Source organism: Antechinus flavipes, chromosome 2, assembly GCF_016432865.1.
Source record: "Antechinus flavipes isolate AdamAnt ecotype Samford, QLD, Australia chromosome 2, AdamAnt_v2, whole genome shotgun sequence".
NCBI classification, from domain to species: Eukaryota; Metazoa; Chordata; class Mammalia; order Dasyuromorphia; family Dasyuridae; genus Antechinus; species Antechinus flavipes.
Window position 1 is genome coordinate 537,010,748 of NC_067399.1, and position 288,358 is coordinate 537,299,105.

Genomic DNA, 288,358 nt, shown 5'->3' on the forward strand with positions numbered 1-288,358 from the left:
TTATAGTCTCTGTCTTACTAGAAAGATGCCTTTTCACATCCCTTATTTAGCTGTGTTTTATATCAGTTTCTTTTAAAAAAATTATAAAAATTTGATCAATTTATTAGATACATTTTAGGGCAAGTTACCACCAATGTACTCATTCTGTTCATTTCCACCTAGAGAAAATACCACCTTCCCCTGTACCACTACCCCTCTAAGCAGCATGTTGACTCAAAATTCCCAGAACCTGAGCTACTCTCAGTGGGAAGCTAGTAAAAATGATCACCTAAGCTTTTTCCACTCACATCAAACCTCCATAAGGAGTCAGTGCCTAATCTGTTGCTGTGACTCAGGAAATTGAGTCCCCAGCAGCTCTGTCTTGGAATGGGATAGGAAGGACAAGTGCAATCTGGTGCTAGTCTCTAGGCCAGATGGCCAACATTTATCTCTACTTCGGAATCCCCAGGGCTTTTCAGGTGCAGGTTATCACAGAGTAGTCCAACTCCATTCTTTGAGGAAGAATAACCAGGTTTCCCTTGCAGACTGTTATATCTCCAATTTCTCCTCTGATGTTTAGCTCAGCCTTTTTTTCAAACCCCTTATACCAGTGTCCTCTGTCATTCACTAAGCTTGTCAGCTACATAGAACCCTAGAATTCTATGAACAGGAACAAGGGAGGGGTATTACAAGGATAAATAGAATAAACCATGGATTTTTATCTTGAGGGGATTCATTGTGATTAGAAATGAATAGAGTAAATTAAGAAAGGCTTCCAGGAAGAGGTCACTATTGGTAGTTATCTCTTAATTACTAAGCTAACTAAGGTAGTTTAGCACAGTGCTTGGCACATAGTAGAAACTTAATAAATGTTAACTGATTGATTGGTTGGTATAATTTCAAGGTAAAGAGTCAGGCAGGATTACTAGAATTAAAAAATGAAAGGGTTGTTCTCCCCAAGAGTTGTTAACATACATTGGTTTGTTGTTATGTTACTCGTTTTTTTCACCAAGAATCTTCTCAAGGTGATAAGAGTCAGTTGATGGAAGGACAACGTATGATTGGTTGAAATGACTAAAGGCCTGATTTAGTCCTTGAATTGTTTTCCTTTTTTTCCCTCTAGTCCTCTCTCCTTTCTTCGACATTCTTTCTCTCTGCTTCTCTATTCTATACTTCTGCTGTACAGTGGATTCAATCCTCTGGAGCAGAGTTGTAGGTCTCTGTGTTACTATACTGCCTGACCCCTCTGATAGCCCCAGGGAAAGTTTATCTCATCCACCTCTTGAATTCCTGACTTATACACTGCAGTGTTTCTGATGCTTGTTCATTTGTGTGCTTTTTTTGTTAAGAGGCAAACAGGGTCTCTGCCAAACTCACCATGTTATTGTTGTCATCATCGTTGTTTTTAGGGAGGATTGGGCACCTTTCTGAGATGCCCTAAGCAAAGATGGGCTGGGTGTAATTGTCCAAATTCTGTCATAGCATCTGCCACCTGCTGGTCAGATTCAAGTTTCAAGTAATCATTTTATGTCCAGGGTCAATCCTTAACTTGAAATCCTTGATTGAAGAATACAAATTGTGAATTCTGGGAAATTGGTCTTCAGTAACCCTTGACTTCCTTTTGCTGCCTTTTCTCTCCTGCTAAGTCTCCTACCTGGGTTTAATAAGAACTTAAAATTTTATAATACAGATGAGGAAAACTGAGGACTGGTGAGGTCAAGTGATTTGCCTGGTGAGGGGCCAACCTGAGATTAGAATACCTGATTTTCATCTTGGTGCTCTTTTCATTGTAACACAGTGAGTCAGCTTAAGCTCATAGTATGTAGAGCTGGAAAGCACCTTTAAGTACTAGAAGGGAAGTCACACAAAAAAGACAGATAAGGCTTGTTCTTCAGAGGGTGAAACTGAGACTTATGGGTACGACTTATAGGGAGGCAAACTTTATCATGAGGGAAGAACTTCTCCGTTGGATGTAAAAATTTTTTTCCCAGTTCTCTGCTTCTCTTCTAATTCCCTTCTGCATTGGTTTTGTTGGTATAAAACCTTTTTAATTAAATATAACCAAAATTTAAGAAGAAACTTCTCAATAATTAGAGCAATTCAAACAGAATGCTTTGAGAGGTAATGAGTTTCTCATCATTGTAGGTCTTCTAAGAAGGTTGCATGACCATGTCTTGGGAATGTGATATGTCTTCCTTATATCACACTCAGATTGGACAAGATAACTTTTGATGTCACCTTTGAACTCTGAGGGTCCGTGGATTTTATAGATGTGATATTAACCCCTATTACCACTGGTGTATGTGGAACTTATGGAGTTCTTCCTTAGAGCCAACTGTGGCTTGATGTCTAGAGCACTGGAATCAAGAGTCAAGAAGAAATGAGTTCAAACAGAGCTCCAGACAGCTACTAGCTATGTGACCCTGAGCAAGTTATTGAATTGTAGCTGTCTGTTTCAGTTCCTAACTAAACAATGAGGGTGATAATAGCACTTACCTCTTAGGGTTGTTACAAGATCAAATAGATATTATTTATAAAGCATTTAGCATAGTGCTCAGTACATAGTAGATATTTAATTAAGTGTTTACTTCTTTCCTCTTCCCAGAATAATTTACATATTAAAATTTTCATTTAATTTTATTTATTAAATCTATTAAATAAATATTAAATTTTAAAATATATAATATTTTTAAAATAAAAAGAGGATAATGCTGAACCCAAAAGAATGAATGAGTATTGGTTTGTCTTTTGGATAAGTGTGGTTGTGGTGGGAAAAGATTCGGAGACAGGGCTTCTTTGGGGCAGTCTGGTTCCATCCGATTATTGCCTAGTCTATCTTTAGGTAAGGCTAATTTCAATTAAACAATCATTTATAAGGCACATATGTTCAGTAGAGATGTCAGGGAGACAAAGAAAAAAAAACAGTGCAGCCCCTAAGCCTCAGGAGCTTATGATCAAGTAAAGATATCAGCTTTACATCTGCAAGCATGAGGTCACAAAAAGGGAACATACTCATTGTGAGCGGTTTCCAAATAGAGTACATAGGTACACAAGCACAACTGCCTTCTGCCAACCCCTGGCTTCACTGCAGTAGGAACTTTGAGATGAGAAACTTCCTTTCTGTTGCCAGCCTGCGATTCCCCAGGGCTGGGCAAGTTTGCCAAAATGAGGTCTGCTTCCTGGGAGCTTTTCTGGGCCTGCAGTCATTGCTGCCTTTGCTTCCCATGCTGCCCTGAGCAGCCCTGAGGGGAGCTGGGGATGCTGGGGGAGGCAGCTGGCAGGGCCTCTGCCAGGTCAGCAGCACAGCTGCAAAGGGAGCTGGTTGTTACCTTTTTTTTTTTTTTTTTTTCCATTAATACAATTCAGTTTCCCGAAGTAAGGGAAATTATAGAGTTTACATAAGGCCCACAAGGATTTTACTGTGTCCAGATAGCAAGCTATAGTAAGTGCTTGAGTAGTTTAGAAAAGAGGAGGCCAATCAGGGAAAACACTGGCGCATTGAGCTGTCTATACATCACCTAGTATGGAGTTGCTGACTCCAAGGGAGGCATGAATGCTGAAATAACAGTTATCCAGAGTTGACAAGGACCTCAGAACTTACCACTTGAACAAAACCTTTCTCTCTGACAAAAAAAAAAAAATACAACAAACATCCAGTCACTGCTTGAAAAGATGCCCAAATCATCTAATGATATAGGGGAAAGAGTGCTGCAATTAATTTGGAATTAGAGGGACTGAGTTCAAATTCACCTTCTTTGTGACTTTGAGCAAGTCATTTTCTGTCTCTGGGTCTCAGTTTCCCCATCTTTAAAATGAAAAAGTTGTACTAGCTTAACTCTGAGATATCTATAGCTATCCATCTATGCTTTAATGCACAGTGGGTGGTCTGAAGCACAATCTCTGGCTTCTTGCAGTTTATAACATAATAAAGGAAAGATGGTAGATGAGCCAATAGTATTGCCTAAACTAAATGATGAATAAGTGGAGCAGTAAGTGACCTGGATGGTCAGGAAGAACAGATATAAATGTGGGATAGGATGGTTAGAGGAGATTTCATGAAGGAAGATATGGGTCTTTAGGAATTGATGGATAAGGAAGAAAGGGCATTTCAGATGGGAGCAGTAAGGCAGAGATATCTTATCTGCAATCCAACCTCCACACAGCTGCCAAGAGGATTTCTTAGAGTGATAACGTGGTGGACTTGACTATTTCAGTCCCCTACTCAGTAAACTCCATAGGTTCCCTTTCACTTCCAAAAGCATTTACCAATTCTATTTGTCATAGATGCCTTCACAATTTGACCTCAGTCTACATTTCTCTAGAGCTTTATTCCATATTATTCCCTGTCTTGTATGCTATAGTCCAACCAATCTGACATTCTTGCTGATCTTCATATGAGATATTCCATTATCCAGTCTAGGGTACTGGACTGGAATGTACTCACTGCCCCTCTCCTCTGCTTCTTTGTTGTTCCATCCTATCTGATTTTTTTCTGACCCATTTGGTGTTTTCTTGGCAAAGATACTTGAGTGATTTGCCACGTTTTTCCTCCAGAGATCCAGTCAGATTTGTCATTTCTTTCTCTAGCTCATTTTACAGATGAGGAAATGAGGCAAACAGGGTTAAATAACTTGCCCAGTCACATAGTAAGGGTCTGAGGTCAGATTTGAACTCAGGAAGATGAGTCCTTTTGACTCTAAGTTATCACTTTATCAACTGTCACCCAGGGGCCCTATACCTCAAATTATTTATTTCCTTAAAAATTCAGTCTTTTCTGGCTCCTCCTAGTAGCTAATACCTTCTTCCCTCCAAATCATCTTGTATCTATTTTATATATATTTCTACAAGCATATGTTTCCTTCCCTGATAGACTGTAACCTCCTTGAGGGCTGGGGCTATGACTTTTGTCTTTGTATCTCTATTGCCTTGGTTGATGGACAATGGATATTTTTGCTTGGCTATAAGCACAGACATTAAGGGCATTGAGAAGGGAAGAACTGGTCATCTCGTTCATCTTATCCACTAAGTCATAGGCAACCATCTGTTAAAATTCCCTAGAGAAGGTGCTTAAAAGCAGGATTATGTGACAATTTCTTATAGCTAGTAGCGTGAATATAATGTTTCAAGAATTGCAAAGCACTTCACATTTGTGATCACATTTGATCCTCATAACAGCCCTCTGAGGTTGGATATTATCATATCCATTTTACAGATGAGGAAACTGAGTTTGAGAAAGGAGGTTGATTTGCTCAAGATCACACTGCTAATAAGGATCTTTGCTAGCATTTGTATTCAAGCTTCTTGACTCCAACTTCAGCACTCTATCCACTCTATCCCAAAGATATCTCTATTTCCAAAAGAAAGTTTTAAGAATTCTCTTTTAACCTCATTTTTGGCTTTTTAATACTTATATCTAAGGAGCTCAGACTTATGATCAGTTTGTTTCCCATTTAGATTATTTCAGAGCCAGTCCACTGACTTCCACTGGGTCCATCCTCCCTCCTCCACCACCAAGTTCTCAGGTCCTAATTCTCTGGCTAACCCTAATGTGCCCAGTGCTTAGCATAATAATTTGAGCTTTAGTTTTCAGTCAAGTCTGGGAGCCTCAACCACCAGACATTTTTCTCCTGGGCTTTGAAGCCCTAGTCACAAGGAATCTGTATATTAAGCATGGCACTTGGGACATCACAGAGAGCTGGGGATTATCCAAAGATGGCTTAACACTCCAATGATATGTTGGGAAAACCCAAGATCATTGTGGACTCTTCCACTCATTATCTTGAGATAATCACTTAACCTTTCTAGGTCTATTAATTCACTTTTAAAATTAAGGATTATATCATCTTTAAGTGTCTGTCCAATTCTAAGTTCTAGGATTCTTTCCCCCATTTGACCACAAGCTTCTTGGAACAAGGACAATCTTTTCTTTTCCTTGTATCCCTAGCACTTAGTATAGTCCTTGGCACATTATAGGTTCTTAATATATGCTTGTTGATGCTGATCCTTGTTATGGAGTGAGAAATTGTAGGTATGATAACATATCTAGGTGTCTGCTAGGCTTAGGGAACTCCATAACTGATCCCAAAGCTTTGATTCCCATAAGAACATCTTTCTTGGCCTCCAAAAGGCATAGATGGTATCACCTCAGTGTTCCAAGCTCTAAAGCTGATTCACCTCTCTGATCCACATCTCAGAAATGAAGTTAGACAAGATTGCTATGGCCTCTTCCCTAACTCCAAGTGAGCTCTGCTTCTTCCTTAGATACTCACCCTCTTCTTCTCCACCAGTTCAAATACATTCTTCAAGGGCAATTGCAAGTCCTGTTTCCTTCATCAAGTTATTCCTGACCACCACAGTTCAAACTTAGCACTTAATTTTATATGGTCTTAGATTTACCTATTCATGTCTTAGCTTTGTCCCCTCAACTAGAGTGTAAGTTCACTGAGTGCAGGGACTATGCCTTATTCTACTCTTTGCTATTCAGTGCCTAAATTCAGGGCTGTGAATATTTTTTTGGATGAGTGAATACAAGAATGAATAAATGAAAGAATGTAAAGCTAAAGAAAAAAAATGAATGAAGTTAGGGTACAGGATGAATAGATGTGTATTGTTCCCTGGGAAAGGCAGTGGATATGGCTATAGGGCCACTAGCCAAAATACCGCCATTACAGAAATAATTAAAACAACCAGAGGCTAAAGGAGACTACCAAGTCCATTTTTGATATCTTGAAAACGTTTTATTTCAATACTATCCTCATGTGGCGGCATAAATAATCACAGGAGACAACACAGTTCAAGTAAGGAGATGGGAAAGAAAGCAAAAGGTGTGAGTGGACAGAGAAATACTTTCATCCAGCTAGTGCTAGATAGTCATGTAAAAGGCCCTACATAGCAGTGGGAGAAAGCAAGGGAATGGGTTAGAAGTCCACAGTAGCCAGTGGCTCATGTGGACTTAGCTCCCATGTGGTGGGTTTGTGTAGCTACTTGGCTGTGGCACATAACACTGGAAAAGTTAACAGTGATAAACCCAGCTGTTGGGCTTTATAGCTTGCCTGGCCTTGCCATCTAGTCATCACAAACATAAATAGATGTGTTTGGCCCAGTTGTTACCACAGGGAAAAAGATGTGTGCAGAAGAACCAGAGTGGAATAGCATTTGGCTAGTATATGTATATGAGAGTGGGGAGAGACAGGGAGGGAAGAAGAGAGAAAGGAGAGAAGAGGAGGGAAAGGAGAGAAGAGGAGGGAAAGAGAGAGGAATAGGGAGGGAGTGGCAGAGAAGGGGAAAGGAAGGGGAGTAAGAAAGGGAGAAAAAGGAGAGAGAAGGAAGGAGAGAGAGAGACAGAGAATGAGGGAAGAGGGAGAGAGGCAGAGAGGAGAGAGGAGAAAGAGGGGCAGAAAATAGGGAAGGAGAAAGAAAGAAGAAAGAGGGAGAGAGAGATATATAGAGAAAAAGGGACAGAGAGGAGGGGAAGAAGGGAGGGAGAGAGAGGGAGAAGAGAGAAAAGAAGAGGAAGAGGAGGAGGAGGAAGAAGAGAAGAAGGAGAAGGAGAAGGAGAAGAAGAAGAAGAAAGAAAGAAGAAAAGAAGGCTTGTTTTGTCTTCCTTAGGGGTCCAAATTCTGGCCATTGTAGTCTCATGCCTCACAGAGAAGAGGGCATCGTATCAGCCTGAGTTCTTGGGAGGAGGAGACCAGAGAAGACCCAAGGAAGAGGAGAAGTGCCTCACTGCTTGAAAAGGCTCAGTCCAGGTCTTTATAAGACAATTGGCACAATTTATGCTGAGAGTGTAAAAGGATTTCCCTAATGTCAAAATTTCCCAGGGTGACTTGGACATGATAAGCCCCACTGATAATGATATCATGACTATGAGAAAAACCCTGCCTGCATTAGGAGACCTGACTTCAAGTTCATGCTGTGCCATTATCTGGGTGATTTGGAATGAGTCACTTTACTTCACGCCTTGGTTTCCTCATTTGTAAAATAGGAATAATATTCCCCGCTCTGCTACACAGAATTATTGTGAAAGTCAAATGAAATCATTTATGTTTAAGTGCTTTGAAAAGTATAAATGCGCTATGCCAATACAAGGGATGGTTATTTCACTAGGTGTTTGATTTGGTTTTAAAGACACAGAGGTTGTTTTTTGGTGGAAAAGGGGAAAAAAGAAAACCTGGCTCTTCCAAGTTAAGAACTGAGGTTTATAGGGGCTGTTTTGAAAGATGAGAGGAGGGAGGTGGAAGAAGAGGAGGAAAAGGGAATTTTTCGAATAACATCAGCGAATTAAGCCCTTACTTTATGGCATCTACAAGCAAGTGGCTTTGAGCTCCAGCTATTGAGAGCTGTGTATTCCCGCTGCCGCCCTCTGCATGGGAAAAGTTAACCGCGGTCAGCCTGGCTTCCCCCAGCTTCTCCAGGTGGTCTTCCGGCCAGCTTTATGTAGCTCTTCTTGGTGAGATCTATAATCTGATGATCCATCAGAAGAGAGGCTACCCACTAGTTCCTCCAAGAAAACCGTAGGGGTAAAAATCCAGAGCCAGCCCTCTCCAAGGACAGTAGTTTTCAGTTACAGCAGCACTGGTCAGTCCGACAGGGTCATCTGTTGCCTCTTTTTAGTGTGAGATAAAGGGACCAAAGCACATAATTCCAGTTATCGGTGAGCGCAGCCCGTTGGCAAGCTGCTCAAGCACTGGCTTATCTTGGGGGTGGGGGTGGGGATGGGGATGGGGAAGAAGGTTGGGGGATGGGTAGAGGAGAGAGTGAATGGGAGGAAAATTAAAGAGCAAATATAAACAGAGAGTTTATTTAGAAAATGAGCCTTTGGGGAGCTAATTGTTCTTGGGGTTGTTCCGTAAGTTTTTGAGTTCCAGCTGCAGCTGCCGAATGCGGATGTCTTTCTGGGAGAGCTCCTCTTTCAATCGCCGAATCTCGTCCTGCTGTCGGAAGAACATTCGGAGGAGCTGAGAGGGAGGGCCAAACAGATGGGGGTGGAAAGAGAATAAAGAGAAAAGTGAGCGCCTGGGATAGTGCCCTCATTTCGAAGGCTTCACCACCCCCAACCCTAAGGCTTTCAAATCTCACCTTCCCCCAGAGTTCTGCGCACATATACACACCCCTCTCACCATCCCGGAGTCTCAGTGAATCAGCTTTTCACCACCCACTGCTCTAAGTGCTGGTGGCCATTTTCTCCTGTAAACTAGAAGATCTTATTAAATTAGAGTACTGCAGGCTTGGTCACTGTGTTTCTGAGCAAGAATGAGCCTTGGCCCTATTCTGGCTTAAAACGGCAGTGTCTCATTTATCTGGCATCATCAGGGAATGCACTGCCCTATGTAAGTGAATTTTCCAGATGACTGACGCATATCCCTTTAAAAGCCAAAGCTCTATTCTTTTCACTTTAACCATTTGGGATGGAAATCTTTCCAAAATGTAAAATGTATTCCTCTGCCTTTTAAGATACAGCACAGTACACGATTCAATCTTTTCTCTATGATTCAGAATCTTCATCATAGACATCAATGCTATATAATACAGGGATGCTCTTGGGACCACTGAAGTGTCTACTCCTGTTTTCCCTTTCACTAAATGGCCCCAGATCACTCTACTTTTGTAGTTCTGGTATTTTATTTTTTATAGCTTTCTGTGCCTACCCAGAGTCCCCGCCTCTAGCATCTTTCCTCCATCCTCTATAATTTGTTATGGGCTGAGAAACCAGGTAAGCAGCCAATAGCACTGAGCCAGTGGGATGGGAAGATTGAAACACTGTCCAATGGGCAAAAGATATTAACTTTACGGAAGTAGTATGTTAGAGTACCGCTAAAACATTGGACTTAGAAACACAGGACCATCACTTAGGTGTCAATTAGGCAAGTCTATTAACCCATTTAAACCTCCCTTTTATCATCAAATTGGGAATGATGGAGGCACCTAGGAGGCATAGTGGACAGAGTTCTGGGCCTGGAGTCAGGAAAACTGAGTTCAAATGTGGTCTCCGACATTCACTAGCTGAGCAAGCCAATTAACTTGTTTGCTTTTATCCATTGGAGAAGGAAATGGCAAATCACTCCAGTATCTTTGCCAAGAAAACCCAGTACGGGGCAATGAAGAATTAGATGTGACTGAATGACAACAACACTAGTCACTCTATCTTTCTCACAGAGTTGTAGACCTAACGTATATAAAGCCCCTTGGAAATCTTAATATGCTACAGAAACACAAGATAGCATTTGATCTGTGTTGCTTTGATGCCAATATTTTAAAAACTTCCAAGTTCCATTCAGGTAAAGCTGACTAGATAAGTGACTCTTGAGTAAGTGAAGTGTTTTCAACAATATCTTTGAGGCATCTTTACAGAACTACAGGTTATAAGGAGAAATCCTTAGGAAGATCTAATAAAATGTGTATGTGGTTATATGAGAGGGGCTTAAGTTCACATGACAATTAAAAGTTCATGAAGTCTTTTAATAATCAATAACAAGAGCTCATATAGCATTGATTTTCATAACAACCCTATAATGGTAGGTGCTATTTTGATCCTCAACTGAGGAAACTGAGGCTGAGAGAGATTAAATGACTTATTCAGTCTCTCAGCTAGTAACAATCTGAAGCAAGATTCAAAATAATTCCTGAATTCAGGCCCAGCCCTCTATCTACTAAGCCATGTTGCCTCTGGCACAAGGGATAAATCCTATGCTGGCCCTTCTCACATTCCATCCCCAAGAAAAATACATAACAATGAATTGTCAGTTGCCATCACCACCTAAACATCACGGCAGGTGAAGACAGTGATTTATAACACCAGTAACAGCTAGCAACAATAATGGCTTGAAACTGAATCCATGACAGGAAACACAATTCTTAGCAAAAGTGAATTTAAGGTTTCTGATGGGGGGGGAACCCTACCCCCCTCCCTTCTCCAGATGGTATTTATGAGGGTCAGAGCAGCAATGGAAGCTAACAGCAGGCTGCTTATGGAATTTGTCACAAAAAGAAAGATGGCTGGGAGGGAAGCTGGTTTGAAGGCCTGAAACACATAATTGAAATTTAAAGGTCTCCCTCTTTGAGGGCTCATGGATGTAATAACTTATGTTCCTTACCTCGTTTTCTGTCCTGGGTGGGACATTTTCTAATAAATCTATTCCATTGACCACAACACTCTTCTTTTCTTTGACTGGGGCCTTAAACACCACTTTGGGAGATTTCTTATAGCCTTCTTTTAAAGACATCAGCACTGGATCTAGGGGAGGCAAGAGGCTGTCAGCTGGGTTTGTAATAGGACCAACTGGATTAGTGAGCTGTCGTGACAATTTCATTATATTTTCTTGGGCAATACCTCCTCCCTGTTCAAACACCTCCCCACCCCCCACCACCTTTTAACTTGTTTTAGTATGGGAATGTGAATTTAGAAATGAGTGTTCTGATCCCAGCTCTGTTACTGTTACTGTGAACCAGTTGCTGCATTTCCTCTGGCCTCAATTTTCTCATCCATAAATAATAATCATATGTGTCTGATGAAATATAATCAAACTGAGCCTCTTACAACTCTCTCTCTTTCTCTCTCTCACACACATACACACATGCACGCATGTTCACACATGCGTGCGCCTGCGCGCGCACACACACACACACACACACACACACACAGACAATATGGCTGATGAATCCTTGAGGATAGCCCTTAACAGCAAATGATTTTAAGAACTTCCTTTTTTAAAGCCATTTAAAAGCATTCTTATTTTTAAATAAATTTGAAGTGTTTTGTGTGCAAGCTTAATTCAAATCTACCTTGTATTCACTTGCAAAAATAAGACACTTAATGAGGTTTAATTTTATTTCTATTTTAGTAAAGGAGCTTACCATATTTATGTCTCAGAGGGATCTCCCTTTCTAACAGCTTTCTCCTAACAAACCTTTGGATACCTGGTTAGTTCCTTCTTTAGTTTACTCATAATTAGTATGTTCTTGGAGTAGTGTATTTGAAAAGGGCTTCTGTTGGCCCACAGAAAATAAGATAGCACTGATCCTAACTGCTGTTACCACTCAAACTTAGTCTGTAGTTCTGAACTCAGCAAGTTTCCTTGAATTATTAACATGTGACACTTTGCTTCTCAGAGACCAGACAGCTGAGAAACAAACAACATGGCCAGTGGAGCTGATTAGCACATATGCCTCTGTATCCTTTTTGTATGTGTATATCATGGTGGTTATTGATAAATCCTGTAGTTAGACTTAAGTAAGAGACTATATTTCTGTCTCTTGGGAAGAGAGAAGAGAAAAGTATAAGCACTAATACAGTGTCTACTATGTACCAGTCACTGTACTCTGAGTTTTCACAAATATTATCTTATTTGATGTTCACAACAATTGTGGAGAGTAGAGGCTGTTATGATCCACATTTTACAGTTGGGAAAATAGAGATGAAGTGACTTGGCTAGGGTCACACAGCTAGAAAATGTCTGAAGCCATATTTGAACTCAAGTCTTTCTCATTCTAAGATCAGTGTTTTGTCCTTCGTATCATCAGCTGACTAAAGACTGGTTTCTTGAGACTTGAAGATTAGAGTAACTCATTGCCTAGTGCTCCCTCTACAAGATTTTGTAAGAGTGAAACAAATATGAAAGTGCATAGCAAAATTAAAAGTGCCAAGAAAATAGAAAGTATTATTACTATTGCTGAGGAAACCTCACCTTCCTCCTTCCATAAACAAGCCTAAATCCTAAAAGTTATATGACAGTTAAGACATTGTGTAAGAGATTTGAAAAGGAAAGTGACTGAATCAGGATCTATAAAAGTTCTTGATAAGTTAGAATGATGGGCAAAATCCAATAAGATAAAATTTAATAAGGATAAATGTAAAGTTTTACATTTGGGTCCAAAATATCAACTTTAAAAGCAGATGGATAGCTACATAGAAGTTTAACCAAAAAAGATCTGAGAGTCTTATTAGGCTGCAAATTCATTATGAATCAGTCAGTAGTGTGATATGGAAGGCAAGAAAGTTAATATAAGCTTGGCCTATACTAAATAAGGTATAACCTTGAGAAATGAGGAAATAATAGTCCTGATGTCTTCTGCTGTGCTGTCAGACCACATCCAAAGTATTTTGTTTAGTTCTGTGTTACAGTACTTATAGAGAGTACATTGATAAGATGTAGAGCATCCAGAGGAAAGCAACCAGAATTATCTGTCCACAGATTCCAATTTTGAGTCTATGCTATATGAAGTTTAGTTGAAAGAACTGGGGATGTTCAACTTGGAGAATAGAAGCATTAATGATCATATTTGATGGACAGTTCTCATTTGTGAGCTTCCTATGGGAAAGAGAAATATGGCCCCAGCAGGAAGATCTACAAGCAATGGGTGGTAGTTGCCAATAGCAGAAGTTAGGCTTGATGTAAGGTGAAATTTCCTAATAATTCAAGTTATCCCAAAGAAGAACTCATTGAGAGGGCATAGATTTGCCTTCTTTGGAGGTCTTCAAGCAGAGCTTTGATGACAAGTTGTTGGGTGTGTTGAAGTAGTAATCCTTAATGGATTTGGGGTGGTCTACATGATTGATGAGGTCTCTTCCAACTTCAAAATTTAGTGATTCCTTTTGTAAATTTGTTCATCCTGGTCTCACTTACATCAAACCAAGAGGCCTCAAAAGTGTGGAGTCAGAAGCAGGATGTAATTCCAGCCCTTCCATCTCCAAATCAGAGACTCCTTCCATTATAATAGCATAGTGCCTCTTGCTTCTGCCATCTTCTTTCCCTCCTTTTCCCAGGATCTCAAAGCTTAAAAAGTATCTCTTCCCCACAGACACATCAGGGATATTAAGTCCCCTTTATAGCAGGGGATCTCTAAAGAAGAGATGCCAGATAATCAGGCTCTTCATATTTGACATAAAGTGACTGAGGGAAGAAGCTTTTTCTCCTTTGGCTGACTAAGTTTATTCCTATCTGAAACTAGGACAAGCTAGACGACTCCAGAGATCTCATTTAGTAGCAGGATTCTAAGATTCTGGCCAACCACATTTTTGTTACTCAGGGTGTTCCAGAGGTCTTAGTTCAGTGTTAAGCTACTAAGTAAAAATGAGTCTGTATGTTGGAATGTTTTGTATACATGTTGCCCAAGGTTCTGCCTGTAGCCCCCTTCTCTTTTTATACTCTCTTCCTTGACAATCTCATGCAGTCATGTGGCTCTAACGACACCTTCCATGCAGAAGACACCCACATTTTCTTCTCCCAACCTTTTCCTAGAGTCCTACTTCTATATTCCCAGCTGCCTGTTGGGTATTTCTATAGGGACATATTGCTAACTCTTCAAATTCAACACGTGCAAAATTGAACTCATCATCTTCTCTCTAAAACCTCCCCCTTTCTACTCATTTCTCTTTTGTTGTTGTACTTGATAGCACCACCAAAGTCCCAATCACTTTAGCTTATAACCTAAGCTACCTAGCTTAAAAATGTATTTATTTAAAACTTAAATACAAAAATAGAAAAAAGATAGAAAAAGAAAAAATTGTCATGTGCACAGCAGAACATAAGACAGGATTCCAAATATGTAACAATAAATTTCCATTTCAAGAAAGCCTATATAATAATAGAAAACATTGTATTTAGAACTGTCCATCTTTGCTTTCTTTTAGGTTTTCTTTTGTTCTCTGCTGCACATATGTCTTTTAAGATTTGAAAAGTACATCTCATTTGATCTTTATAACAATCCCGGGAAAGAGAGGTACTATCCATTTTACAGATAAGGAAACTGAGGCAAATATAGGTTAAGTGATTTGCCAAGAACAGTGTAAATATCTGAGGTTGTATTTGAACTCAGGTTTTTCTGACTGGACCTGGAGTCTTTAGCACTCTCCACTGTACTGCCTAGATATCTCTTTAAGTCTTTCTTCTCCCTCATCCCTCCCCATAGCTAGTCAGTTGTCAGGTTTTGTTGAATCTATCTCTATATCTGTTGTATCTACAACCACTTCTATGCTCCCAAAGCAATTGCTCTAGCTTAGACCCCCACCTCTTTTCACCTAACTGATTCTAAGGGTCTACTAACTGGTTTTCCTTTCTCTGTCCTGTTTTCTCTTTGCCATCCTTCATACCAATGCTCGAGAAACCTTACTAATCTCTTGATCCACTCAGAAACTCCATCATCTCAGACTTCTGCCAAACTCATGATTTGACAAACAAGATCCTCCACAATCTAACTCTATCTACTTTTTCAACCTTATCACATGCCAACCCCACTTTTCCCTCATGTGCTCTAATTTCTGACTGAGCTCATAGACTCTCCATCTATCATTCTCAATTTCTGCCCTCATCCATCTCCCTGCCTTTATTCACACTCGACCTCATACCTGAAAAAAATTCTTTGTCTCCCATCCCAATCTATGGAATCCTTCTGTTTAAGACCCAAGTATTACCAATTCCACCAGGTGACTTAGTGGATAGGGTATGTCAGACATGAAGTCAGAAAGTCTCATTTTCCTGAGTTCAGATATGTTTCAGACATTAACTGTATGACTCTAGGCAAACCATTTAACCCTCTTTACCCCAATTTCCTCATCTGTAAAATGAGCTAGAGGAGGAAATGGGAAACTATTCCAATGTCTTTACCAAGAAAACCCCAAATGGGATTAAGAAGAGTTGGACAAGATTGAAATGACTGAAGAACAGCAGTAAGAAACTACATCTTCTATGAAATCTTCTCTGATCACTTCCCTCTCTCTTCAACCCTTGGATTTCTTCTTTCAAATTTCTCACAGAACTTTACCTGGTCTTCTCTTTTATATTTACCTCACTCTGCCTTATTTAATTGTTATTTGTATAACATATCTTTATTAGACACAAATTCTTTGAAAGTAGAGTCTATATAGCACATATCTTTGTGTCCTAGCACCCAACACATGCCTTGCACACAATAGGTACTTAATAAATATTTGCTAAATTAAATTTTATTGAAGGATGGTATTTTGACATTGTATAAGTCAAGAAGTGATTATAATATACTTTGGAGTCCTATTTTTGTTGACAAGCAATAAGCAAAAAGGTAGATGCTACAATAGGAGGATAAGCAGGACAGGTAGGTAACATGGGCTCTCATCCTAAGAGAATAGCATACATTATTTTTGTACTTTTTAAATACAGATTGCCTTTGAAGAGCTTATGTTTTATAGGAGAGGGACATACTGCTTTTTACAGAGAAGTCAGAATAAGATAAGAAGAGGAGGGGAGAACACAAATATGTGAGAAGTATCAGAGAAGGCTTCATGGAAAAGATGACACTTGAACTGAGTCTTGAAGGAAGATGAGATTTATGAGAGGCCTTGAAGCAAGGGAGAGGGCATTCCATGCATGCAAAATGCAGAAAGATGTTGGACATGAGATGTAAAGTTTGTCTAGTATGTAGAGTATGTGAAAAAAAGAAAGAAAAGGTGGAAAACTGGGTTGGAATCAGATTGTTGAGGGCTTAAAAAAATACTAAGCTAATTAGCTTGTATTTTATTTTTATTTAGTAAATAGTGAGCAATAGGGAATACATTGGATTTAAGAATCAGGAAGAACTTAGGTTTAGTATGATTGCAATCATAACTAAGATAGGTTAACTGGCCTTTGACTCAGAGTGCTACAATTTAAAAGGCACTGACAGAACTTGCAATTCTTCAGCACAACCTCATGATACATCATAGTTTCCTCAATTGACAGCCATATTCCAGGTAAGCTCCTTCCCACTCTTATGTCAGTAGCCCTAGTTGCAAAAATTGCCAATTATGGCTCTGGTGTGAAATAATCACAAGAGCACTGGAATAAGAATTGGAAGGCCTGAATTCCAGTCTGCTTTTTGGGCCTTGGTTTCCTTTTTGTAAAATGAGAGGATAGGGTGGGGTAGACTAGATCAGGAGTTCTTAATTGGGAAGAGGGTTCAAAGACGCCATGGAAAGATTTCAAATGGCCTGAGAACTTGAATGGGAAAAATAAAAATATTATTCTGAGATAGAGCGTTAATAAATGAATGAAGGGGTCCATGAAAAATTAAAAGATTAAGAACTCCTAGACCAGATGATCTTCTAAAATCCCTCAACACTAACCTTTTGTTATTTTATTCTCTAATTTCCAGTTCTTCCCAGGCAGAAAGGAAGAAGTTGTGAACTTCTCAAAACAAAATTTTAATTTATATTAAATTATAACCCATTATATCTGGTTGGAAGTACAATGGACAAAGTTATAGTCAGCAACAAAATGGTTAGAAGAGGTAGAGGGATGCATTGGGCCCCTGAAATTATACCATATGGGTGCTAGCCTCTTCAACCATGGGTAGAATTGGTTCTTGACTTGACTAACACGAGTTTACTCTGAGATGGGAGACCTCCCAGCTGTGACCTAGTTGCCTTGGTCTTGGAAAAGAGGTTGAGGAATGAAAACTCCATTTCTGGTGCCCCTTTTCCTGGGAAGCTATAATCCCCAGGGGAGAGCTGGTCAGAGAAGGGACCATCTTAAAAACCCAGCGTTTCAGAATCTTACCTCGATTGATGCCTCCCAGCCATTCATCAGGGGTCAAAGCTGGCTCCGTTCCTGGGGTCATGGGGTAAATGTCTTCCTGATAAGATTCTGACTACAGATGAGAAAGAACAGAAAGGCCAGCAAATGGGGGGAGGGCAGATGAGTTGCAGAAGGTTGCTTAGGGGGAATGCTGCATTCCAGTCAATCTAGAGTCTCACTGTTAACCATTGTTCAGAGAGGACTCAGTTTACATCCTACCTCTTCTATGGAGCCACCCCAACACAGAGTGATCTTTCTCTCCTCTTTATACTTGAAACACATAATGTCTGTACTTCTCATTTTTTTCCACCAATCAATTAATAAGCATTAATTAAGCACTCGCCTTAATTAATCACTATGCTAGGTAGTGAAAATACAAAGACTGAAAAAAGAAATAGTTTCTGCTTTCGAGTTGTTTATGGCTTATCTGAGGAGAAAACATTCATACTTGACACATCATATACCACCTTGTGTTATTATTTCTGGTTCTGTGTATGAATATATTTTACCTCTTCAAGTAAACTGCTAGTTTCTTGATGTCTGAGACTCTGGCTCCTTTATTTTTGTAATCCCACTATGCCTACCATAGGGTTTTGAACATTTCTAGAGCTCAACAGAATTTGTCTTAAAGGGTCCTATCAGCTCTAATGTCCTACAAGCTTGTAATGAGCCAAAATTTTTTTTTGCCTGATGTCAGAACCAAACTTTCACCCCATCCCAACCAAAGATCTCCCTTAACTAACAGCCATCTTAAAGAACAAGTCTTGAACCACCCTTGAGTATTCCCTGGGTTAAAAAATAGTGGAATGAAGAAATACAACTCTAAAAGGAAGGGATGGAGAAGTTGCTCCTGCTTTCCTGTGTGGTGTGATGTAATGTGTGTTTGTGTGTGTGTGTGTTACAACTTAAAAATCACATTTTAAATCTAAAAGAATGAGAAATTTCCTCAGCCTCCCCCAAAGACATCATAGTCATTTCTGACTCTATTTGTTCTTGTTATAGAGTATCCAGCCACACCCCTCTCACCTATCTGAATTTTAGTAGAGTAGAAGCTCCCTGAGGGCAGGGATTATCTCACTTCTGTTTTTCCATCCCCAGAATTTAGCACAATGCCTATTACATAGTTAATATTTACTAAAAGCTTGTTGAATGAATGAATCCCTGACCAAAGTGATGTTTTCTTTTCTCCAATTTCCTCTGTGACCTATTGTTTATGTCTTTTTTGGGGGAGAGGGGAGAATTGTTATTAAATTATATTTCAAATTTATTGAATAAAACAAGCATTTCCATAACATAGTATGATAAAAAAAGATGATCGTACATGAAACTGCAAATCTGCTATGTACAATTTGCTATTCCTCTCAAATATACAACAAAAAAAGCATGTAAATTTCTTTTGTTTATTGTTTATGCTTTTCACTTTTCCACTCCATTAGATTTGGCTTCCAATTCAATTAAATTTGAGAAATATTCCTTAATTGCCTGCTAGGTACCATTGACACAAAGATGTAGCCAGTAGTCTCTGCCCTCAAAGAGCTTACATTCTATACAAACAGAGGGCAAGAAAAATTGAAAGAGAAAGCACTGTTAACTGAAAGAATAAGGGAAGACCTCATGAAGGAGCTGACACTTGAACTTGAGAAGACAATGATTCTAAAATGGAGGGATAAGGAGAGTGTGCATCCAGGAATTAGGGAGGAAAGGAGCTACCTATCTAAATACACCAGATCTGAAGACAGAGTATCTAACATAACACTGTTTGACTGGAACATAGCCAAAGAGAATAATAAAATATAAAAAAGAATAAAAAATAAAGCTGTTTATTTCTTGAGTTAGAACCATCACGTGGAATCCCTTAAAAAAAAGGCTAAGAAATTGGTATTTTATCTTATAGAAATTGGGGAGGCACTAAAGATTTTGTTGCTATTGTAGGGTTTGTTGTTTTTTAAGTTCTGCCTTCCTAGATAAACTATAAGTTTCTTGAGGGCAGGGAATATGGGTTATACTTCTTTATCTGCCACAGAAATAGCAGATATAAGCACATAGGCACTCAGCAAAGACTTGTTGCTTCACCAATAAATTTCCATAATGTGAAAAGGCTGCTAGATCTTGGGAAAGCCATTTCCTAAGTCTAGGAGAGTTCATATGTGTCAATGGGTGCCCTTACCCATACCACTTGATTATAAGCCCTTTTAACTCAAAAATTATGTATTTCGATTTTTCAGTATCTGCACAGTATCTGAGCTGTTTAACACATCTAACTTAGTAGATATTCAAGTTTTGACATGTTGATTGTCTGATGACCTCTCTTTCCTGCGACAGAAGCTATACTTACCCTCCGAGGCACAATCATGGAGATGGGCTCAATCAAGCCTTTCAGGGTCACTAGCTTGTAGAACCGGAATACTTCACAAGCTGACACATCCAGACCATGCTTGGGCATCACCCCTGTGGAAGGAGAGCATAAACATTTATGTCCAGTGGAATCCCAGGCAGATACATGTCCTGTCCCATCTCCTGAGTGTGGGCAAAGGAAGAAGTGGAAGTGAAGGGGAGAGAACTGTTCTAAGTTCTTGAGATGCTCACCCTCACCAGCAAAAGTGCAGGAAGGAGTGCTTGGATCCTTATCTGGCTAGGCTATCACATGATGAGAACCCATTTCTAAGTCAGAAGCCACCAGAAATTCTTTCAATATCCACTTCTCCAAGCTGGTCTGACTGGAATCATAGAATTTCAGCTCTATGAGGACTCTGGGAGATTATTTAATCTAAAACTCTAGTTTAACAGATGAGGAAACAGTGGCACAGAGAGGCTGATGAACTTATCCTTAGACACACAACTAGTTAGTGACAAAGTTATGATGGCTATCAACTTCTCAAAGTAAGCACTTTACTAGATTGTAAGATAAGAGTCAGGACAATATCTTACTTAATCTGTATTTTCTCCTGTGCCCTGCACATTGAAAGCACTTATTTAATGTTTTGTGAATAAAGAGATGGATTTTTATGAATTTATGAATAAATAAATGGATGGATGGAAGAAAGAATGAATGAAGTTCTCCAAAGATCTGTATATTTGAAGGGCTATGCCCTAGGTTCTGTGGACAAAAAAAAAAAAAAAAAATTAAAAACATATTTTAGATATATTTTAATCTTAAAACAAGTCCACAATTTTTTTTTCCTTATGCTCTCTGAAGGCTCAGCATATATATAGTATTCAATTTGGAGTTAGGAAGACCTAAGTTCAAATTTAGCCTCAGATATTAGCTGTGTGACCTTGGACAAATAATTTAATCTCTATTGGCCTGTTTTCTTAACTGTAAAATGGGAATCATAATAACATCTGTTTCTCAGGAGCATTTGAGGATCAAATGACATATTTGTAAAGTGTTTAATACAGTGCCTTCCTGCACATATTAGAATCTGTATAAATTCTAGTTGGTTGTTGTGTATGTATATTTGTGTGTATAAGACTGAAGGGTATGAAAAAGAGAGAAGAGGAATACTTATAAAAAGAGATGAGGGAGAGAAAAAAGAAAAGAAGTAGAGGGAGTAGGGAGAAAGAGATGGGACACACATCAAGAAAGGCCTCTGGAAACTGTTCATGTGCTCAGGATACCCAGTAAAAGTCTTTTTTTTTTTTTCATTCCTTAGAAAAATTCATATGATTCTAACATTCACCAGTGAAAGGAAAACCAGCTCCCAGGGAAGAGTCTGCTGGTCCTGTAAATTCATTTTTGACACAAAAAGCTCAATAGTAGGAACTTAAGTGAAATAATAAATCGGAGACAGAGCTAAAGCAACTCTTAGGTGACCTGCTTTAATGAGGCTATGGCATTCTGGCAATGAAGTGCAGTGAGAAAAGCTTTTGATTTAGCATTTGAGGCTTTGAGTTCAAATCTTGTCTCTGACTTGTGACTTGTGTGACCTTGGAAGGTCAATTCCCCCTTGGACTTGTCCCCACTCACCCCCTGTAAAATTAGGGAATAGAATGAAAGAGCCCCTTCCAGTTCCAAATCCCATAATCCAAAAATGTTATATGCTGTGTATTGATTTGATAATTTGCTTAAATAAAAACTTTGGAAGGATTTCCCAATTTCTTCCTCGCCCTAGCGCCCTATTCTATAGACAGAGCCAGTCCAGTCTGAGCATGTAGCTGTATGTCCATGGACAAAAATATCATTTCAAGTGTTCTAGTTCTATAAAATGATAAGTTGTAAAGAGGGAATTGCTAGCTGCATTGGTAGAAGTGATTTCCTCATCTGGAAGTTCCCTAACCCAGTGAAATCACAGATTCTATCCCTATCTCTTCTGAATATACAAAACAATATACAGCTGTACTCCCAGTGATTTGCCCCTGGCTTGGTTCAGAACTTTGACTGTTTGTTTTGTGTGACTTTGAGAAGGGGCTGCAATCCACTGTGGAAGCTCTTACCGAGACCTTTCTGTGGGGCTGGGGAGCGGAACTCCATGAGGTAACTTAGATATGGCTTCTCTGATCCAATCTCGTAGTATCTGATATTTCCATCTCCCTGCAAAGCAAAAACAAGAATGAGAAATGGAGAAGGAGAGGAAGAAGGAGAAAGGTTCCATATTCACATCAGCTGGCTTAGAGGAAGATCTGAAATTCCCATTCCCAACTTTAAATAACCTGAAGATACAAGACACAAAATGTTGGCAGAATGGGAGAGGACTTAAGTCATTCTAGACAACTGGCTGCAGAAATTTATAGAACAAATTAAATTTGGGGAACTGAAAGATATCTCCTACTTTGCTAAAAACTAGAACTGGACCCCTACTCCCATCCCTTTAGGCTCAGATTTAGGTGAATATATTTATTTCTGAGGCACTGGGAAGTCCTAATGGGACTTAGCAAAATACAACAGCTCCGAGACTTTAAATCATTTTTTAGGACATTATCCTTTCAGCTTAAGGTTTCATTACCTGATAAAAGTATAACCACCCCTATTCCACCCCCATGCAGCCCCTGGGTTCAAATCTTAATTCCCCTATTTACTATTTGTATGACTTACATGAGTCATAAGATCTATTCTCTGGGCCCCAGTTTATAAGTAAAATGAAATAGTTGGAATAAATGGTCTCTAGGTCTTTTTCTGATCCTATGGAAAGAGTAATCTTCAGACTGTCACTAGTTATTTGTACCTTAGTGAGAGTAAGTTTTAAATCCTTTTCTGAGAACAGGATTTGAGTAAGGAATAAGGGAGAGAATGTGAAGATGGTGATGGGAGTGAAGATTCTAGGAGCACAATGAAAAGAGAAAGAGAAAAGAACAGGGATGCCCGAGACCAATAAAAACATACAATTTTACAAGAGTTAGCTGTGTCCTTCCTTGAGAAAGGGGCATATTCCTTGGGAAGATCAGGATTCTCCCCATTAGCTTTTTGTAGGGAGATACAAGTGATGAGAATATCTGACCCGAGTAGCTTACTTCCCAAAGAACAGGAAAATCCTGCTTATATGAAGGTGCTTCCAAATTGCTAATAATCTGATGACTTCCTTTAGGATAGGAGTGTGTGAAGAGACTGTGGGGCTCAGGACATGTTGACTATCCCCTGCTTCAAGGTAGCCCAGCCAGAGAAATCTTGTCTCTGATCCTCTGCCCTCATTTGTGACAGAGCCTGGGAACCTGGAGATCACCCAGGAGATGATTAGAGGGGCGTACTCTTCTCCTCAGGCTAAATAGTTTGAACAGGTCTGTACCACTCACTTGGTAATTAAATATGCAATACCTCATAATAATTCTCTGACTGTTTTACTTGAATCAAGCATTATTTGCCTTTTTATCTGTCATTTCTCCAACAAGAATGGAAGTCTCTGAGGGCAGGTTTTGTGTATTATATTCTCTCTCAGCATCTAGCATAGGGTCTTGCATTGAAACAACTTAAATGAAGTCATATCCTTCTGACATTTGGAGTCAGAGCACTTGTGTTCCTAAGTCCTTGTCCTTTATCTCTCAAAGAAGGAAGCTATTCCTCTTTGGTTTGTTGAAGGAAAAGCCCAAATATACACAAGAGAGACCACCAATCAGAATGTCTCCCATCATTTAAGTACCAAGGCTAGGAAGTTATTATGTCTTGCCCTGTCTACCAGCCCTAATGATCCAGTTTCCCTTAATCCTTTGCAAATTACAAAAAAAGAAAAATGGCCTCAACTTTCCCTGTCTCATAGTCCTACCACGCAAATAAAGCTGGAATTAAATTTATGTTTATGTTTAGCACCTATCTTCTTCCAGGACTTGTTTCCTCCTGACTTCTAGGAAGTTTTATGCTGGCAAATGTTTAATAACTAGATCTCCAGAAAAAAACCATTTACATGTAACATACTTTCGGTTTAATGTGCATCATCATCATTATTATTTTTCTATCTTTTTCTTCAGTCTAGACTATCAGCAAAAGAATAAATCATGCCCTCTTATTTTTTGTTTGGTTTTTAGAGTTTGTCCATTTCCAAATTATAAATACTCCCACTTATTTAATAGTCAACTTTTTTTCAAGTTTGAGGTGGTTCTAACCCACCCTTTCTATTAGTCCTTTAGGGAAGAGAAGAATCTGGATGAGTTGATGTAGCTAGAATTCTGAGTGAGCTTGGGACACTTCAAGGTGTAGATATACAGCTCTGATGCTGGGGAAAAGCAAATATTCTTCTTTGTTTAGCACCTAGAACTCAGATTGAGGGCCACATATTAGGCAGAAATATTTGGAGATTTTATCCGTAGACAGAATGGAAATTCACATATGAGGTATGACTTGAAGAACCCCAGGAAAGTCCCTTTGCTCCTAAATCTCTCCTGTTTACTATTTTATCACAGTACCTAAAATCTTCCTTGAAATGCTGTTTGCCCAGGGTAACCAATTGCATCTCCAGGTTGCTACTGAGGTGTGATTGAGGAGCCACCTAAACTAAAAATACTTCCTAAGTCTTTCTCTGATGTCTGAATTTTGCTCCTTCAAGAAGATCTCTTTGGGTTAAGCATTGCCCTCTCAGGCAGGTCCTCTTTCGAATTCACTTTTCTCTCACAAGGAATAACTTAGTATGAATGAATTTATCAAAGAACAAAGTTAGGAGAGTTTAGATGTTGATGCTTTAAAAGGAGATGGGTGCCGGCGTGGTGGCTAAAATACTGAAGGCAAAATTTATTGGTGGAGGAGAGCTTGCACTCCTGGGGATGTCCCTGCTTGGTAGCAGGCAATGGGACCTTCAGTCACCTCACAAGATCAAGTACATCTCACTTATTGTGGCTTTCCATGGATATTACCTTTCCTGCCAAATACAGCATGTGTGTATCAGCATCGTAGAAGGGAAACAGGAGTCCAGAAAGACCATCTATCTCTTCTTCGATTAGAGGCATAGCTAGATCTTCCTGTACAGAAGGAGGTAGCATTAGCTGGTGTTCCAGATATCTCTGCACTCATCCATCAATCTATCCATTCATCCATCCATCTATTCAACAATATTTCTGTAGATAATATATCAGTATAGCATATCAAGTTAGACATTAGTGAAAATACAGAGTTTAGATAATCTCTGCCTCTGGAGAGGCAGAAAAGAAATAAACAGAGGTAACTAATACAATATTCTATGGAAAGTCCATTAAAAAGTTGCAAAAAAAATGCTAAAGGAGATCCAAGGAGGAAGGTCATTAACTATAGGTGAAGCAAAGAAGAAAGGCTTTACAGAAGATGTGGCACACTGCAAATGCTATAAAATCCATTGCTGCTGCCCACCTTGCTTGTGCTAGGGGACACAGGGCAAATTTGCTATACAAATCTACCCCTGCATTGATGCTCTTACCTTGCCCCTATCATAGAATGCTGTCATTTAGTCCAATTCCCTCGTTTTCCATGAGGGGCAACCAAAACCCATGGGACTTTGGGTGAATTGTCCAAGTCATATAGCTAATTAGGGAGCAGTGTTTAAAGAAAAAGTGCTGAGTTTACAGCTGAGAGTGATCTGGGCTCAAATGCCACCTTAGATACTTACTAGCTATTTAACTCACACTTACTGACCTCATCTACAAAACAAGCTATTTCACAGAGTTATCATAAGCTCAAATGAGATATTGTATAAAGAGCACTTTGTAGACCTTAAAGTGCTGCAAATATTACAGTTAAAGGAAGCCCTAAAATTCGGATCTCTTGGTGCCTAGGCTGGCCCTCTCTCCACCATACTGGATTCCATTGTGTTCTTTGGGGGCCCCCCAAACTGCCTTGTCTTCAGCCTATGTCATTCTCTCCATGGTTTGGCTCAAAGAAATCTTCATACTCAGCATCCTGCCCCACTTGCCTCCAGGACCCAATGAGAAGAAGGTATTTGTGCTAGTTGTGGATGGGCAGAAATGAGCCGTGTAACTCCAAGAGCACAAAAAATATGGCAGTGTAGTAAAAAATACAACACTGAGAGGAAGAAGACCTGGGTATAGACTATTTGACTCCTACTGACCCTCCAAAAGGTGAGGGACAGGGGATGCCAGTTTCCCTAGATCCTTCAAGCCTTCATGAGGTCAACCAGCAGAACAAGTTAGAGATATAGCTAAATGATGTTAAACCCTAAAGAGGAACTCTTGTTTCTGTGAAGAGAAAAGAGCACTGTGTTTTGGACTAAGCATGGAAACGCTGGATCAAACAGAACTGTATTCATTTCTATTTGCTATTCCCAAGGAAATTTCTGGGCTAGCCCCATCTGTTATCTTGGATTTTTCATTCTCCCATCTCTGTTGTACAGTTAGACCCCAGTTTAGGGTCAGGTAAAGAAGTCATCAGTAAGAAGATCTGAGTGTGGGTCTATAATTACATTATAAAGTCAAACTACTTTTTAAAAAAATTATTTACCATTTCATATTATCCATACCTCTTTCTTCATTGGGTTACTGTATGTCATTTGAGAATTAAATTGGATTCTTGATCATTTTGGATTTGATCATTCTTCTCTATATTATAAATGTTAGCCTTACATCTTATTCTAGCATAGCCATCTTCCTCAACCTTCCTTGGACTTTCCAAAACATGTGGCACCCATTTCATAGAAATGATAACTGAGGCTCAGACCACCCAACACTTTTTCAGAAGCTCAAAGCCCCCAGAACCCAGAAGTTCCAGTTCTGAGCCATGCGCTCCATTTCTCCTTTCTCCTGAGCAGATAAGGTAGGGGCATAGAAGGAAGAATCCAGAAGCCCAAAGGAAACCTACTGACCTGGTCCCAGAGGGCAATTTGCCTGGTGTTCCACCTGGAAACGCCTGTGGTGAGGAGCCGCTTCATGTTGCCAAGGAATACCACCCGATTTACTCTGTGGTTCTTACAACTGGCTTCCTGAAGAGGACGGAGGAGCAGGGAGATAAAGACAAAGCCTAGAGGAGACCGAGTTACCCACTAAGAGTCATGGGACCTCCAGCCCTACGTGCTAGTGGCTCCATAGTGGCTTAGGAAGGTGGGGGTGGAGGGTAGCTGGAGGAGGGAGGGTCATCATGCAATGAGTGCACAGTGCTCCCCTCCAATGAAGCGACCATGCAAAGTGGTCCTCCCCCCTTCCCATCCCATCGCTACTTCTCTCTGGAGCTCCATGTTTCCTAGGATCATCAGATAGGAGTTTTAGAGTTGGCAGGGACCTCAGAAACTGTCTAATCACACCCATTTTACTGATGAGGAAACCAGAGACATTAAGTGAGTTTCCTAGATTCACACAGGAAATTATTGGCAAAGCTGGGTTTCAATCTCAGGTCCTCTTGTTCCAATCTAGGCTCTTTTTATTGTACTCATTTTACAAATGACGAAACTAAGCCTTGGAAAACCTTCACCTGACTACTTTTTCCTTTATCCTATTGATACTTAAATATTTCTAAGATCTGTGATTACCTCAGTGTAGGTGTGTCCTCCACTGAGGAAGATTACAACCTAAGATTGATGTAGTACTTAGTAGGTGATAAATAATTGCTGGTTGATTGGTAGACAAAGTTGTTTTTGTCAAAATATCCATCACTAGCCTAGTGATAGGCAGTTAGCCAGCTGAGGGCCTTTCCAAAAGGCAGGATCAGCCAAGGGTTTGCATTTCTTTGGCAGAGCCTTTGAGAACATAAGGTCTTCTCGATATCATGTTAAGTAATAGATTTAGGACTTAAGGATTAAACATGTGTCTACCCCCCCCCCTTTTTTTAGAGGTAGGAGAGAAGCTTGGTGGGAGGAGGGAGGCTGAGGAGTTCCTGCCCCGACCTACATCCTTAGGGGTGACCCTGGCCACCCCCGATATTGCTTTCAGAGAATGAGAACACTCTTGTATAGAGCCTAATCAGTTAGTAGGTTCTCCACAGATATTTTCTGATTGAGTGGATGAGGTCTGCCAAAAATACTGCAGCCTGCAAGGAAGGAAGCTAGCCTCTGAAGGCAATGTCTATACTAAGCCTCAAGAATTAGGCCAGAGAAATTCTGTTTAGGGTGATGAGGGAGTTGGTGTGTGTGTGTGTGTGTGTGTGTGTGTGTGTGTGTGAAAAATCTATACTATACTGTTCTACAGACTGCACACTTGTGGGCACATCTAACTAGTGCCCTCCCATACCTGGGATTAGTTATATGCCAACCCAGAATGATGTGGAGCATATTCCATCAGTCAGATCTGCCCCAGCTAGCTTAAGTCAGTGCAAGAGTAGAGGGAAGGGAGGGGGAAAGGAGAGTAGGGACAGATCAGTCAGAGTTGATCTTCCCCTCCCCTGTACCCCTCCCATATCATCCAGGGTCATGAAGATAATTTTGAGCAGGGTAGAGCTCAGCACCTGGAGCACTCGGCCAGAACGGGGCTCAATCACCCTCAGCTTCTTGTCCTTGCAGGTGGTGGATAGCAGGCTGCCATCTGTGTTGAAGGACATGCAGAGGATCACATCTGTGTGGCAGTCAATCATTTTCACCGGCTCCCCAATATCCAGGTTCCAGATGAGAACCTGTAGGGAGTGATAGATAAGACAGACAGACAGACAGACAGACAGACATGGAAGTTAGGCCCCTGATCCTGCTGATTTTGAGGAATCAAATAGCAATAATCATTGTGATTATAGAAATAAAAAAATAATAATGATACCTTGTGACACATGTAATAATACATATACATATAATATCATTTGCTTTCTATACTTCCCAGAGCATCTTCACATCCATTATTTAATTTAATTCTCAAACCCTCTTGTGAGATAGACAGAGAAAGTTATTATTATCCCCATGTTGCAGATGGTGAAATTGAGGCTTAGGTAGATTAATAGACTATAATTAAGGTCATAAAACAAGTTGGTGATGAAAATGGGAGTAGAAATCATATCTCCTGATTCTTACACTACTGTTCTATTATATTCTCTACATTACAAGTTCTTAATCAGGATCCACAGTCCTTCCTGAATCCATAGATAGATTTCAGAGGGGTTCATAAAGTTGGATGGGGAAAAAATTTACATCTCTATTTCAATATAACTGGCTTCTTTTGTAGGTAAAAGGGAAGAAGGAAAGAAGAATGGAAGGATGGAAGGAAGGAAGGAAGGAAGGAAGGAAGGAAGGAAGGAAGGAAGGAAGGAAGGAAGGAAGGAAGGAAGGAAGGAAGGAAGGAAAGAAAGAGGGATAAGAAGGAAGGAAGGAAGGAAAGGAGGGAAGGAAGGAAAGAAAGAAAGAGGGAAAGATGGAAGGAAGGAAGGCATCAAGTATTTATTTTGTGGTTGTACACTTGTTTGAATCATATCTGACTCCACATGATCCAATTCGGGGATTTTCTTGGCAAAACTACTGGAATTGCTTTGCCATTTCCTTCTCCAGTTCATTTTCTAGATGAGAAATCTAAGGTAAACAGGATTAAGTGGCTTGACTGGAGTCACACAGCTAGTAAGTATCTGAGGCCAGATTTGAACCCATGAAGACAAGTCTTGATGATTCCAAGTCCAGTGCTCTATCCACCCAACTGTGCCAAAGAAGTGCTTATTAAGTGCCTATTATATGCCAGGTATTATACTTTACAAATATTATCTCATTTGATCCAAACAACAGATTTGGGAGGAAAGTACTATTATTATCCTTATTTTTCAGTTGAGGAAATTGAAGCAAACAGAGGTAAAATGGCTTATTAGCTATGTCACTTAGTTCAGGGTCATACAGGTAGGAAATATCCATGACTAGGGTGGAACTTAGGTGCCCCTTTCTCCAAGTTCAGCATTTCACTCACTGTGCTTGTTGTATTCCTAAGTTTTTTATTTCATTCTTTTAGAAACATTATTCATAGGATTTACTGCCCAAAGGGTCCATGACACAAAATAGGTTAAGAACCCCTACCCTAGGTAAAAGCTCAACTTGGTCAACTAATCAGCCCAAGATTGCAGAACCTGGGACTTGTACTGCTAGGCTGCATACCTTTGGGTACTGAATGGAAGAATTTCAAGGTGCTAAGGGACCCCAGAATCTCCACTATTAAATCTCCTTGTGTTCCTCCAACTTGTGATAGCAGAACTTTTGAGTGGGGCCATCCACTATTGCCACATTCCACCTCTGGAGAGTTCTAATGGTTAGGAAGTATTTCCTTCCATCAAGCCTATATCTACCTTTGCAACTTCCATTTATTGTTCCTAATACTGCCATCTGAAGCTGATAAGTAGCCCTTCTTCCTCCCATCCCAAGTGCCCTTGAATTCAGTTATCATGATCTTTCTTTTCAAGCTTTCTCTTCCTGCTCCAAACATCCCTCATTCCTACAGCTGATACTTATGGGACATGACCATGTAACCTATTTTCATCAAGTTGATCACACTTTCTCTAGACACTGCTGCTCTTGAATGCCCTTCCTAAAATGCTGCATTCAGAACTGTCTGAAATGTTTCAAATGTGGATTGGCTGAGGCTGAGCAGAGTGGGAATATCCCCTCCTTACTCCCCTTTCTTAAAATGGCCCAAGATCCTTTAGCTGTTCTTGGTTTCCATATTAGACATTTGACTCACATTGAGCTCACAGTCTACTAAATAATACTAAATAACAGCTCCCCCACCCCCCGACTCCCTGCCCCAAATCTTTTTCAGAGTAACTTATTTCTGGCTATGCCTTCCTTATCTTGTACTTGTAAAATCTATCTATCTATCTATCTATCTATCTATCTATCTATATATATATATATATATGTATATGTATGTTTAAAACTCATGTATAGCTTTCCATTTATTCATATTACAAATTTTACTCTATTAGATTCAAACCACCAGTCTAGACTGTGATCTAGAACTTTTGGGGTCCTCATCATCATCCAATGTGTTAGCTAAACTATCCTTCTTAATCTCTTTAAAAATGTTTATTTTATTCTGAACTTAAGAGATAAAACAAGTATTTCTATAACATACTAGAATAGAAAAAAGGTGATCACACCTGAAATTGCAAATCCATTAAGTACAACTTGCTATTCCTTCTAAATATATAACAAAATTTTCCTTTTTTTTCTTCTTTCCTTGCCTGCAGCATAGAGATGGCTACCATTAAGCACAAATATGTATATACATAAAATCAACCTGGACATACTTCTATTTATCAATGCTCTTTCTAAATTCAGATAGTGTTTACTTTGGTGGGTCCTTTTGTAGTTAATTTGGGTATTTATAATTGTCAAAATGATTTTGTAGTCTTAAGTTGTTCCTAAAAGAATATTGCTGTTACTGTATACAATACATACAATGTTTTCTTGGTTCTGCTCATTTTGCTCTTTATTATTTCACACAAGTCAATCCATGTTTTTCTAAGATCATCAAACTCATCATTTCTTATAGCACAGCAATACTCCATCATGATCACATACCACAGTTAGTTTAGCTATTCCCCAATTGATGGATATCCTTGCAATTTCTAACTCTTTGCCACTACAAAGAGAGCTAGTTTCTTCTCTTTTCTCCATTCTCAAGAGCTGTAGGTCCTATAATCTATAATAAATACCAGTGCCCTTCTGTTGCCCCCAGAATTAAATATAAAATGCTGTTTGGCACTCAAAGTCCTTCATGACCTAAGTCCCTTCTACTTTTTCAGTCTTTTTATACCTTACTCCCCAATATGTACTCTTTGATCCAATGGGACACTAGTCTCCTGTTCCACAAATCAAATACCTCTGGGGATTTTTTTCTGGTTGAGTTACATGCCTATAATGTTCTCTCTTCTCTTCATCTCCAAAGGCCCAACTAAAATCTCATCTTCTACAAGAAGCCTTTCTCAAGTTTAATTCTAGTGCCTTTCTTCTGCTAATTCCCCTCCCTCATTTATCCTGCATATTGTTTGTTTGTAGTTATTTATTTGTTCTTTTTCCCATTTGACTGTAAGCTTCTTGAGAGCAGGGATTGTCTTTTTGCCTTTTTTTTTTTTTTTTTTTTTTTTTGGATTCCAACATGCTTAGCACAATGCCTGGTACATAGTAGATGGTTAATAAATACTTATTGATTGACTGACATTAGCAGGCTTCTTAATGGAACAGCGGAATGCACAAGTACTGCATTCTTTATTCATGATTGCAAGAGTTAATGCCTGGGCTGGGAATGGGGAGGAGGGGGGAGGGGAAGGAAATAAATAAATAAATATGTTGGGCATGTGCTGGATTTCCATATCCACCAACTATGTTGGTTTGTTAGATTGGGTTCCAATGGGAAAAATTTTAACTCCTTGTGAGAATCTTCAAGGTAACAGACTCAGTTCCTGGTCCTGACACTATAATTAGTTAGTTGTGACAAATACTTTAACATATTTAACATATATTGGTCTACCTGCCATATGGGGGAGGGGATGGGAGGAAGGAGGGGAAAAATTGGAACAAAAGGTTTTGCAATCGTCAATGCTGAAGTATTACCGTGCGTATATTTTATAAATAAAAAAAAATAATATAAATTAGTTAGTTGTGAGTCCTCTTAAAGTGATTATTCCTCTCTCTAGGGCTCAATTTCCCCAACTAGAAAATGGGGAAAAATAACACTTGTCCTGCTTCCTTCACAAAGGGGTTGTGAGAATTATCTGAGAAAATATATATAGTAGGCTTTTTAAGTTTTAATGTGATATTATAGATATAATAAAAGATTTCCCCCACTCCTCATCAATTCTAAGAAGGCCTGCTCCAGGAGGGGACATGCTCACCTTGTAGTCATAGCCAGCACTGAACAGGATGTTGTTAGTGGTCGGATGCCACTCCACAAGCCCCACTCTCCGGCTATGTCCATAAAGTTCTAGGATCGCCTCTGTCATGTTCCGCTTTAAGCCACCCTCAGGGATCTCCCATATTCGTACCTGGAGAGAGATGATGAAGGAAGGAAGCAAACAAGCAATTATTAAGCATCTACAATATTCTAAGCACTTTACAAACAATTGCATTTGATTCTACTATTATTATCCCCATTTCACAGTTGAGGCAATTGAGATAGATAAAGGTAAAATCTCAGAGCAGGTACCATGGCTAGCAAGTGTCTAAAACTGAATTTGAATTCAGGTCTTCCTGACTCTAGCTCTATAACTGTTAGTCACTTATTTTGAAGAAGACAAGGACCTGTTATTGTCAATGGTCAGGGACCAGTGGTCTGATCTGCTATTTGTTCCTAGAAAGAGGAAAGCACTAGAAACAGTGGTAGCTATTGCTGCTGAAGCAATGACTCTGGAATCAGAAAAACTAGGTTGAAATCTTTCCTGTGGCTTATGATTTGCAAATCACTTATGACAAGTCACCCTTGCCCTCACTTTCCTCATCTGTAAAAGTGTGGTAGATAATTTCTATGATCCCTTTCAGATCTAGATCTATGATTCTATCAATATCACCCCCTGCCCCATTTTCCTCTCCCTTTGCACTAAAACCCAATAGAAGCTGCATTTGGTTTTTCAAAAATATTCTCCTCTGTGAAGCCAGTCTAATACCACTGGCTGATAGCCCAGCATGTGCAGAATTCTGCCCAGAATTCTCTATTTGGTGGAAGACAATGTGGGAAAGGATGAGGAATGTATATGTGGAGGGGAAGAGATTGCAGAAAAAAAAAACTGATCCCAGGCTCTAATTAGTCTGGTTTATATGTTTATTAGCTGGGGAGCCTTGTTCCATAATGTTCCCCCAAAAAAGTTAGTTCATTTTATTTGGGCTTTTACCTGCATGTCAACAAGATTTTTGTCAATTGCTAAACATGGGGGGATACAAAAGTTAAAAAAAGTTCCTGCCCTCAAAGATCCTATATTCCAATAAAAGAGACAATATATAAATAATTAACTAGATACAAGATACAAACAGAGCAGACAGAAGGTACCCTTAAAGGAGAAGTGTTGGTCAAAAGGGATCAGAGGATTTGAAGCTGAAATAACCTCAGAGATTATCTTGTTGAATCTCATTTTATAAATGAGGGAACTGGGGTCCAGAGCATTCCACATCACTCTTCCAAGGTCACTCAATTAAATATAAATACAAAATACACTGTGTTCCTCCCCCTGCTCTTACTTTTCTGTTTCCTGTCCCCCATGTGTTCTTGAATTATGCTGGCCAGTGGGCAAATTCTCATTACTAAAAAAATTGCTGTACATAGAAATCTGCTGACTTACTCACTTACATAAAAAGAAAACTGCCTCCAAATATCAAAAAGTCAGGATTCTAACTTACTTCTTCTTATCCCTAATTCCACCATATTATGGCATAGTTGCCCTGCCTCCTTTGTACAGGTATAAAGTTCAAATGAAATTATGTGTATGAGTTTTGTTTTGCAAAGGTAAAAGGTGAGGATGATAGCCTAATTGGGGGTAGAGACTTAAATATATGTGAATAAAATTTAGGACCAATAAAAAATTCACAGGCTTTCCTTGCAAATCTCTTTCAACTATTTTCTTCTTTAGTGAACATTCACTATATACACACTCACACTGTGTGATCCTGGAGAAGCCATTTAGTCTCTATGTACCTCAAATAACTTTCTGTGAATTTATATTTCCACTGGACTCAGATGGTTTTGAGGAGAAGAGTGAGACTGGTGATTTTGCACAGCCTTCCTTCACTTAAATCTCATTCACTTACAAGTCATGACATTACCTTCCTGATGTTATGGTTTTCTTTGAGAATGAAGGATGACGATCTGGGAACCCAATTGTGGCCAATTCCAGTTGAACAGTGCCTGCTCCTTCTTTCCTTCCTTCCTCCCTCCCTCCCTTCCTTTCTCTTTCCCTTCCTTCCTTCCTTCCTTCCTTCCTTCCTTCCTTCCTTCCTTCCTTCCTTCCTTCCTTCCTTCCTTCCTTCCTTCCTTCCTTCCTTCTCTTCCTTCCTTCCTTTCTTCCTTCCTTCCTCCCTTCTTTCCTTTGGATTTGGGAGGGGTGATGTTAAAAGTCTTTAATTACACAACTGCAGAAATGGGTGACTATAGAGTCACCCTTGGAGTGCAAAAGCAGTCTTTTATTCCCTATCTGAAAGCATAAGTACCTCCTCTGTTTTCGCACTGATTGAGTACCGGAGGTACTATCTAGGATTCCTAATCCCTCCATGTGAGTATGAACCTCCACCTTTGATTACACCATTATATCTTCCCTCAGCATTCACCTTATTTGGACATAGTTCAATCCTTACCCTGATTCCTTATTGGCAGAATACTACAAAGGTTACAGACACTCTAGAGAATCTATTCTTCTCCCATATCTCCACCCCAATTACATCATTACTTATTTCCCCCACTTTAGTGTAAACCTTTACTCATATCTTCCTTTATCAGTAAGTCCCCACCTCTGATTATATTTTATATTTTACAACTCTGAGTCTCCACCTGATTATATTCTCCCTCCACTAGTTTTGATTCCTTCATTTCTCAGGTTTTAATTTCATTTTTCTGATTTAAGTCCAGTCCAGTCCTCACTTGGTCATTGTTTATGATGTTTTGGCTCTGAGCAATTAGCAACTGTTTGTATTCTTAGCCAGAAAACCTGAGGGTCTACTCCTTCTAAACTGATTTTTGGTTCTTCTTCTTCTCTCTCTCTCTCTCTCTTTCTTTTTCTTCCTTCCTTTCCTTCCTTCATCCCTTCCTTTATTCTTTCCTTTCTTCCTTCCTTCCTTCCTCCCTCTTTCTTTCTTTCTTTCTTTCTTTTATTAGGTAAAAAAAGGACATTCTTTGCCTCATTTCTTATCTATTCTAATCATTAAAAGAGCATTGCCTCGAAATTAGGCATGGACCCACACTTAACACCATATACCAAGATAAGATCAAAATGGGTCTATGACCTAGGCATAAAAAACAAGATTATAAATAAATTAGAGGAACATAGGATAGTTTATCTCTCAGACTTGTGTAGGAGAAAGAAATTTGTTACCAAAGATGAACCAGAGACCATTACTGATCACAAAATAGAAAATTTTGATTGTATCAAATTAAAAAGCCTTTGTACAAACAAAACTAATGCAAACAAGATTAGAAGGGAAGCAACAAACTGGGAAAACACCTTCACAGTTAAAGGTTCTGATAAAGGCCTCATTTCCAAAATATATAGAGAACTGACTCAAATTTATAAGAAATCAAGCCGTTCTCCAATTGATAAATGGTCAAAGGATATGAACAGAAAATTTTCAGATGATGAAATTGAAACTATTACCACTCATATGAAAGTGTTCCAAATCATTCTTGATCAGAGAAATGCAAATTAAGACAACTCTGAGATACCACTACACACCTGTCAGATTGGCTAGAATGACAGGAAAAAATAATGATGAATGTTGGAGGGGATGCGGGAAAACTGGGACACTGATGTATTGTTGGTGGAGTTGTGAACAAATCCAACCATTCTGGAGAGCAATCTGGAATTATGCCCAAAGAGTTATCAAACTGTGCATACCCTTTGATCCAGCAGTGCTACTACTGGGCTTATACCCCAAAGAGATACTAAAGAAGGGAAAGGGACCTGTATGTGCCAAAATGTTTGTGGCAGCCCTGTTTGTAGTGGCTAGAAACTGGAAATTGAATGGATGCCCACCAATTGGAGAATGGCTGGGTAAATTGTGGTATATGAATGTTATGGAATATTATTGTTCTGTAAGAAATGACCAGCAGGATGAATACAGAGAGGCTTGGAGAGACTTACATGAACTGATGCTAAGTGAAATGAGCAGAACCAGGAGATCATTATACACTTCGACAGCGATACTGTATGAGGATGTATTCTGATGGAAGTGGATTTCTTTGACAAAGAGATCTGAGTTTCAATTGATAAATGATGGACAGATGCAGCTACACCCAAAGAAAGAACATTGGGAAACAAATGTGAACTATTTGCATTTTTGTTTTTCTTCCTGGGTTATTTTTGCCTTCTGAATCCAATTCTCCCTGTGCAACAAGAGAACTGTTTGGTTTTGCAAACATATATTGTACCTAGGATATACTGCAACATATCTAACATATTTAGGACTGCTTGCCATCTAGGGGAGGGGATGGAAGGAGGAAGGGGAAAAATAGGAACAGAAACGAGTGCAAGGGATAATGTCTAAAAAAAAAAAATTACCCTGGCATGGATTCTGTCAATATAAAGTTATTATTAAATAAAATAAAATTATATATATAAAGAGCATTGCCCCAAACAAACTGAGACTGTCAAAAACCTTAGCTTAAAAAAGCCAAGGTCATCTCCAGATGGCCCTGAAGGAGAAAGTGAGTCTGGTGACTTTGCACTGCCCTCCCTCACTTAAATCTATCTCACTTGTGAGTTGTGACATTATCTTCCTGATGTCACGTTCTTCTGGGAATGAAGGACAAACAATGAAGGAACAACAAATTAGCAACTTTGCAAAACCTACTTACTACTAAAGTGATCTATAGGTTGAATCTGGCTTGGTGGAAGGAAATTCCATCCATACCTAGAACTACCTGTGGCTGACAAAAGCACTGATCCTTCAAGCATCACAACTAGAATGCAACCTCAATTAACCAGATTGAAACCTTCAATTTAATAAAAATATTTGCATTCACAGGATTTTTAAAAAATATCTATTAATAGCTTTTACTTTTACATCATGTAAATTTCCCTCTGTATTCCTCCTCTCCACTCCCCCCATCCCAGAAAAGAAACAATCAACATACCAAAAAACAAAAACAAAAACACAAAACTTCACAATATATACAACATATATACCTATGACAAGGGGAGCCCCAAAACTCTCTCTAAAGCTCATTGAAGGAGAACCTCTCCTTGAACCCTGCCTCTGTGAGACCCACCCCAGGGAACCAAGATAAAGTGGTTTATTTTGGTGGGACTAATTGAAGTAATCTATTTAGCTAGAGATCCAGCTTTCAATTGACCCCTATTGTTGGCTTAAAACCACTCCCAGTAAGTGGTCTCATCTAGGCCTGGGGTTAGTGACAGCATTGAGGGAATCTCATTCAATTGAAACTTCTGTCTCAGATTTCTTTATAAAAACAGCAACTTAGTGCTCAGTCCTTGCAGAGGATCTAACATGCCATGCCAAGGAAACTCTCTTCCTGGTATAGCAGCAATCTCTGCCTGCTGAAATGATATTTTCTTTCAGCATTACCCTCTCTTCACTCTCTCACCTAAGACTTTATACCTCTCTGTCAGGATTTCTCTAATAGAAACTTTACTTCTCTGCTGGGACCTTGCCACTAAAGAATTCAGTCTTTCTATTCATGCATAGCAAAGGATGACTTCCCAATGCCAATAATAAACTTCTTTTTATCAGTCTAGCTTTTTGAGTTCATAAATTCCTTTACAAAGGACCTCTGCACCGCCAAAAAGGGGGTTCCCACAACTCCTTACCTTGTGCCAAATCCCAAGGGGGTTTAGGGAAGCCAAACCTCTTTATTTGGTTCCCTGAACCCTGAACCTGCCACTAACCTCATCATCTAACTCCCTGACCACCAGGAACCCTAATCTTATCACCTATGGATTGTCTCCTCCCCACCCACCTCTGCAAAGAAGTTGAAGGAGATCATCTTCTCAAATTGCTTCTTGGGGCTATATATATATATATATAATATTTGTAATTTTGAAACATTAATTTTCAGTATTTTGTGGTTGTTTTTCTTTCTACTGTATTAACCAGTGGTCCTCAAACTATGGTTCACGGGCCAAATGTGGTAGCTGAGGATGTTTATCCCCCTCACCCAGGTCTATGAAGTGTCTTTATTTAAAGGCCCACAAAACAACGTTTTTGTTTTTACTCTAGTCCGGCCCTCCAACAGTCTGAGGGACAGTGAACTGGCCCCCTATTTAAAAAGTTTGAGGATCCCTGGACTATTAACTGTATATAGAGAGGTGAGGAGTTTTTTTGCCTGTTTACTTCATTTTTGCTTTAGTTCATATACATTTTTCCACGTCTCAGAATCTACCATGTTTGTTATTTCTTATAGCACAGCAATACTCCATTATATTTATTAACATCTTTAACTATTCCCTAAATAATGGATATTTTGTTTCCATGTCTTTGCTACCACAAAACACATACCTATCTATAGATGTCTATAGATGAGTCAAAAGCCATTTTATTTGCATAATTCCAGACGTCATTACAAAATGGTTGTAGTGGTTCACAGCTCTAGCAATAAGTATAATGTGCCTGTCTTTCCACAATCCCTCCAACAATGACCCTTGTCTTTTGTCTTTTTTGCCAGTTTTGTGGCATGAGTTAATAAAACCTCAGCATAGTTTTGATTCACATTTTCATTTTTATTAATTTCCTTTATTATGTTATTAATTATCCTTAATACATTGTTTCTTATTAATAAATAATTATTAATATTTCCTTTTGCTATCTTTATCTTATTCTTCTTTTGACCACTTAAAACTATTCAGGAATGGTTTTTGGTTTTATGTATTTCATTTGACCATATATTTTGGATAACATCTCTTTATCCAATAAATTTGATAAAAATAATTCCCTTCTGACTTAAACTGCTTCTTTTTGTATCCTAGAGACATTAATTGTGCTTGTGCAAAAGTGTTTCAATTTCATGTAATCAAAATCTATTTTATTATTTAGCTTTCTTTATACCTTGTTAGCATAAGAATTCATCTCTACTCATAACTGTGAAATGTACTTCTCTTCTAATTTTTTGTGTATAATATTTGATATTTCAAGAACCCAATTTGAGACCCTAAATTAATCAGAAATATTAGCATCCTTCTACTTATAAAAATATCTTTTTATTGTAAGCTTAAACACCAATAAACAAGAATGTTTTGAAATATAAATTTCAAAAACAAACAAAACAAAAAAAAAACAAAAAACAACCAAACCAGAAAAGAAGATTTATATATGAAATTATAACAGAACTCCTCTATATATCCATGGCCCATTCTGAACTTCCTTCTGTTCTCCTTTGCATATGTTTAAATATTTCCTTGATTGTGTTTTATTTCTGGGGCATGACTATATCACTATATTTTAATTCTTCCCTCCAACAAAACACTCCATTTCCCCCCCCCCCCCCTTTTCTTAATCTTTTCCTCACATTATTTCCAACTCACATTCCCCTGCTGTTGAGAGGGGGGAGTGGGGAAGGGAAAAAAAATGCAATCCAATAAAGTGATTTTTGTGATTTCTCTTTCTTTCCAAGCTTGTTTTAAAGGGAGAGGGGGGAAAGAAGGAGATCAAAAAGAGCAGAATCAAATGTGAGCAAGACCAGAATCTAGAAACTTCTTTTTCTCATACTCTTCCAAGTAAAGTTTTCAGTGAGGCTTTTAAATATGTCAGTGCTGATGGGGAATTCTGAAAAGAATAAGCTCTACTTTGAACACAGAAAATAGTGATCTTGAGAGTCTCTGCTTACTAAAGGGAAACGTTATCAAAAGAAAAACAAGGCATGATCAGTCTTCCCTGGACAATTTTTTTTTTAAAGAAATAAGAACTATCTAAATAACCCCCACCAATCTACTCTGAATTCTAAAAAGGCAAACCAAATTATAGTAAATTAAATGTATTTTTAATGGTAGGCCAGTAGTTTCACTGGTATACAAAACTGCCAATGGAGAAACTCCCTCTAGAAATATTGATGGATAATACTTCCACAACTTATAGTCTCAGAGAGTTGCTTGCCATGCTCATGGTAGGTACGTTGGCCAGTATCCCACAACCAGTGTGTGTTAGGTCACTGTAGCCTGTTCTCTATTATACTACTCTGCCTCTCTAATTTAAAACTTACCTAAAGCTTATTACAGTTAACACAAAGCTCTTTAGCCTTCAATAAAAGGCATGATATAATAGAACTGTTTGGCTTTTTTTTTTTTTTTAATTATACTCTAAACTTGAGTATTGTACACTGGAGCTTTTGTTCAAATTAACATGTACCAAATTTTTGAGTTCATTTTATAGAATCCAGAGTATAATTTTACCATTTTAAATGTAATTATTTAAAGTTATTCTGTTATTTCCAAGTAGTTTATGGTAGTTATTTTGGCTTCTCTAACATTGTTGGACATATCTATGATTTATGTTGTGCTCAGTCCTTGGCGAGGAACATAACTCCCACAAGAATAACATTTTCCCTATGGTAAAATAGGCTCTCCTTTACGATGCAGTTTCCAGAAACATGAGAGTGGGTACGTGAAGATGCAAAACTGCTTCTACCCATGGAGGTCACCATTTCGATGACTTAATACATAAATCCTAGAGGAACAAAAAGAGGATGAGTGATTTGTCTCTGGTTACATAGCTTTGGGAATGTCAGAAACAGGATTTGAATCCAGCTCTCACTGATAGGAAATCCAGCAACTCTTCACTGCTCCATTATGCTTCTTTCCTAAAACATACATTTCCTAAAACACCTAGAGGGACTGAATAAATTCCTAGGAGGTGAGAGATGGAGATAAGTGTGGGTTGGAACAGCTTCATGGGGAACTAAAAAGTGGGCAGAGATGGGATTGGCAAGCCAATGGGTGGGGATTTAAAAAAGAAGAACAATAAGGTATGGGGTCAGAAAGCTGCCATTTGTATTCATGGGACAGTGAGGAGCCCAGACTGGCTAGAGTGAAGTGTCTACTGGGGGAAATAATATGAGATAGCACTGGATATGTCAGGTGGGGCCAGAATGAATTGGGCTTTAGGTAACATACAGTGTGATAAAGAGGCTTCAGTGAGCAACTACTGAAAGTTTCTGAGCTGGGGAATGACGAACTGTCAGAAACGATCTTAGCTCATTGTGCTTTTCTCATTATCTTCCATTCTACAGTAATGTTATTGCCAATGCATTGTATTAAATTGCATATTTGGCGGTCACTCTGCCCTTGCTGGATTACAAACTCCTGTCTTGCTTCTCTGTATATTTATTTCCTCAAGTGTTCTTCACTCACTGTGAACATTTAATAAATGCTTGTTGAATGAATAATAAAAATTGGATTTTTGCTCAATGATTCCATATTGTTTTTCAATTCATAGTTGGAATATGTGCAATAAATGCAAAGCTTGTCCCATTCCCACTCTGATTGCTCAAATGGAAGAACTACTTGTTTCTGAAGAATTAGGTAAGGGGGATAGGCCGATGATGATTCTGTCTGTTTAATTAGATTGTAAGAAGATTCTTGAAGACAATCTTACTTTTTTCTATGTCTCCTAGCACAATGCCCTGTAATTATTTCTTTCAGCATTCTTGAAATCATTTGAGTAAAGTAGATAAAGTTGGTCTGAGATAGTGTAAATAAGTGGTTTGAAAGAGAAAGACAGAAACAGGAACAGGTAGATTTAACCAAGGGGCTAAACACAATGGGCAAGATAATTGAACTTGGTCCAGGAGGCCAATTTAATCACCATGGTGCTAGATTAAGGGCAATCTTTAAATCCTTATTCTGAAGAAGTGTTTGGGCAGCCTAAGTAATTGGTATAAAAGAGTTAAAGTTAATAAATGGTTGAACAAAATCTTCACAGGAAGCTTTTCCCAGTCCTCTTAGATACCAGTGTTTTTCTCTCTAAGGTTACCTTTCATCTACTCTATGACTTGCATATTAACTATTTTTGGGACAGCTAGATGGTGCAGTGGCTAGAGTATCAACCCCTAGTCAGGAGGACCTGAGTTCAAATTAGGTCTTAAATACTTGATACTTACTAGCTGTGTTGTCCTAGGCAAGTCACTTAACCCTAATTGCCTCAACAAAAACCAAAACCAAAACCAACGAAACAAAAAATGCTATTTGTATACATTAGAATGTAAGCTCTTTTAGGGCAGAAACTGGTTTTGCTTTTCCTATGAATTATCAGTGCTTAGCAGTGCTTGGATTTTACAAACTTAACATATGCTTGTTGGGTAATTGAAACGTAGCAGAGTTCCCTAGAATCCATCAGAAGAACAAATGCTAAGAGATGCTTTAATCAATTAAAATCAATTTTAAAAATTGGTTAAGTATGTTCTAGATGCTAGGTACTTTATGCTGAAGATGAAAAGGCAAAAACAATCCTTGACCTCAAGGAACGCATAAGACAACATGTAAATTATTACGGAAATATGATACATACAGAGCAGGAGAGAGGTTAACTCAGAAGCTTTCTCTACTATCTAATCAGAAGGGCTCAAACCTTTCTGCTCATCCCCGCCCTATCTGGCCAACCCCTCTGTATGTAAATGACTTTAACTGGTGCCTGGCTAGGATCTGTCACTCTAATTATCAACTGATAGGGGCAATTCCTTGTTCTATTCCTGTGCTAGTACCTAGCACAAGAGTCTCCTGAGGACATGCTCAGGTTACTGTCTCAAGAATTCTAACAAGCTCCCACCAATCACTGTTCTCTTACATCAAGGATAGACGGACATTGTTCAACAATATACTATTTGAATGCAACCTGCTTTTCCACCCCCATCCCCACCTCCCAGCTGGTAATTGACATTTCAGCCTAGTTGGCTTACTCTCTGTCACCTATTTTTCCCCTGATTTCTTTGGATTCTGAATCTTGGCTCCTCGTCTTGACCCTTGCTGGAATCTTTTCCCTCCACCTCCACTGCCAAGTGAGATCCAATCTCTTCTTATAGATCTTACTCACATTTCCCCAGGTTCTTTGACTTCCCACCTCAAATTTCGCTTAACATTTGGTCTGGATCCTCTGCACTTGATACATTTTATTTTGTATTAGAATTACATATTAGCTTGTCTTACAATTCCTTCCTTTCCTTTCCCAAACCTAGGATTTTATCAGTGTTGGGAATTCCAGGTAGGGAAGCTGCCATTACCACAAGAGCTACATGAGTAATAACAGTAAAAATACCAATAACTAAAATTTATATTGTTACAAAGTGTATTTGTGTGTGTATTTGTGTGTGTACATTATACCTCATTGAAATTCGCAACATTATTATTATTCCCACTTTTCAGGTGAGGAACTGCATCTCAGAGGTGAAGGGATTTGCTCTAGTGAATGTCTGAGGAAGTATTTAAACTCCTATTCTTCACTCAAAATCTCCTATTTAGTAAGAAATTTTCCAAAAGCAGCTCAGTCACATTTTGGCAACCAGTAGTCTTAAAGTTGCCTGTTGGAAATTGAAAAATTATGTAAATTGCTCAGGATCACATGACCAGTATGTAGGAGAGGCAGGACTAGAATCCACATCTCCCTGAATGAATCCTTTGACCAAGATGAGCTTTCTATCCACTATACAATAGTGCCTCTCTTGCCCTCATTTTTCCTATTAAATTTTAAACTTCTTGAGAGTAGGTGCTTGCTAACTGAGAAGATGAAAAGTATAATACAAGGTTCTTGTATTTTATGATTTTAAAAATTAACTAGCTTCTTATAAGGTAAAAATCTCTCAATTCTTACTGAATAAAAATGTGAAGGAAGGTGGCCTAGCCTTATCATATTTTAAACATATATTACAAAGAGGTAATCCTTAAAACAATCTGATATTAGCTAAGAAATAGAGTGATTATCACTATAATAGATTAGGTACACAATATACAGTGCTAAATGATCATAGTAATTTAGTGTTTGATAAATGCAAAGATTCAAGCTTTGGGGGAAAGAATTCACTACTTGACAAAAATTGCTAGGAAAACTAGAAAACTAGCAGAAATTAGCCATAGATCAACATCTCACACTGAATACCAAGATAAGAGTCAAATGGGCACATGATATAAAGGGTAATATCATAAGCAAATTAGGGGAGCATGTAAATTTTATCTGTCAGATCTAAGGATAAGGGAAGAGTGACTAAACAAAAGATAGAGAGGTGGTTCACAGGAAGTATAATGGATAATTTTGATTACATTAAATTTAAAAGCTTTTGTATAAATAAAACTAAGACAGCCAAAATTAGAAGGAAAGCAGGAAATTGGAGGGAAACAATTTTACGGTAAGTTTCTCTGATAAAGTCTTAATTTCCCATATATACACATATATATTTGGAACTAAGTCAAATCTATTTTTTTTTTAAATAAGAGAGAGCTATTCCCCAGCTGATAACGGTCAAAGGATATGAATAGGAAGTTTTGAGATGAAATAAATGCTATCGATAGTCATATAAAATGCTTTAAAAGACTAATAATTAGAGAAATGCAAAATTGAAATCACTCTGAGATACAACCTTATACCTATCAAATTAGCTAACAAGACAAAAAAGAAAAATGTCAAGTACTGGAGGGAATGTGGAAAAACAGGAACACTAATTCCCCTTTAGTAAAGTTGTGAACTGGTCCTACCATTCTGGAGAACAATTTGGAACTATGGGCTAAAGGCTATAAAACTGTGAATACTTTTTAACTCAGCAATGCCACTACTAGGTATATAATATCGCAAAGAGATCAAAGAAAAGGGAAAAAGAGCTATATGTACAAAAACATATATAGCAGTTCATCTTTTTTTGTGTGTGTGGTGGCAAAGAATTAGAAGTTGAAGAGATACCTATTAATTGGGGAATGGTTGAACACATTATATATAGTTTATGATTATAATAAAATACTATTGTGCTATAAGTAAAGATGAAAGAGTGGGGAGATTTAGAAGAAAAAAAATTTGAGAAGATACATATGAACTGATACAAAGTAAAGTGAACAGAACCAGGAAAACATTGTATATAGTAACAATATTTGTAATGATGATTAATTCTAAAAGATGTAACTACTTTTATCAAGACAATAATTCAAGATAACTTCAAAGGACTTAAAATGAAAAAAGATATCCACATTCAGAAGGAGAACCGATAAACTCTGAGTGCAAAATGAAGCATACTTTTCCTACTTTCTTTATTTTTCTTGCTTTAAAAAAAACTGGTAACATGGTTAATATTGAAATGTTTTATATGATTTTACATATATAATGGGTAGTATGTTGCTTATCTTTTCAATGGATGGGGAAGGGGCTGGAAGAAAGGCATTTGAAACTCAAAAATATTTTAAAAGAAGGTTAAATGGAAAGGAAGGAAGGAAGGAAGCAAGAAAGGAAAGAAGGAAGGAAGGAAGAAAGGGAGGGAGGGAAGGAAAATGAAGGAAGAGAGGGAGGGAGGGAAGGAGAGAGGAAAGAAAGTTTCTAAAGAACCAACTTCCCATGAGTCAAAGGAAATCACTCTTTCCAGAGTTCTCCAAGAGCAGAATTTGAATCAAACTATACACTGTCAGCCTTTTAGCCCCTCTCCTCTCTATCTTGAACATCTTCCTTCCGCCCCCTAAGAAAATCATTCCTATTGTCTGAAATTTTGAGACTCCAAATGAGCTAGCTACAAAAATCTCAAAGAAGAATAGACTTATGACTGTGAGGAAATCACAAATTTTGATGAGATTACTTCTTAGATTACCTCCAGTTTTCTTGGTATATTTCTTGTATGTTCATAGTTGCCTGTGTGTTAGCTTTCCCATGAGAATGTTAGCTCCTTGAAGGCTCCTTGTCTTTCTTTGTATCGTCATTATTTAGTACAGTTCTTGGTTCTTGGAAAGCCTTTACTAAGTACTGGCTGACTTGACAAGTTGACTTGAATCTAAGTTTTCTCCTTTATATAATAGGGATTGTAGCAATACCTATAAAAGTTGTTCCAAATGACATATTGTATTTAAAGTGTTTTTACAAATTCAAATATGTATTTATATATAAAACTGAAGACAGACCCATTCCCTTTAAAGGTGGGAGGCACCTGATCTAGTTTACCCCTTCATCTTACAAATAAAAATATTAGCTGTTGTTATTATTATTAATTGTCAGATATAAACTGATGGCCCTCTATTCAATCCTCACAGCTATTAGAAATCACCCTTTTTGGAAGGCAAGACAATGGTTTTTCTCAACAGCTTTATCCGTCTGCCTCTTTGCTTCCCTCATTCTCTATATCATGAGAGACAGGAATGGACACACAGGAAGAAGCTGGCCAAACTTTTTTTCCTATAATGAAGCAAGGTTCTCAACTAAACCATCCTTTTATTTCAGTCCCCATCAAAAGACAAAATGGATTTTCAGTTGAAGCATATAGAGATCCCTGTGGCTCCCAGAATCCAATGAACAGAGGCTGCTGGAACTCAGAGAAATATGTGGATTTAAATGTTCCTCGATTTAAGAGTAGAGAACTCATAATTTTCAAAAATCAGGCTGGGGTACCCCTTGAAGGCAATTTTCCCTACTGGTTCTTTCTTGGGTTGTGGGAAGTAGCAGGGATATGATTCTTAGGGTTGGCCTGTTGACTCTGAAGATAGAGGTGGGGCCTAGCTTAAATCCTCTCCCTGAATTTCCTGTGTATTTATGACAATGTATAAATAGCCCTCAATAGCTTAAGCATCTGGACAGAATCAGGGTTAAGCGAAGAAGCAGGGTGAGGGACAGAAGCAATTCCTAAGGTCAGTGGAGATGAAGAAGTTCCCTCTTTTTAACTCTGATTTAGAAGAACCTTAATGGAGGCAATTCTTTCCTATATGCAGATACTTTCAGTATCCTTCATTTGGTTCTAATGATAATAGTAATAATAATAATAATAATAGTGGCTAGTATTTATATAGTAGTTTAAAGCTTGCAAACTGTTTCACATAACCAAAAGAGAACCTCTTTCTCACTACCACCCATCCCAAGACTCAGGATCCAAACCATGCAAGGTACTGTGGGAAAAGAACATAGGATCAAGAGTCAGATTCTAGCTCTGAGTTTGCCACTGACCTCCCCTATTTCCTGGGGTTATTGGCTTAATTCCCTTGGCCCCAAGCTGTCAGATGAGGATAATGATACCAGCTGTAGCCATCATACAAGGTCACAACTTGGGTCTGTGACTTCAGAAAAGTCACTTAATCTCCCTGGACCTCATTAGTAAAATGGAGATAGCCACACCTTTCTTGCCCCCATCCCAAAGTGCTGTAACTTTCTATGTGACCTCGTGTAAATGATTCCTCCTCTTTAGGTCTTACCCTGAAAAATAAAGAGATTCTAGATGATCAGAAGTTCTTAACTTCTTTTTGTTCTCTGTTACAGTCCCATTTTGGCAGCCTGGTGAATGCTATAGGCAGGTCCCTTTCGATAGTGTTTTAGAATGAATGTAATAAAATATGCAGAATTCCAAAGGAAATGAATGAAATTAAAATTAAGAAGCAATATATTTTTTTTTCCTATTCAAGTTCTTGAACCCCACATTAAGGACTCTGGACTAGGGAATGCCTCAGTTCCCTTCCAGCTCAATAATCCTATGATTTAAAGAGCCCATATATGAAGCAAAGGAAGCCTTGGGTTTTCCTTTGCAGACAATGAGAAAGCAGCCTACCCCCTAGTTCTCTAGGCGGCAGCTTTTCTTTGAGGGCTGGGCTCCCTTTCCTGCTGAAAGGGTGGGGAGGGGAAGATGCTAAACAGCCCAGTGAGCAGTGGGTTAGTGAAAAAAGGATGTCAGAGAAAGAAGCAGAGTGATGGGATGGAGAAGGGATAGTCTTCCTTCCCTTCCAGTCCTCTTCCTCCCCCCAGCACTCCAGGGACCTTTCTCTCTCTCTCTCTTTCTCCTTGAAATGTCAAAAAAAAAAAAAAAAAAAAAAAAAAAAAGCCCAAACCCCTCCAATCTCTGCAGCCAGCCTGGGTCCCAGAGAGCAGGGAGTTAGAACAGGCCAGCTTGGAAACAAGATAGTGCTATTCCCAGCTGCATTCTCTATCTGCAGCAGAAGCTATAAAAAGAACTCCACTTCAACAATAGGTGACATCACCCAGTTGCAGAGAGAACTGGATTCTGCCAGATGCCTGGGAGAGATTTACAGCCCCCACCCCTCCCACGGGATAGGAGTGCCTTGGGAATCAGCTTCTGCACATTTTTTCTGGACTCCAGAGGGATGGAGAATAGATTCTAGGAAGAACTTTTAACGCCAGGGATGGAAGTGGCAGTGGGGTGGGGGAAGTGGGAGATCCTTCAGTACTGCAAAGCTGCTGTGACGTGCTTTCCTCCTTCCTTTTAATGCCAAAGGAAAGAAGAACTAGCCCTTGTGATTTACCCTGATACCATCCCTCTCAGATTTCCAAACAAATGGCCAGGATTATACTCATCGAATCACAAGAATACAAGATCCCTTGAAAGGAGCTCAGAGACTCTCTCATTAGAGATGAAGAAACTGAGGCTGAGTGACTCAATCTATTCAATTTAAATCTCCTACGTGCAGGGCACTGGGCCAATCTGAGGATACAAGGATGAAATCAAACACAGCCCCTGCCCTAGTAGAGGAGGAAAGGCAGGCAGGCAAATAAGTAACTACAATGCAGATTATATACTAAGTGCAAAGGAGAGGTCCATATAAAGCATCCTGGGAATTTCAGAGATTACTTCCAGATTTAGGGGTGGAAACGGGTTCAAAAAAGTCTCTAGGGGGAGGTGGCACTTGAATTGAGCTGAAGTACAGAAAGAATGGAACCCAAGGATTACATTAAACTTGAAAGTATGAGCAAGAGTATAAAGGAGGAGAAGGAAGTATGAGAAAGAGGGAGGATTTAGTGGCATCTGATGGGCCCATCAAAACCCATCTGGCTTCACAAGCAATATCTGAAAAATAATTGCATTTATATAAAATATGTGATAGATCCCTGAAATTCTCAGGAAAAAATGGGTGCAAATCATACCTTAGCCACCTACTAGAAGACAATGGGCAATTCACTAGACTTCAGTTCCTCCTCTGTCAAATCAAGAAACTATGTCCGATGGCCTGATAGGGTGATCTCAAGCTATGACTCTGTTCTGTAGGTACCTAAGTTTACAACGGGCTTCACATAAATTACTTTTTAGAGCCTTATAACTATCCTGTGAGAAAGGTACTACTATTATTATATGGGAAGACATTATTGCTCATATTTTTAATGTAAAAATTTATATTTAATATATACATATTTTCAAATTACATCTAAAACAATTTTTAATTTTTGTTTTTTGAAATGTTGAGTTACAAATTTTCTCCCTTCTTCATCTCCCCTCTTAGTGAGAAGGAAGGCAAGAAATTAGATATAGAATATAGAATATAGAATGTGCAGTCATTAAAACATGTTTCCATATTAGCCATGTTGCAAAAACAAACAAACAAACAAACCCAGACACCTCCCCATACACACAAAAAACAAAGATTAAAATAAAGTAAAGTTTAAAAATGTATACTTCAATCTGGATTCAGATTAGTTCTTTCTCTGAAGGTGGATAACATTTTCATCATAAGTTCTTCAAAATTGTCTTGAATCATTATGTTTTTGAGAATAGCTAAATCATTCACAGTTGACAATTGTATGATATCATTGTTTTTTGTTATTTACTGAGGCAATTGAGGTTAAGTGACTTGCCCAGAGTTACACAGCTATGAAGTGTTAAGTGTTTAATGCCAGATTTGAACTAGGGTCCTCCTAACTTCAGGGCTGGTGCTCTATCTACTGTGCCACCCAGCTGACCCTGTACAATATCATTGTTACTGTGTACAAGTTCTGGTTCTTCTCACTTCACTTTGCATCAGATCATATAAGTTTTTCAGGCTTTTCTGAAATCAGCCTGCTCATCATTTCTTATAGCACAATGGTATTTCATAACAATCCTATACCACAGCTTGTTTAGTCATTCCCCTATGGATGGACATCCCCTCAATGTCCAATTCTTTGCCACTACCAAAAGAATTTATTACTAGCATTTTAGAGATGAAGAATCTGAAGCTCAGAGCTTATGGGTGATTGTTTTTTTTTGTTTGTTTGTTTGTTTGTTATTGTTGTTGTTGTTTGTTTGTTTGTTCTGTTTAGTTTTTTTAAGCCAGTGGGAAAAATACTGCATTTGGAGTTGTAGACTTGAATTTGAATTCTGGTTCTGTCACTTCCTCTTGGGTGACTTCAGACAACTTAACCCCTTAAGACATCTATTGTTCATGTATAAAATGAGAGGTTGAAATAGGTGATCTTAAATAGGTAGCTCGCAGCTCTAAAACATGTATGCTGATGATGGATTCATTCTTTTGAAATAAGCTCTAAGAATGCTGGAGCTTAGAAAGGTTAGAAGTTTAGAAGGAAGTTTAGAATTCATTTCTTGAATGAGATGTTTCTTCCTACTGGAACCTAAGCTCTTTGATGGCAGGGTGTGGTATGCATTGAATACTAGATAGGGAAGCAGAAAGCCTTGGGTTTGAATCTTGTCTCAGACACATAGAATAATTGGACTCAGTGACCTCAGAAGTCCATTCTAGCTTTGAATAATGATCTTGTGTGTGTGTGTGTTTGTATCCCAAGCACTTTGGATAGTGCTTGACACATAGGAAGAATGCTTTTCATTCATTCTAGTACATCCCCTCATTTTACAGATAAGGAAACTGAGGCCCAGAAATTTAAAATGCAAACAGCAGGAGGAATAAACAAAATAAAATCATAAAGTCTTAGCAATGGCTTTTCAGAAAGAAGGGAAAGACTGGGAATATTAAAGCTTCCCTGTCTTCAGGGAATTGAATGCTCAAAGCTCCTTCTAGGTCAGCAGGGGCCTAGCAGCTGTGCACAGGAGCTTAATTCCTCCCTAGGTCACAGGATGTAATCGCCTTCTCTATGGATCACTGACTACACTGCCCCTCCACCCAATGCCCTCTTCTCTTGCCTGCCTCTCTTTGTTCCTTTGCTCGAGCTGGATATTTCCTTTGTTATGATGCCTCCTCTTTTCCTCCCAGCTATCTATTTCCTATGCCCATCTTTCAAGGCTCAGCTCATATCCCTTTTTCTTCATGTAGTCTTCCTTCCTTGATTCCCTACTCTTTACTAGTCTCTTTCTTCTCTGGAATCCTATACAATTAAAAAAAAAAAATTGTACCACACAGTCTTACACGAAAGGCAACAGGTATACTAATTATTGGTACAACTAGTTTTTTCTGAGTTTTTTCATCTGTAAAATGGGTATAATAGCATTTGTATTACTTATTTAACAGGGTTTTGGGAAGTTGAGTGCTTTGTAAAGAGCTACATAAATTAAATTATGATCATGCTGTCTCATTCACCAATAGCTTCCTGTGTAAATTTTCCTTCCAACTAGAGCTCATGTTCCTTTGAAGAGAGGTCCATATACTCCTCTGATACATATGAAGAAATTCCTATTTATCTATTTGACAGTGTTTTCTCTTCTGTCTCAAAGAGTTGACTTCAAAAGCCCAAACTTATAAAGTAGTATATCCCAAACTAGGTTCCATGCAAACTTCATGTTCTATGAGAAAATTTCAATGCCAGCAACATTTTTTCCTTGAAAATATCTGGAAAGAAGAAAGAAATAGAGACAGGGAGAAAAAGAGAAAGATACAAAGAGAGACAGAAACAGAAAGAGACAGAATGATACTAGAAATCAATAAGTTATAGAGGAATATGAGCCAAAGTTCATGGTATTTCTTAAAAATTCTTTAATCAGGAGAGTTCTTGCCACTTTGCTTAGAAAAGGGGGGGCTGTTCAGGTAAGATTAAAACAGTTCATTTATCATAGTGACTCTCAATCCCTTTTCAGTATGTGGAAGAAGAGCTCTGGGTAGATTTAACTCAGTCACCTTATATGATAAGACCTAAGGACTAAAACTAATTGTCTGATCAGAAATTAGGGGACAGCTGAACTGAGAGAGTCAGGGGAAGTAAGTTAGCATTCATTTGATACATTTTAGATCAGAGAAGAATTTAAAAGAAGGGAATCAGTTAACAAAAGAATTCTAAGATGAATTCAAAGGTCAATACTGATTTCAGATTCTATACCTCCTCATACATGCAGCATGACTAAGGAAAAGTCTAGAGGAAAAAATCATAGCTATTAACTGAAAAGAATAAAGAAACCTTTACAGACGTTTTTCTCAGTTTAGCTGAGTTTAAGAGGAGCTGAAAAAAGCTTGATATATTGACTGAGAATACCAAGTGCGAATAGCTACAGATTTACTTGCAGGGAAAAGGCTTCTAACCACAGCACCACTAGCAGGGAGATGCAGGGCAGAGTTCTATTTCAGCTAAATCTCACAGAGGAGTCTGAAATGACGGAATGAAAAAGCTATAAACTCTTTTCTTTAAGGGGAGGTCTACTAAAGACAGCATCATTTCCCTTCAGCGAATGGTGGAGGTGGCTAAAAGAGCTGGTAAATGAATTGTAACCAAAGAATTCTTTGTGGATATTGTTTCAGAGTATTAGGAGACTGGAAAGCTGACAAATAACTGAAATGGAGAGAGAGAGGCTCTTTCCAGGGAGTCTGAGAGAGCAATACCTGTTGGCACTAGAGTTGTGAGAGAACATCATAATGACATCAGCAGTTCTGCGTCACTTGCCCCTCCACATGTGTGTCCTGGTCTCATATTTATGTGCATTTCTTCATGTGTGGATGCCTACATGTTATCCCCTACAAAACTTCTCTAAAGATTAACTCTGTGCATGGATTTGTTGGAAAGTAACTTCACTGGAACTGACACATTTCTATCATTTTATTTACACTGCTATTTAATAAATCACTTAAGCTACATTAAGCATACAAATATGGGTAATAAGCAAGATGATATTATGTGCTTAGAAAATTCATTGATCAAACTGAGGTTTTTAAAGTACATATAGAAGAGAGAAGGAAAGGGAAAACAAGTGAAGAAGAATATAAAAGAGTAATATAAGAACATTGTCTGTTAGAATATTGATGAGGCACTAAGGCTCCAAATAAGTTGAATCACATGAAGGATGTTAAAAAACAAAACAAAATCAAAGGTGTTTTTTTTTTTTTTTAAACTATGCTGGGGGATTAAAAAAAGAGAGAAAGAGCTTCTGCTGAAGGTGGATGGTATGATCATAATGAAGAGTGGAAAGAAGACAGAATTATTCATCTTTTATTTTGCTTTTATTTTTTGTGCCAGAAAGAATGAACTCTGGTTTGCACAGACTAAGAATCTGTCCAGTTCTGAATTGAAACTCAAGAGAAATACAGAGGCAAAATTGAATAATATTTTGTCACATATTGGAGAATATCCTTGTTTTGGTGTAGACTAAAGTAAATGGCTTCAGAATTCTGTTCCAGTTCTGAAATTCTATGATACTGTGATAGCTTTAGCCCATATAGGGAGAGAACACTTAGCTGTCCTTGATAAGTTCCCAAGTCATTAGGCCGAGATGAACTATAGCCCAAGTTATTAATCTGGGACATGTGATGGCTAAGCAACTAGGGAGAAGGTTCAAAATACTGGAGATCAGCAAATGTATCAATTAAAGAACCAAAACAAAAACAAAAAAATGAAATTAAAAAGTAGAACCTGAAAACTACAGAGCAGTGAATCTATAGTTAGATTGCTGTGGTAAGATCCTAGAATATACCATTAAAGTATTATAATTAAGTATTACATTGTAAAGGATAGGTTAGATCTGCAGAGCTCCTAACATTTCCAAGGATTAAATAACCTCCACAGTCACAACAATCTTAATCTTATCTTGCTTTAGTCTCTTCTCAGACTTGGAGGGAATTTGAGAGGTTAACTTCATAATAAATTCAGATTAGGTATTTATTTCAAAGTTGCTAAATTATGAAACTTACTCCAATCATATTCCTAACATCATGTCATTTTACAAAAAGCAAAATAGTCTAACCTCTCTATTTTATACTTGAGAAAACTGTGGCCTGTATAAGTTAAGTGATTTACTCAAAAGTTTAATAGGTAATAAATAGTGGAACTGAGAATCAAATTCTGGTCATTTCCCTCTGAATTTTCTTTTTCCATGGTACTCCACTGCCTCCTTTCCAACATATAGGTATCCAAGTTAGCTACTAAATCATTTTGATTCATTACTGTTTTTGTGTTTAGATTTTTTTTTTTTTTTTGGGTATATGCCTTCCTTTGTGCCTTGCAAATCATTCATTCATTCATTCTTGTTCTAAGCCTCTCAAGTGAGGGAAGAAAAACCTTTTAGATAGTTTACAATTACTTATCCAGGGCCAACTGGCCTTGGTCTTAGTATAGGATTAATTCTTGAGATGATGTTAAAAAAATAATGATAATGGTTCACATTTATTTGATGGCTTAAGGTTTATAAAGCACTTTCATCACAATCCATCTCCATTTTAAAAGATGAGGAAACTGAAGCTTGAGGAGATTTAGTCATTTGTTTTTCATTGCACATCTTTCTTTCTTTCCTTCCTTCCTTCCTTCCTTCCTTCCTTCCTTCCTTCCTTCCTTCCTTCCTTCCTTCCTTCCTTCCTTCCTTCCTTCCTTCCTTCTTTCCTTCCTTCCTTCTTCTTTCCTTCCTTCCTTCTGAGTATACATCTTCCATTGAGGAAAGTCACTTTATCTTACTTCCTACTTACTGATGTGTCCTCTGAGCAGGATGCAATGATGTTGTCAATGAAGGGGTTCCATTTGATGTCAAGCACGTTGCCCTGGTGACCACAAACTTTGGGATAGTTGGGCTCAATTCGACCTGTCTGAAGGAAAGAATGGAAGAAGCAGCATTAGTTCTAAAGTCATCAGGGAATATATACTCTTAATGTTAGGACTCCACAAAACTAACTATCATTTTCTCCAACTAAACTGTTGGTTCTTTGAAGGATGTCTTATGTCTTATAACTTTTTTTGTATCCTTCTAAGTGCCTACCATAGGATCATAAACCTATTAGCGTGCTTTTATTTTAATAAAAATTGTTAGTAACAGCATATAATAATTACATGTAATGCTTGGCACGTAACAAATGCTTATTGACTATGGGATACTTTACTGTTACAAACTAACACTAGTATCTAACATCTCATTTGAACCATGTCTTACATTTTTTTGGTAGTCTAAATGCCTAGCATAGAGTCATACACTTAGTAATAGACTATTAATAATAAATCATTTATCTTGGTAATAATTATAATTTTAAATTAATAGTGGCACATTATAATAGCTTAGCACAGTGCTTGGCATGTAATAGGCATTTAATAAATCTTTACTATTTATATTGCAACGTATGGTGAAAAAGTGGCACTATTATCTCACTTTCAACAACCTGTGGTATGGATTATGTTCATATTACCTCCATTTTATGGATGAAAAAACTGAGTCTCAGAAGTCTGAGAAAGCTTACCTAAAGTCATATCACTGAGTGACATGACTCAGGCCTTCTGAATCTAAGTCCAGTTTTCTTTCCACCATGCTATTTGCCTTTCTAGGTCAGTGGGCACTCAAACACTTTTCAATTTCCTACTTCAGTGTTTTTCAAATATGTTTCCCAGCAGCATGATGTCCCCCATGATATAAGGATTTCATGTGACAATTTGATTATAACAGTGTTTCTCGACCTTTAAATATGAACATATATCATCTGTGTAAAGAGTATGACTATGCACCCATATGGGCAGTGTATTTTAGAGGCATGGATATCTAAGATGGCACCCAAACCCTATTTTTCTCTCTCTGAGTTGACATGTACCCTAATTTGCCCTCACACTCCTGGGGGGCTTTGCTTAGAGTTGGGGTATGTGGGGCAAATCATGATCATTAAGCTAATTTTCTCTCAGGTTTCTAGGGGCAACCCTGGTATATGTAAAGATATACTCATAATATTTGCTACTTCCAAGCTCCTGAACTATTAACAGTGTGTTTTCCATTTACACAAAATCAGTCTCCATGACATCAATGACTCTTTAAACATGAAACATTTGCTTAATGATAAGACAAAACCAAGTCTTAATAGAAGACTAAAGTGAAAATAATTATGACATCTGCTCAATAGAATAAAAAAGGCAAAAGAAATCAAAACATATTTTATCACAAATCTGGGTCATATTCTCCAACCAATACATACAATGCCCATGTAAATATGTGGGCACACATAATAGTCAGTAAGGAAGGAAAATAATCAGAGACACCCATATGTATGGAACAACTCACAACTCTCCCAGGTCTCATTAGAATACAGTTAACAATATATTACCAACAGGGCAAAACTACATTTCTGTTACCTTTTCCCTTCTGGTTCTCATAGCTCTATTGCTAAAAAAAAAAAAAAAAAGCTGTTTCTTTGATATTCACGGGACAATGAAACTCTTTTAGTATATAGCCACTGTTTCCAGAGTGCTGAGAAAGTGTTACTCTTTTTCAATAACAAACAATTCTATGAAGTGGGAGAATTGCCAAACTCTGGTCTGGTCTATGAGAAATTTCTCCTTCTCAAGCTGAAACCATTCTCTGTCCATTCCTTGTAACAACAGTCTATCTTTCCCCTATCTTTTTTTTTTCCCTGAGGCAATTGGGGTTAAATGACTTGCCCAGGGTCACACAGCTAGGAAGTGATAAGTGTCTGAGGTCAGATTTGAACTCAGGTTCTCCTGACTTTAGGGCTGGTACTCTACCCCTGCGCCACCTAGCTGCCACCACTTATCTTTTTTCTATTGTTGATTTTTTTTTTCAGTTTTCCTTATACCAATGCTCTTTTTTTTGCCTCTTTCAGAAATCAAATGTTCATATAAGAAAAGGGTAATATCTTGCATGTGCATTAAATGCAAATACTTTGTGGCAATTTTCCATAATTGTATATGTGTGTATGTGTACAGATGCACATATATCTTGATCTCTCCAAATATATACATACACACATGCAAATATATACACTTAGAGAAAAATATATATATATAGGGAAAGAGAGATTGACAGACAGACAGAGAGAAAGAGACAAGACAGAGTGTGGAGCAGGCTTAAATTTTTTTTTTTTTAAATTTTGCTCTGAAATTTCCTCAGGTTCATTCTTTATCCAGAGCTATTCCACATCAGGGTCATCTCTGACTAGCATCCCATCATAATATCCAAAAGTGTTCTGTGGCCCAAATAGTTTGAGAAATTCTTATGTATCAAAACTGTGCCAGAATCCATCTTACTATCCCAAATACAATTTGAAGGACAGAGTGGAAGAGATTCTGGTTCTGATTGGCTGTCCCTCATGGACAATTCTTTGAAGCCTGTTACCATAGTTCACCTCAATCAATCTCTTCCCTGTGGCCTTCTTTAAGGCAAATTGAGAGGTATTTAATTTTATGTTTCATTTTTTTAAAAGACTACTTTCATTAGAGAGATTATGCTTAGCTATCATCAGTCACATCTGAGAGGTATTGGTTCTATCAAGAAGGTGATATGAATTTAAATAAGAATCCATCAAATAAATTTAAAATAAGTATAGGTAAGATAGGAAGGAGAGCAGTTTTCTTAATTTGAGAAAAATTCTGAAACATAAAGCAAATAGGTGGGTCTCACTTTATGCAAAGGATATTTCTGAAAATGTTTTAAAATTATATTTTGGTCAATTGAATCACATTTTAAATATGCTAGGAAATCATTTCACTTAAGGAACCAGAGACAAATCCTATGGACCCTTTTATTACGTGAATATTCCCCCTGCCCTCTCCTCCTCAATTAAGTTCAAATTTTCAACACAACACAACACAACACAACACAAGATATGGGGGAAAAAAACACTACAAGGTTTTTTTTCCTTTTAAAATAGTTAAAACATACTGTTTTTAAAACTATTTTCATTTCCAAACATGTCCCTCTACTATCCCTTCTCCATTGAGCCATCTAGTTAGTCTAAGTCCTTTATTTTATAAAGGAAGAACCTAAGGTCCTCAGGTCACCTCAGAGAGATTAAATAACTCACTCAAAATCACACAGTAGTAAATGTCAAACTTAAGATATAAAGCACTGTTATAATGTGTACTCCTTGAGAATACAGATTGTTTCATTATGACAAAGGAAGAGAAAAATATTAGGTTAGCTGAAACTGAGTAATACATGTACTGAATTTGGCAGTATATGCAATATTATACCTTCATAGTCCCCACCTCTGCAAAGAAGGAAGGTACATGTTCTTCTACTCCAGGACCAAGTTTCTTGCTCATTATAATCATATAGCATACAGTATTACAACTTTCTTTTTTTTCTTTTCATTTAAAAAATATGATTGATTTTAACATATATACCATTTGTGTGTGTATATATATATATACATACATACATATATATACCATATATACTCAAATGATTGTTGCTCGTTGAACACTTTAGTGAAGCTATCCCACTCTCTTAGCCCAATAATGTCTATAGATAAAATAACAACTACAATATAGTAATAATAATCTAGAACTCTTCCTAGGTAATGGCCTATATTACTCAAGAATATTTCTTTTGAGTGGATCCTTTATGGTGATGGATCTTTGCCTTTTAATGGTATTTACAATTTTTTTTAAAATAGCTCCATCATTAGGAACCCAGTCTTGAATAACTGCGGCAATCATGTTAGGAAAAACAGTATCTGGTTCTTGATGGAAAGAATTTTCTACTTGGATTCAAAAAGGCTTAGGCTTAAATTCTGACTCATCATTTTTTACTTTGTGGCCTTGGGAAAGTGTCTTATCTAAGCCTTAGTTTCTTCATCTGTGAAATGAAAAGGGTTGGGCTCAGAAACTCTAAATCTATGATCTAAATCTTATTTACACTGGACTAGTATTAAAGCTCAAGACAATAATAGTGTTGCTGTAATTTAAATATATATATATGTACATTATATATATTACATATAGAACAAATATACATCTATCTATCTATCTATCTATATATAATGTTCTATTTTGGGATGGGAGTATCATTTTGGATGCTGGGGGCCCTGAAGATATAGCCCAAAGATATCAAACAGGAATGTAATCTGCAGTACTCTCAGAATCAGATAACATATAATTGAAAAATATTTTTAAAAAATAATAATATAATATAACCTAGAAAATGTTAATATGAGGTTTTCTAAGTCAATGTGCGGCCCCAGGGATCCTTATGTATAGTTTAATAGCCTCTTTTCTATTTCAGTTTGACACCTCTGATCTAAAAAAATCCTCCCTGTACTATTTGAAGAAAAACACTCACTTATGCATTCAAGAACCAGTATTTTCACTAAACAGTTAATTGTATTCCCTTTTATTTATATCCTAAGGGGCAGTCCCCATGGCATAAATGGTAGTGGTAGTGAAAGGAAGAAAATGATACTTTGGTGAAACATCTAAAACTGGAAAGCCTTTGAACAAATGTGATTTGAATCCATCCTGGGCTCAAAGTATCACAGTCATTGATCCAGAACTGGAAGGGATCTCAGAAGGCATTGATTCCAAATCCCACCCATTTTACAGATGGAGAAATTGAGTCCCAGAGTTATGGGACTTGCCTAATATCAGATAGTGGCAGATCTAAGATTTGAAGCTCTTTGAAAGTAGGGATTATTTCATTCTTTGTGCTTATACATCCCCTCCCCCCTCCCCAGTGCCTTTTTCTTATCAGATGGATTTGTTGGTCCAAATTCAGTATTCTTTTCACTGTACTATGAGAGGGAGAATGCCTTCTGTGCCCAATGACCTAGAAAGGGATTCTGGTTGACAGTAATGTCTTGCAGGACATGCAGTCAGCAAAAGAAGATTTTTAGAGATTTTATAAAGGTCTTCATGGGGGCAGCTAGTGCAAACAACCCTGGGCTTAGAGTCAAGAAGATTCATCTTCCTGAGTTCAAATCTGGCCTCAGACATTTATTAACTGTGTGACCTGGGCAAACCACTTAACCCTGTTTGCCTCAGTTTCCTCACTATAAGATGAGCTGGAGAAAGAAATGGCAAACCATTCCATTATCTTTGCCAAGAAAGCCCCAAATGGTGTCATCAAGAGTCAGAAATGATCAAAACAACTCAACAATAACACAAAGGTTGATAGAAACAAACAATGAAAAACCTTCTTGTAATTCAGCACATTCCCTTATACAGAATTCCTCATCTTGTTACTGTGATTTCATAATAAACAATTTTCCCTAAGGAAAATACTCCTGCCTTCATAATAGACAAAGTCAGTAAAAGACAGAGGAAAAGTCATGGCATTTTATGCTCTGAACTTTTATCATCAATTAAGTTATATCTCCAACATCTCCAGCAAAAATAATCTTTATAAGCAATTAGGAAATAAATTATAATTAATTCCTTTTGCATCATGACTTTGCCTATTGAGGTTTTGATATATTGTGGGTTGGCAAAAGAAATTAAATGGAAATTTGAGGGGAGTTTTGTAGAAGCCACTGACAACATGCAAAGGCCAGCAGACAACATGAAAAAGTTTTTAAAAACTTAGAAATGTATAAAATATATGTATAGTATTATATAACAGTAATATATTTTATCTTTTAAAACCATAATAATTCAACTTTCTTTTCTGGGCACAAAGGGAGAGACAAAAATTTTACACAGATTTTTCAGATTGTGGGAATGTCATGTTTCTAATCCCAAGATGTGGAAGGGATAACTGTACATCCCTTCACTAGGCCAATGGACATGCCATGACCCATTAGTGAGATAAATAAGTGTGAGAAGAACTGAATTAAATGACATCATGGTGCAATGAACAGGGAAATAGGACTGGAGTTAAGAAATTTTGGGTTCAAATCTCTGATACTTATTAGCTGTAGGTTCCTGGACAAGTCATTTACTTTATTAGAGCCTCAGTTACCTCATCTGCAAAATGACAGGGTTGGACTAGATGGTCTCTATCTAGTTCTAAATCTCTGATCATTAAGATCCCTGCTGTAATGACTCAGACAAGTCCCTACTGCTTAGAGATTAAAACATCTCATTGCAAAGATTAAGAAGTATCAAAGTGTTTCCTGGATATAGTAAGGGGAGGAAGGGGAAATAACTAACTTAAAAATTTACTAGGGTTTGAGGAGCCTAAAGTGAAGCATTACTTCCTCCTCTCTCTTTTCAGCCTTCTTTCTCAAATACCCTGTATTTCTATTTTCTATCCAGTAGCATAAAACAACAATCTCCTATTCCTCTGTAACTGCTACCCTAGGCCCTCATGCCTAATGGCTCCAGCACACTGGACAAAGATCTTTGGTGGGATCTCTGACTGCCAGGTAGGCTTGTTCTGAGAAAGTAAGGGGAAGAAAAATGGAGGCCCCTGTAGTACATAGTCTTCTCAAAGAGGTTAGCCACAAAAGTCAACAGAGCTACAGAGTGATAGTGGGGATGGAATGATTAAATGAGGATTTTTTAGGATGGGGAGGTATGGCTATGTTTATAGGCAAGAGAGAAGAAATCAATAGAGAAAGGTTGAAAATAAGTTAAAGAGTGGGGATGACGGAGGAGGTAATCTTTTGGAGATGGAGATGGGATGGAAGGGGATTGCTTGTGCAAATAGAGGGGTTTACGTTGGTAAGGAATAGGACCCTCTCTTCATGTGAGAGAGGAGTAAAGGAGGAGATAGTGGCAGAAGGCAACTTTGTGGTATGAAGTGAGGAAGAGAGGAAAAGAGGGAGTTCATGATGGATGACCTTGGTGTTGACACCAAGGTCATGAACCTGGGTGACTATAAGAACAGTGATCTCTTTGACAAGGAAATTTGTAAGAGGGTGGGTTTAGGAAGAAAGATGAGTAGGTACTCTTTTTAGACATGTAAAATTTGAGATGTCCTAGGATAGCTATTTTGAAATGTCTAATAATTAGTAGGTGGTATGATACTGAGACTGGAGCTCAGGAGAGAAACTAGGACTGAATATATGATCTGAAAGGTTTCCATATAGAGATGATATTTGAACCCGTGGGAACTAAAGACATCATCTGATATATGTAGAAAAGAGAAGAGAGTCCAGGAGATAATCAAGTTATACATTAATTTTAATTTATAAAATTCAGGTCTTTTTGTGAACATATCAATGAATTCCTCATTCATACATAACCTTAAACTTTTCTTCTTCAGTTATTTTCACCAAGTCTCTTATCTTTGTTTTTCCTCAGTTAGCTTTTGTGTATTTTTTTTTTTTCAGTTAGAATCCCAGATTCAGGGGAGTAGTAAGAGGCTGTGTGTCCTTTGGTGTTAGTAGTATGGGAAAATGGATTTCTTTCTCTCTCTTCCCCCATCTCAACCACCATCTATTTCTCAGCTCTGCTTAGAAGAGATGAAATATACTCCAAGACTATGAAGGGAGGGAGCAAAATGGGTCAGACAGGCATTATCGGTGTTTCATAGTGGATTCTGGTACTATCTTTTCCCAGTGCTAAGTTCAGCCTGTCCATATGGTAGCAACCCAGAAGGTAGTAACATTGAAGGATTGGGAGGAACATTTTGGTGCAGCTTCAAGCCCTGCTACAGAATTCTTCTTTCCAAGAGACCTTTGAGAAGAGAACTTTTCACAGACATGGCTGCCTTCTTGCTCTCTTTCAATTGAGTGTGGTGTTGAGGGGGACAGGAAGGAGTCTAATAAACAAGGGGGAGGAAAAGGGGTTGCCTCCTCAATTTCTGGATAAGATTTTGAGAGCTCCAGGAAACACATTGCTGCAAGAAATACCAGAGGAAGGTGGGATTTCCTTCCCAGACCTTTTTCTCTTAGGGGAGGAGATAAGCTAAATATGTTCATCAACCTGCACTGTACCCATGGGTTTGGGATGTTAATTGTTAGGGAAACCTCCTAAGTACTGTATTTTTTCAGGTGGGAAAGTATGTTGTTTCTGTACCAGAATGGTCCATGAATCGGAAGTGACAAGTCATCACCCTTACTGTAATTAGTCTGGCATATTCATAAGCCAGATGGATGAAGACTGACTGGGAGGACGTGTGAGAGATGGCTTGGGTAGAAATCACTCAGAAAAACTTCACCAGGATGAAGGGCCTAGAGATTATCGATGCCATAGGAAGGCGATTTTGAAGGAAATAAAGAAGATTTAGGGGTTATTGGAAGAAAAAGGTGAAAAGAAGATTTAGGGAGAATTTGATTCAGAAGTATTTTGAGAAAAAAGGATTAAACTTGGTCTGCTTGGTCAAATAGGGAAATACTAGAAGAAATGGGTGAAAGAAGGCCAGATTTAGGCTTGCTTTAAGGAAAACTTCTGAAAATTAAAACTGTTCAAAACTGGATGTGCTTGCCTCAGGAAGTAATGATGCCCTGCTCCCCCACCCACTACATGCTTTTAAACAAAGGTTAGCCAACCACTTTGGAATGTTGTCAAAGGATTCCTTTATAGTGATTGGCTGAGCTCCATGGCTGATGAAGTTCTCCTAACTCTGAGATTTTGTGATGGTCAGAGGAGCCTTAGGGTCTTCTGGAGCTAGCTTGAACCAGCTGGCCAACTGTTTATTAAGGACACTTACACGTTGGAAATCTACAGCCTGGCCAAATCAGAACTTGATTTGTTTTGTTGATTTTCTAGATTTCAGGAAGTGATGGAAAAAAATCTTAATAATGGAAAAAAATAAACTTAAAAGTTTATTATGGGTACATATTTTTTCAGGGAGCTGTTTTTTTAAACATTTACAAGTATATCACTAATCTTAGGTCAGATTGGCTATTGTGTATCTATCTTTGACTTTCAGATTATTTGACCAAGAATTATCATATGATCTGAGGATCTGAGATTCTCTTTGCAACATGTTTTTGGGGCTGTGAATTTTTAATTAAAAAAAAATTGCAACTACTATTAGCAGCTTTCATGTATATCATGCATTTTCATATCTCAATAGACTCTCCCAATAATCCTGTGAATTAGATAATCCAAATTTACCTGTTGTTATTCAGTTGTTTCAGTCATGCCCTTCTTTTTGTGACCCCATTTGGGTTTTTTTGGGCAAAAATACTAGAATGGTTGTTATTTCCTTGTCCGGCTCATTTTTACAGATGAGGAAACTGAGCTGAACAGGTTGTGTCTGAGGTCAGATTTGAATTTGGGAAGATGAGTGTTCCTGACTCTAGGCCAGGCCCCTAGTTGCCATATTCGAGACTACTATTCACCTGACACTATCTATGAGAGCAAGCTTTTACCTAATAGTCAAGGTTTGGACCCATCCCCTATGGTTGGGAGATTGGCCTTTAATCACCAAGCCATTCCTAAAACAGCTGCTTTACACATTTGAGATTTTAAAACTAATCATAATTGCTGACAGAATGTAAACTCCTTGAGGGTAGAGATGCTTTCATTTTAGTCTTTGTATCTCCAGAATCTAGCACAATGTCTAGTATGTAGAAAATGCTTAATTAACATTTGTGAATTAGTTGTTTGATCAAAGCAGAACAGAGCTTCTTAACCTGGGATGTGGCAGGTATCATGGATTTCTCTGGCATTCTCTGGTAAAAGCTAAGGATCCTTCTCAGAATAATGTTTTTCAATGCAAAAAATAAATAAATTATACAAGATAAGGAAGCCAAATATTTTGAAATATAGTTATTATTAAAATATATTTTTAAAAATTCCAGATTCACAGATCTCAGGTTAAAAACCCTTATATAAATTCCTTGAGAGTTATATAAGTTTTATAAGAGTTATATAAGTTCCTCATTTGTTTTTCCCTTTCAATTCCCTGTGCCTGGTGCTGGGCTCATTAAGGATTAAATTGAAAGAAAGGGCAGAACCCTCCACAACAATGGTGTCTGGGAGTTGCCCTCATCCTGGACCCAATTTCCCCTCGTTTCACACCTCACCCTCCTCCCAGATGTGGCTTCATCTTTGTCCTGGACCCATTTTTGGACAATGGGAGATGGACAATGAGGCTTTTCCTGGATATTTTTCGTAACTCTTGGTCAGAGGCCATATGAAGCAAGGTGAGAGGCAATAGCTAACAAAGTCCATCATTCAATCCACAAGCATTTATGTAGTGACTACTTTGTGCTAGAAAACCCAGGGAGGAGCTGGAGATTCAAAGCCTTGAGGGAGGAAGTCTAAATTGCCTGTCTTTGAAGGTTCTCCATAATCTGGCTCCAATCTACTGACTCACTTCCATTAACAGACTGGTTTCACTGCCTTCTGAACAAGAGTATTGTGTTCATATTGCTCCCCCTACCCCACTGGGTCTTTTTCAATTCCCTCCATCCTTACTTCTTTCTCTCCAGCCAAGTAAACCTCACTCAATCCAATGTTTAAGGTTTAGATTCGGATCCACATCTTCTACAGACAGCTTAAACCCACACTGATTTTCCTCCTCTCACCCCTTGGCACATGGCCATATGCTGCTCATATAGCGATTTAGCTTTTCCTATGTGTTTGCCCATCTTTCTGATTAGATTGCACTGACCCTAAATGTTCAATCTGTTGTCACATCTTTATCACATCTCTTGTTTTCATCTCCTTCCCTACAGCTTCATTCACAGAGCTCCCACTCCAATTTAGGTGCTCATCCCTTCTCTTCTGAAATATTACAATAGACATATAATTGATCTCCTTGCCTCCACTCTTTCCCATTCAACCTATACTCCAGTCACCTGCTAAAGTGATTCTCCCAAAGCACAGATCTGCTCAGATAAACCTTCTACTCAACAAATTCGAACAATTCCCTATTCCATCCAGGCGTAAATAGAAAACGCTGTTATTCCACTGTAAGCTCCAAAGACCCTGGAATCTTCCTCTCTTTAGAGTATATATCCTATGAGCCAATGCTAAGGGCCCTCTTGCTGTTATTCACACATAACAATCTAACTCCTGTTTTGTGCTTTTTACTGGCCAGTACTTCTCACTGCAATGCTCTTCTTTCTCACCTCGACCTCCTACCTTCCCTGACATCCTTCAAGACTCAATTCAAATTTCATCTTCTTGCAGGAGTCTAGCCCAGACCTCTCTCCAACCCTCCAGACCTACACCCACTCCACATATGCAAAAGTCTTTCTTCTGGGCTTAGTATTTATTTGCACCATATATATCTTTTAGACACATAATTATTTACTTGTCTCCCTCATTAGACTATTCCACTGTCTCCTTGAAAGCAGCAACTGTGTTTTTGCTTTTCTTTGTATCCTCAGAATTTAGCACAGTGCCTAGCACATAGTAAATGCTTCATAAATGTTTTCAAACAACTGACTTAGTGAGTAAGGAAAGGAATGCCATTTTTTTTTTTTTTAGTACCCACTATTGAATTTTACTGGATGTGGTGGATCTTCAGTAAGAGTCTGTCCAATGAATGACTGTTGGCTATATCCCCCTGGCTAAATAGAAAGTAGGACAGAAGGATTTAACAGTCACAAAGCTGGGGCATTAGGATGCAGAGGATCAATTTAATTCCCCGGATGGGGGAAGCATTCAGAGCTCCAGATTTTCTGGAGTACTCTAACTTACTTAATGAAATGAATGCTTATAGTGACACAAGCCAAACCCTCCACTCCCCACCCTGGCAGGACAGAAGCCTCAAATCTCTCTATTTCTCTGTGTGACTAAATTAAGGATAGATGGGGGATGGTTGGATAATGCAGTGAGGGAGGGTAGATTTTCAATGTGAGTCATATTCACAATCAGTTCTCAGTCCAATAGCGTGCCCTCTCCATCCCCAGTCTGACTCTGCTCCCTCCTTTCCATGCTGCCCTTTAGTTCTCCCTCCCAAAGAGGCCTTCTTCTTTGAGGCCCTAAGAGTGACCAGATTATTCCGTATCCAGCATCCCTGTGCAGGGAGCCTCACGCTCGGCTGAGTTTTGACTTTACAGAGACTCATGTTAATTAGGGCACGATACTAGAATCCCCTAACCATATGGCATGAGCATCACTTTCCCTCTGCTGATTGAGAATAGCCAATGGGATTCTCCCTTAAAGATTAACTGACCTTGGGAGTGTGTGTGTGTGTGTGTGTGTGTGTGTGTGTGTGGTGTGGTGTGGAGGAGCAGAGAGGGAACAGATTTAGGGTTTGGGTTAGAGGAAGAAAAATGATGGATAAATGGAACTCAATTGAGGTCAGAGACCTAGTTCATAAGCCAATCTATTTCTGACAGAGGGTCCTTAGTCTCTGAATTGATCTCCTCAGTGGCTATCTAAAGTAATGCTCCCTTCTGAAGGGCCTCTCCCTTCTCATTCCCAAGCCGTACTTGTGTCAGTTCCTGCTGCCTGCCATCTGGCCCTATGGGAGCCACTCTGCCTGAATCCTCTTCTGCCAGCATCCTGTCTGCTCATCTGCCTTCCTTCTCTGAGAATGCTTCGGTCAGGGTTTGCTCCATTAATGGAGCCATCACAATGGAGGGGTGACAAGGGGGCCCTAATGGAGGGAGTGATTTGTTAATGGTTATGCCTTTCCCCAGAAGCTCCACCTATCCTCATCTATCAAGGAAAGAAGTCTGGCACAGATGTCAGAGGATCAGAGGTCAAATCCCACTTCTGATACTACCAATGTGATATTGGTCAAATCACTTAGCATCCCTAAGTCCTGGGGATGGGGTAGGGGAGATGGAGACTAGATGGTCTCTGAGGTCTTTTTAAGCCTTAGTTACACTCTTATAAGTACAGATAAAGCAAGCTTTTAAGATCCAGAGCCTAAGCCATGAAGACCACATTTCTCTCTCATCCCTACAAGTTGTCCATAGAGTATTCCTGTCAGTGATCTTATATAGTTCATTACATTAAAAAAAAATCTCTGTTCAGTTTTCTCCATTCCTATGGTCACCATTTTAGTAAAGACCCTCATAACCTCACGTCTCCAATATTGCAGCGGGTGTACTAGAAAGAGCCTGACTGAGAATCAAGGTCTGGCACTTAGCAGCTGCATAACCATGAGCAAATCACTTCACTTTCCTCATCTGCAGAAAGAAGATAATAATATTAATAGTACCTAATTCACAGCTAATTTTGAAGATCAAATGAGATATATTTGTATAAGATACTTTGAAAACTTTAAAGCACTGAATAAATGCCAGTTATTATTCTTTGTAACTTTTGTCCATTACTGCTGCCTCCACCCTTTCCTGATCCATCTTTCACAATGTTGCCAGAATAATTTTCCATAGATAAAATCTCACTACAATACTCCCTTGCTTATGAATTCTCCTTAGCTTCCCATTTTCTACTCTATCAAATACAAATTTCTCTGTTTAGCCTTCAAGGTCCTTTACAACCTAATCCCACATTTTAGTTTTGACACTAATTACATATGAAACTTCAGACAAGTCATTTCTTTTTTTCTTTTCCTTTTTTTCTTTCTTTCTTTTTTTTTTTTCTGAGACAATTGGGGTTAAGTGATTTGCCTAGGGTCTCACAGCTAGGAAGTGTTAAGTGTCTGAGGCCAGATTTGAACTCAGGTCCTTCTGACTTCAGGGCTTATACTCTCTAACCACTGCACTATCTAGCTTCCTTCAAGTAATTTCTTATAACAGACCTCAAACATGAGGGGGTTGGGGAACTATGGAAGATGGTGGCATGTTTGGGTATAAAAGAGTCCTGATCCCTCACAAACAACTCATAAAACCCTAAAAATGTGACAGAAGGGAGAAAGCTGAAGAAAATCAGCTATAAACTCCTCTTCCATATACTCTAGACTCTCATAAAAAGACTTCAAGAGTCCTGTGGAGGCTCTGAATGGAGATAAGACAGAATAAGTAGAAGGAAAACTAGATAAGGAGTATGGATCTAGAGCAGAAAAGAAGTTCAAAACACCCAGACCATAAGACTGAGCTAGACTAGCACCCTAATTATCTTTAAACAGCATGACTTAGCCAGAGTAAGAGAAAGTTTCAGAGAAGTATTCAGGTCTAGGGAGCAGTTCTGCTAGGCTCTTCTGCAGTCAGGAGGCAGTGCTAGATTAAAACCTGGGCACTTCAAAGCTCAGACTCAGGCAGTGCAGCACTCAAGTAGCCCACTTCCTGAACCCTGCAAAATCACAGCAGGAGGAAGAGTCAGGAAACACCCAAGAAGCAAAGCTCTGGAGACCTTGGAGGAAGTCTACTGGCAATTCAATATTTAGATGGGATCTGAAAAGGAAGATGCAGCTCTGCATTTGGAATGGTACAAGTAGGAGAAGAAGAGTCAAAGCCAAAGTCTAAGTCAAGTCATCAGGAGATCAGAGCCAAAATCCAACAATTCCTGTAAAAGGTGAAGTCTAATCCAAGACTATGTACGGCTTGCCCATTACCATCTAACAGTACAGAAGAGAGCTGAGTAGACCACAAACACAGAACTTCAATCTGGAACCTAAGGCTGGAAATATGAGAAAACAGAAGAAAGCAACTAAATAATGAAGAAGAGAAGTCCAAGAGATAACCTCAAAAGAAATTAGCAATTTCAAAATTTTAAGTAAAATCTTTGACCAAAGAAAGCCAGAGACAGCAAAGAGAATGTTCTGGGCATAAGGCACACAAGGACATCTCTGAGAAATGGAAAGAGAGATAAAAACATAATTTTAAAGGATATGACAATTGAGGATAGAGAATGATAATCCTTTAGCTAAAAACTGAACTCTCAGAAAATTAGAATGGCCTAAACAGTAAGCAATAATTCTATGATAAAGGAAAGAGGAGAGAGGGAGAAACAAGGGAAGAGAGAGGGAGAGGGAGAGGAGAATGAGAAAGAAAGGTGAGGGGGAAGAAGAAAAAGTCCATTTATTCCTATAATCTCTAGTGGTTTTTAATAGGAATGGGTGTTGGATTTTATCAAATTTTTCTGATCTATGAGATAACGCTATGATTTTTGTTAGTTTGTTTATTGATATAGTCAATTATGCTAATAGTTTTCCTAATACTGAATCAGCCCTCCATTCCTGGTATAAATGCTATTTTGTTATAGTGTATTATACTGAGGATGACTTTCTGTAATCTTTTTGCTAATATTTTATTTAAGATTTTTGCATCAATATTCATTAGGGAAATTGATCTATAATTTTCTTTCTCTGTTTTCACCCTACCTGGTTTAGGCATCAGAGCCATATAATGTGTCATAAAAGGAATTTGATAGAAGTTCTTCTTTCCCTATTTTTTCAAATAGTTTATATAGTATTGGAATTGTGTTCTTTAAATGTTTGGTAGAATTCACATGTAAATCCACATCTGATACTGGAGATTTTTTTCTTAGGGAGTTGATTAATAATTTGTTCTATTTCTTTTTTCTAAAATGGGACTGTTTAAACCTCTTCTGTTTATTTCCTCTTCTATTAACCTGGGAAATCTATATTTTTGAAGATATTCCTCCATTTCACTTAGATTATCAAATTCATTGACATATATTTGGGCAAAATAACTCCTAATTATTGCTCTAATTTCCCCTTCATTGGTGGAAAGTTCTCGCTTTTCATGTTTGAGACTAACAATTTGATTTTCTTCTTTCATAAATGAAAATTAGGCTGGTTATTCTTTCCTCAAGCAATCTAATTTTTCTGGCCCACCCACTCTACCTCTACTTTTAGAGGCTTACCATACTTATGCCAAATTTAGTGTAGACAATCAGTAAAATTAGTCCACTGTAGCTTAGAATTCCAACTTAAAAGATACTCCAGACTCCGCCTTTCTGGAAGCAGGGATCTTTGGCATGTACCTTCATGCCTAGCCTACTTTTTTCCTTGTAAAAATAGGGAGGGGTATACAAAGAAATGAAAAAAATAAAGGAAGAAAAGTTGGAGGAAAATATATAAGAAATACTTATAGTCGAAAAAGAATGGGATGAACTCATATAAAATGAAAGAAGATAGCAGAATACATTAGAAATAAGAATTTAACAGTATGTTTCTTGTAATAAACATATTTGAAGCATCAAGATAATAAAAATAGGGAGCTAGAGCAAATATTTATTATGCTACTACTGATACTGAAAAGCAGGGAAGTAGCAATCATGTTTCCAAATAATATAACAGTAAAAAATAAACATAGAGATGAGTGCCTAGAGGTACCACAGATCATGTGTGAATATGAATACTTAATATATATGTGCTAAATGAACAATATTTATATACTTAAAATAATTTAAAATATAATAAATAACAAATAAAATAAATGAAAATAAAATAACTAACAAATTAATGGAATTCAGGAAGAAATAGACAATAAAATGATTATAGTGGGAGAGCTTTCAAATATATACACAAGTAGCAAAAAGATAAGAAAGCAGTCAAGGATTTGAATAAAACTAGAAAAGTCAGAGATGATAACTTCTTGGTGACTCATGAATGAGAACAGAAAGGAATCCATATATTTTTCAACTATGTAGGGCATTTTTGTGAGAACTGATTAAGGCATAAAACCTCATAAACAAATTCAGAAAAATGTGACTGTTAAACACATCCTTTATTGACCACAATGCAACAAAGTTATATTTAATAAAGAAGCTCTGAAGGAAGGAGTAAAATTAGAGACAAAATAATTTAGTCCCAAATAATTAATGGGTCAAAGAATAAATCATGGATATAAAAGGAAAATTAATGAGAGAATTACAACAATGAGACATGATACCAAAAAATTGGTATCACATAGAGCACATGGAGTAAGCTATTCTTAGAAAAAAAATGTTTTCATCAATAAAAAAAGAGAAAATAGATCAATGAATTGGATGTGCATTTTAAAAAGTTAGAAAAGCAATGAATGAAAAATCTTAATTAAATACAAAAGTAGAAATTTTGTAAATCAAAGAAACAAAATTTTTAAAAATTGAAAGCAAAAAAAAAAAAAAACCCTAAAAAATTCAAATCAGAAACCAAACTCAGAAAAAAAACAAAACCAAGAGCTGTTTTTTGGTAAAAATCAATTAAGTACATAAATAATGGTTGCAAGTTAGCCTGTTTTTAAAAAAGAGAGACGGAAACTAAGCTGTATCAAAAATGAATAAAGGAAAAATTTATAGAAATTGAATATAAAATAAAGAAAATTCTGAGTAACTGTTTTATTCATTTATATATAACACAACCAATAACTTAGGTGAAACAGATGAATATTTACAAAAATATAAAGTGCTCAGACTAATAGAATAAGAAATATATGATTTAAACAACCCAATATTAGAATAAAAATTTAATAAACCAACAATGAACTTCCAAAAGAAAAAATATGGATTTACAAGTGAATTCTATAATTCAATGAATAATTTCATTTTATAATTTACTTGAACTATTGGGAGAAAAAGCAATTTTTTCAAACTCTTATGATATAAATATGATCTTGATACTCAAACCATTGAAAAATTAATAAAGAAAAATATCTCCAATAACACTGATGCAAAAAATATCACATAAAATATTAGCAAAGTAGGAACAGCAGCATATTTAAAAGATGATGATCATGTGTCATTTACATCAGGAATTTAGTATTGTTTAATATAAATTAAACTATAAACCTAATAGATCATATTACTAATAAAAATAATAAAACCCACATTATTATATCAATAGATTCTGAAAAAAAACTTTTAATTCTATTAATTAGCCTTTACATAGTACTTTGCAAAGCACTTTACAAATATTATTTCATTTGATCTTTACCCTAGGATATAGATGCTATTATTAGCCACACAGGGCAATGAGGCAAATAAAAGTTAAATAATTTGCTCAGTGTCATATAGCTGGGAAATTTCTGATCTTCTTGATTTGTGGTCCAGAACTCTAGCCAGTATGACACCTTAGAAATAACAGGAATAAATGGACCAATTTGTAATATGCTACATTGTAGCTATCTAAAACAAAGAGTCAAAAGTCATTGTACATGCATGTATATATGTATATATATATATATACATACATATATACACACACACAAGACAAAGAAACAAAGGAAAAGCGGAAATAAAGCTACTATTTTTCTAGGTGGTATGATGAACATGTCTAAAGAACCCAAAGATATTGACTTAACTAAATAAATAGAAACAAATATACAATAACTTCAAAACTCAAGAACATTTCTATATATTATCAACAAAATACAATAGAAAGGGAAAGAGAAAGTTTATTCAAAATATTTAGAGGAAAAAAATATTTGGCAGTTTATTTACCAAGCCACACAGAGAGGAATTATGTGACTTTAACTACAAAACACTTTTTATAAAAATAAAGACATATCTAAATAATTGAAGAAATATTAAGTGCTTATGGGTAAGCATTGCCAATTAAAATAAAAAATACAAAACTACCCAAATTAATTTACTTAGTACTATGCCAATTAAACTACCAAAATTTAACTTTATAGAGCTATAAAAATGATTAATTCATCTGGCGGAACAAAAGGTCAAGAGTTTCAAGGGAAATACTCTTTAAAAATAAAAAGGAAGGAAACTTAGCAATACCAAATCTCACACAATACTACAAAACAAGTAATTATCAAAATGATTTGTTATAAATTTAAAAATAGATCTAGTAGTGAAACAGATCAGATATGTAACACAAAGAAGCAAACAACTATAGTGTCAGTGTTCAATAAATTCAAATTCCTCAGCCACTGGGGTAAGGACTCATTATTTGACAAATACTTATGGGAAAACTGGAAAGCAATCTGGCAGAAATTATCTAGACCAGTACCTTATATCATATATTAAAATAAGCTTCAAATATACCTATATGATATAGTTAGAAAAGGTCACATTATAAACAAATTATAGGAATGAAAAAGAAAACCACTTTTTACAACTGTGGATAAGGAAAGAGTTTGTGACCAAATAAGGGGAAAAGGGGATCATAGATGATCAAGCTGAAAAAATTTTGTTTATATAACATTCAAAAGTTTTTGCACATACAAAATCAACACAGTTAAATTTAGAAGAGAAACATAACTGGGAAAATATCATTACAACAAGTTTCTCTGATACAGGTTTTATATCCAGGACATAAATCAACTATATTCAAATTTATATGAGCAAGAGCCATTCCCCAATAAATATACGGTAAAAGAATATGAAGAAGCCGTTTTCAAAAGAAAAAATCTAAAATATAAGCAAACATATGAAAAACAGTGTTCCAAGTCACTATCAATTGGGAAAAAATGTAAATTAAACTCTGAGGTATTAATCTCACAATCATCAAATTGGCAAAGGTGAGAAAAAAGGAAAATGACAACTATTGAAGAATCTTTGGGAAAAGAGGCACACATGCTCTGTTAGTAGAGCTGTGAATTGGTCCAATCATTCTAGAAAGCAATTTAAAATTGTCTCCTGAAAAATCACTAAACTGTCCATATCCTTTGACCTAGCAGTACTATTATTAGGTATATACCCCAAAGAAGTTAAAGAAAGAAAAAGGGACCCATGTGTGCAAAAATATATTTGGCAATAATATTTGTAATGACAAAGAACTGAGTACTAAAGGAATGCCCATCTAATGGGGAATGGCTAAACAAATTATGACTTATGAATGTAATAGGATATTAACATATTATGAAATGGATAGTTTCAGAGAAACTTGGGAAGATCTGCATAAATTGATGCAGAATGAAGTGTATCGATCTGGGACAACAGTTTACATAATAACAACAATAATGTAAAGAAAATCAACTTTGACAGACTTAAATGATCAATGTAATTTCACAATTCCAGGAAACTGATGAAATCACCTGATAGGTAACGGACTCAAGATACAGAATAAGACATGCATTTTCAAACATGACCAATGGTAGGGATTTGTTTTGCTTAACTTTGCATATTTGTTATGAGGATTTCATTTTTCTGTGCTTATTCCATTGTAGAGTAGACAGAGGTAAGATTACCCCTCCCCATTAAAAAAATTGCAGAAAAAAAGAAAAGAAATTCTTTGAAGTTTTTTTTTTTTTAAATACACAGTAAAGAATAGAAGGGAGGTCAAAGAAAATCACAGATAAGCAGGACAACTTTGAAAATAATTTTTGATTATATTCTGTATATTCTACATGAAAGTAACTTATATATAATAGAGCTACAAAGTTTCAAGTACAATTCTCTTTTTCAGTTTTGATCTATAAATGAAAAAATCTATTTTATTTGGTGTTTTTTTAACTTCAAAATAAAAAAAAAATTAAGTTGTTGGAATACATGATCTCTTGGCACCCTACTATTTCCACATTTTCAATGATTCTTCCATTGATGTTCTTCTGTGACGATCAAGCTTAGGAACACAGGCATGCAGAGTGTGGTCTGGTTGTGCCTGGGTGTGCCAGCACACCCAGTCCACGCTCTATGCATGCCTATGTTCAGATTGCAGTTATCTTGCTGTTCTGGTGCTGTGGTATTAGAATAATATGGCGCTTGGCACTTGGCAGGCTCAATAGATGCTTATTGTTTGCTTGATTGGCTGATGTTTGAAAGAAAGTATGAATAAGCATGCAATAACATTTCACGGTGAGAAATAAAATTAACCAATACTTTTTTTCCCCTGGATTCTCACAATTTCTTAGGCAATCATTCTTTAACCGTACTGTACCCTCCAATTCTTCCCCAGTGGCACTAATGAAAGTAGGCCTATATACTATATAAAGCTCAGTGACTCAAATTGCCCTCCCTTCCCTTTTAGTCAAATCACTTCACATCCAAGGAATGGTTCTCCAGATTTCTAAGAACACATGAAGCATTTTTTTCTCCCTCTGACTATAGGTTCTCATTGAAGTTGTTCCTTGCTGCCAAGCAGGGTGAGGTCATGAAAGAAAAACTAAAGCAGGCATCCAAAGCCCTGGATTCAAGTCCTAGATCTGTGAGATATCAGGTTAGTCATTTAAATTCTATGCACCTCGCTATTTAAAAATCTGTTAAATTAATTAATAATGATTATCTACTTACCCTTCGGATTGTGAATAGAGGAAATAATGGATGTAAAAACTCTTTGGTTAGAATAAAACTCTATGCAAATCCAAGCGATTTTGACTATTCTGGGCCTTGAACTGGGATAGTAAGCAAAGCCAGCTGAACTACAACTTCTATGGACTGTGAGACTGCTTAAGGAAACAATAAATTGCTCCCCTTTCATACAAAAAATGTCTATCTTTTTCTACTTGTGGCAAGTGAACTTTGGGAATCAGAGGACCTGGGCTTAAGCTCTGCCACTTACATGTGATTTTGAGGAAGTCACTACATTTTTGGAATATTGTAATCCAATCCCTTTCATCTATAGAATGAAAAGGTTGGATTAGATTTGAGATTCTTAAGCTGAAATTCATGAAACACACATATGTATAGATATAGATTTAGATAGATATAGATGGATAGATAGATAACTATATTTCAAAAACATTGGTTTCCTTTTTAATCCTATGAATTCTATTAATTGTTTTATGCATTTAAAAACATTATTCTGAGAAGTCCATGGGCTTCATTGGATTGCCAAAAGGGAAACACAACACAAAACTTCTATACTTAGAACCACTGTACTTGATAATCTCCAAGACCTCTTCTATATCTAATATTCTATGATTCTCAAACAGATACAACTTGGTTTGGGCCATCAAGATGGTGTTAAGATATATATGATATATCCTTGATATACTTTTTGAGTTTGGAAGTATCTTGGTTTGTCTTTGATTCAGAGTTCTGAAGTTTAAGTACTGTCACTTCTCCATTTTAGAAATAAGAAAATAGACCCCAACACACCCTGGGACACATAGTTAATGAATAGCAAAGCCAGAACCTGTATTGAAGTCACCTGATTGCAAGTGCACAGCTCTTTTCACTCCAGCTGCCTTCTGGGAAGAAATGTATCTACATTAAACCAAGGATTCCTAAGTCAGTAGGGACGTCAGGGGGCATCTATTCCAATCTGTATTGTAACAAGAATCCCTTTGGTAACAGCCCAATAAGGGGTTATCCAGCCTTTCTTCAATGACAGAGAACTCATGAGCTCCCAAGACATCCCCCTCTACTTTCCCATTGCCCTATTCCCCCCCCCCTTTTTTTTTGTTATTATAGCTTTTTATTTACAAAACATATGCATGGGTAATTTTTCAACATTTCAACATTCAATTTTGCATAACCTTCTGTTCCAAATTTTCTCCTCCTTCCCCCCACCCCTTCTCCTAGATGACAGGTAGTCCCGTACATGTTAAATATATTAAAATATATGTTAAATCCAATATGTGTATACATATTTATACAATTATCTTGCTGCACAAGAAAAATCGGATGTAGAAAGAAAATAAAAAAAAAAAAAACCTGAGAAGGAAAACAAAAAATGCAAGCAAACAATAACAGAAAGAGTGAAAATGCCCATAGCCCTATTTCTTAGAAACTTTTTCTTTATAGCAAGCCAAAATTTGGCCCTTTCAAATTCTGCTTTTGTTTCTTTCCAGAGCTAAGCAGAACTCAATGATAAAGGTGTACCATTAATGTCTGAAACTTGTCTGCGCATTTAAGATACAACTTCCACCTTGACAAATCTCAAGTTAAAGGCGAATACTATTTTGTTTCCTGAAAAAGGGCTAGATGTTCTGTTAATTGGGGATTAAAGAAAATAAAAATGTTCCATTTATTAAAACAAGAATGTGGAAAAGGAAAATAGGAACAGATTATTGGAAGGTAAGACAGCAGGGAATCTAGTAGCATGTTAGTGCTCAAATGCTAAAGTGAATTTGGGTTATTTCTGTTGCTATCCAAATTTAATTTAACAACTCAGTAAACATTTAATAGATGATTGTTATATACAGGACATTGTGCTCAGTGCTGAGGTTAGAAAGACAACTTGAAGAGCACTTGTCCTCAAGGTGCTTCTATTTTTTTAGAGGCACTAGAGAGCAGAATGGGAATATACAACTTCTACAGATACATAAATACAAACTATATAAATTGTAATACAAAATAAATGCAAGAGAAAGATAATAATAATTATCCAGGGGGTTGAGGTTAGAGAAAGTGTCTAATAAGAAGAAGGGTAAGAGCTATGCTTCTAAGGAAGCTAGAGTTACTTAAGAAGTAGAAGTGAGGAGAGAGAGCATTCCAGACCTTAAGAGAAGAGGAAGGGGCAGTGAAGAGCTTCATGTGTGTGTTGCTTTATAATATTTGTAATTAAAATCCTTCATCATTATGTATCTCTATTGATAGGTTGGATGAGTATTTCCTAAATGCCATAACAGGAATGTCAGCAAAGACAATGCAGAAGTGGGTACATCAGTTTCCAAAGCCTGGGGCCATATTTGTATAATGTCCATTGTGCTGTGCCAAGAATAATTAGCAATAGTGCTGTAGTCTTCATCTAACACTGCTAAAACACAGAATTCATTAGAAGGCTATTTAACTTTTGGTCTGACTGAGCACCTACTGTGTACTCATGCTTGTGTTGTGCATGATGGAACTCACCCAGGCATAGAACACCCAGCTTCTTACTGTGACAATGTTTTTGTATTGTTTGACCTCTTAACACAATTCCACAGTGATGGAATTTGAGGTTTCAGTTTTAGTGAGGAGGAAAAAGAAGAAAAATAAAGTACCATTTTTCATATACCCTAAAAGATACTCTTTATAGAGGAAGTGAACTTTTGAGCTCTTTCCCCATTTTTTTGTTGTTGTTGCTGTTGTTCAGTTGTTTCAGTCATTGTCTGACTCTTAATGACCCCTTTGGGGGTTTTCTTGGCAGAAATACTAGAATGCTTTGCCATTTCCTTCTCTAGCTCATTTTTTATAGATGAGGAATCAAGGCAAATAGGGTTAGGTGACTTGCCTGGAGTCACACAGTTAGAACTGTCTGAAGTAAGATTTGAATTCAGGAAGATAAGACTTCCTGATTCTAATGATATTTGGCCTACAAATTCAAGGAAAGTAACTCTATATGGGGGACAGATGTTGGGGGTATGAGGGGTTCTTAACAATAACAATGATGACAGTAAAAATAATTATTCTTATTATCATTATCATTGTATTGTTACAATAATGATGTACAACAACAGGTTGTTGTACAACAATACAATAATGATGATGTTCCTTAGCTTCCTTTGCTTCTTCTTAAGAAATGCTTGAACTTCGTTTATTTTAACTGTATACTTAATGATATTCAATTTCCTCCTGGAAGAAGCTATGGCATTTGATATTAGAGAAATTTTATTTTATTTTTATGAAAGCTTTTTATTTTTCAAAACATATGCATGGATAATTCTTAGATATTAACCCATTAACCTACCCAGATGTCAAGTAGTCCAGTATATGTTAAACAGATATATTTATACAATTATCTTGCTGACAAGAAAAATCAAATCAAGCTGGAAAAAAGCGAGAAAGAAAAAAATGCAAGCAAACAACAACAAAGAGTGAAAATGCTTTGTTGTGAGCCATACTCAGTTCCCATAGTCCCCTTTCTGGGTGTAGATGGTTCTCTTCATCATAAGATCATTGGAATTGGTCTGAATCAAATCATTGTTGAAAAGAGCCACATCCATCAGAATTGATCATCATATAATCTTGTTGTTGCCATGTACAATGCTCTCCTGGTTCTGCCCATTTCACTTAGCATCAGTTCATGTAAGTTCGAGCAATTTTATTACAAGACATTCAAGGAATTGGAAAAAAGAATAGTTATGAGATACCCCTTATGCCTTACTATCTCTCCCTCCCCTGCAATTCAGGTCACAGTCCTAGGAAAAGACTCATAGTTCCAATAGATGAAGTCTAAGTAATTTTAGTGCTTTACTTTTGTGAGTGGCTGGGCCAGTTCAAGCAAACTGCTCATCTCCTGGCTCCCAGCCCTTCCTATCACCTCTTAACCAGTCTCAGCTTGCCTTCTTTCAGTCTGGTTTAGTCTGTACTGTTTGCAGTTTTCTCCTGTTCTTTTCTTGCCTCAGCTGCTCCAGCACTGTTGCTTCTGCTTGCTGCCACTGGCTTGTCTCCTCTTCTACAAATCTGTTTGTTTGTGTACTTATTTTAGATTCCTTGGGGTTCTTTCTCTAAGCAAAATTTCTCCTCCAGTAATTCCAACTCCTCTCCTTCTAATATATGAATTTGGGGGAAATGGATCGTTTCACAGAAGGATTGGCCCCATATAGGATCCCCAGCACCTATGCCCTTCTGCCTTCCTCTTTTGCTCTTCATAGTACTGGTGGTAAAGGGTAGGGATGGGGTGGGAGGAGGGAGATGCTCAGGAAGAGAGAAGGCTCAACTGACTCCTCCATCTCTCATTTATATTCTACTAAGTTGAACTGAACCAAATAATTCCCACTCTATCATCCCATTTCTTCCATACTGCTTCCCCTCCTCCTAAGAAAGAAAGAAAGAAGAAAATCATTTATTAATTATTTTTAAAGGATTGTTAGACTGAGCATAGAAGTGAGTCAGTATTAGTCCTTATAAGCTAACACAGTACATTGGATAGACTAGGCACTTGATGTCTGTGACAGCCTGGCATATAGTAGGTGCTTAATAAATGTTAATTGATTGATTTTATGTGGTTATGAAATAGAAATTTTCTTCTCTGAGTTAAAGCCCATAAAGGAATACATTCTTAGAGCTAAAAATGATTTTAGTGGTCATCTAATCTAACTGCTTCATTTTATAGATGAGAAAATTGTGGCCAAGAGAATAGTAATTTCCCAAGATCATAATGTATATAAGTGGCAGTCAGGATTCAAACTCAGGTCCTGCCATTCCAAGATCATTGTCTCTTAATTACATAACAAACTTACAATTAAATAGCATTTAAAGATTTACAAAATACTTTTCTCACAGCACTGAGGTAGAATGAGTATTCTTGTTGCCATTTTATAAATGGAAAGAGTGAAACACAGAAGGCTATAGGATCATATATTTTAGGCCTGGAAGTACCTTAAAGGTCATACAATCCAACCACTTTATTTTATAGATGAAGAAACTGAGACCCCATGATCACCCAAGATCACACAGATAGCTAGTTGGAGAATCAGGATTTGAACCTGGGTGGATCTTGTTGCATGGGGTGTACTGGTAAATGTTTTTAAAATGAGAAAATGTATATATATATATCACAACTTTTAAGTACAATACACATCATTAACTCTCTCTGTCACTTTCTGATGTCTAGACAATTAACAAAACAATAAATTATATTCTAATTTGTTGCATTTGGCAATTTTCTAAATGTAATTCTCACAATGAAAATTTAAGCATCAGGTCTAAACAGAGCTGGTTCCAGCATATCTCTGCCTATGACTTTGAATCTAAAGTTTTCTCCAACATACAAGGCACTTTACTCATGGCGAGCTTAGGTGGTGCGATGGATAGAATGAGTGTTGGGCTTGATGTGAGGGACATTCACCTTTCCAAGTTTAAATTTGTTCTCTGATAGTTTTTATGTGACCCTGGGTAAATTACTTAACCTTGTTTGCCTCAGTTTCCTCATGTGTAAAATGAGAAGGAAATCACAACCTACTCCAGTATCTTTACCAAAGAGAACGTCAAAAAGGCTTCACTAAGTGTCTGACAGAATTGAACAGCAATGTAATTAATAAGAATTAGAAACAGAATAAGAACTCAGATGTTGTTCTTCTAGATCTTCTGAATTTGGATCTGGAATTTTCTCAACTACCCCATAATACATAAAGAACCTGTATGTCATTAATAACATACAGTGAATGTTTTCCAAGAATGACAACTGTTAGCATTATCATCAAGGAGCACTGATTAAGCACCTATCAAAGCATGGTATCATGCTGTATACACCATATGTTGATTATGGTTTTACATGTATCTTTTAATTTTCCTGAAGGATCTATAAGTTCCTTGTGGGCTGAGACTTCATCTTAGTCATCTGAGTATCTTCCTAGTGCCTAGCATAGGTCTGGACATATAGTAATGATTTTTGATCGACAATTTCCTACACTCTAATTTCACCAATTCCACTAAAGAATTTCAGGCACCACAGAGGGAGAGAAAAAAGTTGATATGCAATTGCTTAACACTCCCTAGAATCTGAGTGCCTCCATCAGTGTCATTGAGGGTGACGTAAACACCTGCAGAGAGCCACCAATGCCAGAGGAGAGGGAGACAACTAGCTTCTGGGAACACAGAAAAATAATGATGAGCTATAAGAAGAGGGAGAGACTGAGAACTGCTTCTGAATGGGCGTTCTATTTAATTGAATTTAGTTTCTGCATAGTCTGACAATCCAGACAGTAATGGGGTTGATTTTTTCTTTCTATCTCCCCCCAATATGAAGCCTCAAAGGACTAGTGATAAAAATGAATCTCCCCTGTCTGATTGCAGTCTGCAACCCCAGGGAGATGCTCTCACCAACTCAGGGCTTATGTCAAAGGACTACTAGAGGTCAGTGTGACTCAGCCCCACTCATTCATGGGCTCTCAGGAAGGAAAGAAAGCAGGTTTCTCGGTTAGTCATTCTACCCCTCCCCTCTCCATGGAAGGATTCAGCAGCCAGGGTCTCTGAGGAGCAGACATGTGCTTATGGACTGAAATACCACAGTTAAATATTAATTTCTTCTGTGGATAAGGGCTCCAAATAGGTGGAAGGAGAAGGTGCTCTAGAAGTACAATCAATAATAATCACTCACATTTATACAAAACTTTAAGCATCATGAAGTGCTCTCTCTGCAACAACCTTGTGAAGTAGGCATTGAAGGTATTATCATCTCTATTTTTGCAGATGAAGAAAGTGGGTTAAATGATTAATTCTTGTTCTAACAGCTAAGTTAAATGTTGGAGCTGATATTTTAATCTGAGTCTCCTGACTCAAAGTTCAGCTTTTTATTTTTTCACTATACAATACTCACTGCCTCCCAATTGGTCAAGAGATGCCTAAAGCAGTACAGTGGAAAGAGGGTGGGACATGGAGTCAAGAGACCTGGCTGAGCCATTTTCTAGTAGTTCTGTGTTCTAAGACAAGTCACTCTGGCTCTTTGCATCTCCTTCCCCAATTCCTCTTTTCCTCCCTTTCTGCTTTCTTCCCTTCTTTCCATTCTTTTTGCAGGCTAGATTTCTTTCTTAAGAACCAGGCTTTAAATTCAGATCACTCTGGTTTTTATTGATTGGCCAACAATAAGTCCCAGGACAAGCTTACTAGTTCTTTGTTTTGGACTTGTTTGCTTCAAAGTGGCCCAAAACCCTGAGGTTCTTCCCTTCCCAAATTGATTCCTTTATTTTTATCTATCTATATATCCATCCATCTATCTATTTATTTATTCATTCATTCATTTATTTATTTGACTAGGTAAAAAAGGTCATTTTTGCCTCATTTCTTTCTTACATATCCTTAATTACAGAATGTCCCAGTAGGCTCTGTCAAACATCAAAGACTTTACATTGAAAAGGCCAAACTCTCCCTCTGCATCCAGGGCCATCTCCAGTAGTCCCCCATCTATCTATATCTTGCTATGGGATCCAGCAGGCTCTGGAGGAGAAAGTGAGGCAGTAACTTTGCATAGTCCTCCTTCTCTTAAATCCATTTTATTTTCATGTCAAGGCAACACCTCCCAGATGTCATGGTCATCTTTAAGAAAGAAGGACAAACAATAATAACAACAACAATTTTGAGTCTGGTTCTTCATCTATAAAAACAAGGGAAGGGAAGGGTAGGGTTTGAACCAGATGACCTCGAAGATTCTTTATCATGCAAGTCTATGATGCTATGATTCTGTTCTTCTTTTACAACTCAAACAACACATAGTAATTAGTTGCTTTCTATGCTCCAAACACTTACAAATGGAACATTAATCTAAAGGATGAAAACAATCACTATCCATAAGGAGCCTACATATTAATTGGGTGACAACACATAGATATGTAATCATATAGCATACAATAAAGTGAATAAAGACAAATATATTTTATATATACCTCAAAATAGATAAATACAAAGTAGCTTAACATAAGATACTATGGGAGGGAGTACATTAGGAGTTTCAGAGATATGGAAAGATTTCACACTCAAGATGATGCTTGAATTGCTTAAAAGAGAAAGGGGATAAAGAAGAAATATATCCCAGACCTGTGGGATAGCTGGAACAAAGCAACAGAGATGGGAACCCGTGTAAGGAAATGAGGTGCTCCAGTCTGGATGTACTGAAGTGTTAGGGACGGAAAGTGATGTGAACCAGGGTTTCTTAAACTTTTCCATTCATGACCACTTTTTGCCCAAGAAATTTTTATGTGATCCTGGAGATATAGGTGTATAAAATAGGTATACAAATCAAACATGTACTGATAATAAATCATAATTCGGTGACTCCTACATTCAGTTTAGAAACTGTACAAAGGGATCTAGACCCAAGAAACTGGGATGTAAACAGTAAGACTAGATAAATAGGTTGGGAGCCAGGCTGTGGCAGGCTTTAAAAGCTAAACAGAAGTATTTATAGTTTATCCTAGAGGCAATAGGAAACCACTGGAGTTGATTGAGTAGAGGAGTCACATGGTCAGATGGATCTATGTTTAAGGAAGATTACTTTGGAAGCAATGAGCGGGCTGGACTTAAGTAGGGAAGGACTTGAGGCAAGGAAACTAATTAGAAGGCTGTTGCAACAGTCTTGGTGAGAGGTGATGAGGATCTGAACTGAAATGGTAGTTGTGTAAGCAAAGAAAAAGGGGTTGAAGGACAGGGGAGAGAGGAAGGGAAGAGAGAAAAGGAAGGACTTGTAATTCGCATATGAGGGGTGAGGGTGGGTTAGGAATCCAGAAGAATGCCACAGTTATGAATCTGGGAGACTGGAAGGATGGTGATTCTTTCAATAGAAATAAAAAGGTTTAGAAGAGGGGAGTGTTTGTGAGAAAAAACAATAAATTCAGTTTTGCACACAGAAAATTGAAAGTCTACAGGACATCCAGTTTGAAATATCTAATAAGCAATTGATGATGTGGAGCTGAAATTCAGGGAAGAGACTGGGACTATTTCTGAATGTGTACGTATGTGTGTTTGTAAATCTCTTTGTCTTTGTCTCAGTGTGTCTCTCACTCTCTCTGTTCCTGTTTCTGTCTCTGTTTTTCCGTCTCTGTCTCTCTTTATCTCTCTGTCTTTCTGTCTGCCTATCTGTTTCTCTGTCTCTATCTGTCTCTGTGTCTATACCTCTCTCTGTCTCATTGTCTATCTGTCTTTCTCTTTCTCCCCAAATACACATTAGTGGACAGCCAGTGAAAATGCCTGAAGTCAGTGATATATTCAAGGAATAGCAAGGAGGCTAGTTTCACTAGTTCACAGGATATGTGGAAAGGAGTAAGTTATAAGAAATCTGAAAAGGGAGGGAGGACCATGTTATGAAAGGCTTTGAAAGTCAAACAGAGGATTTTATATTTGATCCTGGATGTAATAGGAAACCGCTGGAGTTTATTGATTAGGAGGGTGATATGCTCAGACCTACATCTTAGTAAAATCATTTTGAAAGCTGAGTGGAGAAGGGATAGCCACAATGGGAAACATCACCAACTTTAAATGGACCCTGCCCTCACTGGCATATATTGGATCTCAAATCCATAACTAGCTTAAGACCCTTAGCTCCTCATTTTCCACAAGATTTATATGTGAACTTCATCTTGATATCCTTCTTACCCTCTTACCTCATAAGCAGAAAATGATAATGCCTGCAAAGCATTAATTATATTTAAGTACCTTTGTAAATTGTAAATGTGATAAAATGTAAATTTGTGATCAGGTTACATATAAATAAAACAATCTACAAACATGTAAATAGCTCATATGTAAATATATTTACATATGGGAATATATAATATGTTATATGTATATATAAATCTATAGTCCTGTTTGCCTCAGTTTTCTCATCTGCGAAATGAGCTGGAGAAGGAAATGGCAAACCATTCCAGTGCCTTTGCCAAGAATACCTCAGATAGGGTCAGTCAGACACAATTAAAATAAATGAACAATAAAATGTGCATATACGTATATGTGTATATAATCTTATTTGATCTTCACAACCTCGTGATGTATTTGCTGTTATTATTCTCATTTTAAAGATGAAGGAGCTGATGTTCAGAGACATTAAGTGACTTGCCCAGGGATCACACATTTCGAGTCTGAGACAACATTTGAACTCAGGACCTCCTGACTCCAAGTCCAATACCCTAGCCACTGTGCGACTTTGCCGTCCATGAAGACAAAGAAGGCTACCGCCGGACCTGGAAACGCAAGACTTTCAGGCTAAGTAAACAAGAACGGAGAAGGATGAGGAGCTCGCACGCTCCTCTCCGGACAAGGCAGGCTTTCCGCCGCGGGGATTGCTGCATTTTCGCCAGGAGAGGGCGCCTGGGTCTGCTCCGTTTCACCTCCCATACCCGAGGCTGTGCAGCCGGTCCGACAGCCGCGCCGCTCTCCGAGGACCGAGGTGCAGCTCATCCCTGCAGCAGCCCTTGCACTTATTTTGCCAACCACTCAGCAAGCCTTTGGTGAGAGCTCAGGCCCTCTGTAATGGACATAGAAGACGTTTTCAGACTTGATCCTTGCCCTCAACATGTGTGCAGTTTAGCAGGGGAGATGAAGCCTCTGCCACATATAAAGCCAGAAAAACCTTTAGGAAAGAATTGTGCAGCAATTACACCTTAGAAAGACTTTTGCATCACATAAAAATATAGAGGGAAGAAAATACATCCTGCAAGCATCATATAAAGCAAATTACAGGGTTTCCATCCTAACTCTGCTAATTTATCACCGTGGGGATAGTCACTGAATCTCTGTACCCCATTTTCCTAATCTGGAAAATCAAGGCTTTGGAGCGGATCATCTCTGAGACACCCTTCCAGTTCTAAAGTCAGTACACCAATTTTTTTTTTTTAATTTCACCAGAGAGCTGAGTGATCAATCAGCATCCTGTCAGCCACGTGGTAGTTTTAATTGGTTGCTATGCCATTCTTGGCTGGGTAGATACAGATTGAGTGACAGCTTAGTCATCCAGTGACAGGAAACAAAGGAAGAACGAAGGCTGTTATATTCCCTCCTCCCCTTCATACACAAGATCCAGGGAAGTCTTCTGCTGATGACTTTGGCTGCCCTAGAAATGCTGGAGGAATACTGGGTACAATGGAAATTTTTTAAAAAGACAAAAGCCTCACTTAATTGCACCATTCTTGCTAGCCATCATCCTGCATTTCTCCATCTCTTTTTGGCTAAACTCCTTGAAAAAGCCATCTTTTCTTAATTCAGAGAGGTAATGAAGTGAATAGAGTCAGAAAGACCTGAGTTCAAATCTAGCACAATACATTTACCATCTGTGTTAATCTGGGCAAATTACTTAACCTCTCTCTTCCTCAGTTTATTCAACTACAAATTAGGAATAATAATGGCACCTAATTCCTAAGGTTGTTAGCCAGGCAAAATGAGATAATGTTTATAAAGCACCTTGCAACCTTAAATGCTAGTTGTTTTTGTTAGTATTATTATTAATTATCATCTCCCTTACCATGTTTTCAGTAAAGAGAGAGAAAAGGGGGAGTAAGTTTATCTAGAGTCCAAATGGAACAATGCCCCAATGCTCTATTATAATGTTTTGATTATGTTGGGATGAGGGTCTGCACCTGTGATATCTTCTTTGTATGGAAACTTCTTCCACTTAGTGCAACACAGATGAACAACTGGTAATAATTTGTAGTCTTCAATTATTCCTTGGGGCACTGAGCAATTAAGTGGTTTTCTCATCATTAGGGGACATTAACCCAGATCTTTCCCATCCCAAGATGAACTCTTGCCTTTCTTCATTATGTTTATGTCTATGATAATATAAGATGGGAAATACTAAGTGCCATAAAGCTTCCTCACTCTGAATCTCAGTTTTCTTGTGTGTAAAATGGGAGGGCAGGGAAGTGGATTAGATGATATTTAAAGATTCTTTCTCAGGCAGTTAAATGGAGTAATGGATAAAGAGCTAGGCCTGGAGCCAGGAAAATGGGAGTTCAAATTTGTCCTGTCACCAGCTATGTGATGCTGGGTAACTTATTTCATGTCTGTCTGTGTCAGTTTCGTCAACTTGAAAATGGGCATAAAAATAATACTACCTGCACTTGGCAAGTGCCTGGTACATAGTAGGTAATCAATAATTATTTATTTCCTTCCAATCTTATTTCTATCTAAAGGTATTTTTTTAAGAGACAAGCAGAATGATGTGATGGATAGATAACTGACTTTGTATCTCTGATACATCCTAGGTATGTGGCCCTGGGAATTCACCCTAGGAAGGACTCTAGGAAGCTCTAATTATAAATAACAGAGAAAGTGTTGCCTTGCATTAAGAGAGTCCCCTCATGTGGGAGTTCTGAGTACCACTAAAGACTCCAGTCCAGTCCCTAGCCTTCCTTCCTCATTTTAGAGAAGAGAGGAATTTCTTCAAGCTGGATGTTTCAAGGAAGGCTTCAGAGAGTCCTGCCATGAATGAGGGTCAGGATTTTGACAGAAAATGGAAGGTCAAAGCATTCTCAATGGAGAGAACACTATGAACAAAGGCATATAAATTGGTAAGGTAGCCTGCTTTAAGCAGCCTGAGGTCATAGGCACAGAATCTGCCACAGGGCTGAGCCGGTGACAAATCTAGGTCCCAAGGGGTCCGTGAGAGCCATAACCTCAGAAACACTTTAAGGAGTCAGGCTGGCTCACCTTCTCTCCACTCACATGAGCTATAGACATCATGTTCCTAATTCTGTAAGTGCTACACTACTAAGTATTTGAAGCAACATTTGAACCCAGGTTCTCCTGACGCCAGGTCCAGTGCTTTATACATTGAGCCATTCAGAATTATGTGATCATAAATCTAGAGACCCTCTCTTCTTACAGATGAGGAAATTGGGCTTGTTCAAAGTCAGACCAGTGATAAAATGACAGAACCAGAATTTGAATCCGGGCCTACTGATTCCAATGTAAAATTCATCATTCTGCTCACTGCAATCAGTGTTTAACATCATGAAATTCTTTTACACACTCTTTTACAGGTTATTTCTAACAATGTAGTAAGGTAGTCAGGGAGCTAGCCTCATTGTTTTGGTTTGTTTGTTTTGGAGACAATCAGGGATAAGTGACTTGCCCAGCTCACACAGTTAGTATCTGAGGAATCAGTTCCTCCTGATTTCAGGGCCAGGGTTCTATCCACTGTGCCACCTAGCTGCTCTGAAAGGATCTTCATTATACAGATAAGTAAACTGACATAGTGAGGTAAGGTTAGTTGGTAACACACGAGGCTCCTTTTATGTTGCCATTTTCAGTTTCTTCTTAAACTGGAGCATGTTTGTCCTAGTACCTAGCAAGAGAACTTGGACTTGCCCATTTCTTCATGAACTGAGCCCAAGTGGGCAAAAATTCAACTAAATGCAAAATATCATGGCCCTAAGAACGTATTCATTTCCTTGTTGAAAAGTGTCTCCCTTATCTGATAGTCTCTTTGGTTTTAGCCTGTCTGTGCCTCATTTGTGCACATGTGTGTATGTGTGTGTAGTTTTTTTTTCCCCCAAAGCACCAAAACTTCCTTAAGACTATGTTCTATCCATCAGTTTGGAATACTTCAAATAGGTCCTTACTCACATATGCCATCTCCCCTCACCTTCTCACTGGACATACTTCCTAGATTAATTTAATAGGTTTGTGGGGTCCATGCTACAAAATCTGCCCATTTGCAAATAGGCAAATCTGAAAGTCCAAACTTCAAATGGCCCATAGAGTCCTAACTGATATAGAAAGTCATGTGAGACTCCTATTTGGGCCACTGGTTCTGATTTGGTTTCTGATTTTGAAAACCAAGTGTATAAAACAAATATAACACAGTCCCTGCTTTTAGGGAGCTTAAATGATGGGGGGCAGGAAGGGAGAGAGATACAAAACAAAAATAAATAAAAAGCAATTTTAGAAGGATCAGAAAAGGCTTCCTAGAAAAAGTGACACATTGAACTTTGGAAAGAAGCTAGGATGTCTGAGAAGTAGAGATGAGGGAGTAACATATTCTAGGTATAGGGAACAATCATGCAAAATCATGGAATGACAATGGAGATGCTATACACAAAGTTGCAGGGGTAAGAGCAAGTGATTTGGGTTCAGAAGACTTTGATTCAATCCTATCTCTTACTCTTACTCTCTGTATGATCCTTTTTATTTAACTTTGCTATTTCTGTTCCCTCATCCATAAATTGAGGAGATTGGACTAGATGGTCTCTAAGGTTCCATAAAATTCTAAATCTATGATCCTAAGGTTGGGAATAGCTATTAGATCAATGTAGTTAGAATCAACAGATATTTATAAGCACCTACTATGTGCTGGGCAGGCAGCGAGATGGCATAGGGAATAGAATCTCAAGCCTGTAGTAAAGACAATTCATACTCCTAAGTTCAAATCTGATCTTAAACAGTGAGTAGCTGTATGTCCCTGGGCAAGTCACTTAACCCTGCTTGCCTCAGTTTTCTCATCTGTAAGAGCTGGATTAGGAATTGGCAAAGTACTCTAGTATATTTGCCAAGAAAATTTCAAATGAGGTCACAAAGAATCAGACTGAAATGATTGAACAATAAAAATGGCAGATGGTAAAGTTTATTGGGCATAGCTATAGATTCAACCATCATACTAGGGAGTGAAGAGGCTGTATTCTGGATTGGGAGAAGAGGTACCCACATAGACAAAGTCACAAATCATGAATGTATTCACATCACAAATGTCACAAAATCATGAATGTTTGATGTACTGAAGTAATGGGAAAGAGTAAATCCCAGAACCAATATGGTATTAAGTCCCCTCATCCCCTTTCCAATCTCTTTCTATATTTCTTTTGTTGTTCACTTCTTTGTCAGTATGTCCGATCTATGCCAGAGGCTCTGCTAGCTGTTAGGAATATAAAAACCAGAAAACAAAATAACTCCATCCCACAAGGAGTTCACATTCTACTGGGAAAAAACAAAATGTACACAGGTCAGCATATACAAAATGTGTAGAGGAAATAGAAAGTAATTTGGGATAGGAAAAGTACTAAGAAGCAGGGAGATCAGCAATGGCCTCCTGTAGAAAGTGGACCCTGAGCTGTACATTGGAGAAATTTAAAGGATTAGGTGAGAATGAGGAGGCAAAACGTTCTGCGCATTGGAGGAGGGAGCAGGGAGAGGGATGCAATCTGTACAGAGGCAAAGAGGTGGAAATGGAGTCTTTTATGGGAAAAAGGGGATAATCCTTGACCTCCCTTCACTTTAGCTTCCTCACCTATAAAAGAAGGGAGGTGAGGGTAATAGATTAGATGATCTCTATGGGCTCCTCCACCTCTCAGATTTTATATTTCTATGTTTTGTTACAATGCCCAGATCATCTCCCTTCCCTTCCTTTCAAACCTACCTCTAGGCTTCCCAGAAGGAAGAGGCCCCAGACCCAGGTCCGATAAAAGAGGGAATAGCTTTTCCTGGTCATTTCCCCTCCTTTGTCTGTGGAGTTCCAGCCAAGGGAGACCAGAGGAGATGCTGAGTTTAAAAGCCAGATGGATATGAATATAGGAAAAGCCTCTTCCCCCAAGCCAGAAAGAGGATGTTGGCTGAGAAAAGCCCTGGATTCTCCTAGATTCACCAGAGAGGGTAGGGCCAAGCAGTTTCAGCTGGAAGCCTTTGATTTTGGTCACAGAGACCCCCTAGGTGTTATCCAAAGACTTAAATCTCTCCTCTCAACCTGTTATGCAACTATAAGCTACTTAATTTACCTCTTTAGATCCAATTCCTCCCATTTGATTGAATGGGAATAAAAATCCCTGCCTTGCCAATCTCATAGGACAAATGAGAAGATCTACTGACATCATCATTGTAATGTTTCAACCAGTCTGTAATACATTGGAATCAACAGCTGAGGTCCCCTTTGGGCTGAACCCAGGACACTATGCTGAAATCTCATGGAGGATTCTGCTCAGTCTCCTTTCTGCCTCACCCAGAGCTATCTATAGGATTTATAAGATATAAGCATATATATGATATAGATATCTATAAGATGGAGCAACAAGATTATACGATGATCAATTCTGATGGACGTGGCTTCTTTTCAACAGTGAGGTGACTCAGGCCAGTGACAATGGTCTTGTGATGGAGAGAGCCATCTGCATCCAGACAAAGAGCTCTGTGGGGAATGAGTGTGGATCACAACATAGTATTTTCATTTTTTTGTTGTTGTTTGCCTGCTTTTTTGTTTTCTCTCTCATTTTTTTTTCCTTTTTGATCTGATTTTTCTTGTGCAGCATGATCATTGTGTTTGTATAATAGAATTGCACCTGTTTAACATATATTATAGTACTTGCCATCTAAGGGAGGGGCTAAAGGGAAAGGAGGGAGAAAAAATTTGGAACCCGAGATTTTGTAAGGGGAAATGTTAAAACTATCTAGGTTATAACCCTAAATGCATATGTAAAAAGCTTAAAAACATATAAGAACAAGGACAACAAAAAGATTTAGGGGTGGAGAGTGATTCAGGGAAGGCATCTGGGGATTTTCAGAGCTGGCCTCCCTTTTTGTCTTGGCCAATTGCTTTTCCTTCTAGTCCCTCCCCTGCAAAGCTTCTATCTCAGTCATCTTCCCTACAAGTAACAGATCCAGATGACAGATAAAGAAGCTCTTTTAATAGGCAACCTTCCTCCCTTCATCTTCTCCCTTCAACAACTGAGGCCAAAATGAAACAGCAGTCATCACTCTGCATCATATAATGTAAAAAAGAACTGGATTTGGAGTCAGAAAATTTTAACCAGTCCTGACCTATTACTAGATGTCTGACCTTGGACAAGTCTCTTAGAAAAAACTTAACTCAATTTCTTAATCTGCAAAATGGGTACAATAATAGCTGATATTTATATAGTGCTTTGCCAACATTTATATAGCTCTTTACCATTTACAAAGCATTTTAAATATGTTATCTCATTTGATCCTCACAATTCTGTATTATAGGTACTTTTGGGTTTTCTATTTTTTTTCTATTATGTACAACTTGTTATTCCTTTTAAATATATGAGTTATCTTGTAAATGTCTTTCTTTTCTTTCCTTCCTCCTCTTCCTCCTCTACCTTAGAGATGGTTACCATTAGACACAAATACATATGTGTGTGTGTGTGTAAAATTATTCTATATATACTTCTATTTATTAGTTCTTTTTGGACAGATAGGGTCTTTCTTCATATGTCTTTTTTAATTAATTTGGGTATTTATAATAGTCAAAATGACTTTCACTCAAAGACCTATTCAATGTTCTCTTGGTTCTGCTCATTTCACTCTTCATTATTTTGTGCAAATCTTTCCATATTTTTCTAAAATCATCAAGTCCTCATTTCTTATTATTATCTTCATATTAGAAAGGAAGAAAATGAGGGAGAGAGAGAGATTGAAGGCTTTTCCAGCTCAGGCAGCTAGCAGATATCTGAGGTGGGATTCAAACCAGGCCTTCCTTACAAAAGTATGGCTCTTGGACTACTCAGGTAGCTTTTGAACTATCCATCTCACAGGGCTATTGATTGTAAACCTTAAAGTCTGCAATAGTTTATAAATGTGAACTGTTATTATTATGGGTTACAGAGGACCAAGTCCTTCTGTCTGGAGTACTCAGAGGTCAGCTTAAGTGTGAACTTTTTGAGTTTTGGACCAGCCCTAGGGGTGAGATGAGGTGGGGTAGAAAGATTCTCTTCTAACCTCATCAGATCCATCCCCAGGAGGTCAGGCCACAGGATGAAAAAGTAAAGAAGGGATTCCCCCATAAGCATTTTGGGCCTTCCTACTAGATACTTAAGCCCAGTGGCTTAAAATCTAGTTTTCTTGGTTCCAGCCCCAGCATTCTATTCATTGTACCACCTAACTGCCACATTTTACAGATATGAGGAAGTTTAGTAGGTCACTTAAGTCCATAAAGAAAATAGACAAGGAAATATATGAATCCAGATCCATGATTTCAGATCTTCTACTGCCTGACATTCTCCCCAACACTCTGCCTCCTCTTTCTTTTGAACTCAAAATGAGCTTTCGTCGGATCATTTCCTCATGATAAAACAAGCCCTATATTAATTTCTTCGAGATCTGATCTGCTCTGAGATCTTTCTGCTATTGACTGCCACTGAGGACTGTCTTGTCCTCCTTAGGGGTCTCAGGAAAGATAGAAACCTTCTCTGTATTAAGCATGAAAAGCTTTATGAGCTACGATGTTTTCCTCAGAATTTTTCTTTTATTATCTTAATCATAATGGGACCTCTGGGATTCCAGGGTCAAGCCAAGATTCTCTTGAAAGTGGAACCAGAAATATGCTGTCTTATAGAAAGATGAAATAAAACCAAATATTAATAAGACATACATCTTGACTTATATCTTATAATTTTTTCTGGTAGTCCTTGTAGTCAATAGCACGTATTTGTAAAATGTTTAGGTAAAACTACTGTTGGTATCTGTGACCAGGGCTTTCCTGTGGAGCTACCCAGCCCACACAAAGATCAATTTCCCATCCTTTTTCTCACTGGTACTTTGTGATAATCCACTTATCTGTCAGGCTGAGCAAAGACAACGTATAAAGGAAATTTCTGCACTCAGCCACTGTCTCCTTCCATATGGTCATAGTGGGCCTGAATCCCTGGTCTTTGTTTTGTTACTGTTTGGGACTCAGTTTACCTGAGTTTGTACTTCAGTTTTACCACTAGATAAGTGTAAAACTTGAGTGTTCTCTCTAGGACAGAGTTTCCTCATATATGAGCCTCTATCTTCCTTCTCTGTGCATTTTCCCTGTCTATCCTTCATACCCAGAAAGCTTTCCCTCCTTGTCACTTTCTGATTTTCCTAATTTCCTTCAAGGCCCAACAAAATCCTGCCTTCTGTAGGAAGACTATCCCAATTCCCATCAGTGCTAATCCCTTCTTTCTGTTGATTATTTCCTATTTGTCCTATCTATATCATAGCTGTTTACATGAGAACAGGAACTGTTTTTCCCTTTCTTTGTATTCCCAATGAATGGCAAATGGTAAATATTCCTTGACTTGACCATCTTCATTTGTAAAATGAGTGGGAATGAGATTTGAAGTAGATCTGTAGAGCCCAGTTTTTTCAGCCTCCTTTGTTTAGCATCATATATCAAAGTTCCCTTTTTTTAAACTTAATTTTGATTTCTGACTTCCCTGGTATAAATTTCTGAGAATAGAACCTCCCTCCATCAAGGCATTTTTCCTTAGGAACACTAGTTCTTCTTGGACAATTCACCTCAAATATTACCTTCTACATGAAGTTTTTTCCCAAGTGAATTTCGTTTCTTACCTTCACTCCTTGTATAAATTACCTTATATTTATTTCAAATATATTTTTAGTAAATATATACATGCTGTTTCCCCCGGGGAGATTGTTGACTGTGATGAAATTAAGTGACTCATCATTATCACAAAGCTATTATGTATATGAGATAGAATTCTAACTCAGGTCTTTATGCTATTCACTTTCTGTTAAAAAAAAAAAAAAGTCTTCCTGCTATTTAGTGATGTCCCCATGCTGCCTCCCAGTTTTCCAGTGAGTTCTTAAGCTCAAGAAGCAGTGTCATGCTTGTGATATGTCAATCTAGCTGTCCACACTGGAAGATTCTATCTTTATGAAGCTATGTCATCCAACTTCCTCAGTTTGCAAAAGAGACCCAGGGAGGTCAAAAACCCAAAGTACCTCTTGCTAATAATACCATGGTTCCATATAACTCACCATGTATCTGCCTTTGGGGAATCTCAAAGCACTTTAGGATGATAGAATTTGGAGCTGGAAACATACCTTGGAGATCACTCAGTTCAACCTCTTTTTCTTTTTATAGATGAGGAAAATGAGACCCAGAGAAGTGAGATTACTTTCTCACAGCCACACAGGCAGTAAATTGCAGAGCCAGGTACTATATCCAGGTCCCATGGCTTCAAATTCTGAGCTTTTTCAACTCAATGGCTCCCAGCGCAGGTGCTTCCATAATATACCCTCCCCAAAGGGACTACCTATTCCACTAACTTTATCCTGGCTGTCCCCCACGAGTAAACCCCAAACTAGCAGCCTCTTCCAACTTCCTGCAGAGTTCTCCTTCTAATCCTTCCCCCATAGCCCTCTTTCACCTGCTGACCTACTTAGAAACTGAGGCATCTGTTGCTTAGCAACTAGCGCAGAGGCCTTGGCTGAGCTGATGGGAAAGGGAGGGGAAAAGTCGCCTAGCTGCTTTAGAGCAGCTACTGTGAAAATATGACCCTCTGAAGGTGACCTCTCTTCCTAAGAGCTGCTGGCAGTTTGGGGGCTGAGGGATTGGAGAGAAGAGAGAGAGGCGACCAGAGCAAGCCATTTAAAGAAAGGAAAATCATCAGTAAAGTACAGAGTCCCAGAGTCTCCCAACATTCCCAACAGTCATCATCTGCTGCATAACCAGGAAAACACTGTTCCCTGGGAGCACCTCAAAAAGAACCAATCACTAATTCTGAAATGATCTTTGCAGATGCTGGCTGAAGCCTATCTTCTCTCCTTTCTGGTTCCAAGAACCTCAGTTTCTAGTTCACTCATCAGCTCTCTGAAACCTGACTTCTAAATGATGAATTTATAGCTACCATCACAGGCTTAGAGCAGAAGGGGTCTCCAAATCCCTCACTTTACAGCAGGGGAAACTGAGACTCAGTCCTATAAGAACATCCTCAGACTTGAACTCTAGCCAAGATTGATCTTGAGCATAGGTGGGTCCATCCCATATTCATGGTTGAATTTCAAAGGACTTTGAGATGGAAAGGACAGGGTGGGCATCTAATGTTTAGATTTTATAGATGAAGGACCTGAGGCTCAGAGAAATTAGATGGCTTGTCCTCGGTCATACAGTTAGTAAGAGATGAGCCAGAATTTTCCAACCAGATCCTCTGATTCAAAATTCAATATTCTTTCTATTACAACATGTTTCCCCATTAGGAAGGCAACTCCAAAAGTATTTTCCCCACTGCTTATCATAGCGTTAGATATTGTACCACTTTTGAGGGTTTGAAAACTATTTTATTTGCTTGTATTGTTATCAGCAGTGCTTTGTATAGTGCCTAGCAAAAGGAAGTACTTAATAAGGGCTTTGTCATCATCATCATCATCAACATTCTCGTCATTATCATTATTATATTCTTCCTTGTTATTCATCAACAACACCCTTCAGAAATAGGAGAGGGAGGCACAGTGGGAAGAACAATGGACCAGGAGAGTAGAATTCAGCTCTTATCCCATCTGCCACTATTAACCTCGGTCAAATCAATATACATTTCTGAGTCCTGCCTTACTCTTCTGGCATTAAGCCTTCTTTTTCACCACTTTGGTTCCTTCTGTCCTCCCAAATCATTTCTGGTTCATCATTTAGCACAATGTCAAGCACATAGTAAGAGCTTAATAAGTGTTAGTTGACTGACTGACCGACCACCTGGAATAACTGAAAGTATTCTGATAAATGACTTAGAAGAACCTTATGTTCTACATTTTGAAAAGCTTTAGTCCTGGAGTCAGGTAAACCTGAACCCAAATACTATCTCAAACACTTAATATATAACTGTGGGTCTGTCATTTAACCTGTATCTACCTCAGTTTCCAAAAGTAAAACGGGAATAATGTGAGCATCTATCTCCCCATCCCTTCACCATCCTTAAGAGGATTAAATGAGATTTGTAAAGTGCTAAACAAAGTGCCTAGCACATGAGTGCTTTAAAAATGCTGCTTGCTTGATTCCCTCCTTCCTTCCTTTCCCCCTCCCTTCTTCCTTTTTAATTTTTTATTCCTTTCCTTTCCTTTCTTTTCCTCCCTCCCTCCCTCCCTTCCTTCCTACCTTCTTTCCTTTTTGACCCAATTCCTACCACAGGGCTCCAAGGGACTTCAAACTCCTCCTTGCACATTCATACCAATCAGAGCCTCATCTCAACTCCCCCAAATTCCTTTGTGCGTTTAAATACCCAAGATTCTGTCTTCTCCTCCCAGCAGGGACAGCACTACTATAAATATTAAAGGAAACTTACCAAGCCCTAGGTAATAGCATCAAAGAGATCTCCTCTCCAGTGATGTTTTTGGCTCACAGAATCAGTAGCTGAACACAAAAGCTTCAAGGAACTGTCCAGCCCACCCAACCAGGATCCACTTGAATGGATGGCAAGAAGAATACAAATGCAGTCCTGTGGACTATTTTTAGATTCTGATTTAATTGCGAGGGAGGGGGAGAGAGAGAACAGGGAGTGGTAGAAGTTTGGACTTTAGCCTGAGAAGTCATTGGTAATTCTCTATACTCTCTCTACAACCCAGGTGATTTTAGCAAGCACTCTGGGCACAGGCTTCAAAAGAGAATCTAATATCTGAATTTTAGTTTTCCCACAGGGTTGGGTGATTTTTCTTGATCTTTCAGACCATGGGAGGGAAGGAGGGCTAGAGGCAGACTGTCTTCAGGGACTCTTCCCTCTTCTTCTCCAACCTTACTCTAATCCCCCTTACCTTAGAAGGGGTATTCCCCCAATCCACCTATGGTAGAGAATGACAGCAGAATATACCTATATGTTATAAAATTTGTGACTGACACCACAAACTGGCTCCATTGGGGAGCTTTGGTATGATTCTCCTAAAGGGCAAGTCTGAACTAAAGATGATTACTATGGCAAAGACTTGGAAAATGAGTGAATACCCATCAATTAAGGAAAAGCTAAATAAGTTATGACATATGGAATTAATGAAATATTATTATTCTATAAAAATGACGAATAAGCTGATTTTTTAAAGTCCTGGAAAGATTTACATGAATTGATACTGAGCAAAACAAGTAGAACCAGGAATACAGTGTACACAGTAACAGCAAGATTGTGGAATGATAAACTATGAAAGACTTGATTGTTTTCGGAAGTTCAGAGATCCAAAGCAATCCCAATAAACTTTGGATAGAAAATACCATCTGCATCCAGAGAGACAACTATGGAGAATGAATGTAAATCAATACATGCCATGATTACTTTTTTTTCCCCTTTTTCTTTTTTTTTTTTCTCTTGTGGTTTTCCCTTTTGTTCTGATTTCTCTCTCCCAATCTGATTCATAAAGAAATGTGTATTAAAAATTAATGTACACATATAAACAGAAAAAAATAATAAAATAAAAATAGAAGCATTAAAAAATAAAGATGATTATCACATGGAGGATAATGTAAATAGAATGCATGATACATATCAGAAGGCTACGCTTATATAACCAACAAGAGACCCCTAAAGAAAAATGGGAATAAAGGAACTGTATGGCAAAAGAGAAGACGGTCTAGTCACATGTCAAGAACAAGGGATGGAAGAATCCATCCATTAGTACTCTTGTGATGTTGGGAAAATTAAGGAAGCTTTCAGTATGCTAGGTGGAGCCCCTGTGAGAGCATGAGTTCACTAGAGGGCATTCCTTAACTGATGAGGCTTGCTGGACCCTTTGAGTAGGTCTGACAATGTAAAATTCTATTGACTCCCTTTTACCTCCAGAATTATATATAAATTCCTCTTTTGAGCCTTTAAAGACCTTAACAAACTGGTCTCTATCTACTTTTTCAATGTTATTATATATTGCTCCCACTCACATACTCTATAATCCAGCCAAACAAGTCTTCCTGATGTTCCTCAAACATGGCACTCCATATCCTGTCTGTGTGCCTTTTCATTGGCTGCCTTCTCTGGCTAGAAAACAGTCCTTCTTTACCTCCTGCCTCTTAAAATCCCTTGTCTTTTTCAAAACTCATTGTGGACCATCTACATGAACTGTTTCCTTATCCCCTTAGTTATTTGTGCCACTCTTTTCTCCAAATTACTTTGTATTAATTTGGTACATATTTATATACATGTAATTTCTCCTGAAAGAACAAAAACATTTTTGTCTTTGTAGTGAGAAGAGAATAAACATTTATATAACAATTAACTATGTGTCAGATATGCTATGCTAAATACTTTTACAAATACTATCTGATATTGAGCGGTAGATAGAATGCTAGGCTTGGAATCAGGAAGATTCATCTTTATGAGTTCAATCTAGCCTCAGTCACTTAAAAGCTGTGTGACCCCACACAAGTCACTTCATCCTGCTTGCCTCAGCTTCCCCATCTGTCAAATGAGGAAATGGTAAACTACTCCAGTATCTTTGCCAAGAAAATCTCAATGAGATCAAGAAGAGTTGGATATGACTAAAAAACAACTAAAGAGCAAGTACTGTATGATGTTGATGCTATGCTATTTAGTGTATACTTTTATTTTCAGTAGCAGGATGAGTTGCATTGAAGACCACATTTTTTTTACCCTTGTAGTTCCTTTGTGACCAAGAGTGATGCCGTTCCAATATGCCTGAAAGTGTCTAATTCTGTTTCTGACATTAATCAGCTGTGTGTGATCTTGGGAAAATCTACTTTCCTTCTAAATCTCATTTTCACTTAAGAGCACTGATCTAGAGCTAAACAGGACTCTTTTGTTATATCCTTTAACCTCTCAGTGCTCCAGGCAAAGCTCGAAGACTATAAGATATTGATCAAATGCTAGTTTCTATCAGCTGGGTGTTTCCACATTAGGAGCTCCCTATCCTGATGGAATCACAGTTCCAAACTACCAAAATATTTTTGTATTATTTATCTCAAAGGTCTGTTATAAGGAAAATGTTTATGAAGTGCAACAAAAATATGACTATGCTTATTGGCATATACCATTATAGACAATCCTCTGAGAAACAGCGTAGCTAAGTTTGGAGAAGCTCATCAACAGGGTCCTGCCATTAGATGATTTTTGTTTTGTTTTTTTTTTGGGGGGGAGGTCATGGCAACTCATGAAAAAGACCTATATGGAGAGTTATGATTTGTGGAGAAGGCACCTATATGAACAAAGTCATAAGTCATTATTTGGTCCTCATTTTTAAAATGAAGGACAAGCACAGAGTTTCTTAAACTGAGTGGGGGGAAATTACACCTCAATTTCAATATAATTAGTTTCATTTGTAATCTTATGTGTTTTATTTTATGGCTTTAAAGCTACTTTTTGAGAAGAGGTTCAATAGTTTTCTATCTAACCAGAATGTCAAAGAAGGTCTATGACTCATAAAAAAAGACTAAGAACCCCTTGGATTAAAAGATCTAGAGGATACTTTACTACTCTAATGATCTTTAAAGAGCTGGCCTGGAGTCAGGAGAAGTGAGATTCAAACCCCATCTCTGACCACTATTGGCTATTTCAAATCAAGGTACTTAATCCCTCACTTCCTGAGAGGACTCTCTAAATCTATGCTTAATAAAAGGTGCTAATATTCATTAGTAGAAAGAGACTTATCATCAGGAATTCTCTATATCAATGAAATCTTAGGTTTCATTTTTTTAGATGACCTATTCCTCTACAATGAGTTTAGAGGTATAGTCTGTGCCCTGGGAAAAGAGCAAAGCTGTCTGGCTTACATGGGGACCAAACCCAGAACTTTGGCTTCTTCAGTCCCATGATCTAACTTATTGACTTACCCAGCTATAGATCCCAAGATAAAAGGATTCATATAGAATCCAGAATCATAGTTTGGGGGTCCTGAAAGGATCCCATATTAGTATTTTTTAGTAGCAATATAAAAATATATATTATAAAAATCATCATATAATTATATTACATATTATAATTACATATAACAATTATTATTATTATTATAAAAGTATATTATAAAAAATGGGGGCAGCTAGGTGGCACTCCTGAAGTCAGGAGACCTGAGTTCAAATCTGATTTCAGACACTTAACACTTCCTAGCTGTATGACTCTAGGCAAGTCACTTAGCCCCAATTTCTCAGCAAAAATAATAATAATAATAATATATAAAAACATAATATATTAGCATATATATGTTTTCAGTAGCAGGATGAGTTGCACTGAAAATTATATAATATAATAATATAGTAATATCATTTTGTATTATTTATATAGTATTTATAATATATAAAATATTTATGTTTTTATATAGCTATGATAATATGATATATTAGTAACATTATAATTATGGTAATATTACTTTATATAGCATTTATAGTATGTAGCATAGTATCTATAATATATAAAGTATTTCTTTATGTAACTATAGTAATATAATATTTATAGTATTTAGTATACCATAAATAAATATTTCTTTATGGTATTTATATAACTATAGTAATATAGTATTTATTATTAGCAATAATAATATCTAATATTCACATAGTATTCTACATATACTAACTCATTTAATTCTCACAACAATCCTGTGCAGTACATATTCTTACTAACCCCATTTTATAGATGAGGAAATTGAGGTTAAGAGCAATTAAATGGTTTGCCCTTACAATCAATAAATATCTGAGACAGGGTAAACTCAGGTCTTTCTGACTATAAGACCAGCAGATGATCCATCATGCCTTCCTACATTTCTCTTAAAAAAAAGAGAGAGACCTAATTTTAAAATGAAAGATTTGAAGAATTGCAGAGTCTATCTAATCTTGTGATTTCATGAGTGAGGGGTGCTCCCTCATGCTGATACTCCTTCCACACTGGTACAGATCCTGAAATAGTCATGGAGGGTTACCCAGAGCACTGAGAGTTTATGACTTGTCAGAGATCATACAAATATCACATATCAATAGTGTGACTTGAACCCGAGGTTTTTCTGACTCCAAGCCTTGCCCTCCACTTATTTCATCACCCTGCTTCTCAAAATGAAAGGCTCAAAGATAAATTCTGCAGTTTGTTTATTCTAGCGAATTCATTTGGAAAATCCCCCCACCTCCCACCCCTCAGCCAATGGCTTTCTAGTCCTGGCTCCATCTTTTTACTGGCCCCTCTGAACATCACTGAACATCAGTGAACCAAAAGCTATTTCTAACCAAGGTGGTCCTCAGAGAGGAGCAGACCTCTGACCATGTAGTTTCTATGTGTCAGGGAGGAAGGGACTTAAAATTTTTTGATTTCTTGGAATCCCCTCCCCACCCCAAGATTCCTTTAAGTTTCATCCTGATGATTAACATAACCAAGAGGTACTTTAATTCTTTTTTTTCTTTGTGGGTGGGATAAAGAAGGGAGCTTTGCAGTAGCAGCAGCACTGCAAATTTTTCCTCAGAGGAGCCCTGCCTTCATCTTTGGGGAAGTATCACATCAAGCCCTTGCCTGTACACTTGAGCTGAGCACCAGGACCATTATTCTACACAGAAAAGCCATAGCCACGCTTCCAAAAAAGGGAAAAAAGAAAAGTCAGGCTGTCAATCTTAAGATTTCAGACTAATGAAACCAAAGTTTTTGCTCCTCTCTCTCTGAAACCTCGGTTCTCTCCCTTTTCCCAGTCACTTACTGTATATTCAAACTGTCACAGCCTTTGAGATGTAAATTGCACCAAACCAAGTGGGGAACAAAGAGAAATTGACAGTAATCTGAAAAATGGATTTAGAGAATGTGCTCTGCATTCACTTGGAAAGGGGTGAACAGCACATCAGGAGAGGTGCCTCAGAGCTCCACAGAAGAACGTAGGGAGCCACAGAGAGATTTTAGAGTTTAGGGTCATGAAAAGCACCAAGAGCAAAGGATGACAGTTTTTCAGGAGCTGGAAGAGACCTCAGAGGTCATATAATCCAAACCCTTGATTTTACAGATGAAGACACTGAGGTTCAGAAAGGTGATTTGTCTGAGGTCACATAGACCTCACACTCAGACACACAAGAATTATACAAGTCTTCTCATTTTATATCCAATATTCTTTCTATGTCAGATCTCATTTTCTCCTTGAGGGCAAAGGTTATCTCATTTTTCGGTATTCTCCCAATTCATTATGGTAGCTCAAAATAAGTGATCAATAAAGGTATGAAGAATGGAGCATAGGGTTTAGAAGTAGAAGAAATCATAGGAATTCAGTCTTACCCAATCACTTTACAGATGATTAAACTGAAACCAAGAAAGTTTTTCAAGGTCACACATCTGTCTAGCTGGTAGTACAGCTGGGATTTAAATCTAGGTCAGCCTCCAAATCTACTTTTCTTAATATCATTGGAAGCCGATTTGGTGTAGTGGATAGAGCTTCAGATATCGAATTAGGAAAACCTGAGTTCAAATGTGGCCTTGGATACTTGCTAACTGTGTGACCCAGGGCAAATAATGTAACCATTCTATATTTCAGTTTCCTTATGTGCAAAAAGGAATAATAATTTCATCTACTACCCAGAGTTGTTGCAAAGATAAAATGTGATAGTATTTATTATATAAATTATGGTTATTATTATTAGTGGTAGTATTTGTCATAATAACAAGCTACTTCCTATGGGATAGTTTTTGTCTAGGTCATAACTATGACATCAGCCATGTTTGTACCATCATATAACTCAGGATTTTTTAAAAACTATTACATGGAACAAAGAGGCTGACAAGGCATCCACAGGATATATCCCAAGTGGGATAAAACTCAAGTTTTAGATGTTTCTGTGAAATAACTGTATATTTCTGTTTAATATGATTGTACATGTATAACCTATACCAGATAACTTGCCATTTTGGGAGGGGGAAGAAAGAAGGAGGGAAAAAAATTGGAGACCAAGATTTTATAACAGTGAATGTTAAAAACTCTTTACATTTAATTTGAAAAAATAAAATAGTATTAAGGGGAAAAAGAAATAATTATATATTTCAATTTTGTGTACGGAGACTTTTAGAATCCAATTTCATTCTCTTTCTAGATCTCCAAGCACAAGAACTGGGGTTCATTATTGAACACAAATTAGATAATTTTGATTACATTAAGTTAAAAAGTTTTTGAACAAACAAGACTAATGCAGACAAAATTAGAAGGGAAGCAATAAATTAGGGGGGAAATTTGACATTCAAAGAAAGGGTGCATTTCTAAAATATATAGAAAATTGACTCAAATTTATAAGAATTCAAACTATTCTCCATCTGATAAATGATCAAAGGATATGAACAGACAATTTTCAGATGAAGAAATTAAAACCATTTCTAGTCATATGAAAAGGTGCTCTAAATCACTATTGATCAGACATGCAAATTAAGACAACTTTGAGGTACCAATAAAAACCTCTCAGATTGGCTAAGATGACAGGAAAAGATAATGATGAATGTTGAAGGGAATGTGGAAAAACTGGGACACTGATACATTGTTGGTGGAAATGTGAATGGATCCAACCATTCTGGAGAACAATAACCCAAAGGGCTATCAAAATGTGCATACCCTTTAATCCAGCCATGTCTCTACTGGGCTTGTATCCCAAAAAGATCATAAAAATTGGAAAAGGACCCACATGTGCAAAAATGTTTGTGGCAGCCCTTTTTGATGTGGCAAGAAACTGGAAATGGAGTGGATGTTCATCAGTTGGAAAATGGCTGAATAAGTTATGGTATATGAATGTTAAGGAATATTATTGTTCTATAAGGAACAATCAGCAGGATGATTTCAAAAAGGCCTGAAGAAACTTACGTGAACTGATGCTAAGTAAAATGGAACCAGGAGATCATTGTACATGGCAACAACACGATTATACGATGATCAATTCTGATAGACGTGGCTCTAATGTGATGATTCAGGCCAGTTCCAATGATCTTGTGATAGAGAGAGCCATCTACACCCAGAGAGGGAACTGAATGTGGATCACAGCATAGCATTTTCACTCTTTTTCTTGTTGTTTGATTGCATTTTATTTTCTTTCTCATCTTTTCCTTTTTGATTTGATTTTTCTTGTAGAGCAAGATAATTGTATAAATATGTATGTATATATTGGATTTAACATATATTTTTTACCATGTTTAACATATATTCAATTACTTGCCATCTAGAGGAGGGGATGGAGGAAGTGGGGGGAATTGGAATGCAAGGTTTTATAAGGATTAATATTGAAAAATTATCCATGAATATGTTTTGAAAATAAAAAGCTTTAATTAATAAAAAATAAAAATAAAATTGAAAGAAAAACTATTGAACTAAAAAGAAATAAATAAAAAATAAAAATAAATGAATCTAAGTACTCCTCTAGCTGTACTTATATTCATGTTCAAGTGTGTCATAATGAAAAGAACATTAGAATTGAAGTCAGAGAACATAGGTGTCAATCCCTCATAGCTTGCTACTTTACTGAATTTCTCATTACCTTAAACAAGTCATTTTCTTTTTTTAGTTTTCTCTTCCACAAAGTGAGGGGCTTGAAGTAGATAAACTAGTCCACCTCAGAAAGTGAACCATACAATATTATCATTTGATTAAGATTCTAGAAATTTTTCTCCCATGGTGATTATTAAAAATATTACTTATATAGCCAACTTAACAAATGAAACCTGATAACTGAGCACAGAGCAAGACCAGATGAATAAGGCTACTATTGGAAGGGTAGGGGAAAACATAGCAAAGACAGGATAGATATAAGGGCACAATCTTTGCTCATTACAACCCTAAATTCTATTACCATACGCCCATATTCCCATGGGCTCCCATGTTGCCACCTCCAGAAAAATATCATTTTCTCTTCCTTTTTCTTTCTTCTGCCATCCTTGGTAATATCATGATTCCCAATTGATACTCTGTTACCTCCTAACTCTTTAGAATTTTGAGAGAATACTCCTCTACTCACCTATATTTAGAAATGTAGAAGGAATATGAATCCCAACATAAATCATATGACTGGACTGAGGCAGCAGTTTTCTGTTGTTAACAGGGCAGAACCTCTTTGATTTCAAAATTGTCAGAATTGTCCTTTCAAAATGGATGAAAGTAGCCCTCTACCTGGGAGAGCATTAGAATGCAAAGAGTATGATGCTATGTCAAATATTCATGAGGACAGAGTGGTAGACATGAAAACAATTTAGTATATGACATATCTTGACTGAAAGTAGCAAATGGAGCTTTGAGATACTGGTTTTCTGGAGGTTCGGGGTGTTTTTTTCTAAATACAAGATGCTGCATCTACCATCTCTATTGTCTTTTCCTAGCTGTTCTCCACGACTGGAATGTACTCACTTCACACTTCTGCCTCTTGCTTTCCTTTAAGACTCATCTAAAATATCAGTAGCTACATGAAGACTTTCTAATCCTTCCAGCTAATAGTATTCTCCTGCTCCATACTCCCTTGTATTCATTTCTTATATATATTGCATATACTTATATGTCTATGTGTTATTTCCCCCACTATGATGTTAGCTTCTTGAGGGCATGGACTGTTCCCCTTTTGTCTGGAATCACCAGTGCCTGGCACAGAAGAGGCACTAAAATTTTTTGTCGTTGTTGATTGTAAAGTGATTGAGTTTCTAGAATTCAGAGAACCAGGAAGTAGTTCTGCTCTTCTTTTTCTTGGAGAATCTCTCTGTCTCTGTCTTTGTTTGTCTCTGTCTCTTTCCCTTCTTTTCTCACTTCTTACTTCTGGCTCTTTCTTTGTCACTCTCCCTCTCTCCCTTTCTCTCTCTTTTTCCCCCCTCAATTCCTCACTTTTTCTGTCTCTGTCTGTCTCTCTTTTCTCTCTTTCTTTCTCTCTCTCTCTCTCTTTCCCTCTCTCCCCCCATCTTTCTACACACACACACACACACACACACACAAACACACACAAGTAATTGTTTATTCATTAAAATTCAGCCTACCAATCATTCTATTGTTCACTGCTGAAAAGATCCAGAAATAAGGAGAGCCTTGGTCTTTAACAGATTTGGTGCAGAAGGAATGTGGCCATGGGTTTAAAAGAAAAGAATACTTTTAACATAATTGGGAGAGATCTGTAGGCAATGTGTCCCTGAAAATCCATGTGCTCCAATTCTCTTTATTCTCTTCTCTATTCTTCTCCAAATAGATTATAACACACACTGACTGGGCTTGTGATTCCTCCATACTCATCTGGCATTGGGTCACTCAAGCTTAATATAGTCATGAAAAAAAAAGTTTAATTCAATTATTTCAATGCTCTGGATTCTCATAGAGCTGAAAGCAATCTCAGAAACCAGGTGCTCCCGTCTCCTCATTTTACAGATGAACAAATTGAGGCTTAGAGAGGTCACATGGTTTATCCAGATTTATCTATCTAGTAAATGTCAGAATTCAAATCTGAACCTAAGTTTTTCTGGCTCTAAGCATAGTACCTGTCACATATACATACCTCATCAACTTGTGACCAAGCCTTCTGAGCCATGGGAACTCAAGTTGGTTCTTGACCTTGGAGAGCGCAAATTCAGTCAACAAATATTTTTTAAGTACCTACTACCTTTCTCTACAGAAATTGTAACTTCTTTAAGATCACACAGCTAAGTATCAGAGTCAGGAATCAAACTTAGGTCCCAAGACTCAAAATTCAAGAGACTTTTAAAGCGATGACTTTCCAAGATTTGTCATCATCATGATAATAAATTCTATTTCAAAAGCATATTGAACTTTCTGAAGCATTTTCACAATCATGGATGGATGTTTGATTCCTGCAGCACATCTATACAAAGGGGTGGAAATGTGAGGGTCCCATTCTGTAGCCAAATTCTGAGTATCTTTTCTCTAGAATTTTGGCTACTTTCCCAAGTCATTATCTATTGTTCACTATCAAAAAGATTCATGATCATCATCCTCACAAAAATTCTGTAAGGTAAATAGTGCAGATAGCATTATTCTCATTTGATAGATGAAAAAAGTGAGATTTAGAGGCAGAAAAAAGAGCATCTTGGTCTTTAATGGATTTGGTATAGAAGAAATATGGCCATTCTTGCAGTAAGTCTGTATAAAGTTTATACACAAAGGTATGTGTGGGTCCCATTCTGTAGCCAAATCCTGATGAGCTGGAAAAGTAGCCAAAAATCTAGGGAACCCAGTTCATTGGATATGAAAAGAGGTAGCTACTATCCCCACCTCATCCTCACTCCCAACCTGGAAGGCCAATTTGAAGTCAAATAGTGGCTGACAAGGAACACTATCTTTGGCTCCAGGAAAGATACCTAGCTAACACAGTGAGCCATCTTTGTTATCTCTATTTGTGATTTTCATTCTTTGGGCCTGGAGCCTGTTATTGACTTCCCAGCTCTAAGACAAACCAATAATTCCCTAACAAGTTGGGGAAAGGCAGAAGCTATGGATTTTTTTAATAGGAAAGAAAAGGAATTTGGGCCCAGAATAAATCTTACAGTATCTAGGTTACCTTTATTATATTCAGCTAAATATGGATGTGAATTAACTAGGTGACTGGTTATTTCCAGAGACTCTGGTTTCCCAGGAATGCAATAATCCAACTCTATTTTTAAACACTGGTAGGGAGCAGGTTGGATGGCCAAATTTGAAGGCTCTCTCTACATTCTACTAAATCCATTCTGTGCACAAAAACATACAATTTCCCAAGGTAACTCAAAATTTCCATCGATTCCATTCATAAGGTATCTCTTGGCTCCCCACATTTCATGAGATAAACACAGAAGCTTGGGGCAGGACAGGAGACAGGGGAGAGGGGACAAAGATCAAGAATGGGGAAAATAATGAAGTTTTCTTGTTCAACCTCTTTAGACAGGTATTACTTCAACTAATTCTCCTTGTTAGCTAGAGTAGCCCAGGAATCTTAATATTGTCTTGCTGATCCCATTTATTAACTTCTAGGTCAACCCAAATCTCTTCTATTATCATTTAAGTCTACTCTTACCTGCCTGGTTCTCAGTGGAGATGGAGAATACTTGACTATTTTTTCCTATATTGGCTCAAAGAATCATAGGAAACTGGAAGGGAATTTACAATTCATTTAATCCAGAGATTTTAACCTGGGATCCATAGATCTCCAAGGTATCCATGAATACATTTCAAGGGAGTCTGTGAATTAAAAAAAAAATAGTTTGATAACTATACTTCAATATAATTGGATTCCTTGTGATCCTGTTTATTTTAATTTATGCATTTAAAAATCAAATGAGCTCCAGACTACCAAAAGGATCCATGATACAAAAAAAGAATTCTTGATCTAGGATTTTACAGATGAGGAAATTAAGGCCTAGAAAAGTTAAGTAATTTACTAAAGATCATGCATGTAGGTGGTATTAGAGCCAGTAATTGAATCTACATCACTGGTCTGAATCCAGTGTTCATTCTCCATCATTTTCCTTGAGACTTATAAACAATTTTTTTTTCATAATGATGATATTCATAATAAAATTCCATTTCTAAAATACTCTGTAATTTTGATGCACTTATACATATGTAAGTCTACATATATTTACACAAGCATACATATAAGTATACATATACATAAACATATATGTTTACAAATATGTGTGTGCACATATAAAAACAACTTTTTGCAATCCAATTTTCTTGACAAAGATACTGGAATAGAGTGATTTTTCCTTCTCCAGCTCATTTTACAGAGAAGACAACTGAGGATAACAAGATTAAGTGATTTGCCCAGGGTCATCCATTGAGTAAGAATACAAGATCAGATTTGAACTCAGGAAGTGAGTCTTTCTGACTCCAGGCCTGATGCTCTATCAACTGTACCAACTAGCTGTCCTATAAAAGTGCTTATACATATATAAGTGTGCATGTGTATATACACACACACACATACACATATATGTGCACACACACACATATGTACATATATATTTATGCAGAACTTATTTCATCAAATAAATCCATGAGGTAAGCAAACTATCTTTGACAGATGAGACAACTGAGATAAAGAAACATTCAAATTTATGCAGCAAATCTGTCCCAGCTCCCAGAACTAGATCTAAAGTTCTCTTGACCTAAGTTCTTTTCATCTCAGTTTTCTCCACTGTAAAATGAGAGTGTAAGACTGAATGACCTCCAACAGCCCTTCCATCTTTAAAGCTCTGTATGGTCCCTAGATTTTAGACCCTGCAGCTTCTAGCCCAGCACTCTATTCATTATATCATATTGTCAGTCAGGACTTCTGAGGCTCCCTGGCCTTCGGGTTTTATTGCAGCAACAGCAGCAATAACTAGCTTCCCAAGCACAAAAAATGTGGTGGTCTGAATTCTGCTGCCCTGGACAGCATGGGCTGAGTGAAATGGCAAAGGGATGGAGGAGAAGGGAAGGAGGCACTGAAAGGCCAAGTGTTAATCAGGCCACTTGGAGAAAGTACCTTGTTTTTGGAATATTCATAAGGTCCTTCCAGCTGTGCCAAGCAATTAGAATGCTGATTACAGTTCCTTACATCTGCAGTTTAGCATTCCACTCCAGAAATGAGAGAGTTAGGGTCTGATGTTGGGAGCTCTGGTCTGAATTTTAAGTGGAAATTCAAACTCAGGTTGATTTAACAATGACCTATATAGCAGCAACAGGGAAGATAGAGCTAGTGCTCGCTCATTCCTCCAAGTCTCATGACTGTCCTTGCCATGAATGTGGAAGGTTGTTCTGCTTTTATTTTCTTCATCTTTCTCATCCTGGGAGTATTTAAGAAGAGAAATCTTAATTCAAAAGGGAAGTAAATTTGAAGAGATTCAATATACTCTCTGTCACAATGTGGGCTAAACTCATTCTTGTGAAGGTGGGCTATGGGACAAGATGTCCCAGGGCTCCAAACATTGGTGGTCTCTCTTCTAGCAAAACGTCGATAGGAAAAGTCCATAATTTAAGCCTTTTCTCCCTCAATCCATGGCCACATCATTCTCAGGCTTGGGGAGGGAAGAAAAGATGGGGAAAGGAATCTATTCTGACACTGATATTGAACATTTCCTTTTCCACTTTCCTTTTAACATAATTAGGAAGCGTTTTTAATCACTTGACGATTACAAGGAGGATTCATTTATCTGGAGATCAGACTTGGTGGTGGTAACCTCAGCCTCTTGTAACAAAGTTACAATGTAGATATAAGTGAAAATAGTCTTTATCAAGCAAACCTTTATAAAGATCATACACTTTGTTATTAGAAGGATTGCAGCAGCCTCAGGTCCTTGCCCAGTTAACAGTATTTAAATTAAAACAGCAAGAAGATACCTGATGATACTGAGAAATGTTGACAGATTACAGCAACAGAATGCATCAAAACTATAGAGTTGACAGGAGAATCATACAAAGCAGAATGTTTTTGTTATTGTTTTTGTTTTTGATCTGCTTTCTAGTAAGTTTTTCAGCATGGTGGCCTTTGACCATTCAGAATAGGGGCAAAACCTCAGTAGTCTTAGTGTTCTTTGTGCTATCATACTTCAATAACTGAATTCATAATGATGAATCTATGTCATCAAAAAATTTAAATTATGATCAAGATTTCCTAAAAATTTCTAAAAACAAAACAAGAAAATGAGTAATACATTTGAGAAATTTTTCTAACTAAAATGGCTAAAATAATAAGAGCTTGGATCCTCAAAGGATAACTTGTATTGTTTGGCCTTGATCTTACTCCCGTTCTTAGCCATCTCCATGCCCTGCCATTTGTTCTCCCAGGAGAACTGAACATTTCACCCTCAGAAACCTGACCTCTGATTGGAAAACTTTCAATTTTTCTTTCTCTGACTTAAGTCTACCATGAAATCTTCCTGCAATCTCCATTCCATAATGTTATCTCAATGTCATGTTAACAGAACCCTCCCTCTGATTTCCAAATATGCGTTGTCTTTTTTTTTTTTTTTTCTGAGGCAATTGGAGTTAGATGAGTTGCCCAAGGTTACACAGCCAGGAAGTGTTAAGTGTCTGAGACCAGATTTGAACCCAGGTCCTCCTGACTTCAGGGCTGGGGATCTGTCCACTGTGCCACCTAGCTGCCCCTGTGTTGTCTTTTGTTATTAGACTGTAATCCCCTTAGGGGCAAGACCTTGTTGCTTGCTTGGATTTGTAATCTCGGTGTTTAGTATAAGGCTTGATATATAATCAGTACTTCATTTAGTCAAGAAAATACACCTGCATGGGGCACCTAGGTGGCACAATGGGTTACCCATTTCCACAGTTAAGGACCAAGACTCTAAGGCCAGCTCCAATTTGCTGGAGGGTTTGGAAAAGGTGATGGGGTGTGTGCTGGTGAGCCAATGGCTATCTTACAAAAGAGAGAGTATGGGCAAAGCAGCGATGGGAACTGGCCCACAACACGGAAAAATAGCCTTTTGTCATAGGCTACCCAATCCAGGCATAGAGCTGTATCTCTACTGAGGACTAGATTCGAGGACTCTCTGTATCTGAAGGTGGGATGGGAGCTACTCTTCCCAGAATGCCTCTCAAAGTATCAGAAAGGAGACAAATTAATGCTACTCGTGTTTGCTAAACACAAGTTCCTTCACAATTTTCACTCATAGCAGCATCAAGTGCCATGATGTGGTTTTGTCTGCCATCCTGAATGAGAAAAATGATTCGGTCCAAGCCCCCTCCTAGTATGCATTTCCCAAATAGGAGGGCCTCCAAAATCCATCTTCTATCAAAGGCTGATGCAGGAAACTTCAGGAAGGAAGACTTCCATGTAAAACTCCTCCTAAAGACTCAGTGGAGGGTAGGAGTAGGAATGAGTCAGCAGGGAGAGGAGAATTCAGCCATAAATAAGTGAGACTGACAGATAGCACTTAACAGGACTCTTGCGACTCCCACGTGTCTCTGGAGAGTCTGCAGAGTGGCTGGGAGTTTAAAATTTTTATGATCCAGGCTTTGCAGATTTAATTTGCCAAAGTCACGCAAGGGTGAGTGGGTGGGTGGGGGAGAATTATATAGCAAGGGGCCAAGGGAGCAAAGATGGAAAATAATATCCGGAATCTTCTTAGCTGAAGATCTCATATGTTACATTAAGGCATTGCTATTTTTTCTTTTTTGCAGATATCTGTTTCAGTCTTTCCTCTTCCCACTCTGCCCCCTTCCTAGTAGCAACACTTAGAAAAGGAATTTTTTAGAAAAGATATGAAAAATCATATAGGACAACCTCCTCACTTTTTGAATAAGGAAACTGAAGCCCAGATACACTAAATGATTTTCCATTAGTGGCCCAGCAAGTTGCTGAAAAATTCCAAGTCTTTTGACTCCATATCATGAGATGTTTAAAAAAATTTAATTATAAAAATTAATCATTTTATTTTAACATAGACACTTCCCAAGAAAACCACTCCCCCACTCTCATTCATACATTCACTTAACTACAAAGTATATTCCCTGAAAAAAAAAATAGTCTTTGCTATTGTTGTTAAATTGTGTCTAATTCTTTATGACCTCATCTGGAGTTTTCTTGGAAAAAGAATGGAATTATTTGCCATTTCCTTCTCCAACTTATTTTATGGATGAGGAAGCTAAGGCAAATAAAGTAAAATGACTTGCCCAGGATCACAAATCTAGTAAGTATTTAAGGCCAGATTTCAACTTAGAAAAATGAGTCCAGGGCCAGCACTCTATCCACTGTACCACAAAACTGCCTTGGAAAAAATATTTTTATCAATTATGAATAGAAATCAGGACTTTTATGACATAATTTTGACAGTATAACAGAAACAGTCCAATAACAGGATTGAGAGGGGCAGCTAGATGGTACAGTGGATAGAGCACTGGCCCTGGAGTCAGGAAAATCAGAATTCAAATTCAGGCTCAGGCATTTGACATTTATTAGCTGGGTGATCTTGGGCATGTTACTTAACCTTTACTGCCTTGCCAAATAATAATAATAATAATTGTTATTATTATTATTATATTATAACAGAATTAAGAGAGAAAAGAGGTTTTAAAAATCATCTAATTTATTCTTTCCTTTTACGATCTGAAGGTAAGGCCCAGAAATAGAAAATGAATCATATAATTAAGAAGTGGCAAGGCTAAGATTCACCTCAAGACTTCAGATTTGGAAGTCACTGCTCCTACCACTGTACCACACTGAATCTGTCAAATGTCAGGCAACTATCGCTGCCTCCCTCCAACTCAATGTGCCAAAAAATGTAATCTCCATATGCAGAGCCTCAGAGGTTAATAGTTGGTCAGTCTTGTCTCCTTCAGGGGAGGAAGAAAAGGGAGAAGTAAAAAACAAGAAACCGCACTCCCCTAACTTAGATGAGCAGCCTCAGGCTAATGGAGAAGAGGCTGGGTTTGATATTCTCTACAGGATTCCTTCTAGGAGATGTAAAGGGGGCTCTGGGTGCTTTGGAAGTCTGATCTGCATTCAAGAAAGGAGGCAAAAATGTCATACCTGCTCCAGGGGGATTACAAGAAAGGATCCACCTCCTGCACTCTCTGTAACAATGGCAAGGAACCTGGCGTTGACAGCACAGAAGTGGTTGTCATGCACATTCTTGGTGATGGGGATGCCGTCAAAGCAGTGCTCTCGGTTGGCCACCTTCCCGTAGACATTCCGGAACTTTGAGCTTCGGTATTGCGGGCGCCAGGACATCTGTGGGGGAGAGGGGAAAGCCATGTATGGCATCAGTCCCACCAGGCTTCCTTCCTTCATTCGACATATACTTACTGTGCAGCTATTGTTTCCAGGGTGCTAGGCTCGATTCTGGGAATACAAAGATAAATTAGACCCCTCCGCTGAAGAAATTTGTAACCCAATACTGAAGCTAAGATAAAGATGAGCCCAACACAGGGCAGAATGTTCTCACAGTAGGCAGAGTGCCAACAGGAAGAGAGTGGTACAAATTCAAAGGGAGAGAGAGAGATGACTTCAGCTAGAGCAATCAGGAAACATCCCATCGATAAAGTGGCACTTGAGCTAGGCCTTGAAGGAAATCTAGGAATTTTGTGGAGGTGAAAAGAAAGCACCTTTCCGGCATGGAGGGAGGAAAGGGAGGGAGGTACAACCACTACAAAGGCACCGAAATGGGAGGTAGGCATTGCGCTTGAGGAACAGCAAAAAGGGGAATTTGGCTTCAACATAACATGTGTAAAGGGAAGTAATGTGTAAAAAAGGCTGGAAAGGTAGCCTGAGGCAGAGTGAGGACTTCAAATGCCAAACAGAAACATTTTTATGTGATCCTGGAGACTGTAAGGATTCCCTGGAATTTTTGGAGAAGCTATGAATTATGGCAGTAGCTATTTTGAGTAGCGAGAAAGGGCTGCTTGTGAGAGATGTAGTGGAGATAGAAATGGCAAAATTTGGTAAATGACTAGAAAAACAGAGTAAGAGACAATGAAAAGTTAAGGATAATTCTGAAGATACAAACCTAGAATACAGAAATGATGGTGATATCCCCACTAAAAGTGAGATCTTTTAAAAGACAGGTGTGTGGAGAGAGAAGATGATGAAAGAATCTGTAAAAATGGCGGGGTTGTAGTAGATGACCTCTAAGATTCTTTTTATTTATTTATTTTTTTATTTATTTATTTATTTATTTATTTATTTATTTATTTGTTTGTTTGTTTGTTTTTGCCTTAGATCTATAATCTTATGATTCTGAGAGATGAAGACAAGTCATTACAGGTGAGGAGAATAGCACAAAAGCATAAAAATAGAAACTATAGGAGATTTTTAAGTAGGAAAGTGATATGATCAAATTGTGTTTTCCTGGGCAAGAAAAGTCACAGTGACAGCTAGAAACATCCAGTATGCTTTGCCTCCATTTGGATTCTGAAAGGGAGTTGCAGGAAGGAAGAAACAAGTTCCTCTGGGAGTTATCAGTCTAAAGGAAGGAAAGCATGGTGCACACCTTCAGGGAGTTCCCAGCTTAAGAAAGAAACACAGCTCTTGCCCTTAGGAAGTCTGAGGATTCGATTCAGTGTCTGCACTTTGGGAGCTGCCAGGAGGTTCCCTAACCCATTCAGCAATGTAACTGATAGTGGCTCTGGTACATTAGCCATGATATGTGACCCAGTGGGGCTTGTTACATGGAGTGTTTAAAAATAATGGTGATAGGTCACAAAGTCATGTACACACGGAATCTCATTTGATCCTCACAACAACCTTGTGAGCTACACAGAAACTGTGTAGGAGAAAGGTAAAATGACTTGACTGAGGTCTCACAGCTAAAAAAGAATCTAAGGAATTAGAACTCAAGTTTTCCTGAACTTGAAGTCTAATACTCTATCCGCTGTTCCACTTGGTCACCTTAAATTTATTCAAATCAGATTGACCCTTATAAGAAAGCAAAACTACTACTCCACTAACTAAGAGCTATTTTCTTAATTGTATGGATCAATTGCACTGAAGCATTCAGATCTTGTCAAACTATATACAAATAGCATGTATTCCAGAGGTAATTAAGAGTGATGTCTGATTTGGGATTTCTTTTCTTGTAAAAGAGTAGGTATCCTGAATGAGGATGCAACATTCTTGTGGTCAACTACAGTAGAACCTAGAGGCAAAGACCAACAAAGTTTTTTATTGTTGTTTTTTCCCCCCTGAATTTCCATGGCCTAGTTGGATACCACAGAACTAGAGTCACAATGACAACAACATGATGTTGTTCTGGTTCATTCATTTTGTTTTTTGTTTTTTTTCCTTTTGGGATTTTCTTGGCAATAATACTGGAGAGACTTGCCATTTCCTTCTCTAACTCATTTTATAAATGAGGGAGGAGACTGAGGCAGAGTTAAGTGATTTGCCTATAGTGTCAGTTAGTGCCTAGGGTCAGATTTGAGCTTAAGAAGATGACTTTTCCTGACTTCAGGCCTGGCACTTTGTCCACAATGCCTCATTTTACCTAACTATTAATTATCTTTCAATTTGGGGGGGAGGGGAGTTGGTACTAGATCCTTTCTAACTATAAGTCTATGATACGATGAATAATCTTTTATCTTCTTCTGTAATGTCCTTTGCTTTGTTGGTACATGCCACATTGACACTGAGGCAGGTAAATGGCACAGTGGATATCGTGCCAGGCCTAGAATCAGGAAGACCTGCATTCAAATGTGGCCTCAAACACTAGCTGTATGACAATTTAAGTCACTTAATCCTGCTTATCTCAAGTAATAGGACATGAGTGAAAAGTAACAAGAGACACACCAAATATTAAAGAAAATTACCCCTAAAAAAAACAGAATAATAAAAATATTGGTCAAATAAAAAAAGAGGTACAAAAATTCAGTCATGAAAATAATTATTTTTAAAAAGCAGAATTGGCAAAGTGGAAAAAAGAGGCACAAAGTTCACTTTTCTTGTTATCACAAGAAAAAGAGTTGAATAAAGACAAAAGAATAAAAAATAGAAGAAAATGTGAAATATCTCATTATAAAAGATAAATAAACTGGAAAATTATACAAAGAGAGATAATTTAAGAAGCCATGATCAAAGAGTCTACATGTCATATTTCAAGAAATTATCAAGAACAACTAATCTAATATCCCTGAAACAGAAGGTAAAATAGAAACCAAAAGAATCCACCAATAATCACCTAAAGGGGATCCCAAAGTGAAAACTCCCAAAAATTCCAGCCAAATTCCAGAGCTCCTGGGACAAAGAGAAAATACTTCAAGCAGCCAGAAAGAAACTATTCAAATAGCCACACTCAGGATCATACAAGATTTAACAGCTATCATATTAAAAGAGTGGGTGACTTAGAATATGATATTTTGGAAGGCAAAACCAAGAATAATCTACCCAGCAAAACTGAATATAATCTTTCAATGAAATAGAGAAATTTCAAGTATTCTTTAAAAAAATCAGAATTGGACAGAAAATTTGTCTTTCAAATGGAAGAATCAAAAGAGGCACAAAAAGGTAAACATGAAAGAAAGATCAGAAGGGATTATCCAATAAAATTAAACTCTATATTTATAGAGAAGATGATACATATATCTTCTAAGAACTTTATCACTATTAGGATAGAAGGATTCCATGCAGAAAGAGAGTGTGGAAGCGAATTAATTACATTGGGATGAAGTAAAAAAAGATGGGTAGATGAGAAAAAGGGATGCCTTGAGAGAAGGGATAAGGGAGAAATAGATTGGGGAAAATTATCTCACACAAAAGAGGCATATAAGGAAGAGTGTTTATGATGGAGATGAAAAATGATGGTGAAGAGGTAGGCAAAGCTTAAATTTCACTCACATTTAAATTGGTTCAAAAAGAGGAAAAAAAGAAATATATATATATTCAGCTGATAGTACAATTTTGTCTTATCCGACATGGAAGTCAGAGGGGAAAGGAAGGGATGGTAGAGGGGGAAGAATGTGATAGAAAGAAGAATAATAAATTTTAGAGGAAAGACAGGATAAAAAGAGAGAGAATGATAAATAGAAGAAAACAAAATGGAGGGAAATGTACAGTATAGTAATCATAACTATGCCTGTGATGAACTCATCAACAAAACAGAAGCAAATAGCAAAATGGATTAGAAAGCAGAATTTAACAATATATTGATTACAAGAAATACACTTGAAATAGGGAGACACATACATAGTTTAAATAAAGGACTGGAATAGAATCTATTGTGCCAAAGCAAAAAAAGGCAAAGATAGCAATCATGATTTCAAACAAAGCAAAAACAAAAATCCTGAAAATAAGAGAAAAGATTAATAAAAGTGAAAGAAAAAAATTAAACAAATAAAATGAGTTTTTTTTTTTTTAAAAATAAAACATTGGTTAACTTAATTTAAAAAGAAAGAAAAAAACCAAATTACTAGTAGCAAAAAATGAAAAGGGCGAATTCACCACTAGTGGAGATGAAATCCAAGCACTTATTAGGAATTATTTCATCTAATTATATGCCCATATAACTGACAATCTAAATAAAATGGATATTTACCAAAAAACAATAATTTGCCCAGATTATCAGAAGAAAAAAATAGAATACTTAACTCAGTCCCAGAAAAAAAAATAATAGTGAACATGTCATCAATGAGCTCAATAAGAAAAAAAATTCCCAGAATAAGAAGAATTCACAACTGAATTCTATTAAATGTTTGAGGAACCATTAATCCCAATAAACTCTTAAAAAGGTAAAGAAAGAGTTCTATACAATTTTTTTATACTCAAATATGACTGCAATATCTAAACCAGAGAGAGCAAAAACAGAGAAAATAACAATAGAACAATGAATATCAATGTAATATTTTAAAATAAAATATAAGCAAGGAAATTATCACAAAGATAATAGACTATAAGCAGGATTTAAACCAGAAATGCTGGTCTGGTTTAGCATAATCAACTATATCAATAAAAATAACAACAAAAATCACGATTATGTCACTATATGCAGAAAAAGTCAATGAAATTTTTCTTAAAATGATAAGTAATATCCATCTAAAATCAAAAGCAAGCATTATCTGTTTCAGAAATAAACCTGAAACCTTCCATGTAAAAGCAGAAATGAAGCAAGGCTGTCCATTATCATCATTATTATTCAATATTGTATTAGAAATGCTAGCTATAGCAATAAGACAAGAAAAATTGAAGGAATAAAAATAAGCAATCAGGAAACAAAACTAACAGTCTTTGCAGATAATATGATGCTACACATAAAGATCCCTAGAGAATCAATTAAAAACTAATTGAAATAATTAACAACTTCAACAAAGTTTCAGGCTATAAAACAAACCAATATAGAACATCAAAATTTCTATATACTACCAACAAAACCCAGCAAGACAAGATAAAGAGAAATTCCATTTAAAATAACTCAAGAGTCTGTCTACCTGCCAAGACAAACCTAGGGATTTTATAAACACAATTACAAAACAGATTTCACACAAATAAAGACAGATCTAAACAACTGGAGAAATGTTAATTTCTCAAGGGTAGGCCAAACCGATATAATAAAAATGACAATCCCACCTAAATTAATTTATTTATTCAGTGTCATATTAATCACGCTATGAAAGAACTACTTTATAGAACTAGACAAAAATAGTATCAAAATTTATCTGAAAAAATCAAGAATATCAGGGTAATTGATGAAAAAAAAATTAAGGAAGACAGCCTTGCAGTTTTAGATTTCAAACTATATTACAAAACAATAATCATCAAAACAATTTGGTATAGGTTAGGAAATAGAATGGTGAATCAGTGGAACAGATAAATTACACAATACACAGTAGTAAACAAAACAAAATAAAACAAAAAACTAGTAATCCAGTGTTTGATAAATCAAAAAATCCAAATGAGGACTCAACATCTGACAGAAATTGCTTGGAAAATTGGAAATCAATTTGACAAAAACTAGGCACAAACTAATAGCTCACCCTGAATACCAAGATAAGGTCAAAATGGGTAAATGATTTAGACATATAGAATGATATCATAAGTAAACTAAAGGAGCATGGAAAAATGTACTTGTTAGATCTATGGATAAGGGAAGTATTTATGATCAAAGAAAAGGAAGAAATTATGGGAAGTAAAATAGATAATTTTGATTACATGAAATTAAAGTTTTTTCTCAAACAAAATGAATACAGCTAAAATTAAAAATAAAACTGGAAACTGGAAGAGAAGAGATTTACAAGTTTTTCTGATAAATGTCTCATTTTTCTTTCTTTCTTTTTTTCTGAGGCAATTGGGGTTAAGTGACTTGCCCAGGATCACACAGCTAGGAAGTATTAAGTGTCTGAGGCTGGATTTGAACTCAGATCCTCCTGCTTCAGGTTGGCACTCTATCCTTTTTCAAATATATAAGGGAACTGAGCCAAATGCATAAAAAGAAGAGCCTTTCCCCAGTTGATAAATGGTCAAAAGATGTGAACAGGCAGTTTTCAGAAGAAATTAAAGTTATCAATACTTATAAGAAAAAATGCTCTAAATCATGACTGATTAGAGAAATGCACATTAAAACATCTCTGAGACACCACCTTACATCTTTCAAATTGGCGAACATGACGGAAAAGAAAAAGGACAAATGCTAGAGGGGATGGGGAAAAATTAGGACACTAATGCACTATGGAGCCCACCTCCTGGGGTTATTGTGGTAATCTAATGAAAGATGTATGTAAATGCTTCACAAATCTTAAGTCATCACATAAGTGTCTTTTTTCATCATTATCATTATCACTATTATTGTTGCTGTTATTGTTATTTGCATCAGGTTCTAATGAATTGACCCTGGGTCAGTCTTTCATTGAATAATCATTTCCAAATAAAAATATTCCAAACCTGGTTTCAATACTCTTCTTATTCCTTAAGTAAGTCCTTAAGGACTTCCCTATTCTTTATGTCACTCCTTTCTCAAAATCCTCTGATGGCTCCTCATTGCCTCTAAGATAAGATACAAATGCTTCAGCTTGGCATTTAAGGCAGCTATATGGTACAGAGTGATAGAGTGCTGAATAGATCTGAATTCAAGTCTAATCTCCGATACATTGGACAAATCATTTAATTTAAGGTGCCTGTTTCCTCAATTGTAAAATGGAAATCTTTAATAGCATCTAGCTTGCAACATTGTGAAGACCAGATGAGATAATATTTGTAAAATACTTAGCACAGTATCTGGCACATAGGAGATGCTATATAAATATTAGCCATCATTATCCCACAATCTGACCGACTTTCCAGCTTACTTCATACTAGTACCATTTATAAATTCTGCATTCAAACAAAACTGGACTGCTAGCTATTTTCCAAATTCCAATTCTTGCTTCAGTTAATTTGCTCAAAGAATCCTCCACACCTGGTTCTTGTCATGTGGGCATTTCAGAATCATTGTTTTCCTTCAAATTTCAAATCAGATGCTACCTCTTCTGAGAAGCCTTCCCTGATCTCTGCCTCCCATTTGAGCTTTCTCCCCCTCTTTAATTGATCTTGTAATATATTCATCTTGTGTATATGTCTCATCCTCCCAAGAGAAAATAAGTTCCTTGAGGACAGATCATAGATCTCAAATTATAAGGGACCTCAGAGGCCATTCAGTGCAGCACAATCTCCTCATTTTACAGATAAGGGAACTGAGGCCCACAGAGGTTAGGTCATTTGTTCAAGGCCACACAGGTAGCAAGCTTTCAGAAGGGTGGGATTTGAACCTTGATCCTCAGACTCCATAGCCAGTGTATTTCTTATCATATTACTATTTTTTAAAAAAATGTTTCTATATGCTTTATATTCTCCTGCACTCAAAAGCAACGTTGCCTAATGGAGAGCTCCTGCCTTAGACTTAGGACAACATAAGCAGAGTGCTTGGCACTAAGCCCATACTAAGCTTGTTGACTGAGTTCAAATTCTTTCCTTGATATTGACTGACTGTGTGATCTAGGAAAATCATTCAATTTCTCAGTGTCCTAAGAAATCCCTCAAGTCTATAAATTGAAGACATTGTCTCTATCATGAAATCAAATGCCTAGTCAAAAATAATAATAATAATAATAACAACCCCAAAAAAGCAATACTCCAGTGCCCAGCCTAGTAGGAATCTGATAAATGTCCGTTGAAAAAATGTCCTTATTTTTACTCAGCCAAGGACTAGCCATATGACTTTAAATGAGTCACTTGCCACCTCTGTTTTCCTGGGTCTATTTTACTGGAATATAAAATGGAGAAGTCTGACAAGATGACCTCTAAGGTCTGAGGCAAATGTCACCGTTCAATGGTTCCATAACTCCTCACTGAGATCTCTTCAGAAAGGACTTCTGGATCAAATAAGTGAAAAATTCAATCATCTGGCTGCTTTGTTTATGAAGCAGCAAATAAATTAACTGACCTTTTACTTCTTCCCCTTTCACATAACTGATAGGCGGTCTTTGTATCCAGGAGACAAGGGCCCAGCACCATATGGCTCACGTGCCACAGATGGCTGCAGGCTGACTTTCCGCGGTATGGTGACCTGTTGGGCCACTCCCCCAACTCCCCAGCTTGCAAGAGCTTTCTTTACTAGGTCCCTCACTAGGAGAGCTAGCAATCGTCTCACCTTCCCCTGCCTGCTGGGACAGGTAGATCTCTTTGTCCAGTGTGCAAGTCATACCTCAGGACTCTAGAAACAGTTTACAGAGGGAGGTGCACAAGCTAATGTCGCAGAGCAAGTAGGGGTCAGTAAATTGTGAACTCTCTGTGACAACTCCCCCCTCTACTCATGGCTGGTAGGACAGGAGACAGGTACCACCAAAGCTGGCCACAGCCCAGTGGTTATGCAACTGAGGCCTGGGAGGCTTTTCATATCAAAGAAAGATCAAATTGAAACCCAGGGATCTAACAGTTTTCTAAAGAGAAGGTTAGACAAAGGCACTTCCATATACCTCTGCTTTCACAGCCCTGTTTAGAATGGAATCCTCCATGGGGTGAGAAATCTTAGAGGTCTTTCAAACTGGAAAGATTCTGTCAACTTAAGACAGACTTAAAAGTCCAAATCTTAAACATTTATCCTTAACAAATCACTTAACTTCTCAGAGACATCAGTTTCCTAATCTGTAAAAGGGGGATATTAATAGTAGCAGCCACCTCATGGAATTATTGGATGATTAATAATAACTGAGGAAATAACCCAAGCTATATGATTTAGTAGCAAATCAGGCATTAAAAACAGGTCTTTGGACTTTTAATTGCTAAACTTAAATGAGATAATATTATGTAAAAAGTTTTGCAAGCTATAAAGGAATAAATAAATGCTGTTATTGTTATTTTGTGTCAGCCATGATATTAAGTATCATATGATCTCTAAAGCCCTTTCTAATCCTACATCAGGGATACAAATTTTTGTGTGTGTCATGGAACCCGTCAGCAGTCTGAAGAAACCTATAGGTCCTTTCTCAGAACAGCAAAATTTTACAAAGCAGATTCCAAAGGAAACCAGTTATATTGAAATGTGGTCATCAAAATACCTTACAACCAAGTTTTAGGAAGAAATCTCTAAAGTCCTCCAGGGCAATCTCCTCATTTTATAGGCAAGAAACATTTCCTGGGGGAGAAGTGAATTGTGGAATTCAGCTGAAAGGAGATTGTGCGAATGGACTTCCTAAATGTCAGCAATCTTTAGTCTGAAGTTTGGGGATTCAATATGTGCTATTTGAGTTGAAAATTAACACAAAAGCAGGAAAATGGTCGTTAGAGCCTTCAACCACGGATTTTCACCATCCAAGAGTTAAAGACACAGTTAATGAAACTCAACTAGCTTAACTTTCAAAACTCTTCAACTCTGAACTTGAATTTCTGACTCCTAAGATGGTTATAGCTTATCCAGGGTCATACAGGTAGGCAGCATGATGGACAGAGTGCTGGACCCAGAGACAGGAAGGTGTGAGTTCAAATCCAGTCTCAGATACTCACTGAGTGAGCCTAAGCAAGTCACTTCACCTGCTTGCCTCAATTTCCCCATCTGTAAAAAAGGGGTAATAAGAACAACTGCCTCCTAGAGTTCTTGTGAAGATTAAATGAGATAATGTTTGTAAAGTACTTTTGATACCTTAAAAAGATAATATAAATGTTATCTATTATAATATAGCTATTATGAATCAGAGACAGGACTTAACTTGAAGTCAGATCTTCCTCCTTTTGAAGCTGACTTTTTCCATGATGTCTCTCAATATATTCCCTTAAATGAGGCTTTTAGCTCCAGAATGGAAGAAGTTATAAAAACAGCTGGCTTTTCTATAGAGCTTTAAGGCATAAAAAGAACTTTCTAAATATGGCATGACTTGGATTTTATCAGAACTCTGGGAGATAGGTGCTATTATTATCTGTATTTTACAGATGAGGAAAACTGAGTCTGACAGAGGTTGAATGTCTTGTCCAGGGTTACACAACTAGTAAATATCTGAGATCACATTTGAACCCAAGTCTTTCTGATATTCAGTCCTCTACACACTGTGATAATTAGTTGTCCTAGAACTATGTATTTTATATGCCCCACTGTACCTAATACAGGATTCCTCCACATAGCAAGTACTTTCTTTCTCTTTACTGGGCCACATGAATAACCAATGTTTTGCTTTGTTTTGTTTTGCTTTTATTTCCCATTAATTTCATATATTGATAGAATTTTCAAGAATCAGTCTGGTGTGATGGATCACTGTCACTTATGGTCCATGTGCCTCAGTTTTCTCCTTTATAAAATGAAGAGTTTGACCAGATGATCATCGCAGCCCTTGCCAGCTCCCAATGCCATGATTCCAGTTCAGCCACCACATGGATTAGGCAGTAGAATGGGCAATGGTGATGCAAGAACAAAAGCAGGCACAGGCCTAGTTCCAAAAAGCTCACATTTTTATAGGAGAGAATTAAGTCCTACCCTATTTTCTCTCTATCCCCCACTGATCACATCTTTTCCCCCAATTTTTTCTCAATGTAAACTTTCCATTCTCTGATTCAGAGGCTGCCCATCTTTTTCACTGTGCTCTCTGGAAGCCTTTCTCTGCAGCTGAGCTAGCTTTCATCTTGATTCTTTTTCTTTGGCTATCTTCTTGTACTTACTGCAGCCTGGCTCCCTCCAGATGATGGTTTCCTGAGCTTCCCTACAGTCTCAGCTAAAGTCCCACCTTAATCTCAGTGCCTTCCCTTTCAGATGGTCCTCAATTTGTATGTATATATGCATGTGTGTGCACATACACGTGTAATATATATTTATACATATATATATATATGCCCGACAATCTCTGTATATGTGTATATCTCAGTGTACATGTGCATGTATGTATACATAGAATATACATGCATTGTATGAGCATAGATATATATACAAGATATAGTCTTCACTTTTATGTATACATATAAACACGTGTGTATATATATAGTTTGTGCATAGCCTTCTAGTATGCACATGTAATTTATAGTGATTTTATTATATATGATTTGTACATGGTTTTTACATAGTAGTTTATGTATGTATATATACACACATACATCATTTTTGTTTCTGCATAAAAGTTTTATATACTTATATATAGTTTGTACATATGAGTGTAGATATTTTGTATTTAGTAGCTTTGTGTATATTTATATATGTAAATATTTTTATAGTAGTTTTGTGAGCATATATATAGTTTGCACATATAGTTTCTCTATCATACATAGCTTGTACATCAGTTTTGTTTATATGTATATATATATGTTACATAGTTTAGTATATTTACTCTGTATACAGTAACTGTATTTACATATATGTATATCACATATGCATACATAAACAACATAATTTATTTGTACATAGTAGTTTATATTCCCTCCACCTCATCTCTTATTAGACTGTTAACCTGAGAGTAAAAACCAATTGTTTTCTGCTTTTCTTTGTGTCTCCAGTGCTTAACTCTGGCTTACCAAATCCAGTGATTACCAAATGCTTGTTGCTTACTGGCTTCCCCACCTGTGACTCTGGGTACCCCTCACCTGTAAAATGGAGAGCATGGGAATCCTAGCATCACTCCGCCTCATAGGGCTGTTCAGAAGCAAGCACTCTGTAAACCACAAAGTGCCGAATGAATGTGAGGGACTTGTTATTACTCTCCCTCTCCTGTTTCCTCCATGACGTCCAGCACCACACAGTGTGGGCTCAATAAAGGCTTGTTAAATTAAATGGAGTGATCATTCCCTGTGCCGTTCCCCCACAGCAGGGCTCACTTTTCAGAGTCCTAGTGAACAAGGGAGAAGCGGAGGTCGCTGGGCCTGATGCAGACAGAGCTCAGCTCTCTGGACAAATGATTATCAGCTGCCCTCACTCTGGAAGCAAAATTCTTCCTCCTGGCCTGGGGCCTCTTCTCTCTCTTATCTTAGAGGGCATGTGCTCCCTGGCTGACAGAAGCTCTGATGCCCCACAGAGCCCGGATGCTTATGTCCATGTGGTGAACTTGTCTTTCCAGGGACAAAGGAGATGCCCCTCAAAGACAAACCTGGTCACCCTACCTTTGTCTCTGATTCTTGTTAATTCTCTACCCTCTTCAACCCAGCCCCTCTCTTTTTCTTTTCCTGCATCCCTTTCTTTTTCTCTCCCTCCTTATTTTTCTCTCCTCTCCCTTTTCACTTTCTCTCTTCCTCTCTTCCTCCTTTTCTTTCTCTTATCTCTCCCTTCCTCTTCCACTTTCTTCTTCCTTCTCCACTCTCCCCTTGTCTCTCCTCTCTCCCTTCCTACTTCTTCCCCTTTCTTCTTCCTTCTCCTCTCTCCCATTTCTCCTTTCTACCTCTTTCTCTCTCTTTCTCTAGGCTTCATGAGAAAAAAAAATGAATATTTGTATAAAAGGCATAACTTAAAATTGGCAGGCAAGTTTTCGACTACATTTTTCTCCTTGAATGACTTTTTAAATACCCCTTTGTTGGAGCTCCAAAACTCAGCGGGCTTTTCTAAAAAGTATTCAGTGTCTCTTGGACTACAGAACAAGGGGTGCAGCTGAAGCTTGGGCTCAGCTGGCATTTTCTCTCTGTGAATGTTTTCCTCTAGCACCCCAGGGATGCAGAGGCCTCATGCTCCATACCCCTTTGCAGCTGGCTGAGCTGGAGAAACTGTCAAGAGAAGGTTAAGCTTGAGCTTTAAGGAACGCCCTGCTCCCCTGTTCTCCTTGGGACAAGAAAAAGAAGGAATTTTTCTTTCTTTGAACTTTTCTAGCACATAAATTATTAAAAAGCAGTTGTGGAATACTGGAAAGAGTATTCAACTTTATTCTAAATTTGAATCAGGCCAAGTCATTTTGATACTCTGTGCCTTGATTTCCCCATATGCAAAATAAAAGATTGGGTTAGATGTTCCAAAAAGTCCCAGCTCTAAATCTGTGGTCCTATTATAGCATGATCCTAATAAGCATTTACATTTATGTGGTGTTTTACGACTTATCTTTCTGTAGTGCCAGTGATGTGGCGAGCACATGCATTAATATTCTCATTCTACAGATGAGGAAAGGGTATAGCAAAGGGAGACCTTATCTTCTCACTCCAAATTCTGTGTCCTTTTCATTGCATTGACCAGCCAGGAGGACATGGCTTGGAAAGAGCATTAAATTTAGAGTTAGGAGGCTTGGAAGAAATCATGGATCATGCCAGTTGGGATTAAGAAAGCCTCAATTCAAATCCCATCTCCAACACTGACTAGCTATACAGCAACTTGAGCCTCAGTTTCCCAATCTGTAAAATATATGTGTGTGTGAATATATAGGTATCTATCTATCTATCTCATAACCTATTTCACAGGGTTGTTGTGAGGTAGATGAAATAATGTGTAAAGCACTTGACAAAACCTTAAAGTGCTCTACAAATCCCAATTATCATTATTATTCAAATACTAAATCTACTACTTATTACTGATGTGACCTTGTGCAAATTGCTTACCTAACTAGGTGATTTTGTGGACAGAGCATTGGATCAGGAGTAAGGAAGACCTGAATTCAAATCCATCCATTTCCTTCTCTAGCTCATGTTACTGATGAGAAAATTGAGGCAAACAGGGTGAAGTGACTTGCCCAGGGTCACAATCTAATAAGTATATGAGTCTGACTTTGAATTTAAGTCTTCTTGTCTCTAGGCCACTCACTTCACTGGACCATCAAGCTGCTGCTGGATATAGTAAGTATTTAATAAATGCTTTATTCTCTCCCTGAACCTCAGTTTCCTCCTGTGAAAAATGAAGAACTCTCTAGTTCTAAATCCCATAATTCATAGGCCAATGGTGCATACATGTAAAAAAGTCAGGTAATGTTATAAAGGAGTGTATAAATGTCATTTGAAAAATACAGACACAGAGTTAGTGCGGTATAAATTTAGAAAAGGTTGAGTACACGTAGAGGACAATAAATGACAGAATAAAGCTTGGAGCCTTTATTCTGGTTGTTTCTACTTAGCCCACAGTTCTAATAATTAATTGATATAGTAATTAATTTTCAATTAATTAAAAAAAAATATATATGGATCTGTGTTCTGTCCTTGTTACTCTATTGCTCAGATCTACCAAATTAATGCCTATCCATTGCACGATGGGATTCATTTAGAGCTAAGGGTAGGCCATGAATGTCCCAAGATGGTTGATATTATTACCAGCAGGGGCAGCTAGTTGTTATAGTGGATAGAGCACCAGCCCTGAAGTCAGGAGGACCCGAGTTCCAATCTTGTCTCAGGCATTTAACACTTCCTGGCTGTGTGATCCTGGGCAAGTCACTTAACCTCAATTGCCTCAGTTTAAAAAAAAAGATACTAATAAAGGCAAACCCCATCCTGATTACTGAGTACTCTGAGATCCTCTCAGAATTAAATTCAATCCAACAGACATTTAGTGATTGATATATGAGAAACTATATTGGGGATTCTATAATTTTAAAAATTAAAAAAAGGGGACAATCCTTGCTCACAAGAATTAGATATCCAATAGAAGGTCTAAGAAGTTGAGTTTTCTTTAATGCGGGGATATTGCTACACTTTACAGAAAAGAGCTATATTGTTCAACAAGCTAGTTCGAGTTGGGTCCCTCCTTAGACAACAATTATTCATACTCACAGAAGTTGTTTGTCTTTTGTTCTCAAAGAGAACCATGACATCAGGGGGGGATGCCAGGACATGCAAGTGAGTTGGGTTTAAGTGAGGGAGGCTGGGCAAAGTCACCTGCCTCACTTTCCCCTCCAGAGCCACTGGGTCCAGCGGCCAGATAGAGATCAGGGCGACTGGAGATGGCCCCGGATGCCAGGGAGACGTTGATCTTTTAGGTTCTCCTTGACTGACCCACGATAGGTCATAGGCTAAATCCTACTTGGTGCTTGTTTGGGGCCCTGATTGGATCAGAGTGAGTGTAAATAGCAATTGTGTGTGTTTTGGCCAGAAACCGTGTGTGTGTGAGTGTGTGTGTGTGTGTGTGTGTGTGTGTGTGTACAAACTAGTTATTTCTCTGCCTCATTTCTTACCTATCCTTAATTGATTGGATATTGCCTCAGACAAACGGAGAGGTGAGAAAGACCCCAGCTTAAAAAGACCAAGGACTCTGATTGCATCCAGGGCCATGGCCAGTCATCCTACATCTGGCCACTGGACCCAGTGGCTCTGGAGGGAAAACTATGACCTTGCAGAGCCCTCCCTCACTTAATTACAACTCCTGTCTGTCACAGCATCCCCTCCCTGAGGTCAGGCTCCTCTTTGAGAGCGAAGGACAAACAACCACCTCTGTGAGTAACCCCAGCAGCTCCCAGTCTCCTCATCTGTAAAAGGAGGGATTGACTAGACAGTCTCTGGAGTCCCCTGCAGCTCTGGGTCTGTGAATGAGGTCCTGCACAGACCAAGCTTGCCCAGCCTTCAGTCTCTCCAAGTGCTAACAGGATGACTTCATCCTGAAATCAGAGTGCGCCAGAGAGCCAAGGAAGGTGTCGGAGTGAGGGTGGGGCCCGAGGCACAGGCTAAGTAAAACCCTGCTCCCACACTTTCCAAAAGGCCCCCCAGCACCTTGGAGGAGGGAGGAAGTGCTGGTCCTTGTCTCCTTTGCTGAAGAATAGCTCCTTCTTCCTGGCTTGGAGAATATACTGATCAGCAGGCATGCTAACTGCCCCTGCCCCTTCAATCCACCCCCACCTTCCTTCTCTGTCAGCATCTGCCAGGACCCTAACAAGCACTCTGACCACACTGTAAGGGGCTCTTACCTCCCAGCTCTTTTTAGCCCAGGAAGCTTCTCCAGGCTCACCCACAGCCAGTGGCACTTCTCTTTGCCCATCTGAGTCCTACTTATTTGTTAGAGACCAGCTCTAAACCTACCTCCTCCATAAAGCCTTCCTAGGTTATCCTCATTCTCCCTGGGATCCTTCCCTTTTGTAAATGTCCACAGCATCACTTCTTTCTTTAATGATAGGAGATGGAAGAAATTATTAAGGCCTCTTCCAACCTTATGATCTTACTGTGCTGTGACTATACTCATCTACTAAGGCAGGGAGGAGTTATGAGCTATATCAACATTATTATCCACATTAATGAACTTCTAGATTTCTTTTCTCTCTTCCTTTTTTTCCCTTTCTTATTTCCTTCTATCTTTTCTCCCTTTCTCTCCTTCTCTCCCCTTATTTCCCTCCCTTCCCTCTTTCCCTTCCTTCCTCCCTCTCTCCTTCCCTCCCTTCCTCCCTCCCTCCCTCCTCCCTCCCTCCCTTCCTCCCTCTTTCCTTCCCTCCCTCCCTTCCCTCTTTCCCTTCCTCCCTCCCTCCTTCCTTCCCTCCCTCCTTCCTTCTCTCCTTCCTTCCTTCCCTCCCTCCTTCCTTCTCTCCTTCCTTCCTTCCCTCCCTCTTTCCTTCCTTCCTTCCTCCCTCTCTCCTTCCCTCCCTTCCTCCCTCCTTCCCTCCTCCCTCCCTCCCTCCCTCCCTTTTTTCCTTCCCTCCCTCCTTCCTTCCTTCCCTCCCTCCTTCCTTCCCTCCCTCCTTCCTTCCTTCTTCCTTCCTTCCTTCCCTCCCTCCTTCCTTCTCTCCTTCCTTCCTTCCCTCCCTCTTTCCTTCCTTCCTTCCCTCCCTCCCTCCTTCCTCCCTCCCTCCTTCCTTCCTTTTTCCCTTCCTTCCTTCCTTCCTTCCTTCCTTCCTTCCTTCCTTCCTTCCTTCCTTCCTTCCTTCCTTCCTCCTTTCCTTCCTTTTATCCTTTCTCTCCTTTCTTGGCTGAGTCTCCCTATCTTAATTGTACTCAAAGTACAAAGATCACAACACAGGCCCGATCTTACTGTTGACGAGCAAGCCAGTTTGGATCTGGTGGTTTTGACGTGGGTAGGCCTGCCACTCTTTAGCTAACCCCTCAGTTCTGGGTTCCCAAGGGCTTACCCTATACCTTAGAACTTAGTTCAGCTACCTGACTGATTCATTGGCATAGCCCACTATAGTTCTGAATGTCAAGCTCAAGAGAGCTGATAGCCTCAGATTCCCAGGTACTTGGGATTACCAGCATGTACCACCATGTCTGGATAAATTTATGAAGTAATTAAGAATTAATTTTAATATAATATAGATTGTTGTTGTTCTTTTTTTTTTCCAGTCATATCTAACTCTTCAAGACCTCATTTGGGGTTTTCACGGCACAGATACTGGAGGGATTTGCCATTTCCTTCCTCACATTATTTTACATTCGAGAAAACTGAAGCACATAGGGTGAAGTGACTTGCCCAGGGTCACACAGTCAAAAAGTGTCTGAAAACGTAAAGATGAGTCTTCCTGACACAGGCCCAGCACTCTGCACTATGACGCCACCTAGCTGTCCCTATAATAATAAAAGTTCACCAAAATAAAAAATCTGTATTGTTTGTGTCTAGAACACTAGATATAGAATAGACATAGAGTAATAGAAAGAACACTAATAGGGGCAGCCAGGTGGTGCAGTGGATAGAGCACCAGTCCTGGAGTCAGGAGGACCCGAGTTCTAATCTGACCTCAGACACTTAACACTTCCTAGCTGTGTGACCCTGGGCAAGTGACTTAACCTTAATTGCCTTGTAAAACAAACAAACAAACAAAAAAACCAAAACAACAACAACAACAAACAACAACCCACTAATTCTGGAGTCAGATTCAAGTTCAAATCCCCACTGTGATCGATAATGGTAATGTGGTTGTTCAGTTCTTTCAGCTGTGTCCAATTCATCATGACCCCATTTGGGTTTTTTTGGGCAATTGAGGCAGAAAAGCAATTTGCTGAAAAACTATAACAATCTAATGACAGAGCTAAGACTGACTCAATATTCTGTGTTCTTTCTGCTAGCCAAGTTGGATGGATGTCATTGTTGACTGAAAGGATACCTGGGGAAAGGGGTGTTGGCTGAACTAAGGCAGGGAATGAACTGTTCCCCCTCCTCAGAAGGGTTAAGGTTGCCCAATCATCCCGCTTTCAACAGGGTTCCATAAAAAATAATAACAACAGCAGAGACTAGAGTTGCTGAGGTCATATGTTTGGTTTTTAAAGTGTTTGGGCCCCTCCCTGGAATCACAATGTGCTCAGCCATCCTCCCAACAGCCGTCCCTGCCAATACCCCCTTGCTTTTCTTTCCCAGACATTTTGATGTGTTTCTCTCCCATTGTGCACATGCCTTTCTCCTGAGCTCACAGAGCCCACAGCCTCCCAAAGGTCACCTAGGGTCAGCTCATGAACTAAAAGACAAGAGACTCTTTTCTGGTCAGTTTTGGGGCCAGTACCTTGATGATGATGTCAAACACAGAACCAGCCCTGGGGCCTGGAAGAAAACATCGCAACAATTGCCTGCTTATGGGGAGCTAACACGCAGGACGTACTTCCTGTGTTGGCAATGCATATAGGGTCTGTCTGAGTATCAGGCTAGCAGCCATTATTAAAACTGGGCTTCTCCCAATGGTGAAAGAGTGTATCCGAAGTTATCCTGTGAAGAGGAGAGGCAAGGGACCTGCCTGTTGCCTCTTTCTGCCACCCTTTCACTGAAAAGCCTTCGGTGGCTTCCCAATGCAAAAAATAGCTGATCTTGAGTTTTAAGACTCTTGACAAACTGGATCCAAACCACCTTCCCAACCCCTTGACTACCCTTCACATACTCTGTGTATTCCAGCCAAATTGGACAATTCTCCATCCAACATTCCTCTTCTGTTCTCCATCTGTATTCCTTTGTTATACTGTTCCCTATGCTAGAAATGGAATCCCCTCCCCTTCCCCCTCCATCTGTTGAATTCCCTCCTTTATTCCCAAGGTCAGCTCAGGTATCACCATGACCCTGACCCTGAACCATTTGTCCCTGACCTCCAGGTGAAAGAGATAACTTCTTCCTCAATCTTTTAGACTACTTTGCATCATAACTCTCCCTTGCATCTTAGCTATTTGTGTCCATGGCCTTCTCCCCAGGAAGCCTATATTTCTAAGATCCTTAAGAACAGAATGTGTGTATTATCTATTTTTAACTCTCCATTGCTAGCACACACTTCAATGGATTCATGATCTCATCAATGTGGGCATTTCCCTCCAGTGGATCACAATGCACCCACGACATCTCTTATTGTCATAAATTCTCCAGAGAGAACCATAACCAAAAGCCATTTTTAGGATCATAATCTGAACTCCATGAACTTATATTTTAAAATATTCTGATGATTGTGGCTTCCTTAGGAACCTTGTTTCTTCTATAATTATATTTACTTTATTTTATACATTTAAAAACATTGTTCTGAGAAGGGATCCAAAGGAGTTACCAGACAGCCAAATAGGTTCATGACACAACAATCGGTCAAGAGCCTTTGGTTTTCATCTTGGAACATGGAACTAGAAAGCTACAGTAGTAAGAGGCTTTGGCATCAGAACAAATCCTCCCTCAGATACTTGCTACCTGTGTGGACTTTGGGCAAATCACATTAGCTGAGTCTCAGTTTCTTTATCTGTAAGATGAGAGGGTTGGATTAAATGACCTCTCTCGCCACATTGAGAGCTTTGATCCCACAGGGCTGAGAGAAATGGTACAGGGATCAAGCAGTCTGCTGTCAGTCATTTCCCCCCATTTCTATATATGAAAGGGCAACCACCTGTTCCCACCATACATTTTCTGAATGATGTATTTCATCATTATGTATGCAAATAATCATTGGCAATGCAAGGAATCTTAATTCAATCCAATCGATCTAATCTAATAAACATTTATTAAGCACATGCCATGGGCCAAGCCCTTGCTAAGACTTTTTAAAGTTTCATTTCTCACCCAGTTGCTTTTCCATCATTCCCCAGTTACATCTTCATCCTGCATTATTACATGAGTCCTGGAACTCATTCCTGTCAATATTTTCTACCCCCTAGGACCCTCTCTCCTTTTGATTGAGGAAGGGCAAAACCTCTATTTAAAGAGAGAGTCCAGGTCAGTCATCTCTTTATTTCCACCTGGCTGCAATCTTCCAGACTTCTCCATCATACCCCACTCCTCTCTGCCCTCCATTGAATAAGTGCCTTCCCTCTCCTTCCAATCTTTTCAGCTTCCTTTTGCATGCTGTCTTGTGTCATTCCTCCACCCCCACCCCATTAGAATATAAGTTCCTTAAGGGCATCGTCTACCTTTTAGCTTTTTTTGTATTCTAGAACTTATCACAATGCCTGTAACATAGTAGGTGCTGGTTTGACTGGAAACCAGCCTTGTATGCTATAGTCTACCTGTGCCCTCCATTGGATCACTTACAGATTTGACTCTTTGGAGGTTGTGGTATTTGCTCCATGATTTTCAGCCACAGAGATTTATCAGGAGAATACTGGAATTAAAAATTTGGGGTTTTGTGTCAAAAAGAAATTCAGGATTGTTTAAAGTGTTGTGCAATCCCCAAATTCCATTTAGCCTGCTTGCTCCCTCCTATTCAGTTCTGGCTCTCTTCTTGTCCATCTGCAGTGCCTGGCTGAGGTATACATATGGGTGGACAGAATCAACAGGCTTCAGATTCCAACTGCATATCTTGATTTGTAAGGAAAATATTCTTCAATCATTTGTCTTTTTCTAGGTGACTCATTAAATTGATCTCTTTTGAGTAGCTATGGATGCCATTTTGGAAGCTCTGCTGCATCTTGGAGCTTGAAGCTCATCACAAAAACAGATTTAGAAGAAAAAAACCTCAAACATCATTCAGAAGGAAAGGATCTCAAACATCATTCAGTTCAGTACTCCCATTTTATAGAGGAAGAGACCAAGAATTGGTGCGGTTAAGTGATTCGCCCATAGCCAGTAAGTTAGAAGAGACAGATTTGAACCCATGTTTTGATTCCAAATCTAATACTTTTCCATGATATCACATCTTGCACATAGTAGATAATGAAAAAAAAAAAAAAGCTGATAAATTGAATGGCATTCCAAGATAATTGGTAATTCTTCACCTACTCAAGTTCTATTCATCTTTAAAAACTCAGATTAAATTCCACCTTCCCCATGAAGTGTTCTCAGATAATTCTACTTATTATCTTTCCCTACCTGATGATGACTCATCACACTTTCTGTCCCACACAGTTTAGTATCTGTTCAATAATATTCAGCTCTGCATCTGACTCTGTGCTATCTCATATTGAACTCTCATTGGTTAATGTCTTATAAGCCTTGTATCCCCAACTTAATTGGAAAGACAGTATGGACATGGCACATAGTAGACATGTAATGAAAACTTGTCAATTTAATTGAAAGCTGGCCTTTTAGGTCTTATTAGAGAATGAGCCAGTTTAGAAACTCTCAGTCAAAACAAGGGCTTCTCCATGATAGAGTAGCCCAATAAATGCATTTTGAATATATGAGCAGTTGAATCAAATAAAGAATTAATCAAGTCTTCATCAAGCATCTAATGTGTACCCACTCTGCTAAGAGGCATTATGATCGTAAAAAGATTACATATTTTCAGCAATGATTTGGGTGAAGAAAAAGATATGATATTCTACAAAATTGAGAGGGATAATTAACACAGGAAATGGCAGAATCCAGAAAGATCTTGATAGACTCAAATGATGGGATGAATTGAATGAGATTTTTTTTGTCCAAAACTATGATTTAATGATATAGGTAATTTCCAATGAGGAAATCCCATCTATTAACGTAAATCAGCAAATATTTTATAATGTATATTCTTAGAGTGATTGGGGGGCACTCAGAAGCTAAAATACTTGCTTGGAGTCACACAGCCAGTCTATGTCAGAGGCTGGGCTCATGCCCAGGTTTTCTGATTCTAAAGTTGACTCTCTACCATCGAGGTTGTGCTGCTGTTCTATGATGAAATTTAAAAATCTCTTATTTGGCTCAAGGAAGCCACAGCCCAGGTACATTTGGGGGAGGCAATGTTGGACAGCAGTTCGATTTTTTAAAATCTGGATTTTAATTCATTCCAGTATGAGTCAACAGAAAGATGAAGCTATATTAAAAGAAACGCATAGTAGAACAATGAAACAACAATCCTACTGGCTTTAGCTCTCTGGTCAATACCCAGGAATACCACGGTGTTACATTTTAAGTGAATACTGCAGAGTGTTCAGAGAAAAGGCCCAGGATGATGAGGGTTGTAGGGCTAGAATATACAAGGATTTGTGAAAAGAATTCAGGAAATTTAGCTTGGAGGAGAGGATTTGGTTATATAATTGCCATTTTTAAGGGATGCTATATGTCTGAGAGATTAGATTTGTTTTGTTTGGTCTCAAACAAGAAGGAACAAGAAGAAATATGTGGAAATTCCTAATTCCCTTAACAATTAGAGGTATCCTGAAGGGAAATGGGCTACTTAGGAAAATCTTCCCAAGAGGCTTTATTAAGTACCTACTATGTGCCAGACATTGTGTTTAAGTGCTTTACAAATTACCTTCTGTTATTTGCCAATATTTCAGCAACAACCTTTGGCAAGTAGGTGCTATTACTATCTATAGTAATATAATAACATATATATTACTATATATTTTACTTTTGATGAAATTGAGGCAGACATTGATTAAGTTACTTATTTGGATCATAAAACTTGTAAATGTCAAATATACATTTTAGAGACTATTTTAGGGAGAACTCATGCAAACAAAGTGCTCACATGATGGTCAGAAGAAGTGATATAAAGATACTCTCAACGTCTCTCGGTAGAACTTTGGAATCAATTGTGTGGCATGAGAGATGCTAGTAAAAGGCTGCCAGCTTAGTGTGCCTATATCAAAGAAGGTTCTGTGCTCTACAAGCAAAGCAGAATTGCAGTAATCAGAGAAAATGTGAGATGCTCAAGTTTAAAGAAAGCTCCATTCCAGATGTTCATATAGACTATTTGTACCCAAATAGTGACAGAGCATTCCAAACTCATAATGATCTGAGCAGCCACAGTTGGACATAGTGTACCTTGATCCCAGCAGAGTAATATCCTATTCAAGAACAAAGGACAACAATCAACTAGCCAAGTGCCTGGGATCAGATCTGAACTTCTTGATTTCACATCCAATACTTTATCAACTATACCACTTAGCTACCATCTCTCAAGTCTCTTCTAGTTTGGAGACTCTGTGAGTCTTTGAAATTCACAATGACAAACATTTGCTAAATGCTTACCAGATGGAAAACCCTGTGTTAAATGCCCATGGGAGAAATAAAAAATTAAGAAACACGATTCTTGTTTTCAAGAAGCTTATACTCACTGTAGGTTAAGAAATAGCATATCTACAAATGACAAGAATAGAATTAAGATAGAAGACATAGCCTGGCTAAGTGTATTGAGAACTAGTCTTGGAACCATGAAAACCTGGGTCCAACTCCCACCCATGACACACACTGACTCTATGACCCTGGACAATTCATTTAATTTCTAAGCAACCCCCTAAGTCTATAAATTGCAGAAAAGCTGTACACTTGCATTAATAGAAGTAGTTTCCATACCTGAGCGTGTCATATAACAATAAAATTCCCAATTTCTATAAGTGAGATGTGATCAATGCAAAGGAGAGTACTATGAGAACTTGGGGAGATTGCTTCAGGGATGTGGTCATAGTTATTTAACAATATGCAGGACACACTTTTAAATTTATCTGTATTGATAACATTTTCTCCATCACTTTATTAAGTCTAGTCAATTAATAAAACAACGAAGCAAGCCTTCACTAAATTGTGGAGTATAAATGCTCACAATAAAAATGTAACAATCAGCTTTCGGAAGTCAGATCATAGATTACTTTGAAAAGGCTGCATCAGAGAAAACTTCATGGAAAAGCTGACACAAGTTAGGCCTAAAAATGGAAATTTTTTGGGGGGGGGGTGACCATTCCAGACATAGGATATTGTCTGAGAAAAGGCACTGATGCAGGAAAGGGTGGATTGGGTTTAATTAATAATGATCAATTTAGTTTAGTTGGGGCCCAGAGTACATGAAGAGGGATCAATGATAAGAAATATAACATGGAACCAGATTATGAAAAGCACTAAAGGTCAAGCTGAGGCATTTGTACATGATCCTTTTCCTTAAGGAACTTAAAGTCTAATTGGATATAAAAATGAACACTCCTAAGAAAAGAAAAAAAAAAAACAGTAGAAAACAATCTAACTGTCTAAATGTACATGAGTTGTCCAGACACTAAGAGCTACTTAAATTCAAAAGAAGAGACTCTTGTAACATGGGTTAGTCGGGGAAAATTTTGTGGTAGGGACAAGATTTGAATAGGCAGAAAGAGGCAGAAGAGAAATGTAAACTTGAGAATAAGTCTCTCCTTCCTTCCTTTCTTTGTGCCTTCCTTTTTTCCTTCCTTCCTTTCTTTTTCTTCCTTCCTTCCTTCCTTTCTTCCTTCTTTCCTTCCTTCCTTTCTTTTTTTCTTTTTCTTTCTTTCTTTCTTTTTTCCTTCCTTCTTTCCTTCCTTCCTTTCTCTCCCTCTATTTTCTTCCTTCCCCACTTTCTTTTGTTCTTCCTCTCTCCTTTCCTTGCTCACTCCCTTCTTTCTTTCCTTCCTTTCTCTTTCCTTTTTTTCTTTCCTTTCTGTTTTTCTGTCTTTCTTTCCTTCCCTTTGTTCTTCCTTCTTTCATTCTTCTTTCCTTTTCCTTTTCCTTTTTCTTCCCTTCATTCTCCCTCTAGCACCTAACACAGTGTCTTGGATACAATAGCTTAATAAGTAGTAGTTGTGATGAACTCTAGATATATACTCTAATAATAGGAAAGACTTCTAAAGCTACAGCAGTCCCACTGGCAAACTCATTTAGCCCAGCAACCACCTGCAGAGGGTATGCTTCAGAGTCAGGAAGGAAGAACCATTCACATTATTGCTGAATCAGCAATGCAACCCTTCAACAAAATGGGAAGGATTGGGGGGTGGGGGCTCTTCTCTCCTTTGTGTACAAGCCATATGGAAGCTAATTCTATCCTGTCTTCAGGTCCTAAAAATGATTTATTAGAGTTGCTAGGTATGTTTTTTAGATGACTAAACCACTGTGTTTTTTTTTCCTAACACAAAAATACATGGACGCAGTTGTTTTTAGAACTTTGCCAACTCAAATGAGGAGAAAAGGATGGCATTGGTGTTGATAAGTTGTCAGAGGAAAGTGGTAAAGAAGTCCATTGGAGGTGTATAGAGCTGCACAAAGATCTATGGAGATATTTCTGTCTAAGCCCTTCTTTTGCAAGAGCATTCATTTCATAGGATCATGGACTGAGCCAAAAGGTATTTAGAGTTCCAGCTCTCAATTTTACAATTTTTCAATTATGGGGAAACTGAGACTCAGAGACTTGTTCAGGGTCATAGAGCTCATAAGACAGGATTCAAACTCAGGTCTTCTAGACTTCATTTCATCATCTAGGTACCAGTCTATCCAAAATATTGTTGAGTCATTTTTGGTTGTGTTGGACTCTTTCTCCCCTCCCCAAACCCTCTCAATTTTCTTGGCAAAAATGCTGGAGCAATTTGCCATTTCCTTCTCCAACTCATTTTACAGATGAAGAAAGTGAGGCAAACAGATTGAAGTGACTTGCCCAGCCTCTGAGGCCAAATTTGAACTCATGAAGATGAGTTTTCCTGACTCCAGGGCCAATATGCTATCCACTGCACCACCTAGTTGACCCTATAAAAATTTACTCTCTGTCAATGCTCGTCTATCATTCACCCATAGTACCATGGCATGACAAGGAACAAGAGGGACAGGAAGAAGTAGCCTTACCCCTGGGCTGAACTGCAATGGACCTAGGCACACTGGAGATCCTCAATCAACACACCTTATTGGATAGAACCAACATGGTATTAAAAAAGAGGGGATAGGAGAGAAGGAATCGAGGGATTTTGTAATGGGCTAAAGTTCGAGTTGATGCACTGAGATCCCAAACATGTGAGGCTAAATAGTAATTGGACTATACTCTATTAATATATATTCTTGGAGAAAGAATGGCCCCCGCCCACCCTTTGTGTAAGTCCTGATGAGTTGTATAGGAAATGACAATTTTGGTGAATGGAGGCAGGGGAGGGGAGAAGGAAGTGGAAAGAGAGACTGCTGGCTGGCGTCTTGTTGCAGCTACACACATTGCTATCTTGACCATCTTTCACAAACTCTGATCCTCTTTTCATCTTCAATCCCCCTTTACCTCTGCTAGCTGGCTTCCTGTCGCAGCTGACCATATTGCTATCGCAATCCTTCTTCACCTCTATTGAGAATAAAAATTGAAGATTTTCCCCTTAACTTGAATTCCTGACTCCAGCTGATTTTAAATGCTCAGTCATCACAGGATTTGAGTTCTGGTGCCAGTTTTGCCACTAACATTAGTTATATTGTTTTGTCTCTCTAGATCTCATTTTTCTCACGTGTACAAAGCACTCTTCTTTCTAATCCAACCAAATTCATTTCTCAAAACCTTCAAGATCTACTCTCCTATTCAATTAGGTAAACCCCTGACAATCTCAAGATGGCATCATGATCCCTCCCTCCCTATGCATCTCTGTTCATTTTGTTTTTCTTTCCTAGAAGGGCCTCCATCTATACAATCCTATCCAAGATGGATAAGATCAAGAAAGGGACTTTAGAGTTCATTTGGTCAAATCTTCTTTTTATAAAAGGAACCAAAGCTAGAAAGGAGAGTGACTTGTCCAAGATCAAACAAGATAATTAGCAGGATCTGGATTTTCCAGTCCTCTGACTCTAAATTCTCTGCTCTTAAGACCTACTATAACATCCTTCAAAGATCAACTCAAATCCTATCTTTTCAAAGAACCTTCTGGGATTATTCTATGTCACACTGATCTTTAGCTCCAGTGAACCCCTACAGTAGTATAAAATTAACCTGACTGTCTTCTAATCCTTCCCCATAGGGATGAGAATCAATGCTATTTGTCCTGGGCTGAGAGGGGTGTTCCCTCCATTTCATCTGGCTCTAACCCAAAAGGATACACCCACCTTGTCTACAGACAGAGGAAGGGGCTGGGCTCAGGAACAATTGCAGGACAGATGGTTTCTATTTGCAACCCCCCAGAACCCAAGTTGTTGACCTATTTGGAGGAATCTAATGACTGCTTAGCCCGGGGATCTTTCTTCCCTATTTGCTCTTCCTATCTCTTACTATGGCAAGAGTGGAAGAGGATGGACTGAGTAACTGTCAAGAAGCTTTGGCTCTATCTTCCATATGATTATGTGCAGTTTAATCTAACTGAGGTAGCTAAATGGTGCTAAGACAGAGCGGTAGGCCTGGTGTCAGAAAGAACAGAGCTCAAATCTTGCCTCAGACACTCCCTCAAAGCATAACCCTCAATTTTCCACTTAAATTGTCTGCCTTAGTTTCCTCAACTATAGAATGGGGATAATATTAACACCTACCCCCCAAGACTGTTGTGAAGATTAAATGAGAGTATTTATAAAGGATTTAATGCAATGTCTGAGATACAGTAGGTTCTTAATAAATGCTTATTTCTTTCCTTCTTCTCTGAATCAGTTTCATCTGTAAAATGGAATAGTACTCTTTGTGCAACTCCTCTCAAAAAAGTCGAAAATGCTTTGAAAAGGATAAGGAAGAATATATCTATTTCTATATATGCATATATAGATATGTGTATATATATATATGTCTATATAGATAGATAGATAAACAGAGAGAGAGACAAAGAGAGAGGGAGAGAAAGAGAAACAGAGAGAAAGAGAGAGAAGGAGAGAAAGAGAGAGAGAGAGAGAGAGAGAGAGAGAGAGAGAGAGAGAGAGAGAGAGAGAGAGAGAGAGAGAGAATCACTATTATGAAAACCTACTAAGTCCTCTTGGTAAATGCCCAAATCAGTAACTACAACTTAACCAACCAATTCTCCATTGTTGCCCTCTTGGTCTACTCTACTCTACTCTACTCTAGCCATGGGAGAGGAAAAAAAAAAGTCTTATTTCTAATTACTCTAGAGAAGGCAGTTCTTATATAAGAACAGAAGAGTCTGCCTCAGTTTCCAGTGTATTCATGATTTGGTATTTATGACTAATTCTTCTTACAATGAATACTGAGCCAGTTTCACTTTTGGTTTTGTATCCTCAGCAATTAGCAAACAGTGCTTGACAAATAGGCACTTAATAATCCATTGCTTACTTGATAGAAGGGAGACTGGAACCAAAGTCTCTTGATGGTAGTTCAGGCCATCCTTTTTCAGTCCATAATCCTGACTCATCCTAACCCAATGATCAGATCCATACCAAGAGCTAATTTAGGAAAGTTTTAATTAAATAATTTTTCAGGGCCCTGATAGGCTTGAAATTCTATAATTTCAAGTTATTTTCTTGGCATCCTGTACTTGACCTAGAAGCACCAGAAATGAACATTTATAACTCAAGAAAGGTGCTGGTACTTCAGAGTTTTTGAAGAGGTTACTTCAAAGTTTAGAACTGCTGACCCTAAATGTAAGCTTCATCTTGAGAACAAGGATTGTGTCTTTTATTTCTTTATGTTCAGTGTCCAGCACTCACGCCCCAAACAAGTAGAAACTCAACAAATGTTTATTTGATTCTAACAAACTGGTGTTATTCAGTCATTTCAATTATGCTTGCCTCTTTATGACCCCATTTGGGGTTTTCTTGGCAAAGATTCTCAAGTAACTTGCCATTTTCTTCTTCAGATGATTTTACATATGAAGAAATTAAGGTAAATGGGGTTAAGTGATTTGTCTAGCATCACACAACTAGAAATAGTTGAGGCCGGTTTTGAACTCAGAAAATGAGTCTTCCTGACTCCAGTCCCAGCACTCTATATACTGTGTCACCCAGCTGCCCTAGCAAATTATTAATGTCATAGATTTAGAGCAGGAAAGGATTTTAGAGATAATTTAGGAAAAGTTTTTTTTTCATTTACAGATGAGTCTCTGGATGAGGAAAGTTAATTGACTGGTCTAAGTTCACATATTCAGTATGTGAAAAAGCCAGGATTCAAATCCAATCATAAGGTCAGAGATCTAGCACTGGGATGAATGAATAGAAAAGTATTTCTTAAATATTTACTATGTGCCAACAATTATGCTAAGTGTTAGGAATATAAATCCAAAGAGGAACTAATCTTTGCCCTCAAGGAACTTCCTTTCTAATAAGGGAGGGGTAGCCAAGGGAAGTAATCTAGTCTGGGAAGTCAAGGGGATGGTAAATTGAGTTCTAACGTATTTGACTGACACATGACCTAAAAGATCACCTAAATGCAAAATCACAGAATCATAACTCTAAAGCTGGAAGGGACCTTGGTCTAGTCCAACATTTATTTGGAAATTTAGTCCAAGGCCTTCATTTTGATGAGAAAACTGAGATCTGTGTAGGAAAAGTAACTTTCTGAGGTCATAGTAATAAGTGACAGAGTTTGAACTCAGGTCCAACAAGCACTCTTTTCACTATACCATAAAATATGTTTAGGTTTTTAGATGGAAAAGTCTAGAATAGGGCAGGCTGTATCCATATCCAAACAATAATAGATGAATTCCCAGAATCCTCCAAACAGGCCTGATGAGGGATTTGGGGTATTTTGTTTTTTATTTTCTTAAAGGAAAGATCGTTTCTGGTTGCTCCAATCTGGGGTGGGAGAACAAGAAATAAATGGTTTTAGGGTGACCTATTCCTGATGTTGGCCCACATTCCTCTCAAGCAACAGCAATAATGTTTCCACAATGTGACATGGGGTCCCAGAGGGGTGTTGTTTGTATTAGGCAATGAGGTGAATCAGACAGTTAAAATACTGTGGTCACTTATGAAACAAAACATATTTAAGAGTAAGAGGATAGGGGAAAACAACAAAATTATTTAAACAAAGTCTTAGAGGCAGAGAAAGGTGCTCTCCTTGGGTCTGGCTGGCCAAAAAGCCAGGATGTAAAGTTTTTAGGGGAAGGGAACAGTAACCCCTTAAGTTACATACCTTCTGGGTATTTACTTAGAAGACACTTCTCTTTTCTTCTGACTACAATTCATTAGACCAAAATTTATTCAGATAAACATTAACTGCAGCTGGGTGGCACAGCAGATAAACCCGGAATCAAGAATACTTAAGTATAAATCCAGTTTCAGACTCTGGGCAAGTCAGTTATCTTTCCCTGCCTCAGCTTCCTCATCTGTAAAATGGCCTAATAATAGCAGATATCTGACAGAGCTTTTGGGAGGATAACATATCTAAAGCACTTTGCAAACTTTCAATGTTAACCATTAAGTGTGAAGAAAAGAACATTGTGCTATGTTCTATGAGAAAAATAAAGTATCACTAAGACACAGACAAAATTTTTTTCGGCTTTATGGAGCTTAGGATCTAGGGCTTAGGAGTTGGTAGGAATAAAAAAGAAATGGAAAAACTTTGCTCCTATCTATTCCTACTGTCTTAATTACCTGCAGATTTAGAAGTGACCAAAGCTGGGATCTAGAGTTGACCAGAAAGGGGTAAGGAGGTGATGATTAGTGGATGGGTTAAGAAAGGAAGTACTTGGCTTGATATCCTGTGCCCTATGAGTTACCAACATCCAGGTAGTCTCTGTGACATTGGAACAGCTAAGCAATAGGCGTGGGAGCCCATGGCCTTCCTGTACACTATATGATCATATTCTGCTGGCTACTTTGGTCTTCAGTGATCATCCCTTCCTTCCACACTCCCTAGAATTTACTGTGAAGAACATCCATTTGAGATTTATCAAGGAATGATGTTAAAATTGTGTGTGTGTATATGTGTATATACGTGTGTGTGTATGTGTGTGTAGTACAGATAAATGTAAATATATAATATATGTGCATTTTGTGTATATACCATGACGTGTATATACAATGTGTATAGCATGTATGTTTACATGTATATGTGTGCTATATAGATATATAAAACATGATACATCAATATATACAATATGTGTATGTTTTTGTATATATATATATGCATACAATATAGGTGCACATGCATGTGTTTATAATATATCAATATGTAATATACATTATATGCCATGATGTATATATTTATGTTTGTAATATATAGATAATAAAACATAATACATCATGATGCATAGTACATGTGATTTTGTGTATATGTACATGCATATATGTACATAAATATAATATAATACACCATGACATGTAATATATAGGAATATATGTATCTGTGTATACATGTGTTGTAGTATATATGCAAACTATATCATGATATGCCATGTATGTGTAATTGCATACATATATATACATATGCACATCTGCATATACAAGTAGATAATATATGTAAATATACAAAATATGCAATATATCATAAGGTATAATATATATGTTGGTATATATGTGTGTATATAATATATCATGATATGTAATATATACATATATTTGTGTGCACATCTAGATATGTAGATGTGTGCATACATACACATACACATGTATGTGTTAGAAAGGTTGCCCCAACATGACACAGACAACTTGGAGTCAAATAAGAGCTGGATTTGAATCTTGCTGCCAGCATTGACTATGGGACTTTAAACAAGTCATTTGACCCTCTTTGGTTCTCAGTTCCTCATCTGTAACAATGGAATGATCATATTTCTACTAGCAGATTTATTGGGAGGCTGAAATGGAAAAATGTGTCTAAATTCTGAAGCAATATAGATATGTCAGCTAACATTAGTACAAGACTCTAAGGTCCTTAAAGGCTCTCAGTGAATGAATGAATGAAAAAGTATTTACTAAGGATTCATTAGATGAAAAACACTACGCTGTATCTTTCATGGACCTGTAATAGTCCCTTGATTTGTAATAGGTATTTGTTAATTGTGTGGAACAATGGATAGAGGGCTGGACCTGAGGTTAGGAAGGTCTGAGTTCGAATCCATCCTCATATACTTACTAGCTGTGTGATCTTAGGTAGGTCACTTAACACTTTATCTGCCTTAGTTCCCTAATCTGTAAAACAAGGACAATAATAATAGTATCTGCCTTCCAGGGTGATTATGAGGAGAAAATGAGATAATATTCATAAAGTACTTTACAAACATTTAAAATTTACATTTACTATACATAAATGCTGTTATTACTACTTACTGACTACTTATTAATTTGTTGTTACCATTTAATAAGGCCCTTTCTGTCTTCCTTGGGGCTGCCATGTTGCAACCATGAAGCTTCAAGGAAAAAGAGGGTCATATGACTGGCTTTGTCTGAGTCCCTGAAATATTTCTTCAACCTTGAAGATAATGAAAATTTCTTTTAGAAAATAATCATATATGTGACATGCACCATTTACATTGCAGCCCACACAAATTCTCAATGTTCTCAAATACAATACTCTATAGGACTCAAAACACCAAATAATGGCATAATTAAGGAAACACTGACAATATCAAAGACAGGAAAGAGAATCAAGGAGAGTAGGTATAGAATGTGTCCTTAAAAAGGTTTAAGAGAAATATCATAGAAAGATCTCCATCCTTCTATAAGGACTCCATTCTCTGGCAATAATCTACCTTAATTGTACTAATACCTCTCACAGCTATTTTATTATACTCTAAATGCCTTGGGCCTCTGCTGCAGCTTCCCATACTGGGGCCAATGCCCTAGAACCAGGCTCACCACTTCCCTTGGGCTATCTCTACTTTGTAGCAACTATCTGATACACTAATTTGCAGAAGACCACTGTGGGCTAATATGTATCCAGTACATCAGAAGGTAACATTTTAAAGCAACTACCATGTGTCTCCTCCCCAGGCCTTAGGGAGGATGGAAGAAAGGATTCAGTATAGAAATTAGACTTGTGATTTCATTTTTACAGGGAGTTACCAGTAAGGAAGCTCTCCATCCTCTAGGGCAGGATGTCACCTTCTCTGCCAAGTATAGTCTAAAAGTAACCAAGAACAGAGGGATAAAGTAGCTTATTCAGAATCATACAACCAGAATGACAGAAGCCAGCACTCTTGTGCCTCTTCAAGCTAACTTCTGGATTTCCTGTACAATGTCCCAAAGCATTTTCCTGAAGCCTTATTGCAATCCTAAAATTTTCACACTGGAAGTAGCCTGTTCCTATGGACTCTCCTCCCTTTGATTAGATTATCAAACCCAGCAGCTCTCAAACTTTTTAGTCTGAAATCTCTTTTATACTTGTAAAATATTATTGAAGATCCCCCAAAGTACCTTTGTTTATGTGAATTATATCAATATTTAACATTAGAAATGAAAAAAAATTAGTATTACTACAAAAAAAAAAAGTAATTTTATTCTTATGCACTCCTTGAAAGAGTTACAGTCTCCAGACTAATCATTGAAAACTCTGATTTGGCCCATATCTCTTCATCTTGTCCAAAAGGACAGCCTAAGAAACTTTGTCAAAAGCTTTGCTGAAATCTAGACAGGCTATGTTTACATCATTCCATTAGATCTACCTGTATAGTAATATAGTAAAAAAATGAAATTAGTCTGGCATGATCTGTTCTTTAAGTTTCCTTTAAGTCATCATCATTCTTCTTTCTAAATGTTTCTATACTGCCTTTTAAATTATATATTCTAGAATTTTCCTAGGAAACAGTCAAGTTTATTGGCTTGCAAATTGTAGCTTCTATTTTCATGACTTTTTTGAAAATTGGGATATTTGCCCTTCTTGAGTCCTTCAACAACTCTCTTGCTCCTCCATATCTTTCAAAGATTTCCTAAGTCATCACATCTGTTTTTTTTCTCACAGGTAAACAGATTCATGTTACTCAATTAGTTTGACTCAGCTTAAAGCATTGCTGAATCTCTCCTAGGCTTCCTACCCGCACTTGGGCTGGCTCCTTCTGTAACTTGATTCTCTAGATCTCTGTCTGTCCTCTCCTAGTTCACTCTTTATTTCCATTCCTTGCATCCTCACTCCTACTTTGGTCCAAGGTTGAACCATTTCTTTTAGCTCCATTTATCAAGGGAAAAGTTGGTCCTATCTATACTCTCTGACTTCAGATTGGAACTGCTCTCCTTTAAACACTTTTATATCCCAATTTGGCAGCATTCCCCTAAATTCTGTCCATAGACATTCCCTTAATTAATGTTAACTCTGTTCTGGGAATAGAACTTGCTCCTTAGCCTTTCAGGGTTATACCTCTCCAACCCTCCTCATCTGTTCTCATTTAAAATGCCTTGCTAGTAGACTGATCACCTTATTTTCCCCCAACTTCAACCAGAACATCCTGTTCTCTCTCCCTAAAATTTCTTATTCTCTTCTTTTTAAGAAATTCCAGCGCTCTTTATTTCATTTCTCCCTCCATTGTGGTCCCCAGAATCACTCTTAGGCTGAAATGAATGAATGAATAAGATTTGCTGTATTAAGCATTTGCCATGTGCAAGACCTTGGCTAGGTACTAGGGACATGAATAGAAAAAAAGAATCAAGTCTGCTCTTAAAATTCGCATTCTAAAGAAGGAGAGAGCACTTAGCTCCCATCCTGGATGAAGTTCATCTCAGGTACCTTTCTAAGTCCTCATCTTTACATCTCTTATTTCTCAACAGTTAGAATGAAAAGTGCAGCCATGAGACAGCTGGCCACAGAAGTTTGGTTGGTTACTTTTCCCTTTAATAGAGTGGTAATATGCACATCCTCTCCCTTCTTAATGAGATCAAGTCTGAGTTAAGCAGAGTGCTGTCTCTTTGAAGCTTGTCTAGCCTGTCCATTGATTATCTTCCTTAATAAGGCCTGGTACTTGGGGTCTCTAGGTATATGAGCTGCTAACACTCTGGTATAGGCCCATTTCTCCACCTAATTGGTCACCCTGTCTTCAGTCTTTCTTCTTTCCAGTCTATTTTTAAATATTTCTAACAGATTAATCTTTCTAAAACACAGTGATGGTCCCTTCCACTTCTCTATTCAAACATCTTCTATACCTTCCCATTGTTGTTGTCCAGTCTTGACTCTATAGATATAAAATACTAATACTAATCATGGGGTTTTCTTGGCAAAGATATCAGAGTGGTTTGCCATTTCCTTTTCTGGTGGATTTAAAAAAAAACAAGGTTTAGGCAACTTAGCCAGGCTCACACAGTAAGTGTCCAAGGCCACATTTGAACTCAGATCTTTCTGCTTCCAGGTCCAACACTTTACACACCAAGTCATCTAGCTGCCTCTAGCTGCCTCTTACCCACAGGATAAAGTCCAAAGTCCTTACCTCGACTTCCAGAGGTCTTGATATTCACAGCCCTATTTTACCTAACCTTTTTGGTCTTTCTACTTCATGAAATGTCCAGTCTTGCCAGGTTGTGTCCTTACTCTTTCCTAATAATGACACTGCTATGCATGCATTATAATGGGCTGAAGATACAAAATAGAACAGTCCAAACAGGCTGGAGGAAAGGATGATGAGAAGAGACTTTGGGGGATTGCAAAGATGAGAAAAGTCACACAAACAAAAAGGCTGCAGCACGGGGCAGCCACAGCTTAAAGATGAACAACCACAAACACCTGAAGTGGGAACCAGAGTTATATGACATGCTGAAAGGAAGTGAGCCACAAGCTACAGAACAGGTACCTCGAAGCAGTGGGATAAAGGACAGCCTGCTAAGCCACAGAGCCAACCAGAAGACCCTTAGGCTACTGAGATTTCCTCTATAGTTTTCCAGTTAGTATTGGTGAATTTGGGGGAGATTAGGACTGAAATCTTTCAAGGGAAAGGGACTAAAAATCAATACTAACTTGGAGGTAAGATATAGTTCCCATTTCTTTGGATAATAGTGACTTCTATGTTCATTTATTGTTCAATTGTTTTAGTCGTGTCTGACTCTTGTGACCTCTGCGGGGATTTTCTTGGCAAACCAAACCAATAGCGTAGTTTGCCATCTCCTTCTCCAGCTCATTTGATATTAAGGACAAATAAAGAAACTGAGGCAAACATGGTTAAGTGACTTTCCCAGGGTGACCCAGCTAATCAGCATCTGAGAACATATTTGAACTCGGCTCTTCCTGACTCCAAGCTTGGTGTTATATCCACTATGCCACCTAGCTTCTCTCTACATTTATTACTGTGCTAAAGAAATACTCTTATATTTAAATGATGATCAGAAGCTTGGGGTATTTACAATAGAGTATCATAACCACTAGAGAAAACTTGGATACTATAGTTTTCATAGAAAGTTTATGGCTTTCTCTAAGAGAAAATTTGAGTAGGGGCCCAAACCTGATAAGACTTTAAAACTGAACCTGGATCCTTGTGAATCCAGAGCTTCAATAATGAAGCATAGCTTATATAACATTAAAATAAAACAAAAATTAGAGAGAATTTCTACATTTGATATATGCGAGTTGGGGAAGACCTGGTGTAGTGCAGTGGTCTGGGAGTCAGATCACTGAGATCACTATATCATCTTGAGAAAGTCCCTTATTCTCTCTAAAAAGTACTTTCCTTTCTCAATTCCCTTTCAAATCTAGAGCCACAACCCAATAAAATCACATAGAAGGAAACCCCTTCATTTTATATGGGAAAATAATTAGGAACCAAAAGAAATAAAACAATGCACCCAAGATGTTACAAAGTAATAGACAGCAGACCCAGGATTCAAACTGGGATCTTTTGACACCAATGTGCCACAATGTCTTTCTGAGCCTATGATACTATGATTATTTTTGAATATGTTATACTATCTAGAGAAATGTATGCTTAATAAAGAATGAGGTCAAGAAAGGCCATCAATCTAGTTGTTGAAACCACTAGTATTAAGTTTTTTAGGGTAATTATGAAACTCAGTTGAATGATTAACTAGAAGTAGAGGAAGAGAAAGTAGAAATTGCTTCTTTTCCAAATAGTATTCTCAGATTTCTGTTTATCCTTCCCATAAGCTCAATTACATGTCTCCAGATCCCAAATTGAAATTTCTGATGACAATAATGAGTATACAAAGAAACCACTCATTTGAGTTAGAATTAATGCTAAAAAACATTATAATCTGGGTTCTAGGTTGGTTGATGGCCTTTCTACCTCCTTTTATCTAACCTGTCCAGGTAGCCCTAGGATGACTGGGATAGCTTAAGATAATTAGGATCAAAGATTCGAACAAGGAATCCCGCTAAAGCCAAGGTTCTCAAATTGTGCACTGGGATCACTTTTGAGGGAAACATAGTGAGGATAATTTACATTTTTCCAAATGATTAGCTCAAGTTAATGAGTTCACAGTTTCCATTTTAGATCATGCTATCTTCCTGTTCATGATATTCTCCAATGTTTGAGATATGTTTTTATCTACTTAGACTATACCAATAATTTGAATTTTCTTGTTTGTGATATCTTATCTTTATGAAGCTAGGTTTTTTGGTGGTTGCTGTGAATAAAAAGTAAGTTCTGTGAAAAAGAATTTTTTTAGATTTTAACAAGCACTTTTTAAGCACCTACTATGTTCCAATACCATGTGAACTACTTTATAAATATTATCTAAATATTTGTAATTCTATCCTCACAACAGCTTTGGGAGGTAGGCACTATTATTATACCTTTGGAACAGTTGAGAAAATTGAGGTAAATAGAGGTTAGTTATCACACAGTGTCTGAGGCTAGATTTGAACAATTTACAGTGCTATTTAGTTGTCCCTATAATCTTGGAACAGGATATGAGAGTAGAGAAATCACACCTCTAATTCTGAGGTATGAGGAGCTGTGTAGTATCCAATAGGCATACATGCCCCATTAAAAGATATTTCTGGTGATTTAAGAATGAAATAAAACTATTTTCTCAATCATAAACTTGTATATGATAATAATTAGCATGAAGTATTGAAGCTACATTGTTGAAGCAACTAATCATTGTATGTGTGAATTGGAATTTACTATATATGAAAGTCTTACATGAAAGATCAATAGATTGTCCTGATACTTATTAAGACATGAGAAAAATAATAATAAATAGCCTCAAGCTATATATATATATATATCTTTCAATTTTGGTATGTTTTTTTCAAACAGCTAGTAAGTTGTTAGGATATAGATACTTAATAAATCATTTGGATCTAACTACTTAATAAACAAAACTGTTAAACAACTCTTTTGGTTTGGGGGAGTCATGAAAAAATTGAAATACTTGGGGCTCCCTGAACTGAAAAGATTTGGGAACTTCTGAACTAAGGAATTGTTCCAGCCTTTCTAATTTTACAACAGAGGTAATGGAGGCCCAGAAAGGCTAAATTAATTATCCTAAGTTAAACTGTTAATGAATGATAAAGATTTTCTGGAAACTAGAAGAGGGAGAAGCCAAAGGATTTGATAAAGAAAACAATAAAGTCTTGATAATTTTTTCCATCAAGGTAAGATTCTTATTTGGGACACTTAGAGATTGACACTGAATATGGTTTATGCCAGGACAGCTGAATCTTTTATTCCTCATTGGGAAGCAGTGAGTTGAAGTTGGAGAGGATAGAGATATAAATGGAAAGACTGAAATCTGCATTTCCAGGGCCACTTCAGTAAGATCAAAAGATGTAAAGGATAACAAATTCAGAGTTAGAAAGGATCTTAGAGGGATGGTGTCTAATCCCCTTAAATTACAAATGAAGTATAGAGAAAAATGAGATATAGAGAGCTTTAGGGACTTGGCCAGGGCCACACAATTAACAAATGTTTGAGGGAGGATCTGAATCCAGATCTTCCTGACTCCAACCCACTCTACCATTTTATTTTAAAGGTTTTCTAGTTCTACTCCATTTTACAGAGAAGGAAACTGAGGCCCAGAGAGCTTAAATTACTTGACATAGGACATATAGCAAGTAAGTGCATAAACTGAATCCTTGAATTGAAGCCCTATGTCCTCTGAGTCTAAATCTGATATATTTGTAATTCCGCTTGTAATTTTCACATATCAGGCAATCTCTCTTGTAGACAAAATTCATTCTATATTCTCTATACTATCTTTCTTTCTTCCATTTTTTTTTTTGGTAGTATTCTCATTCCTTAGAGAAAATAATTGAACCCAGCAAAGTTTGCTTTGGGTGTGCTCAAACTATTTTTTTCATATTCTCAATAGTATTTTATTTTTCCAAATAAATACAAAAATAGTTTTCAACATTCAACTTTGCAAAACCTTGTTTTTCAAAATTTTCCCTCCCTTTTCACACTACCCCTTTCCCCAAAATAGCAAGCAGTCTGATATAGGTTAAGCAGGTACAGTCCTTCTAAATATATTATCAAATTCATCATGGGGGTGCCCAAACTTTTTGTTGATAGGTTGGAGACTTAGAAGGAGAAAGAAGCTTAGCAGCCTAATCCATCACTACTACTTCCTTAACAGAGACAATTTTCCCTAGTGTCAGCCACCTTTCTGAGACTCAGTATCCTCATTTCTCTCTTCTTTTCTCAAAACACACTGTCAGGCAAGCATCCAATATGTCATTTATCCTCTTCCTCATCATCAAGAAGTTTTAGAATGAAAAGGACCTAAAAGATCATCGAGTCAAACATGTAGAGTTAAGAAGGAACCTCAAAAGACCCCAAGCATATTTTTTTTTCATTTATGGTAAAGGAAAAAGAAGTCTAGAAAATAAAATTTACTTTTGTAACAGTCAGTGGCTAGAATACAAATTTGAACCCAAGTCCTCGGATTTCAAATTCAATTTCCTTTCCCCTGTACTATTCAATTTTTGTATGCAAAGAGAATATCTCTAATTAACATCACTAAAGCACATACTCAATTGTTTTTCCAGTATATCTATGAGCTGAACTAAGCCATCCACAAGCTCACACAGTTCCTTCTGTAACCAACAATATCTATTTTTGAGATGGTTGGGTGGGGTTAAGAATGCTCCATGTGTTGGGAGAACAGTTTTCTCCACATTAATTTGTTCTATTTTGGAGCTGAGGCTACAGTTTTAGCTAGTTTCCTTTATACTAAAACAACTCACATTTCTGTACTGTTAAATGGGGATAATAATAGCACCTACTTCCCAGGGTTATGATGAGGATAAAATGTGATAATATTTATGAAAGTTTTGCCAACCTTAAATCACCACTTAAATGCTAGTTGTCAGTAAGTTATTTATTAAGCATCTACTATGCTAAATCCTGGGGATGCAAAATGGGGCAAAAGCCAGTGCCTGCTCTCAAGAAGCTCACAGTCTATTATGGAAGATGTCATACTAATAACTATGTATAAACAAGATATATACAACATAAATTGGGAATGATCTCAGAGGAAATGTACTAAGATTAAGAAAGTGTGGGAAAGGCTTCTTGTGAAAAGTCAGACTTGAGCTGAGCATTGAAGCAAGCATGGTGAATCAGAAAGCAGAGAGAAGGAGGAGAGCATTCCAGGCATGGGGAAGTGAAATTGCGCAGTCAGAAGATGTAGCATCTTCCTCAAGGAACAACAAGGAAGTCAGGGTCACAAAATGACAGAATATATGGAAACATGAAGGAGCATAAGGTATTTGAGGATTCAAATGGGATGAGAAAAGGTTATGAAGGGTTTTGAACATCAGAGGATTTTATATTTGATCCTAGAGATGATGGGGATGCATCAGTAATATTGTTATTATTATTATTGCTTTCAGGTTTACAAAACAATTTGCTATTATTCAATCATTTTCAGTTGTGATGCCTTTTGGGTTTTTCTTGGCAAAGAAACTGGAATGGTTTACTATTTCTTTCTCCAGCTCATTTTACAGATGAGGAAACTGAGGTAAATAGGGTTAAGCGACTTACCCAGGGACACCCAACTAGTGAGTATCTGAAACCAGATTTGAACTCAGGAAGAAGAGAATTTCTGATTCCAGGTCAGGTATTCTATCCACTGTACCACATAGTTGCCCTTCTACAAAGTAACTTCATGAAGAACAACAAACATTTACTAACTGTGTATAAAGTGATGTGCTAAGTATCAGAGATACAAAGAAAGTTTTTGCCTTCAAAAATTCATACTCTAGCATGAATTTGTTGCTTAAAATCTTAATTCAAATAGTGAAACAAAAGAGTTTCTTCTGGTAAAGAGTGAATTCAGGGCACCTACAAATAGATGAGTAAGGGATTAAAGAAAGGACTGAGGATATTCCTAGGGTCCTAGAAATAATAACACATAGGTGGCCACCTACTTTGCTTATAAATAAGACTGATTGCCTTTTCTAATGAAGTACTTAAATAATAAGGAACCATTTCATAGGATTTATTTGTAAATCCAACTTTAAAATACTATATAAATGCTAACTGTTGATATTATCGTGGATCATCTAATCTAATGCACAAGTTACTACACAGACAAGAAAACTGAAGTCTAGAGAGATGAAGTGATGATTTGTTCAAGGTCATGTAGTTAATGGTTCCAAGAGTAGAATTAGAATACAAATCTCCTGATTCTTAGCCCACAGTTATCTACATTATCGCTTATCCTCTGAGCCTTCAGCTCATTACACACACACATATGTGCACACCCAAACATAATACACCCACATGTATATAATGTACACACATGCACAGATACATGCATATACATCCATGCACCCACAAAATACAGTGCACATGCAATGCATGCAGATTTACATGAACACACAAGGTTCACATATACATTCACACGTGTACATGTGTACACAAAAGCATGAGCACACATACACACAGAGGATCAATGAATCCTCTGAACCCAATTATCAGTTGTGTCTCTATGTAATAGCTATATAATTAGCCATATAATATTTCAGGTACATTCCTCATGATTTATATATCAGTCTTTACTATTATCTCCTTTTCTCCAGCACTGTGGAGGAACAAAATCCTGGGTTTGGCTTCAGGAAACTCGAGTTTAGATTCTTCCTTAGATTCTATTTAGCTGGTCATTTTCAGTCATCCTGATTTATATCTGGCCACTGGACCCAGATGACTCTGGAAAAGATAATGAAGCTTGTGATTTTGCATGTCCCTCCCTCATTTAAATCCAGTTCACTTGCACATCATGGCATCACCTCCCTGATGTCATGGCTCTCTTCCAGAAGAAAGGACAGACAACAACAACAAACAAATAAACAACTAGCTATAGGACCATGGATAAATCTTTTAACCTCCTGGGGCCTCAGTTTTCTCTTCTATAATAGTACTAATTATATTTTTTTCTATCTACCTCAGAAGAAAGTGCTTTGCAAACCTGTATAAAATCTCCACTTCTTCACCTATATCCTGCATGCTATCTTTTCTTATCTCTACTTTTGCCCTAAATCATTCTATTTCTCTTTCAAATCTTTTGCCTACCCTACACTTTCAACTTCTTCTTCCTTACCTATAATTAGATCCAAGTATTTCTTCTCTCTAAGAAAAATTTTCAATTAGACTGCTTACTACTAACCTCTAGGTATTACCCTAGCCATTCTTTAGGGTAGGTGGTAGAGTGGATAGAGTGCTGGACTGGCAATGTAAAAGATCTGAGTTTAAATTCTGTCTTAAATACTTACTAGCTGTGTGATCTTAGGTAAGTAACTTTAGGTTTTTTTTTCCAAGTAAAATAGGGATAATAATAGCATCTAACTCCCAGTGATGTTGAGAAGATAAAATGAGGTAATATTTGTAAAGAAATTTGCAAACCCTAAAGAACTATATATTCTATGGTAGAAACTAGGCATTGACCTACACTTAACACTGTACACCAAGATAAGGTCAAAATGGGTTCATGACATAAACATAAAGAATGAGATTATAAATAAATTAGAAGAACATAGGATGGTTTAACTCTCAGACCTGTGGAAGAGGAAGGAATTTATGAGCAAAGAAGAACTAGAGATCATTATTGATCACAAAATAGAAAATTTTTATTATATCAAATTGAAAAGTTTTTGTACAAACAAAACTAATGCAGACAAGATTAGAAGGGAAGCAATAAAATGGAAAAACATTTTTACAGTCAAAGGTTCTGATAAAGGCCTCATTTCCAAAATATATAGAGAATTGACTCTAATTTATAAGAAATCAAGCCATTCTCCAATTGATAAATGGTCAAAGGATATGAACAGACAATTCTCAGATGAAGAAATTGAAACTATTTCTAGCCATATGAAAAGATGCTCCAAGTCATTATTAATCAGAGAAATGCAAATTAAGCCAACTCTTGAGATACCACTATACACCTGTCAGATTGGCTAGAATGATAGGGAAAGATAATGTAGAATGTTGGAGGGGATGTGGGAAAACAGGGACACTGATACATTGTTGGTGGAATTGTGAATACATCCCGCCTTTCTGGAGAGCAATTTGGAACTATGCTCAAAAAGTTATCAAACTGTGCATATCCTTTAATCCAGCAGTGTTACTACTGGGCTTATATCCCAAAGAGATTTTAAAGAAGGGAAAGGGACCTGTATGTGCAAGAATGTTTGTGGGAGCCCTCTTTGTAGTGGCCAGAAACTGGAAACTGAGTAGATATTCATCAATTGGAGAATGGCTGAATAAATTGTGGTATATGAATGTTATGGAATATTATTGTTCTATAAGAAATGACCAGCAGGATGATTTCAGAAAGGCTTGGAGAGACTTACATGAACTAATGTTGAGTGAAATGAGCAGAACCAGAAGATCATTATATACTTCAACAACAATACTATATGATGATCAATTCTGATAGATGTGGCCCTCTTCAACAATGAGATGAACCAAATCAGTTCCAGAGCAGTAATGAACTGAACCCAGTGAAAGAACTCTGGGAGATGACTATGAACCGCTACATAAAATTCCCAATCCCTCTATTTTTGTCTGCCTGCATTTTTGATTTCCTTCACAGGCTAATTGTACACTATTTCAAAGTCTGATTCTTTTTGTACAGCAAAATAACTGTTTGGATATGTATACTTATTTTGTATTTAATTTATACTTTAATATATTTAACATGTATTTGTCAACCTGCCATCTGGGGGAAGGAGGGGAAAAGTTGGAACAAAAGGTCTTGCAATTTTCAATGCTGAAAAATTACCCATGAATATATTTTGTAAATAAAAAGCTATAATAAAAAAAGAACTATATATTCTAACTATTGTTAGTATATCTTTGTGATATAAATTTTTGAATGGTTGTCATACCTCTTTCCTTACTATCTATTCCTTGAAATATGGCCTCTTTCTTCCAAAACAATTCTTCCAGCCTTTTGCCAAATTTAGTGACCTTTCTTTGACTTTCTTTATAGGAAGGAAGAAATTCAGAGTATAGCAGAATTATCACTTTTTTAGTCTTGTACACCCTGCCTATCTTACTGGTTCTGGAAAACCCTCCCTGTTCTGCCATATTCCCATTTCATCCAGGTATATCTGGGTGTAAACCTATGGCATGTACCTAAGAAAAGAAAGGTGGGGGTAAAAATCAAAAGGGAAATATGGCTAATGTAGGGCATGAAAATCTCAGATGGAAACAACAAAAGGACTTTTCAAGAAAGAAGGCAAGGAAATAAAATGGTTCTTGACAGACTGAGATGACCTGCTTCTGTCCTCATAGTTATGTTTCTGTGATAAGACTCTAATAGCAAATCTGAGCAGAGCAGGGGAAGGCGGTGGTAGCCAGCAGTAGAAAGAAAGAAAAATCACCCAGAGGAGGAATTGATCTTCACTCCAAATTTGTTAGTGGAAGGCCCTGAGCTGCTCTTGACTGGCTTTGAACCTGAACCTTTGAACTGTGTTGCCTTGAGCTCCCAGGTTTCTGGATAGACTATAAACAAAAGAAAGTTTAGAATCAGAGCATTCCAAAAGAGTTTCTTAAAATTCCTAGATTTTTGGCTTACATGCAACCAGGTTTGGGCTTCAAAGGAGTTCTGAGTGGAATGAGGATGTTTGTAGTGGTTACTTAATACATTTGGTTTTATTTCTTTTCTCATTGTTAGGAATATAAAACTGTATGGTTACATTATGCTTATATCTTTGAACTCAGTTGAAATGCAGCATCAGCTAAGAAGAGAATGAGATTTTCTAGTAGTGAAGGTTTGAGACAGAGAATAATTGGATACAGTCACACTAATCCTTAGATGAACAAAATTAGTGTTGCCACATATGCAAAAAAGGCGGGGAGAACAAGAAAGGGGAGAGAGAAACTAGCTCTGAGAATTATAGAGAATAAAGTACCTTTTGGTGTTGGGTAGAAGGAATGAAGGAAATGAGCATTTATTAGCTGCCTTCTATATCTACTATACCTACTAAAGACACTGTGCTAAGTACTTTTACAAGTTACTAGCTGTGTGACTCTAAATGAGTCATTTAACTTGACTGCTTCAGCTTCCTTAACGATAAAATGGGATGATAATAGTACCAATCTCCCAGAGTTAATGTAAGAAGCAGAAGAAATAATATTTAGAAAAAGCTTAGCACAGCACTTGGCACATAGTAGGTGCTTTTAAATGTTTGATTTCTCCTTTCTCAGATCTTTTTTATTCTTATGCTTCAGTGTATAAGCTATTCTTTTTATCTACACATTCAACATGTAGGCCATCAATACCTTCATCCAAAAATCATAGCTAAAAAATATTTTAAAACATAGGGTCAAACACAGTTTCCTGTGCCTGGGAGATACCATACTGGACACCTCTGACCAAATTAATATTGAATTACTATTTTTTAGATCTGGCTATTCAATCAGATAATTATACTTTTGTCTGGCCCATGTAACTCTGTCTTTTCTATAAGCATAATATAGCAGACTTTTTTCAAATGCTTTGCTAAAATCTAGTTAAACTATAGCCATTAGCATATCTTTGATCTACATGTATATTAACTATATTTTAAGGAAGAGAGAATAATTGTGAATTATTACTTTCTTTTCTCAATGTTGATTAACCATTTCTTTAAGGACAAAAGTTAGAATTTTTCCAGTTAACCAAAGTCAAATTCACCAGAAGTATCAGTTTCCTCATGTTATCTGCAGTAGCAAAACATCCAGCTGAGGTAGAGTTTATAGTAGAAAGGGAACTAAAGAACCAAAGAACCCGAGTTGGAAGTCAGCTCCAATCCCTACTAGCTATGAATAATCTTGGCCAAATCACTTTTTCCCTCTGATCTTCCAGCGTCCTTATGTGGACTATGGGAAAAAAGCGACAACTCCTATGTCACTGGGATCTTGCAACAAAATTACTTTGTAAATTTTAGTTATATAGAAATGTGAGCTATTATTATCATTAGACAATGATAATTATCAAACACCCAACATTGTCTAACATTCAATACAGATCCAAATAGGCCTAGTGTTCCATATAAAGCCAAACCATCATATTTTCCATGAAACAGGAATCTTTTAACCAAACAGGTCAAAGAGGAGAGGTAAGATCATGGAATCCTAAGGGTATTCCAATTTCCAAAGGACACTCTTGTTTTTTGTTTATTTCACATAGAAGATGGAATGTTAGCTATATCCTTGGCCTTAATCCTATTAGATGATAACCTGCTATTAGACATAGGCTGTAACTTATGCTAAACTTGGTGAATGGAGGGTGTTTATTTATTTTCTAAGACTTCTTTATTCCATATTTATCTAGTATTTACTGTATGTAAACGTATATTTTAGAGTATACAAAGATGAATGAAACTACTAAAGGAGACAGTACAGATACAGTGTTAAAACTTAGACTTGGGAAAACCTGAGTTTCAGTCCTGTTTCAATGATTAAATACCCTTAAGATAAAAACAGAAGCTTCATCAAATGACACAATGTACATAAAACATCTTGCAAACCTTACAGTGATAGAAGCATGTTGGTTATTGTTCTATTAGTTAAAGCTAGAAGGTGCTCAGACATCCTCTCATCTAAACGATTCATTTGGAAAGTGATATCTACATTTGAAATTGGTAGGGACCTTAGAAGCCATCTAATCCAGGGATTTGTAAACATTAAAATTTTTTTTTGTTATTTTGGCAATTGTATTCCAATCTAATTGAATTTTTTGGTAATCTTGTATATTTTATTGTATGAACTTAAAGTTTTCATTATACTGATAAGGGGTTCATAGGTTTCATCACATACCCAGAGGGAGTCATGATACAGAAAATATTAAGAATTCTTTACTTACAATTCCCTCCTATTAAAGATGAGGAAACAAGTTCAGAGATATGAGATAATTGATTATATAATATATATTTTGTTGTTAAATATTATATAATTACATAATATAACATGATATTTGTATATAACTAACAAATCAACCCATTAAAATTAAATATGAGCTATCCATTAATCTGGTTTGGGCTGTCCATTGTGAGTAGCATATTTGAGATCTATACTTTATACTACACCAGGAGCCTGCACTACACAGCTCAGCATTTAATTCTGTGTTGTCTTGAGTGACTGACTATTGTTACTCTACTGTCTCCACCTGTGAATGCATTATCTTTTACTTCTTTTTTATTTCAATATCCTCACACCACCTAACATAGAGAGAACATTGAGAGTAAAGGCCAATACTGAAAATAGAAGGCTCAGAAATTAATCAGAGATCCCCCTTTTTCCAACTCCTAAAACTCAGTTCAAAAAAAAAAATATTTTCTCAAAGTCACACAGCTAGCAGAACCAAAAGACCACTGTACAGAGTAACACAACAATGTTTGATGATCGACTGTGATAGACTTAGCTCTTTTCAGCAATGCAATGATCCAAAACAATTCCAATAGATTTGTGATGGAAAATGCCATCCACATTCAGAGAAAGAACTATGGAGACTGAATGCAAATAGCAGCATACTATTTTCACTTTTTTGTTTATTCTTTCTTATCCTTTTTTCCTTTTGTTCTGATTCTTTAAAAAAAAAAAAAACATGATTAAGGTAGAAATGTTTAACGTGCTTGTAAATGTATAATCCATATCAGATTGTTTGCTGTCTTGGGGAGAGGGGAAGGAATGGAAGGAGGGAGAAAAATTTGCAACTCAAAAATCTTACAAAAATAAATGTTGAAAACTATCTTTACATGTAATTTAGAAAAAATGAAATACTATTAAGGTTTTTTTTTTTTTTAAGTTGTGCAGCTAGGGAGCAGAAAAATTGTAACTAGAACCTAGATCTTATTATTATTCTTTCCAGTGGCTACACAGGACCACTCAACGTGCATAAAAATATTATTGAGCACTCATATTCTCACAAAAAGGACATAGTCATGTATAACTTACATTCACAATATACCTACATATCACAGCCCCCTTCATCTCCCCAAAGAATTAGTGAATCAATGATATACCCAATCCAGAACCTGGGATCTGTTCCATTTCAACCCTTGCTACATCCTGTTCTTAACTTTAGCCAGCAAGAATAGGAACCCTCTGAGAAATCACTTCTTTCTCCAAATTCTGATCCAAAGATCTACTTTCCCCCTCTAGACATGGACCCACCATTTTGATCTCCTCATCTCCTTTATTTTGAGTGACTTCTTATGTAAGGCCTCTCTGCTCTTTCCCCCACCATTATCCCTAAGACAAAGAGGTCTCCAGGCATGCTGACAAAGTTTATAGTAATAAAATAATTTTAAATGTCAAGCGATGATCTTATGAGCCCAAACATAACAGTAACACAAACCATTAAAGAACCAAGGAAAACATCTGGGCTTCTGTCAGGAGTAATACCTTTCCAGAAACTTGTATAGGGTATAATAAGCAATACAATAATAACAACAGTTTCCAAGGTAAACCACACCACAAATTTTTCTTCACTCCAGTTGAATTGACTGATATATTTTGTAGATTGGGACTTATAAAATAGCTACCATTATATTATGTGAATATCATATTTCCTTTGTTAATGAAAACCAAATGTAACTAAGCTAGATCTAGGAATCAAGAACCCTAGGTTCTAAGTCCTGGCTTTAACTCTGATTGTCTGTACACTTCAGACTAACTCTATAACCTCTATAGGCCTCAGTATCCTCATCTGTAAGGAAGGAAGGAGATGACAAAACAGTACCTACTTCAAGGAGTTATCATCAGGCTCACATGAGATAAGATATTGAAAGTCCTTGGCAAAGTTTAAAATGATATATAAATGTCATCTGAGGGAAGAGTGGTATAGTGGAATGAATGTGGGCCTCAAGGCCTAGAAGAAGTTGGGGTTCAAACTCTGCTTCCATAATGTGTAACCATACACAAGTCCTTTAATCTTTCACTGCCCTCAAACAGTTCTCTAAGATGATATAATATATATGGGATGTCATTCATAGGTCTGGATAGACAGATAAACAAGATAGATGATAGATTAGATAGATGGATGGATAGATAAATGGATAGATAGCTAAATAGGTGATAGATAAATGGATAGGTAGATAGAATAGATGGATGCATGGATGGATAGATAGATAGATAGACAGATAGATAATAGATAGACAGCATACATGTATATAGAGAGATAAAAACAGAGAGAGTTAGAGAATTATTATCTTATAGCATAGTGGGGAAAATAGTGACTTTGGAGTCACACCACCTGGATTTGAATCCTTGATCTTCTGTTGACTACCTTTGTTACCTTAAGTAACTCGTTTCCAATTTATGTATGAGTAAACTTCATCTATAAAATGAGGGAGTTGAATTATCTTAATAGCTCCTTCCAGTTTTAAATCCTGCAAATTGTTGAATGAAGATCATAAACCCTGATTTCATGGAATTGCTGGGAATATCAAATAACATAATATAGAGGAAAGTACTCTGTAAGTTATAAAGTAATATGAAATTTGCAAGGCTATATTATTATCATTAATACTATTGTTATTATATGAACCATGGCTTTCTGAGAGCTAAGAATCTTTAAGAGTTGGGGTCAGAATAAAGGGTATCCTTCATTTCTGTATTATATTATCAGTATATTAACATAATATATAAGTAGAGAGAAAGAGAGATAGAGACTAGGAAGGAAGTGGGGGCTGAGGGAAAGACAGAAGGATAGCTAGAGGAAGATGGAAGGAGGAAAAGAGAGGGGAAAAGACAGGCACAGAGAAAGATAACAGAGACAGACAGCGACAGAGAGGAAGACAGAGTCAGAGAAACAGGAGAAAATAATGATATAGATAATGAAGAGAGAAAACAGGAGATTCCCTGGAACAGACAGGCTGGAAGCTAGCAGAAGTCTTAATTCCTGGAGCTCAATGTAGTCCCATTTTAAATTTTTAAAAGGGGTGTAGTGGGTATATAGCTGAAGAGCAATCAGGGCTAAAAGATTTCTGTACTAATTTATCTGAACAAGTACGCCCTTGGGACCTGAAATTGGTAGGAATCTTCAATGAGAAACTTTGTTAGGCAACAGCTTCAACTGCCCCAGCATATTCTTTGAGGATCAAAAAAGGAGGTTTTACTTGAAGAATATTCACCTCTATCCCTCAATCATCCCCCACATTAATTTTCACTCTCTTCCTATCTTCCAATTCTTTCCTTACTTATTGCCTTTCCACATGCCCATATCTATTCCATCCTTTAAAACACCTTTATTGGAACCTACTATCCCCTTTAGCTACCATCCTTAATCTCTTCTCCTTTTCTCAGTCAATATCCTAGAAAAAAAAAATTGTCTACATTCATTGTCTCTACTTCCTTTCTTCCCTTTTGTTTTTCATCCTTTTGCAGTCTAGATTCCAACTTAATCATTCAACCGATACTGCTCTTTTAAAAGCTCTTAATTATCCAACCTGATGGTCTTTTTCCCCCAACTCTTCATCATCTGACACTGTTGTCCACACTTTCCTAGGAAACTCTTCTCTGAATCTTAGTCACATTGTTCCCTTTTGATTGTCCTTATACCACAACAACTTCGCAGTCCTTTTTGTTGGCTCATTATCCATATCATCATGTTCCATAAATAAGGATTATTCACAAGCCTCTCTTATGAATTGTCTTCTCTCTCTGGGACCTCATCAGCCCTTATGGGCTTAATTATTATTTCTATGCATATGACTCATATATCCACTCCTTGCCTTGAATTGCTGTGGTACAGTGCCAAATGCCTATTAGACATTTCAAACTGGATGTATGACTTAAAGTTCTCTTAAACTCAACAGAACCAAGGCAGAACACTAACTATCTCCCCCCCCCCCAAAAAAAAAAAAAACTTACCCCCAGCTCATCCAAACTTCCCTGTTTCTGTCAAAGGTATTTTAATTCTTGGCTGAACAAGTTCTGATACAGGAATATGATAGAATACTATTGTGCTATAGGAAACAATGATAGGAATGGATTTAGAAAACTTGATATGAACTGAGACAAAATTAAGTGAGCAGAACCAGCAGGTTCAATCTATATATCAACAGTAACAGTGTAAAAATAATTAATTGTTAAGAACTGGGTAACTCCGATCAATACAGTGATCTCACTGTAATTACAAAGAACTTATAATGTAAAATGTTATCCACCTCCAAATAGAGAATTAATAGTCTCAGAGTACAGACTAAGACATAATTTTATTTCCCTTCTCTATTTTCTTTGTTTTTTTTAAATCATGGTGGAAATATGTCTTTCCATGACATTATATGTATAACAGGTATCATATATCTTGCCTTCTCAATGGGTAGGAGAGGGGTTTGGAGGGAGGAAGACAACTTGAACTAAAATAAAACTTGAGAAGATTATATTACCAAAAAAGTACTACCATTCTTCCAGACCTCCACATTCACAATCTTGTGTCACCCATATATCCAATAATTGTCAAACCTAGTCATTTCTCCTCTCACCAACAAATTCTCTTACATTTATTTGAACCCTTCTCTCTACTCACAAAACTATCACTTTAGCTTAGGCTCTTACCACCCTTTGCCTAAACTATGGCAATGACTAGTGAACTCATTGGTGTCCTTACCTCAAATCTTTCCATTTCAATCCATTCTCCATATAGCTGTCAAAGCAGTAGTTCTTAAGCACAGCCCTGAGCATGTCATCCCCTTACTCAATAAACTTCAGTATTGCTTTAAAGGTAAAATAAAGTCTTATGTTTGGTTTTTAAAGTCTTTCCTTCACAACCTAACCTCAACCAATCCTTCTAGCCTCATTATATATTATCTCCCTTCCCACATTCAACAATCTAGCCAATCAGCCTTCTTCCTGCTCCTCACATATAACATTCCAACTCATATCTTGGTACCTTTGCATTGAAATTGAATGCATTCCCTCCTCACTTGTACTTCATAGGATTCCTTCCATCCTTCATTAGGAAACACAGGCACCATCATCTATACAAAGCCTTTTCAGACAGACCCCTCTGCAACTATTATTCATCCTTCATTTTCAACGAGGACCCGTTACATCAGGTGATGTCTTGACTTGGAAATTAATTGGATTTAAATGAGGAAGAGTTATACAAAATCATCAGCCTCACTCTGTCTTCCAGAATCATCAAGCCTAGTGGCAAGACAAAAGTTAAGATTACTGATAATAGTCTAGGATACAATGGATGACCTTGGGTCTTCAATGTCTGACTAAGTTTTTAGCTTTCTATAGCACCTGCTTCAGTCACTCTCCCAGCCACTATTCTTATCTACCTGTTCTACTGGGAAAGTTTTCACCTCCTTGGAATAGATATCCCCTCAGCTCACTTATAGATGTGAAGCTGTTGGTTACCTACAACCTGGTTTAGCCTGTCTGCTGAAATGGTTTTATCAGAGTGTGGCTACTACAATGCTACCACTTTTTGGAGCCTCAGGTGAGAATTGGATAACAGATGGACATCAAAGATGGATAATCAGTCCTGAAAACTCCTCGACAAGCCCTCACACGTGAGCTGCTAATTCTGAACACCCCATATAGCCCAAATTACTTTGCATTCAGTGATTTTGTATGTATTATATATTTTTTATTATTATGTAGTTCTTCAACACATATTTATATCTTTCCATATTATCTCTTCAGATAAATGTAATATGCTCCTTGAGAATAGGGATTATTTCATTGTTTAATATAAAAAGCCTCAGTCTTTAGCACAATTCCTTGATTGAGACAATCTCCTACCATTTGCTGCATTTGTTTCTTCCCTACACACTACACTTCCCACTCTTCTCTGACCTATCTTCATTTGACAGATGAGTCTAAGGCCCCAAATTAAAACCAAAACCCAAAACCCTAATTAACACTCCACTGAGCCCCTTACCCCGGGAAATCCCTAACTGGGGATTCAGAAGGAGTTCCTATTCTTTTAAAATCCTTCACAGGCTGTCCTGGAACTTTCCCCTCCCCCAAATTTTGTTTATTTGATGCTCTGTAGTAAATTGCTTCCTTCATTTCAAATATTCAGTCTAGATGTTGCTTCACAGTGATTTGTGGAAATATAGGGATGGGGAAGAATGGAGAGAGGAATTCTAAAATGGAGACTCCAGAAAGGAGAAAAGGTGGATAAAAATGCACTGTGGTCTAAGAATTTTGAACCTCTGATCATCACCATGGTCCCTGAAAAGCCCATAAGGAGAATGACAACACAGATATTATAAAAGAATTTAGTTCCCTTGGAAATGCAGGAGAAGAAGATGCAGCCTTTCAATCACTTGTTTAAACTAACAGAAAAGCTACCCATTCCAATCTGGTAATATGGTGCCCAATAATCAAAAAGAAAATTAGTTAAACCTAGTTGAACTTGAAATGGTGCCCAGTAATAACAATTAAGAGCTAATTACTAATCAATCAATTAACCAGTAAGCAGTGGAGATAAGATAGTGCAACTGAAGCAGCATTTGCCCCCTCCCCCATCTTCTAATATAGGGCATGAGGCTATTGAACTTGCCCTTAGGTTTCAACTTACTCCTGTGGCTACTGCCAATTTTCTAGGGAATTCTGGTTCAAATAGCAGCTCAGTTTTATGTGCTAGTTTAGTCTCAATCAGGAAAGAGCCAGGATTTGAGCTTCCCCAATGGCTGTGATTAAAATGGTTCAAGGAACAAGAAAAAGAGATGAAAAGGAGAAAGAGGAAAATTGAAAAGGAGATTGGGAAAATGAATAGAAAAAAAGAAGATAGGAAAATAAAAGAGAGGATAAAATCAAAATGGGGAAATGAGGAAGAGAAAGAGGCAGGAAGATGACTGGGAGGAAGAGGAGAGGAAATTCAGAGAATAAGCAGGAAGATGAACAAGAGAAATGGGGTAAAGAGAGGCAGGAATATAAGAATAAGAAAGGGAAGGGAGAGAAAGAATAAAAACAGGTTCAGGAAGAGGAAGGTCAAGAGAGAGATAAGATTCATTTGGATCTAAGAATATTATATCTAGAGATTCATTTTCACTTCTCAATTCTTTTCTTTCCTCTTATTGGAGTCCTTATATCTGGTATGGCTTCAGTAAAGAAATTTCTCTATGCACAGCTCAACAAAATCATTAGGACTGCTAAATGTGACTTAAGCTAAGCTAAGCACAAATGGGAATTGGATCTGTTTCCTCTAAAAGCCAAGTGCTCTAAGTATGAATCTGTCAGAAGCATCTTCTGAATAGAACACTCCACACTCATCTCCTAAGGCACTAGTGTCCCATAGTACTTAAATTCTGTATTTTACAATTTAACATTGGACTTCATTTACCCTTGTATTTTTCTCTAATTGTTTCACATGAATTGTTAATCTTATCTTTTCACTGTGATTTTAAGCATCTTGAGGACAGACCCAAAGGACAGTTTTAAGAAGCCTGGTCATAGAGATAGAAGATCTGGATTAAGTTCTGATTTTACCATTTATTAGATATGTGACTTAACTAATCCTAGTCTTATTTTCCTTCAAGTTATAGATAGCAAAGTGGTGATTTTTGCATTTTCCCCCTCTTTGACGCCCCCCCCCCCCACAAACTTAAAGTCTTTTTCCTCTGGGTATGGGAAAAGTTCATTTGTGTGTGTGTGTTTTAAAATTTGGTTTTTGTCAAAGCATTTGCTAGGCTAAGCTATTTATTGTGAGAACATAACTAAAAGGAGATAACAGAGTGGGAACATTTCTGGAGGCAGGTGAAAAAGAAATGCAATGACAAGGTGTTTTGCCAGGGTGCTATCTCTGACTGGGGGCTCAGAACTAAATCATAAAAAGAATTATAGATTCTTTAGTCACAATTTCTCAGAACAGAAATAAAAGGCTTATACAAGGAAAGGCCATGTAGACAAAGAATGAATATAGAATAGGGGTAAATAAAATGGTTCACCATGCTGTACAACCCCTGTTACATATATAAAGCATTTTTTTGCCATAAAGTACTATCTGAGAAATAGAATGGTATACTGGATAGAGCTGGCTTCAGAGTCAGGAAGATTTGGGTTCAAGTCCTGTCTATAATTCATACTCGCCATATAAACCCAGATAAGTCACTTAACCTCTCAGGTGTTTCAGGTAACTCTCTAAAACTATAAGTTAAAGGGAATGGGAAGAAATACACATTCATAGTGCACCTACTATGTACCAGGCACTAGGCTAAGTTCTTTGCCAATATTATAAGTTTTGATAGAACAATTTAATAAAGTAGGTAAGGCTATTATCTCTATTTTACAGATGGGGAAACTGAGGGAAACAGGGGTTACATGACTTGTCCAGGGTGACATAGCTAGGGAAAGGAAAATATAACTTTGATGCAAGGAAATCTCCCTTAACAGTTAAAGTGGAATAACCAACCTACTTGAGGGAGAAGCAGGTATCTCTTCATAAGAAGCTTTGAAGAAAAATTTGGATACTATCTTGTCAGGTATGTTCGAGAGAAGATTCTTGCTTAGGCACAGGAGGAACTTATGAAAGGAAGGAAAGTATAAAGGAAAGTATTAAATATAAATAAATATGAAGATTAAATGATGGCCAAGTTCACATAGCTAATAAGTATCTGAAGCTAGATTTGTACTGAGGGCTTCCTGACTCTAGATCCAATACTCTAACTACTGTACCACCTAGCTGCCTCAATTAAAGAGAAGGTAGTAATCTGCATTGGTAGAAGAAATTCCTTATAGGACATTCCTGCTGCTAATGAAATCATAAGTCTGGCAAAAAGAAAAAAATGCCATAATATAAATATTACATATTATATATATTTATCATATATATGTGCATTATTAGTGCAACTGTAGTGAGCAGGAGAGTTCCCTGGATCTGGTACTCCCTGGTACCTCCCAGGAATCTGATCCATTCAGTTCTAGTCTCTTTCTGGAGGGTATATATTTGGACCCTTGTTGAAGGATGTGAATCTTAATGAAATGATATAACAACTCCTGATTGGCTGCCAGTGACAGAGGTTACTTCAAAAATGGCTGATTCAAGTCCAGAGGAACCATCTATTCAACCCCTGAAAGAAATTGCAGAGAAAATATATTTTCTCTGAGATTTTTTTATTTGGGGACCAATCTATACTTTCTCTCCCTTAAACTGCCAGCAAAAGGGAGGAGAATAATGAGTGGAATTTCTCTTCCCTCTCCTAAGCTAGCAGCAGCAATGAAAGCTATATGCACAAGGCAGTGAGAACACATACTAGAATTCATACATTCTAGCTAAGCATGAGCCTTGGACACCTTCTTCTTTTTATTTTTTATGCCCTAAGCAAGGGATAGCAATCAATGGTCATAAGAAAGGGTCATTTTTAGTCTGATGGTAACTACTTGAGTTTGATAGAGTTTCTGATTCAGTGGAAGATGTTTCCTACAACTGCCCTGGATCTCAAAGGCAATGATCTCTCCTTAAGAAAATCTAAGAAAGTGAAAGTTGTGCCTTTGCCTGTCAGGAAATTTGAACCTTGTGAGATTCTCAAACATTTTACTAAAAGTGAAATAACTACTTCAGCAGTCCAACAAAGTTGTCTTTATTGTTTAGGAAAGGATGTAGTGCATCATGGATTATGGTTTCATGTTTCTCTATTTATTATGTAGGCTTATGAGTCTTTAGTGCTATAAGCATTTTCATTAGTTGAGAAAATAGTGTCATCCAATATTTGATTGCCATATTATACAATGAATATCTTTTATAGAAGGCACCCTCACATTTGAGACGTATCTTAACCTTGAGATCTACTTAGACTTTGTTTAGAGATTTCCCTAATGTTTCTCTTAGGGAATAATAGGGTCAGCAATGAATCAGAAAGTGAGAGAAATTTAATCCTACCTTGCTTGTGGTTACCTGACCCCTTCTTCATGATAAAACCTGGCTGTGTGAGTCCTAAATGGAGTGCCAAAGTGAGAGCTGCCATTCTGGGGCTAAATCAGTTTATCATCATCATCATCACTGTGCCCCCACCAAGGCCTACTATAGGGTTGTAGATATTGGAGATCAATAACACTTATTTATTTATCATTTTATTTATTCTGCTCAGAAAAGCCAGAAATAGCTTAATCTGGGTACAACTACTGTCCTTCTTCCAAATGGCACTAATAATTTAGACAAATTAAAATGACTGTAATCATTCCTCTGAATCTGGGGCAGGGTGAGTTAAAAACAATCTGGATTCTGCATACATAATTCTTTCCCCTCTAGCTAAGGCTTAGTCTTTCCCCATCAACATTATGCTATTAATACTGATCTTTCCCCTCTGTCCCTCTGTGCTTTCTAACTGTTCTTCCTACAGTTCATATACTGTACTACCTTTTCAAAAAATTGCAGGATACAAAAAGTGTAAAGTCAAAATATTAATGCCAATTGAAGCAGGAACACTCCAAATCCACCGCAGCTAAGAAAAACTTACAGATTCTTTCCAATAAAACAGACTTATTAATCATTCATTTAGTTACTTATTCAGATGAACAGATAAGACAGACAGAGACAAATGGACAGACACAAGGAGATGCAGATGGACAGAGGCAAAGAAAGAGAGAAGGGGAAGGAGGAGAGAGAGAGAAATGAAGAGAGATACAGAGGGAGGGGAGGGGAAGAAAGAGATGAATAGAGAACAAAGAAATAGAAAAGAAGGAAGAAAGGGAAAGAAAGGAGAGGAGGAAGGGGAAGAGAGTGAAGGGAAGGAGAGGAGGAAAAGAGAGGAAGGGAAGCAGAGACAGAGTGAGGAAAGAAGGGAAGAAAAGATAGAGGAAAAAAGAGAAAAAGAAAGAGAGAAAACATTTATTAAAAAGGGTTTAGCTTATGCTAAGCATTGAGGCCAGAGAAAAATACAAGCAAACAAGATAGTCATCATCAAGATTACACTCAAACAAAGGAAAGATGATATATAAATGAGAGCCAAAAGGGGGGAAGGAGAGGGGAGGAATTTCAAGAAATTGTGCTCCAGGATAAGGAATTACCAATCACCAAAGTGATCTTCAAGATGCATTTATTTAAAACTAGTATTAAAGCATGGTTGTTCTCTCAAGACTCTATTCTAGATCCTTTTCTTTACCTTCACACGTTATCCTTTGATGAGTCCTTTGGATTCCATTGATTAAATTCTTTTTTCTACATAGATGACTCCCAAATCTATATATCCAGCCATCACTTTCTCCCGATCCAGTTCTTGGTCACCACCCACCTGTTGGACATTTCCAGTTGGATATTCTATAGGCATTTTAAGAGGTCCAAAATGCAACTTCTCTCCCCTTGAACTCACCTGTTCTCCAAACTTCTCTATCTCTGTTAATGACACTACTATTCTTCCAGTCACTCCTATGGTACCTAAGCTGAAAAATCAGCCTAGACCCTTCTCTCTGCCTCACCTTCCATATCCAATCAGTTGCCAACCTGTTGAGTTTGCCTACAGTGAAATTGCAACTGTTACAATGTGAAATGTACATGTTACATACAGGAGTAGAAAGTTAACTACTTGAGAACAAGAATGGATATATTTTTTCTCCACATCTCCAGTGCTTAAACACAGAGTTTAATAAATGCTGGATATTTGAATTATTTGTTGAATTTTATAAAAATCTCAGAGCATTGTAAGAGATTCAAGAAAAAGTATTCATTCTCAACTCAAGCAGAAAGACTCAAGGCCCAAATAAGCTGGGACTAATTTCTTTATTTTCCAATAAGGCAAACTGATCATATATTGATTGATTGAACAAATATTTACTTAATTACTTAAAATGCTCAGCCCCTTGAGAAGTGAGTGTACAAAAATAAAGGAGAAATATAGCTTATGCTTTTAAGGAGTTTGTAGACTAGTCAGGGAGACAGAACACATGGAAATTTCAACAATACAAGACAATTAGGTGATTAAGGGCTGAAATGAATGGTACAGAGTATAACTGGCATTAAGAAACCTCTTAGAAAGATCACTATGGATTAGAGTTGTCAGGGAAGGCCAAATAGAAGAGATGGAACAGGACAAGCATAATCAATAAAATAGTAAAATTTAACATTGGAAGGAACTTTATAGATTATCTAATGCAACACTTTCATTTTGCAAATAAGGGAGCCTGAGATATAGAGAAGTGACTCATTCAAAGTCGCACAGGTGATTGAATAATTAAAGATGAATTAACTGAGCATGTAAAGCTTAGGCAGGGAGGTAGAGAATGGTTTCTTCTGAAGCCCTGATCATTACATTACATCTTGATTGTTAATACTGATTAAATCATAGAATTATAGATTTGAAGCTGAAAGATACCTTATTGGGATGAGGGTGAGAGAGGATTGGCAAAAACCAGCTGGAGAAAGGAGAGCAGGTGGTTAAATTTTCAGTGTGAGCATTTACACCTCAGAAATCAGCAAAATTTACAAATCAAAATTTTTTTCGTTGTTTTGTTGGTTGCCTAGACTTAAGAAAGCAATAGAGAAAATGTTGATCATGCAAATTAAAGTTTAAAAGTTGTCCTGAATATTTTCCCCCAAATAGATGGCTATTAAACATTTATCTCCAGTACTTTTTAGTGAAAGGCTATCTAGTCCAAGCCCATCATTTGGAAGATGAGAAAATAAATCTAAGAAGTTAAGTGCCCTTCCTAAGGTCACAGAGTGAAACTCCCAATCCAACACACTTTACACAAAACCACATTGCTTCTCAACACACGCCGCTCCCCCTTGGGCCAGAAATCTTGCCAATTAGCCTTCCCTATTGCTGGGTCCAGTTGTAAAGGCCCTAATGTCTGGGGCACAGCTCCCTCCCACCCTATCCTCTCTAGGCTCCCCTCCTGCCTTATGAACATGGACACTGTGAAGAGCAGGGCCCCCCTATCCCTACCACACACAGAAGCTTTGTCCAAGAGGCTGATGCATAATACATTGGAGCCAGAACCTCCAGCCTCAGGCCCATTTTAGAAAACAGGCCCATCAGTAAGAAGCTGTGAGAGACACAGTTTTGGACACAATGGGGCTACAGTATAAGCCCAGTCCAGAAGGGATAAAGGGCCCGTTAGGGCCAGGGGAATAGGCTTCCCTTCCCCCAATTCTGTTCTTCTAAGGGAGTGTGTGTGTGTGTGTGTGTGTGTGTGTGTGTGTGGTACAAAGAAATGGATTCCATTTCTTTTACTAATATCTGTCACTCAGAAGGACTTCTGTCCCTCCCCAAGGTTCCATGCAAAAAGATAGGAAAGTAATCATAGAAAATCCTGAAATAAACCCCTTGGCTATCTCTTTGGATTTTGAATTTAGGATCTTAAGATATAAATTTGAAAGGGACTTGAGAAATTATTTAATCCAACTCTCTCATTTCTTGCATAAGAAATAGGCCCAGGAAGATAAAATAACTTCTCAAAGGTTAAATATATAAGGGACAGAGCTAGAATTTGAACTCAGATTCAGATTAAAGATTCAGAGCTTTTTGCATTATACTGTACTCAGCTCTTGGCACTTCCCCTTCTCCTTTCCCTTGTGCTCTTATTCCTTTGTTTCAAAGCTACCCTTCCACTTAAAACACACACACACACACACACACACACACACACACACACACACCTCTAGATGCTGCCATTATCAAGCAATTGTCAAAGATTATACTGCTCTCTGGTTTCCTCTTAGCACAGCAAAACTGATGAGCATCCAGAGGGGTGATTCAGGAGGTAGCTAAGTCCACACTGTGCTATTCTAGCTCTGAGTGATGCTCCAGGATTGCAGCCACTCTAGGATCCAGAACCTGCTTCAGTGACTCTGCACAGAATCTTGACTTATTTTGGGAAATGGTTATCAAAAAAATCCCATTGAGCCGGGAATGGTGGGTGGCATCCAGTGCCACCTGGTCCTTCTGCTGTGTCACATCTCCTGAATCACCTGCTCTTTTTGGTACACTTCCCATTTCTGTTCCTCAGTTCCCCCACCAGAAAGTAAAAGGTAGCTTAGTCACATCACCTGCTTTTTCTAAACCCCCAGAACAGTGAGGCAAAGCAACAGAATCCATAAAGGGATGGAAAACCTATGGAAGGTTTTCTCAAAGAACTGAGATAGGTGAGAATCAGAAGGGAACCCCACAACCCAGCCTTTCAGGCTTAAGATCCAAGACATCTGACTAGCTGAGCAATCCCAAGCTGGCTCTGCTGTCCTCATTCTGAGGGCACTCAAGTGGAGCCAAGGAGCCTTTGGCCATAAGCCTGAAGGCAGCCCACTTCTGAAATCAGCTGGTGACTTGTGTCTGCTTTTGTGTGGCTGGGCCCTGGGAAGCAGCTGGGACTATTCAAGAACTCTGAAGCAGAGACATATTTTAATACATTGAGAAGATCAGTCTCCTTTGTTTCCCCCTTTGCTATCGTTCTCTTTTCCTTCTCTCTGTCTTTCTCCCCTCTGTCTTATTCCTTGCTTCCTATTTCCCCTACACTTAACTCTTCTTTCTAAGTCCCTCTTTCCACCATTCTCTTTCTCCTTCATGCCCGACTCCTACCTCTTTCTCTCTCATCTCTTCCCTTCTCTTTTCCCCCTTTTCAGGAAGGCTGCTGTCCCAGATCCAGGGAGGAGGCACAAGGTTGCTTCACTGAAGGAAACAGACTCATTCGAAGGCCTTCAGTGACCCATTGACTTTGCCCCATATGGAAGGAAAAGGCCTCTGAGAGAAGAGAGAACACAATTGGCATTTTCCAGGAATTGTGGTAATTCCCGGATGGGATTTGTGCTGAATAATCCAGAACAATGCTGTTGAAGGCTAGAAGTCTGCCACCCCCTACATATGATGCACACACATCTGTCTTTTTACATCCTGTCTTAATGTCTTTTTTTTTTTTTAAGGGCTCTAGATTTGTAGCCAGGAGAAATAAGTTCCCCTTCTCACTGCATGACTTCAGACAATTCATGCTACCTATCTGAGTCTTGTTTTTTTCCCATCTGTAAAATATGGATAACCTTTACAATATATTCCTCATAGGATTGTTAGGAGGATCAAATGAGATCCAATTTGGGAAGCCTTTTGCAAGTCAAACAGAATATATGTTGACCACTATTATGGTTTTAGATTAGAATCTTCACAAGGGCAATGGCCAATCATTCAGCAAGCATTTATCAAGTCCTTATTATGTATAAGGTACAATGTATTGTAGCTGGATGGCTAGCACAGAGTTGGTTCATCAGCATATACATATATATCTTGGACAGAGAATGCAGTGAATTGGGCGCAGGACAGAATCGTACGAAGGCAGTAGGCTGGACTGCAAGGGAGAAATTGTGCAGGCTTCCGATGACCCCAGATTTTTTCTTGAAACAAGGGCCTATGTTTTAAAGATCAATATTCTTTTTGGTAATGCTTGTATGAATCTAAGTCCCTGAAGATTTAAAGTTTGGAGGAGGGGGGATGCCACACAAAAGGTACTGGACAGAAAAATGATGGGCATTTACTACCTGCATGTCTTTGAGTAAGTTCTTAGCCTCCATGGACCTCAGTTTTTTCATCTGTGTAGTGAGGGAGTTGAACTAAAGTCCCTGAGATCTCTTCCGTCTCCAGCTCCATCTATAGTCCTATGGTTCAAACATTGGAAAGTATGAGCAATGATCCTACAAGTAGTCTATAATATATTACCAAGTTGCATCATCAAAAAAATGTAGCATAAAACACTTTGGGTGAGTCAATAGAAAGAGCAAGGTTGTGTTGCTGAATAACCCCATGTACCCCATAGAATCAAAAGATCAGGTATATTGAAATGTATAAAATAAAATATATGGGATTACAAAGGAAACCTAATATACTGAAATAAAGATGTAATTTTCCCCCATCCAAATGCAAAGATCCCTAATTGCAAAGACCCCATCTAAATCAGAGACCCCAGGTTAAGAACTCCTGATCTGTGTAGGAAGATTGCCATCATTCTAGATGAACTCTATTTAGAAAAGAACATAGATAAGACTTTTACAGGATGAGTAGATGTAGATAATGAAATCTGTCATTCTGAAAAGATTATCCACCTTAATGACATCATTTAAATGAGGTAGCTCAATGGCACAGTTGATAGAATGATGGCCTGAAGGAGACTTGATTTCAAATCTTGCCCAAGACACCTATTATTCCGATACCCTGCTCAAGCCTTGGTTTACTTATCTTTAAAAAATGGGGACAATAATAGAATCTATCTTCTATTGTTATTATGAGGATCAAATGAGATAATACATGTAAAGCATTCTATAAAAGTTACCTATTTTTTTAATAATTCATCAACTATAAAAGTACACAAGTAGCTTTGAGAGATCCTAATGTCAGAAAGACAACCATTCCAATTAAGAGTGGGATTTGTGAATGCACCAGATAACTCTATTATAGATCAGAATATGAGGAATGCAATTAAAGCAGAATAACCAATGTGCTATGGATCTCCATAGATCCAGAGGAAAGAAAGATTATTTCTTCCTGGACTCCTTTTTATTTTCATATAACTCCAGTTCTATAAAGTCTACTTCTCTTAGTTCAGCATCATGGATTTCTGGTGACTGTAATTATGACAATAAGGAAAGACTGTCTTTGCTCAGAGGCAGAGTGGGTGGCTCCCTATTCTGTGATTTTAACAGGTCCCAAAGAGATTCATCTTCATTTACTGTCCTGCATTGTTGACCAAATTTTATCTATTAGCAATTTCTGCATTTGGGTAATGTGGCCATCACAATATCAAATTTGGAAGGATTTAGAGCTGGAAGGGACAATAGAGGTTGTTTACTCTAATCTCCTTCATTTTGCAGATGAGGAAACAGAGGCCCACAGTGGTTAAATGATTTGGCAAAATAGTATGGTCTTATAAAAGTCTGAGGGTCATAAGAACAATAGTAAACCTCATAATTTTTGTAGGCAAGGGCAAATTGTGATAGGAAATACCAGAGTTCAGAGAAGGGAAGAAGTCCATCTCGGGTACAGTGTCCAGGAAAACAAATTATACCCTCGAATGAACAAGGTTTCTAAGATGTTAAAGGAGAAGCAGCACTCCAAAGCCACTATGGTTGCCACGTAAAAGATAAGAAAGAATTTCTGTGACATTGTTATTTGCACCTCTAAATTTTCTGACCTGTAGCAAAGCCCCCAGTGGTCTTGCCCTAGGTTTGGATTAGATCTCTAAATCCCACGTACTTTCTGCTGTACCATGAACTTTAGGAACCATTTAGCAGAGTTCCTTAACATTCATCTAGCCTCACTTGAGACTGATATATATAGATGGAAGCCATAAACCCTATTGTGGAGAGGCTGGGGATATAGAAGATCCTGAAATAAAACATGTGTTATAAACGGAATAAAGAAAGGCAATTTGGGAGCAAGCAGAAGAAATTAAGTCTACTTAAAACTAAAAGTGTTAAATTTTTAAAAATATTTTTAGAAGGAAAATTATTATTAGCATTCCATTTTCTCCTGAATATCTGGGTTCTTTTGAACATTTTGAGAAGTCCTGATACAGTCCTAGGATCAGAGAACTTAGACTGAGATTGGACCTGAGAGACCACCACGTAGAAGAGTTCTTAATCTTAACCTGATAATCTGATGAAACATAATCCTATTATGGTTTGTTGCCTGCAAAGAGACAGCTAAAAATGTAGATGCATATATGTATTATACAATATAGGATATATATGATATATACATATATACATGCCCATATATGTAGAAAGCTTGGAGTTGCAGTAAATAGAACAGGGCTTGGAGGCACAAAAGAAAAAAATGTTTTGCATAATCAAAACAATGGCTATATATGACAATGTAAACCTTAATCTGTACCTACAACCCTGTCCCCCGCTCTGCTAAGAAAAAAGAATTTTATTTCCCTATAGGTCTCCTGGTATCAAGATTGATCATAATTGCACAACTTTCCATGAAGAGATATCTAAATACTGCCAATTTAGAGAACTAAAGACTTAGCTTTAAAAAGGCATAGTCTGGCCTGAACTCATATTGACTTATTCCTGCAATCCTGGCCCGAACATTCATTTCACTTCCAGATTCTTAAAGTAACATGTCAAAATAGATGACTTTGAAAAAAATTTGGGGAAAATACTGCCTAAGGGCATGACCACTGAGGGTGACAGGGTTCACAAGGAAGAGGAGCTTCCTCAAAGCTAAGAATGAGTTCTTTTGTCAGTGTCAAAATCTGGAATTTGCTTGGGAAAGAGAGAGAAATGGAATGATAGAAGTCTTTAAACTGATAGCACGGTCCCAAATAGCACTTCTTTAGGGTTTGGTGTTTTTTTTCAAATTTCTCCATCTGGAGTAAGAACTGAATAGCCATCTCCCTGGTTATTCCCAGGAGAATTTCACACTCCTGCAAAGGAGAGACTTGTCTAGTCCACATTCTGTTCATGTTCCAATTTTACACACCATACACACACACACACACACACACACACACACACACACACACACACACACACCACTAGCCCCATGTCTCTTTGGCCTTCGGCCCAGCTACCAGATGGGAGTGAGCTGTGTTCAGGGCTGCCCAGGGCATTCTCATTTCTGAATGCATCCTCCATCTATTCCTTAGGCTCTGAGGAAGCCTTGCTACCAAACCAAACCTTCAGTCCCATTACAAGTCCTGTTTTCCCTGATAGCATTGGTATTCTTGCTAATTCCAGAGCCCCTTTTGCATTCATTAATCAAAACCACACAATCAATAGAGCACAAGCACACCTGACAATGAACTTGTCTTGTGTGTAGGAATTAAGTCTCATGTAGTCTTGTGAGAGGAAGCTGGTAATGCAGAGAATAGAGGGCTGGCCCTGGGGTCAGGATAGATTTGTGTTCAAATACAGTCAAATATGGGGTGTTTAGAGATATTCAAAGTATTCACATAGAAGGTGGTACCAAATTATGCTTAGAAGGAAGGCAACTAGGTCTTTTTTAGAGATAGGACTGAGGAACTCATATATGTCAACTTCTGTACAGAGACAGGAGACAGACTGTCCCACATATAGAAGACCCAGGGAACCAGTCTGACTGGATTGGATAGTGTAAAAAGGAAAGTACAATTGAATGAATGAATGGATGGATGATGGATGGATTTGTACTTTAATCACAAGGACCGAATGCTTTCCAAATCCACCAACCCTAAAGAGTTCAATTCAAATGGAGCTTCTTGTGAGAAACCTTCTAACTAAATAAATTTCATTTATGTAGTTCACACCCATTGCCACGGACTCCCTAGATGTCCCACACCCCCAACAAGTAAACAAGATTGTGGACCTTCATCCTATGCCCATTTGGTATTCTGTCCCCTTGCACAAGACAATGCAGCCATTGTCTTTACATTTCCAAGTCCCCAAAGAGCCATGAACTTTTTTGTTTCCCCACCCCCTTGCTGGATCTATTAGACCATTTACTATATTTAATGTAGCTAACAAGAAGTTTCCTTAAAGAGAAGAAATGACCTCAGTGTCTCTGGACATTTTATCTCTCATATGAATAGCTTCCTCTTTCCCTATCCCCATATTTCAAGGCCCCTCATTCTAAAAAACAGTATTTGCATTGTACTTTGTGAACTAGGAAGAAAGCTGAAAGGGACTTATATAATCACTCCCAACTTTAGGAAGACTGGAGGACACTGCTTACTGCAGTCTTGAAACTTTAGAGATACCCTGGTATCTCAGATCTCTGACAACGGATTTCTATATCATTGGATCAAGAAGTGGAAGAGACAGAAAGACAGAGACTCTTCAATGCCCCATTTTATAGATGAGGAAACTGACTCCCAAGTGGAGAAGTGATATTGCAACAAATGTAAGCATCAGAGCCAAGATTCAAGTGAAAACGCCTGACTCCAAACACAGTATTCTTCCTACTACAACCAATTAATTGGTAATCAATAAATCTAGTATTTATTATCTATTTTGTGTTGGACTTGTGTTAGGCTTGAGATAGAGAATAATCATTAGTCATGAACCTTGACCTTAAAGAATTCATAATCTAGTCATGGAAAATAGTGACTAAATAGATGTAATTATAAGGTAGTATAGTTAAGTAGATAAAATGCTAGACTTGAAATTATAAAGATATGAGTTCAAATCCTTCCTTGGACACTTATTAGCTATGTGATCCTAGGCAAATCATTTATTGTCTCTAGATTTCAGTTTTTTTATCTGCAAAATGAGGGGGCTAAATTCAATAATCTCAATAATCTTTCTAACTTTAAATAAATGATTTAATTATATGCATATTGTTTAATGAATATGTATGTAGTATGTATATGTATGCATCTATACATTATATATATGTATATATATATACAAATATATGTATACACACATACATGTCAGTTATACCATTACTCCATTTAAAAAAATTTAGGAGCTCTCTTCTTCCTATAAAATCAATTTAATATGTCTCTGTCTCACTTTAAACCTAGTGGTGACAATAGTATTGAACTTAAGAGACAAACAACCCAGATTCAAGCCTCAATTCTGCTATGAATTAACTGTGTAACTTTAGAAATTCTTTAGACTCCCACATACATATAAGACATAGACATGTAACATCCAAACAAGAATTATGCTAGGCACTAAAAATCTAAGGACATCTCTGAAGTCACTTCCCCTTTCTGGGTCTTGAATTCTTCACTTACAAAAACAAGAGACTGCATTAAAATTTCTTTAAAGAGCTAGGTGGGGCAATGGATAGAGCACTGGGGCAGGGAGCCAAATCCTGCCTTAGATGCTCTCAACATGTTTCTGAAGTCGTCATTGAGCTTCTGTCTACCTAAGTTTCCTCAACTATAAAATAGGGATAATAATAACTCTTTCCTCCCAGGGTTGTTATGAGCCTCAAATGAGATCTTTGTAAAATGCTTAGCATGGTGCCCAGCACATAGTAAGTATTACACAAATACTGGCTATCGTAATTATTATTATCTGAAGCTCTTTCCAGTTCTAATAAGTTATGATTCTATAATTCTGGTACTCTTTTCATAGGATTCCCTTCATAGACAACTTATAAGCCCCAAGCCAGTTTATGAAAATTAGTTTCCTTACTTTTTAGTGAAATTTCATTTTGATTAGAGATGACATTTATCATCTACTTTTTCACCAGACTTAGCCTCAAGTAACTTCTTATTATTTTAAAGCTTAAATCTATTCTCAGATGATTGAGTTTTCATCACTTAGAATGTTCAAAAGAATCTAAAGTTTGTTCAAAAGAGGAGCTCTAAAAATGTTTGAGTAAAGCTATCACTGTAGGAATAAGCATAAGAACTACTCTGGTGACCACTTTGAAGGGTACAATGCTTATGTCCATGTGTTAATAGAAGGCAGAGAAGACAGCATAGTATGTGTGGTAAAAAGAGAATTACACTGGGAATTAGGAGGTCTGGATATTAATTTTGATTTAGGTTTTTGATTCTATAACTAGCCCAATTAGCTATAGTTCCTTACAGAACTCATTTCACTTCTGTATACCTTAGCTTCCCTATCGATAAAATGAGATAGTTGAACTAGGACAGAGGTGTCAAACATACTGTCAAAGGTCCTCTCCCAAATACAGTTTGAGCCAGATTAAAATGTAGTTGGGAAATATTTAACAAAAGAAACAAAAATACACTAGAATATAGATGATGTTGATGTATGGTTTTCTAAGTCAATATGCAGCCCTCAGGAATCCTTATACATGTTTTAATGTTTCCATTTGAATTTGACACCTCTGGACTAGATGATGTCAAAGTTCTCTCCACAGCTTTTTCTATTCTGACTTTATGGGCCTGTCCAGATTGATTGGATCAAATAATCATAAAATTCCAAGTTGAAAGGGACCCTAAGGGGTCATCAAATACGCTGCAGCATGTGAACTACTACTATTTGCCTAAAAACGTAGTATAAAAATGCACACAATGAGAATGGAAGATAATAGATGGACATACTGAGTGTCATGCAGATATACACTAAGATGTTTAAAAAAAAAAAAAAAGGAAAATAAGAAAGAAAAATACAACCAACTACCAAAAGGAAGCATTAGCAACTAGTGGAAATGCAACCAAAATGCTAGACGCAGACAACCTTTATTATGGGTTATTATGCCACTTACCAGGTTGGATAGAGACAATCACTACTTGAGATATTTATGGAGAATAGGTTGTGATTATTGCCAGTAGTTATAATGAAAATGGCTTATGATTGCTGTGTATTGACTGCCCAGCATATTAGGAAAGGTCTGAGCTCTGGTATCTGAGCCCCTGGTTTCATATCCCAGCTCCTGTTAATACCTTGAACAAGTCACTTTACTTCTCTCAGGCTCATTTTCTTCATCTATAAAATTAGAGGGCTGAGCTAGATATCCTCCAAGGTTCTTTGAAACTCTAGGTTCCATGATTTCTATACATCGTTGGAGAATGTTACATCATAGTGGGGATTCCTTTTGAGTTTTGTTTGGCTATCTGACCTCAAAGGTCCCTTCCAATTCTTGAATTCTATGATTCAGTGAATGGGCACAATTACACTGAGTAGATATCCTGGGAAATCTTCTTTTATGTAGATGTCTCCGTGTGTTCCACCAGTGAGTGTACTGAATGGCAATTATTTTGTGTTTGTATTTCTTCCTCCCACTAGACTTTGTATGAACTATGGCTGTGTTTGGTTTCGCAAAGAGTTCATCTAAGATAAAAATAGTCATTCAGATTATATCCCCAGACTGCATTCTGTAAAATCAATTGGTCTGAGGTTCCTCCTCATTTCTCTGGGGACAATCTGAGAGATGTGACAGTTCCAATCCATAAAATGGGAATCACTGACTATTCTCCCTTCACTCTGAAGTTTTAATGTAAGATCATCGCCTCATCCAATCAGATCTCTATAGCTGGCAATGACTTCTGGTGTTCACATATTTAGGGAGGAAATCCAGTCTATGCATTGGTGGTCCTGTCCCTGCCTGAATTAGTTATGGTTGCTGTTCATTTTTATTGAACAGGTGAAACAACAATGACCTTCTTTGGCCAATGTGAACTAGTAGTTAAAACTCAATTGTGAAGAAAACTTTTGCTACTGATAACGTACAATAACTTTTGCAATAAAGAAGTTTAAAAAGAAAAAAGCTTCCCTAGCAGGCAGTTTTTTTAATGGAGGAGGAGTTTTTTTTAATTCCATGGCATTGACCATGGAATTATAAATAAACAGTTCAAGGCAGTATGTCAGGCAATTCTGGGTCTCGAGAAAAAAACACAGCTTCACTCTCTTCTAACCTAAATACAGGCTTTATTAAAAGTATACAAACAAAAAAAAAATTAAGAGTATACAAACAGTTTCTGAAGTGTTATCTTGCAAAGGGAAAAAAACAACAAGCATTATGGGTCCCAGGAGATTCATGCCTCACCATCACCTTTCAGTCCCAGCCTTGTCTAGTTCTGAGAAATGAAACTGCCATAGTAACTTTAGCAAATCAGGAAATTGGTTCTATTCAAACTAGAAACCAATTCATGGTGGCCCAAGGCTGTTAAAGACTGTTTGTTTTATACTGAGGTAGACAAAGAAAGACTGCAGAGTTTTTTTTACAAATGCACCAATCTAGAGTTAGCAGACCCCAGGCACTTGTGAATAACCCAATTTCAAGCAGGTCACAACAGAATAAATAGGGGTTAATAGAATTGCTATGTCTGCAAGGGCTGCACTTATGGACTGATCAGTCATTCTAGCAAATTCTCTTTACCTCTTCCCTTTCTTGTTTTGGGAGGAAGAGAACCTGGCAAAAACATACTGCTTTAGGGAGATCCTAGCTCTTTTGAGATGAAATAAGAAGACATAAATGGAATCCAATCAGTCTATGTGAAAGGAGAAAACAAATCAATGAGTTCAAGAATCTACTTAAATGTTAATAAAAGTAGATTCAGATAGTTCTCAACCAGAGTGGAGAGTTTTCCTAAGCAACCTAATAATAGCTTATACAGGGCTTTTCTTGGCAAAAATACTGGAATGGTTTGCCATTTTCTTCTCCAGCTCATTTTACAGATGAGAAAACTGAGACAAATAGGATTAAGTAACTTGCCTAGGGTCACATATCTAATGTCTGAGACTGGATTTGAACTGAGGAAGAAGAGTCTTCCTGATTCAGCACTTTATCCATTGTACTATCTAGCAGTTCCCTCTTGTAATACCACTTAGAGACTATAGCTAACCACCTCCTGCTTCTTCTTTCTTTCCTTATCACTGTATTAATGAAAATCTGGCCAAGTAAGAACAAATTATCTCCTACCTGACTCTTTGTTCTTCCATCCCAACTATACTCAACCATATTTCACCCACATCTCACTCCAATTTTATTGTGCTTTATGGAATTCTCATTCCATGGGGAAAAGCTTCCCTTCATTCTGGGTACCTCCTCTCACATTTTTCCAACAGATAGTCCTTACTGACACCTATATTGTTGACCATTACCTCTAGCACTGAGTAAACTTTCCTCACACCCTTCAATGATACCTTGGCCCTGGACATAAAGTTGGAATATTCTGATATCCACTGCCATGTCCAGACTCTCCCTTTATCAAAATTTTTCAACAATCTCTGTTCCTTTTAAAGCCACTCAACAAAAATTTTCCACTCAAACCACATCATGGTGGCTTGTATACCAGCCCCCAGGTTATTTTCCCTCCTTTGTCAAGGAATTTAACATATGGCTCATCATCTTTTCTCAGCTCCTGCTCTAAAAGGACTTCAACATTCTATTGATTCTCTCTCAAACTCCTTAACTTCCCAATTCCTCAGACTCCTTAAATCTTGTGACTTACCCTTTATTCTACTTCAATTACACATATGAATGATCATATACTAGGTGTCATCATTATCCAAAGTGTTCTACTTCCTTAATTAAAAAATGACATCCCTCTCTCTGACCCTAATCTTCTATCATTCTATCTCTCTTCCTTTCTTAAATTTCATTTTTCTTGAAATTACCTCTTATCCTCACTGAGACCTCCAGTCTCTTTATCACTCAGTACTTTCTGAGTCATGGTCAGATCTCACTTTCCTCCCTTTCCAATCTTGGTCCTATAGTTAGCCCTTATAACTCTATATTGTCTTGTGCTCTCAAATCCCTTATCCCTCAGTCCTAATCTCATTTATCTCCCACCAAACCTCAGCTCTGGATTATTCCCATCATTCTTCTCCTCTACTCCCACTTCTGTTCTACTCTTTGGAGTGGCTAAGTATATTGTAAATCCATTTTATCCAGCTTCATCCAGGCACTCACTGCAGCAAGGCAAAATTTTTTGTTCCTTCCTAATTGATTCCATTTCTTATTCCACACAGAAACTGTTCCAGACCTTCTCTTCTCTTCACAGGTTTTCCACCTGAGGTTATCCTCCTCTTCCCCCATTTATCTCAGATGAAGATTTCATTTCTTACTTTACTGAGATATTGAAATTATTCAAAGAGAACTTCATCTTTTTCCATTCTGTTCATCTCAAAACTACTTGACATTATTTGCCATTTTTACTTTCTTTTGCCTAGGCTCTAAGAATGAAGTAGAGCATCTCTTACTAAGGCCAGTCCTTTCACATGTGTGCTTGATGTCATCTTCTCTTATCTTTTCAAGCAGATTGCATTTTCAATCATTCTTTCTTTCTTTCTCTCTTTCTCTCTCTCTCTCTCTCTCTCTCTCTCTCTCTCTCTCTTTTTCTTTCCCTTTCTCTCTTTCTGTCTCTCTGTCTGTCTCTGTCTCTGTTTGTCTGTCTGTCTCTATCTCCCTCTGTCTCTCTGTCTCTGTCTCTATCCTCCCATCCCTTCAATTGCTGGTGCCTTCCCTCTCAAATTACTGTGTATTTAACTAATTAATATTTCTTCTCCTTATCTTTATATATTTCAATGTGTGTTGCCTTCCTCATTAGAAAGCAAAGTCCTTATGAGTAAGGATCATTTAATTTACTGTATTTGTATCCTTAGAAGTTAGCACAGTTCTGTAATGTCCAGGCTAGCTTTCTTGAGGATCTCTAGGCAGACCTTGGTCTTAGCAGGAGAGTTACTACGAGGATGGTCAGGGATAGTCTGGAGTCTTTATTTTTGAGTCTCAAGTCTGGAGTTTGGAGTCTGGGCTTGAGCTTACACACTCTCACTCACTCTTTACCTCACTCTGCCTGTCTCCAGTTCTTTCAGCCCTTAAATGCCTTAGTACAATTACATCACTACACACTGAGCATGTGCCAACTGTAGAACCGTTACATCACCATACTAAGTATATGTGAACTAGAGAACCATTATCTCATCAATCACACTGAGTAAACACCCTGTTATAAATATCCCTTTTTCAAGTATACTTTTCCAGAGTTCTGGCCCTCTACACAGGACCTATCACAAAGTAACACTTAATAAATGCTTATTAACTTATAAACAATCTGATAAGAGAACAAAAACATTTCTCCTGTATAACCAAAAACATGAGTTTGTTGATCATTATATAAAGGTATCTGATAGGTGGAACATCTAATGATTATCTTGCTGAAGATCAGTCATGTTCTTGGAGATCTTTAAAAAGCAATTTGGCCCAAGTTGGTGGTCATTCAGCTCAAGAATCAGCTCCAGAAGAAGGACTGAGTTCTTGAGGAAGCTCTGAATTCTTGAGGATTCATCCTTCACCTTTACACATTTAGCTACTACACAAGAAAATTATTTTGTTGATATGTTTCTTCCTATGCTGTTCCAATAAATGCCTTTGCTTTGAACTAAATATGTTATCTGAATGACTATTATAGGTAACCACATTGGTGGAGGCTCATGAGGTAATCTTTTCTATGCCTCAGTTTTATATTCAGTAAGATGAAGATTTTTGACAAAAGCATCATAGAGAGAAGTATGAGACTTGGAATTAGTCTTAGGAGACAGAGAGGACACATGATATCTGGGGACCATTAACAATTGGTCCAAATAGAACTGAATATTCAACAGGTCATAGAATCATAGAATGCCTCAGAAGTTATCTTTTACAACCTGAATTAAGACATAGTACCCACCCTCAGATATGCAATTTTCTAAGTATAGATGGAACAAAAAATCAGCAAAGTCCCAAGTATAAATCTAGATTGGTAGGCTGTTTACAAGAAGTAGAACTGGTGACTCAGTCATAGGAGATATTGGATTTGAGGGAGAATATTTTTGTCACTGGGAGATGGGGGAGAAGGGGAAACTGGGTAAGAATTCTAGTCACTGATAAGACTAGGAGAGGGGGAAGATAGTGTATATGGGGTAGATGGGGCAAGATAGGAAATTAATTTCAAATTTCAAATTCAAAATTGATTTTGAATCCTGGCTTCTATCTGGGTGGTCTAAAGTAATTTATTGCATTTCTCTGAATGAACTTCCATTCTTCCTTTTATATAATTAGGGGCTTGAACAAGGTGACTTCTAAGGTCCCTTCCAGCTGTGAATCCTGTGAGCCTATAATCCCAGTCACTAAGGAATTTGAATATAGGTCTAGGAAGTCAAATCCTAGAGAAATGGTGTGAAAGTCAGGGTTGGGTATTTGGAGAATCAGAACCTGACCACAGACTAGGTGAGTGAATAAAAAAAACAGAAAGCATGATTCAAGACCCTTACAAATAAGTCTTTTAAATCTCCCCCTTTTCTCCAGCATTTCCCAGGTTGGTCAACAGTTCCCTGATCCCTTTTACAAATACTGTATGCAGTGTCCTTGAGAGGCTGCTGAAGACAGGGGAAGCATCATTGTCCAGAAGGAGGCCAAGGCCAGGCTGGGAGGCATCCTTTCACTTTTAATTAAAAATCAGACATGTTTCCTCTCCCCTCCTTCCCACTTATACCTCTCCCTCCAGGCTATTGTCAGAAACTCCGATGAAAAGAAGGAGAATTATGTTTCTTCTGCATCAATCCTTTCTACATTCCTCATTTTGCCACATTTAAGAGTTCTATCATTTTTGTAGCATTCAATCAGCTCTCTGTTGAAAGACTAAGGAAACAAGAGTATGGATTATCTGTATCTTTTTATATTGATACTATTACCCTTTTCTGTTAGGACTTTCCACAGGTCAGTGGATATGAACAAACAATTCTCAAAAGAAACTTTGCAAACTTTTAACAACATTGAAAAATGTTCCAATCACTTATACCAAGGAAAATGCAAGTTAAAACACCTATCAAGAAAATCGGCAAAAGGTGAGAATAGTCAGTGTTGGAGAGATAGTGGAAAGACATTAACACATTGTTAGCAGAGCTGTAACTTGGTACAAGCACTCTGAAAAGCTATTTGGATATATATATATATATATATATATATATATATATATAATATATATATATATATATATATATATATTAAATATATATAAATAAATATAATATATATATTAATATATATTAAAGCTATTAGAAATATATGTGTATATATATATATATTTCTAATAGCTTTAATAAAATATATATAGATATAGATATATAGATATATAGATAGATATATATCGTGGCTAAAATGTACACAATCTCTGACCCAGAGATTCTATTGCTTTGCATTTGCCCCAAAGAGTTCATTAACAAAAAGAAAAGCTCCATATTCACCAAAATATTTAGAATTTAAGTTTTTGTTCTGACAACTGCCACCAAGAGGCTGATAGAGCACCTTCCCAGACCACTAGTCTGGGAAGCTTCTAGTCCAGCTCTCATAGCTAGCAAGGCAGCTCCTGTTGAAAAAAAAGTTCAACTATCCTTACCAACTGCCAATCAACTGTCACTCAATGGGCATGCTAGTCGGCTTACCTGAAGGGAACCTAATGGAGTGACAGAAAGGCCTTTGACAGGCAAGCCAAACCACCACCATCCCCTTGACCTCCATCTCCTTCAGACCCCAGTGGAGACAGACATCATACTAGGAATAATCCCTGTGGAAATGCAGCCTCACAAATCCTTCAGCTACTGAAGGCCCAGAAAAGAAAGTGTTGGTCACCAAAGTCCTTGGCACTGCCAATTGGTTCAGCACAAAAAAAGATGTAATTTTGTCAGTGGAAATGACTTTAAAGAAGAGGCTTTACTATCTGTTTTGCTGCTGAATTTTAAGAATCATAGGACGTTTTCATCTGAATTGAGCTGAAGCCTTCTGTGTATGTAGCCTCTCCCATTAGAATGTGAACCTTGAGATCAGATTACTTTTCTCCTTGAAATCCTAATGTTTTGCACAGTGCTTTGTATGTAATATTTTTTTTTTCATTCATTCATTCATTCACCAGTAGTTAGAACCTAAGAACCAGCCCCGAAGGAACTTGTGGAGCTGAATATTCATCCATTCATTCACTCATTCATTTGATGAATTGAAAATAAGATAGATGGCCATCAATTGGAGAGTAGTACATAAATGCAATAAGAAAGAGTAAAAATGATGAATTCAGAAAATTGAATTTACATGAACTGATACAAAATGATAAGTAGTATCAAGAAAACAATAAAGACAATGACTGTAATCATGCAAATTGAAAGAATCACCATGAATGTTACAAAATTACAAATAACAAACTTGACCCAAAAGAAATGATGAAAACACTCCTCCCAATTCCTTGGCAGAATGGAATGGGGAGCACATAGGTATGGAAGAGTATATGAAATGTCAGGTTTTTCATTGTACTGATTTTTCTGAGTTTTTCCTTTCCTTTTTAAAAATAAATCTAGTATAATGAAAATAGCTCTTTGGAGGGGATAGGAAAAATGGATACAGAGGAAATCTGAGCTATTTTTTTAAAGTTATAATTATCATTTTGGAAAAAAATTCCCACATAAAAATTAATTTGCCATATAATCAATCAAAATTAAACAAAAGGATGTATCGGATTCAATCTGAATTCTGCTCAGTTCCCTGTACCTTCTCCATCTCCACTCCCAGATGAGGACAGAGGAATCTCTTCACAAAGATATTCCCTGAGGTCCCAAAGGATTGTCACTTACAACAAAGAAAAATCCAGCCACTGTCCCTGAGCTTTGCTGACAAAGATAACAAGCATTTGGGAGTAACTTACAAAAAGGACATTGGGAGGCAGTATGCAATAGTGGAAATAACACTGGTTTTGGAGCCAAAAACCCCAGATTTGATTTTGGCTTCAATACTTACTACTTGTGTGACCTTGAATGTCACATTTGTTATGGTATATTTCTTCCCCCTCCCCCCACTTCTCAAAAAAAAGGTTTGGGAGAAAAAGGAAATTCTTGGTCAATGAGGGTTTGCAACATTTGTGGATTTCACTTTTCTGGGTTCTATGGCCAAGGAGCTACAAGCCTTGCATATCAGTAAATAGGCTGTATATGGACCTCGCCTGGCAGTGAAAGGGTGAACCCAAGCTGAAAGATATTTCTCATCTTGTCTCCCTTCACCCCCATCCCCCTCCCTAACTCAGCCCAGCTGCTGAGCTGCTTGAGGGCTATAGCACCTTCGAGACAGAACCCAGTGAACTGGCAGCATTTGGTTCCTCGGTTTCCCATATTGGGCTGTGCTGACATAGTTCATTACAATGCATTGATACCTCAGTTGCCATGGTGACCCTCCCAGGCAAACAGATCCTCCACTAATAGTTACTGAATTCACTCTGGCCCCATCAGCAGGCCTCAGAGCACAATTAAACAAGATGAATTTGTGAGCAGCTACATAATGAGACCCGGACATCCGGAAAGCATATGGTGGCCTCCCTGGGGAGGAGGAGTGGGGGAAGGGTCCAGCGTTGTCATCGAGATGCTGCTCAGCCTCGGTTTCCTGAGTGAGATCTTCCTTATTTGAAAAAAACAACAACAACAACAATTATGTAATAATTAGAAGGGAGGGAGAAATTGAAAATGCAGACAAGCCCTGGCTATCCTCATCTTAAGGGAACAAAATAACAGCAAAATCCCAGATGATCAGAATGGGTAGCCAAGTGAGAGGGTGCAGTATAATGGGAAAAATAGTAGACTTTCAATTACATCTTCCTAGTCGATTAATATAATTTCCTAGAGTATTGTGAATTCATATAATATTTTGGAATTTACAAAATGCTTTCCTTCTCCTCCAATGTTGGATAGCACAATAGGATCAAAGGAAATGGACCCTTAAAACAAACTCGTCATTTTTACAGATGAGGGAACCATGACCTAAGAATATGAATTGATTTGCCCAAATTTTCATAGCTAGAAGATAGCAGAGTTTGAATTTGAACCCTGTTAACTTCTAATGCCCCCCCCTTATAAATATTATACTTATACCAATTTTACATATGAGGGAACTGAGGCATTTAACTGTGTGTGATCTTTGGCAAGTCACAAAATATTTCTGTGACTCAGTTTCCTTATATATTTAAAATAAGAAATTGGACTAAATGGATTTGAGGCTTCCTTCCAGGTTAAAATGTCTGATTCCATGGAGCTCGGAAGTCAAATGACCTGACCAAGATCAACTAGCAAGTCATTGTCAGAAACAGATCTTCTACTCTGAGCCTATGATTCCAAGAGCATGATGTTCTCTTACACCATACTGCCTCTGTGAGGACAAAAAACAAAAACAAAGCAAGCAAATCCATGTAAGATTTTAGGTTAAAAACAACCATCACCATCTAGGGTCCTTCTTGAACTTAATTCATAACCAATTCAATCTCTTGTACTTTATCTCTATCAGAGCCTATGCTAAGTACTGTGGACATACAAAGATGCACAAAACACAAATCAAGACCTTTAAGAGTTTATAATTTAGTAGAGAACAACAGAATTTAAGAGTTGGAAGGAAATTAAGAAGCCATATAGTCTAAGAGGCATGACTAGGTGGGATAGTGGATAGAGCACTGGGACCAGAGTCAGGAAGACACTTAGTGTCTGTGTGACCCTGGACAAGTCATTCAATTTGCCCCAGTTCCTCATCTATAAAATGGAAACACATAAAAAAAAAAAAAAAAGGCAAACCATTTTAGTATCTTTACCAAGACAACCCCATGGACAATGTCAACAGAGTCATGTAGGGTTAAACACAACTCAACAAACAAAAATTAGACATCTCTATGCAATCCTTGAAAGGTAGCATCTGGTCTCTAGGTGAGAATGTCCCACTTCACAAGGCAGCTCATTCTACTAGCTGGTGGCTCCAAAAGGAATGACTGACACAGTGTGCTTTATGATTTGAAAATCCCTTTGAACACATTCTTACATTTGAAGCTGGAAGGCAATCCTAAAAACAAGAACCGCAGAAATTATTATCCCTATTTTGCAAATGAGGAAAATGAATCTCGCAGAGATTGTGCCTTTTCTAAGATAATACAACCAGTAAGTATCAGAGATGGGATTTGAATGCATATCACTCTTGAGTCCGCCTCCAGCACACTTCCCACTCTGCCTCCCTCTTTTCAATCTATGCAGCTGCAATCTGCCTCTCTGATATTTTCATTCATGGCAGCTAATTCTACCAGGAAAGTCATAGAGGATGAGCTTTATCTCTGTTTTATATGAGAGTTCTTGAAGTATCCAAAAACCACCTTGTCCCCATGTCCATTCTCTCTTCCCAACATTCTCAGTTCCTTCAATTGATCTTCCTATGACATGGTTTACAGTCCTCTTACTGGCCTGCTCATCTTCCTCTGGATATTCTCCAATTTGTTAGGGCCCTTCCTAAAATGTGGTGCCCAGCATGGAATAGGATACTCCAGATATGGACTGCTCATCAAAGAATAGAGTAAGACGATCTTCCTTCTAGATGCCAGGCTGCCATTAATGAGTCTACCATTGCGTCAGTTTTTCTGGCTCCCATAAACACCATTGATTATAATACAAGGCAGTATGTTTTAAGCACCAAACAAGTTAGTGTAGACAACAGGATCTCCTTCCAAGGAGAAGGTGATCACATCTGGGAATAGGTGATTAGGGAAGTTTTCTGAGCCAAGGAAACATCTGATCTAGTTCCTGAAGAATGAGGACAGGTCTTCCAAATAGAAAGGATAGGTGTGAGAAAAGGGGAAACGGGAAGTCACAAGCTGTATTCTGAAGACAGTAAATAGGATGATTTAATTGAACTGTAGTGTCTTATGCACAACTGGCATTTAATAGTTGCTCACTGCATGCATTATATTATGCATGCCTCATATTATGACAGTTTTTATTTAGAAATATCTAGAGGTAAACTGACAGTTCCTGTCCTCAAAGAGCCTTTGATCTAATGAGGGAATCTAATTATTATTCCATAGGCAATGGAGTGCCATGAAGAATTCCTGAGTTGGGGAATGATTTATTATAAACTCATAAACAGGAAGAACCTATAGAGACTTGGAATGAACAAGTCTTTTGACTGAAAATCCAGGGTCCTTTGGCGACTAGGCAATGCTATTGTGCTCTGAAATGAGGTGTATAGGTCAGAAATTAGCTGAGAAGGCAATTCATCTATGTGAAAAACAATCCCTGAAAGCATTCATTCCATTAGTCTCACTACATTTATCTGGGCCAGCCATGATCTTATTGATATGATCCAAGAATGATCACAGAGTCAATGTCTATACCTTGTGATGCAGTTACCTGAGGGAGGCAGGAGACCTGGGTTGGTATCCTGGATCTGTCATGAATTAGAGGTATGACTACTTGAGAAGATCACTCTATTCCTCTGGGTCTCATTTTTCTCATCTATAAAATGGGAGATTGGACCAGATAAATTTTAAGGTCTAATATTCTAGAGTTCTATAATGTGATGGTCCTCACTATCTTGTTATAATGTTTGAGAACCCACTGATGAATTTAGGCAAGACATCCTTGTCAAAACAGAAATATTTTACCTGTTAAGTTTATAACCCATATAAATTCATAAACTACAGATTCCTTTAAATCCATTAATTAACTGATTGATTCAATTAGCTAGTTGTTACCTATCAGAAAGAAAGGTCATGAGGACATGAGTCACAGGACGAGTAAGTTTGGATGAGAAGATGAGAGGAGAGAAAGATTGACCCAGGGGTTAGGGGTAAAAATAGTAGTATTTCTATGAAAGGGGGGTAAGCTCCAGCCAAAGAGCAATGCTTGGATAAGTATAAGGAGATAAAGAAAATGACTATATTGATTTCCTATATTGCCTACAGTAGTCCTTCTGTGTTCCTAAGAACAAAGGTGTCAAACATAGGATGCAGAACCAGATTAGAATGTAATTGGTAAATATTTAACAAAATTTTAAAAATACAATAAAACATAGATAAGATCACATTTTAAAACTCAGTCAATATGCTGCCAGCAGGGGTCCATGGATTAGTAGCCCCTATTTCTGAGTGAGTTTGACACCACTGCCCTAGAGGGCCCCAAATTCCCCATCTTGTCACGGAAGGCAGAACAACTCACCAAAGAAAATTGAATTACTGCTCCACTGGTTTGGAATTCATTTTTATAGATTTTGATCTTTCGAATCACAGACCATGCATGATAGACCCTATGGTCTCATTACCTGTACACTCTCTATATTTATAGATGTTTTCCCACCCTGCCACATCCCTTTCTTTCTCCCTCCCTCTTTTGCCCTCTTCTCCCTCCTTTTATCTTCCTCTCCCTCCTTCTCCTCACTTCCTACCTTTCTGTTGGCTTCAGGCTGGGTTAACAATAAACATTATGAAACAAGACAAAACAAACTGCAATGATAGAGATCATGGCCCGGCATTTTCTGTACCAGTCATGACTGCAAAGCCAGGGAATTATTTAACAAATATAGAAGGAATTTCCCATCTAAATCCTTCAAAGAGACTATCTTTTCTAGGTCTCACTTTGCATAAATTCCAACCATATTGCCATTGCTTAGACTGTCCTGAGATCTCTTTGTACAAGCTTTTATAGTTCTTCAAGGGTTACACTTTATCTTTCTCCTGTGAAGACAGATTTGGTTTCTGAAAATAGAAGTTGAAATGAATGAAGTTCGATGAATAAGGATCTTTCCTCCATCTTCCTTACTTTACAGATGAGCAAACTGAGGCCCAAAGAGATTGTAATTTGTTCAAGATCACAAATGGGGAAGGTGGGATTAAACTCAGGTCTTTTGACTGCAAATCCAGGGTCCTCTGGAGGCTAGGCAATGCTACTGTGCTCTGAAATGAGGTGTATAGGTCAGGAATTAGCTGAGAAGGCAATTCATCTATGTGAAAAACAATCCTGAAAGCATTCATTCCCTTGTGGCTCTGTTCTCTTGGAGAGTGAGAAGGGAAAATGGTGGGATTTGGGGAGGGGGAAGGGTGTTAATGGCACATCTCTCCATTTCCCACACCCTGACAACACAAACCTCTTCCTCCTGAATTCAATCAATTTATCTATCACTTTGGAGGCAAATTGTGGGCGGGGGAAAAGACATGGAGAATACTTTCAATTGACATTATCATTTCTGTAATTCATAACTACATAATCAAAATAAAGAGAGGATAAATTTGGAAACAAATTGATACAAATTCTGATCCTGCCTCTTATTAACCTGGCTGACCGTTAAACAAGCCACTAAATTACTCTGGACCTCAGTTTATGCATCTGTCCATAAAGTAATTGAGTTAGATGGCCTCAAAAGTTGATTCCAGCTATAGTCTCTCTTATGAGAAAATGAGGAAACTGAGATACAGAAATGGCTCTGTGACTTTTAAGAGGCTAAAGAGTTTGTTTGTAAGTACCAGACAGGATTTGTAGTATTCCTTGAATTGTACCAAGCTGTCTTCCCTCCCACTGATTCCATCCTTCCTCTCAACTATTATCATTATCCTTAATTTATAGATTAGGAAGCTGGAACTCAGAGAAATGGAATTGATACCCAGTTAGTTTGAGGGCCAGATCTTGAACTCAGTTTTCATCTTTCCTTAGGGAAGATAAAAGGGAAAGGAGAAGAAAGCAAGGTCCACAAAGTGATTAATACTTGTTCAGAAATGGAGAAAAGGTATGAAAACCGTTCAAAGCAAAACTAGAGTTCAACCTCTTCCCTTCCTTATTCACTGCCCAGTAGTTCCTTTGAAAGTGAATTGATGTAGGACTCTAGAATTCTGAAGCTAGAAGGAAAGAAAGATAATAATTCAAGTATGGGTCTCCTGAAACTAAGTTCAGTTCTCTGTTCATTGCTCCAGGCTGAGGCTTTTACTAGGTCCAGACATGCTTCATAACAGCAAGGGCAAAGAGCACCTCTTTACCCACCCTTAATTCCTTCTGTGAATGTAACCTTTAGCCCCCAGGTTTGCCAGCCAATGAGTTTTGCCTGATGAACTAAAGATGCTTAACATATTTTTGGCAACTGCATACTTTTACCCAAGAGTTACTTGAAACAGTGACATTTGAATTGGGAGTCAAGAATTCTAGGGGGAAAAAAGGCAGAAAGATCCCCTTCTCTATCACCTCATTCTTTTCCTTCTCCTTTCCTTTTCTTTTTAAGGAAGATCTATCCTCTAAAGACACAAGCTACACGTGTGAAAGATGAGAAGAGAGAAGCAGAGACTTTTAAGCTCTTCCTGATGCAATCACCAATCATCTTTGGCACAAACCATACCCTGACACAGGCTCTGAGGGGTCAACCAAGAGTCCTGGTTATACGTGCCTTTTATCAAGAAGTCAGAGCACAAGAACATCAGTGGATGCTCAGTCTTATTATCCTTGTTATATAAATAATCAAATAAATTTACAATGAAAGAAAAACTAGGAATCAGGAAAGCTGGGTGGAGTCCCAGTTCATCCTGGGTGGGTTACTTCTTCTACTTGTTGATTCCTTTCCTCATCAGTAAAATTGCCATGTAACTCTGGGTAAATCATTTTGTTCCATCAGTAAATTGGAGCAAGAAGTGCAGATATGAATGAAAAGTACCAAGTTACTAGTAAGACATAGACATTTATATGCATTTCTCCTTCCCTATTAGAGAGCCCCCAACATAAATAAAAGAGTAGAACACTTGTATAAGTAGGTTAGCTACTTTATTCTCTTTGGCACCTGAACCATGCTAGGTAAGATAAATCCCTCCATGTTTTCTCTATCTTTTTCTAGCACCTCTCTCCTATTTTTTATGTTTTAAGGACATTTTTCTGATACACACACATATGTATGTATATATGTGTATATGCATATATATAAAAACAACTCATGTCCTTAATACTGTGGAGATTAAAATATCCCACCTGAAAAAAGAGAAAGTGAGATAGAGGTCTGAGCCAATGACACTTTATTAAAGATTCTGTAGTCCCCTCTAATGAAATGAACCTCAGATCTTCCTCAAGATCTGAAATGCCAACTCATTCCAGTATCCTATTTTTATAGGGCTAGATGTCCAGCCTTTCCAGAACAGCCATACCAAATATAGAATAATTCCACTCAATAAGCAGGATCCCTCAGCAAGACCACAAATTGGGTGAAACAAGGAATATCTCCACATAAAATGGACAGCTTTCTCCTTAATTTGGGCAGGAGGAAATGGTATGAGTTATCACAGTCAGTGACCTACGTGGTCATAAGATGACCATCTGGTCCTATTGGAAACAAGATTGGTCTGGAGGTACAAAAACATTTTGGGGGACTTTCCATGTAGTTGTCACCTCTGCCAAGCTGGGCATGGTTGTCATCACAAGGCAGAACAAGGGTGGAAGGCTGATAACTGACTTCCTATAATTAAACAAGTGAATTTAGAATCTGCAGCTCATAGTTTTAGGGTCTTATATACAGATATTCTATCAAATTGATTAATATTGAATGGAATAAAGTAGGGGTCCAAAATGAATTATTTCTCTCAATACTTGAGGTTTACAAAATTCTTCCTCCTAACAATTCTATAATATAAATAGTACAAATATTATTATCCCTAAAAGTAAAGGTCATAATAGTAAAGCTATTTGCTCAAGTCACATAACTATTAAATGTTGATGTTGGGATTCAAACTCAGGATCTGTGATTTCAAAGCTAGTTCCCTTAAGGAGGAGATTATTCCCTTATTCCAGAGCAGCAGCTCTGGAAGAGGAACAAACTGGATCAACTGTGAATATTGCTAATGTGGTCCACTCTGCCCAGCTGGCAAAGGGCTACAGACCAGCCATCTCGAGGACAAGCCTTATGTTTCCTTTTTTTGCCATTTCTCCTTGACCCAAGCAGGCTGCTCTTCTTAACATTTCTTTGGTTCTGCTCAATTTGAAATGAATAGAGCATCAGTTCCCTGCAGGGAACAGATAAATATGCTTTTGCTCAAAATACTAATGAGGTTAAACATAAAGTTAGGTCTTAGGGGTGTGTTAGGAGGAACATTCTCTAGGGAGGATGAGGGCGGAGGAAGCAGAGAATTCAAAATCTGGCTTCACTTCCAAAAGAACATGGCCCCATTTAGAGGTATCTAGGAAAAAAAAGGGAGGAGGAAACCTCGTGATCTCAAGCCTCCCAAAGTCCTAGTTGGCTTGAGGCCGCTACTCTAAACTATGGCACTTGGGAAACTTTCTGTTGAGGAAAAAACATATTGATAAGACAATTGGCATCCTAAGGAGACCTGAATGATACTTCTCTGAGGAGTTCTAGGCACTTTGTAATAATAATAAAAAAGAATTTCATTTTTTTAGTGATCTCATGTTTTAAAAACACTTTTCTATAACTGAAAAAGAAATAGAAGATGTCAGCCAGGATAGCAACAATAGCCTGAATTCACAGGGTGTTTGTCCCCAAAATTTCAGTGTTACTGTCAAGTACTGAAATAAATCAAAGCCATGAGTTGAGGAATAAAGAGTTTTTAACAGGGATAACAGGGTAGCAAACTTGCCACCCTAAGGGATGTCCCATGAGTGCAGATCACAGTGGATTTCCTAACTCCAAGACCCATACAAAAGTTTCTTATCACAAAAGTTTCTTATACCTTTAGGCTCATGTAGTAGCCAGAAAAAGCAATACAAGGACATTCTCGAGATCTCTCAAGAATTTTAGAATCAATTGCATGACATAGGAGATACTGGCACAGAACCACCTAGAGAAGGTGTGCTTTATGAGCAAAGCAGAATTGAAGTATCCACCCCAAATGTTCATAGGGACTATTTGTTTCTGACCTGTTTTGGATTATTCATAGTGAAAGTCATTTTGGTCTTCTTCAGGTATGAAGGACAGCAACCAAACACACCTTTTAGAGGAGAGGAGGAGGGTGCAGTATGATATAGCAAGACCAGGTCATGAGACTACAACTGTCCTTGGCAATCCAGGCAAGGAAACTCACATCATTCTGGCTATTTTGCCCTTTATGCCATAAATCCCAGTGAAGGGGGCCAAGGACATTAGAAGCTGAGATGCAGCTTAAGCTATGTTCCTTTAAAAGGCAAAAATCTCTTGATGGGGGAACTTAGGGTATAGTTCAACTCAATCTAATCAAGAGTAAATATGTCAAGAGTAAAAATGTAGGAGCAGCTAGGTGGTGCAATGGATTAAGCATCAACCCTGTGAAGTCAGGAGGATCTGAGTTCAAATCTGGTCTCAGACATCTAGTTGTGTGACCCTGGGCAAGTCACTTAACCACAATTGCCTCAGGGAAAAAAAAGTAAAAATATAAGGACATCACTGACATTACAATGATCATTTTTTTAAAATTTATTTTTATTAAAACTTTTTATTTACAAAACATATGCATGAGTAATTTTTCAACATTGACCTTTGCAAAGCCTTCTGTTCCAAATTATCCCCTTCTTCCTCCTACCCCCTCCCCTAGATGGCAGGTAGTCAAGGATCATTTTTTTAAAGTGGCAAGTAACATTTGGTATTGTTTTCTATCACTACCATTAAAACTTATGACTGCCCTAATATTTTGGGGACAATGTATTTGGAGGGAAGAGGCAAGACAGGAGAGGATATGGATTTATCATCATTGTAAGAAACTTCCTAGAAGGAAAATGCCTTACATTGATACAGATCAGCAATTTGTCTCTAAGTCAAAAGAGGTATTTGGTGCTTTGAGAAGTCACAAAGTCAAAGGCAGAATTTGAATCAAGTTCTAGACTTCAAGAATGGCTAGAATTACTATCCAATGTTCCCTCTAATCTTAATGTCATAACAAAGGAAGTGGAACAAAAAGTAACTAGGATAAATTAGCCACAGAGGCAGGGACAGAACTAGGACCTCCATAGCGCAACTAAATACATTACTATATTAAGGACACTTCTTCAAATGATGTAGAAAAGTCAGAGCTAGAAAGGAATTCAAAAGAACTTTAAAGACCACCTCATCCACACATTCCACTCATTTGACAGATGAGAAAACTGAGGCAGAGATTAAATGACAGGGTCATACATCTAGTAAATATCAGAAATGGGGATTTTAAAAGCCAGGTCTTCCTGCCTCCACTCCTAGCCCTTTATCCACTATACTCTGATGCAAACTGACCCTTCCCTCTAGGCCCTTGTACTCCAAGAAACACCTTGCTAAAGTCAACAAACAAAAGGGGAGTGTATCCACAGAAGCCATGCTGATACCCAGCGGCCAGACCAGCAGAGCTGAGGATGATGACGTTCCCGTGCCGGCATCAGCAAAGGAAATGCTGCCCTTCCTCGAGAGCTATTGTGACTGCCTTAGATGTAACTGGACAATCATGTCACCTTCCTGTCAGGAAGTACAACCAATGTTCCCAGGAAGATGGGACAGCGGGCTTTAGCCAAGGGGTATTTTCCAGATGGGACAGCAAAGAAGGAACTTTGACCTCTCACCTCCAGGAAATGCAGGATTTAGGTAGCAGAGGACATTACCTGGAAAAGTCGGATTCTTAAGCCTGTCTGTCTCCTCACTTTCCAGTTTAGCACAAATGCTTTCATGTGGATGCCAAATCCTTCAGGAAGTCACCTTTTCTACCCATCCCTTGTCCCTGATCCCCGGAGTTGGAAACCTACTCTCTCCGTCCTTGAATCTTGTGTATCTTTGTCTCTCCTCTCCTATGCATTTGACTATATTCTGTACAGCATCATAGCTACTGGTGAATGGTATGATGGTAAAAAGCTCTGGATTTGAAATCAAAAGAGTTGAATTCAGGTCCTGATCCTCACACACATTAACGGCCAAGTCTGATTCCCAGAAGAGTGACAAGAAAATGCTCTGAGGGCCAGTTAATGATTCAGTGGATAGAACAATGGCTCTGGAGTCAGGAGGACCTGAGTTCAAATCTGCTTTCTAACACTAACCAACTGTGTGATCCTAAGCAAGTCATTTAACTCTGCCTCCATAAGCGAAAAAGAAGAAAATCATTCTGCTATCCTTCTTTGTGGAAAGTATGTACATTTGAGGAAGAGAGAGAAGGAGGCAGGTTACAGAAGTAGAACTGCCATATACTGTCAAACTAGGTTGCTTTGTTTTACTAAAAACAAAAACAAAAAAACCCCACAACTTTGCTTCAAGAAATAGAGGAGGTAGAAAAGCATATTTGTAAGTGAGGCTCATACAAAAGCCAAAGATATAAAAAGTTTGAAACATAAAAAGAAAAATTCATAAAAGTGTGTCTGTAGGGGCTCTTCCACTTACTGCTTATACAACTTAAAACAAATCCCTTCACTTCTCTGGTTTTAATTCCCTGCTTTTAAAATGAAAAGATTATATTATAATGCTGAGATTCTTTTCAGATCTAAAATTCTTTGATTTTGACTATTATTAACAAAGCAGGGACTTCTTAGTGAGGCATAGGAGATAGAAAACTGGAGTTGGAGTCAAGAAGAGCTAGCCTTAACACATTTCCCAGCTGGGTTACCCTTAGACATGGCTCAACTCTTCTGAGACTCAGTTTTCTTCTCTGTAAAAAGGAAATAAATTGTAGTAACTGCTTTACAGGGTTATTAGCAAGGACCAAATAAGATGATTCAAATAAAGTGCTTTGTAAGCTTTTAGATCTTATATTACAAAAAACAGTAAATGTTTATCGAATTGAATTGAATTATCTGCTATTTAAATTTCACAACCCTCAGAACACACACATCTCAGTTACCAAGGACCATAGCACTGGACAAAGAATGAGGTAGAACTTTGAATGTGAAATATTAGAAGCACTAGTAATGCTAATATTTTAGGTTTATTTGTGAATTTATGCTGTCTGGAATATTTTCACTCATGAGGTTGCCCAAACAGAGATTTCATCTCCATTTTACAGAGAAAGAAGTTGAGGTCTAAGATCTCGCAGCCATATTTCTTTATTCCTGGATCCAAGGTTCTTTCCACCACATTACTATAATTGTAAGTATCGCATTGGTTATGAAATGAGAGCAAATAAGATGGATAGTGTATGCTCAAGGCTTTTCCCAGGCACCTCTTTTGCAATAGAATAGTTTGAGGATGATAGCACAATTGATTGAAAGCAAACCTCTCCAATCCAGTGCAAGCAAAGGCTCCATCTCACCCTGAAACTAAAGAAATGCCTTCTTCCTCTGCCTGGATCCCAGGCACAGGAAGCCAAAGCTTTCTTGAAGCTTTCTTTCCCTCGAGGATGTATTCTGTAAACAGAATCAGAATCTCATCTTCCTCCATAAATATTTTAGAAAATAGAAAACAAACAGTTTGCCTCTGATCTGGTGTGCATCCTGAGCTACGGGGCTCAGAGACCTTCTCGGTCCCCAAGGTACTGCAGAATTCTTCTAGCAATAGGGGGTGGGTGGAAGAAACAACAGAAGAGATAATAATCTTCTCTGGAAAGGAAGCTCTGGTTTGGGGATCTTGGTATGGGGAGGAGTGTAAAGTAGGGGAAGGGAAAGGACTGGAGCATAGGGGTGCCTTGTTTTAACCCAAAACTCTGAGCCATATACATATATATAATATATATGTGTATGTATGTATGTATATATGTATATATATACATACACACATAAATATATCAATTTCTATGTTATATTTATATATATATATATATGTATGTATACACACATATATACATACACATACACACATATAAAACAATTTATATCAGTCATATTTATTTATATACATACATGTATATATATGCATACATATGCACACATATGCACATACATGTAAAACAGGATAATAATTTCCATAACTTTTCTTTATATGTGTGTATGTGTATACACTACATGCATACATATAAAACAGAACAATTTTATAATATTTATATTTATTTATATACATACATATATGTGTATATACATACACACATATATAAACACATATATACAAACCAGGAGAATAGTTTCTATAAGTTATATTTATTTCTCTATATACATGTATGTACACACATATATAAAACAGAACAATTTATATAACATTTATATTTATTTTTATACATACATACATATATGTATACACATACACATATACACTGTAAAACAGGAGAATAATTTCTATAAGTTATATTTCTTTCTATATATACATATATGTATATGCATATATGTATACAATATATACACACATATAAAACAGAAAATTTTATATAAGTTATATTTATTTATTTATATATACACATATATAAATTAAAAACGATTTCTATAACAGTTATATTTCTTTGTACATATATATGTATATACACACATGTACACATAACATATGCATTTATGTGTATATATGTAACAGGAAAATAGTTCTATCATAAGCTATGTTTATTTATATACATATGTGTATATATAGACATACATATACACACATATAAAACCAGGAGAACAATTTCTACAATAACAGTAATATATAATATCACATATCATGTAACACAATAAAGCTTTGAAGAATTTAAGAACTCTTAGCAGTGTAATGACTATCCATGATTCCAGAGAACCAATGATAAAGCACACTATTTATCTATCATCCAACAAAGAAATGATAGACTTGATATAGAATGAGATATATATTTTTAAGACATGAGAATTTATTTTGCCTGACTATATGTATTTGTACATAGATTTTATTTCTCTTTTTTTTCTTTCTCAGTAGGAGGGAAGTAGAAGAGAAAATAAATCCTTGTTAATTGGGGGTGTGGGGAATTAATTAAAAAAGAAAAGCCAGGCTAGCTAATATCATTTGTTCTGCCACTTTTTCTTTGTCAGCTCACTGATTTCCTAAACACAGCACACATCTTCAGAAAGGGGCTAAAGCTGAGGATAAATGTGGGTAGGTTTTAAATAGCTGGCTCTAGAATCTAGGAGAATGAGTGGACTCAGGCATATATAGGAAGAGAAGTAACTGGAGGATTATCTTTTTTTTTTTCTAAATCATTATGTTCTATTGATGTATTTTGTTTTTACAGTATGGTTGCTGACAGATTATCCCCATTCATTTCTGGAATGAGATTGGTTACCAGTGGGCCTGAGAAAAGGTTCTGTTATTGGGTGCAAGGAGGGACATGATGGCTTGAGGCACTTGAGAAGAGGTTGGAAGACACAGACAAGGGACCATCAGATCATAGATTTAAGGCTAGAAGAAATCTCTGAGATCCTCTCATTCAACTCCCTCAGACAAGGAAATCAAGATCTAGCAAGATTAAATGATTCAGGGGCAGCTAGTTGAGGTAGTAGCTGGAACATTGGTCCCGGAGTCAGGAGGACCTGAGTTCAAATGTGGCTTCAGACACTTAACACTTACTGGTTATGTGACCCTGAGCAAGCCACATAATCCCAATTGCCTTGGAAAAACATAGGGGAAAATTAAATGATTTGCCCCAGGTTTGTGGTAGGCAGGCATTTTAGCCATAAATTCCATATCCAGCATAATTTTTAATTATGCCTCAAAGGGTACAGAACACAAACTCGGGGGACTTAAAGGATTGCACAGGAATTCAGAGTGGGAAAGAACTCATTTTCAAAATCATCACTCCAACACATGTCTTAAACAGATAAACAGAAGCCAAAGGATGGCACAGTTTTGTAGATTTCGAAATGGAATCTCAGAGTCCACTGAAGACAGTCTTCTCCTATCAAAGAGCTGAGGCACTTACAGATTAAATAGCTTGTCCAAGGTCACATAGCCAGTAAGGTCTAAAGCGGCGTGTGAACCCAAGCTTCCCTACTTCTAAGACTAATTTCCTAACTACTCTTGCTTAGATCACATAGATAAATGCTGAGAGCCAAGATTTGAACCCTAAGTCTTTGGATTCCAAAATCAGTACACTCATTCTACCAAAAACAACCTAGAATTTTGTAAATGGATATAAACTGATACAAAATGCCAGTGATTCTATACACTACACTTCTCCTCCCATGCATACCCCAAATATATTATCTACAGCCAAATAATGATCCCTACCAAAAGCATCATGTTTAATCACAAAAAAACCTAAACTTGGAAAAAGCAAAAAGGAATAAAAATTCCCTCTAAAGAGGAATAGCTGAGTTTCAAAAAGGGAGTCAGTTACACAAAAGGCCATCCGAGCTGTTAAGAGATGGAGAAGAAAGGGCTTATGTGAAGTACCCTCCCATGTTGGCACCCTCTGCCCACAGCAGATGGAGAAGCAAATGTGGTAGTCGGGTCTCCTTGGCCCTGAGGTGAGGAGGAGATGGAGATCAGGCCTGAATTGTCTATCAGGGTTTCCTTACAGGGTCTCAAAAAGAAAAAAAAAAAAAAAACCCTAATGAAGGAACTTGGGTAGTTACTATAGTGACCAAAACTTTCAAGGCAAACTTGTAAGCCCATGCAGCTGCTACTGCCTTATGCTATCAGCATGGCCCCAGGACATGTCTTCCAGCATCTGAACAGATATGGAAGAAAGAATTTATGTCACAGGACAAAGCTGTGGTTTGTGTTATTCTGAGCTGGCTATGTAGCACAGAAGATAGAGAGCTGGATCTGAAATCAGGAAGATGCAAGTTCAAAAGCAGCCTCAAATACTTACTAGTTGTGACACTCTGGGCCCTTCATTTAACTTCTGCCTGTCTCAGTTTCCTCTTCTGTAAAACGGGAATCATGGAGACACCTACCTTGCAGGGATATTGAGAGTATGAAATGAGATAATATCAGCAAATATTAAAGTGCTAGCTATTATTATTACCATTATTATTATTATTATAAAATTCAAAATGAATAGATCATTTTACAAGAATAGAAATTCCAAGACCAGAGAAAGAGAGAGGAGCACCATCCAATAGAAAAGGGATATGTGTTGGGAGAGCTGGGGATTAGACTTGGATCCTTCACTAACTGAGCTAAGTGAATAACTGAGCCTCCTAGGTCTTGGTTTAAATGGAAGTCACAGACATAGAGCTGAAGGTGCTTATAAAGGTTAGGTAATCCAAACCCCTCATTTGCAAATTTTGGTCCAAGTAGGAAAAGTGACTTGCCTAAGATCATACAGGAAGTAATGGTCCAACATGGAATTTGAACTCAGTCCCTCTGTATCTAGGTGGTAGAGTAGGGTAGAGATTTACCTCATAAGGTTACTGCGAGGATAATAGATGTGAATGCCCTTCTCAATGTGCTACCTAAATATAACGGTTATTATTTTCAAAAGGGCTTATTTTTCTGTTTCTGCTCCTCTGACCCAGATCTCTCCCATAGTGAAAGATCACTGTGGCCCAGATGCAATCATTTTGGAGATGGTCAAGTCATTCTTCAATGCAGCTACCTGCAAGCAGGCCACTGGGTCAGTGTGGCCTTTCCCCTTTGCCATCTGGCCAGCCCCACTGCTCAACTTGGATGATAGGAAAGCTCCCAAAGATCAGTCAATCTGCTTCCTAAGCTGCTCTCTATTGCCCTTTGCCCAGCATGTGTCAGGTGCTCTAGGAGGGACCTCACCAGTCACTACACCCAGCAGGTCTAATCACCACAGAACAGATGGGAAGACTGACACTGAGAAAAAGAGAAGAAGAAGGGAGGGGAACCAGATGGTGTCTCCAAGCATCAGTACAGGAACAAACAAGAGTAGAGTGGGGAGCCACCCTTAACTGTTTTTATTCATGGGATGGGTGGTAGTTCACTTAGAAGGATAGGCATCTAGGGCAGCTAGATGTCACAGTGGGTAGAGCACCAGCCCTGCAGTCAGGAGGACCTGAATTTAAATCTGGTCTCAGACACTTAATATTTCCTAGCTGTGTGACCCTGGGCAAGTCACTTAACCTCAATTGCCTCAGCAAAAAAATGAAATTGGAAAAAAAAAAAAAAAGAATGGACATTTTAAGGATCATCTTGTGGGCAACTGAACAAGACAGTGAATTTCCAGAAAGTGACCAGTTCTGTCCTTGGTATTGGAAAGCCATGCAAATTTAAAAACAGCTTTTGCCCTCACAGAGCTAACATTCTAACTAGGGAGACAAAATATATTTAAACAAAACCATGAAAAGTCTTGCTGAGTAGCACTGACTTTCAATAGAATATCAAATGCAGGAGATAAATATAGGCTTCAGTAGTTAGCAATACTTCACAGAAGATGTACTACTGGGCTTTGAAAGATGGGTAAAATTTTCATAAGTTGGGATGCTAAAGGAACAATACAAATGAAAAGGAACGGGGCATGTTACTAGAACAGTGAGAAGGCTCAAATCATTTAGTTAGTACAAGGGATTCATTAATAACAATAATACCATATGTATGTGTTTATGTGTATATATATATGTGTGTGTTTATTTCTATAAACATGTAATATACAATATAATTTTAAAGTATACAATCATTTTATATATATGTAATCTACATATGTATGTGTATATTTATAAATTTTATATATGTAAATATACATGCATATTTATGTACATTTTTTTTTCATTACAACTCCTGAGGTAGGTGCTCACATTATCCCTATTTTAAAGATGAAGAAACTGAGGCTGAGAGATTAAATGACTTTTGGAACTTAAACCTTGATCTGCCTGCCTCCAAGGCTAGAACTATCATGTCCCATGATCTTCAAACAGTATTGAATCCTGGCTGTTAGGAATTTTCAATTCTAATGGCTCTCTATCAATATGTCTGTCCTAGACTGTGAACTCCTATAAGAAAAGACCAGGTCTAGGGCAAACAGTATGGGATGTGAAGTCAGTAGGCATGGGTTCAAATCCAGATTCTGTTTTGTTTTGTTTTTTTTATGGAGAGGTGAGAAAAAGACACCTCAAAATGGGGCAAAAGGACATGATCAGAAGACACTGGAAATCCACTGTTACAATATTGGTAAGGACTAGCTTTCTTTGGGCCTGAGCTCTTACAAACAAGAAACAAAGGAATCTAAGGAGATGAGCTCCAAATGCCTCCTTCTGCTCCCCTCAGATTGCCTTCCATCTGCTCTTCATGGGCTGATTATCTACCTTCTCCTTCTACTAGAATGTAAGAACAGTGAGGGCAGGAACTATTTAGCCATATCCTAGATCACAGTAAGGACTTAAGAAATATTTCTTGAGAACTGGAGCCAAGATGAAGGAGAGTAACACATCTCTATCTGACTTTCTCTGAGCTTCCCTCAAATCAAATCAGGTTAAGTTTCTGAACTGGTTTGGAGTGATAGAACCCACAGATATTTGGAATACAATAAATTTCCAGAAGATACTTTTGAAGAATTTCAGAAAAGGTCTGTTTCAATCGGGCAGGGGGAGGCTGCCAAACCCAGACAACAAGGACAGGAAGCCTAGGGCAAGAAGCTGGGGTGGGAGCCGCAGCTTTTCAGTGTTCATGCACCAGGGGAATATACAGCAAGGCTCTTAGGCTACTCTATCTTGATTACAAGCCATTGTATCAGCAGCTTAGCTGAATGACACCCAAAGCAAATACAAAAGGCAAATAGTGAGCCTCTGAACTCCAGAACACGGGACCTGGCTATGCTTACACAGCACTGGAAATCAGTCAGGAACACCAGCCCAAGGGAAAACTAAAGTTGTTGTCGCCCCTTTGCCTTAAAAACACACCTCAACCTTTTTTTAAAAAATGAACTAAAAAGCAAAAAGAACTCTTGACAGCTTTTATGGAAAATGAGAAGAACAGATATCACATCCTGAGCTTTCTAAAGGTAAACCAGTTCCAGATGAAGCCCCAAAGGGTGATATGATTTGATCCCCATTTTGCAAGGCTTTCTTGGAGGAATTCAGAAAGGATCTTAAAAGAGAGAAGAAAAATGGGAAAAGGAAATGAAATTTTTGCAAGAGGCTATGGAAAAGAAAAAATAGAAATTATCTGAAGAAAACTCCTTACAAAATAGATTTGATGAAATGGAAAAAGCATATTACTCCTTACAAAACAGATGTAAAAAAGAAACAAATTAGTTGAACACAAAATTTGTGAAATAGAAAAAAAAAAGAACAAAACACCTCAATTGGCCAAATGCAAAAGGAGATAAAAAAGCTAACTGAAGAAAACAATTCACTAAAAATTAGAATTGAACAAATGGAAGTGGATTACTCAATGAGGCTTCAAGAATCAGTCAAGCAAAACCGAAAAAAAATAGAAGAAAATAAAAAATACCTCATTGGAAAAACAACTGACATGGAAAATAGATCTAGGAGACACAATCTAAGAATTATTGGACTTCCTAAAAATTACAATGAAAAAGAGTCTAGACATCATCTTTCAGGAAAGCATCAAACAAAACTGCCTGGATGTCCCAGAACCAGAAGGTAAACTAGCCATTGAAAGAATTCACTGATTACCTCCTGAAAGAGAACCCAAAGATCAAAGCTGAACAAGAGAATTTGATCTCCAAATACAGAACTCAAAAGAATCATAAAAAGGTAAAAAGGAAAGAACTCTTGAGAAATATATTTCTGTTATGGATATACTTAGAGAGTGCAGAGATAATTTGATTTTATTGTGATGATTTTAAAAAGAAACTAGAGGAGGTACGGTGTTCAACTGGAAGAAGAGGAAAATGGAGTCAAAATGGGGTAAATTACTTCTCATGAGGAGGCAAAAAGACCTATTATAATTGAGGGAAAGAGGGGAGGAGGATGAGCATTGTGTGACTCTTACTATCATCAGATTTGGCTCAAAGAGAGAATATTAAACATATTTAGCATCACAGAAAAGAAGCATATAGGGAAGTAGGAGGGGAAAAGAAGGAGGAAAGTTAATTTCTAGAGAGACCAGAAGTAGAAAGGGAAAGGGGCTGCAAAAGGGGAAGGCTGTTTGAAGGAGAGGGTGATCAGTGACAAAATACTGGGGAAGAAGGAAAGGGGGAAAGAGAAGAGAAAAGTATAACTGAGGGTAAACAAGATGGCTGGAAATACCAAGTTAGTAATTTTATCTGTAAATGGGAATGGGATGAACTCTGCCATAAAATGAAAGCAAAAAGCAAACTGGATTAAAAGCCAGAATCCTACAATTTGTTGCTTACAAGAGACTCTTTTACAATAGAGTGATACATTTAGAGTAAAGGTAAATTAGAGCTGAATTTATTATGCTTCAGCTGAGGTAAAAAAAAAAAAAAGCAGGGATATATATATATATATATATATATATATATATATATATATATATATATATATATATATATATATATATATATATATCCTTATCTCAGATCAACAAAAGCAAAAATAGATCTAATTAAAAGAGATAAGAAAGGAAACTACATCCTATCTAAAGATATCATAGATAATGAAGTAATATCAATACTAAACATATATGTACCAAGTAGTATAGCATCCAAATTCCTAGAAGAGAAGTTAAGAGAGTTGCAAGAAGAATTAGATAGCAAAACTATACTAGTGTGGGATCTCAACCTTGCTCTCTCAGAAATAGATAAATCAAACCACTAAATAAATAAGAAAGAAGTTAATGAAGTAAATAGAATCCTAAAAAAGTTAGGGATGATAGATATTTGGAGAAAATTGAATGGAGAAAGAAAGGAATATGCTTTTTTCTCAGCAATACATGGACTCTATACAAAAATTAACTATGTATTAGGGCATAAAAACTTCAAAATCAAGTGCAGAAAGGCAAAAATAGCAAATGCATTTTTCTCAGATAATGATACAATAAAAATTACATACATTAAAAAGCCAGGGAAAAATAGACCAATAATTAATTAGAAAGTAAATAATCTAATTCTAAAGAAGGAGTGGGTGAAACAACAAATCATAAACACAATCAATAATTTCATCCAAGAGAATGACAACAATGAGACAGCATATCAAAATTTGTGGGATGCAACCAAAGTGATTATCATGGGAATTTTATATCTCTAGATGCTTACTTGCATAAAATGGAGAAAAAGAAGATCAGTGAATTGGGTTTGCAAGTAAAAAAAAAAAAAAGAACAAATTTTAAACCCCCAATTAAATATCAAATTTGAAATTCTGAAAATAAAAGGGGAAATTAATAAAACTGAAAGTAATAAAACTATTGAATTAGTAAATAAAACTAAATGTTGGTTTATGGGGGAAAAACAACAAAATAGATAAACCTTTTTATTGTGATTAGAATTTTAATTTGATTTGATTTGACTTAATTTGATTAGAAAAAGGAAAGAAGAAAATCAAATTATTAGTCTCAAAAATGAAAAGGGAAAACTTTCACCAATGAAGGGGAAATTAGAATAATAATTAGGAGTTATTTTGCTCAACTATAAGTCAATAAAATTGATAATCCAAATGAAACAGAGGAATACTTACAAAAATATAGATTGATCAGATTAAGAGAAGAGGAAACAAATTGCTTAAATAGTCCCATTTTAGAAAAAGAAATAGAACAAGCTATTAATCAATTCCCTAAGAAAAAATCCCCGTCCAGATGGATTTATATGTGAATTCTACCAACCATTTAAAAAACAATTAATTCCAATATTATGCAAACTATTTGAAAAAATAGGGAAAGAAGGAGTCCTACCAAATTTCTTTTATGACTCAAACATGGTGCTGATACCTAAATCAGGTAAGGTGAAAACAGAGAAAGAAAATTATAGATCAGTTTCCCTAATGAATATTGATGCAAAAAACTTACATAAAATATTAGCAAAGAGTAATAATACAGAAAGTCTTCTATGACCAAGTAGGATTTTTAACAGAAATGCAGAGCTGATTCAATATTAGGGAAACTATTAGCATAATTGAGTATATCAATAACCAAACTAACAAAAATGATATGATTATCTCAGTAGATGCAGAAAAAGCATTTGATAAAATTCAACACTCGTTTCAATTAAAAAACACTAGAGAGTATAGGAATAAATGTATTTCCTTAAAATGATCAACAGCACCTATTTAAAATATCAGCAAACATCATATGTAATGGGGACAAACTAGAACCATTCCCAGTAAGATCAGGGATGAAACAAGGTTGCCCACTATCACCATTACTATTCAATTTTGTATTAGAAATGTTAGCTTTGGCAATAAGAAAAGAAAAAGAGATTAAAGAAATTAGAATAAGTAATGAGAAAACCAAATTATCACTCTTTGCAGATGATATGATGGTATACTTACAGAACCCTGGAGAATCAACTAAAAAACTACCAGAAACAATTCACAAGTTTAGCAAAGTTGCAGGATACAAAATTAATTCGCAAAAATCATCAGTATTTGTATATATTACCAACAAAATCCAACAACAAGAGATACAAAGAGAAATTCCATTTAAAATAACTGTTGATTATATAAAATATTTGGGAGTCTACCTGCAAAGGCAAAGTCAGGAACTATATGAACATAACTACAAAACATTTTCCACATAAATAAAGTCAAATATAATCAATTGGAAAAATATCAAGTGCTCATGGGTAGGCCATGCTAATATAATAAAAATGACAATACTACCTAAATTAATCTACTTATTCAGTGCCATACTAATCAAACTCCCAAGAAATTATTTTACAGATCTAGAAACAATAATAACAAAGCTCATCTGGAAGAACAAAATGTCAAGAATTTCAAGGGAATTAATGAAAAAAATGCCAATGAAGGTGGTCTAGCTTTGCCAGACCTAAAACTATATTACAAAGCAGTGGTCATCAAAACCATTTGGTACTGGCTAAGAAATAGAGTAATCGATCAGTGGAATAGGTTAGGTTCACTGGATAAAATAGTCAATGACTATAGTAACCTAGTGTTTGCCAAATCCAAAGTCCTCAGCTTTTGGAATAAAAAATCAGTATTTGACAAAAACTGGAAAAATTGGAAACTAGTATGGCAGAAACTAGGCATGGACCCACACCTAACACTGTATACCAAGATAAGGTTGAAATGGTTCATGATTTTGACATAAAGAGTGATATTATAAGCAAATTAGAAGAATGAAGGATAGTTTACCTCTCGGATCTATAGAGAAAGAAGGAATTTGGGACCAAAGGAGAACTGGAGTTCATTATTGAACACAAATAGATAATTTTGATTATATTAAGTTAAAAAGGTTTTGTACAAACAAAACTAATGCAGACAAGATTAGAAGGGAAGCAATAAGCTGGGAAAATATTTTTACATTCAAAGGTGCTAATAAAGACCTCATTTCTAAAATATATAATTGACTCAAATTTATAAGAATTCAAGCCATTTTCCAATTGCTAAGTGATCAAAGGATATATGAACAGACAATTTTCAGATGAAGAAATTAAAACCATTTCTAGTCATATGAAAAGGTGCTCTAAGTCACTATTGTTCAGAGAAATACAAATTAAGACAATTATGAGGTGCTACTACATACTTCTCAGATTGCCTAAAATGACAGGAAAAGATAATGAAGGATATTGGATGGGGATGTGGGAAAACTGAGACACTAATACATTGTTGGTGGAATTGTGAACTTATCCAACCATTCTGGAGAGCAATTTGGAATTATGCTCAAAGGGCTATCAAAATGTGTATACTGGGGCAGCTAGATGGTGAAATGTTTAGAACACCAGCCCTAACATCAGGAAGACCTAAGTTCAAATATGAGCTTAGATACTTAACACTTCCTGGCTGTGTTATCCTGGGCAAGTCACTTAATCCCAATTGACTCAAGGGAAAAAAAGTGCATACCCTTTGATTCAGCAGTGTTTCTACAGGGCTTATATCTCAAAGAGATCATAAAAGAGAGAAAGGGATCTACAAGTGAAAAAAATGCCTGTGGCAGCCCTTTTCATGGTGTCAAGAAACTGGGTGGATGCTCATCAGTTGGAGAATGGCTGAATAAGTTATGGTATATGAATGTTATGGAATACTATTGTTCTATAAGAAACGATCAGGAGTATGATTTCAGAAAGGCATGGAGAGACTTACATGAACTGATGTTGAGTGAAATGAGCAGAACCAAGAGATCATTGTATATGGTAATAACAAGATTAAATGATCATTAATTGTGATAGACATGGGGTTTTTTTTTTTCAACAATGAGATGAATCAGGTCAGTTCCAAAGGTCTTGTGATGGAGAGAGCCATCTACACCCAGAGAGAAGACTGTGAGAACTGAATGTGGATCACAACATAGCTTTTTTTACTCTTTCTGTTGTTGTTTTCTTGCATTTTATTTCCTTTCTCATTTTTTTCCTTTTTGATTTGATTTTTCTTGTGCAGCAAGATAACTGTATAAATATGTATGCATATATTAGATTTAACATATATTTTTGCCATGCTTAACATATTCTGGATTATTTGCCATCTAGGAGAGGAGGGAAGAAAAGGGAGGGAAAATTGGAACACAAGCTTTTGAAAGGGTTAATGTTGAAAGATTATCCATTTATGTTTTGAAAATAAAAAAAAAAAAAAAAAAATGTTTCTTGATTAACTGATCTCTAAGTTTTCTGATCCAAAGCTTTCCCACTTCAGTAGATTCTAAAAGCCTTGTTAATGGTAACGATAATAATTCACATTGACATATGGTGTTATAATTATAGAGGACTATACACACATTATCTCAGTTGATTTTTACAACTTAGAGAGAATGAATGGTATATCTTATTCTCACTTGGCAGATAAGGAAACTGAGGCTTGGAGAATTTCACTGATGCCAGTATAAATGATAAAAAGCCTGACCTCAAGCTAACTACCTGCTTCTTCATCAAGAATTCTCTTTAGATTCCTTCTAATGATGACATTGACAGACCTAGATCATTATTTCATTTAGGGTTGACCTTTAATGTGGATGGAAGAAGCAATCAAGTCCTTGGTAAGAATTGAGGGATGCCCCAAAAAAGCCTCCTGGACCCAAAAATCACTCTCCCACTAATCTGGCACAGAGTCTAAATCGCATTATTAATCACTGCTTTGAAAACTTCTGGTGACAGGTATTCTTTGAACTGGATTGAGTCTATTTTACCTAGGAAGAGTAACAGGTTAGCTAATGTGATTAACATCCATAATCACAAAAGCAAGATTGGGGGGAAGGGGGAAAAGAAGATAAGTAGAACCCTAGAAAAATAAATTTTAAATAAGGAATAGGAGGAAAGTTTTAGCAGGAAACTTCTCAAGCAGTTGAGAGCAGGAGGGAGGCAGAGTTTTCAGTACTGGGCATTAGTACTGGGCATTCAGTACTGAAGCTCTATCTTCCATAATCTTCCCCATACAATCATGGGTTGGTCTTAGCTTCATACCACTTGAGCTAAGTGGCATAACTTTGCAAATCTTGAGGAGGCTCCTTGGTATATTCCAAAGATTTGCTAGTTCATGCCTTATATTTCCTTACCTGGAGACAGAGACTTTCTTTTTATAATTTTTTGCCAATAAATTTTGCTTTTATATCATCTATATTTCCCAATGTATGCCCCTTCTCCTGCCTTCTGAGAATCCATTCCTTATAACAAAGACATTTTTAAAAGAAAAAAAGATCACCAAATTAGTCAACATGTCAAAATAGACTGATATTATCTATACTGCCCTTATATGCACCATCCCCCATCTCTGCAAAAAAAAGGGAGAATGATACTGATAAAATTTTATCTCTTTTTTCAGGCCAATCTTGGCCGTTCTAATTTCACAGCATTCAGTTTTGATTGTTTTGTTCTTCCAATTTGCATAGTTGCAATCATTTTGAATATTTTCTTTCCTGATCCATTTACTTAGTTTTGCATGATTCCATATAAAATATTCCTGTGCTTCTCTATATTCATAATATCCATTGTTTCTTATAGTCAGTAATACATTACATTCAAAGTTAGCCAATGCCCAGGCAGTGGGTATCTACTCTGTTTCCAATTCTTTCAGAAGACAAAAAGAGCTGCTATGAATATGCTGGTTTGGCACTGACTTCCCTGGAGTATCTGCCTACCGCTGAAATCTTTGGGTCAAAGGATAGAGACATTTTTAGTCACTCTCTTTTGCATTATTCAAATTTACTTTCTAGAAGAGTTGGAACAATTCACAGTACCTTAGTGCACCAACCTTTCCACATTCCCTCTAACACTGACAGTAGTGTTGACTCTGTTGCCATCTTTGCTAGTTTTTACTAAGCAGTAAGTGAAACTTCAGAATTATCTTGATTTTTCTTATTTTTAGTGATTTAGAATGTTCTTTCATATGTTTATTAATAGTTTGAAATTCTGCTTTAGAGAACTATTTGTTCATGCAATTGGATTGTTTTTTTTGGTTTGATTTTGATAGTCATTTTTAAATTCCTCAAAGAGATGTCAGCTTGCAGAACAAATGTTCTAAATAGAGGAGACAGAGCTGGTAATTGACAATCACATTCAGGTACAACTGAGTGATATCAAGAGACTTTCCTGAGAGGAGATTTTGTCAGATTAAAGGCAGAAAGAGAGGAGTACAATGTTGATTCTTAGGGGTAAGGAAGGGATACCATGGAATAGGGCAAAGGGGACCTACAAGACAATCTGGAAGCCCCAAAGCAAACTTTGCCACTCTCATGTTTCTGGTAAGTGCTGACCCTAAACTCACCTCCTTTCTGGATCTTGTGATTTATTGTATGGATTACCAAAAAAATCTATGATTAGGGAGAAATCAGATCCTCCGTGGGCTGGTACAATCTGATATGTAAGGATTAGACTTCAAATTCCTTTGTGGGTCTCCTCTCACCCTCAGCAACCTCTGTCCAACAACTTCCCAACCATACAAATTTTTTTGAGCTAATCAAACTGAAAACATCAAATAAAAAATGAGGAAAGGGGAGATTTAAGTAAAATGGATTCTCCCCTGGCTTTCTCCTTCCCTGAGATTCCTCAAGTTCTACAACTTGAATCTGGGAGTGTGGTGATGGCAGAGATCTCAGGATTCTGGAAGCAAAGGTAGGAAGAAAGAGGACGCAGAAAAAGGAAGATCTAAGAGACTTGGGGAGTGGGGTTGGGGCTAGCACAAATTATGTAGCCAGGGAGTGCTTAGAGAAAATTATTCCTGAGATAGCTAAACACTTCCTTCCTCCCTGATCATCCAGGGGAGGACCATAGGGTTTAGAGGTGGAAAGGATCTCAAATATGAGATTCTTAGAAACTCATTTTACAGAAGAGAAAAACTGAGGTATGAGTGATGAGAAGACATGCTTGAGATCACACAGAGAATAAAAAGCAGAACCAGGATTTAAATCCAGTTCCTTTGACATTCCTTTTCACTAGACCATTTTGTCTCTGATATTATAGGTATTGCACATTATCATTATGGCTTTATTGGGGTGTACTGTTAAATATTTGACAATCTCACTTGAGGGGAGAGAAGGAAGAAAATGTACATGTACACACTTTTCAATTTAATTTACATTATTAACAGAATCTTAAGTCTAGACAATTTTAAAAATGATAAATCAAACCCTGATTTTTATCAATTGCTGTTTCCTGGGGGTGATTCACACAATGAAAATTTAACAATCAGCCTGGTTAGAGCTGGTTCCAGCAGATCCTGTGGCTTTATTTATAGCTTTCAAAGTTCTGGCATATCCATTTGCTCATGTGATCATTAAAATTGCCGTGAGATGAAAAGTATTATCATTTCTCCCTCTTTGATAATTGAAGATCTAAAGTTGCATTAGTGCCAGGTCTGGGACCAGAACACATACTTTCTGGCGTCTGCTTTTCTTCTGCTATGACATAAGAGCCATCATAGAAGTTGGGCTCTAGCTTATCACCTGCATTTTATCTCCTGACTACTAATGATCAAAATCTTCTAGATAGCTCTTGGCAGAAAACCTGTGGGCAAGCAAACCAGTGCCCCAGAGCAATCCATTAGTTCAGTGTTTGGAGGTGATGAGGGGAAGAGGGAACAGGAGAAACAAGATTCCAGAAGAGTGATCTGCATCACCCATTTTTTTTAGATGAAAAGAACCCAGACCATGGTATGCCTATCCTGCAGATTTGGGAATAGAAAAACAGAGAGTGCCTAAAGGATTGCAGTTCTGGTTTGTAGGATTAGAAGTGCTTCCCTGTGCTAATAGAAATATAAGGGACTTCCAAACCCTTCATTTTCCAGTTGAGAAAACTGAATCTTACAGAATTTAAATGATTTGCTCAAGTTTCCTTAGTTGCAAAACTAGGATTTGAACTCAAATCCTCCAACACTAAACTTTTATGTTTGGTGAATCCAGAATTTCCACTGATTCCAAAGAATCTTATATCAATACATGATACTGAAATGACAGAAGTATCTATCACGGGGTCAAAAAATCTAGAGCCAAAAAAAAAAAAAAATTAGAAACCATGTCATTCGTCTTTCTCATTTTACATAAGAGGAAAATGAAAACCAGAGAATTTAAGGACCTTACACAAAGTCACACAAAACAGAAATTAGAGCATAGGTCTTTTGAACACTTTGCCCAATTTTGGTATTGCTCAGTTGGCTCATTATTTTCCCCAGAATTACCTTTGTATTTTTTCCTGAAGCAATTGATGGTGAGCAAAGTTTGTTCTGGATTACCTGCTACCTTCCCCATCAGGCTGGTTATCTCCTTTCCATTTTTTTTGGTGTCCCCTTCCCCTCTTCTTCTTTCTCTTCCCTAAGAGACAGCTTTTCCATTTCTCATTAGAAAATCTTATTTTAGGCTAGAGGTTCCTAGATTGGAGTCTGTGAACTTATCATTTCAGTAAATTTATTGTTATTGTTAAATTGTTTCACTGTGTCCAACTCTTCACAATCCCCTTTGGGGTTTCCTTGCAGAAATATTGGAGTGATTTGCTATTTTCTCTCCAGTTCATTTTACAGATGAGGACATAGAGACAAACATAGTAAAGAGACTTGCCCAGCTAGTAAAAATCTGAGGTTAGATTTGAACTCAGGTCTTTCTAAGTCAGGTCCAGCATTCAATCCATTGCATCATCATTCAGTGTAATAAAAATGACATATAAATATGACTTGCCCAGTGTCACACAGCCAGTAAGTCTCTAAGGTCAAATGTGAACTCCAACCTTGTTGACTCCAAGGAGAGCACACACCAAGCAGAATAAGTCAACTCTATTCTAATTTTCTTCAAACGTTCCTTATAAATCAATTGACCAATATGCATTTATTAGATACCTACTGTGTACAAGAAATAAGGGATTTTACAAAGCAGAGATGAGGAAGGAGAGTCTTCCAGGATAGGGGATAGTCTATTAAAAAAAAAAAAAAAAAGCAGGAGGCAGTCACCTATATAAGGTTTAGTTTCAAGTTTCTTCACCATTCTAGCCACCTTCTCTAGACATATTCCTGCTTATCAGCAAAGACCAAAAGATCTTAAAGCCTTAAGGAATGAAAACCCAATGATTCATTCCAGGCACAGTAACAAAGAGGAGATATTTTAGAAGTAGAGGCTCTCCTATGCCTATTAAAAGTCACACCACATGGACAATTTCCTGCTCTGTCTAGATAGGAGCCAAAACCTGAAATCATTTAGGTTTTCTACAGCTTTCTTTCCCTCTTTGTCCCAAGGCATAGCAGAGGAGCGTCTTTGTTCTTGCCTGCTGTTAAGATATATGAGGCTTCCAGAAGTCCCCCCAAGCTCCCTCCCAGAACCTCCCTCCAACTCCTTTCCAAGCTGGAGTTTCAGAGAAAACTACACAGAGAATTGGTGATAAGGCCTGGGCAGACTAAACTCTTAGCAACGGGTACATTCCCTGGCTATTGGCAATAACTGCTCTAGAGAAGCATTCTAATGGTTTCATAGGGAACAAAAGAGTAAAAGATTTCTTGGAGCCAAATGTTCTCCTGGTAAGTTTCCAGCCAGGGAAAGATCCAATTCACAGATCTGAGGAGGCTGGAGTGGCTGGCTGGGTCACGTAGGGCTCCTGGTCTGCCAGATCTCAGTAATTACATCCTTCAAACCTGGAAAAATCAGAATTCACAGTTTACTACTCCTATCCCAGAGAAAAAAACTTCCTTAGTTGGGTTGAAGGAGCTTCTCTGTAGGTTGCTACAATGAAGCAGTTTCTTCCTCTGGGGTGGGGAAGGCCAGGTAGATTTAAAAACACCAGCTTCTGGTGTTTAACATATTTATTTACTTAGATTTTTCTTAACTAGGTGAAGGAGGCCAATATTTGCCTCAATTGCTAGCTGAATCACTGAATGGGTGCAGCTTTAGTCAAACTGAGACCTATTGAAAACCTTGCTGAAAAAAGACCACAGTCTTCCACTTCACCCAGGGCCATTTCCAATCATTCTGATCTATATCTGGCCACTGATGGCTCTGGAGGGGAAAGTGAGGCAGGTGACCTTGCCCAATCCTCCCTCATTTCAACCCAATTCACTTGCACATCATGGCATCCCCTTCCTGATGCCATGGTCCTCTTCAAGAATAGCTTGAATAGCAGCTCACAGAGACATCACTCAACTCAACAAGCATTGACTACTTTTCAGATACTCTACTAGGCACTGGGAGGTGCAAAGGCCAAAATCCAACAATTACTCAAAGAAATTTCATTCTACTAAAGGTGTGTTGATATTTTCTTTCTTGAGAGTCTATAACTTTCTTGAGGAAAGGGAACGTTTCATTTTTGTTGTTAACCCAACACCTGGCACTGTGCTTAGTATCTAGTAGGTGTTTAATAATAGCATGCTCTAAAGTAAGTAAATATAAAATATTCAAAATAATTTGAAAGAACTTTTGCAGGGAGGGGAAACACTAACAACTGGAGAAATCAGGAAGATGTTCTTATAGGAGATGACATCTAAGCTCAACCTTGAGGAAGCTGGACATTCTAGGGGGAGGAAGGAGAGCATTCTAGGTACAGAACACACAGAGAGATAGGAAAAGGAAAAGCTTAGGGGAACAATAAGTTAGACTGTTTGGGATAGAACGTGGAACCTTCTTTGCAGAACTCTTTCATCCCTTCCTAACTACTCAGAAGAGTACTAGAACTGGAAGAGTTCTCAAAGGTCTTCTTAGCCTCATTTTACAGATGAGGAAACTGAGTCAGAAAGGTTAAATGTCTTGCTCTAGGTTACCCAGGGATAAGCAAAAGCTCTGGAGTCAGTTCATCTGTCCCTATAACCAGTTGTTTCTTCATTGCAGGGATCCTGGAAATCACTAGTGCACTGCGAGTGAGCGAGGCAAATTCCCTTTTATTGAAATCCCCATGGAAACCCTTTAAACTAAGACCAAATGAATCAGACCCTTCCATTGTCCTGCTGTCTTCTACTTCAAGGAAAAGAAGGCAAATTTGGAACGAAATTCCTGCTCCCTAGATAATATTATATGTGAGTTTGGGCAAACACTTTTCTTTTTCCAATCCCCAGTTTTTTCATCAGTAAATAATGAAATAATTGCCAAGGTGCTTTGTAGCTCTAACATTTTATGACCAGGATAAAACACATTTAGCTTTTTAAAAATTTTTTTTTATTATTATAGCTTTTTATTTATAAGACATGCATGGGCATTGACTCTTGCAAATTTTTCTGTTCCAATTTTTCTCCTCCTTCCCCCCACCCCCTCTCATAGATGGCAGGTAGTCCAATACATGTTAAATATGTTAAAGTATATGTAAAATCCAATATATGTATACATATTTATACAATTATCTTGCAGCTCAAGAAAGATCTGATCTAGAAAGAAGGTAAAAAAAAATGCAAGCAAACAATAACAGAAAGAGTGGAAATACTGTGACGTGGTCCACACTAATTTCCCATAGTTCTCTCTCTGGGTGTAGCTGATTCTCTTCATTACTGAACAATTGGAGATGGTTTGGATTATCTCATTGAAGACATTTAGCTTTAAAAAAAAAAAAACAATCACCACTACCATCTAACTGACACTAGAGAATGCCATGGGCTCAGGACAGACCTGTCCAAACTCCATACCTTCATGTATCACTATATAAAACTAATTATTGTTGTTCAGTTGATTTTTGGTTATATCCAACTCTTCATGACTCCATTTGGGATTTTCTTGGCAAAGATATCAGAGGGGATTGCCATTTCCTCCTCCAGCTCATTTTATAGATGAGAAAACTGAGGCAAATAGGGGTAAGTGATTTTCCCAGCATCACGCAGCAGGTATCTGAAGCCAGATTTGAACTTAGGAAGATGATTATTTCTGACTCTCAGCAGTCTGTGTTGCCCATATAATGTAAGGGCTAATAATAATAGCTAATATTTATGTAATATCTAGTATGTGGTGGGCAGTGTGATAAGCACTTTACAATTATCATATCATTTGATCCTCAAAATAACCATGTGAGAAGAGTGTTGCCATCATCCCCATTTAACAGGAACTTGAGGCAAACAGGGGGTAAGGGACTTGCCCTGACTCATACAGATAATAAGTATCTGAGAAAGGATAACAAAGTACATTTTAACCTATATATTATGTAATTTAAGCCTCAGCATTAGCTCTGTGAAGGAGATGCTAGTGTTACACATCATTTCACAAATGAGGAAACTGAGGAAACAGGTTTAAGTGACTTGCCCAGAATCACACAGCCAATAAATGTCTGAGGCAAGACTTAAACTTGAATATTCCTTGACTACAATTTCTATTTCCTCAACCCACTAGCTGTCTTAATTCATCTCACATTTACTACTACTTTCCCAGGTCCATGTTAAGAAGTCAGGGAAATATATACATATAAAACACAGTCCCTTTCCTCAAGGCACTAAATGAGAAGAAAAGATTCATAGAGAAGATACAGTCATTTCCAGAGGACTTTTTTAAGAGATTTTTTTTTATTAAAGCTTTTCATTTTCAAAACATATGCAAAGATAATTTTTCAACATTGACCCTTGAAAAACCTTGTGTTCCAAATTTCCCACTCTTTCCCCCTACTCCATCCCTTAGATGGCAAATAATCTAATATATATTAAACATGTTAAAATATATGTTAAATCCAATAAATGTATACATATTGATATAATTATCTTGCTGCACAAGAAAAATCAGATCAAAAAGGAAAACAATGAGAAAGAAAACCAAATGCAAGCAAACAACAAGAAGATTAGAAATGCTGTACTGTGATCCACACTCAGTTTCCACAGTCCTCCAGAGGATTTCTGAAAGGGATCAGTGACAGTACTCAACATTGGGAAGTCCTACTCAGAATCACAACTGAGCCACAAAGATTCTCATTCAGCAAGAACTCACTCATATTCATGATACACCAAGGAAGGCATTTTAGAAAGATCTGCAGTAAGGACTGGAACAAAAAACCATTTTCGGATGGACCCTCAAAAACACAGAAAATTGCATTCCCATTGTATAATGAAAAGATTGTCAGATTTAGAAATCAGAAGGTTAAGTTTTGAATCTCACTTGCAACACTAGCTTTGTGACTCTGGACAAATATCTCAGTTTGTCTACAAGTCAGTTCCCTCATGTTTAAATTGGAAATAACACTTTGATTATTGAAGTCATAGGTATGTTGTTTAAAAAAAAAAAAACTGGGAGAAGAACATAATAAACTTTAAAACATCACAAAAACTGTAAGCTGAAGTGAAATGAGCAGAATCAGGAGATCATTATATACTTCAAAAACGATACTGTATGAAGATGTATTCTGATGGAAGTGGATTTCTTTGACAAAGAGAAGATCTAACGCAGTTTCAATTGATCAAGGATGGACAGAAGCACCTACACCCAAAGAAAGAACACTGGGAAATGAATGTAAATTATTTGTATTTTTGTTTTCCTCCCGGGTTATTTATACCTTCTGAATCCAATTCTCTCTGTGCAACAAGAGAACTGTTCGGTTCTGCACACATATAGTGTATCTAGGATATACTGTAACCTATTTAACATGTAAAAGACTGCTTGCCATCTCGGGGAGGGGGTGGAGGGAAGGAGGGGAAAAATCGGAACAGAAGTGAGTGCAAGGGATAATGCTGTAAAAAATTACCCTGGCATGGGTTCTGTCAATAAAAAGTTATTATAAAATAAAATTTTTTAAAAAACTGTAAGCTGTTTTTCCCCCAGTTTCCCCTCAATCCCCCAAGATCCTGGATAGAATTCTGAACCTAGAATCAGGACCTAAATTCAAATCCAGCCTCAGACACCTGCTAGCTGTGTGACTTGGGACAAGTCATCTGACTTTATCTCCATTTCCTCTTCTGTAAAATGGAAGTAATAATAGCACCTGCCTCCCCAGGATCATTGTGAGACTCAAACAGGACAATATTTGTAAAGTGCTTTGCAAACCTGAAATAAATAACTATTATTATAAATGAGATTTCATTGTATCATTTATAAATCAAAAGCCCCCTTTCCTTCATTAAAGTTAAATCTACAAAGCAAGGTCAATTGGAAAATAGATTTTAGAGCTAAAAAAGGGCCATCTCGTCCAACCTCTTCATTATAAAGATGAGGAAACTGAGATTGAGATGAGTTAGGTACGTTGCCCAGGGTCAAACTGGTATTTGTGTCAGAGGCAGCATTTGAACCCAGCTCTTCCTGTCTTGGAGTCTAGTATTTTATCCACTACAAATTGACTCAGGAATTTTCCAATATTGAGAACCCCAGAAGTGTTTTGTGACACATGAAAATTTAAATAACCAGGGCAGGGATAGATCAGACTTCCAAGAGGTGATTCCCCAAATAGAGTATTGACCCCTAATGCTCAATATGATGTTTCTGTCACAAACTAAGTCTCCTCCCTTCCTTTACCCACCCTCCTCCTTCTCCACAACTGAATCTCAATGAATCAAAGATCATAAAACTGCTATTAATTCAACCTCTGCTTTTGAAACTTGCTGGTGCAAATCATAATGAGACAGTCTACTTCCTCCTGTAAATCCACTGAGGAAAACAGACAAGAGACCCAGGGACTGTGGAATGATTCTGAGGAACTATTCCAAGCTAAGGAAAAGACCATGCTTAAAACAAGGTCAAATTCATTCATCAGGGAGAAAAAAACCTGGCAATTCCATTCAATGCCTGAGACCTCCTGAACTGAGGCCTAGGCCTTTGGGAGGTTTTGATCATCTCAACTTTGCACAGAGATAAATACAAAAATATAGCTCTGCAGAACACAATGTTTGCATGCCGGCATTTGAACGCTTTCTTTGGCTTTATTTTCTAATGAAGGCAGGAAACCAAAATTTAGTGGCCAGATTTATCTGTCACAATTATATTCCTCCTGCCAAAACAGACAGCCCAGGATGGGGTGGGTGGAGGGGGTGGAAGAGAAGGAAAAGTGGCTTTTCAACTGTCCTGGACTATTGAAACAGAGTTAAAATGAAAACAGGGCCAATTGGGAGAAAGAATTTTTTCTTTTCCAGAAAATGGAGCAGATACAATCTGAGGTCAGAACAAACAAAAACTAAGCAAAGAAAAAGATTTCCTAACTGTGAGAATTGTGGGACAGTCTAAATTGTAGAATAAGCTGTTTCCTTAACCTTCCCCACATGTGCACAAGTCATTCCTGTCTCTGGGATGGAATACTGTTCCCACTTTGCGTTGGTCCTCCTGCTTGGAAATCTTGAGAAACTGAGACACACGTACTCATTTTTCACAGAGCAGGAAACTGAAGCCTGGAGAAACTAAATGATTTACCCAAGATCACGAGTCATAGAGATCATAGTAAAATTTAAATCCAAGTCTCCTGAGTCCTAATTAAGGGCTCTTTTCATTATATCTTATACCTCTAAATCAGAAGTTCTTAACATAAAGTCCATGGACCACCTCCCTCTAATGAAATCTGTGGAGAGATTCTGAGGGTCTTTGAACTTGAATAGAAAAAAATAACCACATTTATTTTAGCTAAGCTCTAACTGAAATTTAATATTGTTTTCAATTATTTAAAACGCCATTCTGAGAAAAAGTCTATAATTTTTACTAGCCCACCAAAGTGGTCTAGGACACAAAAAAAGAAGGTGAAGAGCACCTCTTTTAAGACGCAGTTTAAGCCTCAGAAGGAGGCCTTCTCCAACTATTGTAGTCCACATCAATCTCCCTCTTTCCTGACTACTCATGGAATTTATTATTTGTATCATATACTCACCTCTGCATGGCTGAGTTTGTGAAAAAATTGAAAATAGATGTTACCCAGAAGGCAATCTAGACTGTCGAATTGTAACACCTAAGCCAGGGTTTCCAGGAATCAGGAAGAAACAAGCATTTATTAAAGTGCCTACTAAATGCCAGGCATTGTACTAAGGGCTTTACAGATCTTATTTCATTTGGTCCCTGCAGCAATTCTGGAAGGTAGCTGCTATTACTGTATCCCACATTGTGTACAGCCATTTTAGTCATCTCTGACTCTTTGTGACTTTATTTGGGTGGGGGGAGGGGGAGAATTTTTTTTTTTTTTTGACAAAGAGAATGAAGTGGCTTACCTTTTCCTTCTCCAATTTTACAGATGAGGAAAACCGAGGCAAACAGGGTAAAGTGACTTGCCCAGGGTCACACAGCTAGTAAATGCCTGAGTATGTATTTGAACTCTGGAAGCTGAGTCTTCCTGACTCCAAGCCCAATGCTCTATCCACTATACCATAGAAGACGACTCCCTATATCCATTGTACAGATGAGGAAACTGAGGCAAATTAAGATTAAGTGGCTTGTCCGGGATCACACAGCTAAGAGGTGTCTGGTTTTGAATTCAGTTCTTCTTGACTCTAAATCCTGAGCTCTATCCACTCCACCATCTAGCTTTCTTTTGAATAGAAGAACAATTCAGCAAATCATTGTGTGGTTTTGTTCAAATGTTTCATAAAACAGACTCAATTATCCCAGCAATACTCTAACTCCCAAGAGGTAGTGATAGATTTTATTCCTATCTCTGACAAACACACTGCATAGCCCTGTGCATATTACAAGAGCTCAACAATCCATCAATGACAAGCATTTATTAAGCTCCTATTGTGTGCCAAGCAGTGTGTTGAGTGCTGGGAATATAAAAGACAACAATAAAACAGCACCTGCCCTCAAGGAGCCTCTGTGCTACCATGTTTGACTTTTTCACCTGCCTCCAAGGAGCTTCCATTCCATCTCACTCCAACACTCTCACCTGCCCCCAAGGAGCTTCCATTCAATCTCACTCCAACACTCTCACCTGCCCCCAAGGAGCTTCCATTCAATCTCACTCCAACACTCTCACCTGCCCCCAAGGAGCTTCCATTCCACCTCACTCCAACACTCTCACCTGTCCTCAAGGAGCTTCCATTCCACCTCACTCCAACACTCTTACCTGCCCTCAAGGAGCTTCCATTCCATCTCACTCCAACATTCTCATCTGCCTCCAAGGAGTTTCCATTCTATCACACTCCAATACTTTCATGGATCTGTGAACTCATCCATATAAAGGTTATCTATTATCCCCATGTCTGCCAAATGTAACATATTCAACATTCTCAACATCTTTTTACTCCTCTTAAATGAAAGTGAATAAAAAATTGACTTGCCTTCTCTATTTCTAAATTCCATTGTACATAGAGATGCTAGGGGAAGGGGCAGGGAACTCTACATTAGAAGATATCTCTCCCCCCACTCCCCCCCATCCTCAAAGTTTAAAGTACTCTAATTCCAGTGCAGCTCCCTGAGAAGCACTCTTGAGTTGCTAGGAAGCACACCTACCCCCATCCACCACATCCCTGCTGAGCAGCAGCAAGATCCACTGATATTAACATCTGACCCAGCATCAGGAGCACAGTTAGTTTAACCCTGAGGACTGAACACAATCTGTATTAGAATGACAACAGCACATGAAAATCCTATGGCCCTGTGATCAAACCAAACTGCAACCCCCTAAATGGTTTTGACAGCTAATTTTTTTTCAGAAGACAAATGTCCTCTGTCGAAAAGCAAGAAGACAAGAGACTAGGGAAAAGATGATGGCTTGTCAGACCTATGGAAATACAAAAGAAAAAATGCCAAAAGAAGTCCTTTTAGAAAAATAAATAGTGCCTCCCTGGAGTTGCTTAAAGAGAAAAAGAAAGCCCCTTTCATTCACTTATTGTACAGAGCAGTTTTATATATTCAATCTCAAAATGACTAAGTGACTGACAATAGACTCTTCCAAATTCACATTTCCCAGGTTGGATTAGGAAATAGTCCTGCTGAGTCTTTCCTGATGGACTATAGAATTTAGAGTTGGTTGAACTTTAGACATTATTTAGTCCAAGGGTTCTTTACCTTTTTTTTTTTCATTCCATATACAGTGTGGTGAATCGTATGGATTCCTTCTCAGAATAATGTGGTGTTTTGGTTTGGTTTGGTTTGGTTTTTAATTCATAATTGAAGGAAATGTTAAATTTCAGTTAGAAGCTTGTTCAATCATGTTCAGTCCTGAACCAATACATCATTTGGGGTTCTTGGCAAAAATACTGTAGTGATTTACCATTTCCTTCTCCAGCTCATTTTACAAATGAGGAAGTTGAGACAGTTAAGTTACTTGCCCAGGATCATACAGCTAGTAAGTCTGAGTCAAATTTGAACTCAGGAGGTTGAATCTTCCTGACTCTAGACCCAGCACTCCATCCATTGTACCACCTAACTCCCCTAATAAGAGATAAGTGAAAGTAAAGATGTAATTTTTTTTTCCCATCCTAGATCATAGACTCCTTGAAATCTATCTACAGAACCCCTTCAGTTATGTGAATCAAAAGTTAAGGACTTCCATTCTAATCCATAACTCTCATTTTCATAGATTAGAAAACTGAAGCCTAGAAAGATAAAATAATAAAATTTAATCACCCCAGTGAGTGGAAGGGTTAAGATTTAAAATCAAGTTTTTTGACTCCAAATACTTGGCTCTCTATGTTCCACCACACTGTCCTACCCAATTCTTCCCACCTCGTTTGTGAATGTGTGTGTGTGTGTGTGTGTGTGTGTGTGTGTGTGTGTGTGTGTGTGGCTACTGAGTTGGTGCCAGCCCTGTAGTGTCTGACTAAGCTATCAAAGCCTAGAAAAGCAGCTGCCCCTGGGAAGCAGGAACTCTGAGGAAAGGACAGATGCAAATTGAACTTGCTGCCTCCCCCGTCCTCACTTTAATTAAGAACCATGGGCAACAAACAACACATTAATCAACAAGTGGAAAGTCAGCACTTACAAAGTACTCAGCTCTGGATGGGATGCCAGTGGGAGGAATGCAGAGAAATTCACAACCTGGTTTCTTTGCCCTAGAGATATTTTAAGTTTCTCAAAAATAAAACAATTTAGAAACAATCAAATGCTTGGAAACCTGGGAACTATCTGAGGGTACTATAAGAGTTCAGAAGTAATGACCATTATGGGTTATGGTAGCCTGGCAAGGGTTCTGGAAAAGGTGGGTCTTCAAAGATGGGACATATTGTCAATTTGATTAAAAAACCAACTCAAGAGTCAAAGACTAATACATTTAAGATCAGAGATTTAGAACGGAAAGAGACTTTAGCGATTATCCAAATTGTCTAAAGGTCACATAGATGGCAGAATCAAATATTCAAACCCATAGAATTGGATTCTCTCTCCCTCCTCTCTCTCTCTCTCTCTCTCTCTCTCTCTCTCTCTCTCTCTCTCTCTCTCTCTCTCTCTCTCTCTCTCTCTCTCTCTCTTTCATTTTTAATCAAATATAACACTTCTGACCCACCATCCATAAAGCATGTGATTTGCACAGGGTTTCCTGAACTGAACCACCCTACAGTTCTTCTCTTTAGCCTATGACCAACAGGACATATTTTTAGTAATGGTTAGGTAAGTTTGATTGTACTTTGTGGTGTGTGGAACAGGTTTTTTTGGTGGGTTTTCTTTTCTATATGAAATTATTCTATATGTGCATTAAAGTTGAACCTTGGGGTGGCTTTGTTTTTATCTCAGTATCTGCAGTTCTGAATTCTAAGTATCTTAAGAGTCAGTATGGCACTGATGATCACAGAACCAGGAAGACTTGAATTCAAGCCTTTTCTTTGATGTACACTAGTTAAGTGACCCTGGGAAAGTAACAATTTCCCATCGCAACAGAGAACTTCCTCAGACTAAGTTGCCTAGAAGGTGTTGATATTCACTGATGGGGGAGTTTCCAGATTCCTATATTAGTGAAACCACTGCATGATCCCCCTATGCTTTTGAAGCTCTACAAAGTCACTCTCTTGAAATCACCCTCTTGGGAAATCAGAGAAATCATCTCCATTTTACATTTTCCTCTACTTGCTCTGGGTCATAAAACTTGTAAAAAATGATAGTCGGGATTTGAACCCAGGATTCATGACACCAAGTCCAGTATTTCTCCTAATAGACAACACAGCTCTGGAGAAACCCCATTGTTTTATTATTTAGACAGGGCCTTACTACAGGGCAAAATGGATGAATCTAAGATGAATCTAGTGATTACACTCAGCGGATGGAGGTGACCATGTTCCCACCAAAGTATCTGCAAGAGGGAGGCAGCTACCCCATCTTTCCTAAGAGTCAATCCACCCTTTCCCCATAAAGGGCACGGTCATTCAAAACAGCTTATTTTCATCCTTAACTAGCACAATTTGCATCTGTCCTTTCCTTCTAACTCCTGCTTCCAGCAAGGCTGGGAAACCAGGAACAAAGCCCAACCAGTTATTATTTTTTTTTTTTCTGAACTTCTATTGCCTATCTGGACACTCCTGGATCTATGGCTTCAACATGATGTTGTTGCTGTTGTGGTTTAATTGTGTCTGATACTTTGTGATCCTGTCAGTTTTATTGGCTAGTTTGCTATTTCTTTCTCCAGCTCATTTGACAGATGAAGAAATTGAGGAAAATGAGATTAAGGGACTTGCCAGGATCACACAGCTAGTGCATATCTGAGGTCAGATTTAAACTCAGGAAGATAAGTCTTCCTGACTCCAGACTTCGTACTCTATCCACTGTGCCTCCTAGCTGCCCAAGTATCCATTCGATGTCTACCAACAAAGCAGGAAAGATCACAGAAGGAGCAAAAGAATTATTCACAGGATCACAGACTTAAAGTGGGAAGAGCTTGAGAAATCATCTAGTCCCAATGCCCCACCTTTATTTTATAGAAAAGAAACCCGTTCCACAGAAGTACCATGCCCAAGTAAACACAGAACAGATTTGGATTTGGACAACAGGTTTGGATTCAAATCCAAGTCCTCTGAGGACTTGATGCTCTTTCCACTGTTCCACCCTACCTCACTTAAGGATGGAAAAAATTAGTAGTTAAGGAGAGGGTCTGGGAGAAGAATGAAGATGAATTTGAGTGTGGGTAGATACACAAAGGAGAGATGGTTTGAGGGCACATTGAGAGAAGCATGCAGAGTCTTGAGAAATAATAGGATTAGAGGAAGTACAGCTAAAGTTCTTAACCTGGGATTGGTAGACTTTTTGTTGATATTTTGATAATATTTCATTTCTGACAAGGGGTCCAACAGTTTCACCAGACTGACAAAGGTGTCCACAACACACACAGACAAAAAAGGATGAGCTCCTAGTTTCAAGAGACCCACTGGAGAAGAATGGATAGAGAGACATTAAGTAGAGCAGATAGAAGAGGGAGGAAGAAGGAGCTGGGAGGGGACCCTGAAGGATGGAAGACTAAATGAGATGCTCTCCGAAGGGGTGTAGGGAGATTTGTGCCTTGTGTTATCCCATGAAGAATATACAAATTCTCTGCTCAGTAATACACAAATCAGAACCTACTCTTGCTCCGCCAAGAGCTCAGGGCTAAGGCCAACATCACCGTCTGGAAAGTGGAAAAATTTATTCCATCAGCTGGCTGCCTGGCCTAAGGAGGGCCAAACAATCCATTTGGCTAATTTTCATTTTCCTGAATTGCCTAAAAGGACTGGTTGTTTTGGGCACAGTTCAGAGCCAATATAAAATTAAGGGAAAATAGGCAACTATTTCAGCGGTGTGATTTCAGACCCTTCCACATCCCCAGACTTTTTCTTCCCATCTTCCCATTGACTTTCCTTTACCAGGAAACAGAATCCTATCTTTCCTAGTGGGACAGTAGGCATCGAAAGAAAATCACCCAGAGAGAGATGTTGGGTATTAAAAATAATTTTCAGATATGCCAATAACTAACATGAGAACCTTTTCTGGCAACATGTTTGGAGAAAGTAGAAACATTGTTGGGGACAAGTGAGAGGGAAGTAGGGATTGTGCATTGAAGACACAAGGACACAAACCCCACAAGCTTCCCAAGGACCCCACCCACCCCTGGAACATTCTTCGACAAAGAGAAGATCTAACTCAGTTTCAATTGATCAATGATGGACAAAAGCAGCTACACCCAAAGAAAGAACGCTGGGAAATGAATGTAAACTATTTGCATTTTTGTTTTTCTCCCTGGGTTATTTTTACCTTCTGAATCCAATTCTTCCTATGCAACAAGAGAACTGTTTGGTTCTGCACACATATATTGTACCTAGAATATACTGTGACATATTTAACATGTATAGGACTGCTTGACATCTGGGGGAGGGGATGAAGGGAGGGAGGGGAAAAGTCGGAACAGAAGTGAGTGCAAAGGATAATGTTGTAAAAAAAAAAAATTACCCAGGCATGGGTTCTGTCAATAAAAAGTTATAATTATTTAAAAATAAATAAATAAAATAAAATAAAATTTAAAAAATGATTCCTCAGAAAAGTGGGTACCTGAGACTATCCTCCAATCAAACAGCTTAGGCCAGAGAGCTGGGTGAGGTAGCATCTCTGGGTAGATTAATTCCTGCCCTGAAATGGAATTTCCACTCTATGATCAATGAAACATGTAGCCAAAGGATAGGAATCTGAAGGGACCTTGACCTGGAGACCCCTTCCTGAGGGTGAGGGTGAGGGAGAGCAGTAGTTTCAAATTCTAGCCTGGGGATGGAACTGGCCAGTTCTTATCAGAATGTCCAGCCTAGAATCCCTTCAGTCTTTTCCAGCTGAGAGGACACAGAGAAACATAGGGCCCTTTCCCACATTAAAGTCCAAGAAAGGGTCTCAGTAGCTCTATTTGCTCTCTTGTGCTTTAAGCTGAGTCTTGAATTCCAAATCTGCAGCCTCAGGCCCTATTTCAGAGATTCTTTACTCCCTTCAACATTATGAAGAAGCTGAGTCCCAGAAAGGACCAGGGTCATAAAGTTCTAAAGGTTTATATTCATCTTGAGCAGGAACTGTGATCCTGAGACAGTTCTCTCAGCAGGAATTCTGGATCCTTTTAGAGCCATAGAACACATATTTCAAGAGGAATCCTCTTGTATATATTTTATTGTAATGACTTGATTTCATCAGCTCTAGGGACGCTGGTGCTAGTGAGAGCTTGAAGGAGGTGAGAAAGGAGGTTGAAGCCTCTCCTTAATCTTAACAGAGCACCTCACCCTTGCATATACCACAATAGTAAATACTCTAGACTCCAGCATTTCCCAAAAGCTTAGGGGTCATTCCTAAAATGATTCCTCAGGTAGTTTAGAAAGGAGAGAGGGACCAGCAGGGTGATACAAAACTCTATTAAGAAAAATGCATGATACAACTCATTGCTGTGCTTTCGAGTCTCTGCTCCAAAGAGGAAAATTATAGATATTAATGTTGAATCAGAAAGTAATATGTTAAGATAGTGATGGGCCATGGTGGATAGAACACTGAACCTAGAGTCAAGAATACTCATCCTCATGAGTTCAAATCCTGCCTTAGACACTTATTAACTGAGTGATCCTCAGTGAGTTCCCTCTGTTTGCCTCAGTTTCCTCATCTTTAAAATGAACTGGAAAGGAAATGGGAAACCACTCCAGTATCACTGTCAAGAAAACCTCAGATGAAACCATAAAAAGTCAGATATTGACTAAAACAAAACAATAACCATCTAGGTTAACTCCTTTCAAATGAGGAAACTTGAGTCTCAGAGAGGACTTGAATCCCAATAAGCCCAGTTACTGGCAAGACTGGAACAAGAAAACAATCTAATTCATAGGACAAGATGGAACTAAAACCCAGGTCTTTTAGACTAGTGCACTTTCTATTACATGCTTTTGGAGTAGCATCTTCCTATCCACATATATTCTGAATCGGGACAAATAAGGATGACTTAGATTTAATTATAGATCTTTCATTCTTACTATTCATTGTTTATCTTTCCTGGCCTCCACTCCACAAATCCACTTGCTACCCACCCCTGATAATATAAGGTAACATTTATATAGCATTTTAAGATTTGTAAAGCACTTTACAAATATATTCTCATTTGATCCTTACAACAATCCTGGAAGGTGCTGCTGTTATCATCTCTACTTTACAGATGAGAAACTGAGGCAGAGATTAAGTGCCTTGTACAGGATCCTAAAGCTAGTAAATGTATGAAGCTGCTTTTGAATTCAGGTGTTCTGAATCCCAGGTAAGTCACTCAATCCATTGCACCACCTATTGTTGCTTCCTATCCTACTCATCCACTCCCACCTTAGGGAAAACAAAGAATATGAGAGGCTTAGAAATGGTGACATTCTTTGAGCTGAATCAATTTGTGCTTAATTTAGAGTTCATAAACTTATTGGGGGGGGAGGGGTTAAAATGTTATATTTCATAGATGCATTTCAATAAAATTAGTTTACTTTGTAATCCTATGTATTTTATTTTAAGCATTTAAAAACAGGATTCTGAGAAGGCTTCACCAAATGGCCAAAAAGATTCATGACACAAAAATGATTAAGAAACTATGATATCAGGGCAGCTAGGTGGCGCAGTGGATAGAGCACCAGCCCTGAAGTCAGGAGGACCTGAGTTCAATTTGACTTGAGATATTTAACAAGTCCTAACTGTGTGACCCTGGGCAAGTCACTTGACCCCAATTGCCAGAGAGAAAGAGAGAGAGAGAGAGAGAGAGAGAGAGAGAGAGAGAGAGAGAGAGAGAGAGAAGAAACCATGATATTGATGGAGAAGGAAGGAAAGGTGGAAAATACAAAACTTGTATTAAAAAAATGGATTTTTGGTATGTTCAAATCATCAACCTGCAGCATAATACCCTTCAGTCTTGCCATGCCAAAGGATTCAGTCATTCTGGGGTGGTCATTTCTTCTGAATTTGCAATGTATCTAAGAGAAAAATAGTTTGACCAACTTCTAATTTTCCCCATTTAGTTTATTGTACCCAGATAATTTGCTTCTTCCTTCTTCAGCGTCATATTAACACCTCAAATTTGTGAGAGCTGCAAAGACCAACCGAAATCATTTTACCAAGGAGGGAACTGAAACCTAGAGAAGAAAATGAAGTGACCTGATAACTTCTCACTCTTTTCATTTGACCATGACAAAATGAAAAAGAAAGATTATTATCATCACACAAGACACACACACACACACACACACACACACATACACACATACACACACACACACACACACAGTTTTTATCTATAAGGTTATAGACAGAAAGTTTGTTCCCAAGTTTCTTTTCTAACATATTACCCTAGTACCTATACTAAGCTGTCCTGAAAAAGGCCAGGAGCCATTAGAAAAAGTTTAGCTCAAATGTCCTTATCAGATTCGATCTTGGATTTATTCTACCTTAAGCCTATCAAAAGTAGCATGCAGCCCCATAGCTAGTTAATCAGTAAAGATTTTAACTCTTTGACCTTCCCCACCCCTTTCTGTAGGCCTAAGAACTGGCATTCCATCATGTCCCACAGCCCTGCCAGCACAGACTGTATCTCTATTCTTGGCATCACTTACCCAACTCCAGCAGCCAGACCAGTGTGAGGAAAAGGTAGTGAGTAGTATTGGGGAAAATAATACAGGATTTTACCCCAAATCCCCATGGAAAGTAACACACAGTCCCCTTGGCCATCAAAGGAATTGACATCATTCATGAAGCCATCTTTGGAATATACTTTCCCAGACATTTCTTGCAAACATAATCTCATTGGATCTTCTACTGGTAGGATCCAATGCTATATTATTACCTCTATACTACAGGTGAAGAAACTGAGGCCTGAAAGAGTTTGTGTGACTGGCTAATTTCACGTACTGTGGCCTCAAACTGAAGCCTACATCTCCCCACTTTTCCAGTTGAGTTCTCCTTTGCAAGACATTATAATCCTCTTCTTAACCCCTTTATATATTGAAATGGAAAAGCAAGAAGAAATAGAAATAAAACTTGCTTCTCACCTTGCACACAATTAACATTCTCTTCACTTGAGAATAGAAAGAGGGTCTTTCATCACCCTATGGTTCGGAGTCCTGTCCTTTCTCACCAAAAACCTCAAAGGACTCCCCTCTACCCGCTTCCCCCCCCCACTCCCGGCAACCTGTAGCCCCTAGAAAGGCGCTGCTTCTGAGCGGAACCAGAGCTCCCCGAAGCAAGGCAAGGCCGACTCTGAAGTCTGGGGGTTTTCCCTTCTATGGGTTATCCTGGTGCAAGGAGGGCAATTCTCAAGAAATGACAGCTGGCCCCTTCCGGGGACCTGCTGGGAGGTGTGCGGGAGACATAGAGCCACACATCCACCAATACACAGTGGCCGGCTTTAGTGAGGACCACAGAGCTGGCCGCCGGAGTCCTCAAGGGGTTAAAAATGCAGTATCCGAGGCGAGCAGCCACTTCCCCGGGTGCCCAGCCAGGGGGTCGTCCTCACGCCCATCTCACTCCCATCGCCGGGCCACGCCAAAAGCTGTTTGCTTGAACCCACCCTCAACTCATCGGGGCGAAGGAGTGGAAGTGCTTGGCTTTGGGGAAGGGGGCATGGGAGTGGGTGAGAGAAGACGACTAGCAGGGAGGGGGGTTGGGGTGGGGGGCGGAGTGCACGCTGCACCTTTAAGACAGAAGACACTCATGTCAACGCAAAAGCAAGCCAGCAGCAGAGGACTTCCTCTCCATCCCCTCCCCTCCACTGCCCTGCCCTCTCCTCCAGCCTGCTGCACCCTGCGCCCGCAGTCCCATTGGAGCTGCCCCAAGGCTGCTGCCGCCCGGCTCCCAAAGGACCGGGCTGGTGAAGGACGCTTACCTTTGTGACAGTCATGCAGAAAGTCTGGGGGAAGTCGTCAAGGTTTCCCGAAGCCCAAGGGTGGCTGAGAGGGAGGGGGTGGCGGGATGGGGGGCGGGCAGCCCACTTCTCCTGGCGCGCTCCTGCTCGCTTTGGATTTCCGCCCCCTCCTGTCTCCTCCGCTCTCGCGGATGCGCGAGGTTGGCCCGAGTGAGAAAGCGAGCGGAGCGAGGGGGAGCGCAGAGCTGCAGCGATATCTACCCCGCAGAGGGCTCCGCCGCGGCGTCAGCGGCTACGGACAGAGCGCAGAGCGCAGAACAGAGTGGAGGGGAGCCGAGCGAGAGAAGGAGGGAGGGAGGAAGATGGGGGAGGGGGAGGAGGGAACGCGGGGGAGGAGGAAAAGGGGAGGGGGAAGGGACCACCCCTCGGAATCTGATTAAGCTATCCTCGGGGCTCGCTCTGGCAGCGGCGGTGATGTCAGTACAGTATGTGCATTTATAATGGATGAGCCTCCTTCGCCACAGGAAGGCGAGACAGGAAGAAAGAAAGAGGGCCCAGGCTGGAGGTTGTGGGGGGGGAGGCAGGAGAGAGGAAGAAAGAAGGATAACCTAGGAAACTACAAAGGGGGAGGAAAGGGGAAAGCGTATACATGCACACACAGAGAGAAAATAAACCATAGTGATAGCTGGGCAGTCCCAGGAAATCCTAATCCGCTCTCAACCAGCAGAGAGAAGGCCCGATGACTTAACTCTTTCGGGACCGGTATAAACCTTCGGAGCCCGGGACACCTGCTGGTCCCTGATAGGTAGAAACGGGGAGCCTGTTTGTCTTAGCATCTTCTATACCAATCGGTCTGGTGGCTGGGGGAATCGCGCGCAATAAATGACAGCTGATGAGCCCGCAGCCTGAAAGAAGTGACTTCCCCGGAACTGCTTCCAGACTGGAGAGGCTGCGGCGATCCGCCAGGCTCCATCGGGTAGTTGGGAACCAAGAGAGCCTTTGCCTGAGCCTCTAAACTCCTGGTGGTGCAAATGCAAGAGGATGTGTGATAAACTTATTGCACATGGATTTATTCTCCCGGAGGATGATTTTCCTCTGAGATATTAAATGCCTGCTAAATGCTAGGAGACAAATACTCCATTTGCGGTTTTGAAGTGAGATCTGACCCAAAGTAAATCCCAATCCGGATTATGAAGTCGTTACAGTCATATTTGACTTGGCAATAGTGGATAGAAAGTTGGCCTCTGAGTCAGGAAGAAATGGGTTCAAGTCAAGCCTCTGATTTATATTGATTGGATGACCCAAGTCACAACCCTTCAGTGCCTCCAGTCAACTCTCCAAAACTTAAAAATCACCCAAGAGTGGCAGATCTGATTTCTTATTGGCAGTTTTCCCCAAGGAAAGTTCCACACACTGATGAAATCATAGATCTAGACTGTCCCCCTTCCCAAAAAATTCCACAAAACACAAAACTCTTTCTGTGTGTATATATGTATGTATGTATGTATATGTGTGTGTGTGTTTGTATTCAGGGGCAGGAGATGAAGAGGCTGCTTCAGTATCTTCATATTCATAAAATTGGGGTGGACGGCTCCTTACAAAGCACATGCTGTTTCAATTAATTAATAGTGATAATATCACACACAAAAAGATATTGAAACAGTATCCCATCCAAAAAATTTTATACAAATATAGACATTGTAACTGCCTTTCCCCTCTAAAGAATAATATAATACTCTGAAGTGTTTTTTTTTTTTTAATTCTTCAAATAAGAGCATCCTCACTGGGCATAAGGGACAACTAGGTATGCAGTGGATAGAATGCTAGCCCTGTAATGAGGAAGATCTAATATCAGACACTTCCTTAGCTGTGTGATCCTGGAAAAGTTCTTTAAATATGTTTGCCTCAGTTTCCTCATCTGTAAAATGAGCTGGAGGGGATGGCAAAATAATCTAGAACCTTTGCACAAGAAATCACAAATGGGGTCACAAAGAATCTGAAATGACAGAAAACAACAAGGATATCCATATGGCAAGGGGCCTGAAGAGCAAACCATCTCAACCTTGAGTGAGGGAACTTGGTATATATTTAAGCTGGAGAATAGAAGATATTGGCTTGAGCGCAACTCTTCTGTGGAATGTAATCTACCTGAGGGCATGCTCGGTTTTGTATACTCAGCAAGCTAATACACTTTTGCATAAGTTGAGAGAGCCCTGTGATTTTAAAGATTTAGGGAACTGTCAATAAGGAAACTGATCAATACGAGTCAGCACTCACTCTGTAATTTATAGGTTTAAAGCAGGGGTTCTTAACCATGGATAAATTTCAGGGGGGCACAAATGTGCATGGGGAAAAAATGCATCTTTATTTTTACCAACTTCTACTTTTAGTTTAGCATTTCCTTCAATTAGTCTTCATCAGATTGTCCAAGGGTTCCATAAAATTAAGAACCCTTAGTTGAGAGAAGGTAGTTATATCTAATCTCAGGGTGGGGAGGAAGAAAGCATGAAAAAGGAAGTTTCCCTGAAGAATTGAGCATTTTTCTCAGATGCAAAAGCTCTAGCATCTGGCTCCAAAAGCTTATGCTAAAAGGAAAAACAAACAACAATAAACCTTCCATTATAAGTGCCAGAATGTGCTAGGCTAGGCTTGAAATCAAGAGATCTGAGTTCAAATTTGATCTCAGACACAATACATAGCACACCATTTGGTGCATAGTTGACACTTAATAAATGTGTTCCCTTTCCCAAGTAGGTGGTGCAAGACAAATGAAAATTCCAATTATGCCTGTTGTTTCTCCCTTTAAATTGTGGGTTCCTCAGGGGCAGGACAAATCTTTTGCCTTTCTTAGTGTCTCCAGGTCTTAGGACTGTGCCTGGCACATTCTAGGGGCCTGCTTAATCAATGCTTATTAACTAACTGATTGTTATTATTCAGTCATTTCAATTGTAATCTCACTGAGGTTTTCTTGGCAAAGATACTGGAATAGTTTGTCATTTCCTTCTCCAACTCATTTTGCAATGAGGAAACTAAGACAAACAGGGTTAAGTGATTTGCTTAGGGTCACACAGCTAATAAGTGTCTGAGACCAGATTTAGACTCCAGATCCTGCATTCAATCTACTACACCATCTTAGCTCCTCAGGGACAGCAGATAAAAAGGACCAAAAAAAAAAAAAAAATCTTTACCCTTAAGGAATTTACATTCTATTGGAAGGATAGCCAATGTTGAAATTTATTTATTTTTTTTGTTCATCAATGACCAACTTATAACTTGGGCAAGCTTCTTTGAGTGTTTTTTGCACATACAGATAATGTGAATGAAAGACACTTTCCCCAGAAAGCAGAAGCCTCCAATACAGACTCCCTACCCATGTCCTTCCATAATTTATGGTAAATTAATCAGGAATATTTTTCAAGAGTCAGATTATGAAAAACAGAGTCCCTTAAATTTGGTTTCTCTACTACATTCTGATAAAAATTCAACTTCAGAATTCTTACAGAAATTTCAACTTTTTCGCTGGGAAGGACCTTGGAGAGCATCTAGAATACTATTTCATGTAAGAAACCGAGGCATAAAGGGTAAATGATTTGCCAGAGATCATACAGGTAGGAAGCAAAATAGTTTATATTAAACTCAGGTCCTTTGACTCCAAACTCAGTGTTTTTTTTCCATTATAACACATTACTACCTTTCTCCCCCTCCACCCAAAATAGGGTTCAAATCTATCCTCTGACCTTTGTAACCTCACTAAGTCACTATATTTCCACGGCCCTCAATTTTCTTATCTAAAATTAAGGATGCAGGCTAAATTACCTTTGAGGTCCTGTCCAGTTCTAGAACTATGATCCTAAGAATTTTTCAAATAACCTCCTGTCTCATTAAGCTTCTCTTGCCTTCTTACAAACCTGGCACCTCTCAATCATCTCTTAATATAGATTAAGCACACCCCTGTTCCTAAATTGGACAGTGTGTCCCTAAATTGGGCAAGGCAGTGTGGAAACAGAGAAAGGAAGAGACACAGTCCCTGCTCTCAAGAGATTATAGACTCATCTTCAGCATCAAAAGAACCTTACTGGGAAGCAAATGTCCCCCCTCCTCCTCACCCATATGGAGTTTCAAACTTTGATTCCAAATTTTAAAGACGTGCTAAGAATTACAAAATTGGTAAAGTTTGTTTTCAGCACCCCCAGCTCCCTGGTCTTTGTTCTTTTCATGCTTCCCTGGTCTTCCCCTTCCCCAGCTGCCCATGGCCCTCAGGCTCTGTTCCCCTGGGTTCTTCTAAAGCTACTCTCAGGAAATTTAGTAATAAATTCATTCAAATGCGGCTAATTTACAAATGCTTAATGCAATACCCCTCCCCGGGGATGTATGTTTCTCTGGGATGGAGTCAGCCAAAGAAATTAAGTTATAATGGCAGAATCTCAGAATCAGCCAATGGATGGAGAATTGTCAGACAGAGAGAAGGAGAAAGGGGGGGAAATGACGGCTTCCTCCTTTGGTCCCTGAAATTATACTATGTAAGTATCCACCTCCTATACTTTCAGGTGTGACTAGCCTTTCTCTAAGGAGGTTTAAAAAGAATTATTTTGAACTATTTTGACTCCACTTTTCCTCAGGACTTCTCTCTTGTGTATTATAGGAAATCTTTTAGGACAAAAATATGGGTAGTTCTTATTCATTTCCATACCCTTTTGAATCAGTAAGTAAAATCTACTAGGTACTCACGTAAATAATCATTGTTTCCTAAACTATAAAATGAGATGGGGGAGGAGGGGCGGAGAGGAGGAAGGAAGGAGGTGTGTTTCCTTCCATTTAATCTTCTTTAAAAAGGTATTGGGAGAGTCAAATGAGATCAAGGAGAAAATGCTTTTAAAAATTATAAATTTTGCATGAGTATATAGTTATGCTTTCCTCCTTTAATCCTGAAACCAGGTATAATATGCTCCATCTCTGGACCGTACTAAGCTGTATGATCTCAGGCAAGAACTTTCTCCTCTTTAGACCTCAGTTTCCTTATTTGCAAATGGAAATGTTTGGACTAGATGATCTCTAAAACCCTTCCAGAGTTACCATTATGTGATTTTATGACAGACCAAAAAGAAAGACATTTCAGATTGCAGATAAGCACTTAGCACTAAATACAAAAATTTCCCAGACAATGAGGATGACTAGCATTAGAAGGAGGAAACTGATAAAGGGAAAAGATAAAGTCAAATTCCAGACTGTTATGGTTTGGTTGGGTTTCAGCCCAACACTTCTTGAGGTCCACTCAAGCTTTAGGGATCCTACATAACTCCGTTCCTCATTAACTTGAAAAATTCAGCCAATTTTCAGGTATTCATTTGTGGATTACTCTTTTATCTATAATAAATGTCTAAAATCCCAGATTGTTTTTCCCCTATCCCAGCTACCCAGTGTGATACTTGGCCACCTTTCCCACCATCAGTCAGTGTAAGTACATTCTCAGGGAATGCAAATTCATGTTTGTATCAGTCTGAGCCAAACACAATTAGGCACATCAGTCTGCTGTCCTGGAATCATATGATGTACTTTAAAGGCAAAAAGAAAGAAATCTTTTTTTATTTACTCAATGCCCTGTATTATCTGCACTACAAGCTCCCTCATCTCCATCCCATTCCCCAGGCAATTAGTTTGCACAGAGAGAAGTAATCACAACATAATCTATTTCACTTTCCCTACCCTCCAAAAAACAAACAAACAAACATGCAAAAAAAGAAGACGAAGAATCAAACCAAAATATCATCTGGTTTCTAAAGGTGAGTTTTGGACATAGTGATAAAAGAAGGCATGTGGTATTGTAAAATATAATCTCCTTGAGGGGAGGATTTATAATGTTTATTATATCTTTGTATCCCCAGCACCAGCATAATTTTTTACATAGTAGGTACTAAATAAATACTAAAAGAGGTTCAAATAAATAATGTGAAGTATTATTGCATGATGCACTGGGAAAGGATTAGATCTTGCTTGAAATCAGGAGAAATGAACTCAGCTACTGACTTTGCTGCTTAATTATCTGTGTGATTTTAGGTAAAATACCTGTTTCCTCACCTATAAAATGACAGAGCTGACGTAGGTGATCTGCAATGTTCTTACTAGATTTAAATTTATGATATTATTAAGCTTTTCCCTTCGGGACTGTTTGCAGAGCCTTACATAGATATTTATTGGTTCTACCCTTGTGAACCTTAGTTATCAAATGGAACTTACCTTCATTTCAGAGGACAGGAAACAGAAGCACTAAGTCTACATTGACATCTTCTACCAAGCCATTTCTCTTCTTCTAAACCTGAATTTTTCTAAATAATCCCACCTCAGATCCACATTATTTACTCTAGATTTCCATAGTAATAAAAATAATTACAAAGTTCTTCCTTTACACTGGCTCTGTGAGATAGGTAGTGTTAGTATTGTTATATCTGCTTTAAAGATGAGGAAACTGATTTTTAGAAATGTTGAGTGATTTCCATGTAGGAACAAATCTATTCAAAATATGGCCCAAAATTTGAACCCAGGTCTCCTGACTGTTTGGAATTTTTCCCATCATACCACACTGTCAATATTTTCTCATTCAGGCCCTAATCTACATCACCAAACTTGTTTTCTAATGCTAACTAAAACTATAATCAACCACATTCATTACTCTCTCCTGATTTGGAGACACTTTTCCCTCCATTTAGAATGCACTCCCTTGTTGCCTATGCCTATTGCCTCAGCAATTTAAGATAGGTGTGAAGTACTTATTCTTTTCATGGTATTATGGAAGATACTAGAGAAATCTAGACCAAAATGAACAAAAAAGTCCCTGCCCTCAAAGGGCTCACATTCTACTGCATGAAACCTTGTCTGATTCTTCCAGGCTCCAGGGATCTCTCCCTACTCTGGGCACTTAATAAGTATCACAAATTCAACCTTTAAGTACTTTTTACATGTTTCCTCTTGTATCTTATTTCTTAAACTAAACTGTAATTTCCCCAAGAATATAAAATTCTCTTGCAGACAACATTTTGAACAGCATAGGTGCTTAATAAATGTTGAATTGTATCTCCCAAGGACTTGTAGATAACTCTGCCAAAACAGTATTAGGAAATGGTTAATTAAGTTCCTTTTTTTTTTCACCATTTAAAAATGTTTTTTAGTATTTTATTTTTCCCCAGTTACATGTCAAAACAATGTTTTCTTTTTTCTTATTTATCTAATATTTTCACCAGTTACATTTGAAACAATTAATTTTACATTTGTTTTTAAAATTTGGAGTTCTACATTCTCTCCCTTATCCCCACCCACAATTAAGAAACCCCAGTGAAATTATGCAAAACATTTCCATAAAAGTCATGTTGTGAAATAAAACATAGATCTCCCAATGAAATTATGAAATTAAATTTTGAATGAAATTAAATTAAAAATTCTCTGTGAATTTAATGAAATTAAAAACTCTCAAAAAATCAAGTTTAAGAGAGACAGAGAGAGAGAGAAAGAAGAGAGAGAGAGAGAGAGAGAAAATGCTTCAATCTGTATTCAGATTTAATTTCTTCTCTGGGTATGGAGAGGACTTTTTATCATAAATCCTATAGAGTAGTCATGGATCATTGTACTGCTGAGAATAGCAAAGTCATTTGCAGCTGATCATCTCAGAATATTTCTATTATTTTGTATATAGCACACTTCACTTTTCTTGAGCTCATAGAGGACTTTTCAGGCTCAAAACAATTTTTAGCATTCATTTTTAAAACCTTGAGTTCCAAATCTCCTCCCTTTCTCTACACACCTCCTGCATTCAGAAAGCAAGCGACTCTTTATAGATTATACATGTGTGGTCATGCAAAACACATTTCCATATTAATCATCTTGTGAAAGAAAATATAGCCCCCCTCCCCCGCAAATGCCAAAGAAAATAAAGTAAAAAATGTATGCTTCGATCTGTATTCAGACATCATTAGTTTTTTTTTTGTCTGGGGATGGATAACATTTTTCATAAGTCCTCAGAGTTGTATTGGATCACTGTATTACTGAGAATAGCTAAGTCATTCACAGCTGATCATTTTACAATATTGCTGTTACTTTGTACACAGTATATTTCACTTTGCATCAGCTCATGATGTCTTTCTAGGTTTTTCTGAGAGCATCCTGCTCATCATTTCTTATAGCATAATGATATTCCATCACAATTACATCTCACAATTTGTTCTCAGCCATTCCCTGACTTATGGCTATCCTCTCAATTTCCAACTCCCTGCCGGGGTTGATTAATTGATTGGTCAAAGCTTCCTGGGCTCTGGTATTTACATATCATTCTCAGGTTTCCCTTGATGATGTGCCCAGGACAGAGTGAGACCAAATCATGGTACTTTTTCATCAAGACAACAAGCCATTATTTGACTCACTTATTCTACATTTCTTAAGTATCTACTATTTGGAGAACACTGTGCTAGGCACTACACTTAGTACCTGCCCTCACCAAGCTAGGGTCTGATAAGATGATAAATTAGCACAAAGACAGATAGCAGTCATGCATTCACTGTATCACACAATAATGCATTGGAGATTTAGAAAACAAAGTGCAGTGTGAAATCTGAGAGGTCAGTTAATTATCAACCAGGAGAATTTATGAAGACTTCATGGAGAAAAATAGATTTTAAAGGAAAGGCAGGAATTCAGTGAGGAGGGAGTGGAGAAAGGAAGATAAAAGAAGAGAGAAAGAAAAGAAATGGGGGGAGGGAGGAAGAGGAAAAGAGAAGAAAGAGAAAGAGAGAGAGAGGAGAGAAGAGAAAAGAGCTGAGGAGTGTAAGAGAGGCAGAAACAGAGACAAAGAGAGACAGAGACAGACAGAGAGAGACAGAGACATAGACACAGAGAGACAGAAAGAGAAAGAGAGACAGAGACAGAGTGAAAGAGAGACAGGAAGAAAAACAGAGAGAAAGAGAGACAGAGTGAAAGAGAAAGAGACAGAGTCAGAAAGAAACAGAGACAGAAGGAGAGAAACAGAGAGATAAAGAAAGAAAAAAGAAAGAGACAGAGAGAGTGAAAAAGAGAAAAAGACAGGGAGAAACAGAGAGAGAGAGAGAGAGAGAGAGAGAGAGAGAGAGAGAGAGAGAGAGAGAGAGAGAGAGAGAGAGAGAGAGAATTTCAGTGTGTTTTGTGAAACAGAGGATCATTTGGCTGTGATCTAATATATATAGAAGGGAATAATATAAAATAAGGCTGGAAAAGCAGAATATGGGCAGATTGGGAAGAATTTTGACTGTCAAGAAAGGAAGTTTGACAACTTTAAAATACAAACTGATTGCCATGATCAATGTCATGAAGATGTCATGTCAGAAAAATTGCAGAGGACTGATGAAGCATACTTCCCACTCCTGACAGAGACATGACCAACTCAATGCAGAATGAAATATATTTTTGGATATTTGTTTTGGGAATTTGTTTTGCTTAACTATACATATTTATTCCAATGTGTCTGCCCCTCCCCATGGAGAATATGGTGGAAGAGTTAAAATCAATCCCTCTTAATTAAAAAAAAATTAATGAGTTTGAACTTTATGTAGGAGACAGTAAGGAGCCAATGACTGTTTTTAAGCAAGGAAGTGATATGACCATATTCAAACATAAAAAAAGATTATTTTAACAGTCGGATAAAGGATGCATAGATAGCTAGGTGACATAATGGATGGAATGCCAGGCCTGGAGTCAGGAAGAGTTGAATTCAAATTTAGCCTTAAACACATCAGCTGTGTGACTCTGGGAAAATCTCCTTACTCCTGTTTGCCTCAGTTTCCTCATCTGTAAAAAGAGCTAAAGAAGGAAGTGGCAAACCATTCTAGTATCTTTGCCAAGAAAATGAGATTATGAAGAGTCAGACATGGTTGAAAAATGACTGAACAAGAAAAGTAAAGGGAGAATTAGAAATCAGAGAGTAGTGGTGTGAAAGCTTAAAAAAAAAAAATCTTAAGCTAAATATGTGATAATGCATGTTTGTACTAAGAAAGAGGCAGTGGAATTTGAAAAGTGGTTCAGAGATAGAATAGACTCTCGAGACTTCATAGCTTACTGGGGGTGAGAAGTGAAAGTAGGAGGAAAGAGTCAAAGATGAGACCATAATCTTAAACACGTGGCAATAAGTGAATAGCCATGCTGGTGATAAAGTGATAGAATTAGAAAGAGGATTAGGTTTAGAAAGAAAAATGATAAATTTGGTTATGAACAAGTGATATTTAAAATGCTAGTATTCCTCCAGGTACAAATGTCTTGTAGCAAATTGGAGATGTGAGTCTGGAGCTCTGAACAAAGATTTGATTTTTCTTGCTCAGTATGACAAATGTGGAAACCTCTTTTAACCTATATTGCATTGCTTGCTGTCTAGGGGACAAAGGAGTATGCACTGCATGTGTTTGAAAAAAAAATAAAAAGCTATTAGAAAAAATGAAAAAAAGGGGAAAAGAAAGAGCAGGGCTAGAGACACAGATTAGGGAATTGTTTGTAGGAATATAGTAATTGAAGCTAGGAAAGTGAACTTGCTAAAGGACAGAGTGTAAAGAGAGAAGAAAGCTAAGGATAGAACTTTGAAGAAAACTTATATTAAGAGATTGGAAAAATGAAAGGAGAGTGGCAAATGAAGAAAAAAATGATAGTAATCAAGATAAGAGGAAACCAGAAGAGGGTTGTATCTTTGAAGTCCTCTGAGGACAGATGATCTTATAGGCAAGACATGTCAAAAGTGTTAAAAGTTATATATAAATGAGTAAAACCAAGGGAACTTTGTATACAGTAACAACTATATTGTTTTAAGAATAACTTTGAGCAAATAAGTAATTTTGACTATTGCAAATACTTAAATTAACTACAAAGGATATATGAAGGAAAACACTATCCAGAGGGGAAAAAAACTGATAAATAGAAGCATGTATAAAATGATTTTATATATTTACATATATGCATACATACACACATATTTGCATCTAATAGTAGCCAAAAGGCAGGAAGAGAAGAAAAAAAAGAAATTTACATAATAACATTATATATTTTAAAAGAATAATAAGTTGTACATAATAAATTTGCAGTTTTATGTGCAATCATCTTTTTTATGTTATACCAGTAATCATTTTATTCCATACTTTAAAAATAAAATAAATTTAAGCCAGGCATTTCAAAGTGAATGAGGATTGAAAGAAAGTCATTGGATTTAGTGATTAGGAGGGAATTCATGACTTCTGAAAGAACTGTTTTGGTAGAATTATGGCACTTCAAAAGCTAGCAAGGAAGTTGACTAAAATAATAGAGTAAAGGGGATTTCAAGGACAAATGAAGGCATTTTAAGAATAGAGATTGTGTGGGCATGTTTGTTGATAGCAAGGGAGATGCCAGTGGCATAAAAAGAGATTGAAGATTAGGAGGAGATTATCAAGGGAGAAAAGGAGGCAGGAGGGGATGTGATAAAGGACACAATTGAAGGGTTGGTATTGGCAAGGAAAGGAGTCACTTTTTCCTTTGAGACTGAAGCAAAGGAAAGACTAAGACATGATAAAAAGAGATTTCAGGTATAGAATTGAGGAGGAGAAGGAATTTACAATGGATGGTCTCTATTATCTCAGCAAAGTCTGAATTAAAGTACTGTGTTAAAAGGGAGGGAGAGATTTGGATCAGATGTGGTAAATGTGATAGAAAGTTAATCAGAGAAGAATGAAAGGAATGTCGGATAACAATGGAGTCCTAGTTGAGATTACATAACACATTTGTAATGGACTCAGGATGGTTATGTGATTTCTCCCAGAAGCATTCAATAGCTCATAAGTAGGAATGGCAAAGACAGATAAGGAGAGTACCCATGAGTTGGAGTTTGGAAAGTGATTAGTGGAGTTTGGACCAGTGAGTAAAGGATTTAAGAAGAGAGGGCAATGTTGTAATTCTTTTTCCAGTAGTTGGGATGTATTGAATGAATGAATGTATTGAATGAATCATCCACGAAATCTCATTTTTCCTATTTCCCTCTTTGTAACCATGGGCTTACAAATAATCTATCACTATTAAAGAATCTGAAACAGTAGGTCTATACAGAAACTAAATGTATGATCTTTTACTTCATTCTAATTACTGAGATAGTAATAGGAGCTATCAATCCAAAGTACATCTCTTACTCCCATTCATTTCTTTCATGTATATCTATGCTTTGCCACAATCTTTATTCTCCATCTCACTCTCTTACTTTGTGTGTCTCTGTAACTATTCTTGTTCTTTCTCATGTTTCTATTTCATCTTGCCTATCTCTCTATCTACATCTCTTCCATTCTTCATTTCATTTATTCCTTATATCATTTTGTCTCTGGCTATTTACCAGTCATTTTGGGGTGGAACTATTGGATTATTCTGGGCAAGGACCCAAAATGATTGAGAGCTTAAATATAATCTGTGTCATTCTAGGATATAATCCCTAAAACCAATGCTTTTGTTGGTTTGGGTGCCAAACATCATGTGCGGGACTTTCTTTGTTGGGAATTGTGAGACATCAAGGTAAAGACTGAATCCTAGAGCCAGATCATTTGCTCCTGGCTATTTGACCCTGGGTTTATAAAGAAAAACTACTGAGGGGAAGACAGATGAAGTGAATGTGGGAATTTATCCAGGAAACTTCCATGAATTCTTTTTACTCAATAATTTTATTCCTGGGAAGGGGGAATAAGGGATTGGGAATAACAATAGAGAATTTCAGCTCTCAAAAGTAAAACATCAATCCAGTTCAAAGGGGAAAACCCACAGCAGATAACTTGATGTAGTTTTAAGAGCCACTGTGACTTTTTGTGTAAAATCAGATTATTATTATGTTGGCATTGGTTAAAAAATATCAATGTACTCAAACTGTGCTCCACAGAAACCTGATCAAATCCAATCAACAAGCATTTTTTTTTTTTTTTATTGTTTTATTTTTTCTGGTTATACATGCATATTAACTTTTTAAATACACTTTTTAAAAAAAAATTTGTAAACTATTGGATACTTTATTCATCAAAGGCAGGACAAACTCAGAAAAGGCAGGACAAATAGTATGGGGGGCAGGTGAGGGTCTTCAGATTAAGCCCCCTGATTAGAAATAAATTATCCAATATCTTTATTTTTTTTTTTTTTTATAATAAATTTTATTTTATTTAATAATAACTTCGCATTGACAGAATCCATGCCAGGATAATTTCTACACGACATTATCCCTTGCAATCACTTATGTTTCGTTTTTTCCCCTCCCTCCCTCCTCCCCCCCCCCCAGGATGGCAAGCAGTCCTATATATGCTAAACATGTTGCAGTATATCCTAGATACAATACATATTTGCAGAACCAAACAGTTCTCTTTCAACAAGCATTTTTTATTTATTTCTTTATTAATGCTCCAGGGACTGGAAATACAAATACAAACAAACAAACAACAACAAAAAAGGCAGTCCCTAACTTAAAGGAGCTTGCATTTTAATGGGGAAAGGATGTTTAAAAAGGGAGCTGAGAGGAAAGTACCTACCAAGGAGCATCCTAATGAAGTATAAAAAATGAAGACTGGATGATTTGGATCCTGACACAAAATAAAGATTCCAGTAATATTTCACAATAGGAGAAAGGGGCGCAGAGTCAGGTAGAAAGCAGCTGAGATGTGATGGTAATGAAGGATGGTGTTTTTCTGGTACTTCCCTGATGTGAAGAGGCACTGAATGAGAAATTGACAATGTTATCAAACATGTTTGAGGAGGGAAAACAAGTATTTGAAGATAAAGATAGGAAGAAAGAGATTAGCTGGGAACTGGAGAAAAAAGGTATACAGAAGAAAAAAGATAGCATGATTCTTTTGTTTCTGGCAGTAGCAATAGAAGCAAGAAGTGTTGGGCAGCCAGGCAAGTAGGACTAAGGCTGGAGAGTGAGATAATGTCTTTTAGCTAAGCAAAGATGCTTGTGCAAGGCATCTTTGTTCAGGCTGAACTTGGGTTAGAGAATATGCAAGGTGCTGCTGAAAGACAGGATGTGATGAGGAATTGAGCCCTGACAACAAAAGCAGAACCAAACCTAAGATCATAGATTTGGAAGAGTCTTTAGTTTTGGACCTAGTCCGGGACTTCTTAACCTCTTTTGGGTCATTGGCAATCTGGTAAAGCCTATGGCCACCTTCTCAGAAGAATGTTTTTAAATACATAAAACAAAGTACTCAAGTTGATAAACAAAATGAATTCTATTGGACTACATATAGATGCATTTTTAAAAAAAGAAATTCATGAACCCTGAGTTCAAAAATCTCGAGTGTAGTTCAAGCACGATGCTGGTAAAAGTTTAACAACTGACTCAAAATGGGGGAAAGGGAATATATACCACACTTTTTGGTTTAAACTGCACCATTAATGTTTCCTCTACCATTTTAAATCTAGATAATAAAACAATAATTCAAGCTCCTATCTTGTTAGGGCAGTTAGATATTTCCACAGTATACATGCTCATACTGAAAATTTAGCACTCCAAAGCTGACTAAATCCAACCCTCTCATTTTAGATAAGAGAATAGTTCTGACAGATTAGTAATTATGTAAGGCCAAACAGGTAGCAAGTAGAAAAGCTGGGAATACAAACTCAGGATCTCTAACTTCAAATGCAATGTTTTCTTCACAGTTTCATGTGGCAGCCTCCAAACATCATAAGAAAAAGAAAACTATGTCGTATTAAACCTTTTTCTTAGCCCAAGAGACCATCACAGTCCCTTTAGTATGATCTAACTCAGTCACTATATATATATATACATACCTACATGGCCAGGGGCACAAGAAGGCTACCTCTCTTGGTGATATAGTGGCCCAGAATGATTTTATAATTTTTAAAACAGTATTTTATCATGGGATGTTTTTTGTCTGACTAAAAAACCGATTAGATTGTATCTATTTTGTTTAAAATTTCCTTTTGTTTCTGTTTCCCAAATGATCTATGCCCCACGTTTTCCCATCCCTTTCATGACTAAAAGAAACCCAGAATTATCTTGTATCCAAATTAGTGTGCAAATAACTGGCCTAACCCAACCTTCTCAATTTTCAAATGAAGATACTGGGGCTCAGAAGCATTCTCCAGACTAGAATCCAGGTTCCCTAATTCCACAATCTGTAGATCTATACTCTTCCCATTGTACCAAGCTTCTTTCAGGTGGGTGTGACTAACTTGGACTAGAAACTTGGACTGATATCACCACAACTGCTTAGATTTGTAAAACACAGATATGCCCATTAACCAGTTATCTTTTCTGAGCAGAAGACGGGAAGCAGTCCAATCTGATAACTAGAGACTATTATCTCATAAATCATGGAGTACTTATTTAGGGTGCTTTCCTTAAAGCCATTTCTTCTTCCCCACTGAGACCAGCCACAGGAAAAATTATGAAATCAACAAAGTTCATCATCAGCAATCCCAAATTCCCCTTTCAGAGCCCACTTCCCACTCCCAAGTGCTGTCCCCTGGCTCCCACAAAAGAAAACCTATCCTACCCCTGCATTTCATGGTAGTATCAATGTCTTCTGAGATTATTATCCCAGACTCATTGACTTTTAAAGATGGAAGGAACTTTGGAGATAATAAGCATAAGTCACATTTCTTTAAGGACTAACAGATTTACTGAGTACAGTTGTGATCTATATATGGAGGTCTCACTCATTCCGATTCCAGATTCTAGGTATTTTGTGGGTTGGAATCTTTTTCAAACAATAATTTATAAGCTCTAATGATATATTTTATTTTTACCATTTGTTTATAGAAAATACTGAATTTCTAACAAAGACACTTTAGTTAATAATGTAAATAAAATTATACTATTTCCCCCCCTCCACCATAAATCTTTAATTTACTCTCCTGAAATATATATATACTCAGTAGGAAAAAGTAGATCCTTGTTAGATTTATGTGCAGCGTTGTGAAGAAATCTACATACAGAAACCACATGTGACCAGGGTACATATGTAGCAAATCAACTCCCACCTCCAAAATGGCAAAGCTTTCAGTGTGATCTAATGATATTATTGAAATTTTCTCTGACAGATTTGTTCACCCCCAGCCATCATTTCCATTACTTTTCCATAGACATATCTCCTCGAAATGGTTAGCTGATCCAGACCAGTCATCCTTTGTTTTTCATACTTCACCAATATGACCCTAGGTAGGTCTCTCCCTGCCCTCTCTTCAGCATCTTTTTATGTCCTCATTAGAATGTAAGCTCCTTGAGGGCTTGTACTTGTATCTCCAGTGTTTAGCAAGGTGGTTGATAAATTCTTGTTGACTTTATTTGACTAGGGTTCTGTGGAAACCAAATTTCTAATTAATTCCATTCTGGATATTTCAAAGTCACCTGATTAAAGTGCTTACATCTATTAGGAAGATAGGTGATATGTTGAATAAGTGTCTCTTCTACAGAGGAATGGCTGCATGGCTATCATTTTCTGCCAAATAATCACGTAACTATGAAGTATTCTCTCTATTCTCTCTGTGTCTCTGTTTCTTTTTCTGTCTCTCTTTTTGTTTTTGTCTATGTCTCTGTCTCTGAGTCTTTATCTCTGCCCCTCCCTCTTCCTCAGCATCTCTCTCTCTCTCTCTCTCTCTCTCTGTCCCTCCCTCTCTTCCCCCATTCCATCTGTCTCCCTATCCTCCTTTGCCTTTACTCTTTCCTTCTCCCTCTTCTTCCTCCCCTTCCCTTCCCTCTCTCCTTAATCAATAAGTGTGAAACTCTCTGAAATTTCTCCAATCAAGTTCCTCAGCCATTTAATTCTCAAGTCTTGTCATCCTCCCTGTCTCAGTAAATGTCCTCAAGGCTCTATCTTCTCCAACAGAAAAGAAATCTGTTGAAACTCGCTGTGGGAGACCCTCTGTTCTAGGCAAAAATAGCAGTGTGCTGGAGAGAGCATTCAGAAATGCCATTGACCTTTCTTCCATTTCCCCAGCAACACATTACAACCTGTTCTCATTTGCCTAAGGTATACTGTTTATAAGAATTAGAACCAAAGTTTGAACCCAGATCCTCCTAATTTCAAGTACAGGGTGAAAGTCCATTATAACAATCAAATAATAAACTTTTTAAAAGCACTTACTTTGTGCCAGGCATTGTGCTAAACACTGGAGATACAAACGGAGGCAAAAGACAGTTCTTGCTCTCAAGAACTTTGTCAAATGGACAAAGAGTTTCTTCTTATTTCCAATCAAAATTTTTTCTATCTTTGTTTCATCTCCAGCTCATCTCACAAATTGATCTGTGCTAATAGATTAAAGATTTTCACAAATTGATCTCTTGGGTAACAAAACTGAAATTTAATGAAATCCAAAGGAATGATCCCAGTGGTAGGAATTTTGGGCAGGTAAAAAGAAATTATTAGTTAGCAAAGCCTGACTGGGCTTCTCACAGGACAATATAGAGATAGTTTTCAACTCTGTCTATATGAAGGAATAGCCCCTGTGATGAATAAGTATAGCAGAGAAATGTATCTGAGATGGAGAAAAGTGTCAGGAAGAATCATTTAAATCACATTAACCAATGTAGCAAAGAGCCTTTCGTTTCTAGGCCATCTGCAAATGACCTTTTCCCTCATCATACAAAGATGCCATTGACCTCTCCAAATACAGCACTAAGCCAGAGTTGTTCCTGCATCATTGGCTCTGAAACAATTTGGGAGGATGTAGTGGAAAAACTCACAAATGTCCCATTCCAATACCTCATCTTGGCATGGAAGTGACCCTGAGTTTCTAAAAGTGATGCCAGTGGGGTACAAGTTTTAGCAGGTTCTAACATGTTAGAAAAGCTTTGATTATAGTCTTGGCAACAGCCTGTATCTAGTTTCCAAGCACTAGCCTAGTGAAATTCAGAGATGTATCACTAGATATTAGGTGATGAAATCCTTGGTCATAGCAACCCCTGAAACAAATTTAAATTTAAAAAAGCTTTCGTTACTGTGTGTCTCCTTACTGCCCCTCCAGTGATGACGTCTGAATGGCAGATCAAGATGGAACAGAGAATATTGAACTTTTTGGGTCGTCTACAATATTAACTGTTGATATTCTAGGTGTGAGATCTTTTCTCTAATAATTAACAAGATATACAATTTCAGGAACTGAATGTTCTTAATCTTGACGTTCTTGCTCTAAAAGTAGCCAGAAAACAAAATGAAATTGCAGCTAAATAAGATAGCTAACAAATTCTCCTTGCAGAATCAAAGAAATGAGTTGGGGGAGTAAATTTTATTCTGCATCCCAGGCAACAAGGGACTTTATTTCATGGGACAATTGATCATCTTGTAAACATTTGCAAAAAAAGGCCAGCACCAAAAACAAAAACAAAAACCTGCTGCTAATACAGCAATATTTTTCTAAAACAGGATAAAGAAGTATAGAAATTTTATAAACTCCTCAAATTCTTCTAACGTAAGGCAACATATATGTATTTTAATAATTAGAAGCTTCAATGCAGAGAAGTACCTTGATATTATCAGTTACTCAATAAGTATTTAAAAACTTCCTATGTACTAAGTAGGGAGACAGATGGCAAAGTAGATAGAATGGAATAGTGCTGGAGTCAGAAAAATTGATCTTTCTGAGCTCAAATGTAGTCTCAGATACTACTTTTCTGACCTCAAGCAACTGACTTAACTATTTGCCTCAGTTTCCTCATCTCTGAAATGACCTAGAAAAGGAAATTGCAAACCACTCCAGTATCTTTGCCAAGAAAATTGTAAATGGAGTCACAAAGAGTGAAAAACAAGTAAATGCTATCTTAAAATTTTTTCTAATTACATATAAAATAGTTTTCAACATTCATTTCTATATGGTTTTGAGTTTCAAATGTTTTCTCCCTCTCTCCCTTCCCTTCCCCCTTCCCAAAAGAGCAAACAGTCTGATATAGATTATACATATACAATCATTTTAGACATTCCCATATTAGTCATGTTGTAAAAGAACAATCAGAACAAAAGGGGAAAACCCAAGAAAGAAAAAAAAGTGAAAATAGTATGTTTCCATCTGTATTCGGGCTCCATAATTCTCTCTCTGGATGCAGATGGCATTTTCCATCTCAGGTTTATTTGAATTGTCTTAGATCACTATATTTCTAAGAAGGGCTAAGTCTATCATAGTTGATCATCATGCAATCTTGTTGTATTCCATGAACAACGTACAGCTGGTTCAAGTCACAAACAGCTAAACAACAACACCATGTACCCCACAGAGTGTAATTGTTCTCAACATTTTTTGTTCTTAGAATACCTTTCAAGAACAAAAAAAGCATTGTGGATGCCCAAAGGAATTTAATATGCTACTCATAATATTCTTTTAGATTTATTCAGTGTCTGTTCTAAGTACAATGATAACTTTTGTCCCCCAAAAAACCTCAAGATAGTTTCAAATTTCTGAAAACCAAGCTTATAATACTTTAAACATGAATATGCCTGTTGTCAAAGAAGAAAAATACATTTTCAATTTAACAGAAAAAATATTTTCTTCTCATAAGGCTATTAAAGAATGGTTAGCCCAAACCCTTGGGAACCTTGTCACAAATCTTCAAAGACTTCTCAGATCACTAAGTGGGAACCACTGACATGGCAGATAGATAGTTGGTCTGGAAACCAGGAAGAATTGGGTTCAAATCTTGCCTTTGGCACATGCTATCTGTGCAGGAGTGTGCTGGTGCTAATATTCAACTTGCACAGCCCTCCTTCAGTTAAATCCAGTTCATTTGCATGTCATGACATCACCTCCTTAATGTAATGACCCTCTTTGAGAACAAAGGACAACAACAACATAGTCAATTTGCTTTCAAGAGCTATTTGAGCAACTCACTTAATCCTGTTTGCCTCAGTTTCCTCATCTGTAAAATGAATCCCAGAGAAGGAAATGGCAAATCACTCTAATATCTTTGTTAAGAAAACCATAAATGAATAATTGGAAACTACTGAAATGATGGAATGACAAAATAAGAAAAAATGTTAATTTAAATTAATCTTTAAAATTTACCACATAGACTTTTTGGGGGAGAGTCAATTGTTAAACATTGTCCAATGCACCTCTATTTCTATGTGACCCTCAGCAAATCATGTCTAAATACTGTACAATTTTTATGATAATCTTAAGTTTCAGAGAAGTTGCTGACCTGCATTGGTAGAGTTCATGTTCACATCTAGTTGTTTTATATGACAATGAAATCAACAGTCTTGTTCCTATTCTTATTCCTAACTTTAAAGCAAAGTTGAGCATGAGCATGGGAAGGATGGCAAACATGCATATATCATATCATATATATATATATATATATATATATATATATATATATATATATATATATAATATGAAAATATTTATAAAATATACAAGATATAGATAATAAATGAAACATAATTATATACATATATATACACTCAAAAATGAGCATAGAGGAGAAAATAAAGGTGTCTATATATTGTGGTTGTTATTGTTGTTGTTCCTTCATTTTTGAAACAGATCAGTGACATCACAGGTGATATTTTGACTCATGTGTGAACTGGACTTAGGTGAGGCAGAGTTGCACAAAGTCATCAGTCTCACTCTCTCTTCCTAAATCATTATATATATGGGAATAATATGTATATTTTGTAATCCATATACATATGTATATGTATGTGTATATATAACACATGTTGTGTGTATACATGCATATCATGTGAGTGTGAGTGTGTGTGTGTGTGTGTGTGTGTGTGTGTAAACTTTAGGCACTCAAGCCAGAAGGTGCCAAAAGCTGATAAGACTATAGAAAAGTCTCATGGCCATGTTTCACAAATACTTTCTTTAAGAAAAGAATGAGAAAGATCTAGACATGGAAAATAGAGAAGAATTACATACAAGGATGTAATTGACCATGTATTAACAAACCAGAAACAAATATTTACTAACATTATGCTTTTCTCAAATAAGTTACCCATATATACTCAAGTATATAGTCAGACCATTGACTTTGTAGAGCAAAGAACAAAAACAATACCAAATTAGAGAAATAAACAATGAGGAAGATATGGTGACAATTAAGATAGCCTCAATGACCTGTTTTAAAAGGGATTTGAAATGGAAAAATGGGAAATAGTAAAAACATCAACATAGACTATCACCATTTCCTAAGGAAGTTTAATCAATTTTTAAATCAATCACCATCCTGAGAAACCCTAGAAACCATTCTAGTATACAAATTATCTCAACTAGTGAACACCAAATAAGAAGAGAGAGCAGCCAAGATTAACACTGGTTTAGAAAAAAAAAAAATTATAACATCTTCCAGAGTAAGCTGGTGGGAGATAAGAAATGATATTTGTTCATAAAAGTATGATGTTGACTAGATAAAGCCAGATCATCTTGACAGCATTTAAAGATGACACTGAAAAAATGGGCAGACAAAAAAAGTGTCAAGATTTCAATACTAAAGGCTTTTCTCCAGCCACCATATTTGATTTCTAACATCATAGTCCTCTTGTGAGAATATATAACTGACATAAAAAAACTGGGAAAAGTAGCTGTGCTGGACAACTACTGGAAGAAAGATGGTAATGATATAATTTTGAGAACAATTAAAGATCCATCCACAAGGTGTTTGAAGAATGGATGCCAAAAGCTTAGGAAAAATCACAGATGATTTTACAATCGCCAAAAGGTAATGGAGAATATATCAATAACTACTAAGCTATATAGGTACTTTCTCATCTCTACAAAATCTTTATGAGCATAATTTACATGTAAATCAAGGGCATCCTTGATGAAGATATGAGAAGGGAACAGGCAGACTTTTACAACCCATATTTTATGGCAGACTACATCTCTATAATCAGGCATCTGAGTGAAAGGTAAAGAAAAGACAAAATACCACAGTGCTTATTATTTGTTGACTAAAATAAAATAATTTTATTCTATGTAATAAAAAACTTTCCTTAAAGCTAATTACCTAAATTCACACATGAGTTTTATAGAATAGAAGAAGACTTATTAAAAGATGTAAAATAAGATATCACTTTGTTCCATGGCCTTCTGATCATTAATACCAACTAAGGCATAAACTGGGAAGTTGCTTATTAAAGACGATTGCCATTGTCATAGAGGATGCCCTATGGAGAATCCAAATAGTAGAGGGATTCCTAATTAATAATGAGATCCTTCTCATGACAATGATGACAATGGATAATTGCACTGACTCCTACAATATTGTACAATTTCCAAAATGAGATATTTTGACTAAACTATTCATGAAATAAACCCAAGTGTAGGAAAAATGTCTTTTTTTTTTCTTCCAGAGTCTGAGTTGTCATTGGATGGACAGTCCAGAAAGTTAATCCATGAATACATACATCTTGAATAGTCACAGCTATCAATGAATCAATGAGCTGATTCCAAAACTGATTAGGAAGAAGAAAGCTGGATAGATTGATCTTGAGAAATTGTGTAGTATTTTAGTGATCGTTTTTCTACCTAAGATAAGAATCATCTTATTAATTAATATTATTCTGTATGACTGTAATTCATGGAATATCATTCTCCAAACAATTAAAATTATGTATCACTCCAAGAGCAATAAGATATACACAGTTGTCATAAATAGGTTAAAGTACATTATTTATAAATAACTGCAGTCAGTAAATAAGGCAAGAAACATCAGTAAAGAGATGAATGTCTGGGAATTAAGGTGAGTCAATCATGCAGTGAGATCAGGGAAAGACCCACAGATAACCCATGTATTTCTTTAATACCTATAATATCAAGAGACTTAGAAAAGGAACTTTAGTACTTTAGATATTTTCTTGGCAATTTATGGAAAGACTTGGACAAGATTCACACAGGATGTGGAAACATGAATGCAGGGTATGCTGGAGCTGGTTTATATAACAAGAACTGATTGTTAAATGTTCTCTGTGAGCATTTACATCTTAGAAATAATCAAATGTGATGAATGAGAGCTTGATTTATTATTTTAGTTGATTATCTAGATTTAAGAAAGTTATGGATAAAAGTGAATGATTCAGATTAAACTTAAAAGTGTATCATGAATACTTTTTTTTTCAGAGAGTCAATTATAAAACATGTATCAGCACATATGGAAGGCTTTTTATTATTTACCATTGGAACAGGTAATCACACGAGTGAAATTATAGACCCATCTAAGAATTGAAGTAGAAAAATTTTGGACCCTGGAGACCAAGCTTGAATATTTCCTAGCCTTATGAGCTTTACCAAGTCATTTCAGGAATCATCTTTCTTTATGCTTCAATTTTTATTCTCAGAGTTTGGCATAGATCCAATGCCTACTATACAGTAAATGCTTAATAAATGACTTGACTTGTTGATCTCTGAGCATCTGTTAGCTCAACTGTAAAATCAGGGAAGAAATAGATTATCTGAAAGGTTCCTTCAAGCTCTAATTGTCTATGATTCTAAAATTAAAATAAATTGATAAAAATGACAGAAGAATACTTTTTGAAGAAAGCAAATCCAAATCCTACCCATTCTGCAGAAACCATTTCAAGATTTCTTTCTCCATGAAACCTCCTCAGTCCATGACTATCTTTCCTCTGACACTTCCTATGACTCTAACACTATTTTGACACTAATACATTGCCCTTTATTGGGAAAATTGGGTAAATGTATGTGTATGTGTGTGTACTCCTGATTGGGGAGGAGAGATGGAGAGAAAGGGGGAGGAGAGAGGAAGGAAGGAAGGAAAAAAGGAGAGGAGAAAAAAAGAAATAAAGTAGGAAAGAGAGAAGGAAGAGGAAAGGATGGAAGGAAGGAGAGAAAGGAAAAGGTGAGAAGAAAGGAAAGAGAGAAGGCAAGAAAGAAGGAAGGAAAGAGAGGAGAAAAGAAAGGCAAGGAAAGAAGGAAAGAAGGGAGGAAGGAGAGGGGAAAGGCAGGAAAGAAAGAGGGAAGGAAGAAAGGAAGGAAGAGAGAGAATGAAGGAAAGAAAGAAGAAAGGGAGGGAGGGAGGAAGAAAGGAAGAAGGAAGGATTACTTATTAGAGCATACCATACATATTCTGACATACAATCAGACCCAGTTCCTGTCATTCCCATCTCTACACCTTTTAAAATCTAGTTTCTCCTCCCTTTTGCAATTTCATACTGCTTTCTGACTTTTCTGAAGTCCTGAAATCCTTACTATATACATCATTTATCTATTACTTAGTATAACCATGCCTCAGACATCTATGCTAAATATCCATTCAGGTTTAAAAAGTTTCGAAAGAAAATATCCACAATGATCCAGAGCTTTCTTCTACTGAATCCCCCCTTTCTCATGCTACTAAGAATTTAGCACACGACATCATCCCATCGTGAGAACAAAAACAATTAGTCAAAAAAAAAGCTTTGTGATATAAAGAAAATATCAAATGACAGATAATATAAAATAATACTTACATTATGCTTTAAGATTGATAAAACGCATTTGCTTGTTTTCTTATTTTCAACAATCCTGTGAAATCGGTGCTATTATCCACATTTTACACATGAGAAAACAGGGACTTAATGACTTGCCCATGCTTGGAAGTGGTTTTCAAGGGACAAACAGGAGTTATTATCCAGCATTTCCAAAGTTCCTGTGTTTTTTGACTTTGAAAGAGAAACGGTATATAGGTTATCAGACTGCGGATGGTATACATGTTACAGGTAGCTTCTCCCTGCTCACTAAGATGCATGAGGAGGGAGAGGCACATGATTGTAGCTGAGAAGACCAGACTAGACATGGGATGATGATCACAAGCCCAAGAAATATGTCCAAGCTGGAAGATTATGGTCAGTCAGATCCCTGTATCACAGTTCATCTTTCTTTTAGGTTTTACCATTTTTTCTGGGGCAGTTATCCAGAAGAAGTTTTCCTCCCCTTCCATTCCTAGAGTGGGAGGCTGTTTTCCAGTTTAGTATTCACTTCCCTTTTCTCTTTCCAATTCAGTAGAAGTGGAAATGGGAGAGAAGAGGGTAAATGGGAGAAAGAAAAACCATTAGTTCCTTTCTTGTCTGACAGTTAAAGCAATCAAAATTCTGAAAATTTTATTTCTTAAACTGATTGATAACTTTGTATGTTCTTTGAAGCTATTATTTAAAAGTAGATGACCATCTACTTGTAAGATGTACATGAGTATGCTGCTCAATGTTTAACAACCAGATCCCAGGATGGGGGTTGGAGAGAAGGGAGGGAAGTACCAGGACAAACTTTTTAATTTAATTTAAATTCCTAAATTTTCTCCATCACTTTTATTACATATAAGTAATCAACAAATCAAGTCTTGATTTGTAACATTTGCCTATATGCTAACTATAAATGTTCATACTGAAATTTCAAGAATCAGCTCTATGGAACCAATTTAAACTGGCTCCAACACACCTCTGACATAAGTCTCTGAATTCATAGAGTATGACTGGGAGAGAAAGAAAATCAAAATTCCATTAAGGAGGGGAGATTTTATTTTTCTTCAGTACACACTGATTGGCTTAATTTGAGAGTTTTTATAATATATTAATGATATGTAAAAAACAAACCTACTCATACTGTAGCCTTATTTCCTTTCTTTTAAAACCTGTGTGAGAAAAACTAACAAGAGACAAGCAAGACATTGTGTGGGGGCTAAGAGCTGTTTTTGCCCAAGAGCTGTCACCATAGCTGTCACTATGGCTTTGACATAGATGTGTTGATTGGACATGTTTGCACTTTAGAGTGACAGCTGCCAGTTACCTAGACTGACCCAGAGTTAATGGACTTCTATTACAGTGGGACCCCATTCTTATTCCAGGATCACAAAGGGTCAGCAACATTCAGTATCCTTCAAGACATGGCATTAGTTCATATCTGCAGAGGGATCTGCTGACCATCTTCATCTCTGAGAAACAGGCTGTTAAGGAAGTCCCTTATAAAGAAGCGTGTATTTATCATTAATTGCATGTTCTTCATTTACACAATGAAACTTTATTCTTGAGGTAATTCCCAAAGCTAATTGGTACAGTGGATAAACTTCTAGTCCTGGAGTAAGGAATCTGGTCTCAGATACTAGCTGTGTGACCCTGGGCAAGTCACTTAATCCTATTTGCCTCAATTTCCTCATCTGTGAAATAAGCTGGAGAAGTGGCAAACCACTCCAGTATCTTTGTCAAGAAAATCCCAAATGGATACTGATACATTGTTGGTGGAACTGTGAACGGATCCAACCATTCTGGAGAGCAGTTTGGAACTATGCCCAAAAAGTTATCAGACTATGCATACCCTTTGATTCAGCAGTGTTTCTACTGGGCTTATATCAAGAAAGTTTGTGGCAGCCCTTTTCATAGTGGCAAGAAACTGAAGTGGATGCCCATCAATTAGAGAATGGCCGAATAAGTTACAGTATATGAATGTTATAGAATATTATTGTTCTGTAAGAAACAACCAGCAGGATGATTTCAGAGAGGCCTGGAGAAACTTAAATGAATTGGTGCTAAAAGAAATGAGCAAAACCAAGAGATCATTATACATGGCAACAACAAGACTATATGATGATCAATTCTGATGGACATGGCTCTCTTCAATAATGAGATGATTCAGACTAGTTCCAATGGTTTTGTGATGAAGAGAACAATCTACACCCAGAAAGAGAACCATGGGAACAGAGGGTGGAACACAACATAACATTCTCACTCTTCCTGTTATTTGCTTGCATTTTGTTTCTTTTTTCTCAGTTTTTCTTCTTCTTTCTTGATCTCATTTTTCTTGTGCAATTGGATGACTGTGTGAATATGTATACAGATATTGGATCTGGCATGTATTTTGGCATATTTGACATGTATTGGATTGTCTGCCGAGTTGGGAAGGAGATGGGGGAAAGAAGGGAAAAATTTGCAGCAGGGGGTTATGCAGAGGTCAATGTTGGAAAAATTACCCATGCATATGCTTTGTGAATAAAAAGCTTTGAAAAAAAAAAAAGGAAACAATGGGCAGATTATCTGGATTAAAAAAAAAAAAAAGGAAAAAGAAAAGAAAATTCCAAATGGGTTCAAGAAGAGTCAGACTGAATTCACTGAACAAAAAAAAATCTCAAAGCTGAGATTTCTGAGAATCACTGATCATGGGTCCATGCTCAGATAAGGAAAAAAGAAGGCAGGACATGAAAATAAAACAAATACCTTCCTACTGTCTCCTTGGAAGTCCAAGGGAAAAGAAACATATGGAAAGGAAGGAAAATCCATAAAAGGCAGAGCCATTTCTAAGCTTGCTCTTGTAGACCCCAGACACACAGGGTCCCTCTAATAAGAGTCTGTCTCCTCTGGCACTCCCGTTCCAATCATCTTTGTCTCAGCCCCAGTCATTGGGGATCAATCATCTCAGCAAGTGGCTAATGCAGATGCCTATCCCCTGTGTAGGAGGCCCCTCTAATAAAGGTTCATGCCCCTCAATCCTATCCAGTTGATTGGAGAATTCATCAAATTGAGCAGATTTTCCTGAGCAACTCAGAATTCTCATATCCAGGGAATGTATTTAAAAGTTAAAAGCACTGAATTGGGTGTCAAAAGGCCACGGTTTCATTTAATCCTCACCTGTGACATCTATAGGACAGTTATTTCTAATTATAATTATCAGATAGAGAAACTGTGCATAATAAATGCCATTAATAGCATAGTGCCTGACACATAGTAGTCACATTTGAATTGTGGAGTTCTTAAATTGAATTTTTTTAAAATTGAAATTCAGGTTGCCAGAAGTGGAATGACCTATGGTCATAGCCATTCATATAGTGAGTTAGTAGTCAAAGGTTCTAGCCCACAAGATGGCCAATCTAGGAAGATGGAACTGTGGGGAGGAGGACTGGGAGACCAGACCCCTCCCATTTAAGGCAACCTATGCCTTTTGCACCATTTAAATCTAAATCCTGATTTCATGTGACAGATCCTCTGTCCCTTCCCTCTTCCTTCATTCTTATGAGGTGGCAAGGGAGCAAGGAGGGAGGGGGAAGTTTGCCTGATTTAATCAAACATGCAAATTGCAATGATCACAATGTTCTCAGCTGTTTCTCTGGTGTATTCCAGACAGGGATGCTGGAATTCATTAGCACCAATTAACACCGGGAAGCTCCCTTATGCTGCCTGTAACCCCTCCCCCACCTTCCCCTTCCTTCTGGTGGCACAGGACTTGGGACAGTGGCCATATGAAACCTAGATCTCTTTGACTAGAATAACTCTAGTATTTGACATCCAGGACACCCAGCTGTAATCCAATCAAGAGGCAGGGGCAAAAAGGAGATTGTATGTATATGTATACATAGAAACATATATATATATATATATATATACACACACACACACACACACACACACACACACACACATAAATCAAGCAGCTAGGTGACTTAGTGAATAGAATGCCAGATCTGAAGACTGGAAGACATTTCCCTGAGTTCAAATCCAGCCTCAGCTATGTGATCCTGGTGAAGTCACTTCACCATGTTTATCTCAGTTTCCTCATCTGTAAAATGAGTTGGAGAAGGAAAAATCAGACACAAATGAATAACAACTGAACCACAATAATAATACCATACATACATATATACATGTACATGTGTTAATATCTATATTTGTAGACAGACAGACAGATAGCTATCTAGATAGATAAGTAGGTAGATAGATAGGTAGTTGGGTAGATAGATAGATAAAAGTTGGGGTAAGCTCACTAGACTGGAATCTACAACCTTGAATTCTGCTTATGGGTTTGCCTAGAATGATCTGGGACCTTAGAAATACTTGCTTCCTATCCACCCCCATCCCCACTGCACTAATTTGTAAAATGAAAGGGTTCAGGATAGTTGATTGCCCTCTCAAACCAAAAATCTTCCATTTTGATCCTAAAATGTATATTTGTTTTATCTGTCCCCTCTTCCCCCCAAAGATCCTAAGGATTTGTGTCTGGAACCAGAGTCAAAGACTTGGATTCAGATCCCAATTCTGACATCAAGTATGACCTTGAACAAATCACTTCTCCCTGGGCCTCAGTTTTCTCATTTGTGAAAGGAAGGGATATGGTTAAATGACCTATATGATCCCTTTCTGCTTTAAGTATACAATTCTCACTTGTGTCTTTGACTTGACCCACAGACCCTGGAATCTGGTTAGGTACATAATAGGCTTTGAAAAACAGGTGTTGTCTTGAACTGAACTTAGCAGGACCCTCAGAGCTCTTAATAAGCAGGGTTGCAGATTACTGAAGTCTTTTGTATTCTTCTATCTCCATATACAATAATGGTTGAAAACACTCCTACAATCCCACATACATACAATTCAATTAATTATTAATCACTATTTCTCAAGAATTATGTAAGGCATTGGGGATGTGAATGTCCTTATCCTTAAGGGGCTTATCTTCCAGAGGGGATGGAGAAGTTTAGAGACCACATTATAATTAAATACTAAGTACATTAAAATAAATGCAATGTAGTTTCATGGGTGACAGGGACAATGATGATGATGATAGAAAGCACCAACTAGGGGAATTAGAAAAATTAGGAAGTTATACTTGAACTGGGCCTTGATGGAAGCAAGTGATATTATTTCTTGGTTTCTCCCACCAGCCACTGCCTAAAAACTGTTGCTTTGCCATAGGTGACATGGTATCTTGATTTGTGGTCCAAAATCATTGTTTTAAGAAAGAATTCCCACTTTCTGATTATTGACTCCAGTTGTTTATTGCTATTCTTCTGTCTTGAGCACATTGATGGAGATACAGAAGACAGGAGACTTCTGGGAAACTCCTGAGCTGATGGAGAAGATATAGTTTTCATGCTTAGGGAATTCTCGTTTCAATGAGAGACACAGGATATCTCATGGGGGGTGAGGGAGGGAAAACTTAAGAAATAACTGCAAATTAACAGCTTGAGGCAAGGACAAAGAAGGAACTGCTATAAAATGATCTTTGAGGAATTGTGGAAAATGGAAAAAGGTGATAGGCATGATAGTAGAGAGGCAAACATGGTCCCTGTTTTATAAAAGGGAAAAGGGGGGAAAAAGTTGATTCCTAAAAAACTTCCAGACTAGATTATTAAAAGAATGGTTAGAAAAGGAAGTGGTGATACTGTGAGCCAATGTAGATTCACTGAGAAAAAGTTGCTACAGACTAACCACATTTCCTCTTGGTACTATGTTACTAGAAATTACACAGAGACATAGTATATCTGTGTCTGAAAAAGGCATTTAATAAAGTCTATTTCCTCCATTAGGTTATGAACACCTTGAGAGCAGGGATTGTCTCTTACTCTTTTTTGTTTTTCCAGTTCTTTAATATGGTACCTGGCACATGGTAGGTGTTTAGTAACACTTGTTGACTGATGGAAAAAACTAAAAGATATTCAAATGAATTTGGTAATAGTGAATTTTGTGGGTAAGGAGATCTTTGACCAGATCTAAACGAGGTTAAGTTAGTGGGTCTACTTTATCCTGAAGGAATAACTCTAGTAAAATTATAAAATCATAGAATGTCAAAATTGGGAAGTAGTACTGGGCCTGGAGGTGGGAAGGCTTGTATTCAAATCTGGTCTGAGAAAGTCTCTAGATTTTGGTATATTCTGGATAAGTCACTTAATATGTTTGCCTCAGTTTTCTCAATTGTAAAATGTAATAGCACTTCACAAGGATGTTATAAAGATCAAATGAAATAATATTGGTAAAGCACTTAGCATAGGTATGTGGCACATAGTAGGTATTTAAGAAATATTAGTTCCCTTCTTTCCCCACCCTTTCCCTCTTCCATTCTCACTTTGTTGAACAGATGAGATTTATAGAAGGGTAGCTACTTACCCAACATATTACAAATCCTGTCCATGGCTCAGTTTGATCAGCATTTCTATTGATCTCTTGAATGAGGAAATTAATGACATGCTCATACATTTGGAAGATAACAGAATTGAGATCTAGTTCTAAAGACCTTAGTATCCTAGGGTAGAAACTGAAGCTATTAAGATAAAAATTTGTAGGAAAAAATATAAACCCCTGCACTTAGTTTTACAAAATCAATGCTACATTTACAATGTAGAAATGGCTAAAAAGCAGTTCATTTGAAAAAAAAAATGCAAGAATTTTAGTGACTTGTAACCTCCATGAACTTTGGAAATGTGATTTGGCACCTCTCTAACTCACCCCATCCCCACTCAAAAAAACTATCAAAAACTTAATAAAACTTTAGTTTGTTGTTGTTCAGTTGTGTCTGACTCTTTGTGACCCCATTTGGGGTTTTCTTGGCAAAAGTACTGGAGTTGTTTGCCATTTCCTTCTCCAGATGAGGAAATTGAGGCAAACAGGATGAAATGACTTGCATAAGATCACACCAACTAGTAAATGTCTGAGGCCAAATTTCAACTCAGGCCCTCCTGACTCCAGATGTGGCGTTTGTTCACTGTGCTACCTAGTTGCTTGACTTAAAAATAAAATAACACCAATAAAATTCAGTATCTTGTCCAGTTTTAGACACCACATTTTTGAAGGGTCGTTGATTGGCACAAGACCAGAATGATGAAAGGATAGATTGAAAAATCTGGGAATGTTTAGCTTGAAGAAGAGAAAGCAGGGAGTATATGGGAGCTGTCTGTAAATATTTGGAAGTCGTTCATGTGAAAGGGGGATAACACTCTCATGAGTGAATTAGTTAGACCCAAAGTGCAAAACCAGAAGTGGATAGAAGTGAAGGGAAGACAAATTTTGACTACATCTAAGGAAAATCTTACCATTATTTAGAATTGTCCAAAATTAAAATGGGCTGCTTCAGGAGGTAATGAGCTCTCTGTCACTGGATGTCTTCAAATGAAAGCTGGTAAAGGTTGAAGTAAATGACCTCTGAAGAGATAATTTTCAGTTCTAGAGTTCTATGATGTGCTCCAATGCAGTGTGAGACAAAGAAGGACAGGAAGGATGGCAAGAAGGACCAGCCAGAGCAGACCTCCATTACTGACAGCCTGAGACCCTTGTTCTCAAACTTGATTCCCTCTCTGGAGCCTCAAAGACACCCAAACCCTCCCTGAAATGTCCACACAATGCTCACCTTTGTCCAGACCTGGGGATCAGCCAATTGGCTCCCTTTGCTTTTCCTAATGGACAGTAGGGAATGGGAGTTGTGTGTGTGTGTGTGTGTGTGTGTGTGTGTGTGTGTAGGAATGGATATAGTGTGCATATTAGAAGAAAAAAAGACCTTCAGCTGGGGTTTCTGAGCTGACCCCTTGTGTGTGGTGAGATGTCCAGGCTGAAGAGGAAGTAGGGGGAGGGCAGGCTCTAAAAAGGACCATGGTGACTGTGACCAAGGAGGCAGTGTGGGAAAAGGAAGTCAGAGCCAGAGTTAGCCATGGGAACTATAGGGTTTGGGACACACATATCTATGTATGCACAAACACAATCACGTTACCCTATTCATGCACTTACCCTGCCTCCTTTTTTCTTTCTCTCTGTGTTTCTCTGCATTTCTGTTTCTGTTTATCTCTTTGTGTATCTTTTCCCATATGTGTATCCCAGTCTCTGTGTGTTTATTTCTATAGTCTTGTCTCAAATGAGACAGTATTTGTAAAGTGCTTAGCTTACAAAGTAGAAGGTAGTTGGTCTTAAAGGCTTCTTCTCTTCCTCTTCATGTCTCTTTCGGTTTCTATCTTTGTATGTCTGTTTCTCTATCTTTTTCTTGTTGAGTTATTTCTTTCCATCCTCTGTCAGTCTCTCTATTTCTTTCTCTGTGTGCCCACGTGTTTGTCTCTCCTTTTCCTTTCTGATCCTCATAGGAGCATTTGAAATATTGCTACTGATGCCCTGCCTTTGCAAGTCAAGATTGGAAAGAAAGGCCTAGTTTTCATAACAATCCAGTGTCCATCCTTTGGAAGCAGTGAGATAGCCCTGTTAGAAGGCCTTGGTACAGGTTGGTGGAAGCAAAGGGAGTATTAAGCCCTTGCTCTCGAATGGAGCATTGGAGGGTAGAGAGGTAGTGGAGAAGTCTGGCCATCTGGGGCTGGAAACAGATCTGCAGGCTGGCAACCAAGCAGGTTCCAAAAAAAGCAGATGGGCATTATTATTCCCAAATGCATGGATGTATGAAAGAGTAGGGATGATATTTTTGTATGAGCAAATATTGAACATATTCCAACCCTACCATCCTCTTCCTCTTCAGTCTTATTCTTTATCCCTCAGAATTCTCTGCGGACCTGGAATGTTCTTGGTTGGTCTCTGAGTCGAGACAATTCTTGATTATGTGCAGACTAACCTATATCCCTCAGACCTCAGACTTGTCAGAAGGAATGTTTTTCTGAAGTAGCAAGCTCCTGTCACTGAAAGTGATATCTGAGTAACCATTTCTCTGGGTTACTCTTACAGATATCCTTAATCAGAAATCCGTGGACTTGTTTTTATTAATTATTTTAATATAGTTGACTATCTTTGCAATCCTATGTATTTTATTTGATGCATTTAAAAACATTATTCTGAGAAGGGGATTAAAAGTTTCATCAGGCTTCCAAAGTAGTCCAGGAGACAAAAAAAGATAGAGAATCCCTGCAGAGTACTATTCTAGCACTGGATGAAAGAGACTGGACAAGATGATCTCAAATGAAATAATGCATATAAAATGCCTGGCAAACTTCAAATAATTTATAAATATCAATTACCACGATAATTTTGACTTCTGAAATTCCTTCCACCTCAAAAATTCTGTAGTCTTATTTCCAATATCATTCTCATTGAAAAAAAGTCTAGTTAGACTGGCTTTACCCTTTCATGATAATCTCCTTCTCTTGAATTATACTTTACCATTTTCAATATATAAAAAATTTTAGTGCTGTGAAAAAGAGATTGGTTGAATCAGGAGAACTGAGGCCATTTAACTTCTTTGATCTTTAGTTTCTTCACCTATAAAAGAAACATTATTATTATTATTATTATTACTAATATTTATAAAGTACCTAGTATGTGACAGGCACTGTGCTAAGTGCTTTACAAATTTTATCACATTGGATAACATAGAATTACAGATTTAGAGCTTGGAGGTATCTTAGAGGCCATCTATTCCAACCCCTGTATTTTACAGGTAAGGAAAGTGGGGCCCAATATTTTAGGTGACTTTGCATACTTGCACAACTTTAGCTATGTGGAGATTAAGCAAGCTTTTAATTTGCTCTGCATTTCAGTTTCCTCATCTCTAAAATCAGGATAATTGCATTTGCACTACCAACTTCATAAGGTCGTTGAGAGGAAAATGTTCTGTGAACCTCAAAGCATACTATAAATACGTGTTGTTTTTATTGCCCATCCATAAGCTCTGGTTGTGGGATTTAGCTGTTCAGTGATCGGGAAAGCCAGAAATTATGGTATTGGCTGGAGTGCCCTCCAGTGGTCATTCTGGGGGATTATCTCCCAAAGTGGGAAGGGCTCATTCGCCCTGCGGCAGAAACTGCAGTTCTCCTTTCTCAAAAGATAAAATTGACTGAACTAAAGATCGTCAGCTCCAAAGGTCCTTAACATGAAGCCCATACATTTGCTTCTTTAATATTTTAATAGCTATCTCAATATGTGATTTCCTTCATAATCCTACATATAATATTTGATGTATTTAAAAGCATTACTCTGAGAAAGTTGTCCCCAGACTTTACCGGACAGTCAAAAGGATTCATGGTATCAAAAAAAAAAAAAAAAAAAAGGAAGGACCCTTGATCTAGTCCAACCTCCTCATTCTACAGATTGAGAAACTGAGGCTGAGAGGGAATAGGTGTCTTGCCCGAGATTACCCAGCTAGCCCGGAGCAGCAGAACTGGCCCTGGAACCTGGGTCTCCTGGCTCTCAGCCAGTCTAGTACAACAGAATGGGCTGCTTCTGAGAACAAGAGCTGAGAAGAGGGCCCAATTCTTCTAACTTTGCTCACTCCCTCTCCGTCCCAGCTTTGTGGCCGGCAACATCTGGAATTCATCAGGATTTTACATCTGGGTATTTAGATGTATGTATACACACACACTTGCTTATACATAAGCTTTTATATGTATATAGATATTATATCTGTATGTATAAGCATATTGTGATATGTGTGTATATAAACACGTGTATATAGTTTACACACACGCACACAAAAGCGTATGAAGATGGGGAAAGACTGAGAGGAAAAGGAAGAGATGAAGAGAGGCGTCGGGATCCTTTCCTGAGCAATTAGAAGTCATCACGAGTAAGGAGACAGTCTGGCTCAGGCAGCGGCAGGAGGCTTCTTTCCGGAGGGCCCTAGTTTCGGTTAGGTTGCCTGGAGCTAAGGCCCGGAGAGATGCATTATGCATAGGGGCTCCCAACCTGGGGCCTGAGTAAGCACAAACGCCTCCTCCTCCGCCAGGGGAGACCGACTTCCCGGCCTTTTCTGCCCCTTTCCCAACTCAGGCTTGGGGGCTGGCTCCATTCTATCGATCTGCTCGGCCTCCGTCATCCATCCATTCAGCAAGCTGACATATATAAAAACATTCACTCGGTGTCTCGCAGGCTCAGTCCTAACTGTGCTAGAGATATGTTTGTCTATCTGACATTATTTGAGAGCTAATCAAAACCTCCAATCTGCTCTGCTGTCCTCTCCTCCCCCACCCCCAAAAAGAGGGGACTCCTCAGTAGCTTCTGATAATGCTTGGATTTCCTCACCTCAATCCTGAGGTCATAGATTTATGAAAATTTTTTTTTCTTTTTTTGGCAAAGCGAGTGGGTTAAGTGACTTGCCCAGGATCACACAGCTAATAAATATTAGGTGTCTAAAGCCATATTTGAACTCAAGTCATCATAATTTCAAGGCTGAAGTTCTCTCTACTCTGCCATCTAGCTGCCTTCTAAGGTTATAGATTTAGAGCAGGAAAGGGCCACTGAATCCAGCTCCATCCTTTTACAGTTGAGGAATCTCTTTTTTTTTTTTTTAATTTATTATATCTTTTTATTTATAAAACATGCCAATCGAGAAATCTCAAATAGGTTAAGTGACTTATCTAAGATTACACAGGCCTTTCCCAAATCTAAGCCTAATGTTGTACCTACCATATCTCACTGTTTTCACATGAGAATTGACTACTAGGATGTCTTGACCCAGATAGTCACTGATTCAGAACTAGAAAGAATTTGAGTTCTAAAGGCCATTGTGTCTAACTCCTTCATTTTTATTGCTTTAGTGTTAAGAAAATGGTTCTTTGTTTCAGGGAGACATGTTGGAATCATTTCCCAAGAACCTTCCAACCTAATATTTTCCTCTTCCATTCTAGGACCAGCTTATTATCTTATGTAGTGCCCAACCAAGAAATGAGTAATAATGAGTCAGTTTTATGGATTGTCCATCAAACTATCCAAAGAGTTGTTAAATCTTATATATGATACTCATGATAGTAATGATTGTTATTTATTTCAGTGATGTCTGTGATTCCATTTGGGGTTTTCTTGGCAGAGATACTGAAGTGGTTTTGCCATTTCCTTCTCCAGCTCATTTGACAGATGAGGAAAATGAGGTAAACAGGGGTGAGTGACTTGCCCAGGGTCACACAGTTAGTAAATGTCTGAGGCCACATTTGAATTCACATCTTCCTGGTTCCAGGTTCCATGCTTTATAGCAGCCCCAATGTTTATTTACAGATAATGAATCTGAGGCCCAGTGAGGTGATAGGACTTAAAAATATTTAAGTTTTCAAGGGTAGGACTTGAACCCAGGTCTTATGGCTCCTATACTAAGGATATTTCCACCAGACTATAAGGGTTCTAGTTTTTAGGTTCAGTTATTCCCCTTACTGGGTAAGCTGTATCATCTTAGATGTCATTTAATCCTTAGTATAAAATGGGAATAATAATAATAGTAGCATCATTGAGAATAGTAACACTAGTCCCTTATAGTTTCATTTATGATTTCTTGAAATATGTTACTGGAAAACTAGGCTTTGATAAAATCCATTGGAATTAAAATGGAGCTATTGGACTCTGCCTCAAATCCAAATCATGCTGGATCTTGTTGATTGGCCAATAAGTCCCAGCCCAACCCTCAGTTGGTCACTAGTTGGATTTTGATGCTCAAAGTGAGTAAATAGCAAGTGTTTCTGTGCTGGCTAAAAACCCTGAGGTGTTTCCCCTCCCAGACTGATTTTTGGGGGAAGTCATTTCTTACCTAACCTTAGATCACCAAATGGTTGTTGCTTCAGACAAATAGACCTGCAAAAAGATCAAGGTCTCCCAGTGCATCTGGGGCCATTGCCAGTCATCCTGACCTATGTCTTGCCACTGGACTTAGATGACTGGAGGAGAAAGTGAGAGTGATGACTTTGCACAGTTCTGTCTCACTGAAATCCAACTCGCCCTTCTGATGTCATTGGTCCTCTGCAAGAATGAAGGACCAACTATCATCAATAGGAGAGGGAAACAGCCAGACTTTCAAATATGTTTCCCTCTGCTGATTACCCCCACTTTATCCTGTCTATAGATTGTACAATTGTTTGCATGTTGTCTCCCTCACTAGACTGAGAGTTGCTGGAAGGCTTGATCTATTTTAGGCCTTTCGTTGTATTCTCAAAGTTTAGCACAATGTGTGGGTAGCGGAGAAGCTAGGTGGTACAGTGGATAGAGCACCAGCTTGTTGTTGGGAAGATTTACCTTCTTGAATTCAAATCCAGGCTCAGACTTTTACTATCTGTGTGACTCTGCGCAAGCCACTTAACCCTGTTTGCCTCAGTTTCCTCTTCTGTAAAATGAGCTGGAGAAGGAAATGACAAACCTCTCCAATATCTTTGCTAAGAAAACACCAAATGGGATCACGGAGAATTGGACCTGAATGAACAATGAACTGTATTAACCTACTGAACATACAAGTAAATTCAAAATAATGTTAATAATAGCTGGCCTTCATATGCCCTTTTAAATATTAATCCATTTTGATTGCTACTCCTGCTCTGGGTACTTGAATGATCTCATCAATAAGGCTCCTCCTTCCACTGGGGCAGATTGCAACCTATCTGCTTTTTCTTATCCCAGCTACTACTTATTTGTAGGTCCTCCAGTAAAGTCCACCAGCCAACATGATAGGAGTCTTCCTCTAGCACTCCTGACCATCCAGGAGAGCGTGGCTGGGCTCTCTTGAGACACGTTTTACAATAATGACTGCAACTTCAGGGCTCTTTGTATCACCTCGTACTCAAGTGCCTTTCTGACATCCTTATTGTCTCTTCTCTTGTGTAGCTCTTGGGAGATGACGTGTTGCCGCCTCCTCACACCCACTGTGCACCTCTCCATGTCCCTTTGGGAGGCTCTCAACTTTAGTTCTTGGTAAACTGTCATATTGCATGACTCGAGACTATGTATAGCATCACTGGTGGAGTCACTGTTAGGAAGATGGCCCTTTGTTTCAGGGAGAAGGTTTAGAGTCCTTACTAGTGCTGTACAATTTCCCAAAAGACCATTCAGCCTTCTAGCCTGTCTCATTGTCTCTCATTGTCTCATGGAGCACCCATCCTAGACAGCTGTACTGATGCATCCGTTTTATGGATTATCTATCAAATTGCATAAAGTGCTATGTCATATGATGCTGATTTTGGTAGTGGGGGTGGTGACATATGCATGAGAAATCCTTTGATAGTAGAAAGAGAATCCATAACATAATGTTTTGCTTTATAGGATGTATATTTTATGTAGTTTATTTTATAGTTGACAAACAATATAAGCATGATGTGATCTTGTGTTCTCTACAGCTGCTTTTTCTTTCCTTTCCTTTTTTTTTTTTTTTTTTTTTTTTTACAATATGTATGATTAGAGCTGTGATCTCCTATAGTATATTAGAGCCAAAAGCTGGTCTGTTTTCTTCTCATGTCTATTCCTAATTATATGTGAGAGACCTTTGAAATACAGAAAACTGAAAGGACTTAGACAAAAATATACAGCCAGAAAAGTGTCAGAAATAGACAAGGATCACGCAACTATCACACCAGACAAAAGTCACTTTTCATCCACTTAGTTGTTCAGTGTGGATCGAACCCTTCTGAGTGATAATTGATCTCATTTAGGAGGCTCTTCAGGGTTCCAGTAGTACAGTGCCATTTGCAAACAGGAGCACCTGCAGTATTTTGCCCTCTTTATCTGTTGGAGAATCTCTTTGTGTCTATTTGGTTTCTGTGCCGGACATCCTTGAAGATATTGGTAAATGCCGCCAGCAAATTCACATACTAATTTTTGTGCCTCATTAGTTATTATTAGCATAGCCCATCACGCAAAGTTTTCTCTGTTGTCCCTTTCTGACTTTTCAGACTTTGAAACTATGCCTCTGCTGCCATTTTACCCTGGAATTGCCCTCAACTTTTGAAGCCTCTTCACCCTGGAACATTCAATTTCCCTTGAGGCCTTCCTTCTCTGCCATGCTGGATCCCTTCTCCCATTGGTGAGTTCCTCCCAGGAAGCTTCATTTTAAGGAGGAGCCCCAGATCTGCCATGTCCTCATTTCTCTAGAAGATACACTCCTGACTCTCCCAGACTTTCTCAATAATTCCCTCACTAAGTTCCTTCACTGGTCTCTTCCTCTCCCACAGACTTTCAGCTTTTTTTAATGTGTTGTTTTCCCCCAGGAAAATGTAAGTTTTTTGAGGGCAGGGACTGTTGTTTTGGGATTGCTTTTTTTTCCTTTTTGTCTTTGTATTTCCAGCACTTGGCCCAAATGTGAACCATAATAAATACTTAATCAGTTCTTGTTGTTTTGCCTTGTTGCCTTGTTATACCTTCTAAGGATTTGTCTCTGATATTAAATCAGATGTAGACCTTTGCAAAATGTTTTGTAGACTTTAAAGTGTTTGACAAGTATTAGCTATGATGATGATGCATGAAAGACCATTGATAGGGGTATCAAGGCAGTGTTTAATTTTATGAAATCTAATGCTTTTCTTTTTTTTTTCAATACTAAGCACACAATAAGCCCAGTGGAATCTTGAGTTCTCTGCACTTTTTTTTTTGTTGGGAGGGGATAATTGTATGACTATAAAGTTTTATTCTACTTTAGCTTATTGTCAGTCAATAAGTATTTATTAGGAGCCTACTATGTTCTTCATTGTTTAGTCATTTTTCAATCATGTCTAATTCTTTGTGACCCTATTTGAGATTTTCTTTGCAAAGATAGTTTGTGGTATATTATTTCCTTCTCCAATCATTTTCCAGATGTAAACTGAAGCAAACAGGGTTGAATGACAAGCTCAAGGTTATAGAAATAGTATAAGTCTTAGGCCAGATTTGAATTTAGGAAAATGAAATTTCCTGACTTCAGGTCTAGCATATTTAACTGCTTTACAGTACAACAAATAGTTATTGAACCCATACTCATTTTGAGGGTCTGTGTTTTTGAAACTTACAGACTAATAGAAGAAAAATATATCAATATAGATATATTCTTTTTTATGACAACTACCATTTATTTATTTTTAGCTTTTTATTATAGCTTTTTATTTACAAGACATATGCATGGGTAACTTTTCAGTATTAACAATTGCAAAACCTTTTGTTCCAATTTTTCCCCTCCTTCCCCCCACCCCCTCCCCCAGATGGCAGGTTGACTAATACATGTTTAAATATGTTAAAGTATATGTTAAATACAATATATGTATATATGTCCATACAGTTATTTTGCTGCACAAGAAGAATTGGACTTTGAAATAGAAATACAGATATCTTCAATAAGAAGCATAATAATTAAGCAAAGTGAGGTTTGAAGAGAAAAGGACCTGGACTTAGAGAGGGGATAAGGAAGACTTCACAGAGGAGGTGGTACTTGAGTTGGGCTTTAAAGGATGAAGCAGGTCAAGGGAGAAAGCTGTTCCAGGCATTGAGAACAGCTTAATAAGGACCTGAGAGCATAGCAAAGGATGGGGGGTGAGGAGGGGAAGAGAAGCATGGTGATGTTGTGGTATTCCAAGTCAGGTCTGGTGACAGAGGGGCTGGGTTTAAATCCCAAATCTACAACCTACTACTTACACAGTCTTTGTATCTCCAGGTTCCTGTTTCTTTACTTGTCATTGAGGGGAATAGATGACCACTGAGGGCTCTTCCATTTCTAAAACTACGGAGCACCCCCTGATACCTAGCAGAAAGCTGGATTTTTCAGTGGAAGGAAGCCCCAAATAGATCAATTTTGATATGGACAAGAGAAGGATTTAAAGTTAGAAACTATCTTAGCGTTTATGGAGTCCATCTTCCTCAGTTTACTGATGAGAAAAGGGAGATTGATAGTGAGAGGGTCAGGATTTCAATCTAGGTCCTCCAAATCTATCATGCTTTCCAATTTCCACTGTAATCATCTCCTCAATTAGAATAGCAGCTCCTTGAGGACAAAGACTTCTCTGTATTTCTCCCAAGCCCTAGCATGGTGCTCTACTCAGAGAAATTGGTCTGAAAAAAGAGAAAAAGGAGTTGTCAGAGACAAATTTTCCTCATTTAACAGTTTTATCAAGGGAATGCCAATTTGTTTCTGTAGGCCTAAGTTTCCTCATGCATAAAATGAGATAAAATTATAGAAGCCTCTTCTGGTTTTAAATCCTTTGCTAAAATTGATCAATCACCCAACAGTCATTTGTTAGGCAATTACTATGTGTGAAACACTATACTAAGCATTGAGACACAGAGACAGAAAGGAAAGAGCCCTTGCCTTCAAGAAGCTTACCTTCTCAAATACAATGTTCACTCATGAGGATATATAACGGAACTCCATCTTCTATTTAGGGTGTATGAGACATCCTCCTTCCTCTGTGTTTTCCTGGGGAGTGGCAGGGAGGGCTTTTCCACCTGCCTATTCCATCCCAGGAGAGCCTTAGTTAAGGTGTGTGTGCCCAACATGATGGAAGGAGGTCACTAAGCAGAAAGCAAAAGCCACTAACATCCTTGCCCCAATTATTCCTCGAATCATGTGATATTCCACGTCTATTCCCTATACTTTCTGCTCCACTTCTATGTGGTCTATTGGGTATGAGTAGGTTACTTAACCTCTCTCCGTAATACTGAGACATTAATTCATTGCTGGTGGAATTGTGACTGTATATTCATTCTCCATTTTGGAAAGCAATCTGGAATTATGCCCAAAGAGTTATTTAACTACATATACCCTTTGACCCAGCAATACCACCACTAAGTCTATTTCCAAAGATAAATTAGGAAAATAGAGAAAAAACCTATATATTCTAAAATGTTTATGGAAGCTCTCTTTGTATTGACAAAGGACTGGAAATTGCCACAATGCCATCAGTTGGGGAATGGCTGAGAAAGTTATGGTATATGATTATGATGGAATACTACCATGCTATAAGAAATGCTGAGTTCAATGATCTTAGGAAAACATGGATAGATCTGCATGAAATAATGAAGAGTGAAATGGGCAGACCAAGAGAAGATTGTATATAGTAATAATGATATTGTTTTGAGAATGACTGAGCAAATAAATTATTTTGACTATTATAACTACCCAAATTAACTATAAAACAAACACATGTGAAGAAACATGTTATATGCATCCAAAGAAAGAACCGCTAAATAGAAGTATGTATAGAATGATTTTGCATATATATATATATATACTCACACACATACACACACACACTCACACACACCTATTTATGTCTAATGCTGGTCATCTCTAGGGGGAAGAGAAAAGAAAGAAAAAAGAAAAAAGAAATTTACATGATAACTTTGTTGTATATTTTAAAAGAATAGCAAGTTATATATGGTAGATTTGCAGTTTCATATGCAATCAATTTTTTTTATTATTATACTCTGTTATGGAAAGGATTATTTTATTCCATAAATTAAAAATAATTTTTGAATGGGGAATGATAATAACAATATAAAATATTCAAATGGAATTGTTTTAAGACTCTAATGAGATAACATATATACAAGGCTTTGCAAATCTTAAAGCACTATATAAACAACTAGTTATCATCAATTTTCTTCATCCCAGGTCTGTTTCCTATATCCCATTCCTCCCCGCCCCCAGCAATATTCCTTTCCCTATGTGTGTATGTGTGTATATATATATATATATATATATATATATATATATATATATATATATATACACACATATACACATATATAATGTATACATACCTATAGACATGCATATATGTGTGTGTATATATAGACAGGCATATACACACATGTGTGCATATATATGTGTATATGCATGTATATGTGATTGCATATATGTGTGTGTGTATATATACACACACATATATGCAATCACATATACATGCATATACACATATATATTCCCTATTCCAAGTCTCTCTTCTTTCAGTATCTTGCCTTATCCCTATCCTAACTGATTGTTTCTTTCCATATATTTGGGGAAGGGAGTGTTTGTTTCTATTTCTAACCCAATCTCTCTTTTCTTTCTCTTTCTTTCCCCATCTTAGTTTATGCCCATTCCAGACTCCTTTTCTCCATCTCTATTCTATCCCCAATGTAAACATATCATATCATGTATCAATTATCCAACAAGTACCCTTTTTCCTCCATCTCTTTGGATGAAACTGGGTAACTCCTGCTGTCTGGACCAACATATAGTGCAGAAGGAGTCCTAGCTCCCAGAATTTTTGAAGTTGATCTGGCACATAGTGTCTAGAGAGGAATCATGAAGTGGGGCACCATAGCAACCAGAAGAGACCCTGGGGGCGTTGGGCTGGGAAAAGGATTGAAAAGGAATTACCGGGTTAGTCCTGAGAAGCTTATGAAGCAAGAAGTAGGGACAACAGTCTCTGGACTACCACCAGGAGGGATTGTGTATATGTTCTTCTCCTTTCCCCCATTCCAGATGTTAGCACACAAAAAAATTACTTATCACACCACTCTGATCATAGGAAATAGCTCCTGCTTTCAGGCATCAGCAAGGAGGTAGGAGGAAGATCTGGGGGACTAAGATGCTATCATCACCTGTAGGGGACTTCCCACTATGGTTTCCCTAATATCCTCAAACTCTATTGCCTATATGAGTAGGAGGGGCTTGGCTTCTACTGGAAGGCCACAAAGGCTTTCCACTAGAAAAAATCTGAAGAAACTGAACAAATTTGGAGAAGCCCAAGGCCAATATTTTCCTCCATGGTAGTATTTTCCAAATCTGGTTTATTGTAGATGTTCTCTTCTGTCATCTATATAAAGACAATTTCCCTCAGGACATGGACCATGATTTCCTGTTTGTGAACTAGTTTCTTAATTCTAGCTTCCTAGAACTACCACCTTGGTAGATTTCCAGCTTTCCATCTCAAGTCTTCCTCTGGTCTCTAGCCTTTTCCTTCCTAAGCCAATTGGTTCTCTCCCTCTTACTTACTAATCACCTGCTAATGACTAGTTCTTGTTGGCTCTTGCTAGGGACAGAATATGGAGGGTAATAATAGCCCTAAAGTCAAGACTTGGTCACGCTGCCTCAAAAGTCAGAGGACAGGCTGTCTGGAATGGTCATTCTCTAGAGACCACTGTCCCTTCTTGAGGATAAGAAAATATTACTGTTATATCCTCTCCTCTCCCAGTCCCCCTCACTGAATTGCTGAAAATGTACAAATAGCATAATACTAAACAGAAGGTCATAGAATCACAAGATTGAGATATAGACTTCACCTGAATTACCTAGCCCAGCAGTTCATTAACTCTGGGTCAGTCTAGATAACCAGCAGCTGTCATACAAAAGTGCAAACATGCTCAATTGATCCATTTGTGGCAGAGCCCTGAGTAACAACAGCTCTAGTCCCCACAATATGAAACTTTTCAACTTGTCCCTTATTAGTTGTTACAATTGCGAAAGTGGTTTGCCCAAGGTCACACAAACAATAACTAGAGGATTCAAGCTTTATGTCCAGGTCTTTTGACCCCAAATTAGGGGTCTTCCTCCTATCATTGTCAAAAATACATTTGTGATTTGATGGAAAGCACTGAACTATGAGAAGCTTCCAAATGATGGTGTGTGTGAAACTATTATGATGCCTTAGGGAGAAGGCTGTTGGTTGGTGCTACATGCTGGAGAGCTTTTTGGGGTTAACACAGTGGATAGAGTGATGGCTTGAAGCCAGGAGGACCAGAATTCAAATGTGATCTCAATTATTAGTCTTGTCAATCTGGGAAGTCATTTAGCTCAGTTTTCTCAATTGTAAAATGTGAATAATAAGAACATCCATCTCTCAGCATAATTGTGAGGATCAAGTGAAATAGTTGAAAGAATGTAGCATGGTGATTGGCACATAGTAGGATTTTGATAAATGCTTGTTCCCTTCCTTCCTTTTTTCCTGTAACTAGATTTGACAGCCTCCAGCCCCAACATCTATAGATTACTCCTATTCTCTCCCAATTTGGGACGGAACCAATAGCAAAACTTCCCCTTGTTGAAAATCCTAAGAAAATAAAGATAGAAGAGGGAGAGGGAGTAGGGGAGGAGGCGGGCTAAAGAATCTCAAGGCCAAGGTAACAAGTCTGAAGGACAGACTGCCCATGGTACAATTCCTGATAGCAAAGAATACTATGCTGTGAGAAAAAAAAAAAACATGAAACCTCCATGATGGTCTATGGATTGTATCCCTGCCTTTATTGTTTAACTCACTGTGATTCTAACAGTGGGAACATGAATAAGAGACAGACAGATAAAGAAAAAGAGAGAGACACAGACACTGAAAGACAGACATACAGAGGGAGAAGAAAAGAGACACAGAGAAAAAGAGAGACAGACAGGCATAGAAAGGGACAGAGAAGGAGAGGAAGAGAAAGAGACAGAGAGAAACAGAGAGACAGAAAGAGAGACAGAGACAAAGATAAAGGCAGACAGAGATAGAGGAAGAGAGACAGACAGAGACAGAGAAAGAGAGAGAGAGAGACAGGGAGACTGAAAAAGAGACAGACAGACAGAGAATGAGAGAGAGAGACAGAGACAGAGAGAGAGAGAGAAGAGAGAGAGAGAGAGAAGAGAGAGAGAGAGAGAGAGAGAGAGAGAGAGAGAGAGAGAGAAAGAGAGAGAGAGAGAGAGAGAGAGAGAGAGACAGACAGACAGACAGAGACAGACAGACAGACAGAGACAGAGAGAGATCTGGAAACAGTTTGGGTTAAATCATAACAAGTTGATGGCCACCTAGTCTTCCTACCTAAGGCCTGCCCTGTTTTGGGGATGGGGTAATAGGCATTCCTGTGTTCACGGGCCACTGTGGGAGAACAGCAGCCAGATCCCAGGGCATGAGTGTGGGAAAGGGACCTCCTACCCAAACCCACCAGGCACCGAGCAGGATGGGGGGTGGGTCGTGGGAGTTCCTGGCCCCAAAGGGGGGCCCAGGAAGTAGGCCAGGCCTGGGGGAGGGGAAGGGAAGAGAGGAAGGACGGCAGGGCTGGGAGCCAGGGCACAAGGGGGGTTGGCTCCATTGAGAATGGGAAGACAAAGGGCCGGCCTCACTGGTACTGGGAGAGGGGCCAAGCCCGACAGAGAGGCCAGGCAAGGAGAAAGAAGAGGAAGGAGCAGCAGTTCTTTTCTGAAGGCCTCTTACAGACATAGAGAAATACATGTGTGTATTTGTGTGCATACATGTGGGTGTGTACGCGTGTATGTCCATGTGTGCACACACATGTGTGAGTCTGTGTACATATGCATGCGTGGGGGGGGCATTTCTCATCCCCACCACAGAGCACGCTGCAGCAGGCTCTGTCAGGAAACTCTGCCCCGCCACCCGCAAGTTCTGTGAGCTGGAACAGCTTCTTTCTCCCTCTGGAGGCCTCGGTTTCCCAGTCCGGGAAATGAAGGGGGAGGCGGGGCTCGCTGAGTCGCTCCCAGCTCTAACGTACTGGGTGCCGGCCCCCGACATGTGGCCGGAGCCTCGGTGCTCCCGCTGCTAGTGAGCTGTACTCATGGAGCACACGGCGGGGCCTGCCCGGGCTCGAGGGCTACTGGTTATGATCAAGTTGTGTCTGGGGAGGAGTCGGTGGAGGGCTAAGTGGGGGAAGGAGTAACAGAGGAGTAGGAGAAAGAGAGGGGAGAAGAGGGAAAGGCGAGGAGAAGAGGGGAAGGGGGCATAAAGGGGAGAGGAAAGGCAAGAAGAGAAATTGGGAAAGGGAGAAGAGGAGATGAAGGGAAAGGGTGGGAAAGAAAATGTTAAAAGGAAGGAGGGAGGGAGAGGGAAGGAGAAGGAGTACAGGCAGGAGAGGAGAAAACTCCTTGCACAGCCTTCCACACAGAAACACTGAGCCTGTCTCTCTTGCTCCCCAGCAGAATGCAACTATCTTTTGTTCTGGTCTCCATATCTTCTGCATAACACAGTATCTGATTTACAAGTTCTTGATACATATTTGTTCAAATGAATGAAATTCTCTTTCCCATCAGCTAGGAAGATCTGAGAAAGTAAAAGGCATAACCTGGTGGGTTTCCTGGGAGAGAGGGATCTCCACCAAACCTCTGAGAACTGGCTGGGATATTGGCTCTTTGGGTCAGGTCCCCAAGGATCCCCAAGCCTGTGTTTTTGGCTCTGAATAGAGGACATGAAGACATTCCCATTAGATTGTAAACTCCCTAAGGGAATTTAATTTTACTTCATTTTGCCTTCATTTGTACTTTCAGCACTTAGCATGGCATCTGGCACATAGTAGGCACTTCACAAATGTTTATAGATTGACTGACTCTCTTGGATTCTCAAGCACCTGAATACCCAGAATCCCGAGGGCTGGAGGACTGTTATTTCAAGATCTCCTCTGCATTTCCTCCATCTGATTCCCATTTCCACTCCCATTTTCATCCCTGCTTCTATTTCTGGCTCCCAAAGATCCTTGAAGAGGAAGGAATCCACAGGAAGAAATGTGCTTCAAGGTAGCTTCTATTACTGCCAAGATAGAAAACACCTCTAAGAAGAGATAAGAGCACTTACCTCCCCTTTCTCTTTGCTCTAGTGGAACCATCATTAGATATGGGAAGTTGGGATTGTTGATTGGGGTGGGACAGTGAACTCCTAGAAGGAAGAAGCTATTGCTCAGTCAAGAGTAAGAAATTAAGGAGAGAGAGAGAGAGAGAGAGAGAGAGAGAGAGAGAGAGAGAGAGAGAGAGAGAGAGAGAGAGAGGAGAGAGAGAAGAGAGAGAGAGAGAGAGAGAGAGAGAGAGAGAGAGAGAGAGAAAGAGAGAGAAGAAAGAGAGAGAGAGAGAGAGAGAGAGAGAAAGAGAGAGAGAGAGAGAGAAAGAAGAGAGAGAAAGAGAGAGAAAGAGAGAGAGAGAGAGAAAGAGAGAAAGAGAGAGAGAGAGAGAGAGAGAGAGAGAGAAGAGAGAGAGAGAGAGAGAGAAAGAGAGAGAGAAAGAGAGAGAAAGAGAGAGAGAGAGAGAGAGAGAGAGAGAGAGAGAGAAAGAGAGAGAGACAGAGAGAGAGAGAGAGAGAGAGAGAGAGAGAGAGAGAGAGAGAAAGGAAAGAAAAAGAAAACTTTTGTTCAAAGCCCAGCTTTGCACTCACCCTTTTTGGAGGGGCCCAAACCCATATGCTTTGGATGGTCATCATTAAGCCAATATATCAGTCTGTTGCCTTTGAACAAAGGTTTGTTCCTCCTGATTTATTTACCCTTGGGCTGTTAACCACTGGTGATTTCTTTCCTCTTTCAAGATTATTCTTGATG

At 37.9% G+C, this 288,358-nt stretch overlaps 1 protein-coding gene across 1 annotated transcript; it reads right to left on the minus strand.

Moving 5' to 3' along the window:
- Positions 1-6,694: 6,694 nt before the first annotated feature.
- On the minus strand, positions 6,695-240,627 carry CORO2B (coronin 2B). The gene is made up of 12 exons (XM_051980781.1): positions 239,784-240,627; positions 115,401-115,601; positions 55,153-55,269; positions 32,629-32,778; positions 28,285-28,449; positions 26,714-26,830; positions 24,780-24,884; positions 21,939-22,035; positions 19,840-19,952; positions 17,487-17,577; positions 11,073-11,212; positions 6,695-8,936 (listed from the first exon to the last, which is right to left on the minus strand). The coding sequence occupies exons 1-12, from the start codon at positions 239,796-239,798 to the stop codon at positions 8,805-8,807; spliced, it is 1,443 nt and encodes a 480-aa protein (XP_051836741.1). The 5' UTR covers positions 239,799-240,627; the 3' UTR covers positions 6,695-8,804.
- Positions 240,628-288,358: the final 47,731 nt, after the last annotated feature.

Coding starts and splice junctions, on each gene's coding strand:
- CORO2B (XM_051980781.1), bottom strand. Junction 24,885..26,713: donor AAATTGCCCTCTGGGACCAG/GTCAGTAGGTTT, acceptor CCTTCTGTACAG/GAAGATCTAGCTATGCCTCT. Junction 8,937..11,072: donor CACCCAGGACAGAAAACGAG/GTAAGGAACATA, acceptor CCTCCCTCTCAG/CTCCTCCGAATGTTCTTCCG.